The following is a 227,604-nucleotide window of genomic DNA, read 5'->3' on the forward strand; positions in this document are numbered from 1 at the left end:
TACATCTTGTGGTAGTGAGTTCCATAATTTATGTGCTGTGTGAAGAAGTCCTTCCTTTTATTTGTCCTGGATCTCCCACCAATCAGCTTCATGGGATGACCCCGGGTTCTAGTATTTTGAGAGAGGGAGAAAAATGTCTCCCAATCCACATTCTCCACACCATGCATAATTTTGTACACCTCTATCATGTCTCCCCTTAGCCTCCTTTTTTTCAAGCTAAACAATCCCAGTTGATGTAACCTTCCCTCATAGGGGAGATGCTTCAGCCCCTTAATCATTTTAATTGCCCTTTTCTGCACTTTCCCCAGCTCTATAATATCCTTTTTAAAGTGTGGTGAACAGAACTGTTGACTACTGAACATAAAAGGCACTGAATCTTGTTCTGTATTCTGAGCTGAATATTCTTGAGGCAATTGTGTTTGGTTTGAAAGACAGCCAAACATTACGAGCTGAACAAATTTGTATGCTGAACCAGGTAACTACACATTTCAGTGCATCAGTAACAAAAATGCATCAATCTTACCTGTGTCATCTGAAAAGATTTGTGCATGCTGCCGTTCTCAAGGATCAAGATCCAATAAACCAAAGCCTTAGAGCACTGGATGCTGCCTTATACCAAGTCAGATCATTGGTCCATCTAGCTCAGTTTTATTTACACTGACTGGTAGCAGCTCTCCAGGGTTTGAAAGACAAGTTTTTCCCATCTCCACTTGGAGATACTGGGGATTGAGCCTGGGACCTTCTGTATGCAAAGCAGGTGCTCTACCACTGTGCTATGTCCTGACAGCAGCAAGAACAGTGTATGATATTGGGCCATAGGTTGGGCTGATAACTCATGAAAGGTCAGTAAGGCAGGTCTATGTCTGCCTCAAGATAAGATGGCTGCACTTTTCCAGTGGCACTTTGGAGTCAAGCAGGATGGCTGTTTGCAGGCAATGAGTTGGTCTGCTCCCTTCAGAGGATTTGGAGTTGGGGAGGGCAGTTTACTGTGGAGATTGGTAGTCAAATCCCAGTTCAGGATGTCTAAAGGCTGCAGGACTGGTCCAATTTCCTAAGGTCATGAGGGTTACCCAGAAGTTGGGTCATATTGTTCATCTTGTCAATAGGTAGGCTGTTAGCGACATCTGTCTCCTCTCTGCCCTCATTATATCAACATTTGGAAGCTGTCAATTGCGAACACTAAAAAGAAAAGAAAAATACATTGACGTCCATGCAATACACCTTTTCCAGGAGTAACACAGAACTGACATATATTTATGCCCATTTTGAAATCAATAATCTGTAGCTATTTTCCATCATTCCTAAATGGAATATATTTTCTGCCAAGATCCCCTATAAATTTCTGTAACACATTTATGCTCCAAGTGTGGATTTAATTTAGATTTAATAAGGTATTTATAGTGTGCCACATTGTTCAAATACCAAATGATTATTACAACCTGTTGAGAATTAGCACCTCCATAACTTTGTACTGAATATCCTATCATAAGCTTGGCATACCATCAGTTCAGATCCATGAGCAATGTTCAATGGCAAATGCATCTCCCAAAATAGAGGCTATATTCATTTTAGTAGGCACCCAATATAGATCCATTTGTGTATACAAATTGGGAAAGGGTGTGCAATTAAAAGCTAACATCATCCTAATGAAGGAGTTGCAAACTAAATACAGTTCACAGTGGTGGAATCAATTAGTAGGCAAAGTGGTAATGCCCTGTGCTACGAAGCAGAATTATTAACATGTATTCTCATGCAGATCGATCAAGATCATAAGAGTGCCACATGCAGAAATAAGCTGTGCTTCATAGGGCAATTCCTTAGATTGGGGATTGTGACCTCATTTGCTTGAATCATCTAAGGAAGGGATAGGCAAGTGGTGGCTCTCCAGATGTTTTGACCTACAACTCCCATCATTCTTCAACATTGGCCATGATGGCTACAGCTGATAGAAGTTGTAGGCCAAAACATCTGGAAGGCCACAACTTGCTCACTCCTGCCTTAGATGACTCAAGTAAGTGAGGTCACAATCCACAGGGAGTGAAGCTTGGAAGGATGTCAAATATGGTGATCAAGGGGCATGAGTGAGTATTCCCAAGCAGAGATTCATTGGGATACACCTCCACGCCACCGAACAGCACTCACCTTGTTTTCAGTTGAGGCAGACCTTGATGATCAAAATAAAGGGATGAAGCCATGATGGTCAGGTGCAAAGTCCCATCATTATCTCAGTGGGCTATATCCTGGTCACTGACTAATGATCAAACTATCAGTATTGGGCAGGGGAAATGTTTTATCTTTGATCACCTTATCTTTGGAGGTTCCCCCTGCTAACTTTTGAGAAAAGAGAGCTTCTTTCAGAAAATGGAAGTGTTGCCCCAATGAATTTACTTGTTTGTTCTGGGTAAATGTTATTAAAGATAAGGTTATCATGCATTAAGAATGACAAGTCTTGTTGATGAAGAATTAGCATGGCTTCTGCAAAGGTTAGTCCTGTCTCACTAACATTTTAGAGTTCCTTGGGAGTATCAAGCATGTAGATAGTGTTGATCTATCATTTACTTTTAACAAAGGTCCTCATCAAAGGCACCTGAGAAAAACTAGCAACCATGGGATAAAAGAAGTCCTTGCATGAAACAGTAACCTGTTTTGCTCCCATCATTTTGTTGGGAAGTGTGGTAGGACTTACAGCATAGTTGCTTTATACAGACAACGTATGGCAATACAGCTTTTAATATTGGAGGCAATAAATGCAGGCTAAAATCTGTTTAAAATGCATTAAAATCAACTTACTTTATTAGTGCTTTTATATACATTGTCAGACAAGGCTATTTAACACTGTTTAACTACAAGCATTCCCTTAAGCCGGGTGTATGAGTGTGAGTGAAGGCATGAGATATGTGCAGGATCTACACTACTGCTTTATAACAGTATTGAAGTGCACTGACAACTGTTGGGGCCCATTAACACATACCATACACCGTTTTCAAACCGCTTTCATAGTGTTAACCCTGCTTGGTATAGATCTGGCCATGGTCACTTGCTTCCTTCAGGGAGAGACCACATGGTGCTTGTTGCAGAGGAAGACAAAGAGGAGGAAGGGAAAAGAGCAGGGGAAAGGAACTGATCGAGCTACAGGACATTCTCTAGTGCCCCCTAGTGCCTGGAAGCATACGGAGTTGTTCCTATTATCCAACACATTTGGCTTTCAGAGGTACACTGCCTCCACACATGGAGGTTCTGTTGGCGAGGCACAACACAATCAGTAGGGGCGTAAGTGTCCAGTTGGATACTGTCCAATATAATAATCACCTTATAAAGGTAATAGCCAACACCACATCTTGTGGCAGTGAATTCCATAGGATAATTATTGGTTAGGTTCATGAGCAAGGTTCTGTACTTGGCAGTAGTGTCATGACTGTTAAGTCATAATAAATATTCATTTCAGCAAGCTGGGATCTAGCCTTAAGAACAGTGACAAAGTGACAACCTGGAATGGACCAAATAAGAAAATCTGTCAACTGTCTAACGGCTAAGTTACAAATTGCCAAATAGATTATATTCTGCTTTTAAGAGACCTACCATGCATTAGACAAAACATTAGAACTATCAGACAAAACATTGGTGCAAAGCGTACATTTCCCTTGCACAATATCTGTTTTCACTGTTGATCTTAAACTGACAACTTCTTTTAGTTTGCAGCCTGAAAAATGAAGATTATTTCTCTCAGCACTGAAGCCAGGATATGGTGCTTCAGTAAATCAAATCAGTCACAACACGCAGAGCTCTGCACCACAGTTTGATAACATCAAGCCATTCAGCTTTCAAAATACCTGCTAACAAGTCAGCAACAGGAAGTTGTTGAACCATTGAGTGAAGGACTGATAGACTCGCGGCTCGCTGTTCATAAAAAACAAAATAAATTATTTTTTAAAAGTGACTCTTTTCTAAATGGTATTTCACTAACAATATAAGAAGCCTTTGTTTCAAAACTGGAACAAAGTGCTTAAATCATTCTGAAATTATAGCCTGAATCAGAAAGGTTTAACCTATAGTACTGCTGAGGCTTTCAACAATAGTGTCTCTAGGTTAAGATGAAGAAAATAAAAGGAGGTTATGGCTGCATCGTGGCATACAATTATTTCAAACATTAATAACAATAGGACATGATTTCTTCATGCTGACTGTTCTGAACTTTTAGCCACTTGCTGCTGAACGTATTTCTGAGTTATTACCAAATCCTTTCTACAATCTGTTAAATATATGCTATTATTTACTGTAGAATTTTTCAAAGGGATTTAGCTTAAATTAACAATGAGTTAATTCATTCAGTAAGCCCTGTTTAAAAAGGTTATACAAAGATACTATCACAAAGGTTGGTCTGTTTTTCTCTTTAAGAACTACATCTGAGGGCATCCCCATCCCTGGCAGACAGTGCAAATAGAAAAATGATTTCAAAAGCTGTTGGGGTAGATTGTGCTCAGATCCTTAACCCAGCGGTTCTAGTTTTTTTTATTTTGCATTTGCCCTTAAATACCTTTTTATTGTTTTTCCAACATTTTCAGAACATTAAGGGTAAACAGCAAAAAAGAAAAAATCACAATACCATTTATTTATTTTTAAAGGAGAACTCTATATACACATCATAGAAATATATATTTTGTTGTTTAGTTAGAGAGATTACACTACATCTTGGTACAAAGTTGTGCTTTGACTCTGGTAAAACACTATTAATAAAGATTATCAGTGGATACCATATTTCAATAAATTGATCACACACAGAAGTTCCCTTCATCATTAGCCTACTGTGGCAAGTGAGACGTTCTGATAATGCCCATTTCCAAATAGTTGTAAATCCTGAGTGGGAACCAGCCCGTAGATAAAGAACATGAGTTAAAACCTAGGGAATTTTTAAAAGCATTTGACATTTTTTATAGAAAATATTCATCGCTGAAACAGTTGAATTTTCCACTGGAATAATGAAAGTGAGGATGCTTTTGTGAGCAAAGTGCCCATGTGCCCTAATTTACAGAGTGCAGACTTCTGTTTCTAGGTCAGTCAGACGATAGCCCGCTATTTGATGGCACCCTCTTATTTAAAGGGTTCAGGGGCAGCCCTAGACTAGCTGCCGGCAACTGGTGCCCTAGGAGACCCATGCAGTCAGCACCCCCACAAACGCCAAGTGCAGAGGTTTTTGCTAAATTGGGGGGTTTTATACACTCTGGAAGCCCCGGGGTGGGTCCAAATCTGTGATGCATTGGTTGTATGATGCAGCTGCCAATTCGTAGGTACCCCAGGGCAAAGAACTGAAGACCCACAGCAGAAAAGTCAGAGACTTACCCTGACTTTCCCAGCCCAAGCGAGGTCAGTGCAGCTCTTCCCCATCTGTCCTCTCTCAGGCATTCTGGGTTGGAAGGTGACCTCTCATTGGTCACTGGAAGCCACGGGAGGGGGAGGGGTGGGCCTGGCAACCCCCTCCATGTAAATAAGTTGCTGCCACCCCACACTGGCGTTACCATGGGGTTTGGCAGCAGAGTGGTGCCAACTCAGTGCTGTGAGGAGAGCCCCAGAAAACATTTTATTCCTATTTTCCATTTAATGAAGAGGCACCACCACTATCCACCTTTGGAAGCAGCAATATTATCATTTAATAAAAAGTTCCAAAAATGTTTGTATTTTTTACTAAGTACTGTATCAACACACACAAGCCTTAGCTAGACCAGCGGTTATCCCAGGGCAAACCCCAGGATCGTCCCTGTGTGTCCAGATGACACATAGGGGATCCCGGGATCATGGAGGCATCATCCCTTCCTGGCCCCGGGATACAGCCCTACATTTTGGGCCTGCTTTTTCCATGGTCCCGGGCCGAGCCCAGGACCACTGGAGGTGTAGCCCATTTCCACGGCTCGAGCCGGCTTCATGTGATTACTCGTGCGGAACAGGGAGGAGCACTGTGCCCGTCGGGGGTAGGGTGGGGGGAGCAGGGAAAGTAGTTTAAATTTTTAAAAACCTTACCTTTGCGCATGAGCATTTGTGTGCTCCATCCCCTTTAAAAATTAAAAATGGCAGGCGCGATGCCTCTCTTCCTGAGGTCGTTGTGCCTTATGTGTAATCGAGGGCAAGATCTCGCATTAATCACAATGCAAGATCACCCCTCCTCCATCCAGGATTATCTGGTAGGTCTAGCTAAGGCCACAGAGATATAAAAAAAAAATTAGGAGATGAGCATACCTGTCCACTCTGCAAAAGAACAGAAGCCCCACCCAGTCCCAACAGAAGTCCCAGAAGTCATATTCCCTCTGTATGTGCATGGATGCTTTGTATTCCCCCACCCCACTGGAATTTAGTGCCCCACTTGGTGCTCTAGGCAGCCGCCCAGTTCACCTATATGGATGGGCCAACCCTTGTCCAAGACCACTGTAGAGATAAGGAACCATAAGAAGGGAGAGTGGAGGAGGGGGCTTCAAGTTGCTGACCAACAATTAGCAGTACAACACACTGAGAAGATGCACCTGACCACAGCCTTCCCCGATATGGTGAGATGAGATATATTTCTTTTTAAATTACAGCAATTGTTTCTAAATTTGCATCGCTATATAAAAATCAGTACATGCCATTTTTATTAGGGGTGTGCACGGACCCCCCGCTCCGCTTCACTTGCAGATCCGCCATTTTCCGGATCGGGCCGCTCCGCCCCGCCCCCGCTCCGCCCACTTCCGCTCCGCTCCGCCCGGAGCTCCGGATCCGGATCCGGAGCTCCGTTTCCCCCCCCCATAGGCTTGCATTGAAAGCTAAAAAATTATACAACTTTTTTTCTGTTCAAGTTAGAAACCTCATGTTTGGCACCATGACACCTCATGGGGATATACACACGCATGCCAAGTTTCAAAGCAATCCCATCATCCCCTGATTTTTGGCGAATTTTCGAAAATTGGGCACCCCACACACACCATCCCTGCGAGGTGGGCAGGGGAGGAGGGAGGGAAGGCAGGCAGGCATGCAGCTGGCATTTCTGGGGGCATAAGGAAGTGAGCCAAGGATAAGCCAGTAATGCATATAAAATGGAATAAATCAATCAATAAACAAAGGAGGGGTGGAATTAAAAGCAGCAGTGTTGCTCAATAAACAACAAGAAGAACTTTTTTTAAAAGGCTATATCTGTCTTTTACCAGCAATAGGGGGACGTGCCCGGGGGAGGGGGAAGTAGCTGCCAGTTCAAGACACTGACAGCCACAGCTCCGAGAAGAAGTAAAACGCTCACTTCGACTCAGAACAGGCATTGCTCCACCACTGAAAAGTGACCATTCACTTCAACTCATGAGAGGCATTGCTCCACCGTTTTACTCTCTTTGGAAGGCTCTATGGCCTTCCAGTGCAGGAGAGAGTGGGGGCACGTCCACGATGAGATGCCCTAGGGGAGCTCATCCCCTTGCACCACATCGATTCAGTTGTTCCCCAAGGTTAGGGTGGGGAGCAGTGCTGTGTTTCTATCTCTTATTCTTGGCTTAGTATATGATTTCAGGTTGTGTTTGTGCATTTGGTGGGGCTATTGTGTTAAAAAACACGGGGAAAAGCCCGTTCAGATGAAGAAAGAGAAGTTTCCCAGAATCCCAAGTTACCTGTTTTGCCTATGCCCTCCTCCAACTTTGGGATCATCATGACCGGGAGCTGACTCTGCCCCTCAGCCCTTTGAAAAAGGTATTTTTCCCGCCGATTTTTTAAAAACGTCTAGCCCGCGACCCGTACGATGCAGAAAGTTGAGAGTGGTCTCAAAATGACCCCCATCCACGACTCTCTGTGCACAAGAATTTTCAGAACGATAGCTTAAACCCCCCCCAGTTATCCCCGATTCTTTCCCTCAATGCAATCCTATGGGCGAAAAGCCGAAAACGCAGTTTGAGCCGCGCGGTTGACCCGATTTTCACAAAAACATTGCACGTGAACCACAGCACGCAGAAAGTTGAGAGTAGTCTCAAAATGACCCCCATCCACGACTCTCTGTGCACAAGAATTTTCAGAACGATAGCTTAAACCCCCCCCCAGTTATCCCCGATTCTTTCCCTCAATGCAATCCTATGGGCGAAAAGCCGAAACGCAGTTTGAGCCGCGCGGTTGACCCGATTTTCACAAAAATATAGCACGCGACACGGACAACACAGAGAGGTGAGAGTGGTCTCAAAATGACCCCCATCCACGACTCTCTGAGCACAAGAATTTCCAGAGCGATAGCTTCAAAAACAACGTAGTTATGCGCGATTATTTGCCGCAATGCAATCCTATGGCGAAATGTTTTCAAGATGGCGACCGGAGCGCTCCGCCTGAACTCGGAGCTCCGAAAAATGGTCGCTTCTCTTCGCCTTGCTTCTAGGGGGTCCACGGTCCGCTCCTACTCCGCCTCTGGGTAAGGCGGAGCAGGCCAATCCGCTACTGCTTCTACGCTCCTAATCGGAGCGGAGCACATCCCTAATTTTTATGCATCTCTGTGTCTTTTATCCTTCTTTTGGGGTGATGTGTATGTGGCCATCCTATCTGTCAGGGGGCCCTGCTTCCTGTTGTCCTACTTCTGCTGAAACATTTTTTAAAAAAGAAAGAATTTGCTGTAGCATCTGTTAAAAGCATAGCTTTCTTTTTCAACATCAGAGAAGGCATATGTACGGGAAGAGGCAGCGTAGTGTGGTGGCTAAGGTGCTGGACTAGGACCGGGGAGACCTAATATCCAAATCCTCACCCAGCCATGAAGCTCAACTGGGTGACCATGGGCCAGCAAGTATCTCTCAACCTGATCTACCTTACAGGGCTGCTGTGAGAAGAAAAGGGGGTGTGGAGGACTTTTGGAATTTGCTGAGTACACTAAGAGCACTTGTGCTGGAGGACAGGGTAAATTTTTAAAAAATAAATACAAAGAAATGGTTCACATACATATTCAGTTTCTATACTTGTTACAATGGGTGAAAAAGCTGGTGAACTTTTTTTTTAAAAAAAGAAAGAAATGTCAAAGCTGTATTTATGTATAAAGAGACATTCAGAGCTATGACTGATGAAAGGGAACACTGACCAACAACATTGAACTTGGGAATAGTGGACAGATTTTATTCTCAGCCCCCCTCCATTATCCCAACATTCACCATACATTAAAATGTGATTCTTTGAGAAAGATGGCAGGGGATTGCGATCAGAGTTATTTATTTATTTATTTATTTATTTATTTATTTATTTATTGCCCTTTATTAGTTCTGTGTCTCTTGGAACCAGGTGATCGGAAGTTAGATGGGATGGAGTGGTGAAGGTGACATGTCACATTCCATGCTAACTAGTGTGCAGGATTTGGGAATGCTTCTTCCATTGTCTGTAACAAAAGAGGGCAAAGAGGGCAGGGTCCTTTGAGAGCCCGCCAGGGTGTATTTGGAAGAGGTGCTAACAGTTTTGAGAATTCCACTTACCATCGCATCTTTCTAGTCTGTTAGGAAGCATTCAGGCATATAAGTTCCTTCATTTGATTTGGTAACATTGTTATGCTTAAAGCTGCTGTGGAATGTAATTCTGGGACTTTCAGTCAACCCTTGTTGAAATGTTTAAGTAGGGGGACATGCTGTTATCTTTCACCTTTTTTTAAAAAAATTTTTTTTTAAGGAATTAGAGCCATTAACTAAGTAACGTGCCTGAAATTAGAACATATCTGGGTTTGGAGCAACCTCACTCGGCCTCTTAACAACAGGTTCCTTTCATTGCGCTGGCATGTCAGTGATTATTCTAATGCTGAGGCTTGATGTGTAAGACTGAATAATGACGGCAGGTATCCGCTGGAGGCAATGGCTTTCTTTAAGCTGGCCTCCAATTAATTATGCTCAGCAGGTTCAAAGGTCGAAAGCGTGGACTCCTGTGATTGGGCACCTTGCACAGAGTGCATGATCCTCAGAGGAGCAGTTGACATCTTTGATTTTTCCCACACACAAACTGTTGGTACAAGATGTAATCTATAGTATGAAAGGGCTGGGCAGGGTGATTGGGACAGCTCCTCCCTGAGGGCTAGAACTCCTACCCTAATCGTAATGTTCGCTTTCCTTGGCCCCAGGACAGGTGAGGTGTCAGGCTACAAAGAGGCACACATGGAAATGAATAGGATTAAGCTGTCTTGATTACAAATATATCACTGCTATAATGATAGTGTGCTTTAAAGGGGAGTGGGAGAGAAATGAAATCATAGTTAGTTTTAAACTGTTCCATTCACACACAAAAGTTAACTAGATCACATAGGAAAATATTTTTCTATTTATTTCTCTGTGTTTTGAAAATGTGGCCTGGCTTTTGCATGCCCCATTTCCTTTGCAGGCCTTTTGGTTTCTTTCTTTCTTATTTTACAAATAAATATATTTCTTATTTATATATTTAGTCGATTGGAATCAATGGCAAGATTCAAGGGTTCCACAGTTACAGTATTTTCTTATTGGCTCAAGATGTTGAGTTTTACGGGATGCCAAGCATTATCCCAGCTGTTTGACAGTGGAACAGATGGGCTTGGGAGGTGGTGGGCTTAAATACCTTGACTGGATGTATTTAAGCAGAGGCAGGATGGCCATCTGTCAGAAATGTCATCATTACATCCTGGATGGCAGATCCTGCATTGAGCAAATGGTTGGTCTAGAACTCCAAGCTCATTTCCAACTCAGTGGCTGGATTCACACAACACACTAAGCCACGCTGATCTACAAATTCTATGGAATGTGGCATAAAAAGCATGAAATAACGCTTTGAAAGTGGCATATGGAATGTGGATTGTGCCTCAACAGTTATCAGTGCACTTCAATAACCCCTAAAAAGCAGTAGTGTAGATCCAGCTACAGTGGTTGAGTGGGGATTGTTGTTGAACCATGGTTGGTTGTTGAACTGTGGGTTATTGTGTTCTTTGAATGCAGAACGTATTCCACAGGGTGACTTGTTAACCATGTAGTTTGGCTTGTTAACCACCCTGAACAACCCAATAATAAACCATGGGCTTGTTCGAGAAAAATAAGCCACACTACAGGATTACCAGGCCACCTTGCAGAAAACATGTTGGGGTAAGACAACACATTAACCCACAGTTCAATCACCCACAGTTTAACCCACATTCGACCACTGATCATGGGTTAGCGTGTTATGTGAACAAAGTCTAAGCTGGCCTCCAATTAATTATGCTCAGCAGGTTCAAAGGTCGAAAGCGTGGACTCCTGTAAAATGTAAAGTGTAAAATGTTTGGAGACTAGGATACTAGTTGTAGTTTCCCCTAATGTCAACATTTTGGTGACTTTGGGCATCAACCATAATGTGTGATATACTTATTTATTTAGATATATAATCTGCTCCATCCTTAAGGTGGAGCCATTTTTTCCTCCAAAAACAGAATTAATATTCAACAAATGAATTAAAATATCACCACCTTACCCCATACTTCCTTACACTTAATATTTTATTTTCTTATCACTAATTATCTCCACTAACTATAAACTGCTTAGCAACAGTTCTGAAGCAGAATCCTTGAGAGATATTTTTGGGAGAAAGGTGGGGTGGCAAATCAATCAATCAAATCCTTTACAGCTGCAATTTGGAGATTTGTGGGGGTACCATTTGCTGTTCTGGCCTAGGCAGAAAAATGTCTTAGTCTAGCCCTTTAAGACCATCTATTTCAATCGTAGATTGACAGCAATAATGTATAAAAGACACATTCCAAATTAATTGTTTTAATGCTAAAATTTAAGACACAGAGTCTGTGTGTTAAATGTTAGGTATATTTTTGGTCAGGTAATGTGTTTCATCATTCGGCAACAGGCAGTGTGAATTCTCAAAAAGTCTGGGACTGAATATTCACCTGGAATCTATTTAACTGGCTCCTAGATCCTCCTGCTCTCTTAAACATTGTGTTACAAGAAACAGTTAGATTACTTTTCAGTCTGTTTTTAATTTTTTAATTTTGCTTTAGAGAGGTACAGTTATTTCCATTTTGATAAATTGCCACCAGTGTCCTTTGTGTGTCTGGCTTGCCAATTGGGAGGAAGTAAAAAGGAGAAGGATTTCTGAAAATATAGTCGGTCTGAACTAAACCTGGTTTAAAAAAAGAAAAAGATGTAGGGTTTTTTTTAGGGCAGTCGTCATCTGGATCAATAACCAAATTTACTTCAAATTTTAAAAGGTGTATCAGGCCACCACTACTATAAATCAAAAGTGCCATTTCAAATCTAATGAAATTACCCAGCTAACAGTTCACAATACAGACCATCAGGGGTTTCAGCCAAACCTAAAGCCACATTCAAACTTCAATACAAATTGTATTTCTAGTGTGCATACACAAAGTACTACTCAGTCCCAAGTAAACTAGCAAGTGCTTACATTGCTTGTGCATTAATATTTACAATGCCATCCAATCTCATCAGGATTATGACCAGTTTTTCAAAAATTAGCAATCATTCAAACTGGATTTTTGTTTTGTTTTGGCTGGATTACATGTCAAGATTTCTAACTGGAAATGTGTTTGTTTTGACATTGGTTTCATAATATGTCCAGTGATAATGTCTCTCATAATTTGATATTTAATTTTTTTTAATGCTTCATTTCCCCCTTTCTTGTAGTGTTAAAATTAATTTTCTCAAATGGTTAATTTTAAAGTAGACACCAATAGACAAGTAAGAACATGACCCCACAGAGGAAAGATTTAGAATGGGGTGGGCAGAAGGTAGATCTCCAGATGTTTGGGAGCTCTATCTAACTGTGCCATTCCATTAGCGCAAACGATGTTGCACTAGTGGAAACTAGGTTCTGAACTATGTACAAGAGAAGAATGCAAATAAAGTTACATTTGCACAAGCACAGTTGCCCAAGTTGGACAGGTAAAAGGAAGTACTTCTTCACATAGTGCATAGTTAAACTATGGAATTCACTACCACAAGATGTAGTGATGGCTTTAAAAGGGGTTGGATAAATTCCTTCAGGAGAAAGCTATCAATGGCTACTAGTCCTGATGGCTAAGTGCAACCACTAATATCAGAGGCACTAAGCCAATATATAACGTTTGCTGGGGAACATGGGTGGAAGGGTGCTGTTGGACCTTGTCCTGCTTGTGGGTCCCTGGTTGACAACAGGTTGGCCACTGTGTAAACAGAATGCTGGACTAGATGGACCTTTGGTCTGATCCAGCAGGGCTCCCCTATTTGGCTCAAATAGCCAAATTGTTTCATCATTCTTATTTATTTATTTATTTATTTATTACATTTTTATACCGCCCAATAGCCGAAGCGCTCTGGGTGGTTCTTGAGTGTGCTTCAGAGCAGCAGATTTAAACATATTTCTAAATGAACTCAAATTAAATTGACTCAAATCCTAAGCAGGTTTTCCAGAAAACTTCAGAAGTGGTGAGTTTTTTTCAAGCAGCTGTGTTGAAATGTTGTTGAGTTACAGTTCAACAAATATGGTTCAAAACAAGCCACATTCATCCACTGAGTGCAGGTTAGTGTGTTGTGTGAACAGCCCCACTCTTTAAACTTAAAAGCAAACAAAGGTCCCTCAGAATGAAGGCACTTGAGAGCAGTAGTGGCTGACCAATGGCAAAAAAGCCACTTTAGAACATCCCAATGCATGTGTCAGTCATAAAATACAACACTTGCATATGTCTACAAATATTATTAAGGCACAGGGCTTCCAAGTCAGTAAGCATTCTGAAATAAACAATAACACTCCTCTTTCCATCAGTAGAATACTGATTATTTCATGTATGGCAACAATGGTGTTAGATCAATGTTCTTTTCACCCAATGTTCTCGTCCTTGGGTGAAAAGAACATTGATCTAACAATGGCTAGATGCTGTTTCCCATATGGTACTAAAGGAGAGCTGCTGCAATTTTTCTGCTATTAGTAATCCATGTAGGGTTTCTCAGAAGACAGCTTTTAGAAAACAGGTGTGTCCCAGGCATTTCTCAAGTAGGTCACTAGGGGGATTAGATTTCAGCCCAGCATCTATTAAGATAAGGCGCACTGCCATGCTAAAGGATTCCATGTGTCACAATTTCCCCTTGACTTAATGCTTTTATGAAGAATGAAACAAATATGCTTTGGAAATTTTCAGAACCAATAAGAGTTATCCGCAGTAGTCGTAGTTAGTAGTAGTATTAGGGGAATACACTACACATTGTATAAATACACCACATGTTTTGTGAACAAATTTCATATATATATATATATATATATATATATATATACACACACACACACACACATACACACACACACACACACACGCCTGTGCATGCTGATTTTCTGCTATTTTCATGGATGCTCACAGTAATTGTTCTATAACTACCATCTCTCATTTTCACTTGCCTTTTATTTATGATGCCAGATTGGGTTCAACTGAAACAAACCAGGGAGTTGCCTTGTCAACACTGGTTTGCTCCTGCTTTGGGGGGGGGGACACCGCTTTTGCAGATGTGGGGTGGCATTGGGTAATCCCAACACAGGAGGCAGTACAGGTTTTCTTGTGGCCATTCAGCTCACTCGGCCCACCCCCTCCCCCTTGCCAAGCTTCCAGCAACCAACGGTTGGTCACTTCCCACCCAGGAATGCCTCTGGCGCAGCAGCGGAGCAAGAGCAGACAGCGGAAGAGCCGTGCTGACCTCATTCCAGCAGGAAAAGTCAGGGTAAATCCCCGAATTTTCCAATGCACATCTTCATACCTTTGCCCCACATTGGCAGCAAATCATATAACTGAGACAGCGCTGATTTGCAGCCACTGTGGGGCAAAGACGCCATTTAGACAGCCCCCTGGTGACGTAGCCAGCTTTCCAGGGTATCCAAAGAGGCTCTTCACCCACAGTACACAATGGGATCTAATTGTCTAATAAATATGTGGAGATCAAAAGGAGATAAATCTGGTGCACAGGTGCTATCCATTTAAGCCACAGGAACACAGCTACCTAAAATGTGAAAGTACAAAGAAATGACTTCAGAGCATAAGAGACGTGTGTGTGTGTATGTGCATATTCCTACAGAGAAGCAAGGGTGGAGGTTTGGGGGCTTTGTTTAGTATATATCAGAACCTGACAAAAATATTAATATAACATTTGCTGGCACAAAATCTTGGAAGGTTTTTGGCCCAGGTTCTGTATTCCCTTTCATTTTGAGAGAAGGGTTGCAAGGGTTGAGTAGTGAGGGGGTTAGAAAGGATAGACTCCAGATGTTGCCTTTAAAAAATATATAACAATCCAGGTTAATCCCAACAGAGAATGTTCTTAATCAATAGCCTACATATTCTGGTGGCATATGAGGCTTATATCAGACTTGCAGTCCTATTTAACCTAGGCATTATCTCTGCCAGGAGCCCTGCTGTTTTCTGACTGTATTTGTATTACAAACTCTTCATATTCAGAGGAAGTGCCCTAGGTCAGTGAGTGTTCAGCTAGGCAACCCAAAGGTCAGGTTTAATTGCCTTAAAAGGTGGCACATGGAAACGAATGATCTCTAATGATTTAGATAGTATCTATTTCACATCAAGATGCTTGGACTCTGAAGAGACCTCATCAAAAGTAATCTGAAAATTAGTGAAAATAAAAACCATGCACACAGTTACCTAAATACCTATTTCCTTTCATTTTATGCCCTAAATGACCTTGTCATAGGGACATTATATATTTTTCCATTTCCACTAATATGCAATTGCCTGAGAGAAAACTTAGATGATAATCACTCATTATTAAACTGTGAGAGTGAAAATGTTATTGTTCCAATTAAATGTCAAATACAAAGAAAAGGTGAGTGTGTAGTGGTGGGGGAAGTGTTCTCACAGGGTCAATAAAAACACACATGTTGTATTGGATTTCTATGGGATATCTTCTCATGCCCGGAACATTGACTTCTATTTGTAGATATAACATTTAGTGCCTGCTGTCAGTGTCAACATCTCCTTTTAGAGATCAGACAAAAACATAATAATTGGCCGTTGATGAAATGCATAAGGCTACTGTTTGGACCCAAAATGCTACCTTTTTGGAAAACAAAATTAATAGTTGCATTTCAGACAAAAAATGGACGGTCCTGTATCCAAAGCCTGTAGCCAAAGGCTGCTTTCCACAGAATAATTGTCTGAGGAGGACACTTTGCTCTCTGAGCAGCTGTGGCACAAGGCAGAGTCCATATCCAGCACCAGGTAACTATAGAATCATAGAATAGTAGACTTGGAAGGGGCCTATAAGGCCATCCTGCTCAATGCAGGAATCACTTGAGCCCTTACATCTTAGGACCAAACTAAATATTCTGCTAATTGGCTTACTGACTTTAGTGTAAACTTGTGCAATCCCAATTCAAATTTAAGCTTCCCCCCTCTTGCTTTTGGCAGAAATTCCCCCTCCCACTCTGTATCAATGGGCTGGGATTTCAGAATGAAAAAGGAAGAACAATGGTGAGGTGTGTAATAGGGGGGAAATGCATGCAGTACCCTCCTACCCCTCATACTTGCTACAGAGCTTCAAGGAAGGAACGGTGTTGCCAGCACTTGCATTAGGGACCAGATGTATCCACAATCACCCCTCAACAATGTAACATTTGGAAGACCCTAGAGAAATTTCCCAGGAGAATGACAACTAGAGCTGAGCTAAAATGCCTCAGAAAATATTTTTCTCAGAACATTTCTGAGATTTTTCTTGTTTCCTAGGATAAATGTAAAAGGGCACTTTTCTCCACCACTGTTTTGTTGTGGTGGCTGCATTCCCTCCCCGTGATACCCTGGAGTATTGCTTGGTATATGGAGCATTGTGGAGGATGCAAAAAAAAAAGGGGGGGCAGGCTAATTGATGCTTTTGCCACTTGTAGTGTAGAAAAACCAAAAACACTTAGGAAAAAATGAAAGAAACAAGCTGTTCTACAACCCTTGTGAATGGTGATGTCTACCTGTGAGAAATTGTTGGAGAATTTCTCCTCCCTCTGGAGAAATTTGGTGAAATTTCCCACCCGCCCAATTTCTCTACTCACAAATAGGGTGGCGAATTGGACACTTGCACACAGCTCTATTGTAAACATCTCATCATTCACAAACCAACAACAAACTATGAGTTTTCTTTCTGGATTGTTCATGAATAACAAGCTTGGGAATGCATCTACACATCATGGCAACTCAGAATTCAACAACTCACACCATTGGCTAGTATTGTGTGCAAGCTAGGCCATGTTGTCATGTGCTCGAACAAAAAGGATTTGCAGTACTTCCAGATTAGATGATCAGAGTTTGAGAAGCGTTAAGGCAAAGGAAGTTCAGAGCCACGTCTCTGCCTGCCCTGCTTCTGGCATGGATATGCATTCCCAGAACAATGCATTGGGAAGCCAGGGAAGTGGATTATCCAGTTTGTGCTTCATGTATAACATGTGGAGCAAGGCATGGCCAGATCCCTGGGATTAAGTGCAGACGCTTCCCTAGCATTGAAGTTTGTACAGCTTTGTTTTTGGACATTGCACATGAAAGGCATGTAGAAGCACTTTCCTTTCCCCTTCCATAATGGATTACCTATCACTGCATTAGGTAATTAGACCATAAGAACATAAGAAGTGCCCTGCTGGATCAGACCAAGGTCCATCTAGACCAACACTCTGTCTAGCGCAGTGGCCAACCAGCCATTGGCCAGGGATGAACAAGCAAGACATGGTGCAACAGCACCCTCCCACCCATGTTCCCCAGCAACTGGTGCACACGGGCTTACTGCCTCAAATATTGGAGCTAGTACACAACCATCAGGGCTAGTAGCCATTGATAGCCTTCACCTCGAGGAATGTATCCAACCCCCTTTTAAAGCCATCCAAATTGGTGGCCATCACTACATGTTGTGGTAGAGAGTTCCATAAATTTAACTATGCGCTGTGCGAAGAAGTACTTCCTTTTATTTGTCCTGGATCTCCCACCAATCCGTTTCATGGGATGACCCCAGGTTCTAGTATTATGAGAGAGGGAGAAAAATGACTCCCTATCCTCATTCTCCATACCATGCATAATTTTGTACACCTCTATCCTGTCTCCCTTTAGCCTCCTTTTTTCCAAGCTAAACAATCCCAGTTGATGTAACCTTCCCTCGTAGGGGAGATGCTCCAGCCCCTTAATCATTTTAGTTGCCCTTTTCTGCATTTTTTCCAGCTCTATAATATCCTTTTTTATGTGTGGTGACCAGAACTGTACACAATATTCTAAGTGTGGTTGCACCATAGGTTTGTATAAAGGCAGTATGATACTGGCCGTTTTATTCTCAATTCCTTTTCTTTTAGTGCCTAACATGGAGTTTGCCTTCTTTACAGTGGCTGCACACTGGGTGGACCTCCACTCAGTCTTAATTGGACTAAAAGGCTGTGCTTTGATACAGGAGAGGAAACCGCCTCTACTTGAACCAGCCACAATAACCAACTGACATCTTTTAACTGACTGACACACATTTCTACATGATGTGTTGTTTCTCTCTGTGTTTTTCCTCCCTGTGGCAATGGTTCATCTTCTCTGAAGTCCCGATTAATGATACAGGGGTGGTGAGGGGAGAGAGAGTACCAGTCAATCTGCCTTAAATGAAGGACCTCAGCAGCAGGCCTTCTCTGTGGTGGCACCCACCCTCTGGGGAACCCTCCCTCATGCAGTTTGGGAGTCAGAAAATGTAACATCTTTTAAACGCCTCCTAAAAATGTACCTTCTCACACAGGCTTGCCCTGGACTGTAAGATATCTGATTTTATATTGCATTCTTGAACTTTTAACATTTTAAATTTATTGTATACTTAATATATTTTATGGTTTTAATTGTGCACTGCCCGGAGAGTGTCGGCTATTGGGCAGTATAAAAATGAAATAAATAAAAATGAAATAAATAAATAAATAAATAAAACACTAGAGCAAAAGAGCCCTGCTAAACAAGTCAACACTATAAAGCGATAGAAGTCAGCTTTAAAAAGCAAAACAAAATCCATGAACTGTGTGTCCTGTTTCTATGAAACTATGAGCTTGCTGAAAATAGTTGCACTTGGGGCAGGGTGAAGAAAAAGGGGGGATAACATTGAGTCCTTTCAAATCATTTAATGTGCTTGAATTAGATCTGCGGCCCTCAAGCGTTGAGAAAAGAGTTGAAGTAATAACTTGGAAATTCCTTGAAGATGTTCCAAGAAATATTGGATATAAGAAAGCAGGAATGCCATTCAGTCTGTATGAGAGAGGAAAAGTAAAGTAAAATGGAATCTGTCATATTTACACAGAAATGGACAGTTGTGTAAATATAGGACTATTGGATTCTTCTTATATTTTTCTTCCTGTAATGCTGAGCTGACTGCAGTAGAGTGTTTTTGGCCTTTTACTTCTTGCCAATGTTATTATATTTCCTTAAAAGAATAAGTAATCTCTAAAATGGCAAAAGTAATGTATAGCTTTAAGAAACACTGCTTTAAAATATGATGTATAGATATAGTGATGTGCTGTCTGGTGCCAGAGAGGTTTTCGTTTTTGTTTTAGCATAAATTTCTTTCCATCTGCTGATGTGATTTCAGTGTCTTAGCCGTGGCCTGTGGGCTGATTCACATGAACCAGAAAATAGTTGTGGAGTTTGAGAGACTGCAGGCAGTTTGGGTGGGTGGGGAGCATTATGTTATTGTCTCACATTGTGACAAAGTTCTAAGGTCCAATGAATTCATTTCACAGCAGCATGAAAGCCGTGTCTTCACGGGCAGGGTCCATGCTGATTTGCTAATGTCTAGATCAAGCTGGTGTCCTCCAAATGCTTTGGACTACAACTCCCAGCATTCTTTACCATTGGCCATGCTGGTTGGGGCTGTTGGGAGTTGAAGTCAAAAACTTCTGGAGAGCACTAGGTTTGGGAAATGGATTGATTGTGGGTGCAGTCCTATGCATGTTTAGACAGAAAACAGTCCTGCTCCCAGCATTCTCCATCCAACATGGCTGCCTGGGGAATGCTGGGAATTGTAGGGTTTTAACCTGTGTAAACATGCATAGAGCTGCACCTGGAAATGATGTAGTTTCTTCCGGTTCCAGTTTCATCTTCCTAGAACTTGGACAAAGTGGTAAGAAACCACATAAACCATACAATTTGCTATGCCAGTATGGGTCTGGATCATGGGAAGTGGCTTCCATCAAATGCGCCTCAGGCCTTGAGCATATTGTGAAAAGATCACTTAACTGTGTTTTTTCACCACCTTCTCTAACACGGTGGCCACTTATGAATTGCCAAAAGGGTACATACATCACCCCCCCCCCAAAAAGGGCACAGATTTGCATAAAGTTTGCCTATGCTAATTTATATGTACAAATGCAAATGTAGAAATAATTATGCTAATTTAAAGTGGAGAAGATTATGATCAGGTCAGCTGTGTGCCTTGCTCAGTGTGCTGTCCGAGTGCTGTTGATGGGCAACTTCAAGACCCAGCTCTTCTTTCTTTATCTTTAAACTGAACGTGGAGTGGACAGCCTTCCAGATAGAGGATTACCCTCTGGCAGCCCTTCAAACAGGGCCTCTCCCCTGTAAAAGAGGACACAAGGCCACCCTATGAACCCCTATCTTTGCCTGCATCCTGTCAAAACTACACAGCTGTTTTCAGTTTCCCATGATGAATCTGAACCTAGCTGTTGTTGAGGGCTAGCTAGTTAGGCTGTGGTCTAACATCCTAAGAAACACGCTTTAGGATCAACATCTAAATAGCCTAGACTTTTAATTTGCCACTTGCAATGCTTAGTCAAACTATTAGCAATCAGCCAACTATCAAAGTGCACCTGCCACATTCCTGATACTGCATCACATTGTGGCCCTCTTCAGAAGACATCTTAAACCATGGCTTTAACCATGGTGAATAAGACAAAAAGCCTTATTCATGGTGGTTAAAGCCGTGGTTTAAGGTGTCTTCTGAACAGGGCCTGTGTCACATTTTCCAGAGAAACATGGCACAGTGCTGTGGCAGGTGCATGTGTGGCTCTGCCCCTAACTTCTAGCCCATTGGTCTTCAGTTGGTGAGGAACCCTGTGGCCCATGCATTGGCCTTTTGCTTTAGTTTGCAACCTTCATGGCAGCATATATATTTTTTAAAAAAGAAAAATTGGTGACAATCTACATGGGACTACTTTAGCCCTGATCAGTGCCACAATGCATTTCCCAGTAATGGAAATATAGTACCATGCTACAGTGACTGGGGGAAGCAGGAATGAAGTAAAAGAAGGGCAGGGCTGTAGCTCAGTGGAAGAGCACTTGCATTGTATGCAAATATCCCAGGTTCAAAACTTGGCATCTCCAGGCAAGGTTGGGAAAGAGTCCTGTTTGGAACCCTGGAGAACCACTGCCAGTGTAGACCAGTAGTGGAGAACATATGGCTCTCCAGATGTTGGAATGCAACTCCCATCAGACCCAGCCAGCATAGCCAATGGTGAGGGATGATGGGAAATACAGTGCAACAACAAATGAAGGACTTCAACATTTGGAGGTCTATCAAGCTCAGGCAATACTGAGCTTGATGAACCAAGGGTCTGACATAAGGCAGCTTCCTGTCTTCTTAAGGGGAGCAGTAAGAGTTGAGTGAGTGGAGTATCCAGACCATTGAATGGAGTGTGGGATTAGGGTATAATAACTCTCCCCCCATTTCTCCAAACATTCAGAAAGATGGAAGACCAAAATGGAGAATTGAACCATTAACCAGATGCACTTTTTATGTTTAAAGGAACATACCTGTTACTATTTCTGTCGCTTTTATGATGCAGGTATTTTGCTGCAAAGCAAGGACATTGTAAAATATAATTTGCATTTGTTAAGATATTGATCCCAGTTGCACCACTTAAAGCCCACAAGTTTCTCCAAATTCAATAACTGTGTTTACATGCAGTAGTCAAAGAGGAAATTGCATGTGAAAGCACTTTCTAAAGAGATGGTATTTTGTTGCAATTATATATAAGCTGTATGTTTACATGGGGTTTTTAAGGAGAATTCAAAGCATATCTCCTTTTTGTGATGCATCAACAAGCATATCAAATGAGTGTTCAAACGCTCGTTCATTTCATAAAATAAGAACCAAATGGCTGAGTAATTTCCAACCCCAAAAATTGCTAGAGCAATTCCATGGTCTATTTAGAACACATTTATAAAACCTTTTAAATAATAAAACTCTACACTCAGACTTTTAAAAACCTACCAGATCTGTTGGACTCACATTTCCAAACATTGTGCATTGCAGGACCATTATATTAAAAGCAATTTGTCCGCCACAGATCATACATGCCACACTTTCTCTGCAGTAGGCTTTTGGCATCCCTCGAGAGGGTTCTTTCTTTCTTTCTTTCTTTCTTTCTTTCTTTCTTCTTGAAGAGATGCTTCTAAGCAGGTGACCTAGAAATGCAATCAATAAATCAAACTCCAGGGTTTGGAAACTAGGGGCTCATCTACACCAAGCAGATATTCCACTGTGAAAGTGGTATGAAAGCGGTATATAAAAGGCAGGAGCCACACTACTGCTTTATAGTGGTACTGAAGTGCACTGACAACTGTTGGGTCCCATTGACACATACCATATACTGCTTCCATACCACTTTCATAATATTATATCTTGCTTGGTGTAGATGTGTCATAGTAACCTGATGACTGCAACTTTTCCATGGTATGTATTCTACCTTTGTGGACAACCAGCAAGCCATTTTTATGTCATTAGGGGCCTTTATGGAGTGGTTGAGATTGGTAGATTCAATTCCCATCATCCCCTGGTATGGCTGGGAAACCCCAGGGGGAGGGATGGAGGACAAATTTGTTCCACTTTTCCACTTTCCAATTTCTAACCCATATGCAAACCCAAACTCTGTTATCTTTCAAAATTCACACCTTTCCACAAGTTGCAGTGGAGATCTTGTGTATATTAGCAACAATAAAAGTAAAAAGAAAGAAAAAAGCTTTCTCTTAAGAAAATGGCTTGCCCAAAATGAGTACAATGGACAACTTTGAATACAAAAATGCAATGGACAACTTTGAATACAAAAATCTAAGGATTAAGAACAATGTGCAGAAAACTACATATAAATTTTCATGCGAATGGTTTAAAATAAAAATTCTCAAAGTTCAAGATGAACCAAATTTAAGACTGGAAAAATTCTCCAAGTTTAGGACAAACCAAATTTAAGACTGAAAAATGAAAAACTGAGAGAAACCAAAATAGTTCCACCCATCCTTTCCTTGGAGAGTGAAGACATGTTTAGCTTTGAGAAGTCTGAGGGCCTTGCTAGACCCAGCCGGATAAGCCGGCAGGGAGGCGGGGCGATGGCGCACTAACTTTAGCGCGCGCCGCCCTGCCTCCTAGATGGCTGACGCGGAGGGACTACGGAAGCCCTGCAGCGTCGGCCATTTTTTTGGTTTTGTTAAAGGGGCCACGTGCGCCCCGAAGCCGCCGACAAGGAAAGTGCCTTTTTTAAAAAATTAAGCCCCCTCCTGCCATCCCCAATGCCTCCCTGGCCACTCTGTCCCCGCCCGCCCTCCCTCTCCCCAATGCAATGCCCGTGCCCACCCTCCCTCTCCCCAATGCAATGCCCGTGCCGCCCTCCCTCTCCCCGATGCAATGCCCGTGCCCGCCCGCCCTCTCCCGTGCCCAGCCTTCTACCCCCCCTCCTGCCGTGTCCGGCCTTCCACCCCCCGGCCCAAGCGCTGTGCCCAGTCCGTGGCTTTTCCCGGCTACTCGCGAGTAAGAGAGTAGCCGCAAAAAGCCACGGACCTTGCTAGACGTTCCACAGCCTCGGCCTCAGGCCGGGGCTGCGGAAAAGGCGCACCATAAGCGACTTCGCTTATGGCGCGTTAGGGAAGGCTTCAGTGCGTCCTGGGCCAGGATTCCCCTGTGCGTCATCTGGATGCCCAGCAAGGAAACCGGGCCTCACAGCGCGCTAAGGCCTCGTCTTGCAAGGCCCTGAGTGAAGTCTGAGTGAAGACATGGCAGCACTCTTCAAGTACTTGAAAGGTTGTCACACAGATAGGAGGGCCAGGATCTCTTCTTGATCCTCCCAGAGTACAGGACATTGAATCAAGAGAGCTTCGGCTATTGGGCAGTATAAAAATGTAATAAATAAATTAAATAAATAAATAAATAAATAAATAAATGGGCTCAAGTTACAGGAATCCAGATTTCAGCTGAGCATCAGGAAAAACTTCCTGACTGTTAGAGCAGTACGGCAATGGAATCAGTTACCTAGGGAGGTTGTGGTCTCTCCCACACTAGAGGCATTCAAAAGGCAGCTGGAAAGCCATCTGTCAGGGATGCTTTAAGCTAGATTCCTGCATGGAGCAGGGTGTTGGACTTGATGGCCTTATAGGCCCCTTCCAACTCTACTATTCTATCTATGAAGAGTTTGATGAACCAATGTCTGACTCAGATTCCTATGTTCCTAATGCATGGTGTAATATGGTTGCTGTTTTTAAGTTCCTGATTTTCAAAATGTAAACTGCATAAGGTTCAGAATGAAAGTACACACATATACATACCATAAAGCAAACTGAATTATGATCTCTGGACTATGTTACATCTGATGACGATTGGTCTTTGATTGTTCTTAGCCAAAATGTTTTGCATCCATTACCACTTAAAGCTAGTCTGGGAATAACAGGAATTACGTTTGCTCACAAATACATTGATTTTCCAAAGGAGAGAAAGAAATTTTCTGATTAGTTTCAAATTCTGTCCAAGATTGATTTACATAATGCTGAAAAAACAGACTTTTCTGATCTTTCCTTCCCTCCTGCATCACTGAGAGGTTTTCACTGCTGAAGAAACTGAACAGTCTGGGCAGATTGGGTAGGAAGCAAACAGGGTAATTTCTTGCTAATACCTTTCCTCTTAAGTATTACCTCTCTTCCCATTTAAAAACATTGATTTCTATGTTGGTGTAACAAGCGTGTGAGGGAATGGATTAGAATTAAAAGGCTTTTAATTTCACTGCCATGGTGGTGTTCAGACAATTTTTCATTGCTTTACTGCCTTTTAATCTTGCTTTATTTTTTTCTCAAAGAGTCTCACATCAATAATAATAATAAAAAAGCGTGACAGACCCCTCTAAGAAAGGGGAAGTAATTGCTTGCAGAACAGGGCTTCCACATGGACTTCCACATGCTCTCCCTCTGCCCCCCCCCTCACCTTGCACACCCTCCAAATCTGCTCCAGAGAGTTGAGGACTCTCCAGAGCAAATTTGGAGGTCACATGGCGGCTGCAGGGGAAGAGAGAGGATATAGGAGTCCCATTCCGCTTGCAGTGTCCTTCCACTGGTGGAATGAAGGGTCTAGATCCAACCCCAAATGGATGTGTTGCTCTATCACAAAAATGTTCTCAGAGCAACAAACTGTACATGAAAAATATACACAGATCCAATCAAAATAAACACTAAAATCAACCAGTAAAAAGCAGCACAACAAACATGAGAGGAATCACAGCTAAGTCACTAATATAACAACACATCTATTTAGTACATTATAATAAAAATACATCTATTTTTTTCCAGTTGAGGTACCAGGTGAGTTTCATATGAAAGAAGATTCCTTAACTAGGTGGGAATCTACACTAATGTTATTCTAACGTTATGAATGGGTTACTGTGACGCACAGCGTCACATGACCCTGTGTATCTAGCGTTGTTAATGAGTTGTACTTACCGGTTTCATTTCGTTGTCCCCTTTTGTTGTTGCTCAGTAGTAGCGCTTGTATTGATTGCATGTGCCCCGTTCTATCGACATTAGCTCTTCTCCAGAAATTTTAAAGTGAGTTGGTCAGCCAATTGCTTCCCTGGGGGCATTTCCACTTCCGTTACCCGCCTTTAGCAACTGTTCTACAGCGTTTTGCCTCGGGTATGACTGCACTAGTCCTACATCCTATCCTAGCAAAGGGGGGGGGGAAGCGAAGGAAAGAAAACAGGAAGTGGGCAGAGCAAACTGAGCAGCTCAGCTAATCACAGAGAAGAGGGAGAACATTGACAATGAAAGAACAAACAGTGTGCCCTGGAATAATGAATTAATAGCGTAAAAGCTAAACGTAAGTAATGCTACATTCCCATAGTGGGCCTCGTGATGATCAAAACCGAAACAGATAGCAACGTTAGAAACACACAGTAACAACGTTATAAGACTAGTATAGATCCGCCCTAGGAAGGGGAGCACAAGAAAGAAAGCCATCTCTTGTGCAACCATGCTCCGAACTTCCGACTGAGGGACAGTGCTTTTATGGGACATCTACTGGTGATCTTAAGGTGTGCATGAATAGAGAGGATGACAGAAATTGAGGAAGCTGGAGAATGGTAGGGACCTTGAATAGAAATAGCTCACATATGATTATATATGCTTGTATGCTTGTATAACTAGCTGGCGCTTTGCTTGTTACAACAGAAGCCTGTTGTAACATGGAATTGGTTTGAACATTCAATGTAGTGGGTAAATCAGATAGACTTAGGCCTTAGCTAGACCTACCTGAAAGTCCAGGGCAGAGGAGGGGAGACCTCGCATTGTGAATAATGCGAGATCTCACCCCTGTTTACATGTAAGGCGCAATGACCTCAAGAAGAGAGGCATTGCACCCGCAGTTTAATTTTTTTTTTAAAGAGCCAGCTGCGCACGAGCGCTCGAGTGACTCAAGGTAAGGTTTGTTTTTGTTTTTGTTTTTAATTGATTTCCCTGCTTCCCCCCACCCCCAGCTACAGGATTACACCATTTACCTTGGGGACGTCCGATGCAGATTTGCGACACAGATTTGCCTGTCCCGCACTCCCTAACCTAGCCTGCTTTCCTCAGGTACAGTGTGTGGTGCTTCCTGTCACCAGCATTGAAGTAAAATTCACTTCAGTCCAGTTCACTTGCGTACATTAAATAGGGGTCACCACCTTGTCCTTTGGCTCAAGCAGCAAAATGTCTTGGGTCATCCATGGATCAGTTGGAAAAACGTTAAGGCAAAACAGATGCCACCTCCAACAGTTTCCCAAAGAAGAAAGAAGAAAGAGCAAGGAGAAACATGATATGAAAACTACCAGGAGGCAAACACAGAGCAAGTCCTCCAGCAGGCAAATGGGGACATTTTGGAAATAAATTGGTGAAATTCTAATTGTGTCTACAAGGCCTCAAAGAGTGCAATCCTATCCTATGCATGTTTAAACAGAAAAAAGTTCTACAACTCCCAGCATTCCCTGGCCTAAGGATAAGATTGGATCGAAAGTTATGCTGGCAATAGCATCCCCTAAGTGAAGATCTGCTCAGAACTCTCTTGCCAGTGGAACCCTAATTTTTGCAGATTTCCACTTCTTGCAACTCCGGTGCTGCCTCCCCCACTTTTCCAGAGCAGTTTTTCCCTCTGAACTGCAGGGGGAGGGGGAATCAGTGGAAATCACTTCTTCTTTTCCACCACCACAAATGCTCCACTGGGTTGGAAGCCTTCCATGCGCAGAAGGAGGTCTTCCATCCATAGGAGACAAATGTTGAATATCATAATTAATATGGTGGTAATATCTAGGTATTGACATGGGTGGTTTTGATCCATTTCAATTGGATTCAATTGGTTTGGATTCAGTACCAAGACTGCATGAACATTATCACCTTAAACCAAAAAGAAGTAAAGCGTAGAATTAGTCACCTCCTGTACATGGATGACATCAAAATCTATGCTTCGACATTGACGTAGATAAAAGCCCTCCTGCGAATCACTGAAGAACTGATGACAGGCATGAAAATGGAATTAGGGATAGGAAAATGCAAGATGCTACACATAGAAAGAGGAAAATGGAAAGAAGAAGAAATAGAATAAACACTAAATAACGAAATATTAGATAACATGGAAGAAAATGAAACGTACAAATATTTAGGATTCCAACAAAACATGCTAATCAACCACTCCACAATAAAAACTCAACTAAGAATGCAATATAAAATCTGCCTATCACAAATCCCAAAATCTAAACTCAACTCTAAACACATATCCAAAGGAATGCTGGGAATTGCCATCTAAAAAATTTGGAGGGCACCAGGTTAGGAAGGCTGGAATGCACTCCACATGGGGCTGCCTTTGGAGACAGTCCAGAATTGATCCAGAACATGGCTGCTATTCTATTGAATCGCATCACCCTTGTTTTCCAACAACTTCATTGGCTCCTTGTTCACTAGTTCACTGAGTTCTTATGAATGTTCCCTAGTTTTCCACCTGGCTTGCAGGATGCCAGCTCCAACAACACAGCCCTATTGTTCTGTTCCTCACTATATGCAGGGTATTGAGATCACAACCTCCCATCATACCAGAAAGAAGAGGATAACCTCTTGTAAGTGTGCATGACTCCACATCTAGAAGAGGAGTATGGCGAGTTAGCGTAAGGAAGTTTTCTCTTCCTTTCCCATACAAATAAATCTCTTCTGACAAGAATAATCTACAACTGAGTCTGAATGCTCCACTATTGTGGGCTGGATTTAAAAGTGTGGCGGAGGGGGCAGAAAGAAAGATAATGAATGGCTACGAACTTGGGAAACTTTGCTTTACGAAAATGCTCATGAACAAGACCAAACAGGAAGTTTTAAGAGCTTATGAACTTTAAAAAAAAACAAACAATGAAAAATAATTGTTTATATTGAAACAGGGAGGAAAAACATCCCTGATTTTTATGTCTGACAGAAGGCTTATCTTTTATCCAGCCTCTGCAAGTCTGTTTCATTCAAAAATTGTTCCTTTTTGTTTTGTTTTTTGTTTTTTAATTCTACTTCTTTTTAAAGAGAAGTTTGGACTGGTACATCTGTTACAGTACATTCCTATGATGATGATGATGATGAAGATGATGCTTACTCAGAAGCAAATCCCACTGAGTTCAGCAGGGCTTAATCCCAGGTAAATGGTTATAGGTTTGCATCCTTAATTTTACATAGACATTTACATCTAATAAAGGAACTGCTTTCTTGAAAAAGATAGCAATCAAGGGTTATGCTTCATCCTTCCCCAACCTGGTGCCCTCCCTTAACCCTGGCCATGCTGATGGGAGTTGTAGTCCAAAATACCTGGAGGGTGTCAAGTTGGGGAAGGCAGGTAGGAATGTGACCATTTTGCATGATCTGTTGGACTTAGCTCTTTTGTTTTAAATCTGTTATTACTGCTCGCTTTTATTCTGGCTTTTAATTCATTTTATACTGTAGTTTTATACTTAATATTTTTTTTTAATGCACCTTATATTGGATGTTATGGTTTTAACTGCTGTGAAATGTAATAAATAAATAAATAAATGTTGGTCCATGGTTATAAGGTGCTCTCTGAATCACATTAATTACAGAGGATCCACAGTTGGGCTAAATGGCTTTTACAGACCTTTCCAACCCAAGAACTCTACTTCCACTCCCGAAGGTAAGGTGAAAAGGTAAAGTTTTATTATCATTCTTTTTCATTACAGGGATAATAAGCCTTCTCATAAACAATTTGAAGCAAATGATTTTTGGCTCCCAGTCAGAGCTGAGAAGCCTAAGGATATCCATTTGTACAAACAGAAAAAGAAAAGGGGAAAAAATCCACACTGTCATTACCAGCAGTAATACAGTCCATAAGCCCTTTTTCATTGCTAGTTAACCATGAATTTAAACAAAAGCAGCACTTTGCATGCTTTGTGTGTGTGTGTGACAGATTTATTGTTGTTCTCGTCATTCTCATTCAACAGGTCAAGATGCTTAAAATCAAGGGAAAACATTTCATGCAGAACTCTGCTTCAAGAATAAAGGCCGTGTTGTTGTTAGAATATAATACAAATAATCAAGAGCCAAGGTCAAAAATTCTTTAGGCAGGGCTATAGCAGAATGGTGCCTATTACTTCGGAGGCAAGTGTTACGGGCTATTATCTCACAGAAAGGTAAATCAAGCATTGTCTGTATCAATAACATTCTTGCTGTGATTACGCCACAAACATGCATTATGTTCCAAAAACCTCTTTTCAAGGTTTGAGTATTAGCTTCGGTGGCAGACGTGCCAACATTAATATCTAACTTCATGTTTACCACCAGAACCATCTTAATTTTCAAGAGAGTTTGACCTTATCCTAGATCAGACTTCCTCCAACTGGTATCCTCCAGATATTTTGGATACAACTCCCATCATTCATGTCATGTTGTCTGGGGTTGATAGGAGTTGTAGTCTAGAAAATTTGAAAGTCACCAGGCTTGGAAAGGTTGTTCTAGACCATCTTTGGTCCAACAAGGCAGATATACACTGACTTGCTCCATCTCCAAAGTTTAGGTTAATGGTATGGGGGATATATGTGCCAGAAGCCTTGGCAAACATAAATCTATTTACACCTTGCTTTCTAGATTGGAACACATGCAAGATATCATATAAGTATGTCTACTGTTATTTATTTATTTTAAGTTTAATACATTTATTATACCTCCACCCTCCACACTGACTTTTCTCCTCAGATTTCTAATCTGAGGAGAACTAACAATAACAATACATTTTTAAAAAAATGGGGAAAAAACCCAATTATAACATCTTTCCAATTTACAACATAAGCACCAAACATTATAACGTGATATCACTGCTGTCTCTTCCAACGGCCTCCTTCCACTGCTCTTGTCCCCACAACGAGTATAAAAGGATTGTAATTGCAATAGATAAGCTGCCTTGCATGCCCTTATCTATGGCAGCCTGTTGCCCCTCTATATTGCTTGCCCTATGAACATTTTGTTGTCATAGGGCTGTAGACAAAGAGATACCAACAAGCATCCTATGACAATAGAAACTTGATTACCTGTAGAACAGTCATTCACAATAATGCTTTTATCATGAATTGGGAAATATTACTAGAAACACACATAGAACTAACTGTGTAGAATGACACCATATTCCAAAATGCTTAACACTGGCCCTCTGGTATTCTCACACTATGAATGAACCTGAAGCATGCTTAGAAGTAGAAAGTGGGATACACTTGGAAAAATACGTTTGAACCTAAAATCCATGTGGCATTTGCAAAACAGATTCAAGAACAGGCATGAGTTGAACATATTACTGAATTCATTGCCCAATTTAATAGTTAAAAAGCAACCCCAGAAAATGATGGATGAAATCTAACATAGAATCATAGAATAGTAGAGTTGGAAGGGGCCTATAAGGCCATGGAGTCCAACCCCCAGGAATCCACCCTAAAGCATCCCTGACAGATTGCTGTCCAGCTGCCTCTTGAATGCATGAGCAGACATTCACTGGAGTAGTGACATGACTTTCTCCTGCTTTTCTCTGCCCTGCATCCCTCCACACCACCCAAAACTCTGTTCTAGAGGTTTCCCAGCCCTACAGAGCAAATTTTGAGGCTATGGGAGAATCTCCCACTTCATGGTTCCGCTGATAGAATAACACAAAAAGATACTATCCTATAGCTGGGAGATGTACTTTTGCTGGGGAAAGTATATCTTTCAATTCGCAATGATTTTTATAGAAAATAAGATGGACAAAACACAGGTGTGATGACAAATGGGAACAAAATGGTAGCTTGGCCAGTACAATATTTTTAGATGTGGGGAAAATAAAACTCTCCTTTGTTTCCAAAGCTGATTTGTCTACTGACTGTTTAATCCCTTGCTTGTAGGTGGGCTGCAGCCACCAAATGTTTTTGCCAGCATCTGCTGAAAAGTTTCACTGCTGCTAATGCTGAAGAGTGGCCAGGGAGTGGATTCAGTTCATAAAACTTTTAGAGGATAACAAGCCCGTTCATAGTTTATATTCCCTTTAAGTAGTCAGGCTCCAATTTAATTATGACAGTTTCTTTGCTGGTAGATCTGACAAGGAAGAAAGAATTGAATTCCATGAACAAAAGCCCTACAGAATGGAAGAATTTCAGTTCTCCCATGGGGTTGGGGGGCAGGTGTGAAGGAAAGAGCCTCGGTTTGTTTTAGGCTCGCAGAGGACACGTAAAGTGGTAACGTTTAGACTACCTTTTTTGGCCCAATTAATACTTCATTCCATAGTTTAATTTCAAGAACCCCCTTGAGATAAGTTTGTAGGCTTGAAGTCAAGTAACTGTGTTGGATTCAGAATATTAACAGAAATGTTAGTAAGAAAAATATAGCATCCGTTTTTGTGAGGTAAAAAGCTAACCTCACCTTATCCAGTTTTGCACCTAATCCAGTGTCCTGTTTTATGAGTTAGCTGGTATGTTTATCTGTAACCGTTTCTGAGAAATGTCCATCTTTCTCCCTCCCCCTATCCCACCCACACATTACACTTTTCCTTTTCTAGGGTCTGTCATATTTCATATTCTGGCGGGCTGTTCCATTTTTCACCCAAAGCCACAAAAAATATTTTACAGCAGCTATAAAATAAAGTGGGTGTGTGGTTAAAAGAGCTTAGAAAAGCAAGGAAGGTTAAGAAATGAACCCTGAATTAAATGTTGTGCTTCCTTCATTGATAATAATAATAATAATAATAATAATAATAATAATAATATATTTCTTACCCGCCTCTCTGATTGGATCGAGGTGGGGAACAACAACAAGCATCAAATACATAAAATACTGATTAAAAACATGGTATACACTGTTTAAAAACATACTAAAAGCATCCTAAAAACTAGGCATGTGCTCCGCTCCGATTAGAAGCGGAGAAGCAGGAGCGAATTGGCCTGCTCCGCCATGCCCAGAGGCGGAGTAGAAGCGGACCGCGGACCCCTTGAAGCAAGGCGAAGAGAAGCGCCCATTTTTGGAGCGCTCCGGTTTCCGCGGTCCACTTCTATCGCCATCTTGAAACATTTCGCCCATAGGATTGCATTGCGGAAAAGAAAGGGGGATAACTGTGTTGTTTTTGAAGCTATCTTTCTGAAAATTCTTGTGCTTGGAGAGTCATGGATGGGGGTCATTTTGAGACTACTCTCACCTCTCTGCGTGGTGCGGGTCGCGCGCTAGAATTTTTTAAAAAACCGGCGGAAAAATACCTTTTTCGAAGGGCTGAGGGGCAGAGTCAACTCCCGGTCATGATCACATGATCCCAAAGTTGGAGGAGGGGATAGGCAAAATGGGTAAATTGGGATTCTGGGAACTTCTCTTTCTACTCTGAACGGACTTTTCCCAGTGTTTTTTAAAACAGTAGCCCCACCAAATGCACAAACACAACCTGTCTCTGTGAAGTACCCAAATGGTGGGCCTTCTCTGTAGTGGCGCTCACCATCTGGAAAACCCTCCCTCGTGCAGTTTGGGAGGCAGTAAATGTGACATTCTTTAAACACCTCCTAAAAACACACCCCTTCACCCAGGAGTTCACTTGGCTGTATGTAAACTAACCATGCCACTCATTTTGCTGCTCTTTCAATTGTTTTTAGTAAAGGTGTTTCAATGTTTCAATTAAAATGTTATTTTAATTAAAATAATACTGTATTTTAATGTTGTGAACCACTTTTATTATATTCATCGGTATATAAATGCTTGTTTTCTCTTCCTTTTTAGTAGTGTTTTTGTTGTTGAAATTTCACAATGAAGAATGACTTTTTAAAAAATTAAATCTCAATTGGGTAAGTCCTTTATCTCCAATTCTGGTTTATTTCCTATAGTTCTAGTCTGATAATTACTTACAGAAATGGGAGAGCCAAATAAATGATAAACAAATACTAATAACTAGGGCTTCAAGCCATAGATCCTATGAGCTCAGTTTGGCTCCCAGGATCGTCTGGGAGAAGGGACAAGTGATTTCTCTTGATTTTTCCTTCCCCTGCAGCCTCTGTCTTCTCTTAAAATCTGCTGTGGAGAACAGGGGATCTTCTAGAACAGAGTGGGATGTGGCAGAAATCACCTTTCCCAGAAGGAGGCTCTACTAGAGATCCTTCCATGAATGGAAAGAGCCCTTCCAATTGCGGAAGAGCAAATCTAGACTTGGGCCTGTGTCAATGTAATGGAATGGGCAGCAGTTACACAATTGATTGTTTAGTCAGGCTAATGTATTAGAGTTGTGAGAAGCCTGGTCAAACATATTACAATCACAACATTCTTTCTTACCCTGTTATGGTACACCTAGGTGAATGAGGTGACATGGTTGTTGCATCGGCTTTGCTTGCTAGAGTTTATTTATTTATTTATTTATTTATTTATTACATTTCTATACCTCCCAATAGCAGTATAGTTGAAGGGAGTTATAGACCAAAACATCTGGAGGGCATCAAGTTGCTCACACCTGACATACAGAACATCTTGTTTAGTTGATTCTCAGTAACATTCCTCTATGTTCATTCAACACAAGATTTTTTTTCTGAGGCCTAAAAGTATCAAGATTCATTAAAAGAAAATAATAAAAAAGACCAATTTTCCTCTCAGCTTATCATGGTACAAACTGTTGTTTTTTTTAAACTACTTCAGTAGTAGTGGAAAAGGAATTTAAGCCACCTAATTGCTCCACTGACATTGATATAACACTTATATTGTTCTCTTGGTCTGAGATATCACAAAGACCTCTCAGTAGAATCAGATCCTTGTAATGCATCACCCAATTACATTATCCATTCTGTTATGGTAAGTTAGGTTGAAATTTATGTTGCAGTCGCATAATGTAAGCTCGTCCCATAAACAAAATTAGTTTACTAATCCAGGCTTCGATCATCTTAGATGTTTATGCAGTACTTGGTTTGTTCTTGAAAAAGCCCAACTAATTTCAATAGGAGCAAAGCTTGTGAGGCATGTGGAGAGTTTGAAAGATCAAGCCATTTGTGATGTCATTGTCATCATTATTTATACCCAAACCATCATTCTTGTTAATGTTAGCATTTCCTAATGACTCCTATTAATCTGATGTTTGGTTTTTGATCTGCATATCAAAGCATCTGGGCAGTTTAGACTCTGATTTTGTTTCTTTTAATCAATCACTACCTACTTAATGCTACAAAATGTGGTGTCTGTTTTTTATTGTTTCTGACAAGCAGACTGGGACAAATTAGTACCTGGTGTAAAGCTATTCAAAGCACAGGAGCTTCATTGGAGCGGATTCTCTCTCTCTCTCTCTCTCTCTCTCTCTCTCTCTCTTTCTTTCTTTCTTTCTTTCTTTCTTTCTTTCTTTTTACTCTTGCAGTCTTGCAGTGTAAAATGAAATTTTAAGAGTAAATGTTGCAGCCAAGGTACAGATGTGCTTTTCCTGATGCATGAAAATTTGGGGTGCCTTTTCTTTTTCAATACACACGAATAAATTCACACTCACATGTTTACTACTTGATGACTGCAACATCCAATGATGGCTTTCAGGTGCAAAACATCTATCCCAGATCAAACACCCCAGACAGAACTTTCACAATACTTTTCAGTGGAAACAGATCAAACATTAACAGCTAGAGCACATTCTTATGTCGGCCATGGGGAGGCTATAGGAAACAGACTGTATCCCTGGATTATTATTACTATTTTCATTCACATTCATTCACATGCACACACTAACATTTAGAATGGACTCTTGTCTAGCTGGCCACCATTTTATGGAGAGTCTCCATGATCCTGGTGGGTCCTAGACGGGTGGAGAGAAATAATCCCAAATATGCTGTTTTGGGATACAATTCTGCAGCAATCCTAACATTGCCAGGACAAATCATTGGGTGATCAGCTGTTGAATCTGCCATAACTGATTCAGCCATTACTGAGGCATACGTTTATACATTTGGTTTTACTTTTTCATTTATTTATGCACACTTCTGTCACACAAAGGAAATGATAACTGTGGTTATTAATCTAGGGTAGCATTTATGAGGCATATTCCATAGAAGGCATCTTTTTCCAGTAAAAAACTGACTTCAGTCTTATTTTGAAAAACACTTTCGTGGATTCTATGCCCAAGAAAAGGTGCTATATTTTGGATGTCGTGATATCCATAGATAGGTTTGGGGAGATAAATGCAAGATGCCCTCTCACACATTCTAAGAAGCACCACACATACAGAAGCCTACAGATTGCCACCTAAAATGTTTGTGTGGACCCATCTTAATTATAAATACAATGTTGTATTTCTCTATTGTTAAGTATTTCTTGTCTTCACATGAACTAGTGCTGTGGTTTCACATGGTAGATTACATGGCAGTTATAGGGTAGTGAAAGAATGCTTATTTTCCTGGTAATGTTTTCTTATTGGCCTGGAAATCTCTGTTCCCTGCCTTTGACATGTGACAGCAATTAGAACTAGGAGGAGTTTGTAATATTTGTAATGAGAGAGAGAGAGAGAGAAGCAGAGAGCGATGGCTTTAGCTGGACTGAAAGCAGCTGGTGAGAAGCTGGGGGGTCCATGCAGTTGCTTTCTTGAGGAATCTTATGAAGGATCAGCAGTTTTGCTGCCTGTTGTTCTAGTTTACCGCTTCTACTCTATATATTTGTACATGAAACTCACATTAGAAAGATACCATACACCTCAGTGTTATCATACTCAAAGGAAACCAAATTCCCTGGACTTGGGGAAGTGGGAAGCACTTTTCAATATTTAAATGTATTGTGTGATGGCAAGCAAACATGTCATAAGGAGATATACTTGAAATAAACCTAGTTATTCCCTTTTCCTCCTCATTTTGGTTGGATAGAAAATCACCTTTACAGTTCAGTCCTGTATGTGGCTGTGTTCATTGGGACTTAATTCCAGGCAAGTATGCAGCCTTATGGGAGTAGTATACTGCTGGACTTCCTGTTTGTGGTTGCTGCTGCTTTTGTGTTGAAGACTAATGCAAATTGGCTATATGAAGTGTAACGTGAGCACATTAACAGTGGGGAGTTGGATGGTATTTCAATAAAGATTAGTATGGGAAAAATACCTTAATACCTGTTAAGAAAATGTACAAGTGTTGCTTATAATGTATGTATTTGGGTGCACGCTACACAATGGAATAAAGGAAATTACCTTTATTCCTAGTGATATAGGGCAGGATACAAATGTTTTAAATAAATAAATAATAATGGAACTTAATTTATCTTTAGCTTTTTCTGTGTTCTGATCAGGAAAGAGCCCAATGGATATAAATGTTTAGTGAATGCAGTAAAGCACAGGAAGAATTATTTCAAGTTTGAAATAACATCATCCTATAGTTGCCTCAGCGCTGTACATCCGCAACATTTGAAAAGCAGAAAGCAATATAATTCATTATCATTATTATATGTTTTCAGAGCAGAAAAGGAGTGAGGCATCTGATAATATACAGGAACAAGTTTAAACTGTTTACTGAAATGCTGTGAAATCTGCTGTTTTGGTATTCCAAACCCATGTCAGATGCTAATGGAAATCTCATCATTTTTATGGAGAGATGGCAACATGCCATTGTTTTAAATAGCAAGCATGCTTTCTGTAATTTGGCCGGACTGCCAAGATGAATGCAGTGTCTGCGAGATTGATGTGGGATGGTGCCAAGTGTCATTTTTGGAATGGTTCTCATTGGTCCAAACAGAGAAACAGTAGAAACAAAAAATTTATTAGTGATCGTTTATCTGCAGCAACTGACAGCTCTACCACATATAATCCTTCAGAAATTACCTCCTCACTAATGGCATCCTTTGTTTAGAAAGCAGCAGATTTATGAAGTGTTTCCAGTTGCTGGTCACCATAAAAGTCAATCTCAAAGTGCACTTCTTTTCCCCCCAAATGCTGCAATTTCTATATTAGCAAATAATTAATGAATAATTATTTCCCTGAGTATTTAAAGACCAAGTTCTTTCACTGAAGTGGAATGTAACCAAACAAATCTACTGGAACCTTTTTGTAGATGGCAGCGGCAGGGATGTGGTGGGTTTTTCCTGCAACAGACATTAACACTTTTGTACTTACTGTGCTTTGTCAGTATTTCGCTGCTTAGAATTGGGGAAAATTTGGTGAACAGAGAGAAAATGTCCAACTAATGAAGCTCATTTGGAGGAAACGAATACAATTAATAGAGGTCTGAAAGCTCTGATAGCCCCCCTCCACTAAACACAATGAAACTACATTAATGCTGCCATCCATTCCACACTTACCTGGGAGTAAATCCAATTTAATTTCATGGCGCTTACTTCTGAGTTTAGGATGTATAGGAAGGTGCAAACACTACTTGCTCGGTTATAGCAGTATTGCATTTGTTATAGCAGTATTGAATCTGTCTCAGCTATATCAGCATTGCATTTGTTTGCCTATTCACATGTTGCATTCACATGGTAGGTTCTAGCATTACCAGTCACAACGTTCAGCTTAGGATGCGATGTACCCTTGGACATCCTGAGCTTGCAGGCTTGTCCACTTTCTTCTGTGGAAAGGGCAAGGCTACCTCAGAACACATGAAGCCCACATGCTCAGGAGGCCCATGGGCACATGGAATTCTAGACTGAGGTTCTCCAGAGAAGAGAATGACCCTGTTCAGACAACACGCTAAACCATGCTGCTTAACCACAAAATGGTTAATGGAATGCATTAAGGTGTTGTCTGAATAGCGTGTTGTCTGAATAGGCCCAATGTGAAAGTAGAGCTGGCCCTTGTTGTTTATTCGTTCAGTCGTTTCCGATTGAGAGAGAGTCTATTTTTATACATTTATATACATTTACACATTATACATTTATACATTTTTATACCAAATGATATCCAAAGCTCTCTGGGCAGTTCATGGCAATTTAAACCATAGAATACAACAGAATATAAAACATTTTAAAATTTAAAGTGTAAAAGCAAAGTAAAAACCAACAGGAAGGTAAAGATTTAAAAATGCAATAATAAATTTTAAAACAACAAAAACTAAAGAGCTAAAATGCCTGAGAGAAAAAGAAGGTCTTCAGCTGGTGCCAATAAGACCACAATGCAAGCTCCAGGCAAGCCTCACTGGGAAGGGCATTCCTCAACTGGGGGACCACCACTGAAAAAACCCTCTCTTTGGCTTCTGGGAGGTGGCAGCAAAGTGTTGGTTGAGGGAGTTGAATACCAAGCGGCCTGCCCTGTACCCCTAAGCTAGTTCACTGTGTTCAGGTGCAGTGGAGGATGCTGTTCCAGTACTGAAGCAAGATTCAACAACCAGTCAGTCAGCTTTTTACATGGAGTGGGAGCAGTCGCCATTTTGTTCTTTTCCTCATGCAACAAAATGTCTTGAGCTGGTCTTGGGTAATAGAGGCCTATCCACTGCCATGCCAGGAAATGGTTCACCTGTGACATTTCTGCCTGTCCGGCAACCATTAAAAGCATAGGACCTGACAGCAAACAAGGTAGTAACAATACACACACACATATGCTCACACTCATATACACAAACATAACTAGTTGCTGTGCAAGCATAATGGAAAACATTTAGAGTTAATAGTCTGCAGTAGCCAAAGGGGACCAGGAAACACACCACATGCAGAGGAACCTTTAGGTCAGAGGTCAGATCACTCTTTATTTCCTGCTTTCAAAGTAGCTGCTTTGCTCTCTCATTCCACATCATGGTGTCAAGGTGGCTAAATCCCTCTTGTCAATGAACGAAAGCTATGAGGTCCCTACTGATTGCTGGGGTATGATGGGAGGACAAAGCAAAAAAGCCGAGAAAACAGAAAAGCTTGGGCAGAGCAACTCAGGGAAACAGCAGGATGGACACACAGAGGAAGTGACTGCAGAAACAAGAGGAGGGGAGCAGCCATTTGCCCAACTAGCAAACCAAAGCTGAAACATCGTATGGAAACCGTCCTCTTTAACAGTAAGCACTGGATAGGGAAGCAACCTCAGGCTCTAGCAGCAGGCTAACCTCCCTCAAGAGAATGTTTCGCTGCTGAATAAGGGTAAGAGTCAAAGTATGGAAAAGCAAGAAGTACCCAAACTGAACTGTGGATACATTGGGGGGGGGGGGTGTTAATTACTGTCACTGTCCTCCTGCCCCTTCTGTCAGCAATATGATGACATTTGTGTAAGACTGGAAGTTTCCCCTGCTCATGTGGCTTGGGCACTTTATTAGAAAGGTGATAATTTTATAACTATTTATGAAATCATCATCATCATCATCACCATTATCAGCATATCCCATATATCATATTTATAGGGCTGGATCCAGATTTAGGTGCATGTAAATGGGATGGCAGAAACGGAGTTCTCACCCTTTCCTTAGGGCCAGCTACATCTCTTCTTTTGTTTAGAGCAGCCCTTCCCCAACCTGGTGCCCTCCAAAGGTGTTGGACTACAACAACTATCATTGCAAGTCAGTATGCTCTGGTGATATTCATTTCAACTTTTCAATAGATAAAAGCTTTTTATGGCTCCCTCCTGAAAAAGAAGCATTTCATGTTTTGTGTTTGTATTTGGAGACAACTTGAAAAAAAATTCTACTGGAATTAAAAATCCCTGATTAATTCTGGAAGCACACAAGATGATACAGGAAAATATTCTGACTAAGTTACAGTTTACTATTGTAATTAATATAGCTCATTTTATGCTGCATGCTTTTTCTTCCTGTTTGGATTTAAAAGTAGTAGATCATGTTCCAGTTTCGAGGCTGCACAGGCTGCATTTCTGTCTGTGGATATTTACTCAAAAGTAAGACCCATGGAACTCAGTGAACTCTACCCAATGCAGAGTTAGCTGTGACTAAACAGATGTAGGGCACAATCGTATGCAAGTTTAGATGGGGGACGGGATGGGACTTTTTTTAGACAGCAAAGCTGGCTGAGGAATGATGGGAGTTGTAGTACTTCTTTCTGTCTAAACATGGATAGGATTGCACCTTTAGTTATAACAAAACCATTGATGTCTATTGGCCTAGACAGAATTCAATTAACTGCACCAGATTTCACCCTGTGAAATATACTGTTTTGTGTGCAATATCAAACTGAAATGTCACAATCTCCTTAACAAATCTGACAAATTTAAGTTGTATATTGTGACCATATGGAAAAGAGGGCAGGGCTTCTGTACCTTTAACAGTTGTATAGAAAAGGGAAATTCAACAGGTGTCACTTGTAGGCATGCAGCACCTGGTGAAATTCCCTCTTCATCACAATGGTTAAAGCTACAGGAGCTATACTAGTGAGACCAGATTAAAAGGAGGGCAGGAATATTCACAAATCAAGAGCACAAATTCTCACAACTTCACAAATCAAGAGCACAATTCCTCGCTAGCCCTTTCACAGCAATCACTGTGAGTAGGACAGATTTTTTTCCTTTTCTACTTTAAACTGACCTCCTTTCCTCAATCTTTCACCAATCATCTTGAAAATTTCAGGTTATATAAAACCAACATATCTTTCTGAAACTTGTAAATTTCAGGAAGATTGGTGAAACACTTTTGATTTTATGAATGTTAGAATGACCAATCCTCCAATTAATCATTTAGAATGGTAGCATGTGTTTTCCCTGTCAAGCCTTAACCATGCTAAATCTTTCTAAAACCTAGAATGAATTCACATCCCCACTGAAATCAGAGCCACCAGCCACCACTGATGGAGGTCATTTATGTTGGGACTGTGGTGCAGGAGAAAAGCAATAAATCTTTCTCCTGTAGTGCCATGGTTCTGATCCTGATTTTGCCTCCCCCACCCCACCCTCGCCCTCCTGTTCCATGTAATGTTAAAAAAGCAACACAGATATGTGAAATGCAATCACCCATTTCAAGTATCATCTAGTTTGGCTCTAAGCCTCCCTGAAGATGGCTTTGTCCCATCTCAGTTGCATTGCTCTCAGTGGAGCTTATCACAATTCACTTTACCTGGGTTGGGGCCAAGCTATCTAACATTACTACCACCCTCTTTCTATAGGAATCCTATCACTACTGCTTTCTAATTACCCATGTTCAAATGCTGCTCAAGAAAATGATTGATTTCTACTCCAGTAAGCCTAAATCGTGTGCTATAAACCGGAAAGTGTTCGCATCAATAAACTCCCCGACAAGATGTTTGGTGGCATGTTTGCCAACTGCAGATAAGGTGTCCTCACTTTGCTCTGTTAGAAAGCTGATCAATGGCCTCTTAATCTGACACTTGCTGCCCTTTCTGTCTTGTGAATTCATCAGAGGAGTGTATGCTGTCACACTATTTCAGTAGATCTGCCGTCACGTTAGTTTTTCAGATAGGTGGCATTCAGCAAAATCACACAGGCGTCTGATGAAGTAGGCAGAGCATTGCATTGGGATGGGGGGGAAGCCTACTTCAAAGCCCTATCAGCTGTGGGTGGTCTTGGTCATGTCACAATTTCTCAACCTGATCGACCAAAGGTGGTTGTGAGTATAGATGAGATAGCCTTTGGCGTGGTATCTTGGACAAAGAGCAGGATACAATTGTGAATAATATATTAAAGGTACAAGTGGGTGGCAGTATAATGGGTTGGATCCAGGATCTGCCTTCCATGAATGGAAGCAGCCTTCTGCAAGAGGAAGGAGTCCATGCATGGTAGGACACTCCACCCAGTTTTGGAAGATTCTCCCTCTACCACAGCTCACTCCATCAAGCTGGATCTCCTGACTCTCTGTGTAGCATTTCGAAGGAGCTGGAGTGGCCACCATAGGAAGGTGGGGTGGGGAAGTCCAGTTCTGCTGGTGCAGTTGATCCAGCTTCAGTCTGGATCCATGTTTCCCATAGTCACTGGATCCCAGAATCCAAATTCATTTGGGTAGTGCTAGGCCTGACTTTCATACTAGTGATATCAAAATGGAGAGGGTATACAAGCACTGCCCATTGGTTTGTTTGCTTTATGTGAATGGCAAGATTGTTTACTTGAGTTTCATTTCATGTTTTGCATATACAAGAACTGGCTCAAAGGACAAATATTTCACCAACAGTTGATGTATCATATATTGTTACAGTTGTATCCCTGCCTTCCCTCCACAGCAGCAGTGCCCAACTTATGCCCTTTCAGATGTTTTGAAATACAATGTCCCATCAGTCCTGGCCAACAAAGCCGATGGTGAGGGGTGGTGGGAGTTGGGGGTCAAAACATCTAGAGGGCCATATGTTGTCCACCCCTGCTCTACAGATGTCAAAGCATTGGTTAGACTGTTATACATTAACCTGAGAGAGTGACATGCTGAAGGCTGGCATAGCTCAACAAGGATTTGGCTTGAGGATTGCAGGCGTAGCCATTTAAAGGCCATGTCACCCCAGCAAACATGGCACACGCGGCAGTCTTCAAGTCCTTCTCATGAGATATCTGTTAGGATTTCCCCCAGTTCTGTCATGCCTTGGTACAAGTTTCTCTGCAGCTGAAGCTTTCAGAGCTTTATGAAGAAGGACAGCTAAGCCTGCAATCTGGAATCCTGAGTTTCATTAACTGATGGAAATTACTGTCACATACATTTTGCCCTTGAAAAACCCATGATAATTGTGGCTGCCCGTGCGCTTTTAAATTATATTCCTGTGATGTGGGAATTAACAGATGGACAGAAAAAGTGGACTCTGAGAGCCCTAACAGTTCCACAGTAACTTATACTTCAAGCCTGGAAGGATACACACCCACCTCCTATTATTCTGTGGACTGAAGATCTTGCTGTTCTTGATGCACTTGAATGTATGTCTTACAGCCATCCATTTTATCTGGATGCTTATTTAGACATATGAATGGATGCTTATTTATCTGGATGTTTATTTAGACATATGAATATATTTGAAACAGAAGTGTCAAGACTTTCTTGTTTCTTTTAAATCAATGGTGTTGTGAACTCTCATTGTGATTGGATAGGCTTTTTATTCTTGTGTCTTGCTATTGCTGTTACAGTTTGCAGTTCCCCACCTCCACCCCCAAGCACACACATTGTTTTATTCAGTTTTGTTGCAAAAAGTTCCATTAATTGAACAGAACTAAACCCATTCAATTTATTACCATGTCCTGGTATCTTATTGTTACTTTTTTAGCTGTTTTAAATTGTTTTTAAATTTGTTAAAGATTTTATATTATGTTTTTATTATCTTGTATTTGTGTATTGCCATTTTTGTGAAATGTCCAGAGAGCTCTGGCTATTGGGCAGTACAGAAATGAAATAAATGAAATCAAATCAAACCTATCTGGACCATGGAAGTATACTTAAAAAAAAAAAAAAAAACTTCATCGTGTATACATAACCTATTTGGATTTCTCAATTGTATTTCATGCTGCCTCCTGCTGTTCAAAGGCAATAACTACAGGAAATTTATTTTGAAACATGAGCAGGTAAATAGTTTTGATATTTATTTATACTTCTGTGGGTAGAGAAATTGAGGGGAAATTTAACCAAATTTCTCCAGATGGAGGAGAAATTCTCCAACAATTTCTCACAGGTAGGAATCAGCATTAGCAAGGATTGTAGAATAACTTCATTCTTTTTCCCCTATGTTTTTTTTTGGGGTGGGGTGGGGGGTTGCACTGCCATTGCAACTCGCAACAACATTAACTGTGTGGGCAGCCTGGCCCCCATTTTGCATCCTCCACAATGCCCCATATACTTAGCATCACTCCAGTGCATTGAGGGAGAAAATGTGGAGAAAGTTCTGAAACATGTCCTTTTATTTCTAGGAGGTAACAAAAGGAAAGATCTCTGGAATTACCTGAAATTCCGCCCCCCTGCCCCCCGCTCCCATGAAGATGGCTTCCATTTTTCTACCTCATTCTCAGGGCAGTTTAAAATTTATTTTTAATGTGTGTTGGTTGTGTTTTTGACCTTAACTAATCACTGCCTATAGTTTTCTTTCTATTACACATCTCATCATTGCTCTGCATTCTCCCAGGTTGCCTATATGTCATAATCTGAAAAGGCCCTATGGAAGGAATAATTTATGATGTCTTCCCATGGGCAGGAAGTGCAGGAAGCCAAGGAGGCTACAGGCTGTCTGAGAGGTGACTGTACAATGAAGGACAGGACACTCAATGCACACTCCTCAGCCATTTCATCAGTAAGGTAATCACAAGAACCCTGAACCAAATGCATGAGAATGTCTCCAAAATTTCTTCTCCTTTAAATTTCTTTTTGAAAGCAATTTCTTTTCTATCAAATTGAATGAGAATGGTCGAAAATTTTATGGGAGAAAATAAATACCCTTGTAAATCAAGTTCTGTTTTATATATCTGTTTTAGTCTTGTGTTAATGAACAGAACTAACCAAGATGAATACGTTTACAAAAATAAATTTAAAAGCATCCATCAATTATTTCCTGTACTTCTTGTTAAATAATGAAAATTATAAAAATCGTTCACATGACTGTCACAAACAATTCTCTCTGCAATCTCACTTCCTTTTAGCGGAATAAATTTATCCTGAAAAGACTGAAAGGCTTTAGATGAAAGATGTATACAAACACCCATCAACTCTTTAACAGACAGAGCAGCTAGCCGACTTTAACCAAAGTTGTCAGTGTGTCATTACCTGATGAAATGCTTGTAATGGACATTTGTAATGGTAGTGTTGAAAACACGGTTGAAGCTACAGACAACAAAAGATAAGAACAGACTTTGAAAGAGACTTTTCAAATTGATCGGCTTTGACTTTTAACCAATTAACGTCCTCCAGGAAACAGTTTCTAGCCAGTAATTAATGTTGACCATTCTTTTGGACTGTTCTTATATATATAATATAATATAATGAAATGGAAGACTTTTTTTAGGTTTTTTTTTAAAGAAAACATTATTCATTGGTGGGATTTAACGTTGTTAAATGTAGTCAATATATTTTGAAAGTAATCGTAATGTCTGGCAGGCACTACCATTTTAATTTTTTGTTTACAATTTTAATAATTGAAAATCTAAAACATCACAAAGGAAAACAGTTTTATTATGCGGCAGGGTCTTGCTATTTATTGTTTTATCTGTACAGCACCATGTACATTAATGGTACTATAAAAATAAATAATAATAATTATCATTAGTAGAACAGCAGAATGTGTGTGTGTGTATTCTACTTTACTAATATTGATAATAAAATTATTTTCCTTTGTGTGAATTTTGTGAGAATATATGATTTTTTATGTGTAGAATGCAATTCAGAAACATACTGAGAAAGTAATTATGAGGTGAAAAGGGCAGTCAAAGAAACAGCAATATAATTGTTGTTTCTGACATCTATGAGCTATTAAAGAGATATGAGGAAAGAGTGCCTGTCCAGTAGCTATATGTCTGTTGTTAGCACTTGTCATTATTCCAAAGGAAGTCTAAGGAATTTTGTCAGAGGTGGGGTTTTTAAATGCCACCGAGCCATGGTAGCTTTTAAATACATCCATTTTTATTATTTTAAACTTCTAATTGAGCCAACTGATTTTATATGTGTGTTTTGTGTGCTTTTATGAAGCTTGTTTTAATTAGCCAGTGTAGTAGTCAGTCAAGCACTGGAAAGACCCAGGTTCAAATCCTCGTTTTGCCATCGTGTTAATTCGGTGAACTCGGGCCTGTGACTCTTCGCAGCCTAGCCCACTTCACAAGATTTTTGTGATGATCAAATGTGGGGGGCGCAGCAGGTATGCCATCTTGAGCTTCTGGGGGGGGGGGGGAAGATGAAATATCAAGTGTGTGTTGTTGTTTTTAAACTACTTCCAGTGGAAAGGCTGCCAATGCATATTGCAATGTTACAAACAAACCATTCTGAGAAAATCAAAAAGAAGTGAATGGCTACCTGCTCTTGGCATAGTCCATGCCTTTCTCTAGTGCTTGTGCCAGCACAGAGTTACGGTGAGCCTTCAAATCCCACACAACAAGGCCTTATTTATTCATTTATTTATTTGACTGTTGATGAGCTTTTGCCACCCAGACAGGGTGTGGTAAACTGCAAGATTGCCCTGAGGCAGTTGTAAATTGCCCATCCCTACCATTTTTGGGCAAACCGCTCTTGGAGCAAATGCGATGTATTTGGATCTGAAGCTATTTAGTGCTGCCTGTCATCACTTTGAGGAACCTCCGGCAGGAAAACGTGTGCCAAACATGTGTGGGTTTCCTACCTCGAAGTGCTGCCTGACCTGTCAGTTATAATAAAACAGGCTCAAGACCTTGGGAGGCAAATTGCATACTGATTTGGGTCTTTCAGCTCTGAGAATACAATGGTTGCTATATGAGCTTTATTAAACCCAGGGAGTCAATCTAACTCATACCAAAAAAAAAAAAAAAAGTCGAGCCCCTCAGGAATAGATGCCATGCAACAAACTATCTGACAAATGGACAGGATCTTTTTAATATACACAGGCGCATTTAAGGTATTTTGTTTACATCCATATTTTTTTTACTTTACCCATGTTTGATATATACACGCACGCGTACCATCAGGAGTGTTGGTTTATTTGCTTTAATCACACTGCAAGCGAACTTAAAGCCCTCGTTTAATGAACAATATGGCACATCAGTGGTGCACGGGTTCACGCCTGACGTGCTGACAGGCACCCTTCAAACAGTGCAGCTCCGCCAAGTTGTGCCAAGGGACTTCAATATCCTACAAGCCTTCACTCTGCTGGGCCTAGTTGTCCTGTGTACAACGCAGAAGGTGTCCCAGTAAACTCTGGGCCTCTTTGTGTAATTCCCATTACACAGCCACACCATCCAACCCAACTGGCAATCTAGTCAAGTTTGCTTCACATCAGCCCGCCACCCCACCCCAGTTAAGACAGCAGATGGTAACAGCTCTCACTCACTGTTGACCTGTTCAGAATTCAGACTGGTGACCTGGAGGGGGGAAAGCACAATTTGGTGTCTTGTTACCGTACCCTTGAGGAAGTGATAGCCTCCCACACATTTTTTGTTGTAACTGCTGCAATTTATATAGAGAAATATCTCCACAGTGAAAAAGGCAAGCAAATGCCCCTAATTAAAAGGAGATGGCATTGAATTATACACATATAGGAGTGATTTCATAAAAAGAGAAAGTGGACAACTCTTTCCACCTCTGCTCACGCATTTTGAATAGTCTTTCTGCAACACTAAAAGTTTTGTGAATACTTTTTTTATTATTAATTCTAAGCATTGGCATGCAGTTCCTCTTTCACATGAACAACTGGGGGGTATTGTTTCCAGATCTTAGCATAATTAATTGTGCAGTCCCGATAGGAAACCGTTCATTTTTCTGCCCCCGAATTCATTCTCAGAAAAAGTAATAATATAAACACATCCACTCTGATTGCACAGGCTACTGGAAGAGGAACAAGGTGTGCCAATCCAGTAAAGCTGCATGTGCTTATCTGTTAGAACATCAGGAAGAACTCCAATCAGGAGTTTTAGGGAAGCCAGGAGTTTAGGGGTTAGGAATGGGGGAAAATGTGTTCAGTGAATATTTTAATGCAAACTAAACTAATGTTGCATGTTCAAAACACTATGCAAATGGGAACTCTCATAATTCTCAAAATTATGCAATAGAGATTTTCAATCAAAGCTTGTCCAAAAAGGTATCTGTTGGGGAAAATAATTTTGAAAAATATATATTTATGTTAGGAGAATTACTTGCAAAACTGTGGGGGGGGGGGAATAGCAGCTATCGGAAGAAAAGTGAACAAAAATGCTTACAAATTTTCATGTAAACTTTGGGGGTGCAGAGAGTTCAGATGAAATGAACTTAAGAATGGAGAATTTCTTAACGTTTGAGGTGAACCGAATTTAAGATTGGAAAAATGTGAAATGGAGAGAAAATGAAATTGACAGATTCATTCATCCCTAGTGGTGGTGGGGAGAGATGGATTTGGTTCTCACCTCCCTGACCAGCGGCTGAACAGCATGCTTGTCTGTTTGAATTAGAGCTGGTTGATCCATGTGAACTCATTTGGATCAGTACCTACCCAGTTTCCACCCGTAATGTTTGCTATGCAAGCAGCCAACAGCAAATGGAAGTTATTAACATTCTTGTTTCAAAAGTGAGGCATATAATGGAAGATCCAATGCCTGCATGAAATTGCTTATTTACTTCCTGGCAAGAAGAACATCTCCTTTTCTGCTGCCATTCTCACCCTTATTGTTAAGGAGGTCACACGCCCTGAGTTCCAAGTAGTATGGAAACAATGAGAGAAGCCATTCACATATACCATGACATTGGTCAGCTTTTTGCACTAGTCAGATAGTTGGCAGTTGAGGACTATTTATTCTCAACATGTCAGACAGCATCTTCTTTTAGGGGATTTGAAGCCATCATCCAAGAAAAAGGGGGAGGAACAAGCATATTAGCATCGGGGCTTTGTTGATCAGGGCCTCAATAGGAAGACTGCACATGTTAAAGATTTGGCCAATCTTTCTTCAAAGTGGAAAGACACATGCTTCCATTTCTAAGCAATCACGCAATATGTTGCTACTGCAGTATTCATTGCTACTTGTTCGAGTACAGGGGAAAAGTCAACTTAAATGGGAAATTTTAAGGTGCTGCTAATATCGGATCCAGGATTGGCATTCCAAGAGAGGAGGGCTCTACTCCTTACCCATCCACCCACACACACATACACACCATACCCCATTCCTTACAGCAGGGAAGTCCACTTCCACAAGTGCTGTCGATCCAGCTTAAATCAGGATCCAACCCCAGACGTGTGTGAATTTTCATTTTGAACAAATAACTTTGTCTAGCAATCCAGTGCTATATAACAAATCTCTCTCTGAGCAATTACATCAATGGGATGCTCCATGTTGCCAAGATCTCAAACTGATGTTAATGATAAAGGGACGAGGTCTTCAATGTGCAAGCCTATCTATACCTTCTCAGAATAAAGTCCTATTGAGTCTAATCAGGCTTATTCCCAGCGGTGGGTATATTTACATTTATATACCGCCCCATAGCCGAAACTCTCTGGGCAGTTTACAAAGATTAAAACATTGAACATTAAAAATAGATATACAAAAATTTAAAAGTGTAAAAGCATAAAAACAGACAACATACAAGGACAATATATATTTTAAACAACTGTGAATTTTCAGCCAGGCCTAAATATAGATCTGCGGTCAATTTAAAAACTGTTAAATGCTGTTAAATGCCTGGGAGAAAAGGCTTGACCTGGTGCTGAAAAGATAACGTTGGTGCCAGGCAGGCTTCATCAGGGAGATCGTTCCATAATTAGGGGGGGGCACCACTGAGAAGGCCCTTTCCCTTGTTACCATCCTTCAAGCTTCCCTTGGAGTAGGCACCCAGAGGAGGACCTTAGATGTTGAGCATAGTGTATTGGTAGTTTCATGTCAGGAGAGGTATTCTGTCAGGTATTGTGGTTCTAAGCCATGTAAGGCTTTATAGGTTAAAACCAGGACCCTTAATCAGGTTTGGAAACATACAGGCAACCAATGCAAGCAGGCCAGAGTCAGTCTTATGTGTTCGAACCTCTTGGTCCTCATTATTAATCTGGCTGCCACATTTTGCACAAGCTGCAGCAGCTTCTGAACCATCTTTAAAGGCAGCCTCATGCATTGTAGTAATCTAATTTGGAGGTTACCACAGCATAGACAACTGAAGCCAGGTTATCCCTGTCCAGATAGAGGTGTAGCTGGGCCACCAACCAAAGTTGGTAGAAGGCACTTCATGCCACCAAGGCCACCTGAGCCTCAAATGACAGAGATGGTTCTAGAAGACCCCCCAAGCTAAGAACCTGCTCCTTCAGGGGACGTGTAACCCCATCCAGAACAAGTTGAACACCCTCCATCCGGTCAAAAGAACCACCCACTAAAAGCATCTCAGCCTTGTCTGGATTGAGTTTCAGTTTATTAGTCCATTGTCACAGTCCATTGTCACAGCGAGGCACCAGTTCGAGAACTGCATGTCATCAGTATACTGATGACAACGCACTCCAAAACTCCAGATGACTGCACTAAACAATTTCATGTAGATGTTGAACAGCATGGAGGACCACTGACCACTGCGGAACCTCATACTGGAGAATGTTCCCCAAGCATCACCTTCTGGAGTTGACCCACTAAATAGGAGCGGAACCACTGCAATAAAGTGCCTCCCACTCCCAACTCAGCAGTCATCCCAGAAGTATTGAAAGCCACTGAGAGATCAAGGAGAATCAACAGAGTCACACTCCCCCTGTCTTTCTCCTGACATAGATCATCATACAGGGCAACCAAGGCTGTTTCTGTGCCAAAACCAGGCCTGAAACCTGAATGAAATGGATCCAGATAATCAGTCTCATCCAAGAGTGTCTGAAGCTGGCCCACAACCATCCACTCAAGGACTTTGCCCAGGAATGGAACATTTGCCAACCAGCCTATAGTTATTATTTTCTGGCTCAAGGGAAGATCGTCTTAGCCTGCAAGTAAAAAAAACCACATAGCGTTAGCCATATTCCTGTTTATACTGGAGCTACAGGTTTATAGAAAAATAGTTCAAAAATCTTTATTCCTTCTTAATCTGTGTTTCTACTTACCACTACTCTGTTGCTTCTTCTTTTTTCTTTTTTTTTAAAAAAAGGCTAAATGGGAGGCTAAGACGATTTTAAAATATCTTTCTGTATTGTATATGTATGTAAATTCCATTATAGCACTGAGGAAGACCCAAATTGGGTCGAAATGCGTTTGGTTTGGTTTAGTTTTAAAGTTTTTATTTGAGGGTATATATAATATTACACAGTTAGGATTTATTTGAAATATACAGATCGGTTTGGGTACATAGTATATTAAAGACTTCTTAAGCATTTCACTCACCAGTACCAGATTATTGATAGTGCAAGGATTAGAAGCTTTCCCACCCCTTTCTTTCCAGTTCACTGTTTTAGCCATAAGGGGTCAGGCCAGAGTGGTCTCACTACTGCTTCTTTCAGAAGGCCTGGGACCAGTCCCTCTCACAGAGAGGCATTAATCACTTCCCTGGCCCAGCCAGCTGTTCCAACCATGCTAGCTTTTATTAGCCAAGAGGGGTAATAAATCCAATACGGAGGTGGTTGCATGAACCTGTCCAAGCACCTTGTCAATGTCCTCAAGCTGTACCAACTGAAACTCATCCAAGAAAACAGGATAAGGCTGTACTTTGGATACCTTGCTTGATTCACCTGCATTAACACTGGAGTCAGTCTTGGCGAATGCCAAAGGTTTTATTCTGGAAGTGACTAGCAAATATATTATAGCGGGCCTCAGATGGTTCTACAGTGTCCTTGAGGCCAGCTTGTAGTACCCCCCAGACAACTCTGAAAGCTCCGCTGGGCAGCAGATTGATGATCTGATAGTGGCAGCAAGGTTTGTTTGTTTTTTGCCACCCTCACTGCCCCTGAATATACCTTAGCTCAGGCAATTACCAGTGACCTGCCCATTCCGGAAATGGGCATTTCTGGTTGTTTCGGATCCCCCTGGGCAGCACTAAATTGGTGGTGGGCACCACTTATGCAACAGAATTGGTGGGGTTGGTTGCTTGTGGATGGGGACCGTTGGATAGTGCCCCAAGTCCTTTGTGGGATGTTCGAAAGAGCTGGTTATGTTTAGAAGATTAAGGGGGACATGAAATATTTAAAATGCAGAAAGATGGAGTAGACATTTATTTATTTATTTATTTAATTCATTTCTATGCTGTCAAATAGCAAAAGTACTCTGGACAGTTCAAAAAATTAAACCCCATCAAAATACAGTGAGAAAGAACATATAAAAAAACCTTAGAAAACTGAAAGCAGAATTTTGTTTTGTTTTGTTTTCTGTAGCACCAGAGGGCAGCACTGTAACTAATGGGTGGGAACTGCAGGGGAGCAAATTTTAGCTAAACATTAAGAGAAACATCCTAATGGTATAAGCTTTCTGGAAGCGGAATAGACTGCCTTGGGAAGTGGCAAGCTCATCTTTGCTGCAATTATTTAAATAGAGGCTGGACGGCCATCTGTTAGGGATGCTGTAGTGCATCCTGCGTCGAACAGGGAATGGGACCAGGTGACTTCCAATGTCCTTTCCAACTCTAACATTCTATGATTCCAGGATATTTCAGATGCTGAAGGCATTTAAGCAAGATTAGATCCAGTAAGAGGTACATTTTCCTTTCTACATAAAGGCATTGAACATAGTGGGACATATTTTTGAGTAAACATGCATAGCATTGCACTGTCAATGGCTAAACCCATCCTTTTTTTGTTTGTTTTTTACTCATTGTGATTGCTAACTTCAAAGTTGCTTTCTGGTGGAAATTTACATTTGGAAGACATGAAACCTATGCCATATCCACCACCTAATCAATCAGAAAGACTCTATTCACTTGTAATTAGTGACAGAGAAATGCTCAAATGGTTAACTCAAAGAAAAATTAACCCCCCACATGGAACTTTTCTACAGTGGTACCATGAATCTCGTCCATTTCCATTATTATTATTATTATTATTATTATTATTATTATTATTATTATTATTACATTTATATACCACCTTTTTTCCTCCAAGGAACCCAAGGCCATAGCTAGACCTAAGGTTTATCCCTGGATCGTCCAGGGGTCAAACCTGTTCATCTAGGTGACACACAGGGAATCCAGTGCTCAGGCAGGGGCGAACCCTGGATGATCCCAGGATAAACCTTAGGTCTAGCCGTGGCCCAAGGCAGCATACATAATCCCCTCCTCTCCATTTTATCCTCACAACAACCACCCTGTGAGGTAGGTTGGGCTGAGCACCTGTGACTGGCCCAAAGTCACCCAGTGGGTTTCCATGGCTGAGTGGGGACTAGAACCCGGATCTCTTGACTCCCAGTCCAACACTTTAGCCACTACACCACACTGGCTCTCTATCCAGTTTTTTGACTGATTGGAAACTTTCAGAACTGCCTTGCTCGTCCTAGTTATGCTTCTGGGCAAGACCTAGTAGTCAGGAACAATCAAAATAGCAACAGGGGAAATCCAATCCTTTTTCTCTATATCTTGTTAGAGCAGTATGACAATGGAACCAATTACCTAGGGAGGTTGTGGGCTCTCCCACACTAGAGGCATCCAAGATGCAGCTGGACAGCAATCTGTCAGGTATGCTTTCATGTGAATTCCTGCATTGAGAAGGGGGTTGGACTCGATGGCCTTGTAGGCTCCTTCCAACTCTGCTATTCTATGATTCTATGGAGAAGCAAAACTTGTGGATCATTTATATATCGAAAGGGAAAAGCCAGGTCAAGTGTACTCATGTCACTAATGTGGATGGTAATGCACACCTCCGCCAAGACTTCTGTATCTTAAAACCGCTTAGTATAACCATTGGATGGTCCAACATCTCAGGGCTCAGATTACAAGGAGCAGGTGTTGAACACAAATTGGGAAATTTTAAAGACAGGCCTCCGAAGTCACATCTGAGTGTAAAATATTCAGGGACCCCCCAAAATGTAAGTGCAACCCTTAGTTGAAAAAAGAGCTACTGCCCATAATCTCTTATATCTATTATCCTATATAATCTCTTATATCTTTAAGGACACATTTTCATGTTCAGACAAAGTATGTGTATAGTCCTCTAGAGACTGTATATCAATCTTCCCAAATGTGGTGCCCTCCTGTCCGTTTGCCATGCTAACTGGGGCTGATGGGAGTTGAGGGCACCAGGCTGGTGAAGTGCAATACATAGACTTTTTTTCAAAATAAAAATCAAGCACTGAAAGTTAGACATATTTTCCTTTTACATCTGGATGTTTGATCCTTGTGAGTTTACCTTTGTGCAAGACATACATATATTTGAATGGTGGTGTTTCTATATATTTGGATGCAGAAGTAGAGCTCCATCTTGTGGACAGTCAACTCCTGCTTTAAGAATTTACTTTAAAAAACATTTGCTTTGTGTATTTGATTTGCTAAACATATGACTAGGTTGTTCCTACAGAGTAGAAGCTAATAGCTATAAGAAATTAAATGCATGCAAAAATCTTCAACCTATCAAATATTTGTTGAATTTTGCAGTTGCTAGACAGCTGTTTTCATTGAATTTCTCAGTTACAAAATTCAGAACAAGTCAAGATCCAGGCAAACAAATCATTCCAATGTGGGTTGGTTAGATTTCCTGAAGAGAACTTTTTATTTGAGGTACAACCACATTTTTACAGACTGCTACTTTCAAAATATTGAGACAATATCGGGTGGCAGGTTAGATATTCAGCTTGATCCTATGAATGGGTATTTAGAAGTAAGGTCCACTACCTTCAGTGAATCTTACCTTAATGTGAGCTTGCGTATCGAATCCCTATACATAGGTATACAGAAAGTTTGTCTTTCATGGGAGTATTTTCACTGTGCCCAATATTTTGTATTGGTAAAAAGGATTGATCCAGTTGTGCACCATAACATTTCCTCTTCTACGTCTGGGCTGAACCGCAGAGCTCCAACTTCCCTTCGCTGTCTCTCCTGTTTACAAATTTCTGTAAACAAGGGAGAGATTAGGGGTTGGATCTCTCAGCATGATTTGGGGTGGTTGGGTGATCTCCCCTTCGACTGCATGACAGCTCGCCCCGTTCAGCAAGGTTCTCTGTAGCATTTTCAGGGGGCTGGACAGGCTACTGTGGGAAGGAGGGGTTGAGGAAGTCCACTTCCCCTAGTGCAGTTTTTCCAGCTTAAACCTGGATTTAGCCCATGAACTTCTCCCCCTCTCCCGCCCCGTCAATATCTTAAGGCTTTTAGATCTGATATTTTGTTTTTTAAAACATCAGATATTTGGATAGATCTTAATACACCATGGGTCCTTGGATACTACCAGAATTATATATAAGTAATAAATATATTACATTGGTATAAATAAATGAAGGCTCAATTAAATACTGTCACTCATAGTATAATCACATGTCTATGAAGAAGTAAGCACCATTGAGTTCAGTGGGACGTATGCCTGGTAAGGATGTTTAAGAGTTCAGCCCCAGTCATTCCCAAACTTTACATTTCTGCTATCTTTTTATTGTGTCATTTTTATTTTAATCTTGTCCCCTATTTATGGCCTGGAATACATGGAGCACCTGCTGTTGTGCCATCAGTTGTTATTATTCAGCCAGGACTGTAGGTGACATAAGCTGCTTTTCCTGCTGGTCAGGCCATTAAAAAGTTTTATTAGATCTGTGAGAAAGACATTTGAATTGTATAGGAAGAGCCAGCGTGGTGTAGTGGCGAAGGTGTTGGACTGGGAGTCGGGAGTCCTCACTCGGCCATGGAAACCCACTGGGTGACTTTGGGCAAGTCACATACTCTCTACCCAGCCTACCTCACAGGGTTGTTGTTGTGAGGATAACATGGAGTGGAGGAGGATTCTGTACCCCACCTTGAGTTCCTTGGAGGAAAAAAAGCAGGATATAAATATAATAAATAAATAATAAAATACTGAGGTCTATAGGATGCCATCAGACAAGTCCCAAAAGGGTTAGATCCAGATTTAGGCAGGTGCAACTGAACTGGCAGAAGCAGACTTCTTTGCACTTTCCTCACCACTGCAGTCCCTCCACCCATCCACCCTGAAAATGCTACACAGAGGGTCAGGGGGAAAGAATAGAGTTTGGGCTCACATTTGAAAATGCAAATTTCCCTTATCAAAAATGCACATTTTTCCCAATCAAGGGAGGGGGGGGGAAGACACTCACTTTCAGAAACATGAACAAAGTGAACTGAGCTTCCAGGAGGAAATGGGAGAATCTCAAGAAGCTCAAATATTGCATGTTCACTCATCCCTAGTTTCAAAGGAACGGTGCAGATCCCGATACACATCCTCTGTGCAGAAGGAGCGTTCCCTCCATTCGAGCAAAAGGGGAAGTCAGGGCAAGCAAGAACTCCTTGTGTGCAGTGGTGCACATAGGGAGCTCTAGATCCAAGTTAATATGCAAAATGTTTAAGGGTGAAGACATGACCATATAAGCATTGCCAGCCTGGAATGCTACTGGTGATTCTGAAAAGCCCATTCCATGGTGGCAGAGATTTCGGGTTTCTGACAGGTGCACCTGTAATAGAACCGTCGTTTATCTGCTCCTACCGTCTGATGTAGGGACCATGTTCAGTCCTTCATTGCCTCTGCATTCATCTCTTCCTGTTCCTGGGCTGAAAAGACTGTGCCTGGGCTGTTATGCTCTGGAAGTGAACAAAGCTCTGACATGTTCTTTGATAACTTATATAGCCGTGTGATTTTGCTTAGGTTTGAAAATAAACAAACCAACACCAGTTCTATACAAAACCTGAAATATTTTACTTTTAAAATTTTGATCTAAGTTTACTTAGATTTCATGGACTTGATACAAGAGCATTTGATATGAATCGGTAAATAAAACACTGTAATAGATAGCCACAATAAACTTTGTTAGAAATGTACATGTTGCGAAAATAATAATAATCATAATCATAATAATAAAAAAAAACAGCATGATGTCTGCGTTATATTATATAAATGCTCAACAAGAACAGTATACTAGGGAAGCTTAAAAAAACTTGCTCGGCATAACCCTGGGGCCCTATTCAACTAACATTTTTGACTCCTAGAATTCAGACCCAATTTTCCCACCATAACTGTAGAAAGGTTAGTTAATAAGGCCTCAGTTGTTTTCTGTAGCTGTTTTTTTTTCCTCATGGACATCACATCCAGGTAATGTGTATATAAACAAAGCTCATAAGAAATGTACAAATATAAAAAGCTACAAACATTAATAAATTACATCATCACAAAACACATAAACACTTCACAAGGTGCTAATAAAATAATTGTATCCCCTCATAATACAAGAAACAAGGAGCTGGTATTATAAAGTTGAAGATTCTTCTTCATAACGTGTCTTAAATAGATCATTTTTTAACTATTATTTGATTCTGTATAAGGCTGCACAAAGTTTTACTTGTTTTTCAGGCAATGCCAACATAAAAAAGGAAACAATAAAATAAAAATAAAAACAAAAACAAGGACAAAACCCAAAATTTCTCTCTTAGAGTCAAGAACCTAAAATACAACCGTTGATAATACTCAGCAAGAAACTTGTATAAAGGTTAATGAAGTATTCTATAGAAAGAAATGTCTAAAGATACTTTGCTCTTATAAAAAAGAAGGTATTTTAAAAAGCTATTTACAGGCTACATTCTATGAAAAAATATGCTTTAGGAAACGTATCTATAAATGAAAATCTGGGATTGCCTGAGAAACAAATTTAACTCCTTAAGTGTTTATATGCAGATAAGCAAGTTTAATGTAAAATAATGCACTCTACACCAAACACTAAGTGAGTTAAAAGACAAGTATCCAGTTAAACTGTCAAGAAGCTTGGCTCTCTTTTTACACCAGGCTCCTGGGTGCACACACAGCCCTCGTTCCTTCAGACAAGCATATCTGAAAGGAAGTGCTTTCATATGAATGTCAGAAGCCTTATGTACATCATTGACAGGACTGCACACACTTCCCACCTCATTGCACGCCTCGGTCTCAAGGCTTTACACAAACCACCGATCCATCGTTTTTCAGTCACTGAATGGGTTCAGAGGCATTTAACAAAAAGCACCCTCAAAGAGCCTGTGCACATGTTAACTTCTTCTTCTTTTTGTTAGCACTTAGCCTCTAGCACATATATGCTGCTTTTTCTAAAATAGAAAGAGGAGCTGGGGTTTTGGTAATGGGGCAGAAGGTAAGTGCTTGCTTACATTCTTAGTTGTCTTGAGAGGACAACTTCTTAGCTCATTTATACCTCTGGTTTGTTTACATGATGCACGGATTGATCAAGGCTTCAGTGAAATGAAAGCGAGGAAGAAGAGACCCTGGTTAATCAGTGGCGTTTTCTCTGCTTGTGTCACCCTAGGTTAAATGATTCCGTAAACAATGGCTTAGCCATGAATTTAGGTACGAACTATTGCAGTCTTCCCCACCCTGGACCCCTTCAGATGTGTTAGACTACGATTCTCTAGCCAGCTAGTCCTTGGCTGCATTGACTGGGTATGATAGGTGTTGTAGTTTAACACATCTGTAGAGTGCCAGCTTGGGGAAGGCTGAACTCTTGGATGGAGTTCAAAAGTTGCTTCTCCATGAGAATGAACCAAGGGTTGAACCAAGAAAATACGGCAAGATGTATGGGGCTAAAACTGCAGTCCTATACCCACTTACCCGGGAGTAAGCCCTACTGAAATCAATGGGCATTATTTCAGAGTGAACTTGTGGCATGCTTGCTGTTTCCACCAGTCCCACCCTGCCACACTGGTAACACTTGAAATGGGGGAGAGTGTGTGGGAAGCAGATGAGGAGGATACAGCTTCACATGCCAGTTCACTACACGCCTGTAATCTGCCCACACCAGCTTGCCATCAAACATTACCAGTGCAGCACAGGAACCCAGGTAGAAGCAGCAAACTTGCCACAAGAGAATGAGCCCTAAACTCATATGAAATTCCCTACTCTGGTAAACAGCAGGTATCATTTCGAAACAGCACCCCTGAACTAACAATATCTAGAAAAGCCAAACAAACCCCAAACCCTCCAGTTTCCAGGATCTTGTAAACAAACCTGAACACAGCTGTTGCTTTCAGACCTTATTTCTGAGGTGCCAATTAGTTTTGCAACATTCTCTCAAGGGTATGCATCTATTTCTGAGATTTTATAGAGAGGGTGTATGTGTGCGTGTGTGTTTTAGGTCAGACAAGGCTGTCACACACTGGTTTGCAGTGATGAAAGCAGAGACAATGAGCATGGACAGCATGCAAACAGGTGCTAAAAATAAAATAAACCTTGCAAATAGAAAATGATGGGAAGGTTGGAAAACTATCAACGAAAAAGGGCTGTCAATCCAGCACCAATTGAAGTTAAGGGGGGGGGAACCTCCCATTGACTTTCAAGGAACTGCATCAGCCCGTTATGTGTTCACACCCAAATCAAGAACCCAATTGGATCATATCTGTGATCCATAACGTTCTGGAAGTCGCCTTGCATTGCACATAAAATAAATTAATTCACCTAATAATGGTTATCCAATGTCTGGTTATAGGGAAAGTTTTTAGTAGTGCTGAAGTGCAATTTCAACTCTTCTATTAAACGAAACATATTTAGCATGATCCAGGTAAAGAAAACTAAATATTTCATTATGCATATTATTTCTTGCATGTATTATATTACATATAATAATGGCAGAAATCTCTTCCCCCTCTCTACAAGTCAATTTGAGCACATTTTTTTTTTAAAAAAATCTGACCTCCTGCTGCTTAACCAGATACCTCTTCAAAATGGGCACAGTTTTGATAAATGAAGCGCAACTGAAATTAATGTGCATACTGTTAAAAACAACTGCTTTTTCTTCACTTAAAAACAAGTTAAAGGGATACTTTCCTAAAACTGGAATGATCCTCAGTGTCTTGGAGTATTAACTTTTTGCGAACTAGTCACTCTCAGCAATTTGAGAAAGGACATCTATATTAAAAAATATTTATAGCAGTATTCTGTACATGTTTAACTGCTGAAAGTTAAAAACAATTTATTAAAGTGGTGGCAAAAAGTTAACTGGTATTGTCCCTAAGATGTTGCACAATACTACTGAAGAAGTCCTTCAAGAGTTGAAGAGTTAGTGTCAGCTCAGGACATTCTGAACTTTTGATACAGTCCCAAATGTGGCCGGGTTTTAGAGGAGAAGTTTCCCGTTCCGATGAATTTTCAAAATCTTCCCAAGCCTTTGCTTAGCTGTGGCCATGCCTTTTTTTGTACGTTTCCCTGAAAGGCGGAGAAAAAGGACACAGTAAGCCACAATAAAACGTTTATAAAGAAACAAAAAGTTCAAGTCTCGGAAAGTTGAAGAATTGCGAATTGGTTTAAAAAGGAATCTGCTGCATTTTTTACTTTCAAGGTACAAATAAAGCATTTCCCAACTTCTGTATGCACACATCTGTACAAACACATTTAACAAATACCCAATTAAATGTGAGCTTTAATCTAGGAGTAGGCAACCTAGTGCCCTCCAGGTGTTTTTAAGTACAACTCCCATCATCCCCAGCCAGTATGGCCAATAGTTAGGGATCACGGGAGGTACAAAACACCTGGAGGGCACCAGTTTGCCTATTCAACACCACATAAGGAGAGCAGAGCCAAGGGGGCTCTCTGGAGCTGCTACCCATCCTGATGGCCCAACAGCAGGTGCTCCAGAGATCCCTGACAGCCCCATTATCCCACTACAGCAAATGGTGCTGGGGGAGAGCAACCAGCAAGACTCTCCAGAGCAGCCACTTGCCCTCTGGCACATCCTGAGGATCTTCTCGGGTTGATCTGAAGAGCTGCATTGGCCATAAAAAGCAGCTAGCATGCCTCGTCCAGGCCCTAATGCCTGGAATGGGGTTCTTCCGTAGAGCCAGGCACTGTCAGAGGGGGTTCCCTGGAGATCGCCTGTATCATGGGCAATTTCCAGGGAAACCCTCTCCCACAATGCCTTACGTTCTATTGGACATCAAAAGACAAAACAGCTTGCCCACAATGAGGAAATCGAGTCCTCATCTTAAACTGTCCTCATTTAGTCCTGCAGATAAGACACCGGTGTATTTACAGCAGCTCACATACCCTAAACATAGAACAGCCTTTTCAAGAGCACGCCTCAATGTGCTTCCTTCTGCATAGTGGTTCTAGAAGGCCGTTTTAGGAGAACTCCATACCATAATCGAGTATGTATCTGTGGAGATGGTAACATCGAAACCAATGCCCACGTGCTGCTATTTTGTTCTTTGTACAGAAATACTGTACAAATTTGCTTGGAGATACTGAGTTTTATATGTTAAGGTCTTTGCTTTTTCTTGAACTCAGGATATTTATTGTCTGTTCTATGCCTTATGTTCAGTTAATTGTTCTAAATTGCAATGGCCAATGGCTTGGTGCAAATAAAGTTTGATTGATTGATGCCTTACGCTGTGGGAAGATCCCTCAGAGCCAGGCATTTGGGCTTGTCCATCTCTCTGCAGAGTCACACTAGCTACTTTTTATAGCCTACATGGCTCCTCAGAGAGCTGCAGAAGCAGGAGTCGTTGGGACGTGGTGGTGGGGAGGGTGATACGTAGGGGACATATGACAGAGGCTCTCCCACTTCGGGCAGCAGGTGAGCTTGCGCTGGCCCTGCCCTGGTCCAAATAGTGATAAAAGATCATTGTGCCTATGTTAAAAGCTCTACCAGAATAATGCTATGCAGCAGGTGAGGGTGGGTCTAAAGGGAAACTGGAAGAAGGCATTCATGTTTTTATTTATTATTTATTCATTACATTTATATCCCACCTTTTTTTCCTCCAAGGAGCCCAAGGCGGTGTACATAATCCTCCTCCTCACCATGTTATCCTCACAACAACAACAACCCTGTGAGGTAGGTTAAGCTGAGAGTCTGTGACTGGCCCAAAATCACCCAGTGGGTTTCCATGGCCAAGTGGGGACTAGAACCTGGATCTCTCGACTCCCAGTCTAACACTTTAGCCACTACACCACACATTTTTCATGGGGTTTCATTCTGGCTTCCTTTTTGTTTAATTTTTTTTTTTTTAAAAAAAACCCCAACAACATAGCATCTCTTGCTTCCCTGCTCTTGAATTGGACAACATCATGGTACTGCTGCATGTTGATGACTTACTTCTGTGGTCCATTAACCAAACATATTTTCAACAAATCCTAGTCAAATTCAGCTTCTTTTGCTATAAAGAACACCTTATCATTAGTTATTCAAAATTCAAGGATGGATTTTTTGGAAAAGGAGGCAGGAAACCAAAGTGGACAATGGATGGCCAAGCCATAGAGCAGTGCAGCTCATTGATCTGGGGGGAGGGTCATTTTAATGAAAACTGGAAAACCCATTTTGAAGCTGGTAAATTATTTGTATCAAAAACTACCCAGGAGACTTTGAAAGTTCTTTTCCTTTCAAAAGGGGGACAATTGTTGGGAGTCAGCCTTAAAAATATTGTAGGGAATTACCCAAATATGCTATAGGTGTGAGGCACTTTAGTTCTCCTTGAAAGTACCCCAGAATAGTTTTTGAAGAAAATTCTAGCATTATTCCTAGGTAAGCCAGCAGCCCTGTGAAAGTAGAGACACCTCTGCCCTCTATTGAATTAAGACAGGAGTATGATTTGGTTTTGGTGCAGCCTAAATGAAGTGGCTGATTCAAGACTCGTGAAGAAACGATGGTATGAACAAATGAGAGAGCTGTCAAGAGAGGCCAATCTGGACTACGTGAGCAGATTACAAACTTCTCAATGGTATGCTGCCATTAAAAAGGGTTTCAATGTATTTATGGAATATTTATTCCCTCAGCAGAGAAAAAAACATTACAGAAAGTAGTTTTTGTCAGATGGTGGGATATAACTATTGACGTATTCCTATGGAAGTGGTTGCATACAAGATTTAGTTCACTATTTATTGTTTTGTCCACTTTATTCCCAGAAAGAAATGGTTGTCCTATGTGTCCCAGTGGATGATCAATTCAGGATATAGCAGCATTTTTTACTTTCAGATAAGCATGAGTGCATATTTCATAAATCTGGATTATTTGCAACAGCAGCAAAGGAAATCCATTCAGGTTCATTGAATAAAGTAGTAGTGGATTGTGAAGGAGAGTCATTACTACATACAAATTAAATAAAGATGCACCTTCAGTACTTATTATTAAGGATTTGTTTTGGTTATGCTCTGCATGTGCAATGAGAACTGGAATTCTTAATATTTTATGCATGCGTTTTTTTAGACATTTTCTTTTTATTCATGTTATATGCAACGAATGGCCTATGACTGCAAGCAGTAAATATTTATTGCATCGCATTCATTCAGCTTGGATGAGAATGACCTGGGTCTGAATCCCCACTCAGCCATGAAACCGCACTACCTGACCCTGGACCAGGTACAATCTTGTAGCTTAACCTAACTGACATGATCATTCCAAGGACAGAATATCTCAACCCTGCTCTTTCCTCCCACCCCCTCAGTGGAAGAATGGAGAACAGATGTGGTAAATAAAGTGTTGAGTGATCAAGAGGGAGTAAATCAAGCGGTGGACATATCCTAGGGAGCTTCCTCCTCCAATCTGCATAGTTTTATGGGAGCTGCCATCACATATGAATCAATCCCACCACCACGGGCACCTTCATTTCTGATAACTATGAAGAAAATTCGAGCAGAAGTTCTGTCAGCATTTTCCCTCTCTCCCTCCCTGCCTCTGTTTCCTCACTGCCAATTGTGATCACTGTAAAAACCTCTGTTGTGCTGGCCTGATACAGAGAAATGTGTGTTAAGGAGTACCCTTCAATCACCCATGGTTCCAAACATTTATGGTGGTCTAAAGACAAAGCTCTTGAATATTTACAACACCACAGAAGAAGAACAAGCTAAAGAAACCATCTGTTAACTTTCTAACAGTTGAAATATACTTATCCTGAAGAAACAGGTGCTCTTTATTTACACAACCTGTGTCTCTTTCTTGATTGCTTTCTTTACTGTGGTTTCTGTGGGCAGAATTGAGATGTGGCTAAGATCTCAGCTGCACAACTTGCCAAATTCCATATGGATGACAACAACGGGTCAGGCCTTAATTGGTTTGAAAACTATATTAGACCATATAGAACAGGAGTAGACAGTGTGGTGCCCACAGGCACCAGTGCATCCCCGGACCCCTCATTTGGCACAGACAAGGTGTCCTATCCCTTCCACTTATAAAAAATATCAACACATTTCGCTGTGAAATAGGTTTATGTTGGTGCTGCAAACTGTAGATTCAAGAAGTAGTTTAGTGTGCTAGAGCACACAACCATACTCTGCCTTGTAGTCCATTTTTTGGGCAGGTAACTTGCCCTTTCCTATGGTGACCATGGCAGCCATTTTGTGGTGGTGCTCAGAAAGTTTCTCAAATTACCAAATATGGCCTCAGCCCCCAAAGGTTGCCTAACCTAGGGTGACCATATGAAAAGCAGGATAGGACTCCTGTACCTTTAACACTTTTATAGAAAAGGGAATTTCAGCAGGTATCATTTGTATATATGGAGAACCTGGTGAAATTCCCTCTTCATCACAACAGTTAAAGCTGCAGGAGCTATACTAGAGAGACCAGATTAAAAGGAGAGCAGGGCTCCTGCAACTTTAACTGTTGTTATGAAGAGGGAATTTCACCAGGTGCTGCATGCATAGAAATGACACCTGCTGACATTCCCTTTTCTATACAACTGTTAAAGATACAGGAGCCCTGTTCTCCTTTTCATATAGTCACTATACCTAACCCTCATATAGAGTAAGCTACTTGGTATTACTTTTGCTTAGTATAATTTATCTCATTGGCCCAAATCAGAACAGCTACAGTGGAAGAGATCTTGCTATTTCTTCTTAATGTTGTCTCTGTAAACACTTCACTTGAAAGAGATGCCTCGAGGAAAGTAAAAAGTGGAGAGCGTCACTAAAGCTGCAGAGAAAGGGGTACAACGGCTGGATTACTAAACGTAACAGAGAAATTCCTTTCAAAATGGATTGTGTAGAACAGTTCTCCTCTCCCAAAGAAATAATAGGAGTTGTTCAAACAAAACTTCATCATTTCAGATATAAATCTACGGACCTTACCTTTGGCAGCTGCATTATTCTGTGATGATGACGAGGGCCTCCGCTGTGTGAGGAAAACTCCTGGAGCCATAGGTTGAGAGCCTCTGTTTACTTGGGCGACCCCAAATGTGCTTGCACCAGCTGTATACTCATGGTCTGCTAAACTACTGCTATGGGACTCCAGCTTGGGTTCAGGAGAGCTGCCTTCCTGAGGGAGTTTATTTGCATTGTTGGGTGATAATTTCTTTTTGGCGTTCTTTTTCTTCTTGCCCTTTTGCTCCTCCTTTCAAAAACAACATACCTGCCATTAGCTTCTAAGGAGTGGTTATACATAATGGGTACATTACAGGCATGCAGCACACGCCGAAGGATCACCCTGTTAGAAGATGCATAGCAAGGCAACTTAAGAAACCAGGTAACTAAGAGGGTTGGGTCTCTAAAAATAAAGCAACCCCATGACCAAATAATGTCGCCAGCATGATTTGCCAATTCATTCCGGAGTGCAATTCAACTTGCTGATTATCAGAAAGCAGGGGCGTGCGCAACCTGTGGCCCACATGTGGCCCTTGGTCTGTATGAGCCCCACCACAGTGGGACCTGCATAAGCCCCACCCATTTTTTTGATCAGAGAGGCTGCAGGAAAAGACTGCCCTGGTTCAGACAACACGCTAAACCATGCTGCTTAACCATAAAATGGTTAAGGGAATGCATTCCTTAACCATTTTGTGGTTAAGCAGCGTGTTGTCTGAACCAGGCCACTGTTGTGGTGCTGCTCATAGATACTGCAAACCCAATCAGGGTTGGGTCAGGACAGGTGTGGGAGGACTATTTAGCTTCCCTTTCCCTCAGTGCCCCTAAGGCAGCTGGGAACACCACCTCTGTGCCATTAATGGTGGCAGGGAAGCAGTGATTCTGATCAGGGCTGTGGGGGAGGTGATGGCTTTACCCTTCCCCCTCCCTCAGTGGCTCCAAAGTAATCCTCCCCCTACCCCAGCAATCTTGACCATAATCATGGGGATGGGGAAAAGGTTAAAGTTTCCCCCAACACCCCAGCAAACCTGACCTGGATTGTTGTGATGGGGACAGGTGGGTGGGTGTGGGTGCGTCACGCCGCATACCTGCTATCACATGTAGCCCTCAGAGCCAAAAAGGTTGTGCACCCCTGTTATAAAACCTTAAAAGGATTGGAACCTGGCTACTTAAAAGGACCATCTACTCCCATGTGAAGCTGCCCATCCTTTAAGATAGGTGCTCCACCCTCTTGTATGTGCCATAACTTGCAGGAGGGATTTCTCAGTTGTGATGCCTCAGATGTGTCCTAACAGCGTCTTCCTCTTAATCTGTGTTCCTCGGGCATTTGACTCTGCTGCTTTATTTATTTGTTTATTGCATTTTATACTTCCCAATAGCCAAAGCTCTCTGGGCGGTTCACAAAAATTAAAACCATTCAAAGTATAAAACAAACAGTATAAAAGCATGATATAAAATACAATATAAAAACACAACCAGGATAAAATCAGTATCAGTGCAGAAATACAAATTTAAGATACAAATTTAAAACAGCAAAGTTAAAATTAAGTTTATAAGCTGTTATTTTATTTGTTGACCACTAGTTTTGTTTTTCTGTATTTTGATTGTTGTTGCTTCTTTTAGCTTGTTGTAAGTGAGAGCTGCTTCACAGTGGAGTTCAAAGTCATTTGCATCCTTGAACAATCCTTGAAAGTGATCTTAAGACACCTGCATTGTCTTTTAGCAGGTGAAATCTTGCTCCACTGAAGCCCATTACAAAATGCCCTTAATTTGAAACGTCATTTTGTGATTCCAAGCAGAGTTTTTAAAAAGCTAAGAGCGATTTAGAAAGCCATTTCTAATCAATGGCTGTTTCTGCCTCTTTCTCTAGGGATTGCAGGATAGCATTACTCTTTATAATAGACACAGAACCTCTCGTACTGGAGGTCCCAGGGCACGGTCTGAAGGCACATGAAGTAGCTACATTGCTGAAGCTAAGTAGGTCTGGGTCTGGGCAGGGCTTGGAGGGAAGTCCACCTGGGAATCACATGTAGCCACCTTGAGTTCCATGATGGAAGAAAGGTGGGATATAAATTAAACAATAAACAAAAGCCTTCATACCATCAACACAATGCAAGAAGAAAAAAAAGGTTTTCTGAATAGCAATATGGGGTGGGTGGGCAGGATACCTGCTGGGATAATTTCGCAGCCGCTGCCGCCAGTCCAGTTTCGATGGAGGCAACTCTTGTACCTTCTCGGACCGGTCTGTCTTGTCGAGGTACTGATGGGCCAACTCTTGCTAAATGCAGAAGCAAAAATAAATATTGTAGATAATACAATATAAAGGTGTATGTTGACCAAACAGTGTCAAGCATGTTTAAGTCTGTTGAAATCAATGGGATTTAGTGAACACCTCTGTTTTGTAGGATCATGTCCCCTGTCGGTGAAGGGAACAAAACAAAGGGAACAAAACAAAGAAAGTGAAGCATACGAAGAACAGGACTTCTGACCCACTGATTTCAGCACAAGCTCCTAAAGTTCTTTGGATTATATCCGAACTTCCTACATTTGTGATGCATATGGCGCATTAAACTACACGTGGAGGGAGAGAGAGAAGACTGCAATCCTATACCCACTTGCTTGGGAGTAAGTCTTACTGAATCCAATGAGACTCACCTCTGGGTAGACATGTATAAGATTGCAACATAACTCGATTTATTAAGCCACACCCTGTGCCTAAGTGATAAGGGACAACCTTTACAACCACTGCAACAAATTAAAAAATGTAATGCTCAAATCAGACCTGGTGTGGCAAGCTGTGTATGAAAGCCATGGAGGTGGCATTTGGATTGCACTGGGGGCATGTAAGAAGAGTGGTCTAGCTCTTTGCCCCTGTGTTGTGGATTCAGTCCAAATGGCCCCTGAAGCTGCTGTTAGCCATGCGGAAGAAATGCTATGATCTTAAACTGTGCAGGGGCAATTTTATGACTTAAGCTCTTAAACCCATAAGCTTACCTCTCATTGGGCCTGTTCAGACAACACACTAAGCCTTGGTTAGGCCACTAACCCTCTTGCAGTAAATGGTTAGTGAGCATCTTTAAACCATAGTTACGTATCCACCACTGTTAGGAATGGTTCACACAACACACTAAGGGCTTTGCTAGACCTACCTTGTAATCCGTGCAGGAGGAGGGGCAAGCCCGTGCTACAAGTAGCATGGGCCATCACCCCTGTCTACATGTAAGATGTGACGGGCTGCAGGAAGGACCCGTCGCGTCCGCCATTTTTTTTAGTTTTAAAGGGCCATGTGCGCAGGAGCGCACAAATAATAAAGGTGAGGTGGGGTTTTTTTTTTTTTAAAGGGTTCCTTGCTCCCCCTGGCTCCAATGTCCCCCCCCACTCTGGCTCCGATGTTCCCCTCTCTCTCCATGGCTCCATTTCCTCCCCCCCATCTCCTCCTGGCTCTGTTTTCCCCCGCCCGCAATCTCCGTTTCCCCCCCTTCCCCTGGCTCCGATTCCCCCCCATCCCCCCCCCAGCTCCGATTCCTCCCATCTCCCCACCCTGATGGCCGCAGCGCTCCTGCAGAGCGCTGCGCACCATCCACCGCTTTTCCCAGCTACTTGTGAGTAAATGCGCTAGCTGGGGAAAGTGGCGGAACGGGCTACACGCCTGTGGTCTCGGGCTCAACCCGAGACTGCGGGAAATACCGGGCCACAAGCGGTGCCGGATGCCCCAGGGCCAGGGAGGTCTGACCTCTGCCTGAGCCCGGGATTCCCTGTGCGTCATCTGAACGCACAGGGACGAGCCTGGGCCTCACACTGGGCTAACTCCTCATCTAGCAAAGGCCTAAGTCATGGTTCACAGTCATGACATGCTAAGCCATAATGTTTAGCTCAAAATGCTGAAACACCATGGCTTTGTGTCTCGTTTAAACAGAGTCTTTATGTAATATCGACTGGGGGTGGGCTGTTTGTCATGAGTAAAAAATAAATAAATACCTAACCCCGCACTTACCCTACTGCACTGAAAGTCAGATTCATACCCTCGCTCCGTGACTGTTTTTCAAGGAATAAAAAACTTATTGGGAATTCAGCCACGAGTATTTCAAAGCAACTTTGGAACATTTCAGCCCAAAGGTACCTCAAAATATGTAAAAAAAATCCCTTATGGGAGGCCCTTGCTCAGATCCAGACGCCTTTACAGAGCTCCTCCAAAATATTGACTCTGATGACAGGATAGACAGCCAGTCCAGCTAGCCATGTTTCGGTGGCGCCTGGCCCCGGCCACCATTGTCAGCTGTGACCCAAGCGGAAGTGAGGGCAGCAGACTGAAGAGGTGCCATGCCAGGTGGTGCTGGTCAGAACAAGACATTTTCCTCACCAAACCATTCTTAAGTGCATATGAGCATTATCTATGTAATCCACCACTGAAAGCTTGCAAACCTACCAATATAGGGATTTCCTCCTATTGTCAGTGAATGGCGTAAGCGACAAAAAGGTAATTTCATTTGTGGCTTCTTGAAACTAGCAATGGTTGGGGGAAATTCTGCCTGTTTACCCTACCCTGTGCCTGTTTGCATTCTCTTTCCCTCCTTATTGTTTACTACAACTTTATTAGATTGTAAGCCTATGCGGCAGGGTCTTGCTATTTACTGTGTAATCTGTACAGCACCATGTACATCGATGGTGCTATATAAATAAATAATAATAATAATAATAATAATAATAATAATAATAATATGACTTAAAACCGATGTTAGTGCATTTACAGTTTATATACAGAGTCAGCCACTTTGGGTAGCGTGGGGACCAATTTCTGCCCTGGACCACGACATTACAGGCCAAACAATGGCAGGGGCAAAAGAAATCTTTAAAAATCAGTAGGCATGTATGAGAAAATAGTTTCAGGTTGTTTTCAAACAGGATTTACCCAGTTTGCATGCTCTGGACTGATGCAATCTGTGATCAAAACCTGTATGTTTCTGAGCTTGCAATGTGATTTGTGGAGCCCCCCCCCCCCAACAGTGTCCAACAGGATGCATACATTTGGAAAATGTGCATGGAAAATGCACGCAGATATGCTTTGATTAATGGGAGAAAAAATGCATACATTTCAAAGAGGCACGCAATTGATGCCTACATTTAGGGAAATGCATATAAGACTCGCCAAAGTTCTTCGAAAACTAAGTTAAATTTGTCCTTAGTAAGGGCATGGCTAGATGAGGGGGGTGGAGGGGGATGATCTTGCAATATGATGATCACGAGATCGTCCCCCTCATCTACACGTGGCACATGACATCCCAGGAGGAAGAGGATGTCGCCCCTGCCATTTTTAAAAAAAGAAACAGGAACTGGAGCGCACTAGTGCTCTAGCGCAAAGGTAGGTGATTTTTAAAAAGGGGAGAAAGCTCCAACCCCACTCCCACCCCCCCGATGGGCATGGAGCGCTTGCAGAGCTCCATGCCCTGTACCCGGATTCCAGCTCCTCGTGATTACTCGCAAGGAACCAGGACTATACCAGGATGGCTGCCCACATGTCCAGTGGTCTCAGGATCATCCTGGGACCATGGGGAAAAGCGAGAAAAGGTATAGGGCCATATCCCAGGGAAATGCAGGGATCATTCCTCCCTGCATCATGCATAGGGACGATCCCAGGGATATCACCCCATCTAGACATGCCCCAGGTCTCCTTAGTGGCTCCAGAGGCTCATTGAGGACAAATTTAGCTTGAAAACAGCAAACCGCGGATTTAAAAAAAAAGAAATTTCTGACTTTCTGTGGGTCAGAGGGGGTTGTATGTTGCCTGCATGTTGCCTACCCCTGATTTCAAATATTTGAAATATTACCTGTTGGGCTATATGGTGCATCGTCAGAACTTTTCCTTTTCTTTGATCGGGACTTGAATACCGGATTATCTTCATCTGATTCAAGGGAGGGATAAACTAAACGAGAAAACAAATCCCCTGAGAGATTGTGATATGGCTTTAAGCAACAGCGTAAGCGAGAAATACATCCACAAAATAGCACAATGTCGCAGCATTGAAATAGCCCTGGGGTGAACCAAGTCAGCAAGTCTACCATCAAGATCAAACATCAGATTGGCATCATGACTTAATACAACTGGGACAGACACAGCACTTGAATTACAGGGGCAAGAATCTTTCGTCGGCATCTTTGTGGATCCTTGCATCATTCCCCCATCAAAAGTGGAGCACTATATATTGACAACTTTACCACTGACCTACTGTGCACTTTAATAGTTTCTCCGGGAATTTGTTTTCCTGAGTTCAACTGCAGTTCTGTAACTTTTGTATAATCACAAACATTAAAAGAGGGAGTGGGAGAAGGGAACGGAAGGGGAATGTTTTCAAAATGTGAGCAACTGATCTAATACCCACATCCTAGGATGTTCTGGGTTATATGCACCGTGTGTGCTTAGGAAAGTATCTGGATGCCATTTACAAAGTTCTGGCCTGGTTAAAATCCACCCGAACCATGTGGAGAGTTACTCACACACAAAGATTGTGTGAGGCTGCAGGCATGCAGCAGTTGTTGTTTTTAATGAAGTGGGTCTCTGAGACACGCAAACTACCTTACATTTATTTTCCCCCTCTAGTGACATCTGAGATCTGCTACATCCTTGAGCCCTTTTGTTTTCAATGAATCCCCAATTTCTAGGCTAAATGGCAACAACATTGTTTGCATTACACCCACTTAAATCGAACGATGTATAAAAAAAATGTGGATTTAATTTTCATTTCTTTTGCTAGGGCAATATATGATTTTAAAGTAATTGCATCAGTTTAGCCACTGACTGAAAATGTGCTGACCAGATGTAGGACAAATGGAGCCTTGGTGAACCAAACCATCTTACAACAAAGCAAACCTATTAAATGGTAGCATAAATATATAATTAGCAAGAATGTTGCTCCCCTAATACAGCCCTCTCATCTTTCAGAATGTCATATTTAGATCGTGTCTATACATTATACTTTTGTACAGTTTTAAAAGTAATTTAACTTGAGTGAAAGGCCTACAGGTACTGTAATTGTAACTTGTGCTTATGTTTTGTCAAACACATTCGACTTGCTCAGAATCGAAGAAAGTCTTGTTTTGATTGAACTTCAGAGGGTTTCAATGTATATTTTTCATATTCAGCATATCAAATACTGAAACTATGTTTTTAAAGGATAATGGCCAAAGCCAAATTTTCTTTTTCTTTCTTTTCTTCTCTCTCTCTTTTTAAAAAGCACATTTTACATATGTTACTAAAAGATGTATCTGTTTCTTGGAAGCTGAATTATTAGGAAATCTTCTGTCCATTTTAGTGGGACGCTTTCGTTTTCAAGCAGACATTTTTTAAATTGCATTTTTATACCGCCCAATAGCTGAAGCTCCCTGGGCGGTTCACAAAGTAGTTTGCAATGCAACGTGCGATGCAACATCCCATGTTGCATCGCAAACTACCGTATTTCTTCAATTCTAAGATGCACTCCCCCCCCCCCCATATAAACATCTCTAAAAACGGGTGCGTCTTAGAATCGCGGGTGTGTCTTAGGGCTTTTTTTTCTGTTGGTGGTACTGAAACTAGTGTGCGTCTTACAATCGATGGTGTTTTACAATCGAAGAAACACGGTACTTTTTAAACATGAAGAAGCAGGGTGGCCATCAAGGGTAGGCATGGCTGGGCCCCTGCGAAGGGGTCACACCCCTGTGGGGTCCACCACCAACAGCCCCCTGGACTTGCTCTGCCTCTTCACCATTGCAACCTGCCTGTTCACCTACTTCCCACTCTTGCCCAGACAATGGTGTTGGTGAGAAGGAGGAGGAACAGGAGATGACACTGCCTATTTGCTCAGTGGCTCTCTGCCTGGCAAAAAAAGAAGCCATCAGTAGCAATGAGGAGCAAGAAGAGGAGGCTCAGGAGCAGCTAGTGGCAATGATTGAGGGTGGGGGGGAAGAGAGAGAGTAGATACACCAAGGAGTCCATTGGTCTTGCCCAAAATACTGGAACCACCACTGTGAAGAACCTAATGTAGCACCTGAAGCATCAAGCAGTGGATGCAGGGAGAGGGGAAGTTCATATTGGCCCCGTTCAGAAGACACCTTAAACCATGGCTTTAACTCCGGTGAATAAAGCAAAAAAACCTTATTCACCATGGTCAAAGCCATGGTTTAAGGAGTCTTCTGAACAGGCCCATTGGGGTGGCGTGGAGAAGGAACCACTGCACACAAGAATCTGCCTAAGACACGTCTCTGGATTTTTGTTTCAAGCTTTTATGGTTGATGAGAACAATGGGAAGATAGGACAATATTCTTGGGCTCTTTATGAGGGAGGGTGGAATACAAATCGCATATATACACACCTACATACACGAAAACATGCTAATAAGCAAATCCATTGTGTTCAAGCTCATTTCATTTCCATAAGCCCAATCTTTAGAGTCTGCTTGAACTGTCATAAAATAGTGTCTTGTGCCATGGCAGCTGCGATGGCCAGGCTATCCCTGGCAAGCAAAACAAGGCCAGCTGATTCTTCCCCCAACCATATGCAAATAGGGATGTCCAGATTTTGTGCAATCCATCCCATGTGTGTTTCATGGATTGTGCCGTTTCATTCATTCCAGCGTCTGTTCACAGATGGATTAGAAATTTTAAAAAATTGTTATGTGGAAAAATACGCAAATAACTCCATAAGAGGGCTTGCAATGATTTATGCAATTTACGTTAATACATAACATTTAATGTGCTGTCCCCCATTCCATTCAACTTCCCCCGTGCATTTTTCTAGTCTCAGCGGAAACATGCGTATTTTTCTACGGATAAATTCAAGTAAATTTTGTGAAAGTAAAAAAAAAGAAAAAAGATCTGAAAGTCTATGGACTCCATGAGGCCTGCGGATCCTTAGAAATCTGAACTCATTACAGTCTGTCTTGAATATCTCCAGCATCCCTACCTGCAAACCTTTAACAAACTTACTATCCAAAGACCAGGGTTGTGCCAAACCACAGGATGGCACAGGATGTATTTGAAGACCCTCTCTGCCCATCCAAGGCTCTAAAGCCTTACCGACCCTGTAGGGGCAGAAGGCAAACCTGCTATCTGCTGGGCTAGTGTCCCAGTGATGAAGGGTAACCCTAACTGTGCCTTTGCATTGAACTTAAAGGCAAACTAAATGTTTTGCTAATCATTAGAGTCAATGGAGATTCTATAGGGGTGGAATCTCAGGAAAAAAAGTGGGGAGAGGTTTAACACCCCCTACCCAAGTGCTGTGGTCCTCAATCACCACTGCACACACTTACACAAGACTAAGGAAAGCTACACGTCATTAGCAGAACTTTTTGTAGTGTTCTGTTACACCAGAACACACAAGCGGGACATAGCATAACAACATCCATGTTTGTGACCCCACTTTTACACAGATATTCCTCAGGCCTTAGCTAGACCTAAGGTTTATTCTGGAGTCGTCCCTCCCTGCTCCTGGGATCCCCTGTGTGTCATTTACATGAACAGGGATGACCCCGGGACGATTCCGGGATAAACCTTAGGTCTAGCTAAGGCCTCAGTAAACATGAAATGAGATCTCAATCGCAAAATTTGCAAAGATCTCTCCTGTCTGGGTCACACCGACAAAGCTGCCAAATGGAATCAAAGGAGATGTTCAAATGTTGCGCCCTGAACTGTATCTCACTTTGCACAAGCCATGGAAATAAAAGGATGCAGACCTTCAGCAAACATTCAGGTCTCAGACTCAGGAACCACTATAAAAACAAAACAAAACAAAACATCCTGGGGTGCTACTACTTCCATCATCAAATCCCCTGTCTTCATGCATTTCATTGCATATGCATATTTGAACAGTCACACTCAGAGAGAGGCCAAATAAGTTTTCCCTACCATAATCTGAATCTTTAAAACAGGCATCTAAGTGATCCTGGTCCTCGTCATAATCTTCAACATCGATGCTGTTTTTTGCGCTTTTCTTCAGTAACCTCTTGCCTGCATTTTTGTTGTTGCTGCTTCCAGTTTTTTTGGAGTTTGGGGCTGAGATAGAATTATTCTTAGCTTGGTTGGTGCCCCACGAAGGCTGTAGGCAGGGATCAGAAGACTGGAGGTTTGCCATCGACAACATCCCTTGGATCGCTTCCTGGGTGCTGGGAGATGCAGGTGGCTGACTAAAGGAAGACAATGAAGGGGGGAATGAAGAGAGCTATCAGCTCAAAATAAATACAGGAACCCCAGAATAAACAGGCGATGCCATACATTACCTATGCGACACATTCGCCAATGGCACATGTACTATCACTTGCCAGCCACACTCATTTTTGTGATTTACGTAGGCCAAACAGGGCAGTCTTATGTAAGAGAATGAATGTAGGAGGAATCAAGCACTAGAGTAGAAGATTTCAGGCTCTCTATCCCAGCAGACTTCTCCAAGCTGGCGCCCTCCAGGTGTGTTGGACTACAATTCCCAACACTCCCGCTGGGTACCAGAGAGCTTGAGACTAATATATTTAAATACAAAAACCACCTCATTGCACAGCAACTGATATTTCACCAATTCATGCTTTGATGCACCAGCAAGTGCAGGTTCCTTCCGTATTTTGTGCTGTGTGCCTGTATACCTCTTAGCCATCAGGATGCATTTTCCATGGGTTGGATCCAGAGTTGTACGGCTTGGAACTTACATAAGTTGAAAACTTTTCTTTTTTCTAAAGCTGTTAGACCTTGATTTTGTTCTTACTTTTAAACTGTTAGTTTTATTGTCCCCTGTGCCTGTTTGGTGCTTTCCTTTCCCCTCCCTTTTTGTCTTATTGTGATTTTATCAGAATGTAAGCCTATGTGGCAGGGCGTTGCTGTTTTATTGTTTTACTATGTATAGCACCATGTACATTCATGGTGCTATATAAATTAATAATAATAATAACAATAATAACATAACATAGCCCCTCTGCCTTGAAAATTTGCTCTGGAAGGTTCAGGGACTCTCCAGAACAGTGTGGAAGATGGTGTTGGGTGCTGCAGGGACAGGGGGTGAATCAGCAAAGATCACCCCCCCCTCCCGCCACTGCTTCAACCCACAGAAGCGTCCAGCTGTCACAGCAAAAACCTTGGCTGGATCCAACTCACTTCCATAAGAACATCAGAAGAGCCCCACTAGATCAGACCAAGGGTCCATTTAGTTCAGCACTCTGCTCACACAGTGACCAACCAGCTGTTGACCAGGGAACCATAAGCAGAACACGGTGTGACAACACACTCCCACCCATGTTCCCCAGCAGCTTACTGCCTGATACTGGATGGGTACCCTTCTGTTTGCAGAACTACAAATCTGGATCCAACCCATTAACTTTATCTCTCATCTTATTGGTTTGCTTTATTCCCTTCCATTGCACCTCAATGCACGTATATCCACTACCTTCTTTTTCCATTTCATTCAATTGATGGAATAGGCTCTTACATACAGCAAGCTATACTGTAACAAACTAGGTTATGCTACAATGAGCTCAGCAGCCTTAAGATGTCACAGAACTCTTTACTGTTGCTTCAACACAATAAGGTGACTACCCTCCTGGAATTGGAATGTTCATAAAATAATTATGTAGCCCTTATTAGAATTAAGCTTCTCCGTATCTCTATGCTCTGTAAAAGATTTATGACAGCCAATCAGATCTTTTACTTTCTTCACAGAAGCTACAGTATTTATCAAAATCTATTGCTGACAGGCTAATTCTAAGCAATTTGAATGTTTATGAACATTCCATGACATTACAGCAGCTCTGCTAACTCAGACAGATAACAAATGTTAGACTATTGCATATAAGGTTACTGTGGGGGGTTTTAAGAAATGTTGTGGTTTTTGGTTTAGACAAGTAAAGTGTTTTTAGGGGGAAAATATTTCAAGCAGGAAGGGCTCTAGAATGTGATAGATAACTTGCAAGGATTGGAAATTAATTGCAGGACAGCTGGGCACAAAGAAACAAAATGAAATTCAACATAGACAAATGTAAATGTGGAAAGAAGAAAAGAGCCACCAAATATAAGATGAGGTTAACTAATTAGGCAGCGGCATCTGACAGAAAGATTTAGAGGTTATAATTAATAACAAAATTAACATATGTTAACAAGGTATCATATTTAGTTATATCAGCATGAACTAGAGATGTTGGAGAAATCCACAATGGACTCAAATGAGTTCGGATTTCTATGAATCCGACCTGCAGATTCCACAGCAGACCAGCTTTTCCCGAGTCGCACAGTCTCAGTGGACCATTTTTTTCACTTCTGGAGGGGGGGGGGGCGTCTGCAAACTCACACTTGCACTAATGCACAGGAGCACAAGTGCAAATGAGCACCAAGGCACATTAGCATAAGTGGAAGAAAATTCTCATACATCTCTAAAAAAAAAAAATCTGATCCTGTCAATGAGTGGATGATGGAATGCAAGATGTTTGACAATCTGCAAAACCCAGATGGGATGGATCCGTACATCCTTAGAATGAACATTGTGCCAGTCGAGCCAGCACTGATGAAGACCTTGTTTGAACACTGTTTTCAGCTTTGGGGGTCATAATGGCCTCGGCCCACTTCAGACTTGGTCTGACCTGCTTCGGATCTAGATCCAAAGTGAGATCGGGACATCTGAAGCAGGTCCAACGTTGCGGTTTCCTGGGTGCTCGCTAAACAGCTTTTTGGTAATAGCCTGGAAAAGCTGGGTGCGAGGCTGACCAGGAGTCCATGAGACTCCCCCCCCCACTTGTCTCCCGAATCTGGTGAGCAACTACCCCTCACCTGCTGAGCTACACGAGCAGCCATAATCACCTGACATGTCCATTCGTGCTTGGCAGCCGCCCATCCTCCATGAGAGCCACCATTTTTAAGGAAGATGGGGGCTCTATACAATTATTGTGTAAATCTATTTGTTGTGTACAAAGGCGGCCGTACAGGGCTATTTCTGGATCACCACTTCAGTTCAGGATTCGGATCGGGAACCGAATTGGTGCACAGCGTTACTTAAAAGTTTTAAATTATTCAGAAGAAAGGTATGAATAGCCCACAAGAGTAGTCCTACAACAGTGATAGGGGACATGTGGCCTTCCAGATGCTGTTGGACTGCAATTTCCAACTGCCCTACCCAGCATAGCAAGGAATGATGGCAACTGCAATCTAACAACATCTGGAGGGCCATGTGTTCTCTGCCCCTGTCCGATAAGAGCAGGCACATTTCCCCCAAGTGACAGGATATGTCACCCAAAGGCCCATGCAAACAGCAGGCTAACTGAAGCACTCCCAGATAGCCTTCCAGGATTGGAGACTTTCTTTGCCAGCAGCTCTGGCTTCCTCCTCGTCCATTTTTCCTTCTAGGACAAAGATCACTATATCTGAGACTAGGAACTGAGAGGAAAGGTTGCATCCTGTCATGTCAAGAAGCAAACAGGAGTTCTCCCTGCTGGGGATTTACTTGTAAGCCCACAAGCCAGCTGCTTCAAATGCCAAGCATAAACATTGTTTACTCACAAGTCACTCCTTTACAGCTTTGGGGTGGGTGGGTCTGTGGCCTTGAAACATGGAAAGACTGGGGTAGCAGCACAAGGCGTATGTGTGTGTTATTGGGACGAGGGGAGAGGTTTGCCTCCCTTTGTCACAGAAATTAATTCAAAAGAGATAGTTGGTGTGTTTCACTGGCCTGTTCTTGGGTAGGATACCCATTTTGTTATGTTCAATATCACTGGGGGGGTGGGGGAAGCAACTCGGTTTGGTTTCCGCTATGGCGCCTCTAAGCCTCGTTGACCCGTGTCAGCTCGTGGGCGGCCTGCCTAGTAGTGCCTCCCTTTGATATGTTTGGTCTAAATGCTGACCTAGTCCTTATTATTATTATTTATTTATTTATATAGCGCCATCAATGTACATGGTGCTGTACAGAGTAAAACAATAAAATAGCAAGACCCTGCTGCATAGGCTTACATTCTAATAAAATCATAATAAAACAATTTATGGAGGGGAAGAGAATGCACCAAACAGGCAATTCCCAGTATTGCAGTATTAAATAGGTTCAACAAAGTTCTATACTAGCAATCTATACTGAAACTTAGCTAATCTGGTTTTATCAGTTATCAACTCTATGCACATTTAAGTCATTTGCTTGTTTTCACCAACAGCTTTCATAAAACCTTGAACCCCAGATACAGTGGAAATGGACCATCAAAAGCTGCCTGCCAAATGGGCAAATTAGGGAGGAACTGCCTAAAGCAAGGCAAATGCTAGCAAATAAATTGTGGGATCTGATCAAAACCAGTGGCTCTGGGGGTGGGTGGGTGGATTCAAGCCACAGACTGATTGTTTAACAAGCTCTTAAAGTGGCAAAACGTTGGGGCAAAATCTGCTGGTAGGCTCTCCTGAGCTAAACCCCATTTATCTAAATGGACCTTGAACAGGAGAGGTTCCTGGTGAAGTGTGTCCTTTAATTTAGCAACCTGTCACTTTGCCTTTGGCATAACAGTCTGCTGCCCTGCTCTTGAACAACTTCTTTTAATACCAATGAGGTTTGCACAGGAGATGTTTACGTTGGATTGTGCCCAATGTGTTTTTCATTAGGCACATTTGCAGCTTAGTAATTCTGGATCTGCTTGGAGTGAAATATGAAACAGGAAACAATTATTAAAGCCTGGAATGTCACATCCCCTTTCTGTAGTTTTAGTGATTATATATATATATATATATATATATATATATATATATATATATATTCACTAAAACTACAGAATACATAAAACTTAACAACACAAGATTTGCATATATATATATATATATATATATATATATATATATATATATATATTCCTTTGTCAAGTTAAAATTTATGAATGAGAGCTTCTTTAACTGGAGTGTGTGTGGTTGCTGGCAAATACTTCACATAATAAAGATTGGTTCCCTAGCTGAATAGCAGCTTTGAACTGTGGGTGAACATTATGTTGAAAATAATATAATCTTATAATTCCATGACCTAGAGGGTTCTTGGCACATAGAAGGAAGAATTCTAGCAAAAGCAGTTCGTAACTGACTTTACCCAAGACATTCCCCTTGGTCTGTGCTGTGTGTTACAGAACCTGGGTTAGTTCTCTGCTACTTTGCCCTTGAATACATGAACCTCACTTGCTGAATTTCTACATGTCATGCACCTGTTTTTAAGGGTCAGCATTTTTTTTAAAAAAAATACTGTTGAGTATAAAATTACGAAAAGATTTCTCTGTCTAAGAGAACATAATTATAACATCAATTCCACTACAGAATAAATGGTAATCGTTTATCAAACAGTGAATCATTACGGTAAGTTCCATTTTTCATCTAGACACAGACCATTAGTTTAGCCATTTCTGCAATGAAAAGAATTCCGTAGACGGAACAGTAGCTTGTGTCCAATAATTTGCAATGACATTTTTTTATTGTGACCCACTAATTAAAAATAAGCAACTTTATCCAAATTATTTAATAAGACTAACCATTATGCCTTACGGCCAAAATAGATCCAAAAACTTTATGCTACACTGCAGCCCCTCCGAGTATGAAAAAGTTCTATAAAATTGCAGCGGATTGCCAACACACAGATGGATTTCAAGGTCAGTGCCAGCACCTGGCATCCTTGGGCAGTGGCTGGGCTCCCAGTATGGCCCTTCCTGGGGCCTGCCCTAAGCCCCCCTTTTTAAAAACTGGCTTGGCACTCTGAGCTGTGCTGAGCAACTGTATCCAGCTGCTATATGTAGCATCCCTCCAGAATGATGTGGGACATTAAAATGCAGCCAAACTCAGCTACTTGGTGCCCTTTGTTGCATTGGTCAGAACACTGATGCTTGGTATCATCAAGGGCATGTCTACACCATGCCTTTTTCCCAGGCTCATCCCTGGATCGTCCCTTTGTCCAAATGATGCACAGGGGATCCCAGGGGCAAGCAGGGATGACCCCCTCCATTTTTCAAGGGTAACTGGTTGCCCAGTTATCCTGATTTTCCCCGTGGTCTCAGGACCATCCTGAGGACCGCAGCTGGTGTGCCGCATGCTCCTGGGGTCTGAAATAGTCATGGACCCACGCAGGGTGGCTCCGTTCCCATGGGGGAGGGGTGGGCAGCAATTTCACCACCCCAGGATGGCGGGGGGGGGGGGGTAGTTTGCCACACACACGGCTCCTCTTCTGGCAATAAAATAAAATAAAAAGGCGTCCACAACTCCCTCCTTACTTGCGGGATGTCACGCTGCCATTTGGATGCTGGGGGAGAATCGCTGAAGCAGGTAAGCCTGCCATCCTCCCCCGCTTCCTCCCTCTACACCCTTGGGTGTAGGCAAGCCCCAAGTAAGCTCAAGGGGGTCCCTCCAGCAAAGGAAGGGTTCTATCAGAAGTCACTTTGCCCGGAGGCTTCTCAAACATGAAGCCAGTCCTGGCAGATTTTATTCAACCTAACTGATAATCAAGTACCTCCTCTAAACTAATTTTAGGACGGCTTCAGGTAAAGTTGAGGATGTGGATTTTCTGATACTATTAAATATATCCAGCCATAGTTCTTCTAGAATATTTACCCCTAAATCTCTGTTCCAAGCACCCTTGTAATTATCCAGTTTGAAATTAACTTAGAAATAAACTTGCATCCTAGGGAAAATGCTCTTCTGTTATACAGGTTACAGATGACTAACCAGCTTTCCCAATTAGTCAGTGACCATAAATTTGATAGATTACTTAAATTTGCCTGCACCAGAACTCTTGAGCTGAAAATATTGGAACCAGGATAGTAGACTGGAGCGAGGGCCAGTCAGATGACAGGACAGACATTGTAGGATAAGACATCTGATTGTAACGTAGATACTAGTGTGGATTAAATTCTCATACAAATTCTCTTTCTAATCACTGAAACCTGCCATGTTGAAATATTATTTCTCAGCTCCCCCACCCCACCATCTCAAAATGGTGGCAAGTGAAAGCACCAAAGCAAGTTTTTACTATATAGGTGAGATCATAGAATCATAGAATAGCAGAGTTGGAAGGGAAGGCCATCGAGTCCAACCCTCTGCTCAATGCAGGAATCCACCCTAAAGCATACCTGACAGATGGTTGTCCAGCTGCCTCTTGAATGCCTCTAGTGTGGGCATCCCTAGGTAGTGTGGGCATCCCTAGGTAACTGGTTCCATTGTTGTACTGCTCTAACAGTCAAGAAGCTTTTCCTGATGTCCAGCCAGAATTTGACTTCCTGTAACTTGAGCCCGTTATTCCGTGATTTACAGATGAAATATGTAAATGTGGGGATTTTGTTCTAATCTGAGGAAGCTTTCCCCTCCCTGTTGGTTTGTTACTGCGATTTTAGAATGTAAGCCATATGGCAGGGTGTTTTGTGTTTGGTTTTATTTTGTTCTGTACAGCACCATGAAAATTGATGGTGCTATATAAATGAATATTAATAATAATAACAACAACAACAACAACAACAACAACAACAACATGGAGACCCCTCATCTTCAGACTTAAAATGGTAGAGTCATGGAAATTGACCAGGTTCGCATGTAGGCAAATCGTGGCTTAACCAACCCATAGATTTGTGGTCCATGAGTGAGAGTGAATGAGCACATTGCCTCCTGCTCCCTCCTTACTCCCACTTTTAATCAAAAACTTATGGTCACTTGGGTCATAGGTTGTGAGTGTGATGCGCAAACTGGGAGGGCTGGGTTGTTGTTTAGTGGCTAAACAACCTAGTGGGGAGGGATGAACATTGGAAAAAGACTGAAGAGATAACTGATGGATTGAATAGAAAGAACCACTCAGAGAAGAATGGGGCAGAGAATGCTCGCCTCCTACCCTGACATCGCATTCATCCAGGGAGACAATTTAATTTTGCTTTAAAAAGACCAAGGAAAGTTGAGATGAAAAAGGAAACCTTTTAAGGAAATTACATTTATCAAGAGTTGTATTCAGTCCTCCAGTGCACGTTACCAGGATCTAACTGCTTATATTAAAGCAAAACTGGTATGACACATTCCTGCTAAGCTTTCTTTAGCACAACGGAGAAATATGTTTTGTGGACTCTGCTGTCAGAAACCACAAGGCTTTCCAACATGTTAAAGGACTCTTTAAGGTTGTTTTGGATTAAAATAATTTCCAATTTAAATTGACTTTGGCACACAAAGTATAGTGGGGGCACAGGGAGAGGGGAAGGTTCGTTGGCCTAGAAAGTAGCCGCAGCAGTTGCACCCGTCCATGTGACCCAGTCTGCGACATGGAACTGGGTCACAGAGAAATGGCCCTTCTTGTGCCAGAAAAGTAATGCGTGAAACAGGTTTGGATCTGGAATTGCAAACTATCCGCAGAGAAATGGATGAAAGCAGCTAAGGGCAGTTTGAGGTCTGCTTGTCAAATGTCATAGTTCTAGTGCTATAGCTTCTCTCCTTGCTTTCGCAATGACACTTAGATTCACAGCTTTGCATCTGACCACCTCATTTCAAAAGAAATTCTGGTTGGGAAAGTTAGATCAAACTTTACTTTTCCATTCACAGTAGATTTCATTTCAAATGTTTACAAAACGATGGAGTTGATGGCAAATGAACAAGACCCCCAAACCAGTCCATGGGGAGGCCCATTTCATTTTTGTTGCCCTTTGGAGAAATTAGTTTTCAAAACCATTTGCTATTTTCCTGGGATTTTGAAGCCAGTTTTCTCTAGTACCTCCTTCCAAAGAACCCATAATTAGGATTACGAGCACATGAATAAAAACCATTTTGCATAAATTAAATGGTTCTCATTTTCTCTTAATTGAACCATTTATTTTGAAATAAATAATCTTCTTTATTGTTATCGGTTAGGTAGATTTTCAGCATTATTAGCAGAGAGTGTTCCAGTTTTACAATTGTATTACAAACACATTCTGCAGCTGCCTGCCTCCGGGGCATGAGTCAAAAAACAAAGCAAAACCCAGAGCTTACCCAAGAAAAAAAACATTATTGTAATGGAAAACCACTGCGAATGTGCATATAGGAGACAAAAGGCAGCACAGTATTTCAGGATAGGTGCTGGCACTTGCTGATGCCTTACCTGTTGGTATTATACTCTAAACCCCCAACTTCTTTGCTCGCCTGCAAAAGATCCAGAATGCCTGCTGAACTTCCAGTCTCTTTCTTCACTTTAGAATTGCGCCCGGGCTTGGCCTCTGTGTCAATGTGGAGAGAATCTTCATCTGAGGAGTCATCACTCTAAAGACGTCATCAAAAAAATATTAAATAACAGATTACACTAGTAGTAGGAAGTCCAAAATAAAGGGTTTTTTTTAGAAAAAATATTTTCATATCTCACTTTTCATAAAATCCTAGGGGAGTTAACAATAATATTAGAAATGGCCAATGCTAAATAAAAGACATATGCCTCTAATAAAACAAATAGATAATCAGCAGAGAAAACAAACAGTCCTATTCATTGTAGTGGCAACTAGCCACTCTAAAATGCTTGGTAAACATTGATTGGGTTCAGCCATCACACCATGGCTCATCAACCCATGATGAGCTGCAGCACCCACGGGCACCACATTGCATAGGCAATCCTGCCCCCTTGGGGGTTGTCGTGTCGTGTGAACTCAGAGAGAGTTATGTGAGAGTTAAAAACCCTAGAATTGATCATGGATCATGCAAAAAGTTACTTAATCTCACATAACCCACACACTCTGGGTTCACACAGCACAACAACCCTCGAGTAGAGATTACATATTCAAAATGGCAGCTACACATGCCCCGCATCTTAAATAAACCACAGTTAAATAACTGTTAAATAATGCACAGTAGGCTCCCATTTTGTGTGAACAGTCCTATTGTAGTAGCAACTAGCTACTCATAAATGCCTGGATCTTAGCTTAGTGCTGAAATGTTAGCAAGGTTTACATCAGTTGCATCCCTTGAAGGAGGGCATCCCAAAGTTGGGAGACCACAATAGAGAAGGCCGATGGGGGCACTGCTCTGCTTCGTGGGTATTCCAGTTTTTAAAATGTCCCTCTCCACTCCGAAAAATCAAAGCTTCGACGGAGCTCCGGCACAGCTCTAACGGGCATTACTATCAAAAGGGGTGTTTCTTGTCAACATGAAAGATCAGTCAATATCCAGTGTACATCTACAATACCTGCTATGCCATGGAAGTCCCTATTTTAGAAGAATAAAATAATATAGTAACAGTATACCTTGTACAATACTGATTCCACCTTTGGCTTCTTAACTGGTGTATGCTGTGTGGTTTCTTTCTTATCTGATAAAACTAGGAAGAAATTGAAATACAGAATTTACTCCGACAAAGTGAAGAAATGACATGCAATGTAGCTCAATCCATTGTATTTTTTTAAAAGCGTTTTGCTAATACCATCATTGGTGTCAATTCACTTCTGCAAATGTGTCTCATGCCAAAAGGCATGGGATGGATCCAGGTTTAAGCTGGATCAATGGCGCTGCCAGAAGTGGACTTCCCCGTTCCCTCCTTTCCATGGCAGACCCTTTGCCCTGAAGAATGGGGTGAGACATAGCATGAGTGTGGGGGGGAAGGGTTCCCTCAAAATGGGGTTGAGGGATCTTCCATGAGCAAAGCCCTTCCTCTTGCGGAAGTTAGATCCTGGATCCAACCTATACACTTAATATTAATGCCCATAAATATAATTAACACAAACAAGAACAGATAAAAGGATTAAACAAAGTTGTTTTTCAAACAAAAAGCATTGTCCACACAAGCACACCAACTCCAGCTGCACTCCATGGGACCCTCTTCCCTTGGCCATGCATGGATCACTCAGCACACAAAGCCATGACTCTGAATTCAGTACTCTCCCTTTCCTCCCCAGGGTTCTGACCAACATGCTACTCTTGCTACATGGGATGGAACATTTGCTTAGGTAATTGTTTGCACAAAAGGAGAACTAGTCTTACAGGGCAAATCTCGTTTTGTGGTGTTTTTCTTTCTTCTAATTGGAAATTCATCTATTTTCAGTTCTCCATCATCCGAGACATACTCATATTCATCTTTCACAGGTTTTGTTTTATCTTCTTTAAAATTTTGAAGGGATCCAAATATGCCAGGATTCAGCTGAGTTTTTACTCCCTTTGAACTATTTAGGTCAAGGAGATGAAACAGCAATACAGGGACAGGGTTATATATCATAAATATCATCACATTATCAACTTTTTTATTACAAGAAATGGCAGGAAGACACAGAGGAGGATACAATGAGCTCCATATATAATATTATTGGTTAAGTGGATAAGCAGATGTACTGCACAAAATTCTCAAATCACAACTAGACTTCATGAAACCTAATCTAATTGCAAGTTCTTTAAAATAGTAGACAAATGTATGCATGTCATCCTAATTTTCAGCTCATTTAACTTCAAATTAACTGTTTTAAATTAACTACATATCTAATTAACCATGTCAAAAACAAATTATAAACTTTGCTAAGGAAGTCAGGAACCAAACTCCAATTACAGGAGAAAATTGTAGAAATACAGATCACAAAATTTTATTCTCATTATAAAATGCTAGAAGTTTATTTTTATTATTAAAATGGCTGCAATGCAGTAGAGATCATTTATTTAACCATCTTCAAGTTATCCTTTAACACAAGTTTAACACACTTTTTAAAGTACAGATTTTTAATTGCTTATGAAATGCTTTTTTATTGTTTGCATCCACATGTGCATGTTCATCAATGTCTGAAAAATAGATATGTTTGGAAAGACACTAGGGAATGCTGGCTTATATTTACAGATCTGTCCATTTCTTTGAGCTGTCAGGCATCCATAAAGTTTGTCACGTTCACAGGTGAATGCCAGTATTTTTAGGGATTGGCCCCATCAGCTCTGCAGGTACATGCACCCCAAGAAGATATGGGAACTGATTTGGAGTCAGACAGGGAGGGGAAAGGTGCTGCCAAAGCGCTAAGCTGGTAGGAGCAGGAGGTCACTGAGAACAACAGTGACAAATGGGAGGATCATAGAACCATAGAATAGTAGAGTTGGAAGGGGCCTACAAGGCCATCGAGTCCAACCCCCTGCTCAATGCAGGAATCCACCCTAAAGCATCCCTGACAGGGATCTTAGTTGAAACTTATTTTAAAAAAGAAGCATCCAGATAAAATGCAAAAGTTCAGAGAGGGGCAACAAAGATGATCAAGGGACTAGAAACTAAGTCCTACAAGGAAAGATTGAAGTGACTGGGTATGTTTAGCCTTGAGAAGAGAAAACTGGATGGGGGGTGGGGGAGGGTATCATGAGAAGAAGGGATACATTTCTAAGTCACCTTGGGAAGTCCTCAAATGATGTCCCTCTAATATGTACTAGCTGGCCAATCCTGTGTAGCCACCACTATGTACAGGATTTCCATGTATCTTTGTCAGGCACTTGCCAATGCATTCTGGACTCCAAATCTTGCCATGGCTTGGGTATCACCAAGCACAGACTCCTCAAGAGCTTTTGCTGTGGCCACTTCACACACTGTTCTGACAACACTATGGGAAGGGTGGCTGGGCTAACCATGTTGCATGGTGGTTAATATAACCACTATGTGTGCTGCTGCCAGACAACCACGTAATCATCCTCTACAGGGTGGTTAACCTAACCACACCCTAACCAGCTACCAGCAAGCAGAATACTACAGTCCTCCAGCAACTCACTCACACATCCTAGTGCTCTCAGCAGCCCAGATTGCCAGTGGTGGCTATTACAGGGCCAGCGCTGCAACAGCTGTTTTAAAGCTTTTAACCTTCAAGGAAACTGCAAAAATAATTAAAAAAAAACTGTTCCAAAACAACATTGTTGGCCTTTTTAAAAATTATTTTTGCAGTTTTCCCAAACCAAGACAATCCAATTCCATTGACAGGGAGAGCACTGTTAATGTCCAAGGGCGAGATCAACTACAGAGCTCCAGCAGGAACAGCAGGGCTGTTTTCGGCAGCTCTTGCAAAGGAGCTCTATGATAGCGCTTGGTTAACCACAGGGGCTTGCTCAGATGACGCACTAAGGCCTTTGCTAGATCACGGGTTAGCCCGGGGTGAATTCCGGGCTCGCCCCTGTGTGTCCACATGATGCACAGGGGATCCCGGGCTCAGGCAGGGGTCAACCCTCCCTTGCCCTGCGGTAACGGGCTCCAGTTGTAGCCCAGTATTTCCTGCGGCCTTGGGCTGAGCCCGAGACTGCAAGCGTGTAGACCGTTCCGCCGCTTTTCCTGGCTACCGCAATTACTCGCGAGTAGCCGGGAAAAGCAGTGGATGGGGCACAGCGCTTCTCAGGAGCACTGTGCCCATTGGGGCAGGGGGAGAGATCACGGCCTGGGGGGAGATCGCAGTAGGGGGAGATCGCAGCCAGGGGGGGAGATCATGGCAGGGGGGAGATTGGGGGCAGGGTGGGGGAGTGGGGAAACCTTTTTTTTAAAAAAAGCCAACTCACTTTGGTCCTTTAAGAAAAAAAATGGCGGACGCAATGGGGCTTTCCTTTAGCCCATTGCGTCTGACATTTAGACTGGGGTGACAGCCCGCACTGCTTGACTCGCAGGCTCGCCCCTCCTCCCGCACAGATTGAAAGGTAGGTCTAGCAAAGGCCTAAGCCATCGTGGTTAGTTCAGAATGTTTAAACATCACAGCTTAGTGTAGTCTGAACTGGGCCACCATAGTCATGTGAATTATACCATCATAAGGAACCTTTCCTGAAGAAGTGGTACAATTACTTAACATTTTCTGTGGATCCTTCAACTGTACCATCAAGAGTCATGTAAAATCTCTTGTGAGAAGCAGACCTGCAATATTAATTGTGGGAGTTCAATGCTTGAGTCTGGCCCATGACTCCACACAGGAGTTTCTTCTTTGGACTAAGGAGAGCAAAGAGAACATTTCACAGCCCCTCTACTTTTGTGTACACTTAGGCCTTAGCTAAACCTAAGGTTTATCCCGGGATCGTCCTGGGGTCATCCCTGCTTGCTCTCAGGAACCCCTGTGTGTCATTTACATGAACAGGGATGACCCCGGGATGATCCCAGGATAAACCTTAGGTCTAGCTAAGGCCTTAGTTGCATTTTACAAAGTACAAATCCCATCCCTTTGCATGTCTGCTTGGATATAAGTCTAATTGAGGACAAAAGAGCCTGTTGCCAAGTAAAATTCTTTAGATGAAGTTGGAGTGCTTGAAAAAAATAATTATGGCATGTATATGTTGTATTAGTTAATGTGCATTGCCAAAGTTGCACCTACCCCAATAGTTTCTTGTTGGAGAAGGAAAACATAAATTTATTGTCCTTGTTTCCTGATAATGGTGTCTTCTCCAATTTGTGTTCTTCTTCCATTTTCAGTAATGAATCAGGCTTACTGTTCTGAAAATAAGGGTAACAGGAACATTTCAGGATAACAATTATTATTTTAGCAGTGAGATTTTTTTTGTTTTTGCTTGTTAAATCCTTAGAGCAGATGGAACATAAATCTGAACAAACACATAGGTAACATGGCAGATACCCAAATCTTGCGATCATAAGATCTGTCCCCAATCGTATAATGTGTTACAAGATAGAAAAATGGGTATGTAAGACCATCTGGAAGTAGTGCTGCTCAGAGCCAATCCAAGATAGTGCAATGGCACAGCACCATTCTTAGCTGCTGCAAATCAACAGTGCATAAAGTCAATGAGAAGGAGAGAAATGATTGGAAAGGAAGCATGGCAGCTTTCTGGAGCCTTTAAAACTGGGTCGAATGCACACTTAAAAATGGGGTCAGTTCTAGGTTACAGAACTACAAGTAAAGTAGGAAGGCATTTGGCGTCATGGCAAGCAGTGACCACTGGGGTGAATTTTTAAGCTATTAATCAGAAATGTCTGTGGGCCCAAGGCTAAGAAGCTGGGGGAAATGCTGCTAGCTAGATCTTGGGCTTTCCACAGTGCAATGCAATGATGAGGTAGGAAAGGTCTATGAAATTGGGCCACACAGTCCCACAGAAGTATAGTAATACATCAACAAGTGAAGTCGTTCCCACCCTTGTCTCTCTCTCTCTCTCTCTCTCTCTCTCTCTGTGTGTGTGTGTGTTTGTGTGTGTGAGCGAACAAGAGAAAATGTGAATCAGATCTCTATGTGCCTCATACAATACAGTAATTCATACAATTCAACTGCAAGTGACCGGATTGATTTGCCATACTAGTCTCAAGTTCAATGCCAGTGAGGTCATGTTGATACAAGACATTTTCTACATTGTGACAGGTATGCACATCTGTAGGATCAATTAAACAAATCTACGTGCAGTCAATTCAAATGGGTCATTATACAGTAATGACACTAAATGGGTTGGATCCTGAATTCTTTTCCATAAACCAAAGAGCTCCTTCTATCTACAAAAAGGACTCCAATTCAGCCAAGGTTTCTGTTGGAGGAAGAGGGGGGGAGGCCATTTTCACCCATTTCCCCTCTACTCTGTAGCCCCCTGCATCATCCCCATAATGTTCCAGAGGGTCCCCCTGTCCTCTGAAGTAGATTGTTATGGATTCAACAGGCTTCAACGGGAGGAGAAATCAGTGAAAACTGACTCCCACCATTTGCACTGGTGGGAACATCCTGTCTGTGGAACACTGCTGAGGCGATGCTCCCACATCCTACGACCTTAGCTAGACCTACCTTATAGTCCATGACGGAGGAGGGAAGATCTCACGTTGTGATTAACACGAGATCTCTCCTCCGTTTACACGTGAGGTGCGACGACCTCAGGAAGAGAGGCGTCGCACCCGCCATTTTTTATTTTTAAAGAGGAAGGACCACATGAACGGTCGTGCGCTAAAGGTAAGGTGTTTTTTTTAAAAAAGTAACTACTTTTGCTGCTCCCCCCACCCTAACCCCGATGGGCGTGGAGCTGGGTCAAACCACAGCAACAGGCCACACATTCTGCGGTCTCGGGCTCAGCCCAAGATCATGGAAAAAGAGGGCCCAAAGGAGAGGGCTCCATCCTGGGATCCCCTGTGCGTCATGTGGACGCACAGGGATGATCCTGGGGTTAACCCCGTGATAAAGCCCGGTCTAGCTAAGGCCTATATCACCCATTGGCAGAAGCTCTCCAAGCAGATATTTAACCCCAAATCCTTTCTTGGAAAATTCATTTCTTAATGTGACTGAGCTGAACTGGTAGGAGAGCATCTGGAAAACATATTTGTCTGTCCCCCTTGGGAATTTTTCAGAGTAGAAGATAAAGGGCCTGTTCAGACAACATGCTAAGCCATGGATAGGCCACTAACCCTTTTGCAGCAAATGTTCAGTGAGTGTGTTTTGGCCATGGTTATGTAACCACTATGGCTAGGAATGGTACACACTAAGCCATGGTTCACATGACATACTAAGCCATAATGTTTAGCTCAAAATGCTTAACCATCTGAACAGAGTCAATGGAGAACTTGCCCTCACTCTGAATTGGTTTGGTGCCAATCATTCCTGATTGGCTGGGGAGAATCACTATTCCCAGCAAGAAGACAATCCTAAATAAATAAATAAATAAATATGCTGCTGAAGCTGCTGAATGGAGCATAAAATGTTAGCAAAAAGGCTGAGCAAGGAGAGGTTTCAGGGATATTTCAGGCACCCGCTGTGTGCCAAAAATGCTTATGTGTGAACAGTCAGTAGTTCCTTCATCTCAGAATTGCATTGAAACTTCTGTAGAAGCACAAGGTAAGAGAGACCCTACCTTATATTTCCATTTTGCTTCTGTTTTGGTCTTATTCTGCTCCCGGATCTCAAACTTTTCCACCTCATTTTGCTTATCAACAGGTTCTTTATTAGGGGTACTCAAAGCATTCTTGGCAGCCTAATTCAAGTAAACAAACAAACAAAACTAACAAACAAATCAGGATATTATCTCAAACACAAAGACAATGAAACATGCTTGTCTGGTGTTAATTTACCACATGCCAATTTGGTCAGTGTGAACATTCAGAGCAGTAATGCCTAACATACGCCTGGAATTTATTTCGACAAAGACAGCTTTAAAACATCAAATGTCAAGCTGAAATGAAACAGAAAATTAATTCCCATTATTATGAATATACTGCCAAGATAATAAGCAAAATGCGCCAATCTGCCTGCCTGATGTGTCATAGGATTTTTAAGCTCCATAATATATAAAGATAGCTGCATGCCGGGTAAACTGTTAATATCTTATTTTCATGTTATACATAGTTATTAGCCAGATTCTGAACCAATTTCCCTCTCACAGTAGTGCTTTCTCTCTCTTTTTGTATTCAAATGCTGTGTGATCCACATGGAACTTTATCTTTCAGAGGAGTCCATTGCAAACATCGATTCTCACAAGCATCCAGAAATTCTCAATAGCAGTTACTTCAGCTAAGGAGCTAATACCTTCCCAAGATCAATGTCCCACATGGATGCAATCATCCATCAATTGGAAACACGCACACATACAACCTGAAAACACCCCAGTCAGAAAATTGGAAGGGTGACTCCGTATGTTAATTGCGTGAAGCAGGCCCATGTGTTGGCAAAAGCAGCAGGACCATAAGGCTGGCCACCCCCACCCCCTCCTGAGGTTACACTGCTCCCTGGCCCTGCCTCTTGCTCTCCATGCATTGAGTGTGGACATCTCAGCCAGGGCAATTGCTTGGAGACCTCTGCAGAAGGTGGAAACGTGTGTGATCAGGGTTCCAGCTCCCATGGAAACCTATACACATAAGCTTCTCCAGCTCAGACTGAATCTGTGAATGCCCCAGGGGTGGGGGGATAGAACCACATGACCTCAGGGATGGGGCCAGTAGTGTGGCCCTCTGGCCCTTTCAGCATGTCAAGGGTTCTTCACCCCTAAGCCCTTTTGCTCACCTTTCCCTTCTTTGGTGTTTCAATCTTTGTTAGGGCCTCCTTTGTGTGAGCCTCAAGAAGGTCTAAGTTAGGAATGGCAGGCGGAGGAGCTTCTTTTGCTTTCTTGCCCTTTTTCTTCCCTTCCCCCTTTACTTTGGGTGTCTTGGGAGGTTTGGGAGGTTTTGGTGGCTTGGGTGGTTTTGGCGGCTTGGGAGGTTTGGCAAGCTTGGAGGGTTTGGGCGTTTTCATTGCTTTGGGAGTCTTTTTCTTAGGGGCTTTTTCGACTGGTGGCAGCGGTGGAGGTGGCGATGGCGGTGGCGGAGGGGGCGGAGGCGTCCGTGGTGCAGGCGATGGGATTTCCTCTTTTTCCACAGGGCTGATCTCCTCAACATTCACACTGGCACCCACTTCAGGTTTGTTGACTTTCAAAGCATTCTGCAAGAGAAGGGAATGTGAACACGTATTCAGAGCCAGCTTTCAAAAACGGATCCTTGATTCAGCTCATGTACCAGTATAGCTGGGCTTCATAAGTATTGTCACAAAGAAGGCCAAAATCAGGCCTGCTGAAGGCTAGGCAAGTTTTAAAAAACTGAAACCAAGAGGGATCTGAGGCTGCGCTGCGGCCCGAGCTGCACATTACGAGAGCAACAAAGTTGCTGCTTTGTTCTCCATGACTTCAGTTCTCCATGACTTCATCCCAGTAATAACCAAATGTGGAAAACCAAGGCAGAGACAAGGTCACATGAGAAGATCAGTTTGTGATCCAGCCTCTGATGCTGATGTGGTTTCTCAAATGATCCTGCCCTTCCCACATGGTTTGTGGATTCCTAAAAACCACTGGTCCAGGGTGGGATGGAGCTCAGGGCGGGGAGGATAGCAATGGGGCTGCTCTTGAAATGTAAGAATAGGGCCCAGGTCAGTGGGACAAGGGCTACTTTTACAGATCATAGAGTCCCCCCCCCAAAAAAAATATAGCTGCCCTACAAGGAGGCAGCTATTGAGTTTGTGATGTCAGCAATCTTTTCTCCCATTCCTAAAGATAGAGGGAACAGCTAATTGTTATTATATTTACATGGTGTGTGTGTTTTTTAATACATGCTCCCAGTGGTTCCACATGGACCTGTGGCCTGATTGGAATCTACCAGGAGAAGAGCCTTTAGTGTAGTGGCCCCTTCTCTGTGGAACTCTCTGCCCCTGGACGTCAGGCAAGCACAAACACCAAACTGCTTCTGGCGCCTCCTGAAAACAACTCTGTTTTGAGAAGCCTTCCTCAACTGACTAGCCATTGCTTTTCTGGTTCCTTTGTTTTTAAATTGAACTGTTTTAATGTGCTTTTTTAATCTTCTTTCTTTTACTGTTTATCCCTATGTTCACCACTCTCGAATCTGTGTTAGATAATTGAGCGGTATATAAATATTGTAAATAATAATAAACGGCATTTGTATTAGGAAAGATGATTATCACTTAATTACAATTTAGAGGATTGCTATTTGCTTGATTTATTTCCTTTCTTGCTCTTGCTTTTTTGTTTTTCAAAAATCCTAGAAGTCTCTCCCATTCTTATATATTTTTTAAAAATAATAGGAAATATAAAAGAAATGAAGACAGCCCTTTGTTTAAAACGATAATCAGTTTTAAGAGAATGACATTCAAATTAATTTGCAGGGGAGAAACAAAACAGAATTACATTTTTCCCTAAGGTAAAAGGAGCAGTAAAAGATGTACAATAATTTTTTAACAGTGTATGACTAATTAAAATGAAATTATTTTCTATTTATGCTGTCATTAAAATTCATTAAAATTCATATTCTGCATGTAAGCATAAAATGTAGAGTGCTTTAGTAGCCTCTGTCTTGATTCCTCTCCATTCAAAAGAAGCAGCAGTGTTGAATTCATAATATCAAAACCCAGGGTCTTCTAATGAAACTGAATGGTAGAAGATTCAGGGCAGACAAAAGGATGTGCATCTTCACCTAGTATACAGTGTGCAATGGCTGCCAACTCTGACACCTTTAAAAGGCCATTAGACAAATTCATGTAGACTACTGGTAGTAGTCATTATGGCTCTATATTACATCCAATATTAGAGGCAGTTGCCTTTGAATTCCAGTTGCAGAGGAATATGAGTAGGAGAGTGCTTATCAGACTGAAGTCCTCCTTGTCGATTTCCAAGAAACATCTGGGCAGAATCTGTACCACTGTTTTATAGTGGTATTGAAATGCACTCACAACTGTTGGGGCCCATGACACATTCCATATACTGTTTTCAAACTGCTTTCAAAGTGTTATATCCTGCTTGGCATAGATCTGGCCCTGGTTGGCCACTATGGGAACAGAATGCTGGGCTAGATGGGCCATTGAGTTGATTCAGCAGGGCTTATGGAATTCAGTAGATCTGATCCTTCACCCAATTTGGAACAACCCAACTCAATGGCATATTAAGTACACTGATTTCAATAAGACAAAGGCTGAAACCTTATACAAGCATAACTGAGAATAAGCTCTACTGAACTCAGTAAAGGAGGAAGCAGCAGCCAGGCACCTCTCCACCGTGCCTGGGTCCAGCTCCAGCTGAGAGCCCCCTCCCTCCTGCTACCAACTGTAACTGCTGAACTTTCCAACTAAGATTGTAGTGCCTGAATTTGCTTTCCTTTCCCCCCTCCTCCTCCTCCCTCCCAATCCCCTTTCCTTTTGTGTCATGTCTTTTAGATTGTAAGCCTGTGGGCAGGGACTGTCAAGAAATACTTTTGTAAGCCGCCATGAGAGCCTTTTTTGGCTGAATGGCGGCATAAAAATCCTTAAATAAATAAATAAATAAATAAATAAAACTCAGTGGTACTTATGTCTAAGCAGAGATGCATAAGACTGCACAGTTAAATACCTCTTGCTTTGTGACCCACATAACTGTATAACCTCTGGAAAATCTGACCTCTGTTGCCCCAATCACCTGCCAAACAAGTCCTAAATTGATATCCTGTCAATTCAAGATGTGCTTGAAAAGTAGGTAGCCCAATACAGGGATCTCCCATTGAGGTTATTTTAAAGGTTATTTTATGTGCATTAGATTCAGCCAACTCTGGTTAATTGGCAATATGCCTTTTCAATATAAAATCCAGGATAAAGATTAACCTTCATATTAGGAAGGATGGATCTGATTTAAAAAGCAATGAGACTATCTCTTTCCTTCAAAGTTGAGCCACAATCTGTAGTTGTATTTTCCAGGAAATGGAATACTGCTGACCATACAGGGAACTTTTGGATTTGAATGAGTGTCAACAAATATATCCTTTAGAAACAGGAAGATTCATCTTTGGCATTTTATTGAGATATACAAGAAATAGCTTATATTCAAGAATAAATACCAACCTCACTTAATCGTATTTCTTTGGCAAGGTCCTTAATGAGTTGTGCTGGTTTAAAATGTTCTGGGAGTTCATCTTCATGGTCCACTAAAGCCTTGAATAGAATAAAGTCAAATGCAAAAGCTTAAAAGTGGGTTAAGTGGCCTTAGAATGTCACGCTGTTAAAATCATGCAAGACTAATGTTACTGAAGCACTTAAAATCAAATGGGAGGCAACTACAGTAGTTTGGATCCATGAACAGAAGGCTTCCTTTCATTAATATGGTTGGATCTAGTGGATATTTTCACAAATTGAACAGGGCAAGTGATTTTTATCCATTTCCCCCTCTCCCCATCCCAACAACAGACCCTGTGCCACCTCCCATGCTGTTCTGGAAGGTCCTTCTTCCTCCATGTATAGAACTCCACTCTTGGAACTCCAGATCTAGGCCATTTTTATTCCTTCTTACCCAAAGCAGTGTGCACCTTGTCCTGGTTTAGAGATGAATTGAGGTATTGCCAAGGCAACACTTTGGCATGAACTAGGGGGTGGGGCATGAAATGAGTCCCCCATCACCACCACCCAAAAAAAACCTTCCCCAGAATGTGGCTGTATAGCCAAGGATGCGAAAATATGTTCTACTGGAATGTTGAGGTTTGAAAATAATTCACTCTAGTTCTTTCAAATTCCAGATTTCTAGAATTATTCTGGCTACCATGCAAACCTATAAAGCAGAAAGAGCCCTACCTGCTTTTTAGTCCAAGACCTGAAAGCACCATTGAGAATTTTTGCTCCCTGGACTAAATGAGAAGGAGGCTGCTTTCCCGCTTTGTGCAATCCTAAGCAAAGAAAATAATACAATGCCATTTAATGAAAAAGTGACATCGATGTAGACTTTCATTTTAACAAAGAGCAATCTGAAAATATGTGGGCAGCTAGAAAAACATATTGTAAGGAGAATTCCCATGGGCATAAATCAGAAGTTCCAAACTTTAGAATCTGTTTAAAAATGTAATTTGACATTATAAAAATGGATGAATTTTCAATCTGTCTTCTGCTTTTTTTCTTTTTTTCTTCAGGCTTGGCCATGCATTTCAGATTTGGTAGCAAAATACAAATTTGCTGAAATCTTTGCCACTCGAAACTGGACTTTGGCATTCAAAAGATTGCAGTTTTTAATACCTAGGGTTGCATTCGATGCTCTATGAGCTGAAGACCTCCCATGAAGTGGTCTTTCCCACTTTCCTCTCCCACTGAAGACTTGAAAAGCTTCGGGGAAGGCCTGCAATGTTGGGCAGAGGTAGCCTGTACTTCCTACTCATGCAAGCTACCTCCACAGGGTTTTCAGTGATTCCCAGCCCTACTTCAGACTCTAGTGCTTCACTGCAATTGTTGAGAGGATGGGCTGAATATGCTCCTTGATTGACTGGGCTTCCATTTCCTCAGCACTGGATACAACTTTTTATCCTATGTAAACCTCCCAGAGAGGCTATGGGGCAGTATACAAATGTAAATACTAATACTAATACTAATAATAACAACTCTCCATATTAAAAGGCACCAAGACTCTAATCAATTTACAGTGTTTGGCAACATTTCATTTTCACTCCCTCTGCTCTCAACTCCCCACCCCATGTTATTTCATATTGTTCCAGATGCCCAGAGCAAGTGCCTCTGATTGGTTAGATGGGAAGGACTGCCACAGCTCATAACCTATTTTTTATTTGCACTCTGTTTCCCCCACCTCAAGGTCCAGTGTAAATCCCATTTTTAGTACTGCCAAAACAGATGTCAGAACATGGTCGCTTTCCGTGAAAATGAGTATCTAAGGACTAGTTAATAGTGTTTGTGGTACAATAACGGCAGCTAACATATCATATCAACAATCAGGGATATTTTCTCATATACATGTATTTTGTCAATAAAGCAAGCTTATCAGAATATAATTTTAGCAGTTGATTACCACCCTTTTCACTGGTAATACAATTTGACCCTAAAACTCTTTAATGAAAGAGTTGCCAGAAAACCAGTGCTGGTAACACAGGACTTGCTTGATTTACTATTATGTCCATACTTTGCTCTAAGAGCTTCTCTACACGAGGCCATTAAATCGGCTACCTACTGCTGGTTCTGCTGCTGGAATGTGTGCAGGATTTTGATGGGTCCTTTTACATAGTAGCTTTTTTCTTTTGTTGTATATGAATATGTACGGCTATCTACCAGCTGCACTCCCAAGATCTCAACAGGAAGCCCGCCCACTGTTCACCCACCTCAGGGATAGGCTCTTCCTCCCCTTTCTGTGGGCATGTTTCATCGCACACAGTTAGAGCACAGTTCGTGCAATTTTCAAAAACTTCTATTTTTTACTGGTGTGCTGCTCTTGTGCAGCTTTAAAATTTCAGCCTTCCTCCACAGAGTCAAAGCAGTACTTGTTCTGGCTATCTTATCTGCTCTACTACCTTCCCTTTATAAGTGTACCATGTTTGGGGGAGGGGGGTATTGAACAACTTTGAATGTCTGTTCTTTCATTTTGCTGGCACCTACACCAATGAATGGGGGCCTGTTTTGAGCCGCTCATGGTGGAGGACAGGGGGCTCTGCTCCATTCCAATCTGCTAACTAGCATCAACCATTTGGAACTAAAAGAAGCGTGACCAGAACATCCTTCCACTGCAGTCATCACTGTTGACATCACAGCCAATCCTCCCAACACATAGTGGAACAAAATGGAATGGTGCAACTACACTGGTGGATGGTGTCAGATTGATTCTATGATTCTATCCCTCCAAATACCACAATTTCCCCATTCAGAAAAAAATGGGAAAGTGGTTGAAAAAAATGGGAGAAACACAGGAGGGAGATGACGTCGTCTAAAGGCCTGATGCAATGATGCATGCCGGACCACACAAGAAAAGCCTCATCAAGAAAAGCTCCCCCCCCCCCATCTTTCAAGGTGCATACACAAAGTTCCCAATACCACTATTTGAATATGAATGCCCTAGTCGACAGCATTTGACTCTACCAACACAGGAGATGACTGACACTCTGTTTGGCAGGTTTATTCAAGTGTAAATTTGTGCCTTAATCAGTTATTAGCTTTTGCTACATTGTCATAGCTAAGATGCACAGTATGTTCCTACAAGTATACAAAAGAATGCAGCAGATTTAAATGATTACAGGGTATATGTGTTTTGTGTTGAGGGACTCACTTGCTGCAGTATTTGGCACAGCTCAACCATTCTGTGCTTTTGTACTCTCATATAACAAAGGTGTCAGTTTTTCTGTGGTATTTCAACATCTCTCCAATTGTGTATGCGTCTGCTTCAAATCTGAAAGTTTCACTAAAAGGGCATCAGTTAGACTCCAATTAAAATGAATGGGGTAACACTGCATGTTGAAGATATAGGGCTAAGGCTGAGATTAGGCATTTGGAATCTAAGGGATTCCTCATAGAAAGGACTGATTAGAAACACAATGGCCACAATAGCAGAAAACATGGGCCAGAACTGCGGGGAACCCTGGCTTATCAGTAATGCATGGTGCTGCCCACTTGGCTCATCCTGCAAGTGGGAGGGACTAGAAATGAACCCCCTTCCCAAACACAGTACAATGTCTGAATCTAGACCATGGCTTGCTGTTCCTCTAACAAATCTAGATCCTTAAGCCAGCTGCAAACACTAGGTTGTTAGAGGAGTGACAAACCATGATTCTCCAAAGAGAATGCAACCAAAGAAAGGGTAAGGAAGATCACCTAAGAAGGCAAAAGTCCAGGAGAATGTGTCTGTGTTGGGGGACGGGGCAGGGGGGTTAAGAAAGTCATGGCAGTAACATCTCCAGGAGGTTGACATCACCTTCAGGAGAATATGACCAAAAGGGAGAGAGGGTCATGAAGGTGACAACTCTAGGAGAGGGGACATCATAAGGCTTTGTTCTGAATTTACACATAATTGAAGTAATAAGAACTATTACCAGTGGAGGCTGGTGGCTCAAATGTCAGTGGGACAGTGAATTCACTTCGGGGTTTCAGACAGAGCCAGTCAGAACTCTAAAGTAGCTATCCAAGGTTATCAAAATGTTTTTTTTAACAAAATTAAACTGCATCTGTTTTTTAAAAGTTACATCACTGAAGTATATTGGACCCCGAGTACCTGATTAGAAAAGTCCCTCCTCCAAAACACCCACAGGTGAGTTATTTTTTAAAAAAAACATCTAAGCATGATTGCGAGATTAAGAACTAACAGAATTATTTTATGGTATGGTGTATTACAGAATGGAATACAAGGGACACAGTTTTATTTACCTTTAAATGACTCTAGCAGGTGTTTTCCTGTGTACCAACATGCCGTTTCATAGTTGGGAAACTGGGTTAAGCTGACAATTTTTAATCGTCTTTCAACTTCATATGCTCTGTGATACATGGCGAAAAGGTGTTTCAGTTGAACAGATCACAAACAGCTTTGTAAATCAAAAAGAAAAGTCTCTCCCGTCATTGCACTAAAACACAACTGTTGCGTGGCTTTGATTTCCAGGTGCTTCTGATCAACCAAGCTATCATAAATTGTCAACTGCTATGAAAAGGTCCAGCATAATTTGAAACAGAAGAGCTCTTCACATCGTACTTGCTGATTTTAAGTAAACACGGATCGCGATATACTACACCGTTCAATACAAAACAAGGGACCCATTCAACAATTGCACATTCAAATTATGAAGTGCATACACCATCCCTTTTTAAACATATGTGTAAAGTGCAATACTATATATGCCTACTCAGAATTAAGTCTGATGTCGTTCAACGAAACTAACTTCCAAGTAACTGCATAGTACTGGAGCCTAAAATGTTCATTCTTCTGATGATCAGTGTGAAAATGTCAATTGATTATGCATCAGACTAGGAAGAGTGATTGTGAATAAGTATAAGAAGTTTTTTTAAACAGAGTTTAGGACAATGGAAATGGGCAGTTTAATTTCTCAGCTCATAAGGTTCATTGATTTTTCCAGGATAGATTTATGCTAATTCAACAGAGTGTGGTTTAAAGTTTGCAGTCATAGTTTAACAACCATAGAAATGAATGTTTACTTCCTTTCAACACACATGCAGGGCAATTATTTTCTAACTCTAGCATTTTCTAATCACTCAATATTGGGGCCCCAAGGAAATACAAGAATGATTTCAAAATACCTTGGATAGCATCCAGATTTAGGCACATGCAACAGGGCTGGCAGAAATGGACCTCCTTGCCCTCTTCTCCCCATGGTAGCCTTCCAGTCCCAAAATGCTATACATTTTGGGGTGAGGGGACCCTACTGACTGAGGTAGGCTCTGATGTAGTGGGTTGAGAGGGGAGGAGTGACTTCACGGAAGGTGCCCCCACCCAGTTTTTTGGGATCCTTCCTTTAACCTCAGTGCCCTCTTCACAGACCACCCCATTCAACAGGATCTCCCAACCTTCTGGGTAGCTGTGATGTCCTGCTTCCGTATATGCCATAAATGTAAATATCTGCAAGGTTATTGTTTATATTATGCATAAAGTTCCAGGAAGTAAGTAGGCCTCAATGTACTTGTGATTTGTATCCACAGGTTGGGTTTGTAAGGTTGGGGGGGGGGGGGGTTTGAATGCCTGAGTGCTGATTGGATGGTGGAGGGGGAGTGCTTGAATTGGCTGTGTGAGAGCGGGAGGAGCTGGAGAAATTATTATTATTATTATTATTATTATTATTATTATTATTATTATTAATATAGCACCATCAATGTACATGGTGCTGTACAGAGTTGCTTTATGTAGAGTCTGAGCTTACAGCAAGACAGAGAGTTAAAGTGTTTGATTCTGTGAGAGGCAGACACTGAATAGAAGTGTGTGGGTGTGGGTTATGAGTCTGTGAAGGGTAGGAGTGGGGTAGAGAGAAGTGGATGGTTATATGAGGGAAGTAGGATTATATGAGAGAAGTGGAGGATTTTAGTATTCTATAGTGGAACCTTGTAAGAAAGAACTGACAGAAACCAATACTCTTAGAACCTTGTAACCATACGCATTTCAACTGAGGAAACCAATAAGCTTATGTACACACACTTACGTTAATATATTCAAATTACATTTAAGAACAACTGGTGTGGTCTGTGGAGGAGTGACTGAAGAGAGATAAATTAATGGTGGCAGTGGAATGGGAAACTAAGGGCTAGGTTGCTGGGCTGTGGAGCTGTGGGGCCTAAAGAATAAAGGCGAGACAGGAGCGGCAGCAGTAGGCCTAAACCCTCACACACGTCATCATCGAGGGGGATTGAAGTAGGTCCTGAGTGCTAGTGGCATGGATAGTCCTGTCAGGTAGGTTGTGGGCATCTCAGATGAAGCCAAGATGACACAGGTGGGCAAGACATCACAGCAGCATTTATGGGGTTCTGGAGGGATGCTGCAGAGCGGAGGGGGTCTGGGAATTCTGCTTTTGCCAGCCCAGTTGCACACACCTAAAACTGGATCTAACCCATTATCTAATTTGAGTGTGATATGGCTAAATATTGTCATGCAAAGACCAGTACAAACAACTTACCTCATCTGCATTTCAACACTTAGGCTATGTAGGAAATGTCCTGCAAAGGCTAAGCAGTCAACTGGAGTTAAGGTTGCATAAATCCATCCTGCAAAAAGACAGGGAGAAACATTTCTGTTTAACTGACAGATAATCACTGGCCTCTTAAATATGCTCATTCACGTTCATTCCCTCAAATGTATTTGGAACTCCTTTCTCCTGGAAAGTCACTAAAACGCCAAGGGGCTTTTGAAAGCACCATAAGACCAATGTTTCATTTCAGTTATATCAGAAGTCTTCCTTTCTTCCAATAGAGGTCAAGGTGGCATTTAAAAGCTTTTCTGCAATGCTGAGAGAGGGTGTGGGCCTGCCCTCTGCCCGGGTGAATGGTGACCAATCAGGGGTCACCATCCACCCGGGAACACCACTGTGACGCTGAAGTGGGGTTAGTTGGCAGATGCACCATATTCACCCCACTCCAGAGAAAAAGTCGTTGTAAGTACCTGACTTTTTAAATTTTCAGCTTTGTGGGAAAGCTGCACGATGGCTGTGAGGTGGCTGCTGCGTCGTATAACCAACGCAGCACCACTGCCCACCCACCATGGAGCTTTCAGAGCATCTAGGCAGCCCCCTGATCTGAAGTGGGGTTCCTTGCGTCCAAGTTTAGCCTCTAGCCATCGACTCTCTCTTATTTCAGCAGGCTTTTGGTACTGCTTTTAATTTATATATTGGTTTTAACTTGATTAATGGTGTGATTTGTTTTTAGCTGTGTACATTTATTGTTTTATATTGTATGATTTTATCTGAGATCCTAGTGACATAGGGCGGGATACAAATGTTTTAAATAAATAAATAAACAGGCATAAACAAGTTACATTCTTTTACATTTCCCCCAAAGTTTTCTGTACGTTACCCTCCGAGATTCCGTGTGATTGAGAAGACTAACCCTCCAAACACGAATCAAAATGTAAATTAATCAATAAAAATCTACAGCACGTCTGGCTCCTGATGTGTGACAGAAACTTTACAGAGAAGACTGGTAACACTCCAATTTTCAAAAAGCAAATGATTGTATTATCTACCTATGTACAGTCATAATTTGTAATTTTACGTAGTATAATGAGCTCTACTTGGGGCTGTTCAGATGCTGCAATTACTGCAAAATAGAGCATGTCATAGATGGGCCAATGAGAACACACAAGAGTGGTGCTGTGTGAACTTCCAGGTACAACACAAGGAATGGATAATAATCTATAAACTCTACACAACCCTGAAGTGTCTCCTCTCCTTTTCTTTTAGTTTCATTTCAGTCCATGGCTTTATCACTTGTAAATCCATTTCAGACATTGTGTAATTTTGTCTGCTTGATACTTTGCATTCTGTTGCTTTCGAATTATGATTATGTACTGTTTTTATGACTGATACTGTGACCCAGGGTAAGGGCAGGATAATTTCCCCTTAACAATAAATAAAGAATTGTTCACAGTTCCACTATTTTCATGGAGCTTCAAACAAAAGTTAATGTCTGTTTCATACCACCATATAAATTACAGTAATTGACCGTTTTGACATTTGATCTGTTTTAACACTGGTATTTCCCAGAAGCCTAATATTTACTTTATAAAAGATCTATTCAGCAATGGTTCCTACCCTATTCTCCCACATGCTCTGTTCCCCAGCACTGAACATAGACTGATGACCTATTCAGTCTTGCAGTAAATATTCAAGCTTAGGGTGACAATATGGAAAGGAGGTCCAGGCTCCTGTATCTTTAACAGTTGCATAGAAAAGGGAATTTCAGCAGGTGGCATTTGTATGCATGCAGCACCTGGTGAAATTCCCTCTTCAGCACAACAGTGAAAGCTGCAGGAGCCCTGCCCTCTTTTGTATCTGGTCAAGAGGACAGGGCTCCTGCAGCTTCAACCGTTGTGATGAAGAGAGAATACAAATGACACCTGTTGGAATTCCCCTTTCAATACAACTGTTAAAGATACAAGAACCCTGTCCTTCTTTTCATATGGTCACCCTATTTAAGCTCTCCCCCAAAATGGAGACATGCAAATCTAATGTTGCTTCATAGATATAACTGTAGTCCACTGCCTGCTAATATTTCCCCCCTTTTTACTCCTCCTCCCCTCCCCTATTTTTATTATAACTGTGTTCGGGAATTCTGGAAAACAAGCTCAAGCATTTGACCGGACTGGAAAAAGACTGGTGAAATGCAAAAGACAAGTAAAAAACAGGAAAGAACTCAGAAATTATTTTTTTAAAAAAGGCAGAAGGCCTAATTCACTTGGAAAAACAAATAGGAAAGTTTCTCCAATGCAGCCACTGTGACAGTCAAAAGAGAAGTAAGCAGGAAAGCCTGGACTCCTTGGGGCCAGGCCTCTGGCATCAAAAGGGGTAGACTTCAGTTCAAACAATGCTGTGTGCAGATACAGAACCTGTGTGTTTCTATACAGAGACCATAAAGAAGAATTCGCTGTGTCTCCTAAAGCTCTAGTACCACATTATTGTTGGTGTAGTTAATATTATAATAGTATTTATACATGAAAATAAAACCCACATTGATTGCTCCATGGCCTTAGGTAGTATCCAATGCTATAACAACACCAGTGCTGAGAACGTTGCGTCAGTGTAAACCAATACTAGTGCAACGTTATTAGAACTTTCTGGGCAAAAGGAAATCACCACTTTTCCCCTTTGCTAGCTAACAGCATTGGTTTATGCTAGCGCTGTGATACTGCCCTTTATTGGCTAGAATGTGCAACAGATATCTAACAGGACACACCCAACAATTAAGATAACCCACAAATTGGACTTCTCAGTCAGACTTTGTCAGGCCTAATAAAATAGCATATTTTCAAATGTTTAAAGTGTTCCACGGACATTGGTCAGGTTCGAAGGAGCATGGGTGGAAAATAAGCCACAGTGATTTATTTTCCATCCCGCACCTGCCAGATGCAAGTCACCTAATTAGCATCATTACGCTCACTGGGCATGGGTTGTCATGACATCTGAATCCAGCCGGGGTGGCTGGTTGAGGTAGTTTACAAACAACCCTGAAACCCATGTCTTGTTCTAGTGTTGTAAAATTCCAAATAAAAATTACTACAGTTTCATAGGTGTTTTATCTTGTCCAGATTGAAGTATTCTCTTCACCAACACATAAGCAAGCCAGTTCTGCATGGTGTAATTCAACCAACATTTGGAAAGTAACTGGCTTGTTATTCTATAGAAACTACAGGAGACATAACTTTATATTATTGCACCTCACCTGTGACTTGTACTTTTAGAATTCAAATCAACAAATCTGTACTATACAAGTGTAATTATAGCAGCTTTCTCACCTGACGGGATAAAAAGTGTTTGTCCTTGTTTAACTGTGCATTTGTAACACTTATCCACTTGATCAGCAAAAAACATCTCACTATGATTTGCCGCTGATTGCCAACGCTCATAGAGGGAAATGTTTGCTGAGGTTGGCTTGATGAGATAAAATATTTTTTCTCCCTGAAATCGAAAAAGATGCTTTGATTAGCCAAATCAATGAGAACCAGGACACTTGTTAGCCTCTTCTGTGCCTTTGGCTTGTTGACCTGAACTGTAGGGGTGTGCTTTGCCTCGGTCCCAAATCCATGTCAAAATGGGCCATTTCCACCTGTCTCATTCTGAATCTGGTTTGAAACCGGATTGGGCCACCTCAGCCCAAAGCAGACAAAGTGCTTCAGGCTGATTCAGCCCAATGGCCAGGCACTGCCCCCTTCCCTTCCCACCCACCCATGGGGCTTACCTAAAGCCTCTACATGTGCTGAAAAGCTGCCCATCCTGTATGAAAGTCACTGTGGCCTGCCATAGATCTACTGCAGTAAATTACAGCAGCTTAAAATGGACCAGGGCGCCGCCAAGGTGCCCAGAGTCAAATCGGGGCCAATTTGGAAGCTCCAATTTGTTGCACAGTCAATGTGCAACAGATATCTAACAGGGCACACCCAAATTGGGGGGAGGGCTGTGCACGGCCCTTCTGACTTGTCTCTTAGGCTGCTTGCAAGGTTTTATTGTTTTTTAAAATGGCTGGTGGTCGTGGTGGGAAATCTGGCCCTCTGGTGTTTTCCAGAGGCCACACCCCTTCTCCCCATCTACTGATCTTTCGGAGGCTTCCCACATCTGTGCAGTTCCCCCTTCCCCCCGCCATTCAAGAATGTTGAAATCCCTCTCCGTAAGGCATTGTCACCGGCAGTGAGAGCTTTAAGCCACACTATGTTGGTATTCTTGCATTGCTTGCATTTTTGGCCCCACTCCTTTGCCCCCTTGGCCTCCTGCCTGCCCGCCCACCACTGAAATGTGGCCCCAGAGAGCTTCTCCAAAATGTAATTTGGTCCTCAGGCTTAAAGAGGTTCTCCAGCCCCAAATGAGACCCGTTTTTATCTGCTCTTGCTACAATACAAAAATACAATAGCACTTGTATTTTTAATTGGCTTCGTATTATTGGCTTATTTATTTATTTATTTATTACATTTTTATACCGCCCAATAGCTGAAGCTCTCTGGGCGGTTCACAAAAATTCGTATTATTATATATATATATATATATATATATATATATATATATATTTGTTAGCCAGCTTGAGTGTTGTGTGTGGACTTTCTGGATATACAGTTAACTAATAAAGTAAATACATAAATTAGATTTCATTTAAATAATAAACAATGCACTTCTCAGTCATCACCCTATTTCCCCATTAATAGTTAGCATCAGCAATAGCTTAGATCAGCTCTCCTGAACCTGGTGCTCTCCTGATATATTTGACTATAGGTACCATCATTTATTTATTTATTTATGTATTGCATTTTTATACCGCCCAATAGCAGAAGCTCCCTAGGCGGTTCACAAAAACTAAATGACCATGCTGACAGGGGTTGTCTTATGATGCAATGCTATGCATGTTTAAACTGGAAAAAGTCCTACAGCTCCCAGCATTCCCCAGCCAGTATGGCTGGTGGAATGCTGGGAGTTTTGGACCTTTTTCTGTCTAAACATGCAGAGGATTGCACACTTAGCCATTGCCATCTTTAGACAATTCTTTCTGGTATTGATCCTGTAAACAGCCGCTATCAGGTTTAAGCATGTATTTATTTATTTATTTATTTATTACATTTTTATACCGCCCAATAGCCAAAGCTCTCTGGGCGGTTCACAAAAATTAACCATGAAAAGCATAAAAACAACCAACAGTTTAAAAACACGAATACAAAATACCATATAAAAAGCACAACCAGGATTAAAACCACACAGCAAAAATTGATAGAGGTTAAAATATGGAATGTATGTTATAACCCACACCGTAATCAAAACACTGCACAAAAATAGATTTGCAGGTTGTAGAGATCACTTTATTAAAACTAGAACTGTGTAATGTTCATTGATTCTTCCCTGTACATATTTCTGAATATAGAAACAACACAGAAATTACAGCAGAATAAGGGCAACCCTGCACGATAATTGATTACATCCCTTTGCTGAGGCAGACTACAATTCGACCATAAAATCCTGATCCAGTGAGGGAATATGGTCCCTCCTCCCATCTCCTCTCTTGAATTGTGGGAATAGTCTGGCACTCCTTTCTCCTTCTAGCCAACTAATTTAACAGTGCAGAAGGCAAGGAAAGTCACGAACACAACTGTACTCCCAGTTTGTGGAATGGCTTGCCGGGAGAGATTTGTCAACTTAACAGCCTTCCGGAATTTAAGAAAGCCATAAAGACTGATCTCTTCTGGCAGGCCCACCCAGTTGAATTTTAAGATGCCTTTTTAATAATGTGCTGCTTTTAATAATGTATTCGTTTTAAATGTTTTAATTAGTTAAATGGTGTTTGCATTTGTGTTGTACCCTGTTTCGATCCAGAGGGAGAGGCGGTTAACAAATATATTATTATTATTATTATTATTATTATTATTATTATTATTCACAGATCTAGTAGGGTCAGAGATAAATAGTATTTAGATAGAGCTTGATATACCCAAACCATGTAACTTACCTCTCTGCCTCCCACCCACCCCCAATATTGCAATAATCGGCCTACTTTAGACACAAATGTCACATATTATGGCCTAGCACAAGATTTCGTGGGAAGTATCCGCAACATGGTCAGCCACACTGAATGCCAAAAGCTGAGTTTCTGAAGCCCCTTTGCCTGTATTTTTATTTTAACCCCTCATTGTAGCGCCAGAGCTAATTTGGAAATTTGAGAGATGTCTGTGAATTGGTGATGGTATGATTTGTTATTAAAGGCAGAATAAAGCATCTTACTTTCAGGACATGGTACCAAGCAGAGGCTCCACCAGAGTCTATGTGGAAATCGGTGTAGCTGTCCTTCACACAGATCAGACAGTATTTGGTCACTTTTGGTTTTCCCAGCAAAGCATCATCAGGCCAATGATTTTCCACCCAAGAGAGTTTTTTTACTATATCCGGAGACTCTACAAAACTGGACATTCTGTTTATAAAGTGGAAAACAAAAATGAAAACATCTGGTTTAGTACAGTATTAGAGCTAGACTCCATTGGACTGCTATTCATGGCAAAGCCTGGGATCCGTTGCATGATTTGTAATGACCCTTGATAATGGATATGCATATGACCCTTGGAACAGTGTTGCAAACCACTAGAAGTTAAGCAATACAGAGGACATCTCCAGGGTATATCATCACTCCTTCTATTTCTGATGTTCGGACTGTGAGTGCTGTTGCATATGTGTAAAATGCAGTGAAGTGGTGCACATTCCCCAAAGCCTGCTGGAGATTATGCATAATGGCTGGGGAACGTGCACAATGCCCTCTTCATGAACAGATTATAGGCACATTCTCCATAAGGAGTGAGGACTGTTCACAATGGCCAGTTGTTATGCACGTTACCCTTCAATTCACATTAGCCCCAATAAATATATAATAGTGATCTCAGCCAATACAGCAGCATCCATGCACAAGAGGAAGTTATCAGCAGGCTTGGGGGATCCCCAAGATTTGAAAAAGTACAATTCCCCCCTCTCTTAGGCCTTAGCTAGACCTAAGGTTTATCCTGGGGTCGTCCCGGAGTCATCCCTGCCTGCTCCCGGGATATCCTGTGTGTCATTTACATGAACAGGGATGACCCCGGGACGATCCCGGGATAAACCTTAGGTCCAGCTAAGGCTGTACTCAAGGTGGGGAGGAAATTGCCTAAAACAGCCCAATGAGGACTAAGCATGCTCAGTGGCAATAGAAGGCTCACTGAAACTGCTGTGGGGAAAACCAGTGAATGGATGGACTGTCTGGAATCCTGAACAACAGGGCTCTATGCTGCAACACTTTGTTGCAGATCTCGTTTTCTTAATCAAAACTGAGAAAGATTATTTTCAGCTGTAGGAACTTAGTTCCTAGTAGACATGCATCCAATTGGACTGTTACTAGAGCTGCTTTTCAACAGGTATAACCAAAATCAAAACTGCTTAACCAAAATGCTTATTATTCAAAAGCCATACATGAACGTAAGGTCAAAAAAGCAGCACTATCCATTTTCTGAATGCTTATTTATCCAAAAGCCTGAATACTTAGCCCCTTATATAAACAGATGTAGATAGAGATTTGTTTTTACTTTTTAAATACCTCTTGTGCGAGGCCTTAACTCTAAAATATTCCCATTATAAATGTAAGGGTCATTTATGCTCCATTTCAAGACAGAGCTTTGGAGCCTGTTAAAATGTCAGGCTCTTTGTTGAAAAATACAGTATTTGCTAGCTGATGATTAAATCAGCAGCATATGAGGATAGGTCTAACAATCCCCAAGAATAAAATGCCTCCCATCATTATTGTTTCTGCAGATAGAGGAAAAGGCTGTAAAACAGAACTTCGAAATTGCTTTTGATCCTTTGTGCGCAAGGAAGAGAGTTACGTTATTAAAACAATAAATACAGCCTAGAGAGCTATGGATACTACAAAAGAAATGATCTTGCAATTGTCCTCCAGCCTCTCTCTAATCTGCATTAATTATCACTTTTTTCCTCTTGTCCATTAAGATGGAATTCTCTTCTAAAACCACCATTGTTTTATTTATTTTTACTCATCATTTTCTCTGTTTATAAAGGAGCATACTCCTGCCCCATCATAATCTTTTTATGTCTATGTAGATTACCCAGAAGTCCTACAAGAAGAAGTTTAAATTACATGGTTCAGCAAATCATAAATTCATTGCTTCCCCACAACTGTTGCCCACAGAACAACATTTCAGCAAACGGAAGTGCAGAGTTGAATTATTTGCCTGGAAGTGGTTTCATAGTTTGTGGAGTAAGGCCAAGCCATTGATTCGATCATTACATAGGATATAGATGGATTACAAGGGAACTATGATTGTTATTACTCTAAAAACTAATGGTAAATCTAGTGGGGAAAAGAAGGTGGTTTCAGAATCCGTGGAGTCTGGCAAGGCTATTGTTTCATCTTACCTTGTATCTGAAAATTCCAAGTTAATTACATTGAGGACTCTTTTTCTGTTAGTGCTGTAATAGTAATCAACAAATTCCTTTAACTTCATCTTGCAGTCCTTCTGCTTGGTGACATCAGTGACATCAACACTCCTTTCTGGTCCTTAAAAGAAACGAAAAGAAAATGACTCCAAGGAAAATGGGAACGTAAAATTGGATCCATTATGAGATTTGGGCAAAGGCGGGGTTCCCAGTGCATTGTGGGTTGTCACCAACAGGGGTGGTTGAAGTGGCTTCAGTCTGAGAGCAAAATTCCATTCCAAAGAAGAGCTCAGCGGCTGGAATTTGGGGGTACTTTCACCCCAACCCTTTTACCTTTCGCCCCATCCACCAGTGTGTGGCTGGTCACCCACAATGGGTTAGTGTGTTGTCTGAATGCGCCCTCCGCCTACAACCCATCCAGAATGTGTTAAAAACTGCAGCCATTTATACAGGATATGGTCAAATCATGTTTTGCTAATTGGTAATAACTCTCTAGTTTCTGTAATTTAGTTTTAAATTAATTTTTCCAAGCTGATATTAAAGCTCCATTTGAAGATGTGTATACAAGCTTCCACTTCTGACTTGGAACCATTTCTGTCTGAAGGATATATATGTATATCTGCATATACAACCTTCCTCCCCAACACACACACACACACACACACACAATTATGGTTGTTTAAAAAAATACATTCATGTTGTTTAATATACTCTTCCTCTCTGTGTCTAAATTAATACATCTTCTCCTGAATCCAAGTACAAAAGTCAAAGGGCCAGGATCTCTGTTCTATTTAACATTTTATAGGGAATGCCTAAAACACCATCAGCAAAATATATCAATATTTTGTGGTGTAGCAGTTTAGCTGTGAAGGTGTTGTGAGAAGACTTGTCCAAGCAGTAGCTTCCTGACCTGCTGGCTTTGCACAACACGCAGGAAGGGATACCCTGACAAATGCTGTAGTGTAAACTGTGTGGTCTGCCATAGTGGTTGTCCCCTCTGGAGGCTGGTGATGTCCAAGAAAGCACCCCAAATATCTAGAATGAACAAACAGCATTCTGCTCTCCAAATGAAAGCTGTAAGGACAAGCTCTTATTTAGCTCTTTAGTACTAATTTGATGAAAACATATCAGCTCAAGGCCAAGTGAATGAGAGAAGGATCTGATCAAGAACATAAGAAGTCCCATGCTGGATCAGACCAAAGGTCCATCTAGTCCATCACTCTGTTCACACAGTGGCCAACCAGCCATCGGCCAGGGATGAACAAGCAGGAAATGGTGCAACAGCACCCTCCCGCCCATGTTCCCCAGAAACTTGTGCACACAGGCTTACTGCCACAAATACTAGAGATAGGACACAACCCTCAGAGCTAGTAGCCATTGATAGCCTTCGCCTCCAGGAATTTATCCAGCCCCCTTTTATTGTACCTGCTTTGTATAGATAGTTAGAAAGAAAGAATGCTTATGGCTGCCTCCATTTTATGCTGCTATTTTAGTTATACCACTGGATTTACAAAGGTATTTACCGCTCCTTTCCAGCATTTTCTTGTTTTATTTATAAAAGCTTTTAAAGCACATACTCTGCTTTCAAAGCACTCAGAGAAACATATAAATAGGGGGCTGGGGTGGGTGGGAGGACACCATTATCCAACTTATTCCAGGCTTAGCTTTTGAAAATAAATCTGTTCAGTTCTCCAGAAACAGATGCATCAAATAAACCCCATTTCAGTTCAACAGGGAACAGCATGGGACAATCATGATGTATAAGAGCAGCATATAAACAGGGCAAGATGACTTTGGAATGGATGGCTACATTGTGGTGGGAAAATCAGATTTTCAGTACTAAATGAGAAACGTCCTGCCTGTCATTTATGTATCACAAATCACAATTTTCCGTTGTTCCTCTTGACCATGTCAGCTATAGTTTTGACCTTTACAGTAATAGGCCATATTAGATATGTTCCTTGGGTAACCAGATGTTGGGGCTGACCCCAAACTTATGACCAGCCTACAGACACACACACACACACACACACAATCTACAAAACCCTATAGCTAAAGACAATCATCAAGACATGGATCCATGTCTTGTACATCAGATAGCTTACTTGACTCTTTTGCTCTTGATTAGAGTACTCCTTGGAAACAGTGGGATTCTTTCAGCTGCAAGGCAGAGAAGAACCCAGCAGATGCTAAACAGCATTAAGGTCATCCAATAAAATCTGCTGAGAACAGCAGATGGACAAGGGAAAAATACATTCCCACTAAGAATGAAGAGGTTGGAAACTGTTCTAAGATTTTTTTAGAGGACGGGAACTGATGTTATTTTAATACACTGATGTTCATGTAACTCATAATACACAACTTTGGTGACTCTGGCAACCCTGAAAAACAGTCAAGGGAATCAAGGGCAATAGGTAGGTTCAGAAGATACACAACTTGCATTCACACATAATGAAATATAAAATTTACATTTATGGGGAACCAACCAACCTCAAACGGATGGTATGCAGAAAGGCCAGGATGATTCTTGGAAGCTGAGTCAAGAAATCAATATACCTGCAGGAAGTGATAATATTGACAGATAGGGCAGTGATAGCAAAGGGTGCTTCCATGAATGGATGTTTTGCCAATGTCTAGCCCCAATGGAACCCTCCTGTTCTTGTAATAACTGTATCTCAAGGGAATTATTACCGGCAGCAGTTTCTCCAAATACTGTAGCACAGTGATAGTATTGTATGGGTTGCATCTAGTGTTAGTCTACCTTAAGTCCCATTCATTTCAATGAGTCTGCTCTCAGTAGGACTAACATAGATACGATCCAATGTCCCCCTGCCACATACTGCTTTTAAAGGTACAGGCACTCCCTTCAGGCCTTAGGCAGTACTAGGAGGTCAAATGAGAAATTGGAGGCATACAACAAAAGATGAACAGGACAGAGAGTAAATGGGGATGACTGAGCCTCAAACTGCACATGAAGGCATCAGGCCTGTTTGCTTATATGTCATCTTTGCGGATGACATATTAATCAGGGGGGTATTTTTTTTAGAGCAAAAGAGGCACACAGGTGAAAGGAGCTTCACCTTTAACACACTGACAATTTACTCCTCATAACCTTCCTTTCCAGAGTAGGATTGGGGGATAAAGTCGTTTAATTCATATTTTAATGCAAAGTCACCAAATTTCACACTTTCAAACCAATGCATGATCTGAAATGCAGTTTTCCTTAGAAATGCATATGAATTTTCAGGCAAAGTTCTTTTAAAAAATCTCAATATTTGGGAGAAACCGAACTTAAGACTGAAAAAATTAGAGAAAATGGAGAGAAACCAACAGTGACAGATTTGTCCATTCCTACCCCAGACTCATGTTAGGGATTGTAGGTGAGCTGGGGGGAGGGGAATGACATTAAGAGAGGGAGGCCCTGTTCAGAAGATGCAAAAAGTCTTATTCACTGTGGTTAAAGCCATGGTTTAAGGAGTCTTCTGTACAGGGCCAGAGAGAGGTGTATGGGGGAAGCTATAGCAACCCCCACCTGTACATCCTGTTGGCTAATTTAAAACGCTCCACCTCTTCCTTTATATAAGATTGAGTCAAATCTGGGTTCAAACCAATAGGGCTGCCCTCTTTTATTGTCACTTGAGGCTAAAAGAGAATACTGGGCGGGTAAATAAGGCATGGAAAATTCATGTGCATTTTTATGTGCATTTCTCACAGGCATTTTAGTCCTTCAGTTTTTGCTGTTTTTAAATTGGTTTTTGTATGTTTCAATCAGTACACCTCTGCCGGCTTTTAGTTTGGTCTTATATTGTAGTTATGAGAACTTTTGTATGTTCCATATTATGTTTTGTCATGTTGCATTTTATGGTTTTAACTGCTGCGAACCTCCTGGACAGGTCCAGCTATTGGGTGGTATAGAAATGTAACAAACAAACAAACAAGAAAACAAAGACTGAAGGTTAGGAGAAGCTATCTAGAAACCTTTCCATTTGGAGTGATGTAATCATATGACTGGAGAGACATAACTGTGTCTTTAACCAGAAGTGAAAAGGATTGCAGGAAAGAAATGTAGGAGACTGGTCAGCCAAGTCACTCATGTTGCCCTTTGAGAACTATCAAAGAGATCAGCCTTCCTCAACCTCTTGTCTACCTGCTGCAGGACCATTGGCTGTACAGGCTGGGGGACTTGGGAGTTGTAGTCCAAGACATCTGGAAGTCAACAAATTTGGGAAAGCTGATAAAGGAGTTTCCTTCAACACATTCTCGGTATGATTAACTTGATCAGATACAGCACTGAGCACATTTATTGCAAAACAAAAAGAAAAAATGCCTCTCTAAATACATACCAACATAGTTTTCAACATCACTAACATAAAACGTTGGTGCAGGTACAGATAAGCCCAGGCCATCCTTCTTCGGAATGAGAATAGGCTCTGTGAATCCATTTTCTTCTAAGTACTCAACTGTTAGTTGGCTTCCGGTCACTTTTATTACCACGTCTTCAGCACTAAAAATTCCAAGCACATTCGGCGTTCAAATTCTAAAATAGTTTCACACCAAAGTCAGTATATATATATTTGCTTTGTTAGTGATGAAACAACCTGTACTGCTCTCCATATTAGGATGCTATGGACATATGACCCTTTGTAACCCTGGCTTTCTTTAATCAGGCAGCTAGATGATTGTGAAGAACTTAAAAACAACGTATTTGATTTCTCTGATGTGCGGGCTAATTGCTGACATTGAGTGATGTCACCAAAATTTATTGTTTCTGGCTTGGAGAACAAGTTTTTCCAGCTCATAATGCTAGGCTGCATCAATTGCCAAATCCCTGCTTCAGAATGTAAACTGAGCTTCAGAGTATGCAGGAGCCCTGCCCTCTTTAGTATACTGCCCTCTTTAGTAGTCACTCTAGTATAGTAGTCACTCTAGTATAGCTCCTGCAGCTTTAACTGTTGTGATGAAGAGGGAGTTTCACCAGGTCTTGCATTTATTTATTTATTTGTTTATTTATTACATTTATTACTGCCCAATAGCCAAAGCTCTCTGGGCGGTTCACAAAAATTAAAACCATAAAGAGCATAAAAACAACCAACAATCTAAAAACACAGATACAATATACAATATAAAATATTGCATACAAATGACACCTGCTGAAATTCCCTTTTCTATACAACTGTTAAAAATACAGGATCCCTGTCCTCCTTTTCATTCATTCATCCTACTTTCACATATCAGTTTCTGCTGGGATCTAGTGTTAATCAGACAAAACTCATTGAAATCAATGTGCTAAGTAGAATGAACAAAATTCCATTGATTTCCATGGCACATAATCTCACTTTCTCTGCATTAGAGCCCTGGAAGACAAATATATAGTCTGTCAAAAAATTTACGTTATATACAACAGAATACAATATGATACACTGATAGCCCCTATGATTTCTAGCATAATATATTTTTAAAAAGCAGTAAAAAAAAACCACACCATTATATTCACTTCTATATTCATAGTTTTCTTATTCATTCAGTGACTTGCATTTGCTTCAGAAATTTTATTAAACCAAATTATGCTTACATTTCATTAGAGTTGTACCCATTGATCTAGGAAGACAAGCTAATTATTACACTGTGTAACCAATGCTTAATCATCAGAAAGGATTACTATAAGGGTATAACATTATTAAATGCTGCACATTATTTTAATGAGGCACTGTTCCTGGACACAAAATAGATGCATGGTGTCATTTATGACTGGTGCCATACTTATGAACGATGTCTTTTGTTTGAAATATACGAACTAATGATAACTGAGAAAAGATTGTGCTGCCATTCGTTTGCATTTTGCAGGCAAAAGACATGTTTCTTGTATAAGACCACCAGAATACCATTATGCTCATGTATGTTGTTGCATTAAGCAACTGCTTTGTATGCAGAAAATTTTGAAAGCTTCATAGTTGTAGGAACATAGGAAGCTGCCTTATATTGAGCCAAACCATTGGTCCATCTAGCCCAGTATTCTCAACACTGACTGGCAGCAGCGGGGTTCGAACCAGGGATTTTCTGCATACAAAGCAGGTGCTTTGTCACACTTAGCTATGACTCCTCTGTAATGAACTGGATGAACACAAAACTCAGCAAGGACTGGATCCAACTTCATGATTCTGCCAGTAGAACAGAAAACGTTCTGTGCCGACTATGGAATAAGAAACGTTCAAGCTTTATGTGAGGAGCTCTATGGGCAGCATCTAAGCCTACCTGCGCACCAGAGGGATCCACCTCTAGCACAATGGGGACTAACAACCAAAAGTGAGTGGAAACACTTGTTTCTGTGGTTGCTTGCACGGCATCCCCTGTTTGGTCCTGATCCAGAAACACATTTTCTCTTTTGAAGCTTTAGCTTTCTGTTGTTCAAATGTTGGGACCCACTTGTGCAACGGATCAAGAGGGAGCACAGCAGCAGTATTGGATACTGCCCTGTGAGTAATCTAACATGATTAAGATTGGTTTTCAACCAGCATTAACTGAAGGCAATGCTTCATTTCCAAGTGTTTCAAATGAGTGTGCCCTTCACAACCAAACCTGTACACAAATACAGAATGTGAACTCACCTTGAGATATGCTAAATTGAATCTGTAGATACAGGCTACTTACTGGACGTTTAGGAAGTATTAGAAATAATATTCTACGTCTAACCTACATGCTTGTGTTTCAACATGAAATGATGTGAAACAAACAGTGTGGTAATCTGACTAGTGATGGGCTGGCCTAATATAGCTGTTGTCACCTGTGGGTCTAAAAACTGTCTGGGAAAAATAGATATCCAAATAGCTTGGGTGCAAGGGCTACCAAGCGGACATTTAGTATTTAAGAGTTTACTGATACGTATATGACATGACAACTCCTTCAAGGGAATAGCATCTGAAACAAAGGATATATGATTGCAAAGATAAATAGTTCCCCAGATAGAGACATCTATAAAGCACCACAAACTCTTTAGGATAATGCAGGACTGCCCTCTTCTGTGCATCTTTTGAACTACAACTGATTTTGAGGATGCTGATGGCTTTCATGGGATGGCCAATGAAGATCATAGAATCATAGAATAGTAGAGTTGGAAGGGGCCTATAAGGCCATCGAGTCCAACCCCCTGCTCAACGTTATTTACAATGTTTCTTAAACGTTATAAATAAACGTTTAAGAAACAGATGAGCAAGCCATGTTGAAGTACAACATAAGAACTTAAGAAGAGCCCTGCTGGATCAGACCAAGAATCCATCTTGTCCAGCACTCTCTTTACACCTGGCCAACCAGCTGTTGACTGAGAACCCACAAGCAGGATACAGGTGCAACAGCACCCACCTGCCCATGTTCCCCATGAACTGGTGTATTTAGGCATATTGCCTCTGCAGCCATTGCTAGCCTTCTCCTCCAGGAATTTATTCAACCCCCTTTTAAAGCCATCACTACATCTTGTATTAGTGAATTCCATAATTTAATTATGCACTAAGAACTGCTTCCTTTAATCTGTCCTGAATCTTCCACAGATCAGCTTCATGGAGTGACCCTGGGGTCTAGTATTATGAGACAGGGAGAAAAATACAAGAAAACCCTTCATATTAGTCTACTGCCTATTATTGACATAGTTGCACTGAATCATCTTGGCTTTCTTTTCAAACTCCTTTGAAAAACCCCAGAGAGGGTCAGAGGTTGTTCAGTGCAGGTTGACCTTTGCTGCTTAACAATGCCAAATAATTATTAGGAGAACACACTGGGGAGCTGTATCATTTCTTCTTCCCATTTTAAAGTTGTTTTGCTATCAGTCCCACTCAGTTCAAAGATACTTTAGCCCCATTCACTTATTTATCATATGAATGGGCCTCCATGTATTGGAGAGGTGGTGAAGTTGTGGGGCTGTGCTGCTGGCCCTCCCGCAATATCATGCATATCAACTAGCCCTGCCCCAGATATCCATGTATTGTGGATATCTACAAGGGGGACGCGTAAAGGCATAGGTTCCATGCGGGAGCCCTGAGTATGCAGGGTTCCAGAAGATGTGGCAGTCTGTGCAGATAGGCTTTCGTTTTGCAGATGTCCATGCTTAACATAGGGCAAGTTGGGCCGAAGCAGCTCCACAAGCCTTGAACATCTGGAGCTCACTTCATGTACGTAATGCATAATGGGGGCTTTTGTTGGCCTGAAAAGATATATCCATGTTACTAAGTGTTAGTCAAGGAGTGGAAGGAAGTGTCCACCAGATCACTGTGGCTGCTGTTTTGAAGAGATGAGGGGAATGAATGGGAATTTCTGAATTCACCCTATAAGTAAATTCTGCAATTAATAAAAACACTTTCTTAGCCATGGATGTTTCACAGATTATGTACTCTAGAATTGCTGTCCTTCATTCAGTTACTTTTATCAGCACACTATGATCTAATGATAATAGCACAAACACTGACATCGTTGAACAACTTACCTGGGGAATGTTCGACTTCGAAGCTCCTTAATGAAGACCTGACTACCATTCTGTACAGGTTTGACTTCTGTTGTTTGACCAGTATCTTGCTTATGCCAATTTCTTTTCTTTTTTACTGCAAGAGAAAGATTTGATTGGATCATGTATAATTGTGGGATGAGGAGGGGATAAATCAATGGTAGATTTGTCATTGACGTAACATGACTATAAACTTAACAATAATCTCTTAGGAGGCGTAATAATAACTTTGACACAAGAGGACAAGCTAAATTTTTGTCCCAATGAGAAATCTAATAATTGTTTTCTTATGTGCCTTTAGACCTGAACAGCGAAACCTGTATGTGGCATACCGAACTGTGTTCATTTGGTAGCACTAAGAGCAACCAGCCATATAATTAACTACTGAGCTATACTGCTTTCATAAAGCTATATGTAAACCCTGAATAGAATTTAGATTTATCAAGCTACAAATGTAATCTCCATTATAAGGGCAACACCTCAAACTGCAGTGCAGAACACTATGAATCTGACACATGCCAAGGCCTGATCCAACATGCCAAGGCCTGATCAAAATGATATCATTTTGAAATCTTGTATTGACTTATGCTTTGAACCATATAAAAAGAAGAAATTCAGCTATCATTTTAAGATAATAAATACATATATCTGCATCTTATCATATTTTTGGCAGCTGCTCAGCAGGCACCTGGGAAACCACAACATCCAACCTGCTTTGAATGTCTGGATCTCGCTTTGGATCTGAAACAGGTCAGCCCAGGTCCAAAGCGGGACAAAGCGGATCGGGGCTGATTTGAATGCTCCGAATCGGCCTCTGAAGCAGGTTGGGGGTGGGGATGGGTAATGTCCCTGCACAGCCCTACTTCCTAGCTTTTGCACAATGCAAACTGGTCATGCTAGTTCTCAATAGATTCCATTCCTCATGAAAAGTATGATTGTCTTCATTTTTAAAATCTGCTGATACAGTCTTACCTTGATTCCCTTCTTTGCGAAAGTTAAATGGACATGGAGCAGCACCTTTTCTGCGATGATATGAACAGTATGAAACCTACTCCTCAATGGCACCATAACTCATTGGTGTTGAATGACCTCTTGCAAAGGATCTTCATTTATTCACATTGGTTCTGTGAGGTCCAGTGATCCCTCATTTGCCCCATAAAGTCAATCTAAGTTTTGGAAGAGCTGTTGCTTTGTTCTAACCATGTTTTCTGGCATGTAGGTTTAAAAGAGTTGGACATGTCCTAGTATATTCCTCTTCTAATGCCAGTGTTGCATTACTGCCTCAACCTATAAATACTTATGCGACAAGGGATGAACAGATGAGAAATCTGTTTGGTTTTAATTTCATTGCAAATTTACAAAATCCACACTTCCTAAATAAAAACTGGAACATAGCTTGCAGCTGAAATCCATACATTTCCAAAATTTGTGAAGCAGTTGACACCAAAAAAAAATTCTTACTAAAAATTCATACACTTCAAAAACTGTGCACAAAAACGCGTATTTTTTAAAGGTGCATAAATGTGTACAGTTGCAAAATCCACAAAAACACATTATAGAATTGGGGAAAATGCATATGTTTACAAAAGTGTGCACAAATATGTGTACAAATTATTCAGATTTTAAAAATGATGCATATTAATTTTTGCGGGAACTAAAAAAAAATGTAATCCAGTGCAGAATTGGGACAGAACAAACTTAGCATTGAAAAAGAGGCCCTGAGCAAAATTCAGCTTGACAGATTTGCCCATTTGTATGTTGAATAGACCACTGGTTCTGAGTAGTAGAAAATGTTTAGGAGGTCAAGCTCAAAAAATGTAACCAACAGTGGTCTAATGTTACAGAAAAGTAACTAAGGCTGCACTCATCATATCCATATTTGTATAAGAGGAATAATTCAGTCACAGTTATTATGGAGTACACAGGGATATCATTAGGCTGCAGAAAATATATCTATAATTACACATGCATACATTTTTTTTTAAAAAAAATGACTAAGTACCAGGACACTTCCAATAAGTGCTAAGTGTATTCAGTATATTGATGGTGGATAGGTGGTGAAGTTTATCCATGATTGTACTTACCACCATCAATCATTATTTGGCTGTGTACTGCAAAATACACATGGGACATTATGTCCAGGTATGAAATAGAAAGGAGAATATGTTCTTATTTTTCTTGTAATATCATTTTATTTTAGAAATGCCAAAGAAATTATAGTTACAACAACAAATGCACACAAACCAGTTGCTTTCAATAAGGGCAGACTGGAATAACAACACCAGAACTAGACACCACATGTCCAATATGTTCTATCAGGGATTTGCAGGGGGTGGGGCGGGAGAGCCAGTATTTTGTTGTTCTCTTTTATACTGAAATTGGCTCTCTCGCACATGTGCTTAAAGATTACCACTATGCATGAGCCTATTATTCTAAATATCTCCTATTACTGCTCAAATATAACAATGAAAGACTACTGTATTTGCTAAAATAAATTAATTAAAACTATCTCTATCAGTCTCTCTATTTTTTTTTAAAGGGAATATATTTATAATATTAACTCATCTGATGCCATTCATATACAGCTGACTGCACTCTTCAAGCTAGCAAGTGCTATAATGGGGACCACCAGAACAGGCAGAAGCCCTTCCATAGCGTCTAGATCCATCTCTGTGACTTGCTGAATTACCACCTGATAATTCTCCACGAGCCCCTGCCAAAGGCAGTGAGGCAGGTGGCTACCAGGAGGAGGGCCTTCTCTGCTGTGGCACCCCGGCTGTGGAATGAGCTCCCTAAGGAGGTTCGCTTGGCACCTACATTATATGCTTTTAGACGCCAGGTGAAGACCTTTTTATTCTCCCAGCATTTTAACAGTCTATAAATAAATTTTAACTTGGTGTTTTAAATTTGTAATTTTGCATTGCTGCTGTTTTATCTGGTTGAGCTTTTATATTGTATTCTATATTATGGTTTTATACTGTTGTTTTATACTTTGAATGTTTTTAATTTTTGTGAACCGCCAGCTCCGGCCATTGGGCGGTATAGAAATGTAATAAATAAACAAATAAATAAATAAAACCAAGAATCTAGTGTCTGCTTTTTTTCCTCCTCCCTCTTAATCATTTTCCTTTTGTGTCAAGTCGTTTAGATTCTAAACCTGAAGACTTATTTCTGATCTTTGTAAGCTGCTCAGAGAGGTTTTCAGCAGAAGAGTGGGGTAAAAAAAAATGCTTTAAACAAATAAATAAAACCTAGGCTTCTCCTATACATCCGCAACTTTCATTTACTCAGAATCCTAAAACTAAAGGGCCAGAAGGCCTCTTCAATAGTTACTACCTGAGAAAAGAGTTGTGCAGTAATGGGACATACTCCATAGTCAATGTGTATAGGATTGCTATCCTAGTCTGGATTTTATACAATTAAACAATCAATTTGTTTATCAATTAAAATCAGTGGCTTAGATCCATGAGCTGGGTGGAAGGAGAATGCATTAGTTCTTTTCCATGGACTCTTGTGCACAAGAGTTAGAAGATGTCTCACAGCGCAGTACCTTGATTGTCAGCGGCTGCGTTACCATATAAGTTGTAGTGATTAAGGAAAACAAGGGCTGCAGTCAACCAACTCTACTGGGCCATAAAAAGGTCGTGAGAATGAGCACACACAAGGACTTATATATGAGCTTGCATAAATGGAGGAGCTCTTTTGCATTTGATGGTACTTTTGTTATGCAACCTCTTCCACTAAGTTGGAAACAGCCCATCTCTGAGTGGAAGAGGCTTTCCTGCTAGTGGAACCGTAAAGATTGAATCCAACCCAATATTTACAAAATCTTCATACTAGAGATGTATTGAAGAAATTTAAATGAGATCAACATTGTTTGGCTAAACAACCCTAAACAACACTGACAAATCATTTATTGTACTGAAAAATCAGCTGAAGCATCTTTGCTAAATCTAGAAATGGAATCAGTTAATGGTGCCCAAAGTATCATGATATCAACAGGATCCAAGGACTGAACTCTGAACATCTTTGTTATATTGGTGCCTCAACACATTTGACGTTCTGCCTATTGCTCCCATTGGGTTGCATCCCAATGATGGAATAACCCTGCTCTGAGGAAAGGAGCCTTTGTACACAGCCCATTGTGCTGCTTTTAAGAATGCACTCAGAGGCTTTCACAGGAGGCAGCTTAATTAAAATCTGATTAAATGCACATCTATCATCTATGATTACTACATTAACTGGATGCAGTGGTCTTGCCCGCAGCAGCATTTTGGCACAAAGAGCCTGTTACAGCTTGCAGAAAGTTATTACTTTTGTTATTATGATCTTTTTGAACTACAGAAGAAGTATTGCCTCTGCTGGTATCCCCAGAATAAAAAAAGAAAGCTATATGATGAAGATTCTATGATCCATGATCAGGATCTTCCACTATTTTTAAAAAAATGTACATCAGCCATGGAGGGGTTGGGTTGTGGAGTCGTCAAGTCAGGGAAGCTGAGCTGGGGAGAGGGGTGCTCTTTCTCCCTTCTCCAACTGGATATTCTCAATCCAAACTGCCCACCCCAGCTGTTATTTGCCCCACAGGGGAAAGCACAGATAACAAGACAGCAACTTCGGGGGGGGGAGGAAGGGGGAAGACCCAATTTCTTCCCCTCCATACAACTGCTTTGAACTCTTAAAACAATTGGAGATCCTGAGCAGAACATGGGCCCATTCAGAAGACACCTTAAACCATGGCTTTAACCATGGTGAATAAAGGTTTTTGCTTTATTCACCGTGGTTAAAGCCATGGTTTAAGTTGTCTTCTGAACACAGCTTGGTTTTCTGGCTTAACCACCATGGTTAAAGCCATGGTTTAAGGTGTCTTCTGAACAGGATCCATATCTCCAACATGATATCTTGATGTTGTTGTTATTTATTTATTTATTTAAAGTGATACAAAAATAAGGAATGAATACAAACAATCCCCTAACAATTACTATCAAACCAACAGTTATGTGAATATGCATAATATACAAAAAGGAAAAAATAAAAGTTGATTGATACAACTTCTAGGGGAAGGAAGCTTAATCAAAGTAGAGAGAAGAAAATATAAAGGAAGAAAGGAGACAAAAAAAGAAAAAGGGGGGAAAAGAAAAAAAAATCCCAAACCATAAATGTGCTGTGTTCCTTCATTTGTTGTTACAATGTCCATATATGATATCTAGTTAATACTTAAAAGTGTATGATAATACATATTTGTATGCAAACATAGTATGGTAATTATCTGTTAGTAGAACAGATAATTAGTTAAGGCGCAATACTATGCATGTTTAGACAGGGGAAAGGGCCCTCTTGAACTCCAGGAATACCGGCAGTTGTAGGACTTTTTTCTGTTCAAACATGCATTGGATTTTGCCCTTTTTTACAGAATACAAGAATTAGTGGTAACCATATGCATGTGAGAAGTGTATTTATAGTAACTAATACCAAATGCATATATATGCAGCATTATCTCAATGTTCATGTCCTATAGTTAAATTCTCTTCTTATATATGTAATCAATATCATAATTCATATCATTCTGGTTAATGTACGAATCTATAGAAACAGATTCCTCCTTTATTTAGCCCAAGAGTCTATCCGCATAGTCCTCAAAGAGTTCTGTCAGCGAAAGCCTCACAGATTACTCCTATTTAGGAGAGAAAAAACAGGCGGTGCTTTCCGCCACAGTATAATACAGGCCCAGTTCTGACTCCCAAAGACCATTTTGCCTTCCTCTTAAATTATCCAAAAAACACATTTTTAACAAATGTATATTTCTTCCACATAGTAGTCTTCACAAATGCCATTAAATCAAAATTACTGTAAATGTCATACAAGGGGAAGCAATTTTCTAAAATATAGTCAGCAGGCTCCAACGGTAAAAGAGAAAGCACAAGTAGAAATGTATTTTTATAGTTGACATCTGGAAGGCATCCATCATGGAATGCGTGCACCAGACAGCAAGTTTTGGTTTTTTCCTTTTCTTTTTTTTAAAAAGAAATTCCTATAGGTTACATAATATGAACAATGAGTATATGTGAGTGCCTCAGTAATTCTGGGGGCTCAGTAAATCTGAGAGCTAACTCTGGGGACTTGCCTGGGGTCCCCTCTAGTCTGCTGTTGATGAATGCCAAGTCAATTGATGGGAAAGGGTTCCTTATTTCAGACTTAATTCTGGAAGAACATGCTGACCTGGCTTGCATTACAAGGCCTGGTTGCATTAAGGGGAAGGAGTCAATGGCCTGGTTCAGACAACATGCTAAACCGTGCTGCTTAACCACAAAATGGTTAAGGGAATGCATTAAGGTTAATTCGTGTCATGTGTAGACAGGAGGGATCTCGCGTTAAACACAACACGAGATCTTCCCTCCTCCGTTGCGGGATAGCAGGTAGGTCTAGCTAAGGCCTGACTTAGAGGAAACACTATTGAAAAAAATCCAGTCGAGATCCATGATTTCTGATTATTATCACCCAGTCTCAAATTCAATATTCTTTGGTCTCTCCATAGAGTATGGTAGAGTACTTTATATTAGCTTGCTTGCTTATTTATTTATTTATTTATTTATTTATTTATTTATTTATTTATTACACTTATATACCGCCCCCATAGCCAGAGCTCTCTGGGCGGTTTACAGAAATTCTAAAACTGAGATAAAAACAAGTATACAAAATTTAAAAATTTAAAACACAGAACATACACACATAAAGCATTAAACATGCTTTATGTACCAGCTTAGGCTGGTACACCAGTTGCAATCTTATCTGGAAAGGGCTGATCTTGCCTCGGTTATCATGCTCTGGTGACAACCAAGCCGGACTTCGGTAATGTGGACTACATGGGTCTGCCTTTAAAGATGATGCAGAAACTTCAGCCAGTGCAAAACACAGCTACCTGGATATTGGTGGGAGCTGGGTGGTCAGTTCATGTGACATGGTTACTGTGTCAGCTGCCCTGGTTGAAAGTACATTTCCTAGCCCAATTTAAACCTGGTTTTAGCCTGTACAGCTTTAAATGGCCTGGCCACATTTAAGGACTCCCTTCTCCTGTAACATCTTGCTGACTCTCTGAGAACATCAATAGAGGCCCTTCTCGCTTGCCATTGCCACCACCACCACCACCAAGGTGCTCTGGTGAATACAAGGTAGTGGTAGTGGTCTTGCAGCTCTGAAATGAACTTTCATTGAAGGTTTGTCAGCCTCCTTCTTTGCCTCTTCAGGAAAAGTCTGAAGACCACACTTTTGTTCACTGGCCTTTACTTAATTTTTCAGCTGTTGATTTTATTTGTAAATCAACTATTTTTATGGAAGATTGTCATTTGTATTGTTTCTTTTATCTTGTATCTTGTATGCTGCCTTGGGAGGGGTCGACCCTTAAAGGTTGCCTAAAAATAACTTTAAATGCATACATACACACGTGGTCTTTTTCACTGCACATATGGCAGTAGGTAAATCATGACAATGAGATGTCAGATGAGAGAGAACACTCTTCTATTTAGTAAATACAAAAATTAAGTTTCCTAACTGACTTAATACTTTGTTGTAATAGTTAATAATAAAAATGAACACCCTCTCTACATCAAGTTTTCTGTGACAGCAGAACATGCTGTTCATTACTTGAACAAGGCCACAATTCTAAGCACACTATTAGGAAGTAAGCCCATTAAATTCAATGGGGCTTACTTTTCGGCAAACATGTTTAGGACCCACTGAAAAAAACTCACAGTACAATCCTATATATGCTTAGTAGTAAATTACACCACGTTCAGTGACTCCATGTCACACTATGAGATGCATTCCACAAACCTGCCATGTTGGTCTCCAAATCCCAGAAAACCCCAGGTATATTTGGGATTAGATTCTGCCCTGGCCACTACACAACTCTAAAGCTTCCAGTGCTGCTGGGATTGGTCAGAGATGTTACAAGTGTTTCCAAGACAGGAGACACAAGACTGTATCAACCTGTTCCTATCTGATTCATCTGACCCTGGGATCCCCTGTGCGTCAACTGGATGCACAGAGGTGAGCCTGGGTATCAGCCCGGGCTAAACCCTCGTCTAGCAATGGCCCCAGTCTTACTAACATGGCTTTAGCAATGCGTGTCTACGTTAATATTGCAATCATTTGTGACTTTGGCAGTATTACACCCTTTCTTGTCTATAATCCTAAAATACAGTTGACTTTGTGCAACATATTGTTGCAACCAGATTCTGTTGAGTAATGAGAAGCCAAAATATGCTTAAATCACTCAATATTGGATTTTTTTTCATCCAAACACACTTGTCATAATAATTGGTATCCTATGCCTGTCACCTTCTTTGAGAAATCGATGAATTTTGTTTCTGTGCTCGAAAAGTATCTTCTCCATTTTACATAGAAGGCCATTAAAAGATCACAAGGTACCTGATGGGTTCTACAAATCTTAAAATATGCTGAAAATAGTAGCAGATAAATCATGTTTTTGAGTGGCAGAGGATGGAAGTGCACTAGCAAACCACCTAGTTTCCCGAAATGAGCTCCATGCAGGAGCAGAGCCCATATGTGTGATGCACGGAAGTAATGCAAATACGGATGCCAGGCAAATTGTCTCCTAAGGTAGCAAAATCTTCCTCCTGTACATTGGTGTTTCATTGAAGTTTTCTTGACAGGTACAATCATAAGTCATGTATTAAAATAACCCAAGAAAACTTTAACTATTCTGATACTTTGGCATCTCATTTCTTTCACTCCTGCTGATGCCTCATATGCCCATTCATTTTCAGCCATTTGTTCATTTTATCTTTCACTTCTAAATAATGAGAAATTAGATATCATATGCATTGCTGTGTTGTTATAGAAGAATTTCATCCAAGGTATCATAAAGAAAATTAACATTTTATCTCTTACAAGGTGGTCATTACTGGCAAGGAGAATTTTCCACAACACTGCTTCTTTTACAGATAAGTTATTCAATTGGAAAATTATTTCCTTTAGATCTGACTTATGTGACCCTTTTCTGATGTGTGTTTTTGTATAAGTGTTGAACATTTGGAACTTTCAAACTCACCTCAATGAAAGTGAAATTGTTGAAGGCTTTCAGTGTATTTGTCTAACATAGCTTGTGGCATTATGTCAAAAAAGTGCCATATTTCTAATCTGATACTAAATATATTCTCTCAGAGTAAGCCTGATTCTATGCATATTTACTTGCAAGTAAAACCCACTAAATTGAATAGTACTTGCTCCAAGTAAACACATATAGTACTTTTATCATCAGCTTGTTTCACACATACATCTATAACATTTGATTTATTTACACTTGGCTGTTTTATACATAGAATCATAGAATAGTAGAGTTTGAAGGGGCCTATAAGGCCATTGAGTCCAACCCCCTACACCAGGAAATCCAAGTCCTGCTGTAGTCCTCTTGGCTATGAAAATTTACCAGTAGACCTTTTATAACTATTGGTTAAACATATAGGTATACTGGAATACCATCTGGCTAAAATGTGTTATTTGGCACAAATGGTACCCAGCTCACAGAGTGTTAAATTTTGGCATCAAAATATAATGGGTTGAATCTCGAGAAGCACGAGCAGAACTCTGCTCACACAACACCAGCTATGCAACATGGCTTTCTTGGCTCTTCCTCTTCACAGCAATCATAGAATCATAGAATCATAGAATAGCAGAGTTGGAAGGGGCCTACAAGGCCATAGAGTCCAACCCCCTGCTCAATGCAGGAATCTACCCTAAAGCATCCCCGACAGATGCTTGTCCAGCTGCCTCTTGAATGCCTCTAGTGTGGGAGAGTCCACAACCTCCCTAGGTAACTGGTTCCATTGTCGTACTGCTCTAACAGTCAGGAAGTTTTTCCTGATGTCATGCCGGAATCTGGCTTCCTGTAACTTGAGCCCATTACTCCGTGTCCTGCACTCTGGGATGATTGAGAAGAGATCCTGCCCCTCCTCTGTGTGACAACCTTTTAAGTATTTGAAGAGTGCTATCATGTCTCCCCTCAATCTTCTCTTCTCCAGGCTAAACATGACCAGTTCTTTCATGATGACTTGTAGCAGAATCTATGAACTGAGACCATTGAAAGGCAACGTCCAAGATGCTGTGATGAAATACAGAGGCCCTGTTCAGACAACACTCTAAGCCATGATAGTTAAGCATTTTGAGCTAACCACGATGGTTTAGTGTGTCATGAGAACGGTGTTTTCCTAACATAGTGGCTACATAACCATGATTTAACCATGCTCACTAACCGCTTGCTGCAAAAGGGTTAGCGCCCTAACCATGGCTTAGTGTGTTGTCTGAACAAGCCTAACAAGTCCTGTTTGCTGTGTTATATTTCTGACGGTCCATTTGTCAAGGATTTTAAGAAATTGCTTGGAAGCTTTCTGAGAAACTGTTAACTCATCTTCCAAAACACAATATAGATATGTCATTTTATGAAATGTCAAGTGAAGAGAAATTGAAGATGCTTAATAAGAATTAATTAACAATTTGCAAATAAGTAAAAAGTAGTAATTTATTAAAGGAAAGTTGTACAAAGACAGGTTAAGAATTAATTCTGGGTAAATTATGAAAACACACTGATCTGGATGGTATCCAAAGAAAGGATGTTGGATTGTAAAGCCGTATAACTTTTGTAAAAGACCTATTTGAGTAATGAAAAAGTGTGAGGTCAAAAGTGTACTTAAAGTTTTCACTTCTCAGTTACTGAGCAAAAGCTATTGTATGAAGTATAAATATCCAAAAGCTTTATAAAGTGATATCAAGAAGAATTAACATACCAAACAGGGCAATCTAATTGGCCCAGTCACAGTACTTCAAGGTCAGAGCACACCAACATTTCCAAAGCCCTGCCAGGTTCCTGCTGACCAGTGATGTGGGTTTTCCGGAAACTTTTCCAATAAAAATTAATCTCATTTGTATGGGGGTCATTTGCATTGGAACATTTTCAGTTTACATTGCTAGAAAATGATCTAATTTATCATGTTTACTAAATACAAATAAAATAAACAAAGCTATAAATGTGCTTCATGTCCCAACACACCACAGGTATTTGATCTGAAATATTTGAGGAAGCACACTTAATGACCCTGTTCAGATGACACTCTAAGCTATGGTGGTTAAACACTTTGAGCTAACATTATGGCTTAATGTGTTGAGTTTACCATTCCTAACCATGGTGGCTATAGAAGGACAGTTTAAACATGCTCACTAACCATTTGCTGCAAAAGGGTTAGCAGCTTAACCATGACTTCGCGTGTTGTCTGAACAAGACCAATGTGATTTAAATATATTATGTAAACACCTTTATTGGAATATTTGTTTTTTTAAAAAAAAAAAAAGACAATAGGATGTATCTCCTAACAAAGATACTGAAAATTGTTGACACACTAATTCAGCCTTTTCCAGCTTGGTTCCCTCTAGATATTTTGAATTACAACTTCCAGCATACTTCAATTATATAATTGGTTGGGGATGCTGGGAGTTGTAGTTGAACACATCTGGAGAGCACCAGATTGGGGAAGACAGCACTAATTAATTTAAGTAATCCAAAAGCCTGTACATGATATTTCAATAGAGATCAACTCTCTTCTATGGAAGTTGTAGGGGGCAACTTCAGTTTTGCTGTCACTACTTATTAATTCCATTTCACACTGAGACATATATTTCAATGACATGTACATATTGATTAACTACATCTAGCATGAAACAAGTTATTTGTATGGTTTAATTGTTTATGACTGTTGAGTAACTGTTAGATTCTTAAGATTGTGAGCCCTAATTTATGGGACAGCTATATAATAGCTATGAGGTAATTCTGCACAAAAAGATATAAACTTTATTTGGTTATGAAATGACAAAAGCCGTTTTCAGGCATTCATCTGATTGTGCAAGGGCTTAAACTAGATAGTCAGAGTTGTACACGTTGGTTCGGACCCTTACATCTTTGGGTATGCTGGTCCTGCCCCCTCCAGTTCAGGCCTAGCCATGTTTAATTAGTAAGGTCTGAACAGGAGCTCTCCTCAGATTTACTTGAACATGAGTAGAACTCTCCACACCATCAGGAACCCTGACAAGGTAGGGTCCACCATTGTTCGGAGAGTTACACTCAAGTTCAAGTGAACACATATAGATCTTCCTTTCAGACCTTGGCGATGCAACATGGCAAGGCCTGAACTGAAATGGGTGGGGGCAGCATGCCCAGAGATGCAGGGGGTGGAGCCAGCAAGGAGCGCCCTGATTCTCCACACACTTTAAGCCCTCGTGTGTTCAGGAAAAGGTGTGAACAGGGCATAGTTTCTTTGACAACTGGAGGCTCAAGCAGGCTGTCTATACACAGGTGAATAGGAAACCTGGAAACCAGATGAAAGCTGCTTTTACAATATTTATCTAGAAGTCTTTGATAGCAAGAAATATTTGAGAAATACTATTTCCTGTCAACCTATTAAGATCTTGTAATCTTCAGCAATGCTGTCCTTTATAATAAGAAGAAACATTTTATCTTATATAATATGTTATATTTTGATGTTATGTTGTAAGAATTATATTTTTAACAAAAATGAAAAATGGAGCCAAAGATTTTCCCATCACTAACCCATCCAAAAACATTTTTAGTTAACTATAGATAATTATTTGGTTAACTGATAGCCAAAGGTTTCCTAAATACTGGAACTATAATCTATCGATGCTCTGCAAAGTCCAAAATTCATAAAACATTTGCCCATATATGCCATAACTTGATATCACCAAATGATATCAAATAATATGCAGGTTTAAGTCAGTTCTTAGAGTTGCACATTAACTGAAATGTGTAATCACGGTGCCTGGTTAGTTTGTGGTGTTTTTTTTTTGCTTTTAAATATATCAGTCATAAACAACCCATACATTTCCATAGAATTTGTGCTATAGTATATTCAGTTTACACGGGAAGGTACAGTAGAAGAACTTATTATTGTGACCATAGAATGGCCTGGCAGAGAACAAGGACCTGTACTTACAAGTAGATTTTCCATGGGTTTTCTCACAATTTGGGCAGTGGTAGATATCAATATCTGGTGCCTCATCTTCTTCTACACCGACACAACTAAAAAACAACAACAACAACCAGAAGTCATTAGCATTCTTTTCCCAAAGGCATGAATGAGTAAAATAATCCGAAGTTTCAGGGTACTATAACTTGTGATGTATGAGAAATTAGTTTCAGTTAGTTTATGACCAGAATTGAGCCCATTTGTACCTCCCAAACCCAAACATGAACACAATCTGCAGTCAAAGCTCATCCATTCCTTAGCTTGCAGGAGAGAAAGTGCATTTGAGAAAATATATACATTACAACAACAAAAAGCATGAAAAATGCATACTTTTTTAGAAGTGCACACAAACACACTTTAATCAATGGGGAAAGAATATGTACTTTTGAATGTGCACCCAAGCACATATCCAAATATGCACCCAAGTACTTCATGATTTTCGGACGTGAGCCCTCCCTCCCCCACAACTCGCAATCCGATATGGATGCTTTCAGAGCAAGCTTCAAGTTGGAACTTGAATAACCTTGATAAGCTCAAGTTTTGCTAATTTCCACATCCCTAACTGTAACAATGCCACACTCATGCTCAAGATCTAACCTACGTAGGACATGAATTGGGATCTTGGCTGTTCCATTACATGATTATACAGCTTATGTCACCTGGAGCTATTTTGATTTAATGTCTGACATCCCGGGAGAATATTGTGTTTCTATGTCTCCCTTAAGCAATTGTGTCCAATTACAACTGGTCAACTGGGCCTGGGTCACGAGGACACGGTGTGCCAGTACTCTGCATCATTCTATTGCTCTGGTGCAGCTAGGTTAATCATTAAAAATAATACCAAGGTCATACACCTCTTTCATTTGAGTGAAGCCAGACAATGAGGACCTGCAATTCACACAGCTGATTTAAAAATGCGAATGAATTGGAATTCTCCCATCCTTTCCCATCCCCTTCACAAATGCTGCATGACTCAGTTCTCTGTTCCATATGAATTATCACCAGGGCTAAGGGAGGGTGGAGAAGAAGTCAGGTTTGTCATCTATGGCTCAGAAACTAATACTGACTTAAGCTGCTCTAGAATCCTAAAGGTATACTTTCATTTCATTTTAAAAAAAATAGGTAGACACTTTGTGGCTGCAAAGAAAAACCTAAAAATATATGGATGGTTTTGGCTAAATGCTTAGAAACAAAAGTTTATGTGGATAAGATTCACAATAGCACACCCTAACTCTCTCCCTCTTAGTACACACATGCTGCTGCCAATTACTATGAAATCCAACCCCACAAAATAAGAAAAATTAAAATGAGATTCCAACTGATTTGAACAACTAATATGAAGTATGTAAATACATACATATATACCTGTTTTGCATAATTTGTTCTGAATGCAGTAATTGAGATTTTTAGAGTGCAAAATTCTAATATCATTACAATTAATAGCTCTTGAAAATCAGTTTAAAAGATGCCGAATGAATCAATGCACTCCTTTACCCCTGGAAAATAAGGATTTATTCTGATCACAGAATTTACGTTTTCTGGTTTGCACAAGATATTTTGCTGCCGAAATCTGGCTCTGCTACACAGAGAAGGACAGTACTTTTTCGTTGCCAAGAAGAAGGATTCTCACATGACAGATGCTCAGGACACCCATTGAGGTTGATGGCATAAAATATGAAGCAATACAGTGTAGGCTGCAGGCAAGCTGTTGGAATGTAGTCTGATGGTGGAACACTCCATACTAGGGGTGAAGAAACTAAATTGCAAAGGAAACAAGTGCCCAAGCTTAAACACACACACACACACACACACACACACACACACACACACACAGAGAGAGAGAGAGAGAGAGAGAGAGAGAGAGAGAGAGAGAGAGAGAGAGAGAGAGCTATTGCATAATCAAAGCAGCAAGCCAAGGGCAATCCTTTTCAGAGGAAGCAAATGCCTCAAACATCCCAGCTTGCAGAAACCATCGTTGGCTACCACTTTTCCAATGCAATGGAAATTGCATTGATACAGGCTATAGAAAGAAGAAGGAACTATAGCTTTCGGTGGCAACCAGTGACCCAGTTTCAGTCCAGACCTGCTGAACTTTGGCTTTCCCAGTATCCTCCCTGTTTCTAAGGCTGCCAGAGGCAGTGGAGTTGGAGTATGGTTGGGGTGGGGGAGGAATCCACTACTGCAGAAGCCTGCCTTCTGCTGCTCCGCCCCCCCCCCCACACCTGATGGCCACTATCAGCTTAAACATCTGCCGACCAGCTGCTCCTCTCTTCCTACAAGTATTTAAGAGCAAGGCTGCCAGAGGCAGTGCCTCCGCACGTGCCTCGGTGTCAGGCAAAATGTGACACTAGCATTGCACTGAGGAGCACACAAAAGACCAGTCCTATTGCCTATGGACATCTACAACCAGCTTGAAACAGCCACCGGCAAAAATTTACAGTATTTTATACCATTTTATTTCATTTTATAGATTGTACTTTTTAAATATGTGCCTGGGGAACTCAGGGGGGCAAGGGGGTTCCCACATAACTGTGGTCATGGGTAGGGGGAGGTATGGAGTTGGGGAAACAACAGGCCAGATGAGAAGAAGAGGGGCTGGATTTCTTATAGCTATCCCCTCTTCTGGTTCTTCCCCCAACCAAATGGTTTCTGGTGGCCTTACCAGCTTGCCCTTGGGTTTGGTGATGCTGCTGCTGAATGCCAGGTTGGTCCAAAACCAAATCTCCCTCATCCATGATCTGATTATGGATGATGGGGCCAACCTGGTATGTATCACTGAGTGGGTGAACTGGGAGGGGTGACTCTCACCCAGCTTTGCCCACCTGGGTACTTGGTGCAGCACCAGCACCAACTTGAAGGCCGGGGAGGGGGGTTGCTGTGGTGTATAGAAATACAATCTCCCTCTCTAGGCTTTCTGGTCTTGAGTGTCTCTACTTTGTGTTGGGTACCTGAGGCAGATTAGAGATTCTGCTGGTGTACCATCCACCCCGCTGCTCAGCAGTCTCCCTGCATGAGCTGACGGAGGTTGTCTCAGATTTGGTGTTGAGGACTCCCAGGATGGGGGTCCTGTATCTGAGATGACTCAGGACTTCATGGACACCATGTCAACTATGGGGCTGTCTCAACATGTCATTGGCCCAACACATGTGTGACACACACTTGACCTGGTTTTCTTGACTGGGCAGGAGGATAGTGATCTGAAAGTGGGGAAATTAACATCCACCCCCTTGTCATGGTCAGATCACTTTCTATTGAGGTTTAGACTCTTGGCAGCATTTCCCCTCTGCAAGGATGGGGGGTTATTTAAATGGTCCGCCCCTGGAGGCTAATGGACTCCAATAGATTATAGAGGGCTCTGGGGTATTTCCCTGCTGGTATGGCTGGTGCTTCCGTCAAAGCCCAAGTTGCTCTGTGGAATGCAGAGATGACTCGGGCAGTTGACACGATCGCACCCAAGCGTCCTCTCCCTCTGAGCAGAGCCCGGCCAGCTCCTTGGTATACACCTGAGCTGAGGGCAGTGAAGCAAGAGGGGAGATGGCTAGAGCCTGGGTGGAGGAAAACTTGTGCTGAGTCTGAGCAAACAGAGGCTAGAGCTCACTATAGATCCTACTCTATGGCACAGAGACAGTTCTTTTCCACCAGCATTGCGTCTTCTCAGTGTTGTCCAGCAGAGCTTTTCTGGGTGGTTTGTGGCCTGTTACACTCTGGCAATGAGAAAAAGAGGCGACTAGCTCTGGTGCTATGAAATGTCAAAAGAGATTTCATTATTTTTCTTATCTGAAATATAAAAAAAATCCAAGAAAACTTTCAACCAAATGTGTACAAGTTTGGTTGAAAGTGGTTTTTCTATTTTATTTTTTTTATTTCGGATAAGAAAAATATAGAAATTTCTTTTGACATTTCATAGCACCAGAGCTAATCGCCTCTTTTTCTCATTGCCTTTTTGTGGTGCTTTTACCCTCTTTTTCCACAACTGTTACACTCTGGGCCAGGGCAAGAGATGGTGGAACCCACACTGTGACAAATTTGCATGGCACTTTGAAGATAAAGTTTCTCAGTTTCATCATGAATTGGCCACCACACTTAATGCAGTTCCACTAGTAGAGGCCTTCAGAGTACCATCTGGGCCAGTTTTGTTGGATGGGTTTCAGTTACTGAAGCCTGAGGATGTGGACAATGTGCTTAGCCAAGTCCAGTCGACCACCTGTGTCCTCGACCCTTGCCCTTCATGGCTCATTACTTCAAATAAGGAGAGGATCGCCAGCTAGGTCCAGGAGGTTGTAAATTCCTCCCTGAGAGAGGGAGTGGTGCCAGCCTTTTTAAAAGAGGTAGTAATCAGACCACCCCTAACCTGGACCTGGAGGATGTTAACAATTATAGGCTGGTGGTCAACATCCCCTTCCTGGGCAAGGTGTTTGAGTGGGTGGTTGGAGGACAACTCCAGACACTCTTGAATGAAATGGATTATCTAGATCCATTTCAATCAGGCTGGTTTTGGAACTGAAACTGCCTTGGTCACCCTATGGGGTGACTTTTGCTGGGAGAGGGACAAGGGGAGTGCAATCCTGTTGATTCTGTTGGAACTGTCAGTGGCTTTCGATACCATCAACTATGGTATCTTTTGGGATAGGTTGTCTGGGATGGAAGTTGGAAGCACTGCGTTGCAGTGGTTCCACTCCTACTTAGATGGATGATTCCAGAAGGTGATGCTGGGGGATTATTGCTCTGCGCCATGGCATCTAGTCCATGGGGTTCCACAGGGCTCTATTTTATCCCCAACATCTACATGAAACTGCTGGGAGAGGTTACCAGAGATGTGGGTTGAGGTGTCATCAATATGTGGATGTCACCCAGCTCTACCACTCCTTTTCATCAAACCCAGGTGAGGCAGTGGCTGTTCTGAATCAGTGTGTGAGCACAATAACGGACTGAATGAGGGCCAACAATCTGAGACTCAATCCAGACAAGATAGAGGTACTGTGAGGAACTCAAGGCAGATTATCTGGTCCTCTTCCTTTCCATTTTATTCCCCAAACAATTCTGGTAGGTAGATTAGGCTGAAAGTCAATGACAGGCCCAAAGTTACCTGCTGAGCTTCATGGCTGCGTAGGGACTAGAATCCAGATCTTCCCAGTCCAGCACTCCAACCACTACACCAACTGGCTCTATAAATGTCCTTATATTCATCAAAGTTTCACATTAGGATTATGATACATTGATTTACATTTTTTACATTTTTATACTGCCCAGCAGCCATAGACATAGCTTTGATATCCTGACATCTGAGAAGTTGGGATGACATGAGGTCACAGGTCTGACTTGACTTCCTCCCACCTTAGTATTGCCATAATCCATATCCTTCCCACTGCCACCCACCTGCAGAGCCACAGAGCTAATGAAATTGATACCTGGTAGCATCACCTATTGGGGATCAATTAAAGAGTCCATAAGATGCAGGTGACATGTTTGATCTCCTGCTGTGCATTACGATGAATAGGATACCTTGTATTTGCATTTCAAATCTTCAAGGGAACTTAGGTTCACTCTGTAAGGAACTCCCCTGTAGAGAGATTGCTCCAGGCAACACAGCAGATGTCTAATTCTGCATAGTAACTGGAATCAGCAGTTATACAATTCTGTGCTTTAATGCAAGACAACATTATGCTACAAAGTGAGTGTTATTCATTGATCACAACCCACACAAATATAAAGCCCTTAAAATGTAATGCTATTTAAAAAATTAAGTACACTGACAGTGCTATCCTATACAATAAGATCAATGGGACTTACGCCCAGGTAAGTGTGTATAGGAATGTAGCCTAATTGTTTATTGGGCAGCTATGTTATTGCTGCAGAAAACAAGATGGGAAGTTTATGTCCCTTTGTAATTTGATGGAACGCCATACCTAACTCGATCTCTGAAGCAACCAGCTATAAATAGTAGACAGAAATCAGGACTTTTCAGTGTATAGAGGCTTATAAGCTATCTTCTGGGTTTGAACAGCCATCTAGCACTTCAGCATTCATTTGATCATATTCCTGTTGTTGTTCTCTTAGGGAGGTCTGACAAGCTAAATGCAATTTCAGCAAAAACACAACTTTTACTTCCAATGCCTATTACACCTTGGTAAAGAAGCATGTTTTATATGGTCAATCAGTCTTATGGGAATGAACATTTCTTTTTTGTACAATGTTTTTATTCTGTAATTATGTTTTTTCTTGTATTTTAATGTGTGCTGTTGTTTTAATCTATTTTAAATTGTTTTTGTAAGCCACCATGAATGCCATTTTTGTTAGAAATGAGGTATAAATCAAATAAATAAATAAAATGTGCAAATAGCAAGATAACTTTTTCTAACTAATCTTCCAAGTGAACAGACCTAAAAACAAGGTTAGATGCTGGCCCTGATTGGAACAGGACAGTGATTTATCTCATATTTTCAACAAGTCCACATTTTTTGATCCTGATTCCAGCCATTAACATAAATGTGTCAATGCAACTTAGTATGATTGCTTCAGTTTCCATGCCAAATTCAGTTCCACTGAAGAAAACTACCCACTGCAACAGGGTTCCCCAACTGGTGCCCATCAGATTCTTTTGACTATAAATCCCATTATCCCTAGCTGGTATCACCATGACCCTGCTGGGTAAGGATGACTGGAGTTTGTGGTTCCACACATCTAGAGGGTGTCAAGTTTGGTCCGTGCTACACAGTAGGTCTGTGATTGGATCCCCCAGTGTGTGTGTGTTTTAAAACTGGAACACAATTGTGAAGGCTCTGTGAATTTGCTCCCAGCAGTGGCCAGGAGCATTTAGCTATTTCAGCCATGTCATTTTTCCAGTCAAAGTTACACCACCATGCCTCCCAGACTCCTGTCTGTCCCATGGAGAGAAAAACATGTACCTGTCCTTTTTCACATTGTGAAACAAGAAGTGCCTTGTGTTTCCACCTTACCGAGAGGTGGGTTTTGACCAAGAAAACAGCACTGGTGGAAAGGGGATTAAACACCTGCCACTGCTGTCAGCAAATTAGCAGCCCTCTGGAGCTGCATTTCAGTTAAAAAGAAGTACCAATTGTGGATTTCCTGTGTAATGTGTATTTTAGCCTTATTTTTTTATATAGTGAACCACCCATCTCAGTTTGAATAGGTTGAAAAAGGTAGGATGACTGCCACTGCAGGAAGGCAGGAGGAGGATAAGGCTACTTGTTTTTGCTCTATACTACCCACAGTTTCAGGGGCAGTAATGCCTTTCAGCATGAGCTTGTGTGGAACACAATCGCAGCCCAGTGGTGGTATTCCATTTGTATCCTGCTTCTGGGCTTCCCAGAGGCTTCTGGTGCAACAGATTGCTGGACTAGATAGGTCTTTGGTCTGATCCAGCACAGCTCTTGTTATGTTCTTAAGTTCTTATGTTAACCCCAAGGAATATCAACAAAGCCTGTGTGGTCAAGTCCCAGTTTAGTACCCTTGTGCAAGTGACTACTGACTGTATTGGCCCATTTCTAAAAGCCGCTTTAAAGTTCAGCCCATCATATCCTGTAGCCCCTTCAGGCTACAGATTGGGGATTGCATGTTTGAATGTCCATACCTCATCCTGGCCCAAGGGGTGGGGGAAAGCCTCCATGCCCACAGAACAATGGGAGTGCAATGGCAGGTTCTAGGCCAGCCAGCTGCCCAGTATTTCTTGACGAACACATTTTGGTTCTAAAATATTAGAACACCTTAAGTCCCACCTTTAGTTTGGAAAAACAAGCCACGAGGCTTGGAAGTTGAGGAGTATAAAACAACTGAATGCAAGGAGAATCAGTAACCAAATGAAAGAATTACAATGAAACAAGGGCACAAAGAGAACACAGTGGGCAGAACTCCATCAAGCAGGATATGACACTTTGCAAACAGTTTGAAAACTGTATATGGAGTGTATCCTGGACCCCAACAGTTGTCACTACTGTTATAAACTGTTTTAAAGCAGTAGTGTAGATCTTGCCTATGAGAATATGGGAAGTAGCAGTAGTACCATCAAGTGTGATAAAAACCGAAAGGGCAAATTCCAATCACTGATGCAAGAGATGGATGCACATGGGAATCACATTTGCCATAGTTTAACTATGGCGAATACAACATGGATAAAGAGCAAGCTCACATTGGGCATCTGCAACCAACTACATTTCTCCGACCCATGTGGGAGCACCACTGTAATACTGATGTAACTGCAACAAATATGCAAAGTGTGAAGTGGCTCTTACAGAAGCAGAGTCTAAGCATAAGAAACTGAGATTTGTAGCTTAACTTTGGAACTGGTGTAGGGATTTTTTTTTATTACTATTTTTGAAAGAATGTAACAATTTCAAAAATCTGCATGAGTTCCCTGTATTAGATATGATCTGGCATGAAGAATCTAATTCTGAGATTCAGGCTATGTTTTCACAGAGAAAGTAATAATGATCTTGCCTGAACAAAGAAGGAAAATGAAGCATTTTTACAAAGGTTTTGCCATTTGGGAAGTAAAGCAAATGAAAATATTGTGACAATATTATCTAAAAGCAAGTACATGCTGAAAAACTGTAACAGCAGATGGGCTTCTAAAATCATATGTATGGTGGTTGGTGCCTCCTATGATCAAATTATGACATCTGGAAATACAATAACCATATGTCAGATAAGATAATGGAAGCAAATCACGTTGTGGTGAGCCAAAAAGGGTGGGGGGAGAAATAGAGGTTCTTACATAAATGCCCAATCTTAGGTAGATGAAAATTCCCATTGTGTTCAACAGGAGCACTTGAGGGCTTGACAATAAGCATGTGCTTAATCTAAAAGGCTAATTTAAAAAGTGAGGCAAAGCTCACCCTCAACATCTTGCCTAAAGAGAGACCAGGCTTGACAAGAAACAGATTCATTGGGGTGGGGGTGGGGACACCTACATTGGCAATAAACAACTATAACGCTTAACATAATATTTTTCAATATCATCATTCACCCTAGATATCTGCTCTGTAGCAACAGTGGACTGATTAAGATGATGCACAACAAATGTTTCCAAATGGTTTTCTGATAGCCCTCAGGGAATTTTCTGAAACATAGGCTAATAATCCTGTTCAACCTCTGGAATGGGGAAAAGTCCAAGGAAGTTAACATGAACACCCTTTTGATCACCCTCTGCCTTGATGCAGAGCTATGTGAGTTCCTTGGTGGTCAGAGGAGCCAATGAAAGCCAAGGAAGACAACTAGAGTAAAAGTGACTGAAAACCCATGATGAATACAGAACTCAGGCTATAGATCATATTAGAGTTAACTCTGTGGCAATGTTGGCAGCACAGAAATCTTGCTTTCCCACCACTATTGCATCTACTCTGAGCTGACCAATGGAGTTGTTCTGAGTAGTTAAGAGGGCTTATACATCTAAGTCCAGGAGGTGGGGGGGGGGAGAATTCCTAAGTAGCCTGCTGTGACCAATTTGCAAGATGCCAAAAATATATTAATATGGGTGTCAGGCAAGCCCACCTCAGGAGGAAATTCAGTAGGTCAGGCACCTGTTCCTTGCAATGGATTTCTAATGGATCAGTATGAGAATTTATTCCTGATCTTAGGAGAGTGCACCAGTGACCCATTTTGCTTCTTAAAGAACTCCAGTGATCCTTCACAAATTTGTAGCACAAGTATTGACTGTGATCCCACAGCCCTCCCTGTTTAAAGCCATTACACATTTGGCCATGTCTGTGAAGTACACTAGCCCAATAGGAATTTCAGGCGACCCAGTGAAAAGTATGCTACAACATTTAGTAGTGCATTACAAAATATGGGCAAACTTGTTGTTTATTCGTTCAGTCGCTTCCGACTACACTACACTAAAAAGTGCAGTACAAAATATAACTTTTGTAAACCACCCAGAGAGCTTTGGCTATGGGGTGGTATGTTAATGAAATAAATAAACAAACAAACAAATAATGGCAAACATAATTATTGTAAGGAGGTTGTAAGAGGTTCTCCATGTGTAACTATGAATATCCGCACTCTTCACATAGAAAGAGACATTTAACCTTTAGCAGCAAAAGAAGAATGGGCAAGATAAACACTGAACCATCCCTCTGTTCTTGGAACAATGAACTGTGGGGAGGTAAAGAGCGAGAAAGGAGGCTTAGAGGTCTTCTTCTAAGCTGTCATTTTACATTTGAAGAGCCCAAACACACATGCTCCAGGGTGTGGTGGACATATGAAAAGACGCACACATCTTAACTCCTGAAGGAGGAATTAAGCCAGAAAGAAGCTGAAGGAGCACATACCCATTCAATCCCTTCCTGGCTTGCTCTGTCCAAAGATAACATCTACTAAATAGTCCTTTAGCATATATTGATACTTGTAGCAGCATGACATACTCCCAGATCATTCTCTGACCCTAGTTCTTAGTGTTTATATATTTAGGGTGACCATATGGAAAGGCGGACAAGGGTTCCTGTAACAGTTGTATTAATAGGGAATTTCAGCAGGTGTCATTTGTATTAATGCAGGACCTGGTGAAATCCCCTCTCATCACAACAGTTAAAGCTGCAGAAGCCTTGTCCTTTTCATATGGTCAACCTATATATAGTGCTTTCTATGAGGGCCAAATCAGACTTTGCTTTAAATACATATCTCTAGGGCAAAAATGAAGGGGAGGGAAATAGTATCAGAGGCAGTAAGCCTATATACACTGTAGTCTTACTGTCACACCGTGTCCTGCTTGTGGGTCCCTGGTCGACAGCTGGTTGGCCACTGTGTGAACAGAGTGCTGGACTAGATGGACCCTTGGTCTGATCCAGCAGGGCTCTAATTATGTTCTTAAGCTGCTGTAATGTCTCAAGTTTCTCTAATTAGGCTGAGGAGGAACAGTGCTGTAATCATTCCAGAATCAAACCGCTAAATATATAACAGTATTTAGTTGACTTTAATTATTTTAGTTAAATAACAATATTAACAAAATAACAACCAGAACTTACAAGGCAGCATCCAATGGAGCACAGCTGCTAACGTAATTTATGTTGTGTTCACGTAAATCACCTCTAGCACAATACTGATAGTGTGAGGTCCCTGGAAGCTCAGTGCGCCAGCAACACTATTGGCATTGCACTGGGGTGGTTTATGCTAGTCCAATGTCATTTACAGTAGTGATTATGCTTCATTGGATACAGACCATAGAATAATATAAACTAAATATGAACTCTAGCTTTGGACCACAGTTTACTGAAAAGTGCAGTATTAATGCTGCTAGACGAGCAAGTCTGTTGTTACCAGCTTCCATAATGGAGGTTCACTCTTCCTCTCCAGCTGAGGGCTGCTTTGTCTGCCTCTTTCTAATCTTCACCACACTTTTGCCTTTCATGAACTTCCTTCCCAGATGCCTTTCTTCACTCTCCTGTGGTTTTCTCTTCTTCCTTTCCAACCATTTCTCCTTCTCTTTTCCTTCCAGTTTTCCAATGCAAATTAAGCTAATTTGAGAAAGGTAACTTGCATAGGAAAATTTCACTTTGCATTGGGATTTTTTCTGATGCCTCAGGGAGATCTAATTTAGCATGTTTATTTTACTTGTATTTAACAAAAAACAAAGCTTTAAAAAGTACCCCGTACAACTATTTAAAAAGCACAACTATTTGACCAGAAATATTTGAAGAAAAAAATTAAATCACATGTAATGTGATTTAAATATTATATTACATAGACATTTTCTTATAGGAATACTTGCAAAATTAATGACAATAACATTTCCACTGAGGTTGTTGGAGAACCTTCAGTTTCAAGGTCACCATTTCATTCTAAAACTTATATGTGACATATATGAATGCCACACATACCTGCTAAGGATAATCATCTTTTTTAAAAAATACAACTTTGAAAACGCCAAGCTTGCTTAATATTGTATTTTCCATCAGCATACATTCATGTTTTCTAATGAACTTTTGGAAACTTTTTATGGAAAAAATAAAGTATTGAACATCTTTCCAGAATTTTTTTTGGCCCTACATCACTGCACACAGGTGAACAGGGTTGCCAGGTCCAGATCCTGTGATAGGGTTTAAAATTTAAAATTTTATATACTTGTTTTTAGCTCAATTTTAGATTTCTGTAAACCGCCCAGAGAGCTCTGGCTATGGGGGAGGTATATAAGTGTAATAAATAAATAGTCCATGATGAAATTATTTTGACATGAGCTCTTGGATTTTGCAGATGTTGGAATAGCGATGGCAGGGGTTTACTCCAAACAATAGTGCAGATAAGGGTTAATTTGTTCTTGGGGGTTGGTTGTAAGCAGTCGTTAGGTGCAGTGACTGGAGTCAATTAGGGTGCAGAACTAACAGCTCTGTATGCATCAAAGACCCTTGGGTACAATCAGGGCTCACAAGATTGGGGGGATCTTGCTTAGTAGGTAGGTGGAGCCAAATACTGTTCCTTTAAGCCTGTTTTTTGTTTGTGTCTATAAAAAGACTAGCATGTTCAGTATGTTTTGTAGCAGTAGTGATTTCCTTCCATTAGAAATCTGGCCTGATTTGGCTTGCTGTTTTATATTTCTGACCGCTTAGCCTGGGAACTATCTGTTTATAACTCTATGAAGTCTGCAAAACCCTTCGCTTTCTAGATTCAGTCTGCTTTATTTTGCCAGTTCTGCTAACAGTACCTTTAAGAGCTGCGTAGATGAGGAGCATCAACCAGTTGCATCTCTTCTCCATCCCAGGGTTGCAGTGACATAAATCATCTATTATAGGACAACATCCCCACTCTCATATAAAACCCTGTAATATTAATCACAATCCTCTCCTATAATTACATATTTTAGCAGTTGATTCATTATGGAAATATGTTTCTCATCTGTTTCATTATTTCTCCTTTCTACACTGAAGACTGATCAAAACCATAATGAAGTTGATGAGAATCTTCCCATCCATTTCCAGTTCTTGCTGGGGCAAGCAACTGTTAACTATGTGATGGGAGGGCAGAAGAAACTCTTGTGCCAAACTCTGGCTCCTGTTGCTGAGTTCTGCCCATCCCCTGTTATGCATCTTGCAATTAATGGGACTAAAACCAAGTACTGCATCTTAAATCATTGGTGGATCACAACCTCATCATATGAGGTCCCAACCAGAGTATGAGACGGGATGAGTAAATCTCAATCAAGCAGAGTGAAACTAAACAAGATGACAAGATCACCATGAGACAGACAAACTTAATTTTTGGTGCTACATCCATCCATCTCACCTGACACCATTTATCCCTATATTACAATAAAGATAATATAATATAATACAATATAATTATAATCTACGAACCAGAAATGTATCGAATAAATTTGCTACCATCATATAAAAAAAGCACAAGTACACATGGGTCAGACTTTTCACATTTAAAGTAAAAGAAGGAAAAAAGTTTTTCTTTTATTATTGTTTTGAAGGAACACTGTATTTGTGTGTGTTTGTATAAATGTGTATAGTTTGATAGTGATATATGAATCCACTTCAGCCTGTGCTCCTGATACAGAGTTCCCATCTCTCCTGTAAGGCGCATATACACAGCAGAGTCCAGTGTGGGAAAGGACGTGTGAGGCAACTAGTCTCTGTGTGAAGTACAGAGACGCATTGCTTCCCCCTGCTGAAGAGGTGGGGGCCCTTCACAACTATTACGTGTCTTCTCTTTCTCTCCACAGAGATTCATTGGTATCAATGACTTCTGTGGGACCTGTTTATTTATTTATTTATTACATTTTTATACCGCCCAATAGCCGAAGCTCTCTGGGCGGTTCACAAAAATTAAAACCATAATAAAACAACCAACAGGTTAAAAGCACAAATACAAAATACAGTATAATAAGCACAACCAGGATAAAACCACGCAGCAAAATTGATATAAAATTAAAATACAGAGTTAAAACAGTAAAATTTAAATTTAAGTTAAAATTAAGTGTTAAAATACTGAGAGAATAAAATGGTCTTCAGCTGGGGGACTATTAGTGGGAAATCAGAATCAAAATCTAGCCTCCTCCCTTAGGATGCTGCCTTCTACTAGGCCAGACTGTTTGTCCATCTACATGCATTTGGATTGTTCCCAATACAGAACAAACTGTGTATTCTGACTAGAAGTGTCTCTTTTGGGTCTCAGGCAGAAGGTCTTTCACAACACCTGCGACCCAATTCCTCGAACTGGAGATGACAGGGATTGGACCTGGGACCTTCTACATGCCAAGCATGTGTCCTGCTATAGGGAACGAGATTTTAAAAAAACCATGCACCAGCTGCATGTTTCCTGGTACATTTGGACTTGGCATGGTGCTGCATACATTGGTTACATTATGACTAAATTACTGTAATGCAATCTACATGAGCTGCCCTTGAAAAGCACTCTGAAACCTCGGTTAGTGGTGCAGAACGCTGAACCTAAATCTTTGATCAGGACCAAGTGATTGGATCACAATCCCTTCATGGTATTAACTGCACTGGCCACCAATTCATTTCTGGGAACAAGTCAAGGCACTGACAGAACTATGTGAAATTGCCATCCCTTAAGATCAACTCATATAATCCAAGGCTTGTTCAGGTATGGTTGGTAGCAACATGGGGGAGGACCTTTTCTGCGACAGTGTCCATATGTGAAATTTATTTTCCTAAATTTCATATGTGAAATTTATTTTCCCATAGATGAGGAGCGGGCAGTTGCAGTCTTCCAGGTTTTGTTGGCCTACAACTCCCTTTATCCCTCAACATTAGGTATGCTGGCTAGGGATGATAGGAGTTGTAATCCAACAACATCTGGAGGGCCACAAATTCTCCACCTCTGTTTCAGATTGTCTTCATTTTTAACTGTTCCCTTTCAACAAGGACATTTATTTATTTATTTATTTATTTATTTATTTATTTCATTTCATTTCATTTCAATTCATTTCATTTCCATACCACCCAATAGCCAAAGCTCACTGGGCAGTTTGCAACAAATTTAACTATGATGCTGCACAACCAAATAGATATCTACTCAGAAGTAAGCCCCAATGAGTTCAATGGGTAAGTGGGTCTAGGATTGCAACCTCAGTTAAATGTTATCTATTGACTGGCTTTCTAAGCAATCCCTTTCCTTATGCTACTTGCAATTGCCATGTAGCTTATTTATGATTTTAATGATGTGGATGATTGTTATTTTAATTCTGTTTTTTTCAATTGTTTTTTTTCTTGGGTTTTTATAAGCCCATTTGAGGACCTTCATATGGAGGGGGAAATCAGGGTGAATATATAATAAAAGATTGCAGGGAACTGCAGTTGCATTTTGCAAGATCCCAAGCACTTACAGCTTTACTCATTTAGGGTTTAAAGCCAGGAAAATTATGGCCCCTGTGGGTAGTTGTGAACACAAACAATCCATTTCAATCAATATCAAAGTTAATTAACATAATTTGCAGATAAGCAAGGCCACAGTCCTTGAATGGTGGCAAGTGGTACATAATGCAAGTCTGGAAAGGCTAGCAAGCAATTTACTGAAGTCCTTCTTCTGATCAACCCTGGTCAACAGCTGGCTATGGTGGTTATCCAGGAACGTGAAAGAAGCCTGTACACTGATTTAAGTGAAGCTGCCTGCCAGCCATTCATAAGGAACAATAAGAATCCTAAGGAATTGCCAGGATAATTACAATCTAAATAATCATAACAATGGCATCATATCATTTTACTTGGAGCCACCCACACGGCCAGCTGCAATACTATGAACATAAGGATGCCTTGGGAATCCACAATGCATCAATTCCACCAAGTATTGGACTTCAGAACATCTACAGTGTGAAACTGATGCATTTTGGTCAGTCCATATATTCATTAAATGTATACATTAAATAGGAAAACCAAATACTACAAATTTGACAGTTCGGGTATTTGTCCTGGATCGTCCCAGAGTGATTTATAATACTAAGAACTAAAAATAGTCTCTCTCCCTCTCTCTCTCTCTCTCCCCACACACACACAAAGCACATCAAACTACTTCTAAAAATAAGTTTTATAAAATACTCTAATTAAATACCCATTAATTCCCAACAAGATTGGGTCCCTGATACGTACAATGTTATACATGCTGATGAACAGATTAGCACATACCAGCTCATCTGTTAAATCTATTCCAAACTAAGGCAGCTAATAATGTAAAAAAAATTAACATGTTTTAAATTTTACCGTAGGTTTAATTCTATTTTAACTTTTGTAATTTATATTTATATGTTTTAATTGTACATGTTTTAATCTTGTAAACCACCTGGAGACCCAGTACTGGGGAAAAAGAGGGATATAAATAATGATGATGATGATGATGATGATGATGATGATGATGATAATAATAATAAACAATGTGGGAAGATGTGCTGGACTATTTAAAATACTAATCAATGGGTAAATTTTTAGGGTACACTTAGGTAATCCTAAAGAATGTCCTCATGCCTGGCAATGCAGAGGTGCTGTTTCCACACAGTATCAGAATTAGAAGTATTGAACGATGAATTACCTTGAGCTATTTGCCCTTTCTCCTGTGCACTTGCTTTCAGCTAGTGGCACATTGTAGGGGTTACTTGATCTATGGGGTATGGCAGATTGATGATCGTAGTATAGGATGGCTCTCGGACTATGTGATTACTCTTCCATACTAAAACCCGTATTGACTTGAATGCCAGGAAACAGTAACTACATTGCTGGCAATTATTAAACACTCTGCCTTTTTTCTTTTAAGCCCCTACTTGCTCGTCACCTAAGGCGATGTTGCTAACTTTGATCTTTATGAATGAACACCAGCCATTGCACATGCCACCAAGATCAATGATGCAACGCATGCATATAGCATAGGAAATACCCCTGCGCAGAACACCTTATAGAGCAAATAAGTGAAATGTAACAACTGGGAAGAGCGGACACAAAAAAGTGCCCTTGACAACCAACCAAAAACTCTACTGAGTTTTTCATATCATTGAACCAATTGAGGGGTTCGAAAGGAAGATGGAGGACAACAGGGAGATAGATGTCTTTTGCCTATTTAAAGCTTTTCTCGTGTAAAGCATTGCATAAGAGCTGAACCGACACGTATTTCCAAGAAGATTTAGCACCAGTTTTAGAATGCTGCAATAAAGAGCTGCCATCACCCTTTGTAGTACAGAAACACAAGCCTCTTTTGAGCAAACCTAGATAAGCACCTGGAAGATCTCTGGAGAAGTATTCACTTGCATGAAAGCCTGAACTGGATATGATTCTGTTTATGCCACTCTTGAATGCAATGCTGTTGCATATTCTCATTAATAAGCCCTGTTGCAGGGGTGTTCACATAAAAGAGTGTATTTTAAAAGAACTTTGCAAATTTGCAACGAAAGCTGTATTTTAATTAGCTTGCAATTTTTTCATCAAAATAATGATCCATGTGCTCGTGGGTATAAACATGATATATGAAGTCTTCAAGTTTTAATTTTTCTGAATTTACTGATATGCCTTGCATTATTATGTAATTTCTCACCAAAGATTTTTCAGAAATTGTGGCTGTTCTTACCAAATCTTGCCAGAGTAAATTTAAAAAATGGAAAATTCTGTCCCACTAGAGTCACGTATATAATACCCATTTCATCATGTGAAGAAACAAAGGGGTTACTGATTCTTCATCCCTCAGTTTTTTCAGATCCTGCAAAGAATACATTCCTATCAGTGTGTGAACAACCTGAAAATCAAGTTTCTCTGACGTTCTTATTTAGGAACTTATCTAAACAAGCTATGATAGTAGATAACACATCCCCTTTGTAGTATTTTTCTCAGAATAAGGAGTTACTTTTAAGTAAGACTCTTCAGCTACACCCACATAAGTAGCAGTTCGATATTTCTGTTGCTTCTTATTCCCTGAGCTATTAAAAAAGCCCTATCTGTAATAGCTTCTGCAGGATTCTTCCCCACCTCACCAAAATAGCAGTAAAATATTTGATCATTGAGGCAATTGAAGGCAGGACTTTCTCTTCCACTTCAGGTTAAACACAGCTTTAACCTAAAGTTGAAGCTTCCACTTTAGGTTAAACACAGATTGCCATGTTAAACCCATACAAACTGTGGTTACACTTGCTCCAATTGACCATAGTTAAGATTAATTCCAGTTTAGGGCTCAGACAGGAGGAGAGGAGAGGAGGGAGTGCATGAACCAAAGGCTCACAGAGGCCTTAGCTAGACCAGGCGAAATCCCAGGGCAAACCCCGAGATCATCCCTGTGCATCCACATGACGCACAGGGGATCCCAGGATCACGGAGGGATGATCCCTCCCTTGCTCTCCCCTTTGGGCCCGCTTTTTCCATGGTCCCAGGCTGAGCCCGAGACCATGGAGCGTGTGGCCCGTTGCCGCGATTTCTCGCGCAGAGCCAGGAGCATTGCGCCCATTGAGGGTAGGGTAGGGGGAGCGGGGAAATTAAGTTATTTTTTTTAAAAAAAACACCCTACCTTTAGCGCATGAGTGTTCATGTGCTCCGTCTTCTTTAAAAATTAAAAAATGGCAGGCGTGACGCCTCTCTTCCTGAGGTCGTCGCGCCTCACATGTAAACGGAGGAGGGATCTCACATTAATCACAACGCAAGATCTTCTCTCCTCCGTCGTGGACTATGAGGTAAGTCTAGCTAAGGCTAGAGACTCATTTTCATAACGATGAATTACGGGTTTGCCTTACATCCAATTGCCACCTATGTAGGCCCTGAGATTAACAATAAATTACCTATTCAGATAGTCTGAGCAGATATCAAAAGAACTGAATAGTAACATAGGCACACCCTGTATTTTCAGGTGAATTTTATAATGTCAGCACTCACGAAAGATGCTAGGGTTTTGAGAATGAAATGTTCTGTCAGTCGGACACATATAGCAAAACTAAAGAACTTGGTCAAATACAGAATTTGGTCAGGCTTAACCAAAAGCTGCCATCCTCAGAGTTGAATAGTCTCTGTTTGGTCCTGGGTTCTAATGTGCAAGCTTCAATCAAAATTTTCCAACTAGAACTAAAATTCTAGCCTTTTGCCACATAAAAGCTGAATTGAGATGATCAAATAATTTGACCCAGCATAAATTCAACTTCTCACAGATGGCATGCATTAACTGTTGTTGCACCATTGCAGAAAGGTAACAAGTGAAATTGTATTTTTCCTTGCTAGCTAACCTTCAATGAAAGATTTTTACAATCCTTTTCTTCTCCCCCTCCCCAGCTTGTTGCCTCTGCTAGTTTGGAGATTTGTGGTTTTAACAGTATTATGTCGTCTTTGGCAACCTTTTCCTTACAAATGAGGATGTTCATTAAATTAATGTTAAGTGATGACTGCTATAATTAGGATACTTATTTCAAAGACAGCACATCTGATTCAAAGACTATGCTATCCAAGATGTTCCTTTTCCTATTAAGATGTAATTTGAATGAAGACTTACAGCTTAGTATAAAACGTTTATAATTATTCTCCGTAATATAAGATCACTGATGTAATGAGTGGGCCAGAGTCTTGTACATTACAACTAATGACTAGCTCCTGCTGATATTTTCCCAGATTCATTGTGGGACAGTATTTCTTCTCTGTTACTATAATTACAGGTAGAAGCAATATGCAGTTCATTGGGGGTATAGGATTCCAAGACCTGAGGGAGTTCTTTAAAAAATACAAGGCAAATAAAGAAGTACTAAATAGTGAGTTTTGTATATATTAGATTCCTAAAGACTGAATCCAGAGACACAAAATGAAATGTCTGTGCACAAGGTAAGCATAAGAATATAATACCTGATTTGAAGGGAGTCAAACCACAAATCTGCACAATACTGATATGTGCCCTGCCCTCTTTTAAATCTGGCCAATCTAGTAAAGCTCCTGCACCTTTAACTGTTGTGATGAAGACAGAATTTCATCAGGTTCTCCATATATACAAATGACACCTGCTGAAATTCCCTTTTCTATGCAACTGTTAAAGATACAGGAGCCCTGTCCTCCTTTTCATATGGTCACCCTACTTAAATAAGCCACAACAATTGTGCGAACTGGTCTTAAAACTACATACCACCTGCCCTATACTATAGCCACATTTGAAAATTGATTTTTTTCATGGAGAGTGCTACATTTTATTTGATTTCATTTAAAATAAGATGTATTTACACAATTTCTGAGTTCCAGGATAATTGTTCAGGCTCCTGAATAGTATTTACATGTAGTTAGATTTGCATAATGTTGATATATATATATATATATATATATCTTTGATTATAGTAGTTTAGGATTCAATCTTACTAACCTTGGATTTTTTTTAATCAGAGTAAGTCTACTTCTTTGCCATAGTCTCACTAAATTAATGCTTGAAATACTTGACCATTATGTGACAATATCTGACCAATATTTGATTAACCATTAGATTAAATATGTACGGTGCAGGAATTATTTCTAAAAAAAAAAACAATGCTAGAGTTATTCAGCCACTTTTGTGTTACAGTCAGAGTATTAACAAATACTCAGGAAGATGTAAAGGCATGACATTTGTTGTCAAAACTAAACATCTATTATGACACTTATTTACAAATGGGTGTAGCACCAGAGATGGGCATCATTGCAAAGATGAATTGCTTTGAAAAGGGCAACACATTCCAGCTATACTCAACAAACAAGCTCAACAACTCTGCTTAGCCCTCTGTTATGGTATTTCTTCTTCTTCTGACATTCACAAGCCAATAGATATGCTCAGAAGGAAAATGTGAAATAAAATTAGTCATACTTCGTGGCTCCAGACCTACTCATGCTTAATGTGGACTCATTGAAATCTTTGTTTTCCTGTTACATCTGGGGTGAGCCAGTGTATGCAATGTACAACCCAGTGAAGACAATGGACTGGTTCGGACAACACGATAATCAACTGGGGGTGGGTGGGGAGGGAAAATGAGGCAACTGTTAGTTGAGTTGATTATTGTGTCATGTGTGGGGGACACACAATGGACACACAACTGTCAGTACCTTTTTTTTTAATTAAGCAATGCGGAAAAACAACAGGCTGCTCCATTGTTTATCCATTAATCAATTGATTAGAATGTCATGTGGAGGTCTCCTTGCCTCCGTCAAGTGCACTATTCCATTGGCCATAGAGTTCTTTGGCAGGAGCGGTCAAAAACACCCTGGCTGCTCCTGTACAGACAGCAGAACTCACAGTGGCTGATGAGATGTGGCCAGGACTGAAGGAGGAGAAAGGAGCACCAACAGCCCCAAAGGATGCCAGGACTTTCAGCCGCGTGATACGGGGAGGGGCAACATGTTGTGTTGGGAATACTAGCAAAATAATGCACAGTGAGTGTTATTCCCCCTTCCATTGCCTAATATATCATCCGAACTTGGCCAATGACAAATAGGGTTACCAGACTGCAACCTAGAACACATGCATTTTCCTTTAAATATACCAATAAAGCCCAAGATGAGGTAGTTTTAGCAATTCCCAGCTGTTTCCTCCCTGGTACTTTTATTCACCCACCCCATCTTGTGCCTACAGTAGTGAGCATGAGTCCACATTTGCCCTATAAAGAACATAGCAGCAACCCCTTGCTGGATCAGACGAAAGGCCTATCTTGTCCAGCATTAGGGTGACCATACAAAAAGGAGTGCAGGAATCCTGTACCTTTAACAGTTTTATAGAAAGGGGAATTTCAGAAGGTGTCATTTATATGCATGCAGCAATGAGTGGTGGAATTCCCTCTTCATCACAACAGCTAAAGCTGCAGGAGCCCTACCCTCTTTTGTATCTGGTCAAGAGGGCAGAGCTCCTGCAGCTTTCACTGTTGTGCTGAAGAGGGAATTTCACCAGGTGCTGCATGCATACAAATGACACCTGCTGAAATTCCCTTTTCTATACAATTGTTAAAAATACAGGAGCCCTGTCTTCCTTTACATATGGCCATTCTATTCAGCACCATATTTCCCTCAGAGGCCAATCAGATGTTAATGGAAAGCTCACAAGCAGTGGCCAGAAGTAGATCAATATCCCAAGTGTGGCCACACCATAGGTATTATGATATTGCCAATTTTCTAATCCCTTTCCTAATGACCCCTAGCACGGAATTTGCCTTGCTACATTTAGGGTTAACCTTTTCAGTGGAAGGCAGAAGCCACAGCTATACCATCTCTGAGTTACACCTGGCAACCCTACCAGCAATACTCCCTTCCATTTCATTTGGAGCTGGTTTGCCCTCCTCCTGCTGCTTACATAGTTGGCCTGCCCACTCTCACCAGCCCTGTCATGGCCACCTGATATCTGAAGTTCTCTCCTGAGTGTTGACAAAAGAACAAAGTACTCTTATCCAGCAGAAACCATGGCAAAAAAGAATTAGGCTTTCTAGGTCAATGATACTTAAGAATTTATTGCATGGGCAAAAGAGGGAAGAGAAAGAAACATGAATTGAAGTGTCAGATGTGACTGTGAATCAGCTGTAGTACACCTGCAACAACAATATAATCACAGTGACATCACTAGTTTTTGGGTTCACTGCAGCACACTATTTCATTCTTGGCCTCTTAAGACAAAATCATACATAATAAACACACTATCATTAATTACCCAGATATGATCTCTCTTAGAACATCATCTTTCTTGTTTGGGACTTTAAAACGAGGGAGAACAGCCTTCAAAATGGAGAACAATAAGTAATGGTAATGAACTGCATTTCTCCTAAGACACAAAATGAGGGCTATCCTGGTTTATCCAGTTTTAAGAATTTCAGGTGGATTTTATTTTATTACATTCTGGACTTCATCCAGAGGATTGCTTCAAAGTATTTGCCCCTGCCACATTTAGCCTTTTCAGGACAAACCTAGAAGTTCTAGTTCAAAGGCAATGGGCCTGTTCGGAGATTGCGGGCGGGCAGGCGGGGGATGGGGGGGAATCAGAGATTGTGGGCGGGCAGGGGGCAGGGGGGATCGGAGATCGCGGGCGGGCAAGAATGGGGGGAATCGGAGATCGCAGGTGGGCAGAGGGATCGCAGCCAGGGGGGAAGTCAGGGGCGGGGAACCCTTTTTTTAAAAAAAAACCTACCTTTATCGTTGGTGTACTCCTGCGCACATGGCCCCTTTAAGTTCCCAAACAAAATGGCCGACGTGACGGGGCTTTCCTTTACCCTGTTGCATCGACGTGTGGATAGGAGCGACAGCCCACGCTACTTCTAGCGCGGGCTGGCCCCTCCACACGCCAGGATTTTAAGGTAGGTCTAGCAAGGCCCTCTGAGTTATTTTGGGGTAAAACAATCCAGAGTCTGCCCAACAACAAACCATGGGCAATTGTTGGGCTACCTCTGGGTTCTTTAACCTCTAAACAACCCAGGGGTTCCAGGATGAAATGCCATGAAACAACCCAAGAATGGGTCATTCCTGGGTTGTTAATTGAAAGTGGCAATGATGAGCATGCAGGAGGTAGTGTGCTCATCCTTTCACTTATCCCTGGCAATTCCTGGATTAAATAACCCAGGAATTAGGAAATAGGCTGTTGCTTTTTTCCCCCAGCTGCAGTTTAGGAACTGTCTCTGGGAGCCATTCATTGCGTGCCTTGCACTAATCAGTCTTGGTATTATGAAAACAATGAGTGTGGGTGGGGGCGGACACTGGTACCCAATCTGAGCTATATTAAAATCTTGGATTTCTACTCTGATATCTATAAACAGTGCTCACTTCTATCTAGGATATTTAAAAATAGCTCACTAGTGTGAACAAGGAAATGACATGAGATGGTTCTCTCTACCCCTTATATATTTATGTGTCTCTTCTTTCATCCTCCTTTCCCAGCATACTCCATTCCATTTCCTCTCCATGCCCGCCTCAGTTTCTGGGTTTTGTCCCCAGACTCATCTACATGTGCAGCCCTTTGGGGAGTGGGGACAATCAATTCTGGGATCATCCCTCAGGGGCCAGCAAGTTGTCCCGGAAGTAAATGGGGATGTTCCAGGGTGACATTTTTATTTTTTTAAAGAGGAAACATTTGCGCAATTGCACAGGCATGATCTTGCGCAAAGGAATGTTTTTTAAAAAACAAACTCGGCTCTGAAAGATGCCTAGTGCCATCCCACAGATGGTGAAAATGCTTTTCTCTTCACCCCCGATGCCCACAGATTCCCCCCGTACAGCTCCGTGCCTGTTTCCTGAGCTCCACTACTCATGGGGAAGAGGGAGGACCCTGGGAGGGAAAGCCACACCACCCTTGGAGCTCAGGATGGTCCTGAGATGGTGGGGAAAATGGGGGAAAAGCAGTCCCAGCTATCTCAGGAGAACTGAGTGCTCGTCCCTGGTTCACCCCGGGATCAGCTGTGCGTCATTTGGACATGAAGGGACAACCTCTGACCACCCAAGGATAAATGGCAGGTGTAGGCAAGACCAGCATTTCATGACTACTGAGCATGCTCAGTCTTCATTGGGGTGTTTAGGGTGGTTTCCCCCCCCTCTAAGAAGGTCTTCTAAAGATTATGTGTGTGCCAGAAAACCTTGAGGTTACCCCAAGTCTGCTGATATTTCCCTCTGGCATGTGCCTGTTGCCATTCCCCTTCCACAGCACTTGGAAGAATTGGATCAGAATTAGAATATAGAATACTCATCCTATATTCCCTATATAGAAAGCTCACAACCAGACTAGTTCAGAGCATTCAGCCAACATAAGATCATTATTTTTTAAAAGGGGACCCTGACCATACATCAATAATGGACAGTATTCAGTGCTACCATTGCAGCGCCACTGTTTGTTTTGTACCAGTGGGATCCACCATTAGCACATGAGGAAGCTACCACTTCTTAGAGCAACCCTAGAAACAAGCCGCAATGCCCATTTCCAGAATGGGACAGGTTGGCACATCAGCCTTCTGCTAGCTCTGCTGACCTGTTCTGTTCCAGAAATTAGTGTTTCAGCTCATTTCCAGTTGCATTAGGAAGTACTAGCTTCCCACTGCCCTAGTGGTAGGTGCTGCTGGTGTGCAGGCAGCACTTCATACAGCCTACTGAGCACTGCTGTGGTGCTGGGAGTCCAAGCTGCCCAGGAATGATGTGGATGTGGATACTAACCGTACACTACTTATACATTTCATAATTTTGAATAATTATTAAACTATATTGAAGAAATCTTAACATAAGGGACATTTCCATGCATCAAGGTAGTTTCTATTTTGTTCCATTTACATTGGGACTTTTCAACACTAAAGTGGCATTTTGTTCTGTCCAGCAACCCAAAATTCTAACTATTTTCATCTGACTGAATCATAAATGAGTAATAGCTTCCCTTAACCCTCAAAACTTTAAAACAGTTAAGTAATGTTCCATAGTAATGGACACTTAACATATTTCTGAAGCATTCAACGTGTGACAGATATACAACTGATATGATCATTGTGCCTGTTCCTATGTATACATCTTCGGTTTATTTCCATCGCCTGCCTCTTTATGGGAACTGAGTCACTTCCATTTGTTTCTCTGCTTCTTATACACTGTTGTATTTAAACTTTATTCAGTCTTTCCAAGTATATAATTTCCAAGTATTATTTGCATCTAATACCACTTACTTGATTTATTTATTTTTAACGAGTAACAGATATTTTTCAGTTGTACTTAAGTGGCACCATGTAGAAAACCACTTTCTGCATCTGGCTTGACTCCTGGGCCTGGATTTTAAGTATGTGCTTCCATTTATCTGTCCTGAATATCCCACAAATAAGCTTCATTTCATGAGAGAGGGAGAAAAATGTCCCACTATCCATATTCTCCACACCAAGCATAATTTTGCACACTTCTATCATGTCTCCCCTTACAAAGATTTGCATATAGAAATGAGAGGCATTTTAAAATTATATATTTACAATTTCCCTGAGCAAATCATCCAACTAATTTGGAAATCTATGTAGTAATTATTGGGCGGGGAGGGGGGAGAAAAGTGTGTTTCTTTAGTTGTTTGAACTATTTTCAATTACACTTGAATACAAACACGAATAATTTTTGGTGTACAAGTGAACTGAAAATGTGCTCATTTTTGAAAAGACAGAAAAAAAATGACAAAAGTCCAAGGAAAGTGATAGAACAAGCTCAAAAGGAGTTTTAAAGCTAAATGTGTGTGTGTGTGTGTGTGTATAGTGTTTGTGTGAATAATATGTTTTAATGAAAACTGACTTAACAAACATTGGAAAGTGACCCACAACAGTTATATATTTACATATGATGAGCTTGCTTAAAAAAAAAATTCTAATCTGGCAAGAAAAATATGCTTGTTCTTTTTTGGAAATGGGAATTTTGCTTTTTGGAAACAGAATGTTCTGCCTCAAAGAAATCTAAACGTCTTAGAAATATAACTTCAGTTTTGAAACACCATGTCTAAAAAGGTATATTAAGATAGGGTGACCATATGAAAAGGAGGACAGGGCTCCTGTATTTTTAATAGCTGTATTGAAAAGGAAATTTCAGCAGGTGTCACTTGTATATATGGGGAACCTGGTGAAACTTCCTCTTCATGGCATCAGTTAAAGGTGCAGGTGCCCTGAGCGCTTTTAAATCTGGTCACTAAGGTACAGCTCCTGCTGCTTGTGATGAAGAGGGAATTTCACCAGGTTCTCCATATATACAAATGACACCTGATGAAATTCCCTTTTCTATGCAACTGTTAAAGATACAGCAGCCCTGTCCTCCTTTTCATATGGTCACCCTTATTAAGAGAACAACCCTATACTCTCCAAAGGAGTGCTCCAATGTCAGAGCACCCCAAAAATCCATTGCTCTGCTGGCAGACATTGAACAGAGCAAAAGGAGCAATGGAGGCAATCCTTGCATCTCCATCCTTTCTGTTCCTTCTTTCAATATATGTGCTTTTGAGCATCCCTAGTGGAGTTATGGGGACGGGAACTGTGAGGCTTCAGGATCTTGGGTATCTTCAGTGCTCCCTTCCCCCTTATTTGCATCGTCACCTGAGGTCGGGGCTCTACAGTGCTGTAAAGGGTCATAGCAGTGTCTACGGCCTCTGAGGGAGGCCTCTGAAATATCCTATGTTTTTAGATGGATCAATTCTGGAGATTATCCCACTGCAAGAATACATGGAAAATCAGAGACCAGTTCTCTGATTTTGCGCACGCAACACAAAAAATGAAGCATTATGGATAGTTTCCCCAGCCAACATTCAGGGCTGATGGGAGTTTTAGTCCAAAACATCTGGAGGGCACCATATTGTGGAAGGCTGGTCTATGCCATGCCATGGCGTTTGGAAGGTTATGAATACAAATATCCTTGACTTTTAAGGGAGCTATCAACAAACATTTGGTTTCCTCCCTCCTCCCCATTCCGCAACTGCCCCGTTAGAATACAACATGGCTCAGTAGCTCTTCAATAGCTATAGACAATGCTCATTCCTAGTTGAAGTAGTGTCAATAGCTTCTGTTCAAATGCTGGGAACCTGAGGTCCTGCTGGCTGATCCGTAGCCATTTCTCTGACATCTCCATTTGTTATTTTTAGTAGCTTCTAAATCCATATATAAGTTTCTGAGAAATATTGGGAATCCCTCCTGTAGTGGTTTACATTGACCAGTGTTCTGCTGGTACGTAATAGGCATGAAACAGACACCCTTTGGCTGCATATTTTTAAAATCCACCCACCATAATCCCAGGCTGTCCTGTGGGTTTGCTGCATCCCACTGCAATCCCACTTGCTGTAAAACAGCAAGCACCTGTGCAAAGCAGGGCTAAGAAATAATTTTGAAGAGCAAATGTTAAATTAACACATCTGCTTCCTGAAAAGCAGGAAAGTTATCCATCAAAACCATATCATATCTTGGAGCTCAGATAATACCATAAAGCCCTTCTTAAGAGTTATAGGTCTCAAAACAATCAACAATGAGAGCCTTTTTAAAAATGTCACATTGAGAAATAAAATTAAGTGTTTTAAAATGCAGTGCATTTGAAAGAATACAAAGTAGGTGCCATGTACAACTATGTACCAAATTAAAGAAACATATTCCTCTCTGAGTAAATAAGGTTTACTAATACTGAATATTATTTTTAATGTGCATTAAGTAAGGTCTTTCTTTTTTACATTGTTTTGTCAGAATTACAGTAGAAAAATGTTGCTTGCGTGCAGCCGGTGGCATTTCTTCCTTCTAGAGAAACAAAGATGATGTTGTTTTATAAATGAAATATTAGATTGTATTTTGAAAAAACCAAAATACACACAGCTGCTAAATCGCAGCAATTGCTATCATTTCTGGGAGGGAGAGTTGGCATTGCTAAGTGCACGTCTTAAAACCAGCATAATCAGGAGAGGGGGGAAAATGCATTTCCAGAGCCAAAAGTCAGAATCCCCAAATCAGTACTACTAGCTGCACTGTTTGCCTCTCTGCAGTATAAGGTCACAGTTCTGATGGACTGGTTTAGCCTCTCGTATTTATTTTTAAATTATGTATAAGCAATATAATTATCCTGTCACCTCAGAGAGTGAGTGACAAACATTTTATTCATAATGGGGTAAAATCATTATCTAGGATACATATTGCTTTGTTTCTGACATAGGCTAAGGATGCCATTTCTCTTTCTCTTCCTTCTAATAGGTCAAAAAATTACATTAGCTTCAGCCATTTGTGGTAGTATTCAGTGAGCTAATGCTATTTTCACTGCACAAGCAACTCTGTAACACTGGAAGAATCTACTTTTATTTGTAAAACCATACATAAATCCTGCCAGGGCCAGGCTGGTGCTGTCGGTAGCCAGATAACCAGGGCGGTTGCTAGACGGGGCTGTAGCGCGCATTACATACTGTCGTCGTCTTTACAGATCCACATGACATTCACCAGGATCCGTGTTCATCCTGTGGTGAAACCTCTGTTTTCCCGTGTTTTATGAAATGGCTTTAAGCGCGGCTTTTTCTGTCGGTGCGCACTAATTTGGATACGGGAGGCGGAGGTGTGGAACGAAATGAGGTCAACGCAGTTTCCGGCGAGGTCACCACTGGTCAGGAAAAGGCGAGTTAGGGGGATTGGCCAGCGGTTTTGGCCAAACCTCCTCCGCCATTTGTGCCCCATGCGCCGCAGTGGCAGTGACGCGGCAGCTTTTTTTTTTTTTTTAACCAAACGGGTTTGCTTTGTGCACGAACGGAGGACCGAAAAAGTGTCTGGTGAGTGGTTGGGGGTGTGTGGTGGATGTGTGGGTTATGTGCAGCTTGGTACCTCTGTGGGGGTAACTTCGGGAAGGCGGGCATCCAACTGTAATGTGAAGTTGGTGACCTGTCGCGGGGGGGCAGCCACAGGTACCATCCTCATGCCAGTGGTTTAGGCTGCGTGGATGATGTAAAGGCGAGCAGGGAATGACGGGCACGGTAGAGGCACGCAGGGCTGTGTGCCTCTTGGTGTGGATATGGGGCAGCTGGCTGTAAGGGGGCAACAAGCGAGGGTGGGCGGCCATTTTCCAGCGGCCACGCGGTGGCAGGCAGAAGATCAGGGAAGCATCAGCCCAGGGGTGGGCATGTGCCCTGGGGCCCCTTTGCACTGTGTCAATACACTCCCCTATCTTTCCGACTGCATTTTCTGGGGGGGCGGGAGTGACAGCGGCAGGCTGCTGACGCCGGTTTCGGATCTCCGCTGGTGCGGAAACTGACGAGCCCCTCCTTCTTTCTGCTAACGATGCCAATGAGCAGGGTTTGCCCTTCGGAGTAGACTCAGGAAGACTAGACGTCATGCAGTTTGAATGCATTTTATTGAATACATGTGGTGCGAAGGATGTTGGGATGGGGGGGGGGAAGGGCACAGGGCCGGTCATCGCTGGCAAAACTCAGAGGCGTGATGGGATGTGTAGGTGCAGAGTGCCCATGCAGACGGCTGTCCTCGGATCACAGTACGCCTGTCATCACCCCTGAAAACAAATGACAGCATCCCTGTCTTGTCAATGTTGCCGCTCAACAATGCCACTCGTTCCCATCCTCCTGCCACCGCTGGCCATGACCCCTGTGGGTCATCCCCCAATCCCAACTGGCTCCCCTGTGCCCAGCCTGGGGTGGGGGCAGCATGGAACAACAGCAGCAGCACCACTTCAGCTGCCACCACCGCCACCGATCTACACTGTTTGCGCTCTTTCGCACTTGCGCAAATCGTGCGGCGGGCAGAAACCCACCCCCCCAGAAATCAGGCCGGTGTGGTTGCGCAACCCATGCTCGACCCGACAGCAGCACAACTGGAGCAAACTTCCGCAACCACCCCCCTCCAACACCGGGATAATCCACACAACATGTGGGCCATGAGGCGTCACACCTAAACAGGAAAATCTGGTTTCACCCCTCCTCAACCACAGAACACCCGGTAGGTCTAGCAAGGCCCCAAATCCAGACCTTGGATGTTCATTTTCCAAGACAAAGAGCTTCTCTACATGAGGAGTTTATTACCTGCTCCTTTGGCCACTCATGGAAATTTGTGGGTCCTTTACATGACGCTGTCAACCTCCAGGATGTCTCCTATGTTTCCCTCAGTAATCTCGCTTTTAAAAATGCAGAGATAAAGCAGTATTTAAAATAATCATAGGATTAATTTGACCACTAAATGGCACTGTTCACTGAACTTTATGGAGAATTGCCAGGCTGCTGCTGGTCACCATCTAAAGAAGCCCATAATGAACATGGAGACCCAAGGGTGGGGGGAAGCCTGGTAAGGCTCCAGTTTTTTTCTTTAATATAGAGACACCCATAATCTGTGCTGTCCTCCGCTACTTGAGTGGGAAGTTTGCACTGGCAACTTGTCCAGCAGGCAGAAAATGGCAGGCAAGCACAGGCCTAATGTATAATTATATAATATAGATTCTATACCAAGCCTGCCTATTCAAGAAGCATCATATTGCTTGAAATTGTTGGGGGCAATGGTGCAACCCCTATTTCCTGCATCTGACGAGGGCATAAATTAGGTAGCTCACTGAGTTAGGTCCCAGTCTCAGACCTGAGGCTCCCAGTTTGAGCTCCAAGGACCCTTGTTCACATGCTTCCACCTTGCAAAGAAATACTGACTACAATTGATCGGCTAGTATTTCATTGCCAACCACCATTGCCCACCTGCATTGCCCACAATTTACAATAGGCCAAAAACTCAAATTCCAGTCTGCATCAGTACAGATCTGCCACAACAACATCTCTGTTTGATAGCATTGTTAAAACATAATGGCAGGAAAGATGTGTTCACTTCAACCAGCCTGTCTTCCCTTCCCTGTTTGCACCTGCATTCCTAGTAACTGGATATTTTCTGATTTCAGAAATGCTCATGAAACTAACAAGCCACCAGGGACATAAGTGGCCAGAGGGATGAACCTGAAAAAGAAATTCTCAGTAGTAGACTGGACTGGAAAATGACTAGGAAGAACCAGACCCCACCCATAAAATGCCACTCTATCCATCTTAACTCCTTTCTCCTCTGCCATCCCATTTCTGCCTCATCCCTCACCTTTGATCTTATTCACAAGGGATGTGCTCCACTTCTCCTCGGACCAGAGAAGCAGGAGCGGATTGGGGGGCTTCGCCTCCCCTTAAGGCGGAGGCAAAGAGGATCGGGGGAGCCGTGGAGCATTGCAGAGTGGATCGAGGTGAAGGCGGATCCTTTGCCTCGATCTGGAGATCTGCAAAAAAGGTAAGGGGGGTTTACTTGGCCCTGCCGCTGTCACTGCTGCCCATGCGGCGGCGGCGGCAGGGCCAGGTAAACCCCCCTCCCTCCTCTCCCTTACCTGCATCCGTTCGCGGTCCCGCAGCTGCTTCAACTGAGCCCGAGGACTCAAACAGGAAGACTAGGCCGCAACTGCAGCCTGGTCTTCCTGGTTGAGTCCTCGGGCTCAATTGAAGCAGCCGCGGGACCGTGGACAGATGCAGGTAAGGGAGAGGAGGGAGGGGGTCTTACCTGCGTCTGTCCCGGCCCATCCCAGCTTCACTAGAGCTCGCGCGGGCTCTTGTGAAGCTGGGATGGGCCGGGATGGACACAGGTAAGGGGGAGGAGGGAAGGGGCCTTACCTGGCGCCACTCCCTGCCACTGCGGAGCTCCGATTCTGAGCCGGAGCGGCCCCTAGGCGGATCGAGGCGGGGCGGATTGGGTGCGAAGAGGATCGGGGGGTCCATGCACACCCCTATTATTCACCAGCCAGCTTCCACAGGGGAGGTCCAGATTTCCCCAAATTGACACCATCAGACACCAATTAAAATGGACTGTTGTACTTTTAAATGCCCTTTGTTAAAAAAAAAATCTTCTCCTTCTCCTCCTCCTCCTATGAAGGGCATCAATGCAGACATTATGTTACAATCTGTTATGTTACAACAATGAAAGAATTTTGAGAGGCCCTGAATATTTGTGGGTTCTTTTAAGAGATTGGCCAACCTGGTTCCTGCCTTAGAACTCACCCTCCATTTTACAAATTTCCTCAGAGAGTCTCAGGGCTAATGCATATCAGCCAAACCCACCACCATTACTTTCATTTATATGCTGCTTCTCTACATAAATGTGCTGAAAATGAGTCACAACACAAGAACAGCAATACAAGTATAGATAGATAAATAGATACATTATATAAATATATAAAAAACAGTTTAGTACCAATTCATTTTAAAACATAATAAATCAACCGAAACAAGCAATTCATTTCAATAATGCTAAAATTATAACATTTTAAATTTATTAAAAAATAGGCAATTTCGCTAAGACACAATACTGATATTATTTATCAGTCATGCATAAGCCAGGATCAAAGATACAAAAACTTTCCAATGCAGTCAGGAATTGCGCCAACATTGTTATCTTTCAGGCACCAGGTCAAGACTTTCCTCTTCTCCCAGGCATTTAAAGGCATTGAACGCTAAGTTTGTTTTTTAATGGACCCCAGAATTGTTGTTTTAAATGGATGCTTCTGTTTTTATACTGTTGTTTTGATGTCTCTGATGGTTTTTAAATTTTGTATACTTTTAATGTTTACTGTTTTTAGCTTTTGTGAACCGCCCAGAGAGCTTCAGCTGTGGGGTGGTATATAAATGTAATTTCATTAATTAATTAATTAATATAACCAGTATATAACCGCTCCCTCAAAAGTGCCAAGTGCAGGAAATAGCAATTAGATTTCTTGCAGCCTGCAGCAGATGACCTCTCTCAAGGCCCACTTTCTCAATCTGCTGCAGCTATTAAAAGTTGCAACATAGGGAGGTGATGCCCAGCCTCTTGCCCTTTGCTCTGGATGTTCCTGTTGCCACTGTTACCACTGCAACATAATCTCATCATTTCCAAGGTTGGATCACCATGCTACAGCAATTAACATCCAGCATCTCCTTCAATTGAGGAGTAACTTAAGAACATAAGAAAAGCCATGCTGGCTGAGACCAAGGGTCCATCTAGTCCAGCATTCTGTTCCCACAGTGGTCAACCACGAACCCACAAGCAGGTCATGGCGCAACAGCACCCTCCCACCCATGTTCCCCAGCAACTGGTGCACACAGGGTTACTGCCTCTGATACTGGAGGTAGTGCATAGCCATCAGAACTAGTAGCCATTGATAGCCTTCTCCTCCAGGAATGTATTCAACCCCCTTTTAAAGCCATCAAAATTGGTGGCCATCATCACATCTTGCAGTAGTGAATTCCATAGTTTAACTATGTGCTGTGTGAAGAACTTCAGAGACGTTTGCTTCCAGTTACCAAGGGGGGTAGGAATCAAGTCCAGAAAAATAAGTTTCAACTAAGATCCTATCTGTCAGGGATGCTTTAGGGTGGATTCCTGCATTGAGCAGGGGGTTGGACTAGATGGCCTTGTAGGCCCCTCCCAACTCTGCTATTCTATGATTCTATATGGTGGGCAGAGAGTGGTGCAATACTGCCTAGATATATTTTTCCCTTTTCAGCAGTTTTCAGCAAGGCACTTCCTCCAAAAATCCATCAATGAAGAGCTTCTTCATGGAAAAACTAGGAGGATGGGGAGACGAAAAAATCTGAAAGCCAAGCTGGAGCTTCAAAATGACGCTCCGCATAAAACCATTTTATTTTATGATGTAGAATGCACCCAATTCATTTCAGCATGATGCTTCTTCAGGGACACTACAAGAGATGACCAGGATAAAGGTAGATGGTCAGTTACTTGCTGCTGGCACTTAAGTAACAAAGTTTCAGTTATAAGTGTTAACACTACAGCATGGTGAGCTGACCATGTGAAGGTGGGTAACCATGCCCTGGCAGATCTGTGTAATTTGGCTCTTATTCTGCAGAAAGGTGCTGATGGTGGCACAAATATCAGGAGAACAGCTGTAAATTTATTGCCAGTGCACCCATTCCATTACACTTTCATTGCCAAGGTAAAAGAAACATAAAAATAGTCACAGAAAGCTCACAGAGTACTATAACTGTCCATAATGTGGGAATATTATAAAACCACCAGTGCGATTTTGATAGGCTGGTTAGTGATTTTGCATTTTATAACCTACCCATTAATGGCAGCCTGAGACAGTGTAATGCTGTTCTTTTCATAGAGGAAGCATATGCCCTAAATCATGCAGAACAATTCTGATGTGGTCCAGTATCATAATGACAGTAAGTACATTGGTCTCTGCCTTCCTGAGAAAACCAGTTTCACTGATGATGGAGTTAACATTTTGTTTCCTCCTTTGGCTGGCATGCCATTAGCACTTCAGGGCTTACAAGCCTTCATCTCCCCAGGCAAAATATGGAAATCGCTGCATCTAATGTCTCTGAGCATATTTTTAAAAGGCTCTCTCTGCTACACTCCTAAGTGGCTTGTTATGGTACTTTGTTCAATGGTAGACAAACTTACAACAATCAAGTTGGCTGAGACTTGTAAAAGCTGGCAAGTTTTTTCATGGGAGCGCCAAGGAACAGAGGAAAAGTAAATAAATGCCAATGCACAGTCAAGTCTAAACTGAAGCAGGAAACATACACACAGGTGCATGATATAAATGCTTATTCATTAAACCTATTCATTAATTCTTTACAGTGCAATCCTATACATGTCTACTTAAAAGCAAGGCCCATTGAGTAAAATGGATCTTATTCCCAGATAAGTGGGTACAGGATTGTAATCTTAGTTGATTAATCAGTGAGGGCAAACGTTAATTGGTGGTGATAATTTTTAATTAGTGCAACTACAGGTTAAAGGAATTTTGGAGCTAAATTAGCTTTTAAAAAACTAGAAATTTCAAGGTAAAGTTAAAAATGAAATAAAACTATCAGAGGAAAACCATCCTCTACCTTCTGCCCTGGCTGACACAAGGCAGTAGGGCTTTTACCACACACATACATGCACACACAGATTGTTCTCAGAACTATGGCATCTTATATTTCCTTCAATATCTATAATACATTGATATTCTGGCTATATACAAATGTATTTAGATTTAATTATTGATTAGGTCAGTTCAAAGAAAATGGTTAATCAACTACAAATCAGTTGCCAGCCAATCAGTAAGATTATTATGTGCAAACAAGAAGACACGTTTGGAGGATGCCAGGTTGGTTTATGGGTATATATGTGCTTATAGTTGAATATTTTATAATATATAGAAATAACTATTTTAAAGTATCTATTATATGGGACAGACATTTAAGCAATTTTTTAAAAAACACCTCAGAAACAACCCCTATGGTTTTTTGAAAAAATCAATTCTTTTTTCTCATTCCTAATCTCAGTTCTCAGCAGTGCCACCACCACTTCATTTCATTGATTCAGGAAAGTAGGCAAACAGCTGCAGTTGAAGCTAACAAAAATGCTGCCTCTTGGCTAGACGTTAAGATGTGCTCTTGTGTAAAACAAACAGCTGCCTTGCTCAGAAACAGGACTGGAACATCAACTGCAAATTAGAAAAAAGTTCGATGCAACACTTGCTTATTTTTTTTTTTTTTTTTGGCATTGTACGTTTTGTGGGTACATACAGATGGCCAACAAAATTAATTCCAGATTAGCCCAATCAAGAGCCACTGATTTTATCCTAATAGTATATTTACTAACCACATGGCAAAGAAACATTAATGGTAATGGGGCTGGTCACTGTTCCACCATCTGCAATGATTTACAAGCATTCACACATGGTACTGCTATCTCATTACTGGCACCTCAATCCAGTTAGGGGCATTATGATTGAGGAAACAAGTTTCCAGGTACATATTCCTAGCTGAACCATACATAGTAACCAATCTACTAGCCACAACTGTGAGTCTAGTTGGAGTTAGACACTCATCAGTGGAGGATAACACTATCAAGGGCTACTAGTCCTGATGGCTATATATTACCTCCGAGATATGAGGCAGTCTTCAAGGGGAGTATGACAGCATCCAAGAGATATTGCATCCCTATTCCCTGACCTGCGTTTCTACTGATGTATCAGTCAGATTTTGTCAAATGTGTATCTGAATCCACTCCCAGAGTTTTATCATCAGTCAGAATCACCAGACCCATGCAGTTTAAGGGGAAAGTTTCGTACATATGTCCAGTGTTAAATCCTGAAGTGATTAAATAAGTAATTAATTAAGAAAAACTAGAGGGTGGGTATCCAACCTTTCTCCTTCTATAGTACTCAAGGTGGTCAATATAGGATTCTCAAGTGGTCTCCCATCTGTACAACAGCTCAGACTGAGACCTGTTTTTCTTCAGCAAAGCTGCTGTACCAAGTACTTTCAAGCCACAGCCTGACCAGGAAAAGTTCAGATTCTTACGTGCTAAATAACAATCATCATGTGGGGTTTTATAAAGAAGATTAAGTTGAACAAAATAAAGTACTCTCACATTAGATGTGCCATATAAATGCAAACACAATTGAAGGATTATATACAGGCTAAGTATAAAATGATCTGTTAAAAATAAATCCAATGCTGGGCTATGCTTGCTATCTTTTAGGATTTCAAACAATAAGATAAAAATGCTGGCTTTAAATGATCTGCTAAAATGGATCCGATGGTGATTTCATCACTATGATTGAAGTCAAACCTCAAACACACCTGAAAAGGTTGATCATATACCATATTCAACTAAACAAATATATACCCTGCAAGTTCCAAAGAGAGTGCAGAAGTTATTAAATATTTGGGGTCCAACCTAGGGATTGTCTGTTAAGTGCAGCTAAAGGCATCGTTCCTAGAGAAAAGGGAAATGACTCTGTCATCCTAGCCACCATCAACCAATCCAAACCTGCGACATACACAAAAAGATGTATGAGATTATGTCATTCCTTCTGCAGTTGTGCTAATGAAAAGCCTCACTCCTCAGAATGGTGCAAACTGTTTTGCAGGAAGCAGCTGTACTGGAATAGCAGCAGCAAAGCATTTGGACTGAGACAGAAAGGCTTTGGGACAAGTATTTCTGAACCTATGAGCAGTTCATAAGATTAATATTTTATATTATTATTATTATTATTATTATTATTATTATTATTATTATTATTATTATTATTCAGCAGGGTCCCCCACCTTGGAAGAGTCTTTTTGTGAAGCTGCCAGGGGATGATGGGAAATTCATCTTCCACCAGCATTTTTCTGGAGCATCTAGTGGGTCTTTGCTGTAACAAAATGGGGACATTAAGTTCTCCAGTCTGTCCTCTGAAGTATTAAGACTCTTGTGTCCAAGCTTTCTGATGGCCGATGTAAGAACATATTCTTGGCAGCTTTTCTTATTTCCCAGCTTATCAGATCTGTGTACAGTATCCTTATAAGCCCAACAGTTGTTTCAGAGCTGTCAGACGCATAAACTGTATGTGGACTGATTCATAGTAGTTTTTTCATGTGAGCAGACAATGATGCACTATAATCTATAGCTAAATGTCCTTCATTAAAAACAAAAACAGAAAAAACAAAACAAAAATAAACATAAAGATATTTATTTACATTAAAAGATATGCTTATCTTTATTTAAAGCTGTTTTGTTAATCATAGTAAAATATTGTTTCACTGAGAAATGAGAAACTGCTTTCCCTGAATTTAAGTTTGTGTAATTGATTTTAGTCCATCTAGCATCAACATAGCTTCTTGTGCAATTATTAGCTCCTATGAATGCATTTCCAAATGTTTGTGTATATAAAGATCTCACTCTAAAACTACATTACACAGAAACGCTAATCTAGCTCATGTAATAATATACATATATAGAAATGTGTATTCAAAATAGCAAATACACAGAACAAATGCAAACAGTGTTTATTTAACTTTTTGGTAAAGGTAAAGGTAAAAGAGCAAAAAACATGGTATTTAGCTCCCCAAATACCATGTTTTCCTTCCTCTTCTTAAAAACAAACAAACTGATCTCCCCCCCCCCACACACACCCTGCTCCCCAAGTTTAAAACGCAAAGGAATTAGCTTTGTAATAAAAGCATTTGGAGCGGGGGGGGGGGGGAGGGCACGACTAAGGCAAGACAATGAAAGGTTAAGAGAATTCAGACACTGCTGAGTACAGTACATTCTATCTGTGTGTGTGGGGGGGGGAAATATGGGTCTCCCTTATGCGTTTGTTTCCTAACCGTATTGCTCCTCTTGGCTATCAAGGCTAGAGCCACATACAGACCTGCTACAATTTTAAAAGCAATACGGTAGCAAGAGCCACCTTCTGCAAATGTTCTCCATTGCAGTGGCTCTGCGCTGTAGCTTGTCAGTTCTGTTCTGTTCACCAAGCAGAAGAAATTGCTCAAGAGACTAGGCAGGCCCTGTCACCCTACTGAGATCAGTATGCTACTTCCACAACACATGGGATCCAAACACATATCTGCCTTTGCAGGGAGTGATGCTTTCTGCCAACTGAATTGGCCAAGCTGACCACTTAAGAAAACAACAAAACTCTGAGTGACAGTTCTTTTTACAAGACCCTGTGAGCTGCAGTATGTGCAAGAGGGAACAAGAATAAGAGGAGGAGGAGGAGGAGGAGGAGGAGGAGGAGGTTGTTTGTTAGTAAGCACAATCACACCAATGTTTTATAAGGTCATATCATATAGTACCCCAGAAACTTCTTGTTATAGTGCACAATGATCCAGGGCCAGAACTACACCTTGTGTCAATTCATTATGAATGTGGAATAAAAAGCAGGATATAACACTATCAACGCGGTATAAGGAATGTAAATTGTGCCCCAACGGTTATCAGTGCACTTTAGTACTGCTATAAAGCAGCAGTGTAGATCTAGCAAGGGGGCTTTACCCAGTAGCTGCATGTGATGGCAAGGTCTGATGAGATAGGCAGTCCATTAATTATCCTTCAGCCCCAGATTTGAATATCAACAACCTCAAAAGATCAAAGCAAACATGTGTATAATTCTAACCTTGTGATCTATAAACCAATTAAACCAAAATATGTGCACTTAAACTGACTTAAGTGTGCCAAGATCAATACAAGTCACTGGGACTATTTTTGATATTCCGCATCAGCCGAAAAGAGCCTAGGATGAAGGCCATAACCAATTAATGCTAAGCAGCTAGATCAAGAAGCCATAATGTTACATAATGTACACCAATGATATCGTAATGTACACCAATGATACACCAATATTTAGGACTAGTTTAAATACGTGTCATAAAGTTCAATCATTTGTGTAAATCCTGCTATGCGTTTTTCACTCATTTCAAAATCTGTTCATGTAGTTACAAATCATGCACCTGACATTCTACTTGAAGATATATGTGGTGAAATACAACTTCACATAAGTGCAAATCTGCTGACACAACACAATATTCTGGAGGATCCCTGTCCTCTGGTGGTTCATCTGTCCGGCTAGGTGATGTTCACCCTGTTTTGGACAGGGTTGCACTTCCCCTAAAGAATTGGGTTAGTAGTTTGAGGGTGTCCTTGGATCCAGAACTGTCACTTGAGGGACAGGTGAACTCAGTGGCAAAGGGCACCTTTTATCAGCATATACCAACTGCACCCTTTTCTGGACGGAAGTAGCCTAGCTACAGTTATCCATGCTCTCATAACCTCCCATTTGGATTACTGCAATGCGTTATACGTGGGGCTGCCTTTGAAAACGGTCTGGAAACTTCAGCTGGTACAAAACAGGGCAGCATGTTTACTAACAGGGTCTGGCCAAAAGACCACATCACGCCAGTCCTTTTCCAGCTTCATTGGCTGCCAGTCCATGTCTGGGCCCCAAGTCAAAATGTTGGTATTAACATTCAAAGCCCTAAATGCCTTGGGTCCAGGCTACCTGAAGGATCACTTCCTCCCATATGTACTTACCTGAACCCTAAGGTTATCCTCAGGGGTCCTTCTCCGTGAGCCCCTTCCAAAGGAAGTAAGGCAGGTAGCTATCAGAAGGAGGGCCTTCTCTGCTGTGGCACCTCGGCTGTAGAATGAGCTCCCTAAGGAGGTTTGCCTGGCACCTACACTATACTCTTTTAGATGCCAGGTTTTATTCCTTTTAGATGCCAAATTTTTATTCTCTCAGCATTTTAACAGTCTATAAACTTAATTTTAACTTTGCTGTTTAAAATTTGTATCTTAAATTTGTATTTCTTCACTGCTGCTGATTTTATCCTGGTTGTGTTTTTATATTGTATTTTATATCATGCTTTTATACTGTTTGTTTTATACTTTGAATGGTTTTAATTTTTATGAACCGCACAGGGAGCTTCAGCTATTGGGTGGTATAAAAAGCAATAAATAAATAAATAAATTAACAAGGTGACAGCTGGAAAGAGGAGGAATTGACCTTTCCTTGTTCCATTGACAAGAGAACTTATCTAGATACTGTTCATCGTGATGTTCAGTTGCTAGTATACAACTCCATTTAGTTTTGGCTCATTGCGAACAATTTTTTTAAAAAGAAAAAAAAAGAAATTAAGGCTTTTCTATTCACAACAAACTATTAATGTTTTAGTGGGCCCTGTTCAGAAGACACCTTAAACCATGTCTTTAGCCACAGTGAATAAAGCTTTTTGCTTTATTCACCATGGCTAAAGCCGTGGTTTAAGGTGTCTTCTGAACAGGGTCGTAGATGAAAGGGATGGCAGAGAGAGAGGGAGAAATGAAAGGGCATCACACAACCCACTTAGTTCTGGTTATACTCAATACCAGCATGTCCCCCAACAGATTACCTCAAGAGAATATGGCTGTAGATGGGGAAAAGTTCCTCAACCCTGCTCTATGCTAGCACAGGAGTGTTTTAAATCTGTATTTTAAATCTGTAAATCTGCATTGCAGCCAAGTTTTATTCCAATTGTACTTTTATATTATGGTTTTAAGCTTCCATTTTATATTTTATGCTGTACCTTGTGACTTTAATTTTTGTGATAGCTTTGGCTATTGCGCAGGATAGAAATGAAAGAACATAAACAACAAATAAATAAAGAGTCCCCCAGCCCTGCCTAGAGATGCAAGAGATTTAATCTGGGACTGTTCGCATGCAAAGCATGTGCTCTACCACTGCACCATAATTTTATTTTCTTTCTGAAAAATGAACATATGAAATCTACATATGATTTCACGAGGTTTTTGAAATCTTTGTATAGCACCTTGAGTACTCTTTAGTTAGAAAGGCAAAATACGTTTTATAAATGAATAAATCTGGATATATGAATGCTCTCACCCTTGATAAAGTTGTGCTATCAGTATTTGTAAGAGAATAGAAACAATGGAATCTATTCACAGTAGCAATGTGTATTAAATAACTATGCAGTGCTGGGGGTTCTTTGTTTTTTACTCTGAAACCAGATGGTGAACATGACTAAGAGATGTTAAGCTAATAAGCTGAAAAGAACACACCTGCATTTAAATATCTTTGCCTATAGGCCTACTGGCAATACCAAATTAACCACCTGACAATACCAGTAACTTAGTTAAGCCAACATTTCTAGTCACTCATAGGAGTACTTAACAGGTGGCCCATAACTATAAAATATCAATTCCCCAGACCCTATATGCACCTGGCATTCACTGTCTTCAAGAGCAAACGTGCCGTATACAATATTTCCAGCATCTCTTAATTATCAATGTAGCACAGTTTCTGTTTCTAAAAATAGCAAATGTCTCATCCTTATATTAGACTCAGCAGTAGTGTATATTCATTCTGTCCCTTTAATTATCTGACTTGAGCTTGTATTCTGTCCTGCTTTATCACAGGAGCAAAACTTTAAACAGTTCCTGGGCCAGGTGCATATAGGATCTGGGGAATATATATATGTATATATAATATATTATTTCACTTTCAAGCTAAATACAGTGTCCCATTTCCCAAATATTTGGTCTTTCTACCTTGCAATGTCCAACTTTAAATGATTGAGGCGGAGGAGGAGGAGGAAGAGGAAGAAAGTATTTATACACCACTGAACTGGAAGTTGCTGTCGAGGCAGTGTACAATTATTTTTAAAAAAAACACCCATCAAAACAATAAAATAGCAACCAAAACAATAAATACAACAATGAAAATATGAAATTAAGTAAAGAGCCAGTCATTCAACTAAATCATTCACCCAAAAGAGATCTGATGATGTTTCTGATATTAGCTTGAGCAACTAACTACATGGCAGTAAAATTCAAGACATGCGGTACATTCATGGCTTTCCCTTTAGAAAAACAAATATCACAATACTTTAACTCCTTACACAGAAATGAACACACACACACACACACACACACACATGTATTGAAGTGAAAAGGGAAGCCTGCCCATGTAGGAACTCCGCGTGTGGATGGGGACACATCAACTGGGGATCAATTAAGCTGAGAAAAAGAGACCAAACACAAAGATAGTTGCAGAGGTTGGTTTGATTCCCAACAAGTTTCGTAACTCTTTTTTAAGGAAAACATTTTTGCAAGTTAACAAAAAACACTTGGAGTGAAATTACATGCTCCTTTGCGGTGCTGTGGCATAAAATGTTGAACCAAGCAGCTTTTACTAAGGATTTGTTTTATTTATTTTTAATATCCCTTTTTTCTTAGGATTTATTTATATCCCAAAAAATTGCATTCAAGGCTGCCAATATTTTAATATAAAAATATTTCCCTTGATAAAGCATTCTTAAGAATGTAAGAAGAGCCATGCTGGACCAGACCAAAGGCCTTTCTAGACCAGCATTCTCTTCACACAGTGGCTATCCAGCTGCCTGTGGGAAATCCACAAGTAGGACCATATTTTCCAGCAATTGGTGTACATAGGCACACTACCTCTGATATTGAAGGTAATGTTGGGAATCATACCAACCCGTGCCACTGGTTATGTGTTTGGTGCATTGGAAAACAAAAGGAACACGGTTACTATCATGACACCATAGAAAGAGGCTGCATCTATTATTTAAGCATGGAAATTTTACTCTCTTACTTTACCATCTATATATTATATACACAGATCTAATTATGAAATATAGTATGAGCTTCCTTTGTCTGTGCACTTCTAAATCTATTTATCCTTACCACTCATGTCTGTAGTATTCATTTACTTCAAACTGGCATGCAACTCCCTAAATATTTCTTAACAAGATATTACTCTGAAATGCAATAATCACGCTGAAGAAAATGAGATAAAAATGCCTAGTAACATGTGTTGTCATTAGTAACTGAATGATACCCTTGAGATGTACATCATCATTATTATTATTATTATTATTATTATTATTATTATTATTATTATTATTATTATTTTGTCCATCCTGAAGTAAATTGCTGTTTGCCTGAACTGTTTCAGATGTCTGAAAACTGATGGACATTATTGCAACAACTGGTACACATAAAATATCATTTTAAACAAGTTATATGTTTCAGATAGATAGATTAAATGCTTTCATAAACACCACTGGTGAGCTTTTTCATTCCTATACCTGGAATGAGACAGTTTTCTAGCCTTATTGCTCATCACCGTGGACTGAACTGTGGCATTTCCCCACTAACCTTTAACTGACACATCTTCCTCTGGTTCCTTTTTATGTAGAACAGCGTCTGCATTACAGCAAACTTTTAAGAAATGTTGAATTAAAATAACTTATGGAGTCAGTTATTTTTTTCACAGCAGACATTTGTGGTGGGGAACTGCAGGTGAAAGCTCTTTATATCAGCAAATAATAGTATTAAGTTATAACAATGGAAGTAATGCATTCCCTCTTAGTTCTATATTCGATTACTGGTATTTAAAAGGGGTCATTTATCATTTTACTTGGCAATGGAAGTCATCTAAAATGTTTTCCCCATTCATAAAAATGAAGGGGCAAGATCAAGACCAGCCACCTACACTAATCCAGTCCTGATGTAACATTTTCAAGATTAAAAATGGTGAAAATTAGTACTTTTCATTGGGCTGCATGGGGTGGACAATTAAGAGAAAGACAGAGGAAGATGATAGATGAAAGTTGGGTAGAAGCTGGAAGGGATACACATAGAGGGGTGGACACAGGCAAGAAGACAGATTTGAAAGTAGGTGTGCTCTAAGAAGTAATTTTCAAGACTGTTCTGATTATATCCTAAATGTGGAGAGCCGGGAAAGACCTCAAGATCCAGCCCTAGTACTACTTTTGCAAACTCCAGAATCCCATATTAAAAGTGGCGTGTGTCGCCTTGTACAACTAGACATTTGCTGTGCCTGCTGCCTTGTGGGTCATGATTTGTTTGTGCTTGCACTTTCCCCCAGGGATTAAGTAACAAATGGTTATATCAGAAACCCACCTTCCTTTTAGTACTGGTAATGATCAGCTCATTATTGGAGCAATTCTGACTTCTCACATTCCTTTTCTGGCCTTTTTACAGTTTGCACATTACATCTACCACTATTAATATCAAAGGTAAACAACTTTCACGCACACAGAATGCATTTGAAGAAAATACCAAGAACAATGGTTCAAGATCCTTAGCTTGTTTAAATCAGCACATCTTCATTATTTTGTTTGTTTGTTTGTTTATTATCTTCAGTTAAGAGACCCCTGTTTGCATTATCTGTTTTTCAAGACCATCATGGGGGGAAATATTAGTGGAAAAAGAGGTGCCCTTTTTAAACATTCCTCTCATTTTAAAGAAGTCCAGAAAAACATACATAGCGATATTCTATATGAAGCAACTATTCAGAAACAGTAATTGCATCTGGATTTATTGACTCTGGTAGAATACATATAAGAGCTTACATTTTCTGACACATTAGCCTGTCACTTAACAGGTATTTTAAGGCCACGTCAAACTGCACAGATGTACAGTGCTTTCACTGTGCACGTCTCCTACTAGAGATTATTTGTCTAAGGTAATATTTGCTGCGCAAGAGGGGGAAAACTGGATTATAAAGCCATTAACAAAAGGTTAATTTGCATTTTTACAAAGGAGCACAAGTGTGAACAAATCACAACTCACTCCAAAAGTGGCATTCAGTTACAATAGAAATTGCAATAATTGAGCTGTGCACTACCTACCATGCTAAGATTGAGTGAATCAAAATGAAAACTAGGAAAAGTGTATAGTTGTGACATTAAAAAATTCTCTTTAGATAATGTGTTGTACTTGTGCTTTTGAGAGTTCCCTACAAAACATAGACCTGCCCTTCTTTGGTTTTCTTAGACTTCCAGTGTAAGTAATTGCTTTCCTCATTGTCAGTTTATGCTATTATGATAGCGCATCCTGTCAAAATAACAAATAAGCTTCATTTGTAAGTTCATATGTGAGAAGAAAGGCCAATCTTGGATCAACATATTTGGCCCAGTGATGTGGGGTGGGAAATTATCCAAAAGAGAATTTCTTTTACAATGCTTTATTTTTCCACAAGATATTTTCTATTAATAAAAGTGAATGTATGCCAATAGATAATACAATATTAGGCAAGCTTAGCAGGTTCAAAGTTGTAATTAATGTTTGTCAGGCGATTATCTCTAGCAAGTATGTGAGAATTGATGTTAGTGTGTCAACAGTTTTCAGTGCCTTCGTAGTTGTTGTTTTAAATTTAAATAACATAAGGGAAGTATATGCTATTGCCTTTACATTTTTACAAGTATTCCAGTAAAAAATTCTACATAATATAACATTTAAATAGCATTGTGGCTGTTTACACATAACGGTAGCAAATCATTAACCTAACTACTAATTGTAATTTAACTAACTGTGGGTTGTTTAACCCAAAATTAACATATAGTGTCCATATAGCAACCCCTGAATAGGGGTTAGATATTCAAAATGGTCATGGTTTGTTATTGTTACGTGAAAACCAGAATATTAATTGTGCTTTAATCTTCCCTCATATATTTCAGATCAAATGCCTGTGATGTATCGGGACAAAAAAAAAGCAATAATCAAATGGTCTTTTTTTTTTTTTTTGCATTGTTTACTAAATACAAGTAAAATAAATATGCTAAATTGGATCACTCCATGACATCAGAACATTTTCTGATGCAACTGGATTTTTCCCTGTGCAAATTTGTACTGGGAAATTTTCTGGACCATTTTCCAATTCAAAATTTTAAAGAAAAACCACATCACTAATTTGGCACAGATAATCACACTGGTAGTCACACCAAGTGGAGCCTGGATGCCAGATGTTTAGCAATAAGATCCTGAAGCTTCACATTCATTTTCACCCAATCCAAACAGGTGGGTATCATTGTGGCCTGTTGGGCCTTAGCTAGACCTAAGGTTTATTCCGGGATCGTCCCGGGGTCATCCCTGTTCATGTAAATGACACACAGGATATCCCGGGAGCAGGCAGGGACGATCCTGGCATAACCCTTAGGTCTACCTAAGGCCTTGGACTGAAGGCTAATAGCTAAAAGTTGCCCATAGTTTTTGCTTCATAGTCATTACATCCACTCACCCTTACCATAACAGCTGGGCTGCAGTTCATAGTAATGGGAATGCTCCCATCTGTCACATCAACAGTGTGATGTGATCTGTCACATCAACATTAACACAAACTTAACCATGCCTTTTTAAATTATAGTCATTTTTCAAGTATTTTAAGGCCACATTTAGAACCTCAAAGTCTAAGACTTTGAACTCCACTTGATATAACTATAATGCCATAATGCCATGTTAATGGTTGCAGTTTAATGTGGTATTAGTTAGTGTGTTTTAAGTATGGTCTGTTATAAATAAGGCCAAATTCTGCATTTTTTAAAGCTGCTCTATTCTCCAGACAATGGAGCAGATCCAGAATGTGTGTTTGACTGCTTATACCTAACATACAGCCCCCATCCCAAATATAATATTAAAACCATGTTTTATGATATATTTTAAATCCTGATTAATATGTCTGTTACTGTTTTAAGTGTCTTTTTTAAAAATAAAAACACCATAATATTAAAATATAGAATTTCTCTCACACAGAGAATATTTGAAAAAACTTTTTCCCTTATGTGCAGTATCACAACTGAATTAAAATTTGGTAAAGTGGCTTGGCAGAACAGATAATAATTAATCTCATAAGAAGTGTAAAATTCTCTGAACAACCACCAATGGAGAATGGTGGCACAAACTTGACTCCTGCAAACCAAAGGTTTTCCAAGCTTCTGCCCTTAGGTCCACACTTGCAACAAGGCTTGTCCTATGATTTAACCTTGTTTCTACACATACATTAAAGACATCCTTGGATAACTTGCTTCTACTTCACCTTTGATGTGATTATGCTTCAAAACATTCTCACATAGAGCAACTGTTTCCCACAAAAGCAAGTTAATGTGTTCTTTAAATACAACCATTAAACTCAGCCTAAGCAATAAAATTAATCTAAGTCCATTAAATACAAACTTTGGTCCAGTCTAACTGCACAGCAGGAATTTTTCTGGATCCATTCCACATCTTTACATAATCATTCTGAATACTGAATAGTCATCTTTATCAAAGAAGTGTTAATAGCATGCAAAACATTGTTTCTTTTTTACACAAAAAGAAAAGCATATCAACTAAAGTTGCAGCAGACTTTTGGCTTACTGGGAGTTGTGCATTAATTGGGATTATACTGTAATAAGAGTATTATGCTACTTGTACAATATTATAATTGCGGCAATTTCACATGAAATTCACAAAGAATATGAATGCCATTGTCAACTGTAACACATTTTTAGTTTTAAAGAAATGTTCTGGCAAAAACGATAATTTGCTTTTAAACTCAAAGGCATGCCATTCTTATGGAAAATACAAGTCAGATAGCAGAAAAGCTTAAACAAACTGTTTTCTTCCAAAACACTGTGAAAAGACACACTGACAATACAAGCTTTCCAGATTGTCTCTAAATCAGGGAAGTCACTGAATACCCACTACACACCCTATGAAACTACATTCCTTTGCACAGTTCATAGGCTTGAATGACTACTGAGAAATAGCTCCCCACCCCCATCGCCGCTTCGTGGTTAAAATACTAACACTAAAAACTGATTTGGAGGCAGAGGGCCACACCTTATCTGCCTATTTTATTTACATCTAATAATGTAACTGCCCAAATACAGTTGCAGAATACGTTGAATTTTTTTTTTGCAACATCTTGATCTTGAAAAATCTTTGCATTGGAACTCAGAAACAAAAATCGTGTTGGAGTTGAAATAAAATGAACTACATTTTTTTCCAATCACCTTTATTAGTATTGCATTTTTTGCATTAGTTATTTAATCACAAGGTTAGAAGCTTAAGTTCAAAGAATGGGAAGAGTGCATTTCTCACATGAGTCTGTGAAAGGAAGCTCTCAGTACTGAATGTGGCCTACCCCTGCCTGGAGGATAGATTTGCCCTACCTAATCTGTATTAATTGCTTTATTCCTCCATCCAGAGCTCCATATACGTACCTGGACTACTAAGTCAAACAGAAGACCCCTTTCACTTCAGTGTAGAAGGCATGTGTGAATTCCTTTGCGAATGCAGCAGTTCTCCCTCCATTGAAGTGAATAGGAAATCTTTTGTAGGCAGACCTTGGCAGAGGAGAGCCAACTGGGCACTGGAGTCACCACACATACAAGATATATGAATGTCCATAAATCTAGATTTTCTACTCTCTCTCTCTCTCTCTGTGTGTGTGTCTGTGTCAGTCAGTTATCTAGACTACTAGGATAAGGCACTGAGGTGTTTTTCAAAATATATGTGCACTTTGAATGTGGGTTTGTTTTTTGTTTTTGTTTTTTTGGAAAATCAAGAACTAAGAATTCGCTACTGAAGAATTCGCTACAAGCATGGTAAACCTTAGACTGTCATGCTAAAAGTTGCTGCAGGATACATGTTTGATATCTGGATTGCATTCCAAAAGGGTGCAAAATATATTGAATAAAAAATAGCTGACTATTGTGTGCTTTTTCTTTTCTTCTTGTCTTAACAGTAAAACCACACTATGGGAATAAATTGTCCAGTAGCCAATTCATTATATAACTAGGGTAACATTTTCAGATCTCACAAAACTGGCCCAAATCATATCAATCACAGCTATGGTTATTCCTATAGGAAAGTATTTGCTTTTTTACAACTCACCCCAATTGTCAGATTCTAGTCCATCCACAGGCAGAACTGTATTTGTCTACTGTCCCCCTCCACCTTCGTACACTGGATACCAGCAATGGACCAGTGTGCACCTCCTATAACTTCATCCAACCCTTCTTCCCCACATGATATAAGTTGCTCCTGCTCCAGAGGGGAGTAGATAGGCTTTTGGGAACTGGATTGTGTCCCTGGAGTTTACTACTAATCTTAGTAAAGAAAAATATGGCCAGGATCAAGCCTTCCACATTCAGAGGGCAGAAACCATCAACACTGCCTGCCACGTGGCACTCATTGTTTAAAAACAACAAGAATGTTGAAATGACTAACCAGACTTACCCACCAAAATTAATTCAGATTTTTAGAAATTAAGATTATGTAAATAAACAGCATCAAGATTCTGTGGAATTTCATTCTTTTCTTTGCACATTGTTCGTGTCACTCATTCCCAGTAGCATCTCTTTATGAAAAATAGACCTTTAGCTATCCCTAGAATCATAGAATAGTAGAGTTGGAAGGGGCCTAATAAGGCCATCGAGTCCAACCCCCCACTCAGTACAGGAATCCACCCTAAAGCATCCCTGACAGATGGTTGTCCAGCTGCCTCTTGAATCCCTCTTTTCCCCCACCTCCTCAAAAGTCTCTAGCTCTATCAATATGCTCTTGTGTTTTATTTTGCAGTCAACTGCATCTAATGGCACTAAAATTATTATTATTATTATTATTATTATTATTATTATTATATATTTAATTATTTTCATAAAACATAAAACTATACACATCAATATTTATTCTATAACCCTCCCCATTCCCTCCCCACACTTGGTCAATTACATCAAACCACAGCACTAAATATGCAAAATAGAAGTATCTCATTAATTGTGACAAGTCCAACAAAGTATTGCAAGAAGATTGTTGATTATCCAGATCTAATGGCACGAATGGTAGTGTTCTGTAAAATAATAGTGAACAATTATTGGCATAGTCAATAGGTAGGGATGTTATAAGGAGTTTAGAACTAGGTATTTGCTTTCTTATGGTTTTGCTTTCTGAAGAAGCAATTCCTCTTCAGATTGTTGTCATATAAACCAAGCGGCCATCTAGGCCACACTCAGAACCATCAGGCTCCAGAATGAAGGCCACAACATGCTAATACAATGCTTCCCATCCTTTAAAAGTTTCTACTGATAAAATAAGCAACATTCCCTTATTTTATAAACGGTCCAATTGTTAGAGAATATACCTTATTCTTTTACAAGATACATAAGTAGGTTCAAAAAACACTATTAAACAGGTATGAATTCCTGTAAATTTATCATTCTTTCAAAACAGCCCATTCTTGCCCATGGCCTATAGCTCCTCATAACATTCTGCATCATTTATATTTAATGGAAAGAACCTATTACAATCCTTTAAGCACCAAATCCTTTTATCTTTCCATTTGTTTCAATGACTCAATTCAACTTCTATCTTTAGACTATTCTAGAAAGCACACTGGAAAACAATCGAATTTGTTGAGCACTGGTGCTTTACATTTTGAACAAGCCAATTCAGCAAGAGAGAGCACAATATTGTGTTCAACAAGGTGCAGGTAAAAAGGCTACATAAATCTTACTGAAATAGTTCAAGGTAGTTAATACCTTTAGAAAGCTTGAATAGTATTATTCCTCAAATGTTTTGGGTTGGAATCTGTAAGGACACTTGCTGTTGTTTATTCGTTCAGTCGCTTCCGACTCTTCGTGACTTCATGGACCAGCCCATGGCAGAGCTTTCTGTTGGCTGTTGCCACCCCTAGCTCCCCCAAGGTCAAGTCTGTCTCCTCCAGAATATCATCCATCCATCTTGCCCTTGGTCGGCCCCTCTTCCTTTTGCCTTCCACTTTCCCTAGCATCAGCCTCTTCTCCAGGGTATCCTGTCTTCTCATTATGTGGCCAAAGTACTTCAGTTTTGCCTTTAATACCATTCCCTCAAGTGAGCAGTCTGGCTTTATTTCCTGGAGTATGGACTGGTTTGATCTTCTTGCAGTCCAAGGCACTCTCGGAATTTTCCTCCAACACCACAGTTCAAAAGCATCTATCTTCCTTCGCTCAGCTTTCCTTATGGTCCAGCTCTCGCAGCCGTAGGTTACTACGGGTAATACCATTGCTTTAACTATGCAGACCTTTGTTGTCAGTGTGGTGTCTCTGCTCTTAACTATTTTATCAGGATTTGTCATTGCTCTCCTCCCAAGAAGTAAATGTCTTCTGATTTCCTGGCTGCAGTCAGCATCTGTAGTAATCTACCAACAAATTCAAATCTGGCTTTCAAATATAAGTTTTCAATTCCTCTACCCTAAAAAAATACTTAAAGGGCAATCTTCTGGCTCCTAAACAGTGAGATGCCATAAGATGCGGATGATATCCCCCTCTGAAGCCATGTAGAGAGTTACAACCTATCAAATAGTGGGGATTTTCCACACACCATGATTAACTGCTACATAACTGTCAGATCTCTCAACCCAGAATCAGCCCATGTGATTTGGGGTTCAGCTGAGTGGCAATGACAAATTTATTTCAGCTCTAGAAGTAAGTATTGATCCAGAAATGAAACACTATTAATTGTCTGAATTGCTTTGACATAACATTTGAAAACCTCCATTAAAATAGGAAGTTTTTAACATGTTCATTATTGGCCAATTGGAAATTCCAAGTGATGGATTATTTAAAATGTTCTAAGTTGCACTGATATCTTCAGATGTCTTTGCTTTCTTCATTGTTGCTAAAGAAGCCAACAACCACTTCAATAACTAACACTGAGATCAGGAATCCACAAGCTCTAAATGATGTGCCCTGAAACGCTATCGCTGTATTTGTCTTTCTATATGTTGTTTGCTCTTTCTCTTTGTAGTTTTTGAAATCCATTAACAAGCAAAGCTTATAATATACATACTGAAAAATCAAACTGTATTATCAGAATTATTCTGAATTGAATGCTAGATTCACTTGTAGATTGTAGAAAGAACAAATTTTCAAAGCCTATAAACAAGGACACTTCCAAACAAGCTTCTCATTCACCAGTGAGATCGGTCATAACTGATGTCCCTCTTTCTTATACTTAGACAATTTTGATCCTAGCAACTAATTTATTTATTTCATTTATTTACAGGATTTATATACCAATCTGTATCTAATAAGATTCCTGAGTAATGAACAATAAAAAGAAAGAAAATCAAAATTAAAATATTTAAAATCAAATGCTGCCAATAAAACCATGGTTAGTTAGTCAGGGACGGCTTGTCTAAATAAAAATGTCTTCAGCAGGGGCCAAAAACCATTCACTGGTGCCTGCCTGAGGGAGCCAAAACACTCAAGGCTCTAACCCAAACGGTCTCCAAACATCTGATGACCTCAGTGACTAGGCAGGCTGGTAAGGGAGAAGACACTCTCTCAAGCATCCTGTGCCCAAGGTGTTTAGGCTTTATACTAATAATAAAACCTTAAACCGGGCCCAATAGCATATAGGCAGCCAGTGCAGTTTCCTTAGCAAGGGAGTGACATACTTAAAAGGAGCAGCTGCTGACACTAGCTGCAGCTTCCAGACCAACCTATGAAGAACTCCTGAACAGATCATTATTATATGTGGAGAAAACTGTATGCAATATCTTCTTGTTTTCAAATTACATTTTACAGCATCCTGTGCACACAGAGAATTATCCTGGCAGGTTCCTATGATCAGTTAAAGGAGCTTTAACAAAATCTCACCACTGTCTTTATTTAATATTACCTTTATGATTTTCAAATAAATACAAACTATTTGTATTTTAATAACATGTTACATTTGCTATCTCATTATATTCTGCATGTTTATTTATTTTGCATCCTACCCAGCCATCAATTCAACAGTAAATTGGTTAGCATCGTTACTCACCCTGATTTTTTAAATTTTTATTTATTTATTTTTCCTTGTATATTCAGGGATATGTCAATATAGGCTCATACATATATATTGGAAGTGTAGAGAAATAAGCAGAAGGCAAGGCTGATAGGTATCAGGCCGCTTTTTCTTCCAAAAAAATAGTTAGAAGTAACTTGGGGCTGGTTGACACAATTCCTTTACCTGTAATGGCCTCCAAACCAACATATATATTCTGCTATACGAGCATGGGTGTATGCTTATATATCCTGCATGTTCTACTTAGCCTTGTGATCCTTCTGCCTGAAAAATGGGTAGAAGGATCGCAGGAATAAACCATCAAAAATTACATCGTGTACACAATGTAAGGGATAAGCCACATAAACAGTTTTGACGCCCCACTGTTTGTTCAAGGTTTCATGTTACAATCGTATAAACAGCATGCAGCATTTTAACTCATGTGTTGTTATATTTGTCTTTACAGCATATGTTGGCTGCATTTAAATCATATGTAGACTGTATTTGTTTTAAAATAGATATATAAATAAATAAAATGTAACATATATAGGAAAAATCCCTAGGTATTATGCACAGATTTTTTCAGAAAAAATCATACGTTTTCTTGTATTTGTTGTTCCTGATGGAGGCCACTTTGAATACATGGGTGGCAGAAAAGGAAATTATAAATGTAAGACATTTAAGTAAAATAAGGACAAAAAAATCACCATGATGCAACAAATTCCATAACTTTCACCACAATTTTGATTACAGAAAACATGTAAATTTCTATGTATGTGTAATTAGCTAACATTTTCAAGTTAAAGTATGCGTGGGAGGGGGATGAGACATATCCCAGGGCTTGCCTAGGGTGATTTGCCACCTGAGGCAAAAGACGAGATAGCACCCTACCCCATTCCAATAATAATAATAATAACAATAACAATAACAATAATTCTGACCCGCCTCTCTGTTTGGATCGAGGCAGGGAACAACAGTAAGTATAAAATACTGATTAAAAACATAGTATACAATGTTAAAACATCCTAAAAACATCCTAAAAGCATCCTAAAGGCATCCTAAAAGTGGACTGGATAAGCAGTTGAACTTTACTTCAATGCTGGTGTTGGGATATTGCCCTCCATCATACCTGAGGGAAGCAGGTTAGTTGCAGAGGTTATGTAGAACACGCAACTCTGCCCTCCAACAAGAGGGGAAGAGCTTTGGGGAGCAGGAGGAATGCCTAAGGGCCCTACAGATTCTGCCACCTGATAAAGTTGCCTTTCTCTGCCTAATGGTAGGGCTGGCTCTGCACATCACCTACTATGTCTGATTTCTTCTTTCAAGTGGTCTACAAGCAGCTTGGTCCTATTCTGCTTGCAAAGCCTAAGCCTACTAAAATTAATGGGCTTAGGTCACCAAATTCTGCATAGATGTGGGCTGGTGTTATTCTATTGCAAACTACAGCAATGAAAAAATCCTTTCATAGTTTAATTCTATTTGCTATTTCAACACTAAATACTGAAAAATACTTTAATCTTATTAGGTTCCTTCATATTCCTCAAAGATTGCAGTTTCTTCTTCCTTTCTAGGTTCTTTCTTTGTATGTTTGGTATACAAAGCTCTTTAGCCAATCCTAATAAATATATTAGTTAGTTAATTTATCACTTGATAGCAACCAGGCTTTTGCATATACAATCAGATTAAAACACAAAGCAAGACAGATTCATAATGTCGACATACAAAAATCAGGCTAAATATAATAATAGGAAGATATGTAATGTATAAAAATTTAATGCATTTATACCCTGCCTTTCCTCCAAGGAGCTCTATATTTACTACCTGGACCATCCAAGGCCCTTCTCCAGCTGTCCCCACCAAATGAGGTGAAGCAGGTAGATACAAAAGACAGGGCCTTTTCAGTGGTGGTGCTCCACCTGTGGAATGCCCTCCCCAAAAGTCTATGTTATGGTCTTTTTGGTACCAGGCAAAGAGCTTTTCTTTCTTTCTTTCCTTCCTGTACTGCCCAATAGCCAAAGCTCTATGGGCGGTTCACAAAAATTAAACCATAAGTACAGCATAAAATATGAAAGCTTAAAACCACAATATAAAACCACAATACAAATGTATGACCAGAATAAAACTGAGTAGCAATGCAGAGATTTAAAATGCAGATTTAAAACAGCACAGCAGAGTTAAAAGACTAGGATAGTAAATTGCTAAAATACTGGGAAAATACTTTTCACCTATTGCCAGAAAGAGTACAATGTAGGTGCCAAATGAACCTCTCTAGGGAGCTCATTCCACAGCCAGGGTGCCACAACAGAAAATGCCTTCTTCCTGGTAGCCACCTGCCTCACTTACTTTAGCAGGGACTCACGAAGGACCCCCCAAAATGATCTTAGGATCTCGGCAGGTACATATGTGAGGAGACGACCCTTCAGATAAACTGATCCCAGGCCATTTAAAACTTTGAATTTTAATACAAGCACATTGAATCAGTCCCGGACATGGACTGGCAGCCAGTGCAGCTGGAAAATAATTGGCATAATGTGGACTTGTTGGTCAGTCCCTATTAGCAATCCTGCTGCCCGATTTTGGACCAGCTTAAGTTTCCAGATTGTTTTCAAAGGCAGCCCCATGTATAATGCATTGCAGTAATCCAGACAAGAGATTATCAGAGCATGGATAACTGTAGCTAGGCTGTTTCTGTCCAGATAAGGGCATATTTATTTGGTATATCAGCCTAAGCTGATAAAAGATGCTCCATGCCACTGAGTCCATCTATGCCTCAAGTGACAGATCTAGGTCCAAGAGCACCCCCAAACTATGAACCTGATCCTTTAGGGGGAGTGAAATCCCCTCCATAACAGATTAAACATCACCTAGCAGAACCACCCATTAACAGTCTTGTCTGGATTATCTTGGTTGGTTGGCCCTCATCCTTTTTATTCTCCCAGGTATATTTTTTTTAAAAAAATATTGCCTTTAGTTCTTTGCTGATTTATTTTTTGCTGGTGATTTCACTTCTCTTTTTGGTTTATTATGTGCTGAACTGTTTTTACCCCTCTTGGTTCTCTTGGACAATTCAGTGGCTTTCAATACCATTGACCATGGTATGCTTCTGGATTGGCTGTTTGAATTGAAGGAACCAATTTACAGTGGTTTCATCCCAATGTGCATAGCCATTTCTAGAAGGTGGTGCTGGGGGATTATTGCTCTGTTCCACAGTAATTATATCATGGGATTCATTTTATTTTCCATGATACCTAACATCAATATGAAACTTATTAAATTTGTAAACCGCCCAGAGAGCTTCAGCTATAGGTCGATATAGAAATGAAAAAAAAAAAAAACTTCTGGGGGAAGTGGGTGGAGGTGTCACCAGTATGTAGATAAAACCTGCTCTATCACTCCTTTTCATCTAATAAAGGTGGAACACTGGATGTCCTGAACATGTAATAGACTGGATGAAGGCCAATAAACTATTGAGTGGTATAGAAATGTAATAAAATAAATAAGACAAAGATATTGTTGGCCTAGCTGAATGATGTGCAAAATGTCTGGGAGGATTTGCATTCCCCATGAACTGTTTGGTATGAAGTTTGGGGGTGTCACTTGGGGCACAGGTGGCCTCAGTTGCTAGGAGTGCCTCTTTTCAACTAAGGCTGATATACCAGATGCAATCCTATCTGGACAGTGATAGCCTGCTGACAGCTAGTTATTCATGCAGTCAATTTACTGCAATGCATTGGATATGGAGCTACCTTTGAAAATGGTTTGGAAACTTAAGTTTAATCCAAAATAAAGCTGCTAGGCTACTAGCTGGGATTGGTCAATATGATCCTGCAATGCCAGTCTGTTTCTGGGGCCAGTTCAAAGTGTTGGTGTTGACCTTTAAAGCCTTGGGACAAGAGTATCTAAAGGAATGACTCCTCCCATATGTACCAGCCTGCACCCTTTGGTCATCTTCAGAGGCCCTCCACTAGAAGGTCCCACTGGAAGAGGGCTACAGAAGAGCCAGCCTTGTCAGTTGTGGTGCCCCATTTATGAAATGTCCGATCCAAGAAGGCTCTCCTGGGGTTCACACTATCTTTTCAGAGTCTGAGGCATTTTAGATGTTTAGATATTTTTACTTGTTATCAACTTCTGTTATTGTGTGTTCCACTCTGAGAACTTTTTGTTGCAGGGCAGCATACAACATAAAGTGATAAAACTGCTGCTGATTTTACATTGCACTACTTTAACTTTGTTTTATTGTGATGTTATATCTTATGTTTTTAATTTAATGGAACACTCACTGCCCAGAGAAGTTTGGCTCTTGGGCAGTCTAAAAGCGTAATAAATAAATACAAGGTCCCTACCCCATGTTTATCCTCCCAACAACCTAGTGAAGTAAATACATAGCTGGATGTTTGTGACTAGGCCGGTGAGCTTCATGGCTGAGTTAGAATCTGAACCTGGTCTACCCACTCTGTCTCTAATACTTAACCACAACACCACAGTGGTTCTCTAATTATTGTTAGATCCAACCAGATCATCTCACAGTCTTTAAACAATTCACTGTACACAGTGGTGGACAAAGCCATAAAATGCATTCATACAGGTTAATGTAAAAGCACTGAACATCAAGAAAGCAATCATAAAGTTGTCATGACAGTTAGTTTAAAGCTACCTTCTCTATTCCTCAGCCAGGAGGCAATCATCCTTGTCCTTGAAATTGAGTTCCACGAGTACCAACCTGCAGTTGATACCTTCTCTGCTGCTTTCAAGAAACCAAGTTGCAGGTAAGTTCAGCTTTTACTAAAGCAGCGAGCCACCAGGAAATAATTCACTCCAGGTGCTTCTACATAGTCATGCTGCTCAACTCCTTCCCCAACACTAAACACAGGGGTAACAATTAAACACTGTCCAGTCCAATTGAGTTGTGTGAGAGGAACACGTGAGAACAAATGAAAGGCAGATAAAGGAGCTTAATTTGGGCAGTCCCATACTGCACAGCTAGAAGGCCCACATCTTTCAATGTCGTTTGCCTGCATCTGAGGTCCTTCGCGTTCCTCACAAGATCTGCGTTTCCGTCTGGTTAAGACTGAACTCCTAGAAAATCCAGCTGGAGTCTATACAACCAACCACCCATCGCATCCTCCCTGCAGCTCCAATTCTTTATGAACGACGCGCCTGCCTTCCGCATGCAACACAAACACTCCACAGCGAGGCACAAAGATCAGGACCATCACTTATCCAGGCTGTCTCTCTACAACAAGACAATCGGAACGACGCGGGTGAGATGAAGCGATAATTAAAGCCAAGAAGCACGACAAAAGCGGGGGGGGGGTGTTCCTCCTCCTCCCTCTTTGACATAGCAAATACAAATCAAAAGCGAGGCTGAACGTGTGGCCAAGGGAGTTTCCAGCCTTTTCGCGTTACATTGTCTCAGATTCCACAGTCGACGGAGGACAAGGCGAATTAAAACAATCTTTGCTGCTGCTGAGGAGACACAGCCAAAGCTACCACCCCCATCCCAGAGAGCTGCAGTGAACCCCAAACCTTCCCGTGGATCCCCGTCTGCGGGAGGGGAGGGTTGACTCAAAAAAGCACCACCCCTTCATATGTTTTCGTTTAAAAGGGGGGATTAACGGAGGGGAAATAGGGAGACCTCAAAAGTGCAAGAAGAGGACGTGGCAACCTCTGTGGGCGCCTCCACAGGGCAGCTCTGCCTCAGGGCGCTAAGAAGGGGGGAGCCTCTCTCCTTCCCCCTTTGGTGTGAGCGGGTCCCTTCTGGCCACGGGCTTTCGGTCCGGCCGCTCGGAAGGGTGGACTTGCTTCTTCCACGCCACTGACTAGCCGAGGAAGCGAAGTGGCGCCAGCTTCGGGCTTCTGTAGCCAGCGCGGCGGGGGATTCCCTTCCCTGCGCCGGCTCCTCTCAGGGGGAAGCCCGGCCCAGCCCTAGCTCGCTCTTTATACTACCCTTACAGCCCCCGTCTTCACTCGGGACCCTTCAGCTCGCTGGCTAGCCCGCCCAGTCTGTGCCTATCAGGCAAGGAAACACCCCCAGCCGCCGCCCCCACTCCCCTAGGGAGACGCGAGGCGAGTGGCTGCCTCTCTGCGCGGGAGAGAGAGGGCACTCCACCAACCGGACTCTCCCCAGCCACCCACCCGGGCAGTCGCCTCTGCTGCCAGAGTCCTAGTGGCTGCCGTCCGGCCCGTAACGACCCTTCCCCGTAGCCGCCTGACTGGCAGCTCTCGCATAACCAGACATTGTGGAACCGTTTTCCTCACCCACCCGCCTCCCGCGCTCTCCATGCCTTCTCTGGAGAAAGTGAGAGCGGGGGGGGGGGTCTAACCTTAAATCGTCTCCTTGACTGCCCCCGCCACAAACCACCCAGTCAGACCCCGACCGAGTAAGGGTGGGGGTGGGGGTGAGACAGTGGACAAGAAAGCAGTATCTAAATATATATATATAGTAATAATAATAATAATAAAAGACACCCCACAGCACCAGCTAGCCTGGAAGCCAGCCCTCCCCTCCCTGAGGAAAGGACAATAGCTCACCCCCCGCAGCCCCATGACACTAGAGCCCCAGCGAGGGGGGGGGGAGTCCATTGTGTGTGCCCGGGCTCGACAATTTACAAAACAAAACAAAACAAAAAAATACAAGAGAGGGAAAAGGGCGAGTGGCTCCTCCTCCTCCTCCTCTTCTCCGAAAAGGCCTGTTGGAAAACTGCACAGAGCGGCGGCGGCGGCTCCAAGCCCACCATCTCTCCCTCGCTCGCTCTCTGTGCCCTAGCGAGCAAAAGAGGAGAAAGGCCCCGAGCGAGAGGAGGGGGATCTCTGCCCCAGAGCGGGGGGGAAAGGCCCGATCGCTTTGTGTTACCTGCCGTGAAACCAGTCCTTGCAGGCGTCGCACTCGATCATGAAGCGGGTTACGTCGTAGGGCAGCCTACAGATGCAATAGACGGGCACCGTCGCCATGTTAGCTCCCTTCAAAACAACACTGGACTCCCAAGGCAAGCGAGCTGTGTGTGTGTGCGAGAGAAAGAGCGAGCGCGGAGACAAGCAAGCAGGCAGGGCGTCTTGCTGCGGCTTCTTTGCTGCTAGGTAGCTTGCTGATTCTCTCCTCTTTTGCCAAAGGAAAGCAAATCTGCCAGGCCCAGAGACGGCAGGAGAAGTGGAAATGATTAAAAAAAAAAAAAAAAAAAAAAAAAAAGCAAAACAAATCCCGGAGAATTCAATAAGCGATCCTCAAGGGCGAGCTTGCAATGTCAGAAAAATAACCAAGGGTTCCCGAAAGTTTGGCTGCATGGCTCCTCTGCTTGGCGCGGGCTCCAAAGCTCACTGGAGGCTTTTTTTTTTTTTTTTTTTTGGTCGTGGTGGTGGTCGTGGTGATTGCTAAATGATCATTATTCCAAATGTTGGACGAAATGCATTCTATTGCATGCCCCCTGGTGACAGTACAGTACCGAGGCTTTTCATAAACACTCCGAAATGTAGCCCTTTCCTTGTAATGTCCTTACGTCAGCTTGCAACATTGTAATATTTCCTCTGATGGGGCTGGGGAGGGAGGCTGCAGTCAGAAAAGGGGAGGCGAATATGTGAAAACTCCCAAGCTTGGCACCGTACAAAATATTAAAAAAAGAGGTGGGGGGGAGAAGAGAACCAGTCTCAGAGCTGGAAAATAAACAGGGAGGCGTGCAAAACTGAGGCGATTGAAGGAGGGAGATTTTAAAAAATTGCAAACGATTGAGTGGACGACATGGCGTGGGGGGCATGAAAGAAAGCTCACTGAAAGGGAAGGGAAGAAGGAACAGTCCAGAGATTTATTTATTTTTAAATCTGTTACGGTAGCTTCAAAAAAGCTGTTTGCACATTAGAAAGCTCTCGTCAACTCTACTCCCCAATACCAGGGTTGGATTGGAAGGCGATAGTAATAAAAGTGGAGAAAGAATCCTTGTGTCTGGTATTGTAAAATTAGTCAAGAGATCCAAAAGAGGGACACACACGCCATTTAAAAACCCCGCACACACATTAAAATGGGTATTTTTGGAGATCTTTATTTAATAACTTGCTATCCACACTCCTATGGCTGACCAATTTTCAGAGCAACTTAGGATCGAATTCAAACCCCGCAACGATAGCCCTATAACAATTTTTATTGTGATTTTGCAACAGGAGTGAGTCAGAAAGAGGAAGCAGTACTCTGCAGAAGAAATAAACTTTTTGAGGCTACACACATTTACAAATGAAAGTGCGATTCCGTTTTCGTTCTTTTTAATTGTTAATGAAACTGGAGGCGAGTTTGAGAGTTGATCAGAGGAAGTGGTGGTTCCGGTGTTTGGCTTTCCGCGATTTCCCTTGAACTCATAAAAGTAAAAAGTGCTCCTTACGATAAGTTTCGAAATGAAGCGGTTGCTACTTTTGTAAACAACGCTATTCTTCAAGACGCCCTCCCCCACACCACCCCCAGCGCCATTTATTGCACGCTTCCTGTTCAAAAGTTTTTGAAAATACCACGTGTCACTTTGCTTCTTCGCGTTCATTCACTGTTGTAGCCATATGTTTAATTGTCTAGCGTCATCATTACCTCCTTTCCCCCCCCCCCCCGGAGGAGGGTGGCTTTGTTAGCCTTCCTTTAATCTTAAATGGGCCACGATGCTGATCCTACCAATTGCATGGGAGGTGGGTGAGTAAGAGTGGACGGGCTCGCGGGGGGGGGGGGGGGAGGGATAGCCAGTAGGGCATAAGAGTCATCTCCTATTGTTGGCCCAAGCTTGTGGCAGTCAGAGGTAAACTACATGTAAACGTGGAGGTTTGAGTTGTCGCTGCTAATTCTCAATCATTCCAGATCATTATAGACCCATGGATTATAAACAGCCCTTATTACAGATGCGGTGTTGTTTTCAAAATTTAATCTAGTGACTGTTCTTCTCTAGATCTCTTAACTTGTGTCCATCCTACTCAGATCATGTTATAAAAGTATACAAACAGTTCTTAACGTTGCTAAGCATAATACAATATGTGCAGTTTGGCCTGGGTATAAACACATCTATAGAAATATGTGTGTATGCATGCATATAGAAACGTATGTACTGTATGTACATGCCAATAAAGTGATACATGACTATACTTATGCGGAGATTACATATTATGAAAGGTATGAAATTTAGAACAGGAAATATAAAATACTGTATGGCTTCACTGGAACCACCCAATTAGCTCCCAGCTGAAACAAGAATTGAACCATAGAATGCCTGGGTCACATCTTACATTTTACAATCTCAACACAACAGTAGTTCTCAAAAGAACCTACTATTTAGGCCTTTATAGCCAATGTTGTACAGTTGTAACCTATTCATCGAGTACAATCCAGATGATGTCATATGTGAAGGCTGGCCTGACCATTAGGTACAGTGCGACAGCCTCAGGCCACTGATTTTGGGTTCATAGAAGAGCAGCAAATTGTAAGTAATTGAATCCATTATTATTACTGGATTATTATTTCTCTGTTGTGACACCCCCATTGTGGAATACCCTCTCCTTGGAGGCCCAACTGATGTCAACACTGACTTCATGACTTTTTTTGAGGGCTAAATTCTCCATGGTTGCAAATAGTTTTAATTGTTTCTATTGCTTTAAAAAAATCTATTGTTTTTAATACATTTGCTATTTTTAATACATTTAATACATTTTACCTGTGTATATTATTTATTGTTTTATTTATTTATTTATTTATTTTATTAATTACATTTCTATACCGCCCAATAGCCGGAGCTCTCTGGGCGGTTCACAAAAATTAAAAGCATTCAAAGTATAAAACAACAGTATAAAACCATAATATAAAATACAATATAAAAGCTCAACCAGATAAAAATAGCAGCAATGCAAAATTACAAATTTAAAACACCAAGTTAAAATTTATTTATAGACTGTTAAAATGCTGGGAGAATAAAAAGGTCTTCACATTGTTCTCATTTTATCTGTATGCCACCCTGAGATCCTAGTGTTATATGGTGGGATACAAATGTTTCAGCTAAATAAATAAATTATTGAATTTTTATTTGCAGGAATGAGGAGAGGTGCTTGTGGTGATTTCACCCTCAGGTGCCTAAATAATTTTTCTAGCCTTGGATGCTATGAACCTTGACTTGATCTGGGAATGGGGGGAAGGATGTCCTAGGTCAATCCTGCATATGTAACTAGCATATCTGTTCTTTGAGAAGAACATTATATAGAGATCTACCATTCCACTCAGCCCATACATATAATACTGAATATATTGCTGTTCCCAAAAGAAAATTCAAGAGCGACCAATAAGGAAATACCTATCATAACCTTTTAGAATCTTCCATCTAGGAACATGTAGAACCACTTGAGAGTCATCCCATAAAAATGAACCAAGTCTCATGTCACCAGCTTCTTGTGATCAATGGTAACAAATGCTGTTAGAAGATGAATAAGATCAATAAGGTACAACTGCCTCCATCAATTTCTATGAGAAGATAATTGATAAAAGCAACAAATGCAATCTCAATACCATACATACCTAGGCTGTAAACTAGGCTGACAAACATCCAGGAAGCTGAGAATATCTCTAAGTAGGCCTGGAGCTCTAGGGAGGAGGGTTAGAGGCAAATAATAATTGGATTGGGTTGGCATCATGATATTGGGCCTTTGAGTAGGTGCTGAATAACCACAGTGCCCTCTAATAACCTAAAGAGCAGCATCTCCAACCTGGTGCCCTTCAGATGGGCTGGCAATGCTGGCTGGCAATGCTTGGAGTTGCAATCCAACACTCCTAGAGAATATCAGGCTGGGGAAAGCTGTTATAGAGCATGGCAATTCTATCCCTCTATTTGCTACCTCATGTTCTTGTAAACTCCAACTAAAAGCTGTGAAGCTTGAAGTTGAACAAACCATAGGTGCGGTTCTTAAATTTTGGCAAACTAGTGATCAGGGGAGGCAGTTGTACCCAGTACTGAACCTGATAAAATCTAAAGTCCAGACACAAGTTCTGAGATCATTGGACCTTCAAATTTTAGAGAGTTTAGATGAGGGTGGGGAACCCCTCATCAACCCAGCCAGCCAGAACTTTATTAGAGATCCTCACATTTACTCTGGCATTGTACTTACACCAGGAAATCCAAGTCCTGCTGTAGTCCTCTTGGCTATGAAAATTTACCAGTAGACCTTTTATAACTATTGGTTAAACATATAGGTATACTGGAATACCATCTGGCTAAAATGTGTTATTTGGCACAAATGGTACCCAGCTCACAGAGTGTTAAATTTTGGCATCAAAATATAATGGGTTGAATCTCGAGAAGCACGAGCAGAACTCTGCTCACACAACACCAGTTATGCAACATGGCTTTCTTGGCTCTTCCTGTTCACAGCAATCATAGAATCATAGAATAGCAGAGTTGGAAGGGGCCTACAAGGCCATCGAGTCCAACCTCCTGCTCAATGCAGGAATCCACCCTAAAGCATCCCTGACAGATGCTTGTCCAGCTGCCTCTTGAAGGCCTCTAGTGTGGGAGAGCCCACAACCTCCCTAGGTAACTGATTCCATTGTCACACTGCTCTAACAGTCAGGAAGTTTTTCCTGATTTCCAGCTGGAATCTGGCTTCCTTTAACTTGAGTCCATTATTCTGTGTCCTGCACTCTGGGAGGATCGAGAAGAGATCCTGGCCCTCCTCTGTGTGACAACCTTTTAAGTATTTGAAGAGTGCTATCATGTCTCCCCTCAATCTTCTCTTCTCCAGGCTAAACATGCCCAGTTCTTTCAGTCTCTCTTCATAGGGCTTTGTTTCCAGACCCCTGATCATCCTGGTTGCCCTCCTCTGAACACGCTCCAGCTTGTCTGCGTCCTTCTTGAATTGTGGAGCCCAGAACTGGACGCAATACTCTAGATGAAGCCTAACCAGGGCCGAATAGAGAGGAACCAGTACCTCACGTGATTTGGAAGCTATTCTTCTATTAATGCAGTCCAAAATAGCATTTGCCTTTCTTGCAGCCATATTGCACTGTTGGCTCATATTCAGCTTGCAATCTACAACAATTCCAAGATCCTTCTCGTTTGTAGTATTGCTGAGCCAAGTATCCCCCATCTTGTAACTGTGCCTTTGGTTTCTATTTCCTAAATGTAGAACTTGGCATTTATCCCTATTAAACCTCATCCTGTTGTTTTCAGCCCAGCACTCCAGCCTATCAAGATCACCCTGAAGTTTGTTTCTGTCTTCCAGGGTATTAGCTATCCCACCCAATTTTGTGTCATCTGCAAATTTGATCCGCGTTCCCTGCACCTCCTCGTCCAAATCATTAATAAAAATGTTGAAGAGCACTGGGCCCAGGACTGAGCCCTGCGGTACCCCACTCGTTGCCTCTCCCCAGTTTGAGAAGGTTCCATTGATAAGTACTCTTTGAGTCCGATTCTGTAGCCAACTGTGAATCCACCTAATAGTTGTTCCATCTAGCCCACTTTTAGCTAGTTTGTTAATCAGAATGTCATGTGGTACTTTGTCAAAAGCTTTGCTGAAGTCAAGATATATGACGTCCACAGCGTTCCCACGGTCCACAAGGGAGGTTACCTTATCAAAAAATGAGATCAAATTTGTCTGACAGGACTTGTTCTTGACAAATCCATGTTGGCTTCTAGTGATCACCGCATTGATTTCATGGTGTTTACAGATTGACTTCTTTATAATCCCTTGAACCTCCACAAAAAGCTGCTCCCTAGGATTAAAGGACCCTCTGGAATGGTGTGGGATGGGGACTGCAACAAGATGGCTTTCTCCACAGTAAGATATCTTTGGATCCAAGCAAGTATGTCTACTTCAGAAATTTGGTTGTTCAGAGAGTTACTTATGTCAGAATGATTTTGAATCAGCCAGGAAGTTTAAACTCAGATGACATCTGCATAGATAGATTTCTCTTCTCTTAAGACTGTAAAGGTCACTCCTTTGTATAACGTAGGTATAAATCAGATTTGGAGAAGTGTTATTCAAAATCAATAAATATAATCTGAGAAAAGAACTTACTTTTTCTAGATTTCAACTAAAACTAATGTAATGTTAGAGGGTAGATTATCTAAGACTTCTATACAAGTTCCATCTCTTGTTATTCTGGGAACAGTCATGCTCAGGATCTTCCTCACTATTTATTTGACTGACAGCTGATGGAGGGTGTAAGGGAAGAGTATCTTGCTGACTTTTTAAAAGGTAAGTGTCAAATGTCCTTTTTCCATAAAAAGTGTAAGACAATGAAAAGAACAGCCACATTCTTTATTGGCATTACTCAAGGTACAACTGGCAATTGTTGAGAAGTGTAATTGATTGCATCATAGACATTTGAATGGTGTTGTGGGGTTTTTTGAGCAATTTACCATCAAATTTTATTTTAAAATTATTTTTCTTAGGTTTTTGCAACGACTAAACAGTAAAACAAAATTGGAACTGGAACTAGAATTGCTGGAGGCACAAGTGGTCAAAATGGTTTGGAGTGCCTTTTATCAGCTACATCCTGACCTGCATAGTGGTATAGGCACTAGTACCCTCCAAACTGGATTACTGCAATGCACCCTATGTAGGGCTGCCCTTAAGGTTTGTCCAGAAGCTGAGGCTAGTGCAGAATGTAGCAGTCTGGCTGTTGCTAAGGGGGTTCCGCTTTTCAGCATGTAACACCTTACTGAGAGAATAGGCAGTTCTACGTCAACTCAAAATTAACTCAGACTGAGTTCAACGGTACTTATTTCTGTGTAAGTGTGCATAGAATTGCAACCTTAAGGAGGACAGATAAAGGTAGGAACGTGTGTGTGTGTGTGTGTGTGTGTGTGTGTGTGTGTCAGAGAGAGAGAATGGCTAGATGCAGAAGAGGAGGCAAAGGAGACTTGTCCGCTTTTGCATATGGCCACTAGAGAAATGGGGTGAATGGGATAAGCAAAGGAATCCTATATAGGCCTACTCAGAAATAAGTCTCATTGAGTTCAATGGGATTTATTCCCATGTAGGCATGCATAGGATTGTAGCCTTGTACTCTGTTCCTTGGTCAGGTTGCTCAAATCAGCATCACCAGTTTGGATACTGTGAAACAGATATTTTGTGACTGGCCGCACATGCCACAGCAGCCATTTTGTGAATAGGCATCCCTCCCATGACAATCGTTTTCTCAACATTGACACTGACTTTCTCAATATTCCAAATGTGCTCACTTTTTCAAAATGATTGGGAATATACAGCAGGGGTCCCCAAACCTTTTGGACCTATGGTCACATTTGGGAATTTGAAATACTTCTGTGGGCACCACCACGAAATACCTAATCCAGGGGCCCCCAACCTTTTTGTGCATTTGGGAATTTGAAATACTGCTGTGGGTATCCTCTTGCTGCTCCTTTCCTAGCTGCGCTCATGCCCAGGACTTACTGAACCCATCTTCTCATACCCAGCAGCCACCTGTTCCTCCATGGGGACAGCCATGTTTACCAACGATGGGGGCGCCATCTCTTCATAGATCTATGTTGTGCACAATGGTGGCCTTAAAGGGCCATTTCCTTTAAGGAAATGAATAATTGATTCAGACCAACTCTGAATCATCCAGATTGGTCAGAAGCACTTCGGACCAATCCCAACTCACTTCGAGCTGATCCAGGCCTGACTCAGGTTTGAACTGGATGGTACGAATCACCCTGCTTCATCTTGGCATTCAGAACCAGAGCTGAAGCAGTGCACAGTCCTAGTTATTACACAGAAAAAAATTGTATTGGACCAGTCTTTAATATTCACCAACATACATACACTTTTACATTATTTACTGCATCATGGAAATTAAGATTATCTGCACTGTTTTGACAGCTAAAAGACTAATATTATAACATTGGAAGGATAAACACTCACATCCTATAATGCAATGGATTGAGGACCTTACAACACTTTTAGTTTTTGAAAGAGTGGCAAGTAGACAACACCTTCAAATGGACACTTATTGGGATATTTGATCCACTTTTGTTGCAGCCCATGTATAATTGCTAGAAAGTTGTATATATTTCATACAAATCCATTCAGATGCCACCAGCACCACTTTGGGGACCCCTGATCTACAGATTAAAGATCTTGAGCTCAGAACTTGATTGTAGGAGAGATGGAGATTTTGAGCTTCTCCACACAAGTGATTTATTACATGCTTGTGATTGGTAACTCACAGAAGTTTGCAGGTCCTTTCCATGATATCATCAAATTCTGATATCAGCAAACTCCCACTGTTTTCAACTGGAAATCTGTCATTTTATAAAACCCTGAAAATGCAGTAATAAATGGAAAACAGCACAATCTGTTGACAGTAGAACTGAACATATGGGAAGGAACTGGAAAAAATAGAGGCAAGGGAGCCCATGTATTTTGCCAATCATTAAACCTGTGAAGACTCCAGAAGATGAAGCCCTGGTAAGGCCATGAGACTTTTGCTAAATGTGGAGAATCCATAACTGGATACCAATAATATCCCAAGAATGATGACAAACAGTAACCATAGCCCTTGTCATCCTTAAGTGCCTGGAATTTAAGCACTGGCAGAACAGATTTAGACTTGCATACAAGCAGATTTAAATCTGCTTTTCTCATTTCATTATTAAATATTTACTTTTTGACAAGACAGTTGCTTTACCTGAGAACAAACCATCTGGTACTCTGACCCGAGAGACAGGTAAAAATCCACCTTATTGATCTCTCTCACAACCAATAATTTCCTTATTAATACTTCAAGAGTTTTTTCCAGTTCTGGCACAGAAGAGCTATTTTATAATTATTGTCATGCTTGTTTTCCAATGTGTTATTTTCTATGCTTTTTCTGGGTGTGAAATTTGATACTAATGAAAAGAGCAGTCGGAAGAACAGCTTAAGGCCAAAATAGACATTACTTTAAATCCATATCTAACAGCTAGGTCTTTTTTTCCTCTCTCTCACTTCCCCATCCCCACCACATCTTTACTCTGGAGTAGGTGAAGTGGGCATGCAGGGAGTTGTATGGCTTTTTTTCTGCATAGGACTGTGCCCTAAGTTGTTAAAACACTCATCCGCACCCACACACTTATTTAAACTAGTTTAAAGGCTCCCAGAGTGACTTAAAGGCAGTTGCCTTCCAACTCCAAGCAGTTCTGGATGACACAGATTTTCTAGACCCATTTCAAACTGGCTTCAGAGCAGGATATGGAGTTGAGACAGCTATGGTCCCCTTAATGGATGATCTACACTTGAGTATTGACCGGGGGAGTGTGTCCCTATTGGTGCTTCTAGACCTCTCAGCGGCTTTTGATACCATCAACCATGGTATCCTTCTGGAATGCCTGGGAGTTCGGGAATCGGGGGCACTGTGCTTCAGTGGCTCCAGTCCTAGCTCTCAGGCAGGTTCCAGATGGTGATGCTTCTTCGGGATAGCTGCTCCTCAAAGAAGGACCTGTTGTATGGCATACCACAAAGAGCCATCCTATCCCCAATGCTGTTCAACATCTACATGAAACTGCTGGGAGAGATTATCTGGAGGCATGGGGCAGGGTGCTATCAGTATGTTGATGACACCCAAATATATTTCTCTATGCCTTTAACAACAGTGTCAACTAAGGATAGTGGGTCTCCTCTGAATGAATGCTTGGAGGCGGTAAAGGGCTGGATGAGGAAAAACAAACTGAAGCTGAATCAAGAAAAGACTGAGGTGCTTACTGTCAAAGGCCACCACCTGGGTTTGGAGGTGTGTTAACCAGTTCTGGATGGGGTTACACTCTCCCTGAAAGACTGCTTTCGCAGCTTGGAGGTGCTCCTGGATCTGTTGCTCCAAATGACAGCCCAGATAGATGCGATGGCCAGGAGTGCCTACCATCAGCTTCGGCTGATATGCCAGCTGTGCCCCTTCTTAGAGTTGGAAGACCTAAAGACGGTAGTGCATGCACTGGTAACTTCAAGGCTTGACTTCTGCAATGCGCTGTACATAGGGCTACCTTTGTGCCTAGTCCAGAAACTTCAACTAGTTCAAAATATGGCAGCGAGGCTGGTCACCGGCACACCTAGGGATGACCACATTATACCAATTTTAAAATCACTTCACTGCTTGCCAATTAGTTTCTGGGCAAAGTAAAAAGTGTTATTACATTTAAAGCCCTACATGGTTTGGGTCCAGGTTACCTGCGGGATCGCCTTCTCCCATACAATCCACCCCGCACACTCAGGTCCTCTGGGAAGAATTTACTTCAGTCAGCGAAAACTAGGCTGACAACCATTACCCAGAGGACCTTCTCTTCTGCCGCTTCCAGACTGTGGAATGGCCTGCCAGGAGAGATTCGCCAACTCAACAGTCTTTCTGAATTTAAAAAAAGCTATAAAGACTGGTCTCTTCCAATTGAATTTTAAGATGTCTGGCTGTTATTTTAATAATTTATTAGTTTTATAAATAAATAAATTTAATATTGCTATGTCGATGAGGTATGTGGTTTTTTTCTTTTTTGTTATATTTTTTTAATCAGTTTTATGTATTTTATAGTATTGTATTTGATGTTGTTCCCCACCTTGATCCAGAGGAGAGGCTGGAAATAAATAAATAAATAAGACTGTAAGCCTGTGGGGAGGGACTTTCTTTGTTTTCACAATAATTGTGATCTTCTCCTGTTGCCATAGTTCTTTGACTTCCATGGCCAGTGGTGTATATTTTTCTCTCTTTTCCTCTTCCTTTTCAACAACATTTTTGTCTATGACTCTTATGTCTGGTTGGTTGCAAGGTATTATTTTTGGTAGTTCTTGGTTGCTATAACTTGATCCTGTATAGCTATTAGGAATCCTTCTGTTTCTGGAAATAGGTCACCCTTCCTGAGCCATTTGTATGATTCTTCTTTGTTTATTTGTGGGTTCTGTATTATGTTGTAGTGCATCATTATTATTATTATTATTATTATTATTATTATTATTATTATTATTATATCCTGGCTTTTTTCATCTTGCAAGGAACTCAAGACAACTTACATGGTCTTCCTTCTCTCTATTTTATCCTTATAGCCACCCTGTTAGATAGATTAGGCTGAGAGTCAGTTACTGGCCCAACTTAGAATGACATAGATATGATCCTTGTTGAAGCAATACCATTCCCTCTATTTCTGATATTCAGGCATTATGTAGCCAAAACAGTATCACACACACACACAGGAGGAAGGTAGCTGAGGGGTTTTATAGTCGCTGAGAGAGTGTTGCAGAAGTTTTTTAAAAAAATTAAAACACCATCTGGTTGAAAGCCCCTAACAAGCAGAGAGAACCCCGAAAACAGCCCAATGAGTATTGCTCAGTGGCCATGGAGTACTGATTGGCTCTTGGAGAGGAAAAGGAAAACCAGATGGCAGTACCCTGGAGAAGGGCATGGAACGCTAAACAGGAGCTCTTCACTTTGCAACATTTTGTTGCAGGCCTCACTTGGGTTTGCTCTAATATCTGTCTGTTCTTCTGTACGTGCATTTGGGATAACTGTGGTCCCATTCATACATGAAAGGCTCACATTTGGGGTCATATACATAGGTATAGATCAGCCTTCCCAAGCCTCCACATGGTTTGGACTACAACCCCCCATATTCCATAGCCTCTGACCATGCTTCCTGGGTGTGATGGGAGTTGTAGTCCAAAATGTCTGTAGGGCACCAGGTTGGGGAAAACTGGTATAATACATAGTCATATGGCAAAACGTTACTGCGTTACAGACCTGCAATGATTGCTGTGCTTATAGCAACTGAAGAAACTGCAGCCGTGATTGTGGAAATAGCTGCCAGCTGTCTCTACGGTTCACACTAATATTTTGTTATGCAAACAATGCAATTATATATCTGTGTAAACAATTATATGGAGAAAATGTGAAGGCTTCATCTGGGAACTGTGTCCCCATGCTATCAGAGAAATTGTTGAGGGAGCTGTGCCCCTCCATTTAGAACTGGTCCTGTCAGTTAGACCATGGGTAAATCTGTCGCTTTTACTAATAGTAAAGGCCAAAATGACATTATTTTAAATCTGTATCTCTAGCAGCTACGTCTTTTCAAATTTTTACTCTAGAAAATCTAAGGGTCCCTGATTCAGAACTTAAAAGCATAGGGTGACCATATGAAAAGGAGGACAGGGCTCCTGTATCTTTAACAGTTGTATTGAAAAGGGAATTTCAGCAGGTGTCATTTCTATATATGGGGAACCTGGTGAAATTCCCTCTTCATCACAGCAGTTAAAGCTGCAGGTGCCCTGCCCTCTTTTAAATCTGGTCACTCTAGTATAGCTCCTGCACTTTAACTATTGTGATGAAGAGGGAATTTCACCAGGTTCTCCATTTATACAAATGACACCTGCTGAAATTTCCTTTTCAATACAACCGTTAAAGATACAGGAGCCCTGTCCTCCTTTTCATATGGTCACCCTATGTATGACCTTTTAATTTTGTCTAAACATGGATATGATTGCACCCTTAACCTTTAAGAGATCCTGAGTACAGACTTCCGCTTTGTAAATTTAAAACATATTCTCTTAGAATATATGGGTGAGACTTTTTGTTTAATTGCTGGGAATCAAATGAACATTTTGCAGCTGAAAACACTATAATCATAATAACGTCCTCCATTCTTGGTGTTGTTCCAGTAGATACTGCTGAGTATAAATCAACTCACAGTGAAAATAGCTGTGCTATTTAACACTTTAATAGTGTTAAAGTGGAAATCTAACATAGCATGAGCAGAATCAGATGTTTGTCAGGATCATGTGAAGTAATACACACACACACATCGATGACAAACTTTTATCATCATATCTAACAGTGTTTTTTTGAAGCAAAGGCCTGTTACTAAGGTAAACGCAAACACTTACGCTATACGTAAACAAACAACTCAGAAATGTTAACACTAGTACTCAGACATTTAATAAATGGGCATCACCTGTTTGTCATCTGTCCTTTTGATAAGCATGATTTTCACACTGTGCTTCAGAGAAAAGATCCCACAAAAGAAAGCATGTGCTGCATTAATTGGCTAAGCCTTGGAATGACACTCACACTCTCTAACAATTGCTTGCAATTATATGAACTGTACTCACAAAAGCCAGGCTGCTCTGGTTTGCTCATTGTTACAGCTGGCGTTAGATGCAACTTCTTTTTACCTGTTGAAATCATCAAAACAAATTTTACCTTACTATTAATTATGGTTCGCATACTAACTACCACAGATCTGGAGGAGAATCATCTTCGTTTAAAAGCAATGGTTTTTTCTTCTTCTCTCTTTTATATATAAACCTTTGGGAACTCCAGCTAAGCGGTAGCTGAAACCAATGACACCTTAAAGGCTAATTTATTGTAGTTTTTGTTGACATCAGCTTCTGTCATTCTTACTTAATAAAGCAAAGTCCAATAATGCTAGGCAGCCCTCTTCAAGTTCCACAAGCAAATAAACCATTTCCAAAGCACAATTCTCACAATTCTATTTACTAATTCATTTATTAAAGGGATTTACATCCTCCCCTTCAGTGAGATCCCCAGGTGTCTTACGAAGAAGAAACATGAGTTTGAGTCTTAAACATCTGGGGCTGTCTTTACGCATAACCCTTTGTGCTTTCTATACCACTTCCTTACTTTCTTCCTTTTAAAACAGTCAACCTACATCCTTTTAACAGCTGGCAGTCCAGAATGGCAGGTTTTCAAAGCCTCAATAGGAACTCATAATAATCCTCAATTCTATTTGAATATAAGGGACAAACTACACATTATACAGTAGCCCAATGTCCCCTCACTTTTCTTTTTTAAAAAACGGGGTTGGGGAAGCAAAGCTGCTTTGGAAGACAGGAATGTACAATCATAGAATCATATACTTGGAAGTGACTGCAGAGATCATCTAGTCAAACCCTCTGCTCATTGCATGCTCTGCAATACAGGGTGATGCTACAGCAACCTTGACAGATGGCCATCCAGCTTCTGCTTAAATATTCCCAGCAAAGCATAACCCACCACCGCCTGAGGCAATCTGTTCCACTGCTGAACAGCTCTCACTGTTCAGAAATTTCTCCTAATGTTAAGCCGAAATCTGCCTCCCTGCAATTTCCACCCATTAATTCTAGACCTGCCCTCAGGACCAACAGAGAACAAGCCTGTTCCATCTCCTCTATAGCAGCCTTTCAGATATTTGAAGACTGCTGTTATGTCTCCCCTTAACCTTCTCTTCTCCAGGCTAAACATACCCAACCATTTCAACCACTCCTCATAGGACTTTGTCCAGACCACTCACTATCCTGGTTGCTCTTCTCTGGACATGCGCCATAGAGTAAGTCACCTTTCTACACCCAGTTTCCCTCACCAAAATTAACTGTGGGAATTTAAATGAATGTTGAGTTGTTTCCTCTTCAGAAGGACAAGTCACTGAAGGAGACAATATAGAACAGGGAAAAGGTTAAGCAGCCACCCTCCTCTCCCATAGCAGTATTTTTCATAGAATCATAGAATAGCAGAGTTGGAAGGGGCCTACAAGGCCATCGAGTCCAACCCCCTGCTCAATGCAGGAATCCTTCCTAGACATAGGACACCCCCTTGCCAGGTTATTTTGGATATGTTTAGCTTGTGCAACCTGAGGATGTGTTTGGTAATTTGAGGCCTACTACCTCTTTGCTAGATCTTTATGCTTCTTGGGTATTAACAGTAGCCAGGACCACACTTTCCTGTTTGGACTTCAGACATTATTAATGCTTATGGGGGATTTCCTCTCCCTACTACTGCCACTATGGGAAACTGCTCCTTCACTGGGCAATCCCCACCTATGGGATTTCTTGTTGATAGCAAATGCTTCTATTTCAGGGCCTAAGGAACTGTCTGCCACTATAACCCCACATTCCAGAAGCTGCCCATTTTCTGCTGCTATCAATTTGGTTACAATACTTAAAAACCTCCCAGTAGCTAATCTAAAATGTTTAGACATGAGATGGTCACCGAACCATGGGGCAAGATAAACTATTAAATAAGTAATTTATTAAAGTGATATTTTGAACATTAGAAATATTTATTTCCAGCTTATCCGAAGACTTCTTACTGACAATTCTTTAGGATTCAAGAGACATTGTTGCTATTACAAGCCTCCAATGATTTCTTTTATCTCAGACGAAGTTCCCTAAGTCTCCACCTCAGCCAAATACTTTACCACCAGGTCCATCTTATGAGTAAAGTCTTCTTCTGACACCCAAGGTCCTCCCATTGTATTACTAATTGCTTGGATGGTTTATCTAGGTTTTTTTACTGCCTATTTGTATAATGTTCCTCCTGCAAGATTTTTGGGCAGTCCCAAACACAGCCACCTGCTCCCTAGTCCTGATCTTCACCAGCCACCTAAGGTTATCCCACACAGAAAGAATAGCTCGTTGCCTCTTCCCTTTCTCCTCAGCTTTCTCGTTGTCCTTCTCAAACACCACATGCCAATCAGCAGACCTTCTCCCTCTCTCTCCGCAAACCGACTCTAACTGTCAACTTGTCATACCTTAACTGTCATTTCCCAACTGTTCTTTTCCATCTAGCTAGAATCCCCAGCCAACCAGAATTGAATTTATCTGCTCCAGGCCCCATCTAACAATATTCAAAGTGATTGTCTCTCTCTCCCACTTCAGAATGTCGTTAAGCAACTACTACTCAGGCCTCTGACCATAACAAAACAAGGCCTCAGGCCTTCCCAAATATATTGTTGCCTCACACAAAAGCCACATCTACACCAAGCAGGATATAGCACTATGAAAGCAGTATGAAAGCGGTATATAGTATGTGTCAATGGGCCCCAACAGTTGTCAGGGCATTTCAAAACTGACATAAAGCAGTAGTGTGTCTCCTGTAGGGTGACCAGACAACCTGGAAAACCCTGGAGACCTCCAGAAAAACAAAGTTTCTCCAGGGCTGGGGCCCAATTTACCAGGGAAAGGCCAAGAAAGGTGAGATCATGCCGGGTAAGGAGAAGGCTCAGATCAACGCTGGGAGGGCCTAGAAAGATGCGTTCCCAGAGTTCTGGGAATGCGTCCACCAGCCCCTCCAAGCGCTGATCTGGCCTTCTTGGCCAGCGCAATCGTGCTAGCCAAGAGGAAAGCCCAGATAATTCATGGGGAAGGGCCTAGAAGGATGTGTTTCCTGTGCCTCCCTTCCCAACGCCTCCCAAAGAAGCAGCAAATAAGGTAAGAAGAGGTGTGTGTGAGAGAGAGTGTATGGGTGAATGAGGTGCATGGGGTGCCTGGTTGTTTGAATGGACGTATGTGCATGTGTTTTGGAGTGGGTGATCCTGAGTGTGAGTGCATTTGTGCGCTGGCAGTGGGTGAGTGTTTTGATGTGATGATGTCTGAATGGGGAGCATGGTTGTTTGACTGTTAGGATGACCAGATGACCTGGAAAACCCAGGAGACCGCTGAAAAAATGGGGCTCTCCAGGGCAACCGGGACTGGGCCCCAATTTACCAGAGAAAAGGGTGGGAGGATGCATTCCCGAACTTCGAGGAACACGTCCTCCATCCCCCAGCCCCAGCACCAATCTGGCCTTCTCCTTGGCTGGAGCAATCGTGCCAGCCAAAGAGAAGGCTGGGAGGGCCTAGAATGACACATTCCTGGACTTCCAGGAATGCGTCCTCCAGCACCCCCCCAGCTCCGAAATAATAATAATAATAATAATAATAATAATAATAATATTTATTTATTTATTTCTTACCCACCCCACCCTTTGGATTGAGGCAGAGAACAACATTAGTACAAGAATCAACACATCTTAAAAATTCTTGATTTTACATTCATCTGGGTAGGGTGCCAGAAAAGGCTAGTCTTCAAAGCTTTCTTAAAATCACAGAGAGAGTTAATTTTACGAATCTCCTCTGGCAGGCCATTCCACAATCTGGGGGCGACAGAAGAAAAAGTCCTCTGGGTAACTGATGTCAGCCTAGTTTTGGCTGACTGAAGTAAGTTCTCCCCAGAGGACCTGAGTGTGTGGGATGGACTGTATGGGAGAAGGCGATCCTGCAGGTAACCTGGACCCAAACCATGTAGGGCTTTAAAGGTAATGACCAAGACTTTATACTTTGCCCAGACACTAATTGGCAGCCAGTGGAGTGATTTTAATGTTGGGGTAATATGCTCACCCCTAGATGTACTGGTGACTAATCTGGCTGCCATATTTTGAACTAGTTGAAGTTTCCGAACTAGGTACAAAGGTAGCCCTATGTACAGCACATTGCAGAAGTTGAGCCTTGAAGTTACCAGCATGTACACTACTGTCTTTAGGTCTTCCAACTCTAGAAAAGGGTGCAGCTGGCGCAACAGCCGAAGCTGATAGTAGGCACTCCTGGCTGTCGCATCTCTTTGGACTGTCATTTGGAGCAACGGAACCAGGAGCACACCCAAACTGTGATCACAGTCTTTCAGGGAGAGTGTAGCCCCATCTAGAACTGGTTGATACACCTCCAAACCAAGGTCAGAGCCCTTGACAGCAAGCACCTCTGTTTTGTCTGGATTCAGCTTCAGTTTGTTTTTCTTCACCCAGCCCATTACCGCCTCCAAGCATTCATTCAGAGGAGACACACTATCCTTAGCTGATGCTGTTATTGAAGGCATAGAGAAATATATTTGGGTGTCATCAGCATACTGATAGCACCCTGCCCCATGCCTCTGGATGATCTCTCCTGGAGGTTTCATGTAGATGTTAAACAGCATTGGGGATAGGATGGCACCTTGTGGTATGCCATACAACAGCTCCTTTTTAGAGGAGCAACTATCCCCAAGTATCACCATCTGGAATCTACCTGAGAGGTAGGACCGGAACCACTGGAGTACAGTGCCCCCAATTCCCAAACCACTCAGGCGTTCCAGAACGATACCATGGTCGATGGTATCAAAAGCCACTGAAAGGTCCAAAAGTACCAGCAGGGACACACTCCCCCTGTCAATACTCATGCGGAGATCATCCACTAAGGTGACCATAGCTGTCTCAGCTCTGTATCCTGCCATAAAGCTGGTTTGAAATGGGTCTAGAACATCTGTATCATCCAAAACTGCTTGGAGTTGGAAGGCAACTGCCGTCTCAATCACCTTGCCCAAAAACGGAAGATTTGATACCAGTCTGTAATTATTAAGGTCCAGGGGGTCGAGGGAGGGCTTTTTTAGAAGCAGCCATACCACCGCTTCTTTTAAACATGGTGGGAAACTCCCCTCCCTGAGAGATGCATTAATAATATGTTGTAGTCTAACTGCATCTCCTCCCTGGGCGACCAGTCAAGAAGGACTGGGATCGAGAGGACAAGTTTTCTTCCTTGCTCGTCCAAGCAGCTTGTCCACATCCTTGGTACTCACCAACTGAAACTGATCCAGTGTAATCCTACTCACAGAGTTGCTGGACACTTCATCTTCAGCTTCTGTTATAATGACGGCATCTAAATTGGCTCTTATCCAAGAGATTTTATCTGTGAAATGATCGTTAAACGCATCACAGTGAACTACTGAAGGCTCTAAACCTGGGTTCAGGGGAGAAGGTGCTTGAGTTAGACCTTTCACCACCCTCAAGAGTTCTGCTGGATGTGAATTCGCAGATGCAATGCATGCAGAGAAGAAAGCTTTCTTCATTGCACGTATTGCCACCCCATAGGAACGATGATGTTCTCTATGTCATATCTTGAGAATGTGTCCTCCAGCACCCCCAGGGCCAATCTAGCCTTCTCCTGGGCTGGCGTGATCACCAGCCCAGGAGGAGGAAGAGAAGCAGCAGCAAGAGAAGAAGAAGCAAGTAGCAGGTAAGACTAAGGTGTATGTGTGAGAGAGTGTATGGGTGAATAGGGTGCCTGGTTATTCAAGTGAATGGATGTGTGTGTGTGCGTGTGTTTTGCAGTGGGTGATCCTGAGTGTGTGTGTATTAATGTCTGAATGGGATACCTGGTTGTTTGAGTGAATGGATGTGTATGCATGTATTTTGGAGTGGGTGATCCTGTGTGTGTGTGTGTGTGTGTGTGCTGGCAGTGTGTGAGTGTATGGATGTGATGATGTCTGAATGGGATGCCTTGCTTTGAGTGAATGGATGCATGTGCATGTTTGCAGTGTGTGTGTGGGAGGGCTGTAGTTTTCTGTGTGTGAGTTGGGATGACTTTGAGGTGATTTTCCTATTAAATAATGCATTTTAACCCATAGACCTTCCTCTCCAATTTGTTTGATATAATTGGCATGACGTACGTCTTGTAAAAATTGCTGATAATTGTTCATTTTTCTTTAAAATGTTTAAAAACATTAACAAGATTGCCATTATTATTATTATTATTATTTATTTATTTATTTATATAGCACCATCGATGTACATGGTGCTGTACAGATAACACAGTAAATAGCAAGACCCTGCCGCATAGGCTTACAATCTAATAAAGTTGTAGTAAACAATAAGGAGGGAAAGGGAATGCAAACAGGCACAGGGAAGTGTAAACAGGCACCGGGAAGGGTGAAGCTAACAGTATAGAGTCAGAACAAACTCAAAGTTTAAAAGCTATAGGGAAAAGAAAAGTTTTTAGCTGAGCTTTAAAAGCTGCGATTGAACTTGTAGTTCTCAAATGTTCTGGAAGAGCGTTCCAGGCATAAGGGGCAGCAGAAGAAAATGGACGAAGCCGAGCAAGGGAAGTAGAGACCCTTGGGCAGGCGAGAAACATGGCATCAGAGGAGCGAAGAGCACGAGCGGGGCAATAGTGTGAGATGAGAGAGGAGAGATAGGAAGGAGCTAGACCGTGAAAAGCTTTGAAGGTCAACAGGAGAAGTTTATATTGGATTCTGGAGTGAATTGGAAGCCAATGATCATCATCATCACCACCACCACCATCATCATTTATCTCTCTTTTATTACTCATGGTGGTTTTTCTAGATAAACATGATGGGCTTTGTCTTTTACTGATTAAGAAATTTCCTGACTATTGAACATGTTTTAAGTATAACTGCTTTCCAGATGTTGGCGTGCATGTATTTAGGTGGCCTAATTTCTGAAGGTTTACGGTAAAAAAATTTAAAAAAAAATTGATGTGATGCTGGTGACTGATGTGACTAACGGAATAATTGTAACTTTTTCCTGTTGCCATAGTTCTTTAACTTCCATAGCCAGTGGTGTATATTTTTCTCTCTTGCCCTCTTTATTTATTTATTTATTTATTTATTACATTTTTATACCGCCCAATAGCCGAAGCTCTCTGGGCGGTTCACAAAAATTAAAACCACAATAAAACACCCAACAGGTTAAAAACACAATTACGAAATACAGTATAAAAAGCACAACCAGGATAAAACCACGCAGCAAAATTTATATAAGGTTAAAATACAGAGTTAAAACAGTATAATTTAAATTTAAGTTAAAATTAAGTGTTAAAATACTGAGTGAATAAAAAGGTCTTCAGCTGGCGACGAAAGGAGTACAGTGTAGGCGCCAGGCGGACCTCTCTGGGGAGCTCATTCCACAACCGGGGTGCCACAGCGGAGAAAACCCTCCTCCTAGTAGCCACCTGACTCACTTCCTTTGGCAGGGGCTCACAGAGCAGGGCCCCTGTAGATGATCTTAAGGTCCGGGTAGGTACATATGGGAGGAGGCGTTCTTCCTTTTCTGCAACATTTTTGTCATTAGGTATTGTTATGTCAATGAGCTAGATGTGTTTTTCTGTGTTGTTTTTAACTGTTATGTCTGGTTGAAGTTGAAACAAGCTAAGAGGTGCTAGTCTTTAGTCCATTTTGTTCCATTGCTAATGTTTGCAGGGTAATAGTAATTTATACTCTTTCTGAATGCTTGTTTTTCTGTATTTGTCAACTGCTTCATTTGTTCAGTGGTAGCAGTATGCTGAATGTGTGAGTATGGATATGAGAAAGGTCATGGGGAAAGAGTGTTAAATGTTAGGAAAGGTGAGATTGTGGTCATCCAGTGAAGGATTTGCAGTCAGAAAAGGTATTTGAGGAAAGGGAGACTGTATCACACAGAGTATAGCAAAAGCTTCAAAGTACAGCAAAAGCTACAAAAGTAGGAATGAGTGAAGTTGATACATTGAATGTCTCACTTGTTCTTTATTCCAGTGATTGTAACATTAAGATGTTACGTAGAACAGATTTGTCTTAATTGAGTGCTGTGAAATCGGACATGTGGCCGAGGCCATGTTTGGGTGGGAACGCCCCCTTAGGGGCTGGACATGTTGGTGGGCATGCCCACGTGGGGGCTGAACATGTTGGTGGGCATGCCCCCTTGGCAGCGGCCATGTTGTCCTCCTTTTTGGTTTCCAAAATATGGTCACCCTAGTCTCCTGCCTCTTAAATACTGCTTTCATACCGCTTTCATACCACTTTCATATTGCTATATCCTGTTTGGTGTAGATCTGGCCAGGCCTTAAACAATTATCACCTGGTAGCAAATGCTCCATTCTTAGGTAAGGTTTTGAAGTGGGTGATGATGACTTAACTTGGCAGTTTTGGATGATACTGATACTGATCATTTGGATCTATTTCAATCTTGTTTTCAACCCGGATATGGAATGGAAACAGCCTTGGCTGGAGCAGTGTTATCTGATGGACTTTCTACCTGGGCCTTGAGATCAGCCACAATGGCCCTGTCATAGACCTCTAGTAGGTACAATCATGTTGGCAAGATCTCTGTTCATGCCCCATCTGTGGAAGTTGTTCCACAGAAAGATACGTTTGGCCCCTTCTTTATTTTAATTTAGATGGGCCCTAAATACTTTTTTTCAATCTGGTTAGGATGTGGGATTGGTTTAATTACCATTATTCCTTTCCATTTATTCTTAGAGTATTTTGTAATTTGGTATAGTTTACTGGTGCTGCAGTGCATTTTATGCTACCTTTTTAATATTTAGATTTTTAGATAAAATTAAGTTAATGGACATCAAATTAAAACCAAGAGCACATTAAAATCAGGCATTTTGCAAGAATAGTGAAGGGAAGTAGGATCATTTAAGATCTAGTTTTCATTCAGAGATGTTGCTGAGAGGGACATGAGAAATAGACTAAAATGCATATAATTTAACTGATGCAATTACTTAAAGATTCCTAATTTGTAAAATCTGAATCTCCCCACCACCACACACACACACACACTTAAAAATATATGTTAGCATGTCCACTAGGGTTATGGAGCTTTCTCCCTCTGTCTGCCCTTCACACCACCTGATAATCTGCTCCAGAAGGTTTCCCAATTCCCAGGAGAAGATTTTGAGGACACAGGGGGACTGTGGGGGGATTTCCTCCCCTCTCAATTCCACTGACAAACTGCATCCATCAGTAGAATGACACAATTTTATACAATCCTTTGTTAACAAGCTAATGTCAAATCATTGGGGAAGAAGCTAAGGCAAACCCAGAACATGGCAGCAGTTCACACATTCAGCAGTAAGTGATCAAATGATAAGAAATCAAGCCATGCACATGCATGAACTTGCCCTAACAGGACCCCATCCAAACGCCCTCCTGGAGCATGGGCTGATCTCGTTGAGAGCTAATGCTCTAGAATGCCCTTCTGAGTATTTGATGCCATTCATTAGCTCAGTGAATAAGCACAAGAGCACAAACACAGATTTCACACTAGAATTTTTGCTGCAAACAAGATGTACAGCTTCTGTTAACTCCATTCCATCTATGTTTCATGGATTGCCAGGCATGTTTCGTTCTGTTGTCCACCCATTGATACAACCAGATTTCTTTTAGAGATGTATTTCATAACACTTGCACAAGTGTGTTAGTGCATACTTGTGCTGATGCACATTAGCACAAGTGTGAATTTGTGCAAATCCCCCTAAAAGGGGGGGGTCTGCAAATGTGTGGAGTCTGCACAGCTCAGAAAAAGACACTCCACTACAAAATCTGCAGGACGGATTCATAGAAATCTGAACTAATTTGAATTAGTGGCAGATTTCTCTGATGCTTTAAAAAAGTTTATAACCGTAGTGGCAAAATGGTTCTCAAAATGGTTTGAGAACTGTCTATGGAGGGTGTCCTGGGCCTCAACAATTTTCAAAGTGTCATATCCTGCTTGGGGTAGATCTGGCCTAGGTTTGCCAATTAAAATAAAGGCCCAAACTGTAGAGAACAGAGCAAGCAGCACTAAAGCCTAGCAAAGGAGACAAGCAAGGTGTGATAACAGCATCTACTTAGGGTTGTCCCCCCCCCGCCCCCAGCACACTTTTGAAAACAGGTACAATCGTCAAGCAGCGGCTCACTGTTGAAACACTGAATGTTGCCCTGACCATGCAGGCCAGTCTTTGTTCCTACGTCTCAGTCTTCAAGAGAAATTAATGTATCACAGTGTATAAAAATCAATAAACTTGGAACATAAAAACAAATGCCCAAAGGGGAACCATGTTGCTCTGTTGCAGTAAAAACAAGAGCTAGCTTAGTGGTAAAGTACATACTTTACATGTAGAAGGTTCCTGGGGAGGCTGAGACCCACTGCCAGTCACTGTAGTCAATACTGGCTGGATGGATCAATGGTCTGACTCAGCTTCCTGTGTTCCTTCCTATCAGTTCTGTGGCACCTTAAAGGCCAAGGCTGAAGATCCTACACCCACTTACCTGGGAGTAAACCTTATTGAACTTAATGGAGCCTACTTCTGGGTATACCTATATAGGCACTACACTGTGCACAGACATTGCACTGTTACATTATTATGGCATACGCTTTCATGGACTCGGATATATGAAGTGTTATCCTTAGTTGGCAGGTGTATGTCACAAGGATGCACAAATGAACACACCAGCTTGCCGCTGGCAAGTATGTGTTTTATGCAATTTTCATGGATTTGGGTTTTAAAATTTAGTAATCCATCCTGGGGCCCTGATGAAAGGGTGGTATAAAAATCTAAGTACAGGCATCACATATATTTGTCAGCTGAGAATGTCTATAATAAAAACATCTTCAATTATGCATTTTATTTATTTACAGGTTTGTTCGGCTCTCTTACAAGACAATGTCCTCTCTGGGTGGCCTACAGACATAACAAATAAAAGCACAATTCCAGTAATATAGTATACAGATTATTACTAACTACAAAATGTCAAAAAGCCAGCAAGCAGTGACTACAATTAACCAGCTTTGTAAAACATGGATTAGCCCAGCAAAGGGAAAAAAATAACTGAAAGATCTAATAACCAGAAGTCTAAACCAGTACTCTAAAAACCAGCAGCAACCTTAAATAAAAAGGAAACATAATAAGCTCCCTAATTAAATAAATTACTTTAACCTACTGCAATTGTTGCTTTTCCTTCACTCACATAGCCCCAATGGGAAAAGAAGCAGCAGCAGTTGGCATTGCAGAGTCTTGCTATTTACTGTTTTACTCTGTACAGCACCATGTACATTGATGGTGCTATATAAATAAATAATAATAATAATAATAATAATAATAATAATAATAATAACAGTGTTGCCTGCCTTTCTTCTGCAATGGTCACCTCACCAAATGATTAGACCTTTTAATCAGCTCGGCAAGTCCTGCTTTGGTCCCATGGTGCCACTTAGAAGAATCTAACCATTTTCTTTTGTTACCATGACCTTAAAACATATACCTCTTTGTCAGAACTCCAAAAACAATCCATTCACTTGTGGGGATCATCAGTTTAAGCAATGATTTTTCTAGAGCTACATGACTCAGCCCACACCTTATAAAGATATGGAAAGGAATCAGGGATTGTTCATTCCCCTGAGACAACTTTAATTTTAATTGCATTTCTTTCCTTTGATAAGGCCAATAGCATTGCTTCTAAGTTTTCAATTAATTTAGCAAGAAAGTGGCGTCTCCACAGTAATCTAGCAAGAATGTTTCTTCCCATGAGGGTTTTGAAAATGAAACAATGAAGCCTTTATTCCAGGATGACAAAAAAGCAGCAAAGTGGGGATTGGATACCACCAACCCCAATGGCAGAGTGTTCCATCTCCGAAGGAGGAAAGAAATAGGCTTCCACCGGTAGAAATGCACGCTGCCTTTCTGCTTCATTAAACACTCTTTTCATCTCCGTTCTTGGACTTCCTTTCTAGCTGTCACACCTTGAGCAATTAGATATTGCCACATTCATTTAAACAGAATTTAGCCCTCGGAACAGATTAAGATGATGCATCATCCAAAGAAGTTCCAAAAAAGACACACAACAATATTTAGGGAGAAAGGCTACATAAGGAAAGATGAAATGTATGATTAAATGAAGGATAGGTCACTGAAATCTCAAACATTTGCCACTGAAGGAGATGAAGTAGAGATTGATTTAATGGATATTCAAAGGCAAACCTCAACCCATGGAGTATAAAATGAAATATTTTTTGTGGTTTAAATTTCTTCATTACACAATTATCATAGACTAGAAATGTCCTGAAAAGTTAATGCTATTCCTCATCCCATTGTGGTTTGTGCCTCCAAGAGTAGCTCCACCCACCCAAAACCTCTTTCCAGCTGCATGCATATAATTAGGATGGCATCCAAAGGTGAAAATGTTGCAGTAATGAGTCACTTCAATTACCCTCACATAGAGTGGCTAAAGGAGTGGGCATGACAAAGAGGCAAAATTTCTCAATGATTGTGCTCTAAAACAGTTGGCTATGGAACTGACCAATTGCAAGACATCTCCACAGAGTTAAAACTGCTGAACTTGTGACTGAAATCCATCATGCTTTGGCAACCATATTAGGAGGCTGTATTTACGTAAAGAACATGATCTCCAATGCCCCAACCTTACAGTCTTCTTTTAGGGAACAAACCCATAGTGATTAGTGCTGATGCAACAAGCTATGTACTGGGTGGAGTGCTACTTGAATTGCATGGTGCAGAATGAATGCCAGTTGCATTCAGCTGCAGAACTCTTATCTAAGAAGAAAACCATTATGCATAAAAAAATGGCCTTGCTAGCATTTGGGCATGCAAAATCTTTCACAGATGCTCCAAGGTAGTCTACCCTCACAGACTATAAACTCTTGGTGACTCTTATGAAAGAAAAAGTCTTGGATCATTATGATATTCCACTACAATGCCAATATTTTCTAATAATGATGATGAGATTCATTCCAGTAGCTGAGAATGTTCTAGAAAAAGTTGGTCAGAGCAGACAATGTATTACAAAGCCCCACCATGCAAGTAGATGCTTACAAGAGAGAATGTAATCCTTAATATCCTCCTCTATCAGCATCCAGACATAAGTTTCATTAGATAGATTTAAGTAATTAGAGATCGACAGACTAGGGCCTTAGCTAGACCTAAGGTTTATCCTGGGCTCATCCAGGGTTCGCCCCTGCCTGAGCACTGGATCCCCTGTGTGTCACCTAGATGAACAGGTTTGACCCCTGGATGATCCAGGGATAAACCTTAGGTCTAGCTATGGCCTAAGTATCTTAGCAATGATGCAGAGTTGACTAGAAAGTACTTCAATGACCATGGACAAATAAGTGAATTGTAAGGCTTAATAACAAAAGGGACCCGTATTATTGTAACAATACCTATAGGGATCAGTGCAGCTGTCTTTCGTTTGATTTTGGTTTCTACCCATATTATTGTACCACAATCTATGAGGAAACAAATCTGCAACTAATGCAGAACAAATAGATCAACACAATGGAACTACACCCTAACCTGATAAGACCTTGGAAAAGGCAAGCAGCTGACATATGAATTGGGAGGTTAACACTATTCATCTGTTGAAGACTACTATTCTAGATATATTGTGATACTCCCATTGGCTGACATTACCTGCTGCATAATTGTTGCACAACTGAATAAGACCTTCAGTGTTGCGCAACCGAAGAATATCTTTGGCATTTCAGATGAACCCATGACTGACAATGCCACCCTGTCATTCTGGCTATCTTACAACTTTCACGATACTATCATTAGTCCTTACTACCCTCAAGCAAATGGGGAGGCAGAGATTGCAGTGGAGAATGCAAAGAAAATCTTGAGCCACAATGACACAAATATTGTGCAACACCACAGATATCTACTGGATATTGCTATGGTGCAGAAAAATCAGAACACCCATCCCAAACCGGCCGGATCTGAAAAGATTACCTGTTCAGTTTACCAAGCTAAAAGGAATTGTGGACATTTCTATAACTATTCAGTGTAAAATCTACCATGTTTAAATTCAAGAGAAAGAGAGAGTTTATATAAAACTTGATTAAGGAAAGACATAGCAGACTCCAACTACTATATGGGGGAGATTATTCTGTTGAGAATGAATGTGGAATGCTTAACTGAAATTGGCATCATGTTCCTATTCCTGAGAAGGTACAATTGCCCAATCCACAAGTAGAACTCAGTTACCATCTACTGAAGCTCTGGAGGAGCCATTATGTAAGATTGATGGGGGGGGGGATTTTCTCTCTCCAGCATGACCACTACTTATGGGGAAAATGTTCCTTCTCTGGGTAATCCCACCTATGGGGTTTCTTTATAGCAAATACTTTTTTTTCAAGCCCTAAGGAACTCTCTGATACTATAATTCAGCCAGATTCCATAAACTATCCCTTTTCCACTGACATCAATACTGTGAGAACACTTTAAAACATCCTTGTAGCTGGTATAAGAGACTTAGGCATGAGATGGGGCACCAAAATGTGAGACAAGATGAACTACTAAACAAGTACTTTATTAATGGGATATTTTGTACATAAGGGATTATTGATATTTACTTTGGGCTTTTAAAAAGACAGTTCATTTCATTTCTATACCGCCCAATAACTGAAGCTCTCTGGGTGGTTCATCAAAATTAAAACCACTAAGAACAGAATAAAATATAAAATGTGAGAATCCTTAAGGACTTAAGAGACATTGTTGCTATTACAAGCCTCTAAGGGTTTCTTTTATCTCAGGCCAAGTTCCCTAAACCTCCACACCAGCCAAATAGGCACACAACCAGATCCAGCTCTTGCATACAGTCTTCCTTTTATACCAAAGCTCCTCTTCTTTTATTTCTGACTGCTGGATGGTTTAACTGGGTTTTTACTGCCTGTTCGTATAATCTTCTTCTGGCAAGATATTAGGGCAGCCTTCTGGCATAACATAGCCATCTGCTCCCTACACCCGATCTTCTCCAGCCACATATGATTATCCCACAGAGAAGGTATAGCTTAATAGCCAGTTATTAGCTTTTCACTTTCCTCTCAGCTTTCTCCTAGCCCTTCTGAAACACCCACACCAACCAGCAGATCTTCTCTCTCACTCCCCATAGACTAACAACTCTCAACTGTCAATTGTCAACTCCTTGGCTGAGTTCAGACGACACACAAATCAACTGGGGTGGTGGTGGTGGTAATAGGAACAGAATAGGAAACAACCACTGATTAGCATGTTGTCTGAGCGATCTGTCATTCCCAACTGTTCTTTTCTACTTAGCTATAATCCCCAGGCAATCAGAATTGAATTTACCTGATCCAGGCCCCATGTAATAATATTCAAAGTGATTCTCATTCTCTATCTCTGTCTCTCTCTTTCCCTCTCCCCCCTCCTCCTCTCCCCCTTTTCTGAATGTCACTAAGCAAATACTACACAGGACTTTGACAGTGCAAAACAAGACTTCATAGAGGCCATGCAAAGTAAACATAACATAAAAACATTTATATACAGGACGTTTCTGCACAGATTACTATTCGCTCTGGTTAAATTATTTGGAAACCTTCAGGATTTAGAAATGAGTGACTGAAAACCTAAACTACCACATGTCTCAGCAGTGCTGATTCATTTGTTTCTTTAAACAAAATGGAAGTGATGTGTGGATAGTGTAATTATATAGTTTAGTCAGTGGGTGGCACTAGGAGTTAGTTGTAACTAGGTGGAGTCAGGAGTTTCCTGCTGCTGTTCTGTTCTAGTTTAAGAGAGATAATAAAGTTCTTACCTAGTTTTCTGACTAGTGTATCTTCTAAGCCTTCAATGACACTATTAATCCAACAGAGCTTCAACTACTATCAAAATTGGTTATGTATGTGAAACTCTGGGTTGTATCATTCATGTTTATTAGTCTTCCAGTCCTTGTTCTAGAATAGCATAATAATGAAATCTAACAGTTTCTTTAAGTCACTGAAAACAATGTCATGATGAATGGCTCTGTACTATATTTATATGAAACTCATTTAATGTATATTTTCATGCTCACTCATACTTTGAACTTCCTCAGCTGTAACACCTCATGCCATTCCAGCAAGAACCAGTTAATTCATTGTCTGGATATTGTCACCGAATCACCCACTACCTGCTTGTTTATATTTAAACCCCCATAGATGTGGCAGGAAGCAATCACGCATGGATAATTGACAAAGTCGAAGAAGAGTTCATTTTTGGAAAGTTAACAGCACAATCCAAAATAATTACTTACTAACAGTGTTATTAAAGTGGGCGGAGCAGCTAAAAGGGTTAAGTAGATTCCAGATCATTTAAGGACCCCTGCAAGTTAATTGCTGTCTGTTAAGAGCATTATTCTCTCCTGCTTCTTAGCATTTCCAAGAAAAACATTTATGCAAGAACACACACCCTTGGTGAATGTTCTCTGTGACTCTTCATCCAAACACCTTCTAGAAGCATCTACATCAAGATAGATGTAGATTGAATTACACAGGGACGTTTCTTGGATCAGAAGCAAATCATGAGGTTTTCTTTCTGTCTGATATTGCCACAGACCATATATTTCAGTAACATGCAGGTAAGTTCAAATTATCAATTTTTTCCGCTAGAAAAATCCCTTTCTCTTAGCTTTTCTTGTCCTTTTCTTCTTTTTTCTTCTTAAGATTATTTTTTTCACACCATTCATGTATATGACACTTTTACAAAACAAAGACCAGCCTCTATCAGAAGAGAGTAACTATCTAAAAATAGACACAAGGCAGACAGAGGAAGTGGAAGTAGGAGCAAACTGGGGAAGAAAAACTTATTTAAGGCACTTTCTTTTTAATCTTGTAAATTGCCTTGAGTCCCAGAGGGGGGATGATGATGATGATGATGATGATGATGATGATGATGATGATGATGATGATGATTTTAAGGTGAACATTTATTAAATACTTAACCATAAAAGACATTATTTTTATTCATTTATTTATTGAATACTGTAGACACTAATGCCTTACTCTGCATTGTACTTGCCTGACTGCAGGAGGGCAATTGCAGGTGAGGGCGGGGGGAATGAGGAGACACTCTCAAGCCCCAGCATTGGTGGTACATGACACTGGCCAGAGAAGGGGCTCCTGGCCTCTTTGAAGCACAGATCCTGGCAAAGAGGCTCCCAGCATAGTGATTCCTTTTCACTCCTGCTTCCGGGAGCAATGGTGCTCTCTTGGAGGCAGCAATTCAGCACGGTGGTGGAGCCCTTGGAGGACTGTTCCCACTGCGTCTGGATCTCTACTCAATGCCCCCCTCAATTCAGCACTTATTGCATGAGACATTAGGATGTGCCTGGGCACACTTGGCAGACCCCTTGTGCATGCCTATGACATAGAGCCCTACAACTGGAATTGGATTTGTTAAACCAGTCTTACAAATGGATCACAAACCAATCTTACAAAAGGGGCCGGCTCTGATCTTTTTAGTAACGTTTCATCTATTTTTATGGCACCATTTATGGATGTGACACTTTATAAAGACCTCTGCAATGATATCACAGGTCAGCACTAACAAAGCCTATTTTCAGTTTCCGTCTGATAGGTGACAATGACTGTAAAAAATGAAAAAGAAAGTTAACCAGGTTGTCCATAAGAAAAATCCTAAAATCTGTATTAGTGTAATACTTTTATTAGGTCAACAAAAGATCATGCCCCCCTCCCAAAGGACCTTTTCTTCAAGTGGCCACCACTAATGCACAGGTTTCAATAGCATAATGACTAAATTGTACGCCGTCTAACAAAGATATCAGTAATGAACTTCCGGAGTCCTTGAATGGCCATCAGACTGGAAAAAAATCAACTTATATCCCCATACCAAAAAAGGGAAACACTAAAGAATGTTCAAACTATCAGACAGTGCCATTTATTTCACATGCCAGCAAAGTAATGCTCAAGATCCTACAAGGTAGACTCCAGCAATTCATGGAGCGAGAATTGCCAGATGTACAAGCTGGGTTTAGAAAAGGCAGAGGAACTAGAGACCAAACTGCCAATATCCACTGGATAATGGAGAAAGCCAGGGAGTTCCAGAAAAACATCTATTTCTGTTTTATTGACTATTCTAAAGCCTTTGACTGTGTGGATCATAACAAACTGTGGCAAGTTCTTGGTGGTATAGGGATACCAAGTCATCTTGTCTGCCTCCTGACGAATCTGTATAACGAACAAGTAGCAACGGTAAGAACAGACCACAGAACAACGGACTGGTTTAAGATTGGGAAAGGAGTACGGCAGGGTTGTATACTCTCACCTTGCCTATTCAACTTGTATGCAGAACACATCATGCGACATGCTGGGCTTGACGAATCCAAGGCTGGAGTTAAAATCGCAGGAAGAAACATAAACAATCTCAGATATGCAGATGATACCACTTTGATGGCTGAAAGTGAGGAGGAGCTGAAGAGCCTTATGAAAAAGGTGAAAGAAGAAAGTGCAAAAGCTGGGTTGCAGTTAAACCTAAAAAAAACCAAGATTATGGCAACCAGCTTGATTGATAACTGGCAAATAGAGGGAGAAAACGTGGAGGCAGTGACAGACTTTGTATTTCTGGGCGCAAAGATTACTGCAGACGCTGACTGCAGCCAGGAAATCAGAAGACGTTTACTTCTTGGGAGGAGAGCAATGACAAATCTTGACAAAATAGTTAAGAGCAGAGACACCACAATGACAACAAAGGTCCGCATAGTTAAAGCAATGGTATTCCCCGTAGTAACCTATGGCTGCGAGAGCTGGACAGTAAGGAAAGCTGAGCGAAGGAAGATAGATGCTTTTGAACTGTGGTGTTGGAGGAAAATTCTGAGAGTGCCTTGGACTGCAAGAAGATCAAACCAGTCCATACTCCAGGAAACAAAGCCAGACTGCTCACTTGGGGGAATGGTATTAAAGGCAAAACTGAAGTACTTTGGCCACATAATGAGAAGACAGGATACCTTGGAGAAGAGGCTGATACTAGGGAAAGTGGAAGGCAAAAGGAAGAGGGGCCGACCAAGAGCAAGATGGATGGATGATATTCTGGAGGTGACAGACTTGACCTTGGGGAAGCTAGGGGTGGCGACAGCCGACAGAAAGCTCTGGCGTGGGCTGGTCCATGAAGTCACGAAGAGTCGGAAACGACTGAACGAATAAACAACAAAACAACAAACTATATAGGCTGAGCAGGCTGTATAATTAAGCCCCAGGCCCATATCTAACGAGCAGCTCCAGTTCATTAGATAGTGACTTCAATGGTGCTGATACTATTTTAGTCCCCTCTCCACATCCATGAGTGATAGTAACCTGCTCTTAAAACACTCCCATCCAATACTCAGAATTCAGGTGCAAAGCTCCCTTCCTGAAATCCACTCTTGAGTCAGTTTCACCCGTGTTCCAAAAGGGGCAGGCAGTGCAAGGAGAGAGGGGCTACTGCTTTTAAACTAGCAGCCGCTGCGGCTAAGCACTGCAAGAGCCCAGCAGACGGAGACGCTACAGCCATAAGAACTGTTCCAACTCACTCAATCCTAAGAAAATGGCATGGGCTAAGCAAAACATGTCTAGCAATCCATCAGTGATCGCTATCACAGGCCCTACGGTTTTGTAGAACACCCAAATTACTATCATCTTCCTAGCTGGAAGAAAGCATTACATTTTCCTCAGCAATATGTGACAAGAGTGCTTTGAATAATGAAGTGCAATGTTTTGTTTTCCAACAATTATGTTTATGCTAATACAAATCAAAGTTAGTGTTCAAATTGTATGGGAGGATTTTAATTAATCTATCCACCCAATTTGGAAGTAGTACCTTTTTAGCTGTTCTGTCTACATACCGATGTAATGGAAAGTGGTAGCAGAACAAGTCCCACCCTTTTTTTGCATTCCCCTCTCCACCTCCACCCCAATCTGCTTTGGAGGGCCTGGGAGACACCCTGGAGCAATTTCAGGCACACATGAGGGTGGGATGAGAGCAGGGGAGTCGCATTGCACAAGTGGAAGTCCAGTCGTCTGATGTTGGATCAGGTCCTCTATATGCAGAGTCTGCAGTTCTGCACACTGAGAACTTTCCTTTTTAATCAAAGCAAGGATGCAAACTAATAGGTTCTTTTCACAGGAACCTTTGAAGCATGTTTTTTTTTTAATGGATGGTGAAGGAAGAGGGTAGGAGTTGCAGAGAAACCAAATGACGGAGAAGAAAATGAAACGGGCAATTGGAACTACCAAGTAGTAAGTGGGAGATCATGGATATAGGTCACTTCACTGTCTTCAGTAATGCTCTCCTACGCCACACACCAATCTACAAGCATTTATTCCCAATCACAAGGATTGGGCAGAATCTACACTACTACTTTATAACTGTTTATGATGCTATTGACAACTGTTGGGGCCCAGGACATATACCATATAGTGTTTTCAAACCGCTTTCAAAGTGTTAGGTCCTGTCTGGTGTAAATCTGGCTCTGCTCTTGATATCCAGAAAAATATACTGTATACATTACAATCTACTCTGATTTTGTCCTTGCACATTTTCCTTCAATAGCGTAGAATAGGAAAATGGATAAAAAGCCACAAAGGCGGCCTAATTCCAGACAATGATCAATTATTTAGCCAGATAAAGAAACAGCTGCCTCCCCTTGACAATGAAGATGAGGCTCCACCACCAGCAAATACTTGATTAGTTAACATGCAACTGTTGGCATCCCCAAGGCTAACACCTCACTTTGGAAATGGCAGCTGTCTATGAATAATTGAACATATTTTCTTGCTCCAACCTCTCTGCACATTTGAGATGTTTCCCAAAAAAAGACAAACCTTCCACACTCAGATGTGAAGCAAACAAATCACATGGTAGTCTCGCTAGGTCATATTTGTAAATTATTCCATCCTTTCTTGAAGCCAAGTTATGAAAGCGATAACAATGATGGTCCTTAGATACGAGTGAAGAAGTTCATCTTCAGTGGGTTTTTTTGTTGCTCCCACAAACATGCCCTGGATTTGTCTTAGCCTTCCCTCTGGATTATTAAACATGGGAACACCACATTTGGTAGCATAGAGCTGCAGCCCAAAACAGCACCCTGTATTAAATTCCCCACCTCTGACTCCATAACTTAGGGTGACCATATGAAAAGAGACAGGGCTCCTGTATCTTTGCATAGAAAAGGGAATTTCAGAAGGTGTCATTTGCATATATGGAGAACCTGGTGAAATTCCCTCTTCATCACCACAGTTAAAGCTGCAGGAGCTATACTAGAGTAACCAGATTGAAAAGAGGGCAGGGCACCTGCAGCTTTAACTGTTTTAATGAAGAGGAAATTTCACCAGGTTCTCCATATATACAAATGACACCTGCTGAA

The 227,604-nt window shown here is 41.1% G+C and overlaps 1 protein-coding gene across 1 annotated transcript; it reads right to left on the minus strand.

Annotated features, from left to right (window-relative positions):
* Positions 1 to 56,879: 56,879 nt before the first annotated feature.
* On the minus strand, positions 56,880 to 193,327 carry PHF2 (PHD finger protein 2). The gene is made up of 22 exons (XM_063121257.1): positions 193,034 to 193,327; positions 132,897 to 132,982; positions 119,860 to 119,974; positions 115,733 to 115,893; positions 111,369 to 111,510; positions 109,200 to 109,386; positions 106,241 to 106,403; positions 102,912 to 102,999; positions 100,666 to 100,772; positions 97,114 to 97,205; positions 96,391 to 96,480; positions 93,046 to 93,459; positions 91,901 to 92,020; positions 89,443 to 89,561; positions 86,132 to 86,310; positions 85,399 to 85,472; positions 84,270 to 84,427; positions 75,101 to 75,378; positions 71,050 to 71,145; positions 67,393 to 67,502; positions 65,216 to 65,477; positions 56,880 to 60,367 (listed from the first exon to the last, which is right to left on the minus strand). The coding sequence occupies exons 1-22, from the start codon at positions 193,129 to 193,131 to the stop codon at positions 60,279 to 60,281; spliced, it is 3,228 nt and encodes a 1,075-aa protein (XP_062977327.1). The 5' UTR covers positions 193,132 to 193,327; the 3' UTR covers positions 56,880 to 60,278.
* Positions 193,328 to 227,604: the final 34,277 nt, after the last annotated feature.

The sequence above is a fragment of the Elgaria multicarinata genome, chromosome 3, assembly GCF_023053635.1.
Source record: "Elgaria multicarinata webbii isolate HBS135686 ecotype San Diego chromosome 3, rElgMul1.1.pri, whole genome shotgun sequence".
NCBI lineage: Eukaryota > Metazoa > Chordata > Lepidosauria > Squamata > Anguidae > Elgaria > Elgaria multicarinata.

Excerpts from the sequence above, each read along its gene's own strand:
- PHF2 (XM_063121257.1), bottom strand. The coding sequence starts at position 193,131 with ATGGCGACGGTGCCCGTCTATTGCATCTGTAGGCTGCCCTACGACGTA. Across the intron at positions 89,562-91,900 it reads AAGCAAAATGGAAATATAAG|AACAGTAAGCCTGATTCATT; the intron begins GTAGGGTCTCTC and ends CCTTATTTTCAG. Across the intron at positions 60,368-65,215 it reads GAATAATGCAGCTGCCAAAG|GGAAACGTACAAAAAAAGGC; the intron begins GTAAGGTCCGTA and ends TCCGCCTTTCAG.